The sequence below is a fragment of the Chelon labrosus genome (assembly GCF_963514085.1).
Source record: "Chelon labrosus genome assembly, chromosome: 1".
In the NCBI taxonomy this organism is placed as follows: Eukaryota; Metazoa; Chordata; class Actinopteri; order Mugiliformes; family Mugilidae; genus Chelon; species Chelon labrosus.
In genome coordinates this window covers 26,463,919-26,752,276 of record NC_140337.1, presented here as the reverse complement: position 1 = coordinate 26,752,276, position 288,358 = coordinate 26,463,919, and the positions used below count along the sequence as shown (strand labels likewise).

The 288,358-nt window shown below is 41.5% G+C and overlaps 15 protein-coding genes, 2 long non-coding RNA genes and 1 pseudogene across 30 annotated transcripts; 11 read left to right on the top strand and 7 right to left on the bottom strand.

The window, feature by feature from the left end:
* Window positions 1-11,768: 11,768 nt before the first annotated feature.
* LOC311504347 (zinc finger BED domain-containing protein 4-like) lies at window positions 11,769-16,439 on the top strand. Its single transcript, XM_084567373.1, has 4 exons — window positions 11,769-12,335; window positions 13,020-14,080; window positions 14,322-14,638; window positions 14,833-16,439. The coding sequence occupies exons 1-4, from the start codon at window positions 12,153-12,155 to the stop codon at window positions 15,195-15,197; spliced, it is 1,926 nt and encodes a 641-aa protein (XP_084423499.1). The 5' UTR covers window positions 11,769-12,152; the 3' UTR covers window positions 15,198-16,439.
* A 23,260-nt stretch (window positions 16,440-39,699) lies between these two features.
* Window positions 39,700-41,213, top strand: LOC311492015 (uncharacterized protein; the record flags this gene model as incomplete). Its single annotated transcript, XM_084550135.1, has 2 exons — window positions 39,700-40,407; window positions 40,568-41,213. The coding sequence occupies 2 exons, from the start codon at window positions 39,700-39,702 to the stop codon at window positions 40,688-40,690; spliced, it is 831 nt and encodes a 276-aa protein (XP_084406261.1). The 3' UTR covers window positions 40,691-41,213.
* A 5,240-nt stretch (window positions 41,214-46,453) lies between these two features.
* Window positions 46,454-48,204, bottom strand: LOC311506364 (tripartite motif-containing protein 16-like; the record flags this gene model as incomplete). Its single annotated transcript, XM_084570291.1, has 1 exon — window positions 46,454-48,204. Exon 1 carries the CDS (start codon window positions 48,125-48,127, stop codon window positions 46,454-46,456), a length of 1,674 nt encoding a protein of 557 aa, XP_084426417.1. The 5' UTR covers window positions 48,128-48,204.
* A 4,191-nt stretch (window positions 48,205-52,395) lies between these two features.
* On the top strand, window positions 52,396-256,783 carry LOC311505499 (tripartite motif-containing protein 16-like). The gene is made up of 2 exons (XM_084569101.1): window positions 52,396-53,523; window positions 254,439-256,783. Exons 1-2 carry the CDS (start codon window positions 52,535-52,537, stop codon window positions 255,121-255,123), a joined length of 1,674 nt encoding a protein of 557 aa, XP_084425227.1. The 5' UTR covers window positions 52,396-52,534; the 3' UTR covers window positions 255,124-256,783.
* Window positions 97,936-99,514, top strand: LOC311508118 (uncharacterized protein; the record flags this gene model as incomplete). Its single annotated transcript, XM_084572773.1, has 2 exons — window positions 97,936-98,643; window positions 98,813-99,514. 2 exons carry the CDS (start codon window positions 97,936-97,938, stop codon window positions 98,942-98,944), a joined length of 840 nt encoding a protein of 279 aa, XP_084428899.1. The 3' UTR covers window positions 98,945-99,514.
* On the bottom strand, window positions 104,670-106,477 carry LOC311504901 (tripartite motif-containing protein 16-like; annotated as a pseudogene). Its single transcript has one exon. The product of its transcript is annotated as a tripartite motif-containing protein 16-like (transcript).
* LOC311509498 lies at window positions 121,423-125,228 on the top strand. The gene is made up of 3 exons (XR_014699843.1): window positions 121,423-121,647; window positions 122,753-123,484; window positions 123,587-125,228. It is a non-coding gene; the product is annotated as an uncharacterized lncRNA (long non-coding RNA).
* On the bottom strand, window positions 135,519-141,131 carry LOC311507904 (endonuclease domain-containing 1 protein-like). 2 transcript variants are annotated; one of them, XM_084572448.1, is made up of 3 exons: window positions 141,050-141,131; window positions 136,850-137,185; window positions 135,519-136,483 (listed from the first exon to the last, which is right to left on the bottom strand). In XM_084572448.1, the coding sequence occupies exons 2-3, from the start codon at window positions 137,174-137,176 to the stop codon at window positions 135,899-135,901; spliced, it is 912 nt and encodes a 303-aa protein (XP_084428574.1). In that variant the 5' UTR covers window positions 137,177-137,185; window positions 141,050-141,131; the 3' UTR covers window positions 135,519-135,898. The 2 variants fall into 2 exon arrangements, with proteins under 2 accessions (XP_084428574.1, XP_084428575.1); XM_084572449.1 differs by lacking the exon at window positions 141,050-141,131 and having other exon boundaries at window positions 136,850-137,532.
* LOC311505177 (tripartite motif-containing protein 16-like) lies at window positions 160,623-162,309 on the bottom strand (the record flags this gene model as incomplete). Its single annotated transcript, XM_084568597.1, has 1 exon — window positions 160,623-162,309. The coding sequence occupies exon 1, from the start codon at window positions 162,291-162,293 to the stop codon at window positions 160,623-160,625; it is 1,671 nt and encodes a 556-aa protein (XP_084424723.1). The 5' UTR covers window positions 162,294-162,309.
* On the top strand, window positions 166,358-168,740 carry LOC311508915 (uncharacterized protein). The gene is made up of 4 exons (XM_084573906.1): window positions 166,358-166,414; window positions 167,609-167,664; window positions 167,790-168,152; window positions 168,251-168,740. The coding sequence occupies exons 2-4, from the start codon at window positions 167,616-167,618 to the stop codon at window positions 168,436-168,438; spliced, it is 600 nt and encodes a 199-aa protein (XP_084430032.1). The 5' UTR covers window positions 166,358-166,414; window positions 167,609-167,615; the 3' UTR covers window positions 168,439-168,740.
* LOC311506534 (tripartite motif-containing protein 16-like) lies at window positions 170,011-172,619 on the bottom strand. Its single transcript, XM_084570525.1, has one exon. The coding sequence runs from the start codon at window positions 172,540-172,542 to the stop codon at window positions 170,869-170,871; it is 1,674 nt and encodes a 557-aa protein (XP_084426651.1). The 5' UTR covers window positions 172,543-172,619; the 3' UTR covers window positions 170,011-170,868.
* Window positions 197,403-211,195, top strand: LOC311509574. Its single transcript, XR_014699849.1, has 3 exons — window positions 197,403-197,498; window positions 210,937-210,992; window positions 211,118-211,195. It is a non-coding gene; the product is annotated as an uncharacterized lncRNA (long non-coding RNA).
* Window positions 215,386-217,108, bottom strand: LOC311505415 (tripartite motif-containing protein 16-like; the record flags this gene model as incomplete). The annotated part of the gene is made up of 1 exon (XM_084568975.1): window positions 215,386-217,108. Exon 1 carries the CDS (start codon window positions 217,054-217,056, stop codon window positions 215,386-215,388), a length of 1,671 nt encoding a protein of 556 aa, XP_084425101.1. The 5' UTR covers window positions 217,057-217,108.
* Window positions 220,922-224,792, top strand: LOC311508736 (uncharacterized protein). 3 transcript variants are annotated; one of them, XM_084573671.1, is made up of 4 exons: window positions 220,966-221,046; window positions 223,240-223,295; window positions 223,421-223,783; window positions 223,886-224,792. In XM_084573671.1, the coding sequence occupies exons 2-4, from the start codon at window positions 223,247-223,249 to the stop codon at window positions 224,071-224,073; spliced, it is 600 nt and encodes a 199-aa protein (XP_084429797.1). In that variant the 5' UTR covers window positions 220,966-221,046; window positions 223,240-223,246; the 3' UTR covers window positions 224,074-224,792. The 3 variants fall into 3 exon arrangements, 2 of the variants coding, with proteins under 2 accessions (XP_084429797.1, XP_084429798.1); XM_084573672.1 differs by lacking the exon at window positions 220,966-221,046 and having other exon boundaries at window positions 223,236-223,295; XR_014699769.1 differs by lacking the exons at window positions 223,240-223,295; window positions 223,421-223,783; window positions 223,886-224,792 and adding an exon at window positions 221,203-223,085 and having other exon boundaries at window positions 220,922-221,046.
* Window positions 226,217-232,643, top strand: LOC311508422 (uncharacterized protein). Of its 9 annotated transcripts, none has more exons than XR_014699755.1 (6): window positions 228,671-228,908; window positions 228,999-229,054; window positions 229,180-229,542; window positions 229,844-230,300; window positions 231,064-231,710; window positions 231,852-232,643. XR_014699755.1 is itself a non-coding variant. In XM_084573170.1 (5 exons), the coding sequence occupies exons 1-5, from the start codon at window positions 228,904-228,906 to the stop codon at window positions 230,218-230,220; spliced, it is 606 nt and encodes a 201-aa protein (XP_084429296.1). In that variant the 5' UTR covers window positions 228,673-228,903; the 3' UTR covers window positions 230,221-231,014. The 9 variants fall into 9 exon arrangements, 2 of the variants coding, with proteins under 2 accessions (XP_084429295.1, XP_084429296.1); XR_014699756.1 differs by having other exon boundaries at window positions 231,849-232,643; XR_014699758.1 differs by having other exon boundaries at window positions 228,672-228,908; window positions 229,844-230,002; window positions 230,198-230,300; window positions 231,064-232,643.
* On the top strand, window positions 236,503-244,468 carry LOC311507786 (uncharacterized protein). Of its 2 annotated transcripts, none has more exons than XR_014699739.1 (5): window positions 236,503-237,572; window positions 239,484-239,552; window positions 241,819-241,874; window positions 242,000-242,362; window positions 242,468-244,468. XR_014699739.1 is itself a non-coding variant. In XM_084572289.1 (5 exons), the coding sequence occupies exons 1-5, from the start codon at window positions 236,566-236,568 to the stop codon at window positions 242,668-242,670; spliced, it is 915 nt and encodes a 304-aa protein (XP_084428415.1). In that variant the 5' UTR covers window positions 236,503-236,565; the 3' UTR covers window positions 242,671-244,468. The 2 variants fall into 2 exon arrangements, 1 of the variants encoding a protein (XP_084428415.1); XM_084572289.1 differs by having other exon boundaries at window positions 236,503-236,789.
* Window positions 256,784-258,218: 1,435 nt separating the features above from the next.
* LOC311507595 (tripartite motif-containing protein 16-like) lies at window positions 258,219-265,087 on the bottom strand. The gene is made up of 2 exons (XM_084571999.1): window positions 264,264-265,087; window positions 258,219-259,899 (listed from the first exon to the last, which is right to left on the bottom strand). The coding sequence occupies exons 1-2, from the start codon at window positions 265,038-265,040 to the stop codon at window positions 259,123-259,125; spliced, it is 1,554 nt and encodes a 517-aa protein (XP_084428125.1). The 5' UTR covers window positions 265,041-265,087; the 3' UTR covers window positions 258,219-259,122.
* A 1,199-nt stretch (window positions 265,088-266,286) lies between these two features.
* On the top strand, window positions 266,287-268,894 carry LOC311506276 (tripartite motif-containing protein 16-like). The gene has a single exon (XM_084570171.1). The coding sequence runs from the start codon at window positions 266,328-266,330 to the stop codon at window positions 267,999-268,001; it is 1,674 nt and encodes a 557-aa protein (XP_084426297.1). The 5' UTR covers window positions 266,287-266,327; the 3' UTR covers window positions 268,002-268,894.
* Window positions 268,895-288,358: the final 19,464 nt, after the last annotated feature.

The following is a 288,358-nucleotide window of genomic DNA, read 5'->3' as shown; positions in this document are numbered from 1 at the left end:
AGTTTTCTGTTAACACTCTGACTGCAGTCGTCTTTTAAACACAAAGTACAATGTAAAATAACTTCTAAATATCTGGCTATGCTAAAGTCAGATTAAAAATGCCTGGATCAGCCCCAAAGTCAATGAAGACATTCATAGTTACAACTAAAACGCTGGTGGATCACAAGGCTACATATGGAGGTGGTAGAGTTTATAGAGAGTCAATCAGCTCCTCCATTTCACTGAGAAATCAGCAAAGAATCCACTCAAGGCTTTTACAGCTTAGATCTTGATACCAAACATTTCATTCATTCATCTTCTGTAACCATTTGTTCTTCTGGAAGTTGAATGTATGCAACGATGCAACCAACTGATGAACTTCTGCCTTGGAAACAAAGTGTCTGGAAGTTTCTGAAGGATTTATTGTTTTATGTTCATGTTAAAGGTTTACACTGTTTTGAACTGAATTGTATACTTTTTTGTAATGTTTCAGTTTTCCAAACAAAGCAAATGAAGCAACAAGTCTTTATTAAAATACCATAAAAGTCAAGGCTGTGTGTTTATTGGAGGACTTGGGATTGTTAACTGTCTGTCTACAGCATTGCAACGCTCTGCCAGGGCAGCACAATCATTCTTTTAAAGTCTCTTTATACTTAGTTGAAAGTCATTTATCTGTCACCATGTGGGCAGTGTGTTTGTTGTTTGTGTGTGTGTAGAATGACAGTGTGAAAGTAAGAGTCTACTTCTCAACACATGTGTATCAGCCATAATCCAGATGTTTATTTGAATTTAAGCATTGACTCAGTTTCTATGACAACATGAGCTCTGGATGTTTGAATCCAATCAGAGAAAAGAGACTAGTTTAGTTTAAAAGTTGTGAAATGTGTTGGAGGAACACTGTAAAAAGAGATCTGGTTGTATTCCCATATTTATCACACACTGACATTTGTTGTTTCTCTGCAGCAGCTCATAAACAGAGAGCTCCCCCTGGTGGTGAGAGGACACGACAAGTTCAGTGAGTCTGCAGCACAGATAACCTACAATGATGTGTTCATTATTCAGGGAGTTTGCAGGATCATATTGTCCCCTCATGGTCCAGTAGTAAATGGTTTGTTGTCTGGTACTGGTCCATGACCTGCTAAATGAGGACCTCTGATTTAAAGGCTCATTTGAGGCCAGAAGGTCAGAGTTTTTCTCCATCATCTGCTGCTTTGATAACGTAAACATCACATATTCATAACTTGTGTTAGTTCACTGTCTCTTGAAGACGTTCCAGCACTCATCCAAGGCTTCTTCAGGTACAAATCTGATCTGTTCTGAAATGTGATGAAGACCACAAGAGGGCGCCTTCATCCTGCTAACCAGGGATGTAGTGGAGGTTAAAGCTCCTCAACTCACTTTGTCCACAGTTTGACTTCATCACATGTTATCAGGGAGATCAAACCACATTTAGAAGCTGTGAAATGATCTGGTGCATTCAAGTCCCGTGGGATAAAACACCACTTTTATGAATCCACTCATGTCCATGTGTGTTTGGACGCTGTTTCTATTGATGAAGAAGTAATGAAGGAATATCTCACATCTGTCCATGAAAGAGCTTTTGAGTCCCTGCTGAAAATCAAGGACTATGTATAAAATGCTTAGAATTCCAACACCTTTCCTCCACTTGAGCAAAGCCCCTAACCTCCTAAACTGCTCCCTGGTCACCACATGTGTGGCTGCTCATTGTTCTGAGTGTTCAAATCATTTCATATGATGCACATGACGACTTATTTGTCGGGATGTTTTTCAAAGCTAACGCTGGTCTGAGAGTACAGTTCAGTCAGATGTCCCATGAATCATCATCAAGTCCACGTCTTCACCATATCTACTATCTTCAATGAAACCTGTTTAGCAACATCACATACTGTATCTAGCAGCTTAAGGAGCCTCAACAACAGCTATTAGTTTGTTTCTCTGCTCTTAGTCTGACTGAAGTGCTGTTTGATTACATGGACTTTTAATCAATGGAAAATGAATGTGGTGGAAATGTGGGATTAATATCATGTCACCATTTAAAACTGAAGAAAGAAAGTTATAGGTTTAAAGAGCAACCACTTTATTTACAAGTCAAAGAGCAATTTATGATGAACAAGAACAACAGCAGCATCATTCTGCAATAAATAAATAGTAACTATAATCCACTGTACATTAGGAAAGACATCAGTGATGATAAAAGCTGTTAACATCTGGATGGAGCTTTAGATGAAGAAACATGACGAGTCACATCAGAAGAAGTGGAGCTGGTGACAGTTTAGAGTCTTTGGACTAAATCTAAAGAGACTTTAGAAGAATCATTTACACTGACATCAGTTATTAATGATGGAAGAAATCATTTAAACTCTGACTCAGAGTAACAGGAACATTATTTATCACAGACAAATATGGAAACAAAGGAGAGTAGTCTCAGGTCTGTGACTATAGTTCTAATGTAGAGAGGTCCTCCACACACACTAGTACAAGGCTGTCAGATTCATTTTAGTTCAGGGGCCACAGTTCAATGTGACCTCAAGGGGGCCACTAACATAATAACATAATAACCTGTAAATAATCACAACTCCAGATGTTTCTCTTTGTTTTAGTGCAAAGAAGAACAAGAACATTATGACAATGTTTACATTTAATTAACTTTACTTTAAGGAAAACATTTTATGAACAACCTGAACTCTCTGAAGAAGGAAAACAGACGTGCTATTGCTGATATCTGCTGTTTAGTTCTGGGTGTTGTGTTATGTCTGCTCCTCTGACTAAACCAGTGCGACCCCTAGTGGAGAGAAACAGTTATATCAGTTACTTCTATTGAAAACTTAACTGGTCTATGTTTGACCTCCCTGCACTGTCTCTCTCAGACACTAAGCATCTATACAACTACTGAGGTTTTCTTTTTTCTCTTTTTAGTTTACTGTCTGCCTTTAATTTTGGAAGCAATCAGAACTATAACGCAGAGAGACAGCAGTGGATCTGGACTCAACGTTGGTCTCTTGACCAGCTGATCAGCAGCTGCTGGAAAGAACATCAAAATATTAGTTGACACTTTTTCATGTCTCAAAAATCAGTTGCCATCTTTAAAACAGGACTTCTAGTAACTTCTACTTTGTCAGATAACAACATGATGACAGTCATTTTATCAGTTTAAGGTCCAGGTTGGTTTAGGAGGTGGGACGTTTCAGAACAAGCTGTGTTTTTAGCCGTAAAAGCTTTGAGCACAACTGCAGTTCAAAATGTTGTATGGTTCCTGTGGTAAAACAATTAAATACAACAATGTTTTAAAGTCATGGAGGGTGAAACTAAGTGGATTTTAACATGTTTAAATAAATTAATAAAGCACCTGAAGCAATGCAAAGAAGTCTTTTTATTAGTTGATGACAATGTCCCAACTTTCCCATCAGTCTAGATGTTGATATGTGTGAAACTCCCATTTTTAACAAAGCTGGTGTTTTCTATTGGAGATGTATATTGAGAAGTAAGACACTCTGAGACGTGGGTTTTCCTTGTGCCACTTTTATTTCAGGATAAAATACAGATTTCAACTGATCACACAAACACACAAGTGTGTTTTAGATTATGGATATACAAATAGGTCAGCACAAAGCAGAGCTAGCTGTTATTCTGTTACTGGTAGTAGGAAAGGACATTCTGGTGACGGAGAGAGAATTGTGTTAGAGGGAGGAAAAGGAGGGTTAGAGGTTGGAGAAGGAGGTGAGTTTGATGGAGTTTGATGAGGAGCTGAAAACTGAAAGGAAGAGATGTACTTGGGAGAGTAACGGTGGTGTCTGCACGAGCTATATATTGACATGTTAATGCATCTGTAAGCTGTTTTGATGTCGTTTCTTTGAGCATTTGCAGTCACTGTTAAGTTCTGAGTAAAACTTAGTAACAGTTTTGTCGGGAGGACATTTTGTTCCAGGAAACACTTCAAATTTTCCTCCCAGTTTCTTGTGGAGCTCCTCCAGAGTCTTAGTCTGCAGGTATTCTTCTGTAGGTTCAATGTTCTCGCCCCAGTGTGCACTTGCTAACCATTTCTTCTCTTTGCTGCTGTAGCAGCAGAATGCTGACCAGAGCATGGAAGGAATATTAACCCTGTTGTTGAGGGTGTTGCTGGTGCTGGGCTGTGCTCCGATTACTACAAAACCTTCTATTTTATTGTTGTTGCCGCGGCAGTATTCATCCATAACACATTTGATGCATTGTTCCATGTTGCTCCAGCTTCCACCATTGAAGTTTATGTTTTGTGGAACAATGTTGGTCAGGGTAAAGGTGGAAGTTATTTCAGTTTGATTAAATCCATAAGAGCTTGGTAACAAATGGCCTCTATTAACACTTTGTTGGTTGTTTTTGTAGTCGGTGTCCCCAGCCTGGTGGTTGTAGGTTTTCTGTTTGTCTTCTGACTTCATGTTGTTGTTTCTGTCATCTGGGTCCTCAAGCTGTAACAATTAAAAACTAAATTACTGTTTCATACAAGGTTACATCAAAGTAGATTCAAAGTAAAGTTAGTATTTGGTTCCACATAATCTATCCTTAGGAAGTAAACAAGACTATTTTTGGTGCTTCATTTTCATTTTCAAAGTAAATTCAGATTGAGAGTTTAGACAATAATTTGGTCTCAACAATGTCCAAAGAGTCAGGTAGAGTAACTGACACTGTGGCAATGCACTGCAGCATCATAACAGTTTATTTCATGTATTTTCAACTGATTAACAACTTTTAACTGATGTCAAATAAAATGAGACTTGTAAAAAAACATCTACAAATACTTTAGTATTAAGGTATTTTCTTTGTTAAAAAGCTCACCTGTGGTTCAATCATCCAACGCTTACGTCTTTTGCCATGACTCCCTCTGTACTTTGCAGCAGAAAACACTGGGATCCTGTTCTTGGTGTCGTAAAGCGTCACAAAGGTTCTGATGTTTCTGAAGGTCTGGCAAATAGGTTTGTATCTGTTCTGGTCCTGGATGTTCCCTCCCTCCAAGATTCCTGGGATATTTGGTGGATTATCGTTAAGAAAGAATTGGTCACAGTCCACCATCGAGTTCACCACTTTAGTTTCTGTGGGAACGACAGACAGAAGGAGGAGAGCAGCGAGGGGCAGGAGAGCCTTCAGTAATGTCATGGTGGATCACTGTAAAAAAATAAAATAAATATCAGTGTATTATAGTTTGTTGCATGTCAAGTTAAAGTTAAATGAACTGATCAACTGAAAACCCATGATTGTTGACACTATATTCACTCTTTATTTGATGAAACTGTGGATCAACCTCTATGAAGACGTGTTAATTATTAATTACTAGTCATGTGTTAGAAGATAAAAGACAAATCTAATAAAACACATTTAAAGTTTGATAGATGGATAGATTCATCCTGAAAGAAAACGTTAATTGTTAAATAACTTGATTGATTTTCATCTATTTTGGTTCAACTTTACAGTAGTAATAAGTTAAACTAGAAAATTCTGCAGACATTTTGACTGAGCTGATGCTGCTGCTGCTGCTGTCAACATAAGTCCTATTAAAATTGTGTGTGTGGTCTGCCCTCCAACTCAGTTCTCTTTTGAAAGGCATAGCTTCTATACGGCCTCTTTATTAGGTTTTGGTTGGTGTTACATGTTTTTATTTTGAAGGAGTAGTTTTGTACTTTTATTTTGAAAATAAAAGTACAAAACTGGGCTTGAGGGTCTGCCCTCAAACTTAATGTTCTGAGAAATCATATTAAATTAGTTTGTATATGTCTGTTTGTCCAATCAGTGAGTTTTTGTCATCTGTTGCCATGGTAAATCGTATTAAATTGACAGGCGATAAATGTGCCAATGCACTGACACATATAATTATAACACGTGTTGCTGCTTATGTCAGTTGTATTATCAGACTCAGTTTAGTCTGACTGTGTCCACATGACTTTGTAAAATAAAACTATACTTTTAATGGATTAAAATGTCTCAGTAACTTGTGCTCTGTGTTTGTATTCACTGAATTACAGACACAAGGATAAAATAAACTGAAACTGAAGAAAAACTCACCGTCGTGAAGGTTTCCTGAAAATCTCTTGACCTTGTCTCTCTGTGTTCACAGCAGCAGTAACAGCATGATGGTCCTCCTCCACTATAAACTCAGCCTAAAGAGGAAGTCCAGATTTTTATCAGCATAGTTTATAAGTATTTTAATTCTTAGTGTCAGTTTAATTTGCATTAACCTATCAGATTCCTGAGAAAGCTGAAGAAGCTAAACCACACTGTGTCTCTCCTTCACACGTTCAGAGTCTCAGATTCCTCTTTAAAACAACACATCTTATTGTGGTTTAAACACTGAATGCATTATAAACATGAAACTAGCATAAACTAAAACAGAACAACCAGGTTTTAAAAGTGAGTTTTTTGAAGAAATGTATCCAATCATCCACAACATTATGACAAAAAAAATAAGGTTACTAGCTGAGAACGTTGGTCTGTTTACATTTTTAGTGCACATTTTGACTTGTTAGGACAAGTAGGATGATGGCAGCAGCCATCCCCAACAGGATGCAGCCTGACACAGACACACACACAAAAACACTTTAGGAACAACTAAAAAAAAACATGAAGAACCACAGGACACCCTCAGAAGGACCATGTCCATTCTCTGATGAGTCGCCACAAGGGAGACCTACACAGTGTTAGGAAGGTGGTCATAATGTTATGGAGCAAGACTCTCCGTATTAGAAGAAGCTCTGGCAGAGACCAGGTGGAGCAGATGGTGTGTGAGGTGTTGTTTCTTTTTTGGTCATAATGTTGTGGATGATCAGATAAATTTCTTCAAAAAACTCACTTTTAAAACCTGGTTGTTCTGTTTTAGTTTATGCTAATTTCATGGTTTCACAACATTCAGTGTTTAAACCACAATGACTGTGTTGTTTTAAAGAGGAATCTGAGACTCTGAACATGTGAAGGAGAGACACGGTGTGGTTTAGCTTCTTCAGCTTTCTCAGAAATCTGATAGGTTAATGCAAATTAAACTGACACTAAGAACTCAACTATTTAAAACTATGCTGATGAAAAAATCTAAGAGATTATCATCATGTCACTGTTCAAAACCTCATTGGTGGAGCAGTGTGTTATCCATCCCTTGCCTGGCAACGGTGGCATGTGATTGGTCTGAACGTGAGCAAACAGTAACTGATTGGTTAATGTAGTCACCTCTGAAGGAAGAGGAACCAGCAGAAGAGAAATATGACTCATCAGAGAATGGACATGGGCCTTCTGAGGGTGTCCTGTGGTGTCTGGTAACACAATGTTGTTAGTGGGGGCCTTTGAGGGGAGGGGCCTCTATGGATCATCCCACAGATACTTGATCAGTTTGGGATCTAGTGAATTTGGAGGCCAGGTCAACACCTTGTACTGTTCTTCATGTTTTTTTTTTAGTTGTTCCTAAAGTGTTTTTGTGTGTGTGCCTGTGTCAGGCTGCATCCTGTTGGGGATGGCTGCTGCCATCAAGGAGTGTCATTGCTATGGGGTGGGGGTGTCTGGTCTGGTCTAGGTGGGTGCTACATGTCTAAGTAACATCAACACCAATGAATGCCGGGTCCAATGTTTCCCAGCAGAACACTGAATTATCACAAGATGGTCAGTGTTAGTTTTTCTCCTGTCAGTGGTTTTAATGTTGTGGCTGATCGGTGTATATACAGTACTGTATCAACTTACCAGTGACGTTGAGTTCACATCTGCCAGAGCTGGAGCCATAATCTGTCTCCACTTCACACTGGTACAGACCAGAGTCATTAGTCCTGAGTCTGGACACATGAAGTCTGATTCGTCCTTCTCTGAGGACGTCTTTGTCTCCCTGGACTCGTCCTGAGAACTGTTCATCTTGAGACTCTGACACCTCAACACCTTCATGGAGACGATACAGAACGACCAGCTTCTGATTGGTTAACAATCAGACAGGAGACAGAGAGAGAAAGAGAGGAGCAGACAAACTGGAGTCTTTCAACTCCATCATTGAAGACTGAGAATTGATTTGGACTTTCGATCCTGAGATCATCTTCTCCCTGTGAGAGGAGACAGGGGTGAAGAGTCATGAACACATGAGGTCAAAGGTCACTCTCTGCTGATAAAATAAGGACTGGCTATTGTACTGTTCTGTCACAAGGTGGCGCCACTCTGCCTCTTTGTAAAGATTAGAAAAACACTGAACAATTACACATATTCAAGGTCTGTATAAAGTATATCCAAAAGACAAAATATCATACACACTACGTGCATACAGTCTCACTCATTGGCCAAATAAGCTTGCCATCTTTTTGGAGTCAGATTGAGTAAGTCATTTGCTCTAGTGCACAAAAGTATCTGTAATGGAGGCATTTTTCCAGAGCCAACACTTTGTGATGGCCTTTTTACTCGCAGCCAGCAAGACCCTAAGAAAGTCAGCTTTACTCAATCCATCTGGCATATTCCCAAGATAGGGAGTTGTCAATAATACATTCATACTGAAACATAGAACCTTTGAAATAATTTTTGCCACTTCCCTCCAGAAAGACTGGATAGAGGGGCTAGACCAAAAAAACATGGTCTGGTATATTGGTATATTGTCTATTGAGTTTGTCTATTCTTTATGAATCCTGTTTACAGGTTCCATTCTTTTTGCTTGAATGGTGGCATACAAATTATAGTCTGAATTTACAGTCCATTTTGATTCTTGTCAACAAATCAGTGACCGACACCACATTTGTTAAGTAACTGACAGAACAACTGTATCCTAAGTGTGGACACTAAAATGATAGTTATGGTCATTGTTGTTATTTGTGTCTGTGGACAAACACAATTCCAGTGAAAGTGGGAGTTTGTGTTTAACATAAATAAAAACAGAATACAATGATTTGCAAATCTTTTCCCACCTATATTCAATTGAATAGACCACAATGAATGCAACACGTTCCAAAGAAGCTGGGACAGGGGTCAACTAAAGAGTGGGAAAGATGAGGAAAGCTCAAAAACCACCTGTCTGGATCAGTCCACAGGTGAACAGGTTAACTGGAAACAGGTGAGAGTCATGATTGGGTATAAAAGAAGCCTCCTTGAAAGACTCAGTCATTCACAAGCAGGGATGAGGTGAGGTTCACCACTTTGTGAACAACAGTTCAAGAATAAAGTTTCTCAGCATGAAGTTGCAGGGAATCTAGAGATTTGATCATCTACAGTCCATAATATCATCAAAACATTCAGAGAATCTAGAGAAATCTCTGCACGTGAGCAGCAAGGCAGAAACCCGACACTGAATGCTCTTGACCTTTGACCCCTCAGGCAGCATTGCAGTAAAACCTGACATCATCGTGTAAAGGATGTTACCAGGTGGCTCAGGAACACGAAAGAAAACCATCGTCAGTTAACACAGCTAGCCGCTACAGCTATGGGTTATCTATAAACTAGATAACAATTTCAATTCAGTTTTATTTATATAGAGTCAATAACAATACAAACTGTCTCAAGACGCTTTACAACATCCGGCCTGAAAGCCCGAGAGCAAACCTTAGTATAGTGTATAGAAGAAACACTCCACTGTCATCCCCATCCCCCAAAAAAGTAAATCAAAAGTCCTGAATGACCTTCGACGCGTAGCTCTCACCATGAAGCCATGGAGAGGATCATAAAACACCACATCATCAGAACAACGGACCCCCTGGTTGACCCATTCCAGTTTGCATATCGCGCAGGCAAAGGCGTCGATGATGCAAAGACGTTCATTATGGACAGCACCCTGCAGCCCCACATCCTGGCCACAAAACTTTCGTCCCGCTTCCACCTAGACGACCAGTTAATTCTGTGGATCCTGGACTATCTCACCAACAGGTCCCAGAGAGTACTGGTCAACAACACCTTCTTCATCCTGTACACCGATGACTGCAGATCCACACAGCCCAGGTGCCACCTGGTCAAGTACGCTGACGACACAGTTCTCCTGTCTCTGCTGTCGGGACCCTCACATCACCACGGACCAGCTCTTCAGGAGTTCATAGAGTGGTGCGACGGCTCACGCCTGGAACTGAACGTCAGCAAAACCAAGGAGATGGTTGTGACTTATTCCAAGAAGCAGAGGGACCTGACTACAGCAGCCACCACCATCATCCATGGGAAGCCAGTGGAGCTAGTCGAGGAGTTCAGGTATCTGGGCACCATCTTTGACAACCTGCTGAAATTCTCCTCCAACACCGAAGAGACTCTCAGAAGGTGCCAGCAACATCTCTACCTCCTGAGGAAACTCAGCTCCTTTGGAGTCAGCAGAGACATTCTGCAGACTTTTTATTACAGTTTTATTGAGAGCATCATCACCTTCTCAATAACCTGCTGGTTCCACTCCATCAGCCTCCACTACAGAAACCGACTGCAGAGCACTGTTTCGGTCTGCTCTAAGATCATTGGCCTGCCTGTAAGAACTCTTACTCACATTCATGACCAGCAGACACTCACCAAAATAAAAATAATAAATAAAAATCACCAAAGACCCCTCACACGTCCTCCACTCAGCATTCCAGTGGCTCCCCTCTGGATCATGGCTCCATTGCCCCGCCTGCAGAACTCAGAGGAGAAAAGCCACCTTCGTCCCCAAAGCCATCCTCCTCCTCAACTCCTCCCCACACACTCTCTCTCTCTCTCTCTCTCTCTCTTTAACTCTTCTCGAGCTCACACACAACCATAGTACAGTCAACCTCCCCCTGCTCCACACCCCCATACTCACATACCAGAGACTCTTGGTTGTTTTTATTTATTACCCATTCTACCTTGGCTATAACTTGTAAATACATATTCCCTGTAACTACTGTTTGCTGTTTACATTTGCACTTTAGTCACTTTACTTATACAGTCTGTTTACATTCTCCATAGATATTTTGGATAGTCATAACATTTATAGCATGGTAACTTGTATATACTTTGTATCTTGTTCTGTTTCTGTTTTTTTTGCACCTTAAAATGTCTGTACTTGCACGTTAAGCTGCTTACTTGTGCCTTAAATTCTCCCACGGGGGACAAATAAAGTTTTCTGAATCTGAATCTGAATCTGAAGAGTGGTGTATATGTTTTTTTTGTTTTTTGTTTTTTTGTTTAGTTTTGTCAAATATATCTTCACTCCATACCTATCAGAGAGACATATACTTAGAACATCTTTTCTCCACTGTAGCATTGGTTGGTATAAAATGGATAATAGTTCAGTTACTATTCAGAACATTTTAAGATCATGCTAAGTCCATTGAAATTTGTAACATTTAATGTCTAAGGATTGAACAGCCCTATCAAAAGAAAAAAGAGTCTATACTTACCTCAACAAATTAAAACCTATAAGAAACTTTTTTTAAACTGGACTTCTATGAACATTTCTACACCTAATCATCTATTTATGCAGGAGGTCTTTCTTCAGGTCTCCCACGCGCCTAGGTTTCATTTGTTGGAGGAGATTTAAACCTCTGTTTAGATACTGTGCTTGATAGATCCTCTGATCCCAGTCTTCTCACCAAATCAGCTAAAGCCACAATTTCTTTCATGAGAGACTTAAACTTAGATGATGTCTGGAGGCAAATGCATCCACAGGATAGAGACTATTAACACCCTCACAACTGTCATACTCGTATAGATGATTTTTTGATTTCCAGTCAAATATTTCATAGAGTGATAGACATTGAATACCTTCCAAGACTGCTTAGTGATCACTCTCCTTTGGTGCTGTCTGTATCCATCCCTGTCAAGGTAACTGAAATGTACAGATGGAGGCTTAACCCTACACTTTTGCAGTGGTGGACAGTAACGAAGTAGATGTAATTCGTTCCTGTACTTAAGTACGGAATAGATGTATCTGTACTTTACTCAAGTATTTATATTTGGTGAGACTTTATACTTTCACTCCACTACATTTCGAAGTGAAAATTCGTACTTTTACTCCGTTACATGAATAAAAAACCCTATCGTTACATTTTGTCGAAACCAATAATATTGAGATGTCAAAAAACAGTGCAGTCAGTCACGCACCAATCAGGGCTCAGTGCGCGATTTGCTCTCTCTGAAGTCCTGTCGATTTCGTCAGTCCGTTCGTCGTTCATTTGATGAGTGGTATTTGGAAGAGCTCGGTGAATTAATTTGGAAGCATTGCATTTAGAAGAATTAGAAGTTAAATCAACAAAATGACAGAAACGATGGAAGATGCTGACTTGCTCGAACACCCATGGCCTCACTTAGGCGAATTTTTTGAATTAATGGACAGAAAGAAAGATTCATTTTACTTTAAGTGTCTACTCTGCCTTCCAAAGCAGAACAGGATATCCTCCTTTAAGAATTCTCCTTCCAATTTGAAGAAACACGTCGAGGTAAGTTATTTTTACTTTGGTGTGTTTGACGGCTAGCAACCGAATTGTTTTAAATTTGACCTAAAGGATACTACATTGTTTGCATGTGTGTTCGGCTAAATTAACTATACGCTAGCATAGCGTATTAGCGGCTAATCGTACTGATGTTGAATGCTCCCTTCTTACTAAGCCTTCGTTCAGAGGGTAAATTCTTTGCATTGCCGTCAAGTAAAGTGGTCTTTTCATCCTACATAAGTTAATTGTCTTTGGCGAAATAGCCTGCCGTCATTTCTAACTAGAAAACGGTGAGGTTGTCGCTAAGAAATTAGCTTTTGAAGACACTTTAGGTGAAGTTTGTTTTGTTGTCATTTTGAGAAGTAGCCATAAGTGGATAATGTAGGCTACAGTATGACCACTAGAAATATAACCTACTACTGATGTTCGCATAATTGAAATTTAATGCATTTTACTTGTTTTAAATTAATGATATGATGCCAAATGAGTTGGTTGCTGGAATTTGCTTGGCAAATAAATGGACTGCATTTTTGCTAAATGGATAGAAATGAAATCCACTAATTTGTAGTTCACATTCTAAAGCCCAGCATAGCCTAGATTTAGGAAATGCAAAAAAGTGTATTTAATTTATTAATTGGAGTAGCCTGTGTGGATATGTTGTTAATGGATGGACTGTTTTTTTTCTTTCAGAGAAAGCATGCAAGTTATGTGGATAGGTATGACGCTTTGACTGCCCCACGGAAAAGAAAAGCAAAGAACCAAGACGGTCCCTCAACTGTCAAACAGTTAAAGTTAGGTGAAACAAACGTAGTTTCCCAAAGACATGTTGATCATGCTGTCATTAATTTTGTGATCCAGAGCCTCCAGCCCTTTAGTGTGGTAGAGAAGCCATCATTTCAAGAGCTTGTGCGAGATCTTCATCCAAATGCCACTGTCATGTCCAGGACCACCTTGAGACGCAAGATAGATGAGGCTTCAATTGAGATGAAAAGAAACATCAAAGAACATATGGAACCAATCAGTTTTATTGCTACGACAACAGATTGCTGGAGCGCAAGGCGAAGAGGTTTTCTTGGAGTTACTGCCCACTGGGTTGATCCCAATAGCCTAGAGAGGTGCTCAGTGGCACTAGCATGTAAGAAGCTGAAAGGTCCACACACTTTTGATGTTTTGGGTGGTGCGTTAAATGAGATTCATGCTGAATATGGCATACAGAACAAGATAACCCGAACTACTACGGACAACGGTTCCAATTTCTTAAAGGCATTCCGCATGTACGGAGAACAGGATGAAAATAACAATTCACCTTCAGATGAATCTGAGGATGATGTGGATGAGATGGATGATGACGAGGAACAGGAGTGGGATGGGTTTGGAGTGGATTTTGTCGAAGTCACTTCTATCTTAAATGAAGACGATGGTTTACAATTCCAACTCCCTAAACATCATCGATGCGCCTGCCACCTGCTGAATCTTGTCTCCACAGTGGATGCAGAAAAAGCAACATCTAACGATGCTTTCAAAAGGTTGTCTAGATCAGCTTTCTCGAAATGCCAAGCACTATGGAACAAGTGTGGGAGATCTGATGCTGCTGCAGAGCTTGTAGAGAATGTATGCAAAATTCAGCTGATCCGGCCAAACGCAACAAGGTGGAATTCTTTGTTCCTTGCTGTTGAGAGAATCCTACGAATTGTAAAAGAGCAGGGAGAAGGAGCTCTCAGAACTGTTTTCACTTCACTCAAGTTGCCCATGTAAGCATTGTTTTTTGAGTTTTTAAACTCATGTACTTCAAATAGCTAGTATGCCAGATTCTACATGGTTATTCTGCTAAATGGAGCACATCTATGACTCCAGAGTAGGCCTGGTGACATGACGGAAATATATTGTGATTTAACAGTATTGATAATTATTCATAATGTTAATGACCAAACCATGCAGAGTTAACCATGTGATCACATTAATTGATAAATTGTTGTTGTTTGAATCTATTAGGCTGAGTCCAGTTGAGATCTCCTTTCTAGAGGAGTACGCCAAAACGATGGGACCACTCGCCAAGGCCCTCAACATATTGCAATCTGAAACAGACGTGCAGATGGGATGGCTCCTGCCTACTTTGATGCTGCTGATCGCAAAGCTGAACAAGATCCGCAGTGGTTGCAGATACTGCAAACCTCTGGTGGATGCTGTCCAAGAGGGTCTGCAGCGACGTTTCGCTGACATGCTTGTGGAGCCAGAGTTTATCGCTGCTGCCATCCTTGTCCCAAAGTTTAAAACATCATGGACCTCTGACGAAAACCTCATAAAACTTGGTGAGACTTAACTAGTATTATTTGTTAGAAGAGTATTTAAACTTAAATTTACAGAAACAAAATAATGCTTAAAAATGCTTACAAACTCAAATGGGTAAGCATTACATTTTATGCACCTTTAAATTCTGTTATTCTGATTTAACGCATGATTACAGTGACTTTATTTCTAGCATTTATTTCAATGTCCATTTCAGGCCTGGACTACATTAAGGACCATCTGGAGGAAGACTCTTCACATCAATCACCAGCTAATGGCTCCAGTGCATCAGATGATGAGGACTTCTTCGCAAGCATGAAGACATCTAATGGTCAGGACAGTGTTAAACAATTAGATGGCTACCTTGCCTCAAAGGTAGACCACAAGGATATACTGAAGTCATACCCCGCAGTGTGTAAGTTGTCTCTTAAACTTAACACCGCTTTACCAGCCTCAGCCGCTTGCGAGCGCCTATTTAGCACTGCTGGGCTGATCTTTACCCCACGGCGGGCAAGGCTGGACGCAAAAAATTTTGAGAACCAACTCCTCCTGAAGCGAAATAAGAAATATTTTAAGCTTTAGTAAGTGGTGAACAGCTTTGCCATTTTAAGCTTGCTGTTTAAGCATGCTACGTGGGATTAAGGGTACCACACCTTTGTTGAGTATCCTCCACTATAATCTTAAGCACAAATTGGTATAACATAATGCTGCGCTAGTTCCTGGAGTGGTAGTTTTATTCCCACTTGTGATATCTGACTGAGTATTTTGTTCTGACTTCCTGTGTTTGTAGTATGTATCATTCACTACATACATTTTCATGTCTTCTGTGCATACCATTTTAGGCTTGCTGTTTTAGCATGCCACTTGTGATTCAGGATAGGTCAGGGAAACTGGTTTGTTGTGACTTCGTTATTGTGCGCCACAACTTTGTTAGAGTATCCTCCTCGATAATCTTAAGCACAAATTGGTATCGTAAAATGCTTTACTAGTTCCTGGAATGGAAGTATTTTGTTTTGACTTCCTGTGTTTGTAGTATGTGTCATTCACTAGCCTACTTTTTCTGTCTTCTGTGCAAACTGGCATGCACTGTAATTGTCTGGAATTTATGCAAAAGCTAGTTCTTGCAATATTATTTTTTTTTTTTCATATTTGATCTGAGGTCAAAGGTTTTATTTTGACTTTTGTCTGTTTTTGTACCTAGGTTGGTGTAGGTAATATCAAAAATATTATACTAGTCTTAAGCACCAACTAGTATGACACCACATTCTCTGATTTTCTAATCAGCTCAGGTAGTGGTATACCCAATGTTTTGAAGCATAAATCAGTATTTTTGAGTTGAAAGGTACAGTAACACATTTCAGACATATACATGTATGTGACAAAAGAAAGGTGCTTGTTTTACTACACATTTGTTGTAATGAAATGTGGAACAGCAACTAAGTTACAAATAAATGTAAAATTAATTAAATGTTCTTGAGAGCTGTTATTTCATAACCACTTGGTCTTACCTTATGGCAATAGATAGATTTTAATGCTTTGTGATTATATTCTTTAAATACACAAATGTAAGTGGCATTAGTATTTCACCTTATACAAGTTGAGAGAGCAGGAGCTTTGATGTAAAAATGATTTTAAAAAGCCATTAGAGCCATAATGCAATGAGGTACTTTTACTTTTAATACTTAAGTATATATGAAGGCAAATACTTTTATACTTCTACTTAAGTAGAAATTCAAAGTGCATACTTTTACTTTTACTTGAGTAATATTTGACACAAGGTATCTATACTTTCACTTAAGTACATAATCAGTGTACTTCGTCCACCACTGCACTTTTGAAACAACCTGAATTCTGCACTTTCATTAGAAGCAATCCTAATATACAGTTGAAACCAGATGTTTACGTACACTGTGTTAAAAGACACATAAACCTTTTTTTCCTCACTGTCTGATGCTAATATGCTAATTTGTACATTTTTGCTTATACTATTTTTATTTTATTTTACTAGATTTTATTTTACTTATTTTTTATTTCTATTTTATTTAATATAATCTTTTTTATCAGAGGTTCTTAAGAGTGTTTTTTTATGTACAACTAAGCTACTGTGACCAAGCAATTTCCCTTGTGGATGAATAAAGTTTATCTAAGGCTAAGTCTAAGTCTAAGTTAAATCAGACTGCACTGATAGCACAAGATTTCACTTTCTGCTGATGACATCATTTTATTTTTGACCAACCCTGAACCCTCTCTTTCTTACCTCCAGGAACTACCGGGTACATACAGTTCATTTTCTGGGTACAAGGTTAATCTTGACAACAGTGACATTTTGCTGCTGTCTGTATTTGATTTCAGTAGAGGTAAGCACAAGTTCCATTTTAAATGGTCTCCTATGGGTTTTAAATATCTAGGTGTGTTTGTTGACAGTAACCTTAAAAATCTCTACAAGATCAATTTAGTCAGTTTGCTTCAGAAGTTGGGAGAAGATTTGAAGAAATGGATGGGCTTGCCTCTTACCTTACTTGGTAGAATCAATGTTATAAAGATGGATATCCTACCTACATCTTATAGATGTTTCAATCACTTCCTATTCATGTCCCAATAGCATTATTTATCTCCCTTAAAAAACACTCACAGTTCTTTTGGCAGGTAAGATGCCTAGACTCAGCATGGAAAAATGAACTCTGGATTATGAGAGTGGAGATCTAAAACTCCCTAATTTTCAGTTGTACTATTATGCAATCACAAACACTGTCTGCAGATAACGATCTGATCTTTAACAAACCCTAACATGCCCATACAAATACCGTACTCTCATACTGTCAGGGATGAAAGAGAAGTGGAATGTGAGGCTGTAACATGCAGGAGGCAGAACTGAACAGCAGTTTGTTTTAACTTTTAACTTAACTGTTTTTGTTTTTAATTGTGGGATGCGTGTCTTTCTTCTGTTTTAATTTTTGATTGAGAAAACTTGATGTTTTGTGTTCACTGTGGGTTTAGATGAGGTGTTGTGATTCATTGTCTATCCAGAGCAGAAAGAATGTAGACTGAAAAAAGAAATAAGTTAGTTTCCAAGCAGGAAAACCAGAAGTGTCTCAGTTCCAAAGCTACATTTCTTTTGCTGGAACAAGTCAAAGTCCTTATAACACTCTGTGAAAAACATGAAGTGAAACAACAATGCAGAGAAGGTTGTTGGACAGATGAGTTTTTCTTTGTTGCAGTAAGAAGGACTTGAAATCCTCTTTCAGGTCAGAACTCACAAGTTCCTATTGTTACATTCATTTAGCTTTATGTCCAGGAAGGTGTTTTAATGCACCAACAGACTAAAGGAGCTTCCTGCTTGGATGCATTCAGGAGCTGCTTTCTACCAGTATGGGTCTGGGTGTATAAAATCATTCTACTGATATTTGCTGATTGACAAAGTTCCCTCAGCACTTGATGATGCATGATACAGATGTGTTGTCTTTAAGTGTAGAGTAGTTACCTTAGCTAATAAACCAGAGGAGATGGTGGAGTCGTCGTGGGTCTTTGGGTCCACTGCTCCTCCTCTTTCTACTCTGAACTGCTCACAACAGACATTTGTTGTATCAGAAGTGTCACCTCCTGAAATGATGGTTGTGATCATTGTTGGTGTTTGTGTCTGTGTAGAATCACAGTGTGAATGGAGGAGTCTGGAGGGATTGTGTTTCAGAGACCAGTCAAATATTCTCAGCAGTTTGATTTAACTCATGAACTCTGGATGTTTGAATCTGATAGAATCAATGACTCATGAATGAAAGAAGCTGTGTTCTCATTTAACTTCAAATAGATTCAAAGAGATTTATTGATATATGAAGGTGCTTTCTATTATTTATTTAAATGGAGGAAATCTAAGAGATTATTATCATGTCACTATTCAAAACCTCATTGGTGGAGCAGTCTGTAATTCATACCTTTACCTGGAAAATACCACATGTGGTTGGTCTGGACTTGAGAAAACAGTAACTGACTGATTAATGTCAAACTAAATGTCCTCACCACTGAAGGAGGAAGAACCAGTATGTGTGTCTATAGTGAGATAGGGCTGGGTTGTTTCCAGTGTTCTCAGATTGTTTTTAGGTGAACAGTGATGAATCTTCTCTATGTTGGTAACTGAGCACTTTTCCACTTTATTCTTAATAACTTCTTCCATGGAGGTTATGAGCTCTGATTGTTCTACTTGACTAATAATTCTATCTTCTAACAGTTAACAATGATCAGCAGCAATAATGAAACAAAGGCTTTATTCATGTTCTCATAGTTGAAATAAACAGAAACACTTTATTTGAAGATACAACATTTCACATGCTCTCTGTTTGAAATGTTATTTTTAAATGCAGTAAATAAATGTTCTTTTAAACTTTTACTGTTGATCCATGGTGAACAGAACCTGATCTGGAACTTGAAGATTTCTCTTTAGTGCATCAGTGACAGAAACACATTTGTTCATCAAAGTTTAGTCAGAAAGTTCTTTGGTCGGTGGTTTGACACAAACAGGATGAAGAACAGGATCAGATGTTGGAACGACTGAATGAAGTCAGACTGTAGATTGTCCTTGTTGTATCTGCAGAGAGTGACCTTTGACCTCATGTGTTCATGACTCTTCACCTCTGTCTCCTCTCACAGGGAGAAGATGATCTGCAGGATCCTGCTGCTCATCATCCTCAACTCATGTGTCTGTGGTCAGTTTAGAAATTGACTTGATGAAGTCCAAATCAATTGTCAGTCTTCAATGATGGAGTTGAAAGACTCCCATGTTCCAGTTCTCAGTGTGTCTGCTCCTCTCTTTCTCTCTCTGTCTCCTCAGCAGCAACATTTGAAGTGAATGTGACACAGAGCTCCTATCAGGCAGAGGAGAACCACAACATCACCCTGGAGTGGACCTTCACCACCAAACCTGACTCTCCCTACAAATATCTGTTTATCCTCTGTACCTTGTTCACCAATCAGAAGGAGTTGGTTCTGTATCATGTACATGAAGGTGTTGAGGTGTCAGAGTCTCAGGATGAACAGTTTTCAGGACGAGTCCAGGGAGACAAAGACGTCCTCAGAGAAGGACGAATCAGACTTCATGTATCCAGACTCAGGACTAATGACTCTGGTCTGTACCAGTGTGAAGTGAAGACAGATTATGGCTCCAGCTCTGGCAGATGTAAACTCAACGTCTCTGGTAAGTTGATAAAGTAGAAGTTACTAAAAGTCCTTTATAAAAATGCTGATCACTGTTGCCCTGACTGAGTTGTTAAACTAGAATTGATGGAGTCTGGCTGGATAATATAATATAATATAATGTAATATAATATACACCATCAGTTACATTTATTCATTTTTCACATGAAAACGTGTCAACTAATGTCTTGATGTTCTTTCCAGCAGCTGCTGATCAGCCTCAAACTCAGAGACCAAGGTTGAAACCAGGACCAGAAACTGGAGGAAGGAGGAGACGACATGATGGACTGATAGCAGTAGCAGCAGTAATAGCTCTGATGTATCTCTGTGTTATACTTTACGTAACTTTCATAATAACAGAGAAACAAAATCATTGTGCAGCTGTACAAACTCGGAGAGACAACCTGTAATGTCACCAGATTTATTTCCATCCAGTGTTTCATTCATTCTTCACCAAGATCTTGTATTGATGATGGGAGAGTCTGACCACTGAGCAAAGCCTTCTCCAGCACATCCCAAATATTCTCAATGAGGTTAAGGTCTGGACTCTGTGGTGGACAATCCATGTCTGAAAATGATGTTGGTTGCCATGGTAACTCATTTAGTAGTGATGTGCCAGTAACACATCAGCTGTTTCCTCGTGAGTGTGATTTAAAGGCTCATGGTCACCAAAGAAACTTTAAACACATCCAAGAAGAAACCTGGTGGAGAAAGTTGGAGAGTCAGCAGCTTTGTGTTAATTATCTTATAGCGCCACCATCTGGTCAAGTGGTGTCATTTCAGTTTGTAACTGCTAGCCTATCCCAGCTGTCACTTTTCTTTACATTTCTGGAGAAATTCTTCCTCTTGTATCTCATATTTAATAAATTATTTTCCAAAATTATATGAAACTCTGCATTATCTTCGCATACTGTATTTTCCAGTTGTTTCCAGAGTCAGCTGATATATCTTAATTTCATGACAGTAACAGACTGAGCTGAATATTTCTAATAAATGAATAGCTTTGTACTCAGCTTCTGTCTCTGCTCGATTCCTTTCAGGGGGGAGACCTGGCTTTATATGGTTCTTTTTAATAAATGTATTGTGCTGAAATCCATCCACTTCTCCTGCCTTGCTACTTCATGTTGAAGCATACTACTAAGAAACGTGGCTAAGCTTCTCTCCAACTCAACGTTACAAAGCCAGCAATCATTAAACTCACATGTTTGCCCAATTACAAGACGTGGGACAGAACACAGGACCAATTTCTTTTTCGTGGGTATTTTATTCCCCGACTGCACTCAGCAGAGAACAGCATTAAATGGTTCACAGTTTTGGGAGCGTGTTATACTAGCAGCAGGTACAATGTATGTTTATAAAAAAAAAAACAAGAAAAAAAACAAGAACCCAAGAATGCCTCCTAAGGATGCTCCTCTCTGCTAGCAAGAAAATTAAGAGTAATTCAAATCACACACCATGGTGTGGAAAGCTCAGACATGGGCAGATTACTCAAGCACATCTAAATAAATGAAATTCCTTTATAGCTCAATATCTCCTGCCTATGGTTCAACTTAGAAGCCCTTTTAAATCTGAACACATAGACAACAGTAGTGGCCTACTTCACACCTAAAGAAAGAAAATAAAAATACAGAAGAAAAAACTCAATACATTCGTCACACAGTATAGCTAATATCATAGCTGTATATTCCTAGCAGTGAAGTGCTTTAGTTCACCAAAAAGTAAATAATCGTAAACGTAGCACCTTTGGTCCTAACTTTTAGAAATACTCACATCACTCTAGGTCCAGTAGGAGTTACACCAGGAAGTTACTCACAAAGAGGAGTGGGTGTTGGTTTATGAACAGGTGACACTTTAATGTCAACACAAGAGTTAATTAACAGTGACAGCTTAGGTGTACATTTACCAAAATAATAAGGCGCCAGGAAAAATAAAATAAAACAAAATAAGAGTCCGTTGAAGTCAAGTTTCTGGTGAGTTCACTTATGAAAAGGAATGTCCACTTTTTTATGTTTTTTTATGTCCACTCTCTTATTGCGTCCTCAGTTCTATTATCCAGGTAGGTGAGGAGTTTGTGTGTCTTATCTGTTCTCTGAGTATGTAATTCAAATGATCCACCTTATAGCTCCACCACCTGGCCAAGATTTGTAATTTCAGTTGTGGCCATGCACTGATAGACACAGAGGTGTACACACAGGTGTACCCCACCTCTCGCCCCAGTGACAGCTGGGATGGACTCCAAAAACATCAGTCTTATTCTGATCATCCAGACAGATTCATTGATTATCCTCAGGTCCATGGTCCGTGGTAGTAGAGAGTCTGACTGGACGTTGTTACTGGGAGGTGGAGTGGAGAGGAGGAGGAGTTGATGAAGCAGTCGCATACAAGCATCTCTGAAACCATGACTCTCCTCCACAGAGTCCAGACCACATTCACTCAGCCTCTCTATGCTGGACTATGTCCGTTTCATTATGGGTCCACTGTTGAGTTGATTAAAGTCAAATAGACATAAGTCACTTCAGGGACAGTTGGTTAAAATGTGTCTTTTAGTCTCCAGGTGATTTGGTCTCCATCGTTGTAGCTGAGAGCTCATTGTTGTGTCATGTCTTCAGTGAACAGAGATCAGCTGTCAATCACACTTTCTGGGCGGTACTTTCAACTCAACTCAACTTTATTTATAAAGCACTTTAAAAACAACCACAGCTGAAACAAAGTGCTGTACATTACTAAGACAGACTATTAAAAACAATAAAACAATAAAAAAATATAGAAAACATTAAAACACTGAATATTTCTAATAAATAGATGGTTGTCTAAAATAGTGAGTATCCATGATTAGTAGAATATTGGTTCAAATGTCCCTTTAATTCAGAGGTCCTCATTTATCAGGTCATGGACCAGTACCAGACAACAAACCATTTACTACTGGACCATGAGGAGACAATATGATCCTGCAAACTCCCTGAATAATGAACACATCATTGTAGGTTATCTGTGCTGCAGACTCACTGAACTTGTCGTGTCCTCTCACCACCAGGGGGAGCTCTCTGTTTATGAGCTGCTGCAGAGAAACAACAAATGTCAGTGTGTGATAAATATGGGAATACAACCAGAATCAATCAACTAAATATAAAGAGACTTTAAAAGAATGATTGTGCTGCCCTGGCAGAGCGTTGACTGTAGCAATGCTGTAGACAGACAGTTAACAATCCCAAGTCCTCCAATAAACACACAGCCTTGACTTTAATGGTATTTTACAGTTTTTTGTTTGTTTTAAAAAACACAATTAGCACAGCGTCGGCCTTTTGTGGCCATACCATTCACACATTTCATGTCGTTTTCACACAATATGCAGTCAGTTAACACATTTCCACAATGCTTAAATTTTCTTAACAGACAAGCTATACCTCCCAACAAAATTATGGATTGTTTTTGTATTAGTTAAGAATGTTAACGCACAACATCAGTATACAGTATAAAAACCTCTGCTTCTGCAATGATATCAGTCCAAAAATAACATATCTCAGCTGATAATACAGTTTTTTTCAATCGCTAACAACATGGTTTGAAGTCCACCCAAGACTGGTAAGTCTCTTCCTTCCACCCTATTCACCAGCATCTCAGGATGTAGCATCTCATCCTGCTACACTTCCTTCTGTTTCTAAAAAATACAAACAACCAGTAGAACTGCTACTGCTGCTGCTATCAGTCCATCATTTAGTCTCCTCCTTCCTCCAGTTTCTGGTCCTGAACTCAACCTTGGTATCCAACTTTGAGGCTGATCAGCAGCTGCTGGAAAGAACATCAAGATATTAATATCTTTATAAAGGACTTCTAGTAACTTCTACTTTGTCAACTTACCAATGACGTTGAGTTCACATCTGCCAGAGCTGGAGCCATAATCTGTGTTCACTTCACACTGGTACAGACCAGAGTCATCAGTCCTGAGTCTGGACACATGAAGTCTGATTCGTCCTTCTCTGAGGACGTCTCTGTCTCCATGGACTCGTCCTGAAAAATGTTCATCCTGAGACTCTGACGCCTCAACACCTTCATGTACATGATACAGAACCAACACCTTCTGATTGGTTAACAAGCTACAGAAGATAAAGAGATATTTGTAGGAAGAGTCAGGTTTGGTGGTGAAGGTCCACTCCAGGGTGATGTTGTGGTTCTCCTCTGCCTGATAGGAGCTCTGTGTCACATTCACTTCAAATGTTGCTGCTGAGGAGACAGAGAGAGAAAGAGAGGAGCAGACACACTGAGAACTGGAACATGGGAGTCTTTCAACTCCATCATTGAAGACTGACAATTGATTTGGACTTCATCAAGTCAATTTCTAAACTGACCACAGACACATGAGTTGAGGATGATGAGCAGCAGGATCCTGCAGATCATCTTCTCCCTGTGAGAGGAGACAGAGGTGAAGAGTCATGAACACATGAGGTCAAAGGTCACTCTCTGCAGATACAACAAGGACAATCTACAGTCTGACTTCATTCAGTCGTTCCAACATCTGATCCTGTTCTTCATCCTGTTTGTTCCAAACCACCGACCAAAGAACTTTCTGACTAAACTCCATCAACTCCAACCGCTGCAGTGGAAGCAGTCACTAGAAAAACCTGCTGTTTGTTGAAGTTTTCTCTGATCAACAAATGTGTTTCTGTCACTGATGCACTAAAGAGAAATCTTCAAGTTCCAGATCAGCTTCTGTTCACCATGGATCAACAGTAAAAGTTTAAAAGAACATTTATTTACTGCATTTAAAAATAACATTTAAAACAGAGAGCATGTGAAATGTTGTATCTTCAAATAAAGTGTTTCTGTTTATTTCAACTATGAGAACATGAATAAAGCCTTTGTTTCATTATTGCTGCTGATCATTGTTAACTGTTAGAAGATAGAATTATTAGTCAAGTAGAACAATCAGAGCTCATAACCTCCATGGAAGAAGTTAGTTGAAACAACCCAACCCCCACCCTACCTAACCACAGAGTGGCTTCCCCTTCCCACACATGCTGCAGCGAGCTTCCTTTTCGCTGCTGCTTCCTCCTTCACTGGTTAGGACATTTAGTTTGACATTAACCATCAGTTACTGTTTCCTCAAGTCCAGAACAATCACATGTGGTATTTACCAGGTAAAGGTATGAATTACAGACTGCTCCACCAATGAGGTTTTGCATAGTGACATGATAATAATGTCTCAGATTTCCTTCATTTAAATAAATAATAGAAAGCACCTTCATATATCAATAAACCTCTTTGAATCTATTTTAATCTTTATCTGTATCAAATATCATCAAGTGCTGAGGTAACTTTGTCAATCAGCAAACTCATATCAGTAGAATGATTATTTACACCCAGACCTAGACCCAGTGGTTTAGCGCCTGCCAAATAAATCTAGATATTAATTTGTTCCATGCAGAGAACTGGGATTGTGGGATCCTAACGAGGAGCTAAAGGGGTCTTGACAGAACCTTTGTTAATTTAGGACGGAAACCGCAGAGACAGAGTCGGAGGTAAACGCGGTGATCTCCACCAACTCTCCACTTTCTGTCTCTGCAGAAAACTCTCCTATTCCTGACTGCAGGAGTTTCCTGCCTCTACGAAACCACCGTCAACTTTACATTAAAAGAACGTGATCGACCGTTCAGGAGCTATGCTACAAAATAAACCACTCGTTTTGTATAAAATCAAGATAATTAATAAAAACTAAGGTGGAGCTCATAACGGTCACTTATCAAGGGGACAGCGAGGTCCGATACCCCTGGGGTTTACGACTCAAGTCCACAGGGACGTTGCATTTAGTGACCATAGGAAAATGAAGCTACAGTGATACGTGACTGTAACTCGGTTACATATGCAGGAAAAACCCTGAATGACTTACCTTCAAAGTGATTTAACCGCTGCTGCCTCCATCAAACCTGTCCTTCTTCTTGTATTTTGGCGGGAAAAGAAGCGCATGCGTGCTGTATGCGCGTCACAAGGCGCATGCGCGGATTTAAAAAAAAAGCAACATTTAATAAAACTTCGTTACTTAGTTCTACGTTCATGTGCAATGACTATGACACCTTTGAAAATACATAATAAAACTTACTCTTCCCACACACTTTGTTTATTACATGAATGACATATTTAGTTTTACTTGAATAATTCCAGTTCTCACTGATACGCAAGTAAAAATTGTGACAGTTAACCTGTTAAATATTACTACACCACAAAATCATTTTTTTCAGTGTAGGCGGAGTTTCCGTTTTATTGACACGCCTGGACAATCTTTGCATATCTTTTGTAAAGTTGTCAAGTTTGCCATAAGATAAACTGAGACTATACATAATTTTAGTTGTAGTAACACAGTAAAGTAGGAGTAAGACTCGTCTGGTTGTTTCTTCTTTCAGTCTACATTCTTTCTGCTCTGGATAGACGATGAAAAATGGCCCCATAGATCACAACCATCATTTTAGGAGGTGACACTTCTCATACAGTTGTTCTGTCAGTGGTAAACTCTCTGCTGCAGCTACTTCCTGAAACATTTAATCTGAGATAACAGGATAGTACAAAGAGCAGGATCAGTGGACACAAAGACTCCGCCCATCTAAGCTGGTTTAGCTGAGGTAACTGGTCTGCTGGGACTATCCTGCATTTAAGAACAAATCAGCATCCCTGCCTTGTACCTCTATTAAGACATTACTCAATGTGTCTCTAATCTTAAATTTTTAATTTGTTATGTTCTAAGGCGTCTGGACATAATCTTTGTTGATCAAGGAACTGCAGATACAGAGACGGAGGTAAATGCGGTTCTCTCTACCAACTCTCCAGTCTCTGCTGCAGAATACTGTGTAGGATATTTCTGTCCAGGCGGAGTCTTCTTTCAGTTGTCATTCTTTCTGCTCTGGATAGACGATGTAAACACCTCGTCTAAACCCACAGTGAGCACAAAACATCCAGTTTTCGCAATAAAATAAAAACTGTACTGACAACAATAACTCTATGACCTGATCCGTTATACAGTAAAGAAATCATTCTCGACAACAACAAACACACAACATCAAAACATAATCAGTTATCTATTAAAATACGTTACTCGCCACAACAGGAAAGACGTAGTTAAGGATAAACTGCTGATAAACTCTCTACGCCATGTTACAACAGTCCAGACCCGATGTGATGAGCCAGAAAAACACGAAGACCCACGAATGAAGACTCCTCTTCGTCTGATTTGATTGGTCGGGGACGATGTGTCTGCTATGACGCACTGGACCCACACGGGGGCGACTGTAGGATCAGAGCTTTAGGATGCTGAGCGAACTGCTGAGTCACAAAGCTATCATTTGGTTTAAAAAAGAAATAAATGGGAAGAAAAACAAAAGAAATTGCATTTAAATGACAAAATGAAGAACAAAAAGTGAAAAATGCCACTATCTTTGTAAGGCAATTAGAATACCGAAAACATTTATTTATTTATTTTTTGAGAAAAAAAAGTTTTTATTTTTAAGATATCATATAACTGATGGAGACATTTTCCTCAATGAGAAAGACAAAGCTACCAAAGCCCCACCCCTTCACATCTGGTGTCATTGAAAAGCCCTAAACGTCCTCTGTAGAGAGCAAAGGAGTTAATTCAGTAGTATGCAGTGGGTGGGAGATATTCAGGTTTACAAATGTCCTCCACAGAGGACAAACTTGAACTACTGGTAGTCAGGATGTGAGACATCATTCTGTCCTATGACATTATGAGTATGTGGTCTGACTAACGTTACCTATCAGCTTTCTCACCTGGTTCTTCCTCTCCATCCTCACCTCTCTCCACTCTGTGCTGCTACTCTCTCACCTGAACCTGGTTCTTTTTTCTTGAAAACATTACAAATGTCTATCATCATACTCTCTACCATCACTGTGTTACATTAATTAGCTGATACACATGGGCTTACAGGCAGTATCAGTCTTACACCTTGGCTTTAACATCGACACATATGCCAACCAAAAGCTTAACAACAGCTCCAATATAACCTGTGGACAGAGGTTGATTGACAACCACTATTAGCTTGCCAGAGAAAAAACGTCAGCTAGCGAACTCCTATTTAACAATAACAAGAGCAGTAAAAGTTAGGGCTGGTTCTGATGACTGGAATGTGTTGGTGATAAAGTAAAAAGATCTTTGTTTGGTAACTTATAGGAGCCACACGCCTCAGGTGGTCAGCCAAACCTAAGGTACATGCAACAGTCTCACAGCCTCCAGGAAGAAGCTGTTCCCCAGTTTGGTGGTCCTGCTCTTAATGCTCCGCAGCCTCCTGCCTGAAGGGAGAGGGACAAACAGTGTGTGTGCAGGGTGGGTTGGGTATTTCCTGATGCAGGTGGCCCTTTTCCTGCATCTGGAGGTGTAAATGTCCGTGGTGGTGGATAGACTGCGCCCCACAGTCTTCTGTGCAGCTTTCACCACCCTCTGCAGAGCCGTCTTGTGTTTGTCACAGATGAAGAAATGACCATCTCCTGTCTTTATTCCAGGATCTCAAACAAAGCCCATGGAGAAAATGTGGAGCTAATATGAGAGTATAACTGAGGCAGTTTTCCTCCTGAAACACCACAAAGTACAGAGTTGATGTTTAGAGCAGAAGAACGTTTGTCAGTCAGTCAACTCTCTTCACTGAAACAGCTCGGTCACAGAGAAATGAGCAGACTTTCTGTCACTTGGTGATTTTTACAACCCAGATTTAGTTTTTGATCTCGGTCAGGATACCATCACAACATTTTCACTTGTAGAAAAAATAAAGAAAGCAAGAAATTAGACATAAATCCTGACAATATTCTTTATTACAATTATTTATTAGCAGAAATCAGTAAATAGTCACAACTGAAATGACAAAAATCGGCCAGATGATGGAGCTATAAGCTCATTATCTGATTTCCAGTCAAACTGAGTCTCTAGAGGTTGAACGCTTTTTTTCCTTCTAAAGCTTCATTATTGATCATAGAACAGTGGTTAAAGGAGAATTCAAACATCCATCACAGTTCACTGATCAACCTGCTGCTTCTAATGTGTTTGTTGACTTCTTTTCAGACTCCAGTTTATAATAAACTACACTGTAAAACATTTCAAGTCAGTAAAACTTGTTAAAAGCTCTCCTGCCTTAAAAATGAAAACAGCTGAGTTATAAGTAAGGATTGATTCTTGTTTCAACTTGACAGTAATTAATCAAAACCACGTATTAGGTTAAATTATCCACTGATGAAAACTTCTCTCTGATGTGAGTCATGCGTGTTACTGTTGTCACATGCTGAGCTGTTTCAAAATGTCTCTATGACTGTCAGTGTTTTCAAACTTGAGCAAAATGTCTCTATGACTGTCAGAGTTTTCAAACTTGAGAAAAATGTCTCTATGACTGTCAGTGTTTTCAAACTTGAGCTCATCATTAAAACCACAGGCAGACACCAACAAAGATGTGTTGTGTAGCTTTAAGGAATAGAAATAGTAAATCCTAACAGCAGCGGATCGATGCAGAGATAAGTACAGAATAGAATGAAGGAAACATTTCAACACATAACACATCACTCTGTCACATAAACATATATATATATATATATATATATATATATATACATATATATACAGGGAATGTAGGCACATCCAGTAAAATAGATTAAAACAGGAACAACAATACTGCACATGTAACAGAGCACACTTCAAACCAACACAACAACTGGACAATGTCTTGTAGCACATTGCTCAATAATACTCAAGTCGTTGTTGACATGTTGCAGTAACCAAGACATACCACTAGATGTCAGAAGAGTCCAATCAGATTCATGATTCCTTTGCCTTTGCTGCCCTTTGACCTCTGCAGGTCAGACTTCATTCACTGTGAGAGTAACTCAGGACGTCCAGCAGGCAGAGGAACACGGTAACATCACGCTCACGTGGCTCTTCCCTGTCTAGACCAGCCCGCCTCCTGGCTCTCTGCAAATAGACCTCATGTATGTGAATCCACTGAGGAGGATTTACCTTTAAAATGGTCAGACTGACACTGAGCGGGTTAGTCTGCAGTGTGATCCACAGCTCTTCAGGAAAGGACTGAATGTTTCTTTACTGATCTGAGGCTCAGCAACACAGTCACATATGGTGTTGTTGTAACTGGTACAAAATGTCAGCTGTTAAATCACAGGCTAACTAGATAGTTGAAGGTCCTCTCTCTCCTCTTCCTGTTGTTGTTCTGATGAGGAACATGTCTGCATTGATGTAAATCGCATTTGTAGCAGTAATACAGTCCTTCATGTGACTGCAGAGCCTGGTTGATGGTGAGCGACAAGTCTGCCCCGTATGAGACATTATTGGAGAGATAATGCTGCAGCACCGGCTCCTTTTCCTTCTCCCACAGCACAGACATCACTGACTGCCCTCGGAGGGTGAGGATCTCCGAGTGGCATGGAAGTGTGACAGCCTCACCCTCTGACACGTAAACTTCAGAGGGGATGAAAACCTCCAAGTGGACCACGAAGCTGCCGTCGCATGTGTACTCGTAAAACCCATTGTCGTTGACATTCACGTTGTTCAGTGTGAGGGGAGAGCTTTGCTTGATCCTGTCCTGGTGGTCTGGTCCAGGTCTCCAGCCGTCCAGGGAAGCAACGAGTCGCTGGCTGTTATGCTTATGTCACGGGGCAGAAATGTGGTTTTTAGCATGACTGAACTGTTTTGACTTTTATGTTTTATTGAGTTTTACCATTGCATGCTTTTACTTGTGTTGTGTTTTTAACGATTTTATTATGTTTTTATGCATGCGTGTGGTTTTAACTAACGACTGCCCGCACCACTTTAGCAGTTACACCTGGGAAGCTCCGCCCTCTCCCCCGAACTGCTGAACCAATCGGCAGCGGCGGAGAGTGGCGGAGGGACAAGAAAGGTACGAACTGGAAAAAGAGAGCCAATATGGGAAAAAGACGCCAGAGGACCGACAGTAACATGTAGGAACAGTTGAGAAACAAGATGGACGGACGGAGAGACCACGGAGCGTTACAATGCGAAGTACTCGCAGTGGCAGGGCATAGGGTCCTGCCTGGCGGGTAAGTGTCTCCCTATGGGCCGTTAGTAACGCTCTGGTGTGTGGTTGTGCGGCGGCACCGGAACTCGTGCGATGTGTGGACACCCGTACTGGCCTTGTGTTTTTTATCTTCCAAGTGTCAGCCAGGAAGCCCACGGCAAGGGCAGAAGAGGCGCCTGCGGCACCTGGAGTGGTGGCAGGCCTCCTTCACCTCCCCTCTGAGCCGCCTTGTCCCCGGTCTGGTGACCATGATAGACTCTTTTATTTTACTTTCGACTTCAGAGTGTCCCGAACAGTTCATTGCTGTTCTAGACTTCATTGCTGTTCTAGACTTATAAAGGTAACTTTAGGTCATATCAAGCAAGAAAACGCCCCCTTCAGTGTACCACGGACGCTGAGACACAGTCTCGGTGCTTTTTCAGCCACAGACACACATGAACCAGGGAGTGAACTTCACACCAACCAATACGCACCGCACCACCTTGGTGCAGCTAGAAATCCGTACGGGTCAGAGCTGGTCACTCGTTGTGGACTTTTTCGATGGGACTCGTACGTTTCTGGAAGGTGGATGTCAGGCTGTATTTATAAACAAACCAGTTGACTGTAAAGTATTGTGAAAGTAATCTTAAAAAACAGTAAACGCTGTCTCAATGCTTTTCAATAACAGTACAAAACTGTAAATTTTAGTCACAGTAAAACATGTAAATTTTACAGTAAGATAATTGCAAACCTGCTGCCAGTTCTTTACTGTTATTTTACAGGAAAATACTAAACAGTGCAGTTAACTTCTCTGACAGTTCTCCGTTCTTCCTCTGCTCCTCACTCATACCCCCTAAACACACAGGACTCTCTCTTCCTCACCTCACTCCATGCCTCGCTTTCTCATCCAGCCACATACCTGCCCGTACCATACACATTCACAGACAGTCAGAAATCACAGACGTTAAAGCTTACAACAAGAACATTACTGCAGGGTCGCTACAAATACATACGTAATCATTTTAACAACAAAAACATGTAATAATTTCAACAACAGGGGAGGCATCGTAGCTTTAAATTAATTAATTAACTGCAACACGTGTTACCGAAAGTTCACACAACACACAGCACCGCACAGAAATACTACACGCAGAGGGAGGAGGGAGGATGGAGCTGTCTGAGCAGAGATGGCCGTGAGTTCGATTTACGTGCACGATCCGTTCGGACTGAATCTTCCCAGTCAGTCAGAGCTCAGAGACTATGAGCAGAGTTAATCAAAGGAAGGAAAGCTCCATCACATTATGGATGGATCTGAACTTTTCACAGTTGTGTTTTATTAATATTCTTGTCATTGATACGGTCAGTCTTTATTCCACACTCATGGTCCAGAGAAATGACACCACATTACATCAAACGATTAACATCAGCACAGTAGGAACCAGTAGCCACATGTTTAACGACACAATGATGAAAAGAAACAAAACTAGACTCAGACACAATGAAGATGTCAGTAATTTAATATGACACACAGTGAATATTACAGAGGTCCATGTGAGAGATGAATGAGTGGAATCATGTCCAGTGTCCAGTTAGATTTCAGCCAGTAAACTGAAGTACAGATGATCAGCGACGGAGCTTATTTTCTGCAGACTCTAAGAACATTCATTCATTCATTCATTTATTCATTCATTCATTTTCTATATCTGGTTATTCCTGTTAAGGGTCGCGGGCGTCTGCTGGAGCCTATCCCAGCTGTCATCGGGCGAGAGGCAGGGGTACACCCTGGACAGGTCGCCAGTCCATCACAGGGCCAACACAGAGACAGACAACCATTCACACTCACACTCACACCTACGGACAATTTAGAATCACCAATTAACCTAACGAGCATGTCTTTGGATGGTGAGAGGAAGCTGGAGAACCTGGAGAGAACCCACGCAGACACAGGGAGAACATGCAAACTCCACACAGAAAGGCCAGCCGGTCCATGGATTGAACCGGTGACCTTCTCGCTGTGAGGCATCAGTGCTAACCACCTCGCCACTGTGCCGCCCGACTCTAAGAACAGTTTCCAGCATTTCTTCTTCACATTTCGGTGTCAGCTGCTGAGGACAGGAGACAAAAAAAGCACATTAGTTCAACTGTGACTTGTTTCTACTCCAAGTGTAATAAAGGTTCTTGTAGGAGATAGACGTAGCAGAAGCAGTCACCTCCAAAACAGCAGAGCACATTTAGACGCTGCCTGTAATCTCTGAGCTCTAACTGCATGGAAATGTGAGAGGGTTTTGACTGTGATTGTTTTAGTCTTTGGATGTGATCTGTTGTCATTTATCTGAACCACGAGTCTGAACCAAAGACGCCAAAGAAATAAGCTTAAAATTGTGCATATTGGGGTGAAAGGCCCTGTTGGGGTTAGAGTCCTCCGAACTCCCATTTTGGGGTGAAAGACCTCGGGGGGTTAGAGTCCTCCGAATTCACATTTGGTGGTTCGAGTTCGTAAGTAGTTACGAACTCAGATTTTAGGTTGAAAGGCCCCAGGGGTTAGAGTCCTCCGAACTCACATTTTGGGGTGCAAGGCCCCGGGGGTTAGAGTCCCTGTCTTCATACAGAGGTAAACACCACTTCGAAGCAGACAAGTACATCAGAGCATGAAAGCAGTGTTTCAGAGTCCCACTGAACGGCCTCTGTCTTCAGACAGCTCCCTCCTACCTCCGCACTGTGCAGACAGAGGGAGCCGAGGACAAGCTCTGGGACGTTGCTGTTCCGCGAGCACAGGCAAGGGGAGCTTTTGGGAGGAGTGCCAGAGAGAGAGACGCATATTTTTTCCTGGAGTGAGAACCGAATTTTTCGAGATTGAGAACTCACAAAATGGTCCAGGAATAATAAGAATCGAATCACATTAAACAGAGGTAATCAAAGGAATAAAAGCTCCATCACATTATGTATGGATTTGAACTTTCCACAGTTCTGTTTCATTCATATTCTTGTCGTGTATTATTGTGATCAGGTCTCTCCTCTTGATCTCTGAGCAGGCGATAGCAGACACTTTCTTCTCTTTCTGTCCGTTAGGATAGACGTAGCAGAAGCAGTCACCTCCATCCTCCAGCTGAGCTTCCTCCACGGTCAGAGAGAAGTTTCCACGTGAGCACCACTCAGATGATCCAGACAGCCTGGTGTCACTGGAGCAGCAGTTCTTCTGAAACACAGACTGTCCGTTCTTCTCCAACTGTACACACCAACAAGTTTGGTCTGTAGCTGGATAGAGGCACAGAAGGTTGACAGTTTCATTCTCTGTGGTTGATGGCTCCTCTGGCTCACCAGGAATGGAGGAGTTCAAATTCACCGGAGCAAACAAGCAGAAGAAGAGGACGGTGAGGACCAGTATCTTCCGTCCCATTATCAATCTTCTCTGTGTCCAGATGAGCGTTGATCAGTTTCTGTAGTCAGAGTTGACCTGATGTTGATGCTGAGAGACTGGAGTGCAGCTTGTAGAGTCCGCCCTCCTTATATTGAAACCAGAGCTCCTCCCAGTTCTCCCTCTCGGAAAAAACATTCGTCTCTCTCCCCTTCGCTCCTCCCAGGAGCACCCCTTTACTGCGCAGGCGGAACAGCAACGTCCCGGAGCTCGTCCTCGGCTCCCTCTGTCCGCGCTGTGCGGAGGTAGGAGGGAGCTGTCTGAGCACCGAGGCCGTTCAGTGGGACTCTGAAACACTGCTTTCATGCTCTGATGTGCTCGTCTGCTTCGAGGTGGTGTTTACCTAGACATGGTAGTGTGGCTGATGAGTTACAAAAAGAATGAAATTTAAAGTGAACGGGATTAAACGGAACATTGTTCAGATTCTAAACGGATCAGTTTTCCTGGTTCTCTTGTGTTTTTCTATTCTTGTCATTTATTCAGTGAAACTTTCTCACAGACTCGTGGTTCAGATAAATGACAACAGATCACATCCAATGACTAAAATAATCACACTAAAAACTCTCACATTTCCATGCAGTCAGAGCTCAGAGATTACAGGCAGCACCTCGACTCCGTACGGATTCGCTCCAGCGTCTAAAGGTGCTCTGGTGCCCATTTCCGCGTTGAGCGAGCTCCTCTGCTCTGGTGATGCGTGATCAGCAGCCAAATATCAGCGTCCTCCAGTTTCAACATCGCGAGTCTCCTAACTGAGTGTGAGTCTAGCAGAGAGCGCTGACATATGCGGGCGTCCAAATTACGTGCACGATCCCTACAGACAGCCGTACGAACTGAAAGTTGACATGCAGTCAGAGCTCAGACTGAGACTTCTTCGGTTTGTAAATGGGGGTACTCCGAAGAAACCGAAGAAGATTCTTTGGTTTGTAACTGGGAGGAGCTCCGAAGAGGATTCTTCGATGTGTAACTGGGGGTACTCCGAAGAAACCGAAGAAGATTCTTTGGTTTGTAACTGGGAGGAGCTCCGAAGAGGATTCTTCGGGTTGTAACTGGGAGGAGCTCTGGTTTCAATATAAGGAGGGCGGACTCTACAAGGTACACTCCAGCCTCTCAGCATCAGCATCAGGTCCACTCTGACTACAGAAACTGATTAACCCCTCATCTGGACACAGAGAAGATTGATAATGGGACAGAAGATACTGGTCCTCACCGTCCTCTTCTTCTGCTTGTTTGCTCCGGTGAATTTGAACTCCTCCATTCCTGGTGAGCCAGAGGAGCCATCAGCCACAGAGAATGAAACTGTCAACCTTCTGTGCCTCTATCCAGCTACAGACCAAACTTGTTGGTGTGTACAGTTGGAGAAGAACAGAGAGTCTGTGTTTCAGAAGAACTGCTGCTCCAGTGACACCAGGACTGATGGTGACAGACTGTCTGGATCATCGTGCTCACGTGGAAACTTCTCTCTGACCGTGGAGGAAGCTCAGCTGGAGGATGGAGGTGACTGCTTCTGCTACGTCTATCTCCTTCAAGAAGCTTTCTTACACTTGGAGTAGAAACAAGTCACAGTTGAACTAATGTGCTTTTTTGTCTCCTGTCCTCAGCAGCTGACACCAGAATGTGAAGAGGAAATGCTGGAAAAGGTTTTTACAGTCAGCATAAATTGAACTCTGACGTTGATCATCTGTACTTCAGTTGACTGGCTGAAATCTAACTGGACACTGGACATGATTCCACTCATTCATCTCTCACAAGGAGTTCTGTAATATTCACTGTGTGTCATATTAAATTACTGACATCTTCATTGTGTCTGAGTCTAGTTTTGTTTCTTTTCATCGTTGTGTCGTTAAACGTGTGACCTCGACCTGTAGCGGGTGTACCCCCACCTCTCGCCCGATGACAGCTGGGATAGGCTCCAGCAGACCCCGCTTGTTCCTTAACAGGAATAAGCGGGTATTTAAAATGAATGAATGAATGTTGTTGATCAGGAAACAAATACTGTCTACTAAATATACTGATAGTGTCACTTTAAATGTACCCAGTTATTTTCTATAAACTAATGTTGAAATGTGAAATCCGTGTTAGATATGATCAAGATTATCTAAAATACTGACTTTGATGTATTATTAGTTTTTGTGTAGCAACAGATTTAATATTTACTGCCCTTTACAGCAATACTATTAGTTAATTAAAGTTCAGCTACACTTTCTATCACAAATATATACAAGGTGGTTTTTTTAATATGTACTCCATGTATGCTAAATGCTAGCAAGTAGCATATTTTTACATTTAGACAATTAGTTTAACATCTTTGTTTCTACACATTGTAACTTGATAAATGATTCCCTGACAGTCAAAGTTTAAACAAGTTTTATTGTCATTGGAGAAAAACAACCAAATAGAAAGTATAGCAGAATAGAGATAAACTAGAAAGTATAGCAGAATACAGAGAAACTAGAAACTATAGTAGAATAAAGATAAACTAGAAACTATAGCAGCTTTCCACAATAAAATACAACATAATAAATGTAGCATTTGGAATAGAGACAAATAATAATAACCCCAAATTGCCCCAAATTGACCACGTGACTCTCTATTAATAAAATAGAAGCTTTTAAAATGAACCTTTCTCTGAGAACAAATTAAAGCCTGAAGTTTTAGAGCAAAACTCAAACATCAGCCAGTTAAGGAGAAACATAGAAGAAGTAAAGTGGAGGACAAAGCTGCACAGGAAGCACGTCCTCTTTTTATTTCGTTTAGGTTTTTTTTTTTTAAAGCAGTGAGTAACATGGCTGATTTTATCCAGAGGTGGTGAAGATGTGATATGCTCTGAGTCTGGAGATGTTCTAACCTTTAACGCTGTCTTTGATGAAATGATCAACGTTGACATTTATTCTGCTAAAACCATTCTCTGTGAATAATTATTCTAATAAAGGTTTTTTTAAAAAATCAAACCCAGTCTATCTCTGAAATAAAACAGAACCAAAGAGCGTTTTAAAATGTTTTTTTCTTTTTAATTGGGTCAACAATACTCCACTACACAGCTCAAACTCAGTCACATAAAACAATAACACCTTCCACAACGTTGGCAGAAATAAACACTTCTTCTTCTTCTTGTTGTAATATATTGCTGTTTTTAATGTAAAGTGATCTGGATTAATCCTGCAGTAGTTGTCATCATTGTTGTTGGTGCACAGAAAACAGACGACAACAAAAAGGCCTCCATGTGTTCATGTCGTCAGTTCACGTCAATAAGCCTCAGATCTGACGCTGCACTCTCACCACCTGTGACAAACACCACCATCCCAGCCTAACCTCAGGAAGACAGGATGCCTTGTTGACGTAGCGGCTGCGATGATGGGTCCTATACAAGGGACGGGACGCCCCGTCGCTGCTCCCCAGGATAAGGTGGAGTGAGGAATGAATCTCCGTCACACTGGAACAAAGAGGAAACAACGGTTAAGTCCCTCAACGGCTGACATGAGAGCACATCTGGATTGTTCTTCAAACATCCTGCAGCAGGAGAACAAGCCAGAGGGTTAACTGTTGAGTTTCACATGTCCACCTCTGTGCTAAACCAGTCCAACATGTAACCATGGTTACTGAAGGGTTGAAACTAAAGCGGCCTCTGAGGATGTCACGATCCAGGCGTTTTTAAAATGATTTGTGAAATGATTTATTTCTTTTAGACGAGCCACGAACCAAAACCACGTCCCTGTAGCGTCAAAACTTCTTCTGTTTCAAAGGCGGCCGGCTAGCGTCGAAGCTGCAGATGCTAATGTGCTACATGGTTGTGCTAAAGTGTAAATAAATGCTGGTAGTTAAAGAATCTGTTGAGCTGGAGACTGAAATGGAGGGAGCTGCACTAAGACAAATACAGTAGCTACGCTAGATAGCTGCTACGTGAGTAACACGGCAATATCTGAAGCGACAGGACCTCAGAGTTCATTTAGGTCAAAGGGGAAAAACGTTTCTGACATCTACAGCAGCTACAGCCTTTTAAAGTGGAGCTACTGTTTTTTACAGTAAAAAAGTTCCCCTGTAACTCAACTACTATGCCAAAAAAAGAAAACCCATTATGACTTGTGGCTTGACACAGGAAAGAGACAACACCACAGAAATAAGATGAACAGGGGAAGTTACAGCCCAGGAATTGCTTTGCTGCCTTTTAAACAATATGTAAAATGGTAATGATGAGAACAGAAGAGAAGTGTTGCGTCATCCAGCAGATATGAAACTAGCCCAGGTTAAACAGCAGCTGATCTTCAGGGACTTTTAGTTTCTGGAAACTCTTATTCTTCTTCTTCTGAACCTGCAGCACTTCCTTTGCAGCCTTCTAAATCTTCTCTGAAAGTGTTTTACTGCATCGTATAGTCAGGCTCTCTGCATTAAATACAGGGTGAGCTGTCTGCTCCTGCTAGAGTTCAACTATCAAGTATCTGACGGGATAATGTCCAGACGGCTGGAGCTCAGCAGAGGTCCTAAACTCAGCGGTGCGCCGACACTTGGCTCAAAGCATATTCATTCAGGATTACCGTGAAGATGTGAAAATATGTGTTTACTTTAATGTTCATGTGACGTAATCCTCTCACACGCAGAATCTCACGTCCCGAGTGGGAAGAACGAACATTAAAGGAAACACTAAACTCTCAAGTCTGAGTCCAAACAGTCATTTTATTAAACGAACAAACAGCGTGACACTGGAGGACACAGAGAGTATAAAACTGCAACGTCAAGCAGCTGGAAGCTACATGCTAACAGCTGTGTAGCATGTTAGCAAGACACCAAGTAAGTCAGTGGTGTTTAAATCGTCCACAGCTTCCTCCTCAGTAGCGACGATGACCACGATGATGTGTCAGCAGCTTGGTAGATTCACATTTAGTTAACGAGCGTGTACAGGTTAGCTAGCCCCCCAAAATGAGCTAATGAGCTAGCTAGCTGTTAGCTAACGCTGTGTGACGTTCATACCTGGAGTCTGGAAGGAGTCCTCTTCGGTCCACGGTGTGAAACTGGTTTAACTAAAACCGGTGCTTGCTGGATTTCGGGAGTTGTCTGGAGGAAGCACAGGGTGACTGACTCTGACTCAGAGTCGACGCTGTTTAGATGAGAAATGACCGAAGGTAACCTGAGGAGGAGGTTATGAGTTTGTGGTACGTAGCCTACTAGGTAGGAGGAGTAGTGTAGCCTACTCCGTATAAGGTAAGGGCATGTCCTAAAACTGAACAAGTAACCTGATTGGTTTATACGTAAAAGTGCTATCCAACAAAAGTCGCCTTGGTCTGAAAAAAAAACCAAATGACGTAAACCAACCTAACACGCCTTCGTCGTTGGTAACCAAGGAAACCAAACTGTTCCTATGGGCCGGGCCTGTGGCCCACAGGCTATGGCTGAGCCTGTGGGCCGGGCCTGAGCCTGTGGGCAGGCTAAATAGCCGTGGACAGGATACTCTGAAGCTGCGTCCTCTCTCTGAAAGCCAGCAGTCATGTGTGCTCCATCAATCTTTATTCTTCTTTCTGTCATCGCTCCAGTTTATGGACTTTACATCAACGCAACTTTAGGGGACTCCGTTGAGTTTCCACTCTCTGAAAAGTGCAAGAATGCAGACTCCGCCAGGCTGATCCAGCTGCGTAAGGATAACAGCCGGAGACTCGTTGCTTCCCTGGACGGCGACTGGAGACCTGGACCAGACCACCAGGACAGGATCCAGCAAAGCTCTCCCCTCACACTGAACAACGTGAATGTCAACGACAATGGGTTTTACGAGTACACATGCGACGACAGCTTCGTGGTCCAGCTGGAGGTTTTCATCCCCTCTGAAGTTTACGTGCCAGAGGGTGAGGCTGTCACACTTCCATGCCACTCGGAGATCCTCACCCTCCGAGGGCAGTCAGTGATGTCTGTGCTGTGGGAGAAGGAAAAGGAGCCGGTGCTGCAGCATTATCTCTCCAATGGTGTCTCATACGGGGCAGGCTGGGAGGGAAGCCGGGTGTCGGTGCCTGAGGACTGGCTCAGACGGGGGGACCTGTCTCTCACCATCAACCAGGCTCTGCAGACACATGAGGGACTGTATTACTGCTACACGTACCGGGGGGAGGAGAGGGTGCACGGCACTCCTGCAGCTGTGAGGCTGAGAGTCGGAGCAGCAGAGCACCAAACCCAGCGCACACTTCCTCCTGCTGCTACTCCCCAGGTGACACACTGAATATACTTTACTATGAAGAATCTGCTGTCAGTTTATGGTTACAACAACAAAGCTGCATGCTCCACATGAGAATGTCTTTATAAACTGTTTGTTTTGCTGCAGTTGTTGAACAGATGATAATGAGACATTTCTTGTTTCCCCTCTGTAGCCGTCTCACTGTCCACAGTGGACAGAGACCACCTGGATCCTGACTGCAGTACTGATTGTCCTTTCAGCCATTTGGTTGGTCTGCAAGCTGAGGAGCAAGCTGAAGGAACGGATTGTCTTCTGACGTTGGAGGAGGGTTTGAAGAGGACAGCACAGTCCCCCACACCAGTGAAGTCAAGTGTTTCCACTGAGATGGTTGATGAAACAGACTGTTGCTCTGGAGCAACTTGACTAAAAGAAACCATGTGATCTTAAACTCTGCCTTATTTAATTCCATCAACTGTACTGCCTTACTTAGCTATGTCAATGATATTTTATCAGTGTAGTAACCATAGGTGTGTTGTGGTCGTCAGTTTAGTTCCACCTTCACTGTTTTCTAGTTAACTGCCCCTGTGTGGCTTCCCACCAGCTTCCCTCGTGGAGCAATAACCATCTGTTTGTTCACTCAGCAGAGTGTACACTTAGAGGGCTAGGACCTTACTCAGGACGCCTCAGGGAGATGTGAACCCGTGACCTTGTGGCCCCGAAGCTGCTTCTCTAACCACTGTAGTCTCATCTCCCCCAAATCAGGGATCAAGCTCGGGCTGCACCGAATCCTACCCGTAGACCACCTGGTACTAAAACCCCTGCAGGCACAGGGAGAACATGTCTGGTTGCTGTGAGGTGTCAGTGCTCTCCACTTCACTAGCAGGGTGCTTGCTACCATGTGTTCACAGCAAGAATGAGTTCAAATGCAGGAAAGAGATTCCATGGACATGTGTAGACTGTATATAAAGCCAATTTACACCTTTTTCTTTCTTTTGCTTTATCATCCAGATGCTGGATGTGTTTCCAACTCAATATCAATAAAGTTGATTTGATTAGAATCAGTCTCTTGTCTCTATTAACATTTCCACATTAAATTAGGATTTACTTTAATACAGGACATTAAGGGAACATGAAGATACAATAAAAGTAATGACCGTTAATCCACTGGCATTGTGTCTATTTACAAATTGATTTTAATGGCAACATAAAAAGCAAATTAAAGCGATTCTTCCTGTTTTACTCGCTGGACTTTCAAACATCAGAGCAGAGCCCATACATCAGCCAAAGCACCTGGACTGCCTTATGAGGGGTGAGATGTTTCTGGTCATAACTACAGCAGATAATTGCCCTGCACTGAAGCCGACACCACGGCCTCATGTGCTTCTCTACACGAGTGTAAAATATCACGGTGACACAGACCAGAAGAAGGAAATGACGTCTGCATCTATGACATAGTCTGTGTGTAGATCTAGTTCTGTATTGCTTGGTCCAGATCAGGAAGGTCTTTCAGAGTCGTGCCTGTAGTGTTGCTGCACACTTTCATCATATCCTGTGTCCTGTTCAGGATATGTCCTGTTCTGATATGTTAGCCTCATATCAGAAGCTAACAATTACCTCAGGGAGCAGTGATCACTGGTGTTGACTCATTATTTCCTTATCACCGAAGTGGCTCCTCAGTGAATGGTAAAGAGACGTGAGCTGAACCGAACCACAACATGCTGCATCCTGACTCAACGCTACTTTTCCTGCAGAAGCAGATGTTTCTATTCCACACTGCAAAAGAAAAGGTCTCAAAGAAGAAGCCAATAGCAACATTTCATGAGATCTCACTTTTTCCGTTGTCACAGTCACAACCAGAGTGAACAACTGTTTCTTCTCCAGAGCTGTGGCTGCTTTAAATAAGTCCAAAAAACTCTGCCTGACACACAACCACATCAGCAGTTTACAATCTATGTTGAGCACCTCGTCTCTGTCAAGAGTTTCAGATTTGCAGAAGTGGTTATGTCCCACTGTATGCCTTCATTTTTTTCAAGTTGCGCAAGCTGTTAACTCTCAGAAACTTGTCCTCTGATTCAGTTGTGTCTTTGGGTCTGCCAGACCTCTTCCTGTCAGAGTTTCCTCCAGTTTCTGAGTGCCTTTTGATGGTGAAGAAAACTGTACTCACTGACACCTTGACTTTCTTTGCAATTTCCCTGTAGAAAACACCTACATTTTTAAGTGTTACGATGGTCTGTCTCTCTTCCATTTTGCCTTTTTTTTTGTAGCAACACACTACTTTCTGCAGTACAATACTGTTCACCTGATACTCATGAGGGTCTGGTACCACAGTGTGTTCCAACACTGCTTTTATGCAGACAGAGGGGGTTGTAAGTAACCAAGAAAAGTTGGAACACCTGTACAAATTAGTGGCACCAGCTTTCAAGGCTGATTCAAACCTTCATTGCTGCAGAACAGCTTTAAATTGTTAACCCACTTCATGTTCCCTGAAAGAGGCCTTTTTGTATAATTCTGAAATGTACATTATTTCTCAGTTTTGGGTAACCAAACCTTTGTTTTTAACCTCTGGCTGTTCAGTTCTTACCTTTGTACCATTTCAAGCTATTTATTGGACTTGCACAACTTGAATTGCAATAAATAACTGGAAAAATTGTTCTAAAACTTTTGACCGGTAGTGTATTCATTAATACACAGGATTAGATGTTACAATCCCTTGTGCCAAAATCCCAGGCAGAACACATTTAGAGGCCCAGTCCAACTGAGAAACCCTAACAAACCTACAGTCATGTGATATGACACTTAACTTACAATCTAGATGAATTAAGTAAGTGCTGCTGGCTTGTAGGCCCACTCAGCAGCAGACGCTAACTCAAACATTGTGAAACATAAGCTAACCTACTGCTGCTGGCTTGTATGGCCCGCTCAGCAGCTAGCCATAGCTACCAAGCAACATGAAGACATCAGGAACCTGGCCTAAACAACAGCAGTATGCAGCATGTCATTGGGGTTTTTAAGTGGGCACCTCCCTTCACCGATGTTTCGTTAAGTTGGGCCCACGACACCTCGAGAAGGCTTAACAGTGAATTCCAGCGTCCTGAACTTCCTTTTCTCCACACTCTCCCAGTTCACCCATTGACCCTGCTTAGCCTGCAACACTGCCTTAGTGCATCTTACTGCTTCCTCTTGTTTCTGTACCTCTTCCACTACCATCTTTCTCCTTTCTACAGCTGATGCCTTGCTCCACAGAGGTTTCCCTGCACACAGCCCTAGGCCTCCACGCCCTTGCTGTACATTGCCTATGATATCCCTATGTTTAAGAGCTGCCTGTGCTTGCTGTACTGCCTCTTTTGCCTTCCACTTCCTTCCTGTCTTAACAGTAGGCGCTACACTCCTAACCACTGGATCCTTTGACTGAGTAAGAGTAATTTCCAGTCTAACTTTAGCGCACTTAAACTCCTCTGTTAGGCTGGTAACTGGGAGCTCCAATATGCCTTTCCCATACAAGGCTGTGTCACTTAAGCAGCATGGGACACCAAGCAACTTTTCTACCTTTGAAAGGGCAACCTCATACACTGTCAGCGGCCACATTAGCCGGGGCAGTAAACCAAATTGCCAGCACCACAATTTTAACTTCCCTGGGAGCCCTGACTGGTCTATGCTTGAAATGCCTTGAATCATTTCCTGCCTCAACCCTTCAAACTGCGCCTTATCACTAAGACTTGCATCATACCATCTTCCCAAGCTCTTCACTGGCTTCTCCAGCACTGTGGGAACTACCTCATCATTTATAACAAACTTCTTATCTACTACCTGTCCTTTAACAATAGAAATACTCCTAGATTTAATAGGCTTCACTTTCATCCTAGCCCACTGCAGGTTGCTGTTTATCCAGCAATCTTCTGGTACAAGGAGCGGTTGACGTTGCTGTCGTCATGTCGTCCATGTAGGCCCTAATTGGGGGGAGGCGAAGCCCTCCCTGCAGCCTTTCTCCACCACCACCCATTTGGAAGCCCTAATAATGACCTCCATTACCATTGTAAAGGCTAGTGGAGAGATTGTACACCCTGCCATGATGCCTACCTCCAGCTGCTGCCATGCTGTAGTGTACTCTGCTGTGGTAAAGCAGAGTTGAATGTCTAAAAAGTAGGGTTTGACTAAGTTTGTATATATATATATATACCTTCATTACCTTCATTCTATACTGTACTTATATCTGCATCCATCTGCTGCAGTTCATCAGTGCTTAATTTAACCTTATACGTTGTTTTGATTAATTAGTGTTACGTTGAAACAAGAATCAATCCTTACTTGTAGCTCAGCTTTTTCACATTTTTAAGGCACCAGGTGAACTTTTGTTTCTAAGTTTTACTGACTTGAAATGGTTTACAGTGTTACAGTGGAGTTTTATTGTTGTGTTTTTTTCCTTTGTTTCTATAACAACATAATTCTCAACAAGTGAATCACTGAAAAAAAAGTCAGACTGTAAAGACTCAGTTTGACTGGAAATCAGATAATAAGCTTATAGCTCCACCTCCTGGCCAGGATTTGTAATTTCAGTTGTGACTATTCACCGAATTCTGCTAATAAATAATTGTAATAAAGAATATTGTCAGGATTAATGTCTAATTTCTTGCTTTCTTAATTTTTTCTACATATGAAAATGTTGTGATGGTATCCTGAGCTCAAGAACTAAATCTGGGTTGTAAAAATCACCACGTGACAGAAAGTCTGCTCATTTCTCTGTGACTGAGCTGTTTCAGTGAAGAGAGTTGACTGACTGACAAATGTTCTTCTGCTCTAAACATCAACTCTGTACTTTGTGGTGTTTCAGGAGGAAAACTGCCTCAGTTATCCTCTCAGATTTTGGCACAAGGGATTATAACATCTTATCCTGTGTATTACTGAAAGCTCCACATTTTCTCCATGGCCTTTGTTTGAGATCCTTGAATAAAGACAGGAGACGGTCATTTCTTCATGTGTGACAAACAGCAGCTTTATTCATCGTGTGAAGCTTCAGTTTGTTCTCCCATTAAATCAGTAAAGTCTGATAAATGACTCTTGTTCAGTGATTTCATGATTCACAGATTCACTTCATCCACACAATCAGTTAGTTGGACTCAGAATATCAGCTATGTACAATCAAATAATGACTGATGTCCTGATTGATGATGATCATGATCACTACAGTTGACATGAGCTCGTTTGTTCATCCATTTCAACAACAACAACAACATGTGGTCTCCAAACCAATCAGTGGAGATGTAATTGTAGATTTCTTTCTTTCCAAAGTCAGAACTAAATCTCTGTGATAAAGGAAGGTCTGCTGATTTCTCTGTTGAGGCCCATGCAGCAGAAGAGAAACAACAACATACAAACACATCAACACAAATATTCATGAGACGTTCAGAGCACAGACAAGTTTAGATTTTCATGTGGACAAATGTCAGTTTAGCTGCATCAAAGTCATGGTGAGCAGTGAGAGCCTCCGTGGCTAAACAGACACAGGAAGGAGCGCCACCCAAACAAAGTCCAACATCAAGCAAACAACAGACGAAGCACATTTCCTTTGCACATTCCAATCAATGTGGAATTGAGCACACACATTGTACCCGACCACTCCCTACCCACGCACCTTTTAAATATGCAAATTATATTGAATTTGACCCTGCACCCGAGATTCCCCTCTTTGCACGATCAGAAAATGAAAACATACGAATGAGTAAGACGGGAAAAAAGAAGAACTTCATAGAAAGCGAATTGGAGACACTACTCACTGGAGTGGAGGCAAAAATGTCCTCTTTGGCACGCTGTCCTCCACGCGCCACAATGTTGGTTAATTGCATTTGCTCATCACATATGATCTGTACATTGATCGAATGAAAATGTTTCCTGTTGACATTCACAGATTCATCATGTGATGGCGCTTTTATAACAATGTGTCTTCAGTCGATAGCTCCAATTACATTCGGAAAACCAACTCTCACTGCAGATTGTTTTACAAGTACTTAGGCAACCTTAGTACACGAGGCCCCTGGAGACTAAAAGACACATTTTAACCAACTGTCCCTGAAGTGACTTCTGTCTATTTGACCTTAATCAACTTAGCAGTGACTCCAGAAGGACGAGGACCAAGTCCAGCATAGAGAGGCTGAGTGAATTTGGTCTGGACTCTGTGGAGGAGAGTCATGGTTTCAGAGATGCTGTAGAAAGACAGAATACCTGCTCTGTGATCCAGGTACACTCCTACTCTGGAGGAAACAGGACCTGAGACGTCAGTTCTGACTTTGTTGTAGTAAAATCTATAATTGTTTTTTTCACAACGTAATGACCAAGATTTGTCATTTAATCCAAACCAACATTCATATGAGCTCCCTGCTCTGCTGATATTCTTGTATGCGACTGCTACATCAACTCCTTTTCCTCTCCACTCCACCTCCCAGTAACAACGTCCAGTCAGACTCTCTCTACTCAGGACCTGGCAACAACCAGTGAATCTGTCTGGATGATCAGAATAAGACTGTTGTTGATTAATTTTTGATAGTTTTCTATTCCCCTCAGATAATAACAGCTCTGTGTGTGCTGTGTTTAGATCCAGTGTGATTTCATGTGAATATTTCAAGAATTCATCTCTGGTCTTTGGCTCTGGTTGTGGCAGTAAAACATCCACTTCAGTCACTGTCAGTGAGATGTTTCTCCTTGTTTCTCTCAGAATGTCCTGTAGTTTCTCTCTGGTCTTTGTCACAGCTGCTTTCACGTCCTTAAAGTACTTCAGAGGACGAATCTTGATGTTGGATGAGTGTGTAGACTCACTGGGTGGTGGCAGTGAGGGGTAGTTGTGTAGAAACTGGTTGTGATCCTCTGTCTTTAGGAGCTGTTTCAGCTCGGAGCCTTTCCTCTCCAGCTCAGTGATCTCCTGCTCCAGCTTCTCCTGAAGATCGTTGACTCGACTCTTTACAGTTTTCTGCTGGGATCTGACCTGCTGCTTCACATCAGAGCTTGTTTTCTGGATGAGACGGATCATCTCAGTGAAGATCTCCTGACTGTCCTCCACTGTTTTATCAGCAGAGCCATTGATGGTCTTCAGCTCCTGTCCAAGCAGCTCCACATCTTTCTTTCTCTCCTGGATTCCCTGCAGGATTTTTTGTAGCATCACCTCCACCTCCTTCTGCTTCTCAGTTCTTTCTGCTGCAGCTGGGACTGTTTCATGGCCTTTATGTTCATCCATTAAACAGAGATAACAGATAGTCTGCTGATCAGTACGACAGAAAATCTTCATCACCTCATCATGACGGGAGCAGATGTTCTCCTGGAGCTTCTTGGAGGGCTCCACCAGCTTGTGTTTCTTTGATGGAACTGCATCATAGTGAGGTTGGAGGTGTTTCTTACAGTAAGAGGCCAGACAGACCAGACAGGACTTGAAGGCTTTCCGCTTCCTCCCAGTGCAGACATCACAGGCCACATCTTCAGGTCCAGCATAGCAGTGATCAGCTGGAGCAGCTTGGAGTCCAGTCTTCTTCAGCTGCTCCACTAACTCTGCTATGATGGTGTTTTTCTCCAGGACAGGCCTCGGTGTGAAAGTCTTCCTGCACTGAGGGCAGCTGTAGATTCCTTTCTGGTCTTCTTCATCCCAGCGGCTTTTAATACACTTCATGCAGTAGCTGTGTCCACATGGAATAGTCACAGGATCCTTCAGTAGATCCAGACAGATGGAACAAGAGAAGGTTTCTCTGTCCAGCTGAATTCCTTTCTGCTCCATTTCACCTCTCAGTGTAGATGACTGTGTGAGTTTCTGTTTGCTAGAAGTGAAACTAGTCTGAGCTCTGATCTGAACAACGTGTGTTTCTACAGTGAATGGAGCCTGTCAGCTCTCACACTTCACCACATGCTGGTTACATCCATCTTCAGTGTAGAGATCTAAAGGAGAGGGAACAAGGAAACATGAGGAAATATGAGTGGAGCTGCTCCAGGAAAAGGAAGGAATTGTCAGATGTTACGGTTACACACTAATTCAACTGGATGAGCTTTTAATGCTGATTAATTCAGTCCGCTATAAAGGAACACTCACTGATACTGAAGCTGCAGCTAAAATACTGAAGAAGATCATTACTGGAAGATCTGAAGACTTCAAGGAGACACTAGAGGTTAAATCCATGTTTTTTCATGAGTGAAGTCAGTTTTCAGATTTTGGTCTCTTCTGCCTCTATAACATGTCTTCTTTCAGACTGGTGGAAAGAAAACGTTCAACACATTTAGATGTTTGTTCGAGCACAGTTATGAAAACCAACTGTGGAGGTTTCATGGAGACATCTTTGTTTCCCATTTTAGTGCAGCAGCCAATAATCTGTGTGTTTTACTACAAATACACAGCAGCTACTTTACTTCTGTGATCGATCTAAACAAATATAGATGGAGAATCACGTAGAAAGAACGTAAATTGCTCTTATTATCCTGACATTTATTAACCAATGCTGAAGAACCACGAGTCCTGGAAGAGATGTTCCACGTTAACGTTGAGCGTTTAAAGGCGCGAAAGTGAAAATGTTTTGATTTGATTTCCTGATCTGAGTGAATGACCTACCATCAGTCAGGTAAATAATCTACAGTGAATACAAATAGGTGTTTGAAACCATCAAAGAACAAAAGAATGAAACTGGTTTCTGAAGTTAATGTTGTGTACATGGAAACATATGAGGTCCTAACAGTATAATCACAATTTCCAGAATGATTATTTTCTCTATAAACTGTAAACCAACTCTAAAGCTGTCCATAGGTTTATACAGTCACAGCCTTCCAGTATCAGGAATGACTACAAAGAGCTCCGTCAAAGCTCTCGTAGAATTCTCTTCTCCTACTGTTGAGGCCACATCAGTGGTTGAAGCTAGTCAGATAAACCATTCCCTGGGAGCACTTTAAATGCATCAGAAGCATGTATACTTCCAGGACAAGAAGGCTTTGAAGATAACTCCATCCTCAAGGCCTTCTTTTTGGAGAACCTTCACCCATGAATATGTAGCAGACAGGATTCTTCCCTCTGTCTGTTCAGGTCTGTTGCTGTGAGCTTTTGATTGGTCAGTCACCAAACAATTAGCTGCTGAGTCACTATAAAAACAGGAAGTTGTTTGCTAGGCTCTTCCCTGACTCTGAGCACATGCATCCCTTCTTCCAGGTTTCCTGACCTCCATGAGTGTTGCAGGTTTTTTATGCGAGTCCAGTCCTGTACAACTTCATTGTTCACAGACCACTGTGCTACTTCCTGTGCGCTTCACCTCTCCTAAGACCAATTACTGGCTATCGGAGTTATTGGGGTCTACTTGCCATGCTGGAAGCTACACTGCGTGGCTGCTGACACATTTCCACACGCTGCTGAGTTGGCACGGTGTGGACCAAACCATTTTTTAAGAAGGGGCCAAGGGGGTTATTGAAATTATTAAAATTAAAATATTGCGTGACTTTGTGGCTTTATTTTAGTTTGGATTCATTACGATGAATATATATATTAGTTAACCCTATGCATAATATTTTAGTCGTAGATGCTACTGGGGGCTGTGTGTGGGCCCTGATGGGCTGTGGGCCCTTAGAATTGTCATCACCTTTCCCCCCTATACGACAGCACTGCACCGACATAACATGTAGAGACGGGAGAGAACCAAGATGGACGGACGGACGGATTAGGACAGAGTCAACATGTGAGAGGGACGCCAGAGGGACGTCGGGGCGGCGCGATGGGATGAAAACGAGGAGGAGGCCGAGAACGAGCCGAGAACAAGCCAAGGCAGTGGGTGTCCTGGCAGCGGGTGTGCTGGCCGCAAAGAAGAAGAGACCACGGAGCGTTGCGAAGTACTCGCAGCGGCAGAGCATAGCGTTCTGCCTGGCGGTTAATGCCTGGATTATGCTTCCGCGTAGTGATCACGCAATGGCCACGCAGTTGCTTGGACGCAGTCGTGAGACCGTGATGGTTCTGCGTGGGGTTTACGTGTCGAAATGCAATTCAATGCCACACCGCTAGAGGGCGCTATGATTTTTTGTGACCGACCGAGACTCTTGTGACGTATCTCGCCTCGTATAGTTATTTACCTTGCGAACCTCCTCCGCCAGACGCTCTTCCATGTTGTCCATTCTCAAAGACCAACCAAACTCAAGACTTTTTAAAAATGGCGGTGTTTATGAGTGGAAACCGGAAAAGCGGTCTCCAGCGGATGTAGTTAGCGGACCAATCACAGCCAATGCCGCTGCGTTGCTGCTGCGTTGCTGCTGCGTTGCTGTTGCGTCGCCTCGACGCACGTCGAGGATTTTTGGGAGGTGCACGTCTGGCCCTTGCGTAGGACGTACGGGGGTCCGCAAGGACGTAATAGGTCCGTACGCCCCCTCGCGCTGTGTCAATGCGGAAGCATAACTTGGGCTTAAGTGTCTCCCCATGGGCCGTTAGTAACGTTCTGGTGTCTGGTTGTGCGGCGGCACAGTGATTCGTGCGTTGTGTGGACACCCGTACTGGCCTTGTGCTTTATTTTGCAGGTGACTTCAAGCAAGCCCACTGCGACACCTCCCCTCAGAGCCGCCTCGTACCGGGTCTGGCGACCATGATAGACTCTTTTATTTTCTTTTAGGAATGGACTGTTTTTAACGTTTATTTGCATTTTTAACTTTTGGTTTTAACGTTCTTGGTATTTTTTTTTTATTGTTTTTAAGTCCATTCAATAAACCCATTGTTTTTAGTACACCGACACGATTGGTTTTCCGCCTGTCTTTCCTCTGGTCGCTGACAGCGTGCTCTCCCACGATTAATTCACAAGCCTACCTGTGCTCTCTCTCCTTCAGTAATAATACATTTTCTTCTTCCATTCATTTCATCATTCATTTCTCATCCCCCCATCCCCCTCGTTGCATTAGCTCTTATAAACTAAAACCAACAGAAGCATTAACAATAAAAACCTCCTGTTCATTTTTCCAGAATTTTTTTCTCTGTGACAGGAATGTGTTTGTGTCACAAGGAGCTCCAACTTTCAACTGATCCACCAAAGAGAAATATTCAATGCGCCAGTGACTAAAAAATATTTTGGCAGCTTTTAAACCAGTTAGACACACCGCATGTAGTGTTGTTGATGTAAAAAAAAAAAAAAAGTGTCAGAACAATTCATTCTCATTAGGCGTGTTTGACTTCATGCAGATCTGTGCAGATCTGACTTGACGTGATGCATGCTGGGTTGAACAAGTTAATTTTAACCAATCATATTGGAGGTCTATGAGCATGAACAACCCAGCATGCATCACGTCAAGTCAGATCTGCACAGATCTGCATGAAGTCGAACACGCCTATTTCTACTTCAGGCTGCTGAACAGGAAATAACCACAGTTCCGCCTTCTTGGTCACGAGTTTAGATTTCTGATGCAACCATTGAACCAAGTTCAAAGCTGCAGCTACTTCCTCCTCTGAAACATTTATTTTACTGTTGTGTCGTGAAGCAGTTCCTCCGTGCAGCTACAAACAAGTAAGTAGGCTATAACCGTTTGTATTCATAGTAGATTATTTACCTGACAGATGGTAGGTCATTCATTCAGATCAGGAAATCAGATCAAATCAAACGTTTTCACTTACGCGCCTTTAAGTGCTCAACGTTGACGTGGAACATTTCTGACTCATGGTTGTTCAGCATTGGTTAATAAATGTCAGGATAATAAGAGCAATTTACGTTCTTTCTACATAATTCTCTGTCGTTTGAACGTTTTTATATTTTTACGCTTTTACACTAATGACTAAAATTAAAGTTGCTTATAACTGATATTTATAGGGGACTGAATTAATGAGCATTAAAAGCTCATCCAGTAGAATTAGTGTGTAACCGTAACATGTCTGTGGCGTCTATGACCACGAATGATGTGGATTTTATTCTGATTTGTTTTGTAGTCTGTTCCTCTTCCTGGAATAAGTCAAAGTCTGACAATTCCTCCCTCTTCCTGGAGCAGCTCCACTCATATTTCCTCATGTTTCCTTGTTCCCTCCTCTTTAGATCTCTACATTGAAGATGGGTGTAACCAGCATGTGGTGAAGTGTGAGAGCTGACAGGCTCCATTTGCTGTAGAATCACATGTTGTTCAGATCAGAGCTCAGACTAGTTTCACTTCTAGCAAACAGAAACTCACACAGTCGCCGACACTGAGAGGTGAAATGGAGCAGAAAGGAGTTCAACTGGACAGAGAAACCTTCTCTTGTTCCATCTGTCTGGATCTACTGAAGGATCCTGTGACTGTTCCCTGTGGACACAGCTACTGCATGAACTGTATTAAAAGCCACTGGGATGAAGAAGACCAGAAGGGAATCTACAGCTGCCCTCAGTGCAGGAAGACTTTCATACCGAGGCCTGTCCTGGAGAAAAGCACCATGTTAGCAGAGTTAATGGAGCAGCTGAAGAAGACTGGACTCCAAGCTGCTCCAGCTGATCACTGCTATGCTGGACCTGAAGATGTGGCCTGTGATGTCTGCACTGGGAGAAAGAGGAAAGCCTTCAAGTCCTGTCTGGTCTGTCTGATTTCTTATTGTGAGAAACACCTCCAACCTCACTATGATGTAGCTCAGTTCAAGAAACACAAGCTGGTGGAGCCCTCCAAGAAGCTCCAGGAGAACATCTGCTCTCGTCATGATGAGGTGATGAAGATTTTCTGTCGTACTGATCAGCAGAGTATCTGTTATCTCTGCACAATGGATGAACATAAAGGACATGAAACAGTCTCAGCTGCAGCAGAAAGGACTGAGAAGAAGAAGGAGGTGGAGGTGATGCTACAAAAAATCCTGCAGGGAATCCAGGAGAGAAAGAAAGATGTGGAGCTGCTTGGACAGGAGCTGAAGGCCATCAATGGCTCTGCTGATAAAACAGTGGAGGACAGTCAGGAGATCTTCACTGAGATGATCTGTCTCATCCAGAAAACAAGCTCTGATGTGACGCAGCTGGTCAGATCCCAGCAGGAAACTGAAAAGAGTCGAGTCAAAGATCTTCAGGAGAAGCTGGAGCAGGAGATGACTGAGCTGGAGAGGAAAGGCTCCGAGCTGAAGCAGCTCTTAAACACAGAGGATCACAACCAGTTTCTACACAACTACCCCTCACTGCCACCACCCAGTGAGTCTACACACTCATCCAGCATCAAGATTCGTCCTCTGAAGTACTTTGATGACGTGAAAGCAGCTGTGACAGAGAGCAGAGAGAAACTACAGGACATTCTGAGAGAGACATCGACAAACATCTCACTGACAGTGACTGAAGTGGATGTTTTACTGTCACAACCAAAAATCACACAGGATCCACACCCATCAAACACAGAGCTGTTATGTTCTGAGGGGAAAAGAGAAGTAATGGGAATGTTTCAACAACAGCCTCCTTATCGTTATACAGCTGATGCATTCACTGGTTTCGGTCGGGTCCGGGGAAAAAAAAGTCAGAATAGACATAATTTCTGGTGAAGAGGAGAGAAGGATGAGTTGATGTTGCAGTCGCATACAAGCATATCAGTAGAGCAGGGTGGTCACATGAATGTTTATATAGATACAATGACAAATCTTGGTCATTACGTTGTAAAACAAACCATTGTACATTTTACAAAGTCAGAACTCCCCCCTGGATCACAGAGTAGGTATTCTGTTTTTCTACAGCGTCTCTGAAACCATGACTCTCCTCCACAGAGTCCAGACCACATTCACTCAGCCTCTCTATGCTGGACTTCGTCCGTTTCATTCTGGAGACTCTGCTGAGTTGATTAAAGTCAAATAGACAGAAGTCGCTTGAGGGACAGTTGGTTAAAATGTGTCTTTTAGTCTCCAGGTGATTTGGTCTCTATCGTTGTAGCTGAGAGCTCATTGTTGTGTCATGTCTTCACTGAACAGAGATCAGCTGTCAATCACACTTTCTGGGCGGTACTTTGACGTCTCCTGGTTCATTGTTTGCTTGATGTTGGACTTTGTTTGGGTGGCGCTCCTTCCTGTGTCTGTTTAGCCATTGAGGCTCTCTCTGCTCACCATGACTTTGATTCAGCTAAACTGACCTTTGTCCACATGAGAATCTAAACTTGTCTGTGCTCTGAACGTCTCATGATTATTTGTGTTGATGTGTTTTTATGTTGTTGTTTCTCTTCCGCTGCATGGGCCCCAACAGAGAAATCAGCAGACCTTCCTTTATAACAGAGATTTAGTTCTGACTTAGGAAAGAAATAAATCTACAATTATATCTCCATTGATTGGTTTGGAGACCACATGTTGTTGTTGTTCAAACTGAGGAACAGACAATCTCATGTCAACTGTAGTGATCATGATCATCATCAATCAGGACATCAGTCATTATCTGATTGTACATAGCTGATATTCTGAGTCCAACTAACTGATTGTGTGGATGAAGTGAATCTGTGAATCATGAAATCACTGAACAAGAGTCATTTATCAGACTTTACTGATTTAATGGGAGAACAAACTGAAGCTTCACATCATGAATAAAGCTGCTGTTTGTCACACATGAAGAAATGACCGTCTCCTGTCTTTATTCCAAGATCTCAAACAAAGGCCATGAAAATGTGGAGCTAATATGAGAGAATAACTGAGGCAGTTTTCCGCCTGAAACACCACAAAGTACAGAGTTGATGTTTAGAGCAGAAGAACATTTGTCAATCAGTCAACTCTCTTCACTGAAACAGCTCAGTCACAAGGAAATGATCAGACTTTCTGTCACTTGGTGATTTTTACAACCCAGATTTAGTTCTTGATCTCCGTCAGGATTCCATCACAACATTTTCACATATAGAAAAAATAAAGAAAGCAAGAAATTAGACATAAATCCTGACAATAGTCTTTCACCAAAAATACTTGATTACAATTATTCATTAGTAAAATTCATTTAACAGTCACACAAGTGAAATTACAAAACTCTGCCAGATGGTGGCGCTATAAGATCATTATTATCTGATTTCCAGTTAAACTGAGTCTAGAGGTTTTTACATCTCCTTCTTTTTCAGGCTGTCTGATCTATTTATTCCTGCAAAAGCTTCATCATTGATCATAGTACCGTAGCTAAAGGAGAATTTAAGTGTTTCAGTGTTGACTTGCATTAGTTTAATGTATTTCCAAGACAAGTCAGTTTTGGTCTGGCTAAATAAAGACATTAAATTGTCTTCCTGAAACAACTATATTATTAATGAATTAACTTTTTATTGTCATAATGAATTTCTTTTTGGCTACTCACTGACGAAGTGAAAGAATTCCCTGATAGTTGTCATTAATGAGTCAAAAGAAGCTCTGATTATTGTTGAAGGATTTCACTATTTATTCTGAAATGTAGTCAGCAACTTCTCGTGTTCTTGAAACCTCTTGAAATACAATTTATCAACCAGTCGAACAGAGAAGTTGTTTTTCTAAGAGAGTCTTTAGCGTCTTTGGAGAGGGAAGTCTATTTTTGGTTCGCAATTGTTTTCTCAGAAACACAAGATACAGGAAGTGTCTCCGAGCAAGCCTGCAGACACGCAGTGATCAAATTTCTTCTCCTCCTGTGGTCGTCAAGACCAAAGAGAAGGTAAGATGTTTGGAAATGCAAAAAGTTTTAATTGTTGGATAAATTGTGTATTACTGTTTGTGAAAGTGAAATCATTGCTTGTCGAGGTATCATTTTGAGTACATACTCTCTCTGAGTGAGATAGACACGTGGTGCATGGTGAACGCCTGTATCATGTATCATGCTGCTATTGATGGAGTTATTTCAAGTCAACAGTAAATGTGGTCAAGTAATTTTATAATTTTTTCATGCCTCAGTCAAAGCAAAATAGAAGACTGTGTAAGTCGCTGTACATTGTTCATCCTGACAGGAAACACTGGTGGGCAAAATCAACATCATGTGACAGCATGAAATTTACATTCTCTGCTTTTGTATCTACAGATAAGCTAAGCTAAGCTAAGCTAAGCTAAACTAAGCTAAGCCAAGATAAGTTAAGATAAGATAAGATAAGATAAGACAAAAGGAACACTACCCTGTAGCAAAACACCACATGGTGTGTGTGTGTAGTAGTGTGCTACCGGTAGTGGCTGATATCTCTTCCTGTACCAAGTAAAAAAAAAAAAAGAAAAAGAAGAAAGAGAAAAAAACAGAGGCAGTGTTGAAGCCTCTGTACTTACATGACAGTACAATATCTGACTCTACTCCAGCTCACACACAACCATAGCAGAGTCAACCTCCCCTCACCCCACACCACCATACTCGCACACCAGAGACTCTTGGTTTATTTATTACCTGTTGTACCTTAGCTATGTAACTTGTAAATACATATTCCCTGTAACTACTGTTTACTGTTTACATTTGCACTTTAGTCAGTTTACTTATACAGTCTGTTTATATTCTCCATGGATATTTTGTATATACTTTGTATTTTGTATCTTGTTCTGTTTCTGTTTTTTATTTTATTTTTTTCCATCTTAAATGTCTGTACTTGCACGTTAAGCTGCTCACTGTGCCTTAAATTGAACCCCTGGGAACAAATAAAGTTTTCTGAATCTGAATCTGAATCAATAGCTAGTCCTTGTTGTATCTGCAGAGAGTGACCTTTGACCTCATGTGTTCATGACTCTTCACCTCTGTCTCCTCTCACAGGGAGAAGATGATCTGCAGGATCCTGCTGCTCATCATCCTCAACTCATGTGTCTGTGGTCAGTTTAGAAATTGACTTGATGAAGTCCAAATCAATTGTCAGTCTTCAATGATGGAGTTGAAAGACTCCCATGTTCCAGTTCTCAGTGTGTCTGCTCCTCTCTTTCTCTCTCTGTCTCCTCAGCAGCAACATTTGAAGTGAATGTGACACAGAGCTCCTATCAGGCAGAGGAGAACCACAACATGTCACTTGTTGATGGAATGTTAGCCATGTGTCACGTTAGCCGTGCGTTAATTTGTTCAAACCGCTGTGTTAATAAACAGTGAAAGATATAACAAAAGTGGCGACGAGGACGACTAGACCGACGCTGCAGTACGCGACGAAGAGGAGTTCTACTTCCGTTTTTGTGTTCTCCCTGCCGACGCTTCTCGCTAACCGAGTACGGACAGCGCCGATGTCCGGGTGTGTCGCCCTGGGTGTTGAGGGGAATCCCCGCTCTCACCTAGCGGGGAGGAGTGTGGAGCAGCTGAAAAACAACAAGAGGAAACTCCGTGAGTAACGCCGGTGTACAGGAATTAAGCCGGAAACGTGCAAGTAGTGAGGGGGAGAGTGCCATTCAATCAGGAGCCGGAAATGGCTGGAATTATTGGCTCAATCGGTCCTTTCGACGAAAGCACGGAGCAATGGAGCTCCTACACAGAGCGTTTTGGCTATTTCGTGGCGGCTAACGGAATTGAAGAAGGGAAGCTGGTGCCCATTTTTCTGAGCGTGATGGGCCCAAAGACTTTCACCCTGCTTCGTAACCTTCTGCAGCCGGTAAAGCCGGGAACTAAAACTTTCAAAGAAATTGTGGACACGCTGACCAACCATTTTTCACCCAAACCCCTGGTAATCGCAGAGAGATTCAGGTTTCATAGACGGAATCAAGAGGAGGGTGAGTCTGTCACCATGTTTGTTGCAGCACTGAGAAAATTAGCTGAACACTGTGAATTTAAAGATTCTTTTTAATGACACATTAAGAGATCGGCTGGTGTGTGGATTGAGAAATGAAGCTGCACAGAAGAAATTACTCACAGAAAGTGACTTGACTCTTGAAAAAGCTATTAATATCAGTGTGACAATGGAATTGGCCTCAAAAGAAGCTCACGAACTACATGCTACAGGCAGAGTTCACAAAGTTGACAGTGGTAAAACAAAGACACAAGGACCATGTTTCCGCTGTGGCAAGCTAGGACACCTTGCTAATGACTGTTGGTGCAAAGAGATGGACTGTAACAACTGTGGAAAAAAAGGACATGTAGAGCGGGCATGCAGAAACAAAAAGAGTAAAGACAAAAGTTCAAGGGTTGTGAATAGAAGTGATACTGCAAAACTTAAAAAGAAAAGACATGTTCGCACAGTTAACCATAACGAGAACAGAGTGAGTGATTCCTCAGAAGAAGAAGTGTCAACTGCAGTAAACATTGTGCGTATAATGAATGTGGATGAAAGCTCGGAAGGCTTCTGGGTCAAACCCCAACTGGAAGGACATTCGGTGAAAATGCAGATAGACACAGGTTCAAGAGCATCACTGGTGTCATATAAGATTTACAAGGAGTTTCTGAAGCATCTTCCACTCCGGCCCTCAGACACAGTCTTTAAAGGCTACACTGGACATCGAGTGCCTATGAAAGGGATGACAGAAGTGACTGTTAAATGCAATGGCCAAACTGCTAAGCTCACTGTGTATGTTACCATGAAAAACTACCCAGCTATAATGGGACGTGTGTGGCTCAAAGCAATCAGGCTCAACTGGCAGGAAGTAAAGAAGTTGTCACCAAGCTCCACTCAGCTGCAGGCTATATTGGAAAAGCACAAAGAGGTTTTTCGTGATGAGTTAGGCAGCATGAAAAGGATTACAGTGAAGCTGCATACCAAACCTGGTAGCAAACCAGTGTTCATGAAAGCTAGACCAGTGCCATATGCCATTCGACCCAAGGTGGAGGCTGACTTGGACGCTCTAGTCAAGAATGGCGTTCTGGAGCCTGTGACAACCAGTGACTGGGCCACGCCCATCGTTCCGGTTCCCAAAAAGGATGGAGGAATCCGGATCTGTGGAGATTTTAAGGTAACTGTAAATCCTGTACTAACAGCAGCGCAGTATCCTCTTCCGGTGATTGATGACTTGTTCGCTGGGCTGAGTGGGGGACAAAAGTTCAGCAAAATAGATCTCAACCAAGCTTACTTGCAAATGCATGTAGAAAAACAATCACGGGAAATGTTGACAATCAATACGCATGGGACTTTTCAGATACTGCAGACTACCATTCGGCATTACATCAGCTCCATCATTGTTTCAGAGAGCGATGGATCAAATCCTGAGTGGATTATCTGGGGTACAATGTTACCTAGATGACATCTTGTGCACAGGAGCAGATGCTGAAGAGCATCTGCGCAACTTGGATGCAATCCTGCAACGACTGAAGGAATACGGATTGAGAATTCGTAAGGAGAAGTGCGAGTTCTTCCAATCATCCGTGGAATACTTAGGTCATGTGATTGATGCTGAAGGACTACCCACCGCACCATCAAAAACCACAGCAATCGTGGATGCACCTCCACCAGAAAATGTCAGTCAGTTAAGGTCTTTCTTAGGACTGTTGAACTACTATGGACGGTTTATACCCAACTTAGCAGCACTCCTAAAACCACTGCATAACCTGCTACGCAAAGAAGAAGCGTGGAAGTGGACAGCAAGCTGTCAGGAGGCTTTTCAAAAGGCAAAGGATATGCTAACGGCATCAGAGGTTCTCACCCACTTCAACCCATAGCTTCCAATTCAGCTTGCCTGTGATGCCTCTCCTTATGGGGTAGGGGCAGTGATTTCCCACATACTGCCAGACGGTGAGGAAAAACCGATTGCTTTTGCATCAAGAACATTAAATAAGGCAGAGACAAATTATGCTCAACTGGAACGTGAGGCTTTGAGCATTGTTTTTGGTGTCAGGAAGTTTCACCAGTATTTGTATGGAAGGAAGTTTACACTCTTAACTGACCACCGACCCCTCACAACCATCCTTGGACCTCACACTGGAATACCATCTCTTGCTGCATCACGACTACAGAGGTGGACGTTGCTGTTGTCAGGACATTCATATGACATCAAATATCGTAAGTCAGACTCTCATTGCAATGCAGATGGTCTATCCAGATTACCACTTCCTCTCACCAAGCCTGACTCGGACACTGTTGACATTCTCTACTTCAGGGAGGTAGAGACAGCACCTGTTTCAGCTGTACAGGTAAAAAAGGCAACCAGGAATGACATTGTCTTGTCTGCGGTCTTGGACTTAGTAATTAAAGGTCATTCTGCAGGGGATGATGCTAACATGAAGCCCTTCCTGGGAAAGTGGACGGAGCTTTCTGTCCAGTCGGGGTGTTTGCTGTGGGGGAGGAGAGTCATTATTCCCCTGTCGCTCCAAACGAAAGTGTTAGAGCAACTTCATGCAGGACACAGTGGAATCGTGAGGATGAAGGAAATTGCGAGAAGTTACTTTTGGTGGCCTAACATGGACAAACAGATTGAAGAGATAGCTAAAAGCTGTTCATTTTGTCACAAGGTCCGAAACAAGCCACCATTGGCTCCTCTCCATCCCTGGGAGTTTCCACAGGATCCATGGCAGCGTGTGCACATTGACTTTGCGGGTCCGTTTGAGGACAAAATGTTTCTCGTTGCTGTTGATGCACACAGTAAATGGCCTGAAGTGACCATCATGAAATCCACCACCACAGAGAAAACCATAGAGGCACTAGGAGAAATGTTCAGCCGTTTTGGATCTCCTACACAGCTAGTCTCTGACAATGGACCTCAACTGGTTTCCCAGGAAATGGATGCTTTTCTGCAAGCTAACGGAGTGCAACACATCAAATCAGCCCCGTACCATCCTGCAACAAACGGCCTTGCAGAAAGGTTTGTCCAGACGAATGAAACATGCACTAAAAGCATCACAGGGACAAGGAACACTGCATCAGAGACTGCACAAATTTCTGCTGAACTACCGAAACAGTCCACATGCAACCACAAAGACATCTCCAGCCAGCTTGATGTTTAATAGAGATCTGCGCACCACCTTTGATCTCTTGAAACCTGCAACAGTGAAGGACACTGTACAAAAACAACAAGGGAAACAAGTTATGTACAGGGAACATCATGCTAAGGACCGAGTTTTCGGCCCAGGAGACTCTGTGTTGGCTAGGAACTAACGAGGCGAACCGAAGTGGGTTCCTGCAACTGTTATAGCACAGACTGGACCAGTCTCGTATACAGTTCAAACTGCTGATAGTGTTTGGAGAAGACATGTGGATCAGCTCTTACAGACTTCACCAGTGACTCCAGAACTGTTCCCAAAAGATCCTAAGGATGCACCCATTAATCCACCAGATTATCCACGTGCCCAGGATTCAACCACTTCGGAGACAGCAGTCACAGTTACGGATATAAAAGAGACTGGACAAGAGACTGAGACATCTTCGGTTGCATCAGCACCTGAAGTCGATCTCCCATTTAAGACCACAGAGACAGATGTTTCTACAGACTGTCGATACCCCAACAGAGAGCGGCGGCCTCCTGTTCGTCTGAGTTATTAGGTTAGATAGAACATGACCCAAGTCAACTGGGCAGAATAATCCCCAGGGGTCATGGGGAGCTGAGGTAGTCTACCCTCACTCCTAGGTTAGGAGTTAATATATATACAGGTCCTTCTCAAAAAATTAGCATATTGTGATAAAGTTCATTCTTTTCCATAATGTAATGATAAAAATTAAACTTTCATATATTTTAGATTCATTGCACACTAACTGAAATATTTCAGGTCTTTTATTGTTTTAATACTGATGATTTTGGCATACAGCTCATGAAAACCCAAAATCCCTATCTCAAAAAATTAGCATATTTCATCCTACCAATAAAAGAAAAGTGTTTTTAATACAAAAAAAGTCAACCTTCAAATAATTATGTTCAGTTATGCACTCAATACTTGGTCGGGAATCCTTTTGCAGAAATGACTGCTTTCAGTGCGGCGTGGCATGGAGGCAATCAGCCTGTGGCACTGCTGAGGTCTTATGGAGGCCCAGGATGCTTCGATAGCGGGCTTAAGCTCATCCAGAGTGTTGGGTCTTGCGTCTCTCAACTTTCTCTTCACAATATCCCACAGATTCTCTATGGGGTTCCACTGAACTTCCGGCTTCTGAACTGTTGCAGTTCCATTCTGGTTCCATATGAGGGCGCTCTCAGGACGAGTGCAGAATGAATGGCGGTCTATGGAGCAATACCCCTCAAAATCCACTTTTCTCAGGATATAATTTTTTGTGCAGTAATTTGAATGTTGTATTTGAAAGGAGATGCAAAGAAATGACACATTGCTGGGTGTTAGATTTTTTAGAGTCACTTATTTGCTTTAAAAAGTATTTTAAAATGTCAATGACGTCATACACATCATACGACCAGATACTGCTTTACGGTAATCCTTCAGTCACTGCTTTGGTGCTTTCGCACTCTGCACTTTCTTTTCTCTCGAGGCATGGACAACACAGCTGACACGGGTAAATAATCGTGCTAGAAGAGTTTCTGTTTCGTTGTTTTAAAAGACCGGGCCGAAAAAAAAAAAACTTGGACGAAAAAGTCTGCCTTTACATTCTGGTCCCGCTTCGGATGCCACGATGCCGTCAAGCAGTATCTCTGGTCGTAATCAGTCCTTCACTGACCAATCAGCGTTCATTAGCACAATGCTAGCGTGTTATGGGCAACAACAACTCAACCTGTAAGAAAACGAAAGGACATAAGTTCTCGTTCATTCAACTTTTGACCTATAACCCATGTTGAACTTGCAAAACCTACAATCAAATCTGAGATTTCTCAACGACAATCGGGTGAAAGAGACACATTTAGCCGTTTAGCTCCATAGAGTCCCATTCATGTTGCACTCATGGCGATCGCCCCCAGTGGAAATCTGGTGGAACTGCAACCAAAATTCGTTACAATGGGACTAAATAGAGAGTGGCAAGGCTCTCCGTAGACGGGCTCTGCCTGCAGTCAGATCTTGCAGTTGCTTTCCACGAACTGCTCGACCGGAAATGACGCCCTCATGACGTCAGTCCAAAGACGTGATTGGGCAGTTTGGGAGGAATCTCCTCATGACGATTTTGACGTTTCTCGCTTCGTTATGTTGGAATATGCGAAAATGAACAGAAATCGAAGGGATACCTTCTTATATGTGATTTCTGCAACAATGGTAGGCTGGCCTACTGAAAACGCTGTACATGTGACTGCAGTTCAATGCAGTGTTCATTTCTTCGATTAAACAGTAAAAAGGCATTTTTAACATGTTGGTAACAGTAGAATAAGCAGGATAATGAACTTCACTCCATTAGACTATCCGAAAATAAAATTAGCCTGGGCTATTGGCTCAACTGGCTCGCCTCCCGATCCGAGGTGCTGCTGGTTCGAGTCCGGGCGTGTGCAGAGCTGAATCACGCAGATTCAATACAACGCAGGTCACATTCTAAGGCCTCGCGTTGGGCCGCTTTACCATCTAGAACGCGTGCATTCAATTTGTAGAAATATCATCCATTATCCTTTACTTATATCGTAGTACTGCTTCTTCAGTATCATCCTAAATTGGTTTAGTGGGTAACACGTCAGTCTGGCGATCGGCCGTCCGTAGTTCAAATCTTGTTAACAGTTAGTAGATTTTTGGGGTTCTTCTTCACACCTGTCTGTCCAAAAGTGAAAACAAATGGCATTTAATCTCCATCTCAATATCTTTCTGTGAATTCGTTTCATGGTTGAGTTACAGGTGCTAAACGACTTTGGGTGTAAAAGTAAATATTCAAATAAGTAGCCTAATCAGCAGTTCATTTTGGCCAAGATTGGAGACCAAAGCACTATGCTACTTAATCCTTATTCAGTAGATTTGCTGCTATTCACAATCCTTTGCATACAGCATGCTTGTTGTAACACGGGTATAATTTCCAGTAACTCCAAAGCTTCTATTTCGTCGGCAACAACGAATGCAAACACCGCGAGATCCGCCATTGTTTACACGAAGTTGACCGTGTCCGACTTGTCTTCAGCCGTTTCAGTCGGCGTAAGATCACGCTGACGTATGTGTAGCATACCCTCCGACAGATTGTGGACCCAACTGATGATTTTATCCAAACTGTTTTTATTTTCACAAACAGCTCCATAAACCAGCTCCATGAAAACCAACTTGTAGAAAATCAACGTGAGAACTGAAGAAACACAAAAAGTACAAATACATTTATGTTTACACTCTGCACTGTACAATACACCGTAACTTCATCTCAGGTGAGCGAGAATTAGCTTAGCTTTAGCATAGTAACGTAAATTGTAAATATGACCGTAACACACACACTGACCTTATGCCTCCTCGGGGGGTAGCTAATACAGTCTTTGGTGTTTTATTCTTGAGTTACCGTTGCTTTATTGCCTTATTTTCCTTAGTTTGCCTTAAAACCTTTTACTTTTACCGTCAGCTCACTCATACCGTTCCTTAGTTTATACCGGAAGACAAAATATCGCCAGGAAGTAGCAAGGTATGTTAGCGATCTCTTCAAAATAAAAGCTCATTACAAAAATAACCTTAAACGGACAATATACATATAAAACCAGATGAATTACTTTTTAACATAATGCACTCAGATCATGAAATGTATTTATGTAACAAAATCATGTCACAATGCATTTAAAGTAACTTAACTATTAGTTTTTAAAGATCTTAACTTATTTAACCATTTTAGCAATACAAGGCTGCCCTCTTGAGGACAAAATGAGTAACAGCAATGCATAAAACCAAAAAGTGGTTTGCTACACCTACTGTACTGATGTTAATCGTTTAATGTAATATGGTGTCATTTCTCTGGATCATGAGTGTGGAATAAAGACTGACCGAATCAATGACAAGAATATTAATAAACACAACTGTGAAAAAGTTCAGATCCATCCATAATGTGATGGAGCTTTTCTTCCTTGGATTAATGCTGCTCATAGTCTCTGAGCTCTGACTGACTGGGAAGATTCAGTCCGAACGGATCGTGGACGTGAATCGAGCTCACAGCCATCTCAGTGCTCTCTGCTCAGACAGCTCTGAGCTCTGATTCGGACGCTGCCTGTAATCTCTGAGCTCTGACTGCATGGAAATGTGAGAGAGTTTTCTCACTGTGATTATTTTAGTAACTGGTTGTGAAATGTTGTCATTTTTCAAGTTTAAGTGAGCAAATATATGAATAAAACTCAACAGTAAAAACTGAAAATCGATTCATAATCTGAACCACATTTGATCAACTTATGTGTTTGATTCCAATTCTACGTAGATATGTATAATACAAAAGTATAATTCATAAAATAAAGTGTGGTCGCTACTTCGCGGATTCTGTTTTCGGGGGAGAAGTCTGGAACGTAACTCCCGCGACGGACGAGGGAACACTACGAAGTAACCGTGGTGCTGCCTCTAGTCTCTGGGATGTGACTACATGGGAGGATTCAGTCCGTACGGCTCGAGCACGTAATTCGGACGTACGTCCGACTCAGCGCTCTCTGCTCAGACAGTTCCCTCCTCACTCCTCAATCCTCCCTCCGCGGACAGAGGGCGTTCCGAGGATGAGCTCGGGGCTGTTGCTGTTTCGCCAGCACCAGGGACTCGGAGCTTTTGGGAGGAGCGCTGGCCACTGATCGGCCTCGGTGCTCAGACTCCTCCCTTCTCCCTTCTCCACTCCACGGACAGAGCAAGCTGAGGACGAGCTCCGGGACGTTGCTGTTAAACCAGCACAGGGCTCACCTTTCTGAAGGTATGTTATAATCAGGGGGACCTTACTAAGTATGGCTGTTTCTATACTGAATATTTATTTTCCTCCTGCTCATCCGTCAGATTTTATAACTAAAGTATTCATAGATTTCTCTGAGATTCACTCAGATATTCCGATAGTGGGTGGAGATCTTAACTGTATACTGAATCCCCTTATTGACAGGTTCCCCCACAAACCTTTTCCTCTTTCATCACAAGCTAAGTCACTCAATTCTATATGTGAAGATTTAGGATTTGTTGATGTATGGAGGACAATCCATCCTTCGGACAAAGAATATACTTTTTTTTCGGCACCCCATAGGTGTCATACGAGGATTGACTATTTTTTTTTACCTGGGCTCTCCTTACACTTAGTTTTATCTTGTGTAATAGGTAGTATTGTTATTTCTGATCATGCCAATGTGGTGCTGGATCTCTCGCTCAATGGTATAGGAAACAGAGTAAAATACTGGAGACTGAACACAACTATTTTAAGGGACCATACCTTCGTTTCCTACTTTAATACCGAGTTTAGATGTTTTCTTTCTATTAACTCGCAGTCAACAGATGACCCTGCTCTCCTTTGGGAAACTATTAAGGTGTACACTAGAGGGATTTTTATTTCATTCTCAGTCAGCAGGCGACGGCAGAAACTGTGGAAGCAAAATTTGTTAACAACTGAACTTAAAACAAAAGAAAGGGCCTATGTCAATTCCCCAACCCCTGCCTTATTGCGAGAAATATCCGCAGTCAGATCTACCTTAGATAACCTTCTTACACAAGATGAGGAAACCAAACTTAAATTTACTAGACAAAGATTTTATGAACATGGGAATAAGCCCGGAAAATATTTGGCGTACCTTACCAAAAAAAGATCGGAAGCACAAGCTATTGTAGCCATTTGTGATGCTCAGAATAATCGCATATATGACAACAAGTTCATAAATGACACCTTCAAAGAATTTTATTGTAGACTGTATGCATCTGAACAACCATATGATGCACCTGAATTAATGGAAGACTTCTTTTCACGGTTTAGTTTGCCTAATATATCAGCAGAACAACAAACCAATCTTAATGCCCCCATTTCCAGAGAGGAAGTACTGAACGCTATACAAACCTTACAAAATGGAAAAGCCCCTGGGCCTGACGGGTTTAGTAGTGAATTTTATAAAGAATTTTGTGAATTATTAGCAGACCCATTACTCGATATGTTTAACCACTCTTTTTTGTATAACAGATTACCTCAGAGTCTAAGGGAAGCAAATATTTCTCTCATTCTGAAAAAGGGGAAGTGCGCAGAGTCTTGTTCCTCATACAGACCGATAGCTCTTCTTAATGTGGACCAGAAGATACTTTCAAAAATATTAGCTACTCGACTTGAAGACCTCCTGCCTAAAATTATTAAAGAAGACCAAACAGGTTTCATAAAAGGTCGTAATTCCCATAACAATGTCAGGCGCCTTCTCAATGTAATTCAGGCTTTCCAGCAAAGAGATATTGATGGTCTGGTGCTTTCTCTAGATGCTGAGAAAGCCTTTGACCGGGTAGAATGGACTTACTTATTTTATACATTAAATAAATTTGGTCTCGGTGATAACTTTATCAGGTGGGTCAAAATTCTGTATGCTAACCCTCAGGCGACCATTTTGACTAATGGGCTTAAATCAGACAGTTTTCCATTGTACAGAGGTACGAGGCAAGGCTGCCCCTTGTCTCCCCTCTTGTTTGCCATTGCCATCGAACCGCTGGCGGAGGCCATAAGGACGGCACCTGCTATACAGGGTTTGTTAGCTGATTATGAGCACAAGATTAGTCTGTATGCAGATGATGTTTTGCTATTTATTTCCAATCCAGAGACATCAATACCAGCTCTACTTAACATAATTGATTCATTTAGCAAATTTTCTGGGTACAAAATTAATTTGACCAAGTCTGAAGCCATGCCACTTGGGAGCCTTAATTCAGTACCAACTGCTTTACCTTCTTTTCCCTTTAAGTGGTCCCCTGTAGGTTTTGTATATTTGGGTATATTCATAACCCCGAAATTTAAGCAAATGTATAAAGCAAATTTTGTTCCCCTGTTTGAGAAGGTGAGGCAAGATTTGGAGCATTGGAATTCTCTACCCGTCTCCTGGCTAGGACGTATATCTTTGATCAAAATGAATATTTTGCCTCGATTGTTGTATCCTGTCCAAATGATTCCGGTTATATTTTCAAACAGGGTGTTGAAAGACCTGAATGGCTGGCTAAGTTCCTTTATATGGAGCAAGCGTAGACCAAAACTTAAGATGGCTACATTACAACTTCCAGGTTCTGTCGGGGGTCTTGACCTACCAAATGTCAAAACATATCAGCTGTGTATTCACATGAGGTATATTTATGACTGGGTTGTAAATGACTCAAGCTCTATCTGGTTGGGAATTGAAGCTTCTTTTTCAAAGTATCCATTAAGGGACTTACTGTTCTTTAAGAAATTTAAAAATATTAGACTGAGTTGTAATAACCCGGTTACACTTAATACACTTCTGGCCTGGCGATCAGTATGTCGACTTGAGGGAAGATCAAAGCTTACATCTGTTTTTACCCCTATTGTGAATAATCCTGATTTCCAGCCTGGGATGTCTGATAGTGGTTTTAGGCAGTGGGGGGATAATGGTGTCCACACACTGAAAGACTTATTCTCTGATAATGTGGTTATGACATTTGAACAAATTATAGAGAAATATTCTGTCCCCAGACACGACTTTTTCCGTTATTTGCAGATAAGGCATTATATTTTACACAGTACTACCTTAATTAAGAATTATGAAATCTCTCCTGTTGAGAAATTATTATTCCTAACTGATAGAGAGGTATCTGTAAGCCTGTTTTATAAAGCTATATATTCTACACCCCCTGTTGGGTTACAGAGGCTTAAAGGCACATGGGAAAATGAACTAAATATTATAATTGATGATGAAGAGTGGAAGGATGTCTGGAGATATGCTACAACAGTCTCAGTTTGCAATCGTATTAAAGCCATACAATTAAAGATTATACATAGAATGCACATATCTCCTAATCGCAGGCATCACTTCAATCCTACTTTTTCACCCATGTGCCTTAAATGTAAGACAGAAATTGGTACCCTAACTCATTGTCTTTGGTCATGTTTGAAACTGCAAATGTATTGGTCTAATGTGCTATCTGAAATAGAGAAGATATTGGGCTAAGAACTAGAGATGAACCCTTTGTTTCTTATATTGGGCCTCCCAAGCCGACGCTTAATATCTAAACAGAATAAGAGGTTGTATTGTATTCTTACTTTTGCGGCGAGGAAGAATATTTTACTGCAATGGATTGATGAAAAAGTACCAACTGTTAAAGGCTGGCAAAAAGTGGTATTTGACCTAGTGCCATTAGAATACCTTACATGTATATTACATTCAAAAACAGACCAATTCTATAAAGTGTGGGAACCCTATTTGAACTATGTAGAACCTAGTGTCTCCAATATCATGTTGCAGGGGTTTTCTTGAGTGCTCATACCGCATACTGTATTATTATTGTAACCCCAAGTATTCTTTATATGGATCTGAGCTGTTATTTTATTTTATTTTTTTGTTTATTATTATTATTTTCTTTTTATTTACTTACTTATTTTTCCTGTTTCTGTGAACTATATTGTGTAACCATACTGAAAAACTAATAAAAAAATATTTAAAAAAAAAAAAAAAAAAAAAAAAAAAACCAGCACAGGGAAGCGGAGCTTTTTGGGAGGAGCCCTGGAGAGAGAGAGCGGAGCGTTTCTGTGCTGGAGTGTTGGGAATACGCTTCTGCAGTTGTTCCTGTAGTCTCTGAGCTCTGACTGCATGTGAGGACTCATCCGGTCTTTACGCTCATTCTCTCAAACACGGTGAGGACCTGTGCTGGAAATGTGTCCCAGAGTTTTCTCACTGTGATTATTTTAGTAACTGGTTGTGAAATGTTGTCATTTTTCAAGTGTAAGTGAGCAAATATATGAATAAAACTCAACAGTAAAAACTGAAATCGATTCATAATCTGTACCACATTTTATCAACGTATGTGTTTGATTCCAATTCTACGTAGATATGTATAATACAACAGTATAATTCATAAAATAAAGTGTGGTCGCTACTTCGCGGATTCTGTTTTCGGGGGAGAAGTCTGGAACGTAACTCCCGCGACAGACGAGGGGAAAACTGTATGAAGTCCATAAGGCTGGAGCACGTAATTCGGACGTAGGCTACGTCCGACTCAGCGCTCTCTGCTCAGACAGTTCCCTCCTCAGTCCTCAATCCTCCCTCCGCGGACAGAGGGCGTTCCGAGGATGAGCTCGGGGCTGTTGCAGTTTCGCCAGCACCAGGGACTCGGAGCTTTTTGGGAGGAGCGCTGGAGAGAGAGAGCGGAACGTTTCTGCGCTGGAGTGTTGGGAATACGCTACTGTAGTTGTTCCTGTAGTCTCTGAGCTCTGACTATGACAGGATTCATACAATACGGATTCGGACGAGTTTGTAGCTTAATGGTGTTGAGTTCCTACTGCTTTACTTCTACTTCAAACTATGGCGACTGAGACCGTGGGTATCATGTTGGAGCTGGATCGACAAAAAGGGGGAGGACTCAGTTTTAACGAGGGAAGAAAGGACACGGAACACGTCCGAGGAAACGGCGCGTGAAAGTGAACCTGCTGAGGATGAATCAGTGCAAAGAAAGAAGAAAGGGAGAGGAGAGGTCTGAGAAGACGACGTGGACATCACTGAATAGACTGAGACACAGCGAACGTACAGTCTCGGTGCTTTTCCAGCCACGGACAGACATGAACGAGGGAGTGAACTTCACACCAGCCAAGCTACGCACCGCACCACCTTGGTGCAGCTAGAAATCCGTACGGGTCAGAACTGGTCACTCGCTGAGGACTGTGTCGCTGGGGCTCGTACTTTTGTGGAAGTTGAATGTCAGGCTACAGTTTAGGACGGAAATCCGTCCGTACGGCTCGAGCACGTAATTCGGACGCCCGCATGACAGTCAGTCAGAGCTCAGAGTCTATGAGCAGCTCCACAGTTACCTTCCACTGTACCGTACGGATCTGCACCTGTACGTAAAGGAGGTGTGGTGCGTAGTTTCTACTCCACCGTAGTCTGACATGCACCTCTCTAGACATGTTACTAACTACGTAGAATTCAGACCCCAACAAGTGGTCGAAAAAGTTTGAGAACGAAATAAAATAAAATGTTGAATGGCATCAAACAGAGAAGTTAATAAAATGTTGTTCGGATCGAAAAGAGACTTTCTATTTGAATGATTTTATTTTTTTTATTGTCATTTATTTACTTAAAGTTGATCACATTATGGACGGATTTGTACTTTTCTGTTTCATTCATATTCGTGTGTCCTCCGTTAGGATAGACGTAGCAGAAGCAGTCACCTCCATCCTCCAGCTGAGCTTCCTCCACGGTCAGAGAGAAGTTTCCACGTGAGCACCACTCAGATGATCCAGACAGTCTGTCACCATCAGTCCTGGTGTCACTGGAGCAGCAGTTCTTCTGAAACACAGACTCTCTGTTCTTCTCCAACTGTACACACCAACAAGTTTGGTCTGTTGATGGATAGAGGCACAGAAGGTTGACAGTTTCATTCTCTGTGGCTGATGGCTCCTCCGGGCCACCAGGAATTGAGGAGTTCAAATTCACTGGTGCAACCAAGCAGAAGAGGAGGATGTTGAGGACCAGTGTCTTCCGTCCCATTATCGATCTTCTCCGTGTCCAGATGAGCGTTGAATACTTTGTTTCGTTCCTTCTTCACAGCTGATGCCGACGGACTGGATTGCACCTTGCAGTGTAGGCCCTCTTTATACTGAAACCAGAGCTCCTCCTCCGGATGCTCGAGTCTGTCCCGGGACAATAAAGGCCTACAAAGTTAAAGGCCTGACGAAAGAAGTTAATCATCTGCTCATCTGTACATGGAGAAGACTGATAATGGGCCAGCAAGCTAACCAGCTACCAACCATTTGTAACTCTCTCCTCCCTCTCTAGTTTTCTCTCCTCCCTCTGTAACTTTCTCTCCTCCCTCTCCAACTTTCTCTCCGCTCCTGCGCACTTGGAGAGCGGAGAGTTTCCCTCTGCGGTGCAGTGTACCCTGGAGTGAAGCCACTAGTTTCTATGCTCTGACTGCAGCAGAGGCTTCATCACGTATGGCTTGTAGTAATTCTAGGGCACGTACCATTAGCACATGTAGGCCGACACATGCATCCGTAAAGACAACATGAATCCTCTAATGCAGTCACAGGCACCACAGTTACCTTATATTCCATACAGGTCCACAGCTGGCGCAAAGGTGGATAGCTGCGTATTTCCGCGCTGAGCAAGCTCCTCTACACTGGTGATCAGTAGCCAGAGTAGTGTACAGCGTCCTCCAGTGTCACTGTGTCAGTGTTATTAGAGATCAAACCCGTACAGAGCCGTACGGACTGAAGGTTGACATGCAGTCAGAGCTCAGAGACTATGAGCAGCTCCACAGTTACCTTCCACTGTACCGTACGGATCTGCACCTGTACGTAAAGGAGGTCTGGTGCGTAGTTTCTACTCCACCGTAGTCTGACATGCTCCTCTCCAGACATGTTACTACATATCTACGTAGAATTCAGACCCCAACAAGTAATCAAAAAAGTTTAAAAACAAAATAAAATAAAAAGTTGAATGGAATCAAACAGAGAAGTCAATAAAATGTTGTTCGGATCAAAAATGGATTTTCCATTTGAATGGTTTTCTTATTTTTATTGTAATTTATTCTCTTAAAGTTGATCACATTATGGATGGATTTGAACTTTTTTGTTTTATAATATTTGTGTGTCCTCCGTTAGGATAGAGTAGCAGAAACAGTCACCTCTTCTTTCGTCAGAGCAGCTGTTGACTGACAGAACATTGTACAATCTGCACTCCTCATTTTAAAGACAGACCTCCACCTAATTCTCACTCATGTGCAGAAACTCTCACCTGTCACCTGTTATCGTCCCCTATCGTACCGCGGAGGATGAGCTCATGGACGTTGCTAAAATGGTTTTGATTGCATTAGTAGTTTTTATGCAGTGCCAGATACTCCCTCTGGACACCTTTGTGGCCAAAAATGCCCCATAGACTTCCATTCAAACCACATGCTATAATCAGACTGTCATTACAGTATAAAACCATGCATTCTGTAATGTTAGCATTTCATTTAGAAGGAATGTAGTGATAGTTGACATTTTTACTGTATTTGATCGGATTCAACCATTTCCTATCGTAGGCAGATGCATGAAATTCTTGTAAATTTCCCATTTATATTATGGAGCTGTGACAACCAGGAGACCTCAATGGTTGAGAAAAGAGCATTTTCTTTTGAGGGATGTTTTTCATGTGTCTTTGAAGAGGTGCAACAGGAAGGGACTCTCAACAAGTCGAAACTTAACCTTTGATTACAAGATGTCAATATATTTGACTAAAAAATAAACAAAAAAAAATATTATTTTCCATATAACAAATGTTGCGGTGCTGTGAGATTTATTTATTTATTATTTAAAACAGTCTTCGATATGTCAGAGATTTTCTAAAATATTGACTTCAATGTATTAGCTTGTATAGCATCAGATTTAAAATTGACTAACCTCTTGAGTCATTAGCTGACAGAAATGTCCCATTGACTCCCATTATTATTTTTTAATCTCACAACCATTACAAAATCTAATCATGAAATCGTCAATATTAGGGTTTCATTTCAAAACAAAAGCAACGGTATTGTCACAGACTGTTTGCAGCTTGACTGTCTGGTCATTTAACTCACACACAAACAAAATGTGATTATAATGGGAGTCAATGGATCATTCTTGTCTGCTAATTAGTAAATTTTAAATCTGATGCTATAATGCATCAAAGTCAGCATTTTAAATAATTATGGTCATATCTAAGACTTGATTTGAAAAAAAAACTAAATAAAAAAAATGTGTGGGGGGAGGGCATTGTAAATAACAACAGTGACTTTAAGTAATGAAACTGACATATAAAGGGTTAAAATCCTCAAGACTATTGAATGTTTCATAGTTTTGCAAAGTGTTGAATCGGCTGAACCACTCTAGTAGACTTTGCTGTGCTGCTGTGTACGTCTAAGGGCAGCATTCTCTCCAAGGTAGAATGAAAGGCAGAGCCTTCCCGTTTTAGGATCCTCAGACAATCCTTCCTATTTTTTCCGACCTTACCATCCAGCAGTCTGTAGGTATCCAGTTCGGGGGTGCCAACAAAGAGTTTTTATTTAAATAAAACGCATGCAGCATGAAACCCAACAGAAGAAAATAAAGACTTAACATCCGGACAGAATTAGTCAGTGAAAAATATACTCAGAATTATTACACATGTCAGCTTTGTTCCAGTCTCCACTGCACCACCAAACTCCCTCCTCCTGACTGCAATGGTTTAATCTGGGAAGTCTAAAACAGGTGAGTGGGCGTGGCCAACTCTCAAACCACTGTGCAAAGGTGACAGTGAGAAGAGGTGAGAGCCTCTAGTCTCTGAGGTCTGACTGACTGGAAGGATCCATCCTGTCTTTACGCTCATTCTCTGAGACGCTATGTGAAAACACAGTGTGTTGGAAAATGTCTAACAGAGTTCTTTCTTAGTGTGACCATGTTTATAATTTAATGTGACGTGTTGTCATATATCTGGACCAGGAGTCTGTGATCAAGTTGACGTGAATAAATGACAATAAAAATAATAAAACCATTCAAATGGAAAATCCCTTTTTGATCTGAACAACATTTTATTAACTTCTCTGTTTGATTCCGTTCAACATTTTATTTTATTTTGTTCTTAAACTTTTGCGACCACTTGTTGGGGTCTGAATTCTACGTAGTTAGTAGCCTAACATGTCTAGAGAGGTGCATGTCAGACTACGGTGGAGTAGAAACTACGCACAGGTGCAGATCCGTACGGTACAGTGGAAGGTAACTGTGGAGCTGCTCATAGACTCTGAGCTCTGACTGACTGTCAACCTTCAGTCCGTACGGCTCTGTATGTAACTCGGACGCTCAGCGCTCTCTGCTCAAACGGCTCCGTCCTCCCTCCGCGGACAGAGGAAGCTCTGAGGACGAGCTCCGGGACGTTGCTGTTCCGCCTACACCAGGGACTCGGAGCTTTTGGGAGGAGCGGAGAGAGAGAGCGGAGCGTTTCTGTGCTGGAGTGTTGGGAATAGTTACTGTAGTTGTTCCTGTAGTCTCTGAGCTCTGACTGCATGTGAGGACTCATCCTGTCTTTACGCTCATTCTCTCAAACACTGTGAGGACCTGTGCTGGAAATGTGTCCCAAAGTTTTCTCACTGTGATTATTTTAGTAACTGGTTGTGAAATGTTGTTATTTTTCAAGTTTAAGTGAGCAAATATATGAATAAAACTCAACAGTAAAAACTGAAAATCGATTCATAATCTGAACAACGTTTGATCAACTTATGTGTTTGATTCCAATTCTACGTAGATATGTATAATACAAAAGTATAATTCATAAAATAAAGTGTGGTCGCTACTTCGCGGATTCTGTTTTCGGGGGAGAAGTCTGGAACGTAACTCCCGCGACGGACGAGGGAACACTACGAAGTAACCGTGGTGCTGCCTCTAGTCTCTGGGATGTGACTACATGGGAGGATTCAGTCCGTACGGCTCGAGCACGTAATTCGGACGTACGTCCGACTCAGCGCTCTCTGCTCAGACAGTTCCCTCCTCACTCCTCAATCCTCCCTCCGCGGACAGAGGGCGTTCCGAGGATGAGCTCGGGGCTGTTGCTGTTTCGCCAGCACCAGGGACTCGGAGCTTTTGGGAGGAGCGCTGGCCACTGATCGGCCTCGGTGCTCAGACTCCTCCCTTCTCCCTTCTCCACTCCACGGACAGAGCAAGCTGAGGACGAGCTCCGGGACGTTGCTGTTAAACCAGCACAGGGAAGCGGAGCTTTTTGGGAGGAGCCCTGGAGAGAGAGAGCGGAGCGTTTCTGTGCTGGAGTGTTGGGAATACGCTACTGCAGTTGTTCCTGTAGTCTCTGAGCTCTGACTGCATGTGAGGACTCATCCGGTCTTTACGCTCATTCTCTCAAACACGGTGAGGACCTGTGCTGGAAATGTGTCCCAGAGTTTTCTCACTGTGATTATTTTAGTAACTGGTTGTGAAATGTTGTCATTTTTCAAGTGTAAGTGAGCAAATATATGAATAAAACTCAACAGTAAAAACTGAAATCGATTCATAATCTGTACCACATTTTATCAACGTATGTGTTTGATTCCAATTCTACGTAGATATGTATAATACAACAGTATAATTCATAAAATAAAGTGTGGTCGCTACTTCGCGGATTCTGTTTTCGGGGGAGAAGTCTGGAACGTAACTCCCGCGACAGACGAGGGGAAAACTGTATGAAGTCCATACGGCTGGAGCACGTAATTCGGATGTAGGCTACGTCCGACTCAGCGCTCTCTGCTCAGACTTTTCCCTCCTCACTCCTCAATCCTCCCTCCGCGGACAGAGGGCGTTCCGAGGATGAGCTCGGGGCTGTTGCAGTTTCGCCAGCACCAGGGACTCGGAGCTTTTTGGGAGGAGCGCTGGAGAGAGAGAGCGGAACGTTTCTGCGCTGGAGTGTTGGGAATACGCTACTGTAGTTGTTCCTGTAGTCTCTGAGCTCTGACTATGACAGGATTCATACAATACGGATTCGGACGAGTTTGTAGCTTAATGGTGTTGAGTTCCTACTACTTTACTTCTACTTCAAACTATGGCGACTGAGACCGTGGGTATCATGTCGGAGCTGGATCGACAAAAAGGGGGAAGACTCAGTTTTAACGAGGGAAGAAAGGACACGGAACACGTCCGAGGAAACGGCGCGTGAAAGTGAACCTGCTGAGGATGAATCAGTGCAAAGAAAGAAGAAAGGGAGAGGAGAGGTCTGAGAAGACGACGTGGACATCACTGAATAGACTGAGACACAGCGAACGTACAGTCTCGGTGCTTTTCCAGCCACGGACAGACATGAACGAGGGAGTGAACTTCACACCAGCCAATACGCACCGCACCACCTTGGTGCAGCTAGAAATCCGTACGGGTCAGAACTGGTCACTCGCTGAGGACTGTGTCGCTGGGGCTCGTACTTTTGTGGAAGTTGAATGTCAGGCTACAGTTTAGGACGGAAATCCGTCCGTACGGCTCGAGCACGTAATTCGGACGCCCGCATGACAGTCAGTCAGAGCTCAGAGTCTATGAGCAGCTCCACAGTTACCTTCCACTGTACCGTACGGATCTGCACCTGTACGTAAAGGAGGTGTGGTGCGTAGTTTCTACTCCACCGTAGTCTGACATGCTCCTCTCCAGACATGTTACTAACTACGTAGAATTCAGACCCCAACAAGTGGTCGAAAAAGTTTGAGAACGAAATAAAATAAAATGTTGAATGGAATCAAACAGAGAAGTTAATAAAATGTTGTTCGGATCGAAAAGAGACTTTCTATTTGAATGATTTTATTTTTTTTATTGTCATTTATTTACTTAAAGTTGATCACATTATGGACGGATTTGTACTTTTCTGTTTCATTCATATTCGTGTGTCCTCCGTTAGGATAGACGTAGCAGAAGCAGTCACCTCCATCCTCCAGCTGAGCTTCCTCCACGGTCAGAGAGAAGTTTCCACGTGAGCACCACTCAGATGATCCAGACAGTCTGTCACCATCAGTCCTGGTGTCACTGGAGCAGCAGTTCTTCTGAAACACAGACTCTCTGTTCTTCTCCAACTGTACACACCAACAAGTTTGGTCTGTTGATGGATAGAGGCACAGAAGGTTGACAGTTTCATTCTCTGTGGCTGATGGCTCCTCCGGGCCACCAGGAATTGAGGAGTTCAAATTCACTGGTGCAACCAAGCAGAAGAGGAGGATGTTGAGGACCAGTGTCTTCCGTCCCATTATCGATCTTCTCCGTGTCCAGATGAGCGTTGAATACTTTGTTTCGTTCCTTCTTCACAGCTGATGCCGACGGACTGGATTGCACCTTGCAGTGTAGGCCCTCTTTATACTGAAACCAGAGCTCCTCCTCCGGATGCTCGAGTCTGTCCCGGGACAATAAAGGCCTACAAAGTTAAAGGCCTGACGAAAGAAGTTAATCATCTGCTCATCTGTACATGGAGAAGACTGATAATGGGCCAGCAAGCTAACCAGCTACCAACCATTTGTAACTCTCTCCTCCCTCTCTAGTTTTCTCTCCTCCCTCTGTAACTTTCTCTCCTCCCTCTCCAACTTTCTCTCCGCTCCTGCGCACTTGGAGAGCGGAGAGTTTCCCTCTGCGGTGCAGTGTACCCTGGAGTGAAGCCACTAGTTTCTATGCTCTGACTGCAGCAGAGGCTTCATCACGTATGGCTTGTAGTAATTCTAGGGCACGTACCATTAGCACATGTAGGCCGACACATGCATCCGTAAAGACAACATGAATCCTCTAATGCAGTCACAGGCACCACAGTTACCTTATATTCCATACAGGTCCACAGCTGGCGCAAAGGTGGATAGCTGCGTATTTCCGCGTTGAGCAAGCTCCTCTACACTGGTGATCAGTAGCCAGAGTAGTGTACAGCGTCCTCCAGTGTCACTGTGTCAGTGTTATTAGAGATCAAACCCGTACAGAGCCGTACGGACTGAAGGTTGACATGCAGTCAGAGCTCAGAGACTATGAGCAGCTCCACAGTTACCTTCCACTGTACCGTACGGATCTGCACCTGTACGTAAAGGAGGTCTGGTGCGTAGTTTCTACTCCACCGTAGTCTGACATGCTCCTCTCCAGACATGTTACTACATATCTACGTAGAATTCAGACCCCAACAAGTAATCAAAAAAGTTTAAAAACAAAATAAAATAAAAAGTTGAATGGAATCAAACAGAGAAGTCAATAAAATGTTGTTCGGATCAAAAATGGATTTTCCATTTGAATGGTTTTCTTATTTTTATTGTCATTTATTCTCTTAAAGTTGATCACATTATGGATGGATTTGAACTTTTTTGTTTTATAATATTTGTGTGTCCTCCGTTAGGATAGAGTAGCAGAAACAGTCACCTCTTCTTTCGTCAGAGCAGATGTTGACTGACAGAACATTGTACAATCTGCACTCCTCATTTTAAAGACAGACCTCCACCTAATTCTCACTCATGTGCAGAAACTCTCACCTGTCACCTGTTATCGTCCCCTATCGTACCGCGGAGGATGAGCTCATGGACGTTGCTAAAATGGTTTTGATTGCATTAGTAGTTTTTATGCAGTGCCAGATACTCCCTCTGGACACCTTTGTGGCCAAAAATGCCCCATAGACTTCCATTCAAACCACATGCTATAATCAGACTGTCATTACAGTATAAAACCATGCATTCTGTAATGTTAGCATTTCATTTAGAAGGAATGTAGTGATAGTTGACATTTTTACTGTATTTGATCGGATTCAACCATTTCCTATCGTAGGCAGATGCATGAAATTCTTGTAAATTTCCCATTTATATTATGGAGCTGTGACAACCAGGAGACCTCAATGGTTGAGAAAAGAGCATTTTCTTTTGAGGGATGTTTTTCATGTGTCTTTGAAGAGGTGCAACAGGAAGGGACTCTCAACAAGTCGAAACTTAACCTTTGATTACAAGATGTCAATATATTTGACTAAAAAATAAACAAAAAAAAATATTATTTTCCATATAACAAATGTTGCGGTGCTGTGAGATTTATTTATTTATTATTTAAAACAGTCTTCGATATGTCAGAGATTTTCTAAAATATTGACTTCAATGTATTAGCTTGTATAGCATCAGATTTAAAATTGACTACCCTCTTGAGTCATTAGCTGACAGAAATGTCCCATTGACTCCCATTATTATTTTTTAATCTCACAACCATTACAAAATCTAATCATGAAATCGTCAATATTAGGGTTTCATTTCAAAACAAAAGCAACGGTATTGTCACAGACTGTTTGCAGCTTGACTGTCTGGTCATTTAACTCACACACAAACAAAATGTGATTATAATGGGAGTCAATGGATCATTCTTGTCTGCTAATTAGTAAATTTTAAATCTGATGCTATAATGGATCAAAGTCAGCATTTTAAATAATTATGGTCATATCTAAGACTTGATTTGAAAAAAAAAAACTAAATAAAAAAAATGTGTGGGGGGAGGGCATTGTAAATAACAACAGTGACTTTAAGTAATGAAACTGACATATAAAGGGTTAAAATCCTCAAGACTATTGAATGTTTCATAGTTTTGCAAAGTGTTGAATCGGCTGAACCACTCTAGTAGACTTTGCTGTGCTGCTGTGTACGTCTAAGGGCAGCATTCTCTCCAAGGTAGAATGAAAGGCAGAGCCTTCCCGTTTTAGGATCCTCAGACAATCCTTCCTATTTTTTCCGACCTTACCATCCAGCAGTCTGTAGGTATCCAGTTCGGGGGTGCCAACAAAGAGTTTTTATTTAAATAAAACGCATGCAGCATGAAACCCAACAGAAGAAAATAAAGACTTAACATCCGGACAGAATTAATCAGTGAAAAATATACTCAGAATTATTACACATGTCAGCTTTGTTCCAGTCTCCACTGCACCACCAAACTCCCTCCTCCTGACTGCAATGGTTTAATCTGGGAAGTCTAAAACAGGTGAGTGGGCGTGGCCAACTCTCAAACCACTGTGCAAAGGTGACAGTGAGAAGAGGTGAGAGCCTCTAGTCTCTGAGGTCTGACTGACTGGAAGGATCCATCCTGTCTTTACGCTCATTCTCTGAGACGCTATGTGAAAACACAGTGTGTTGGAAAATGTCTAACAGAGTTCTTTCTTAGTGTGACCATGTTTATAATTTAATGTGACGTGTTGTCATATATCTGGACCAGGAGTCTGTGATCAAGTTGACGTGAATAAATGACAATAAAAATAATAAAACCATTCAAATGGAAAATCCCTTTTTGATCTGAACAACATTTTATTAACTTCTCTGTTTGATTCCGTTCAACATTTTATTTTATTTTGTTCTTAAACTTTTGCGACCACTTGTTGGGGTCTGAATTCTACGTAGTTAGTAGCCTAACATGTCTAGAGAGGTGCATGTCAGACTACGGTGGAGTAGAAACTACGCACAGGTGCAGATCCGTACGGTACAGTGGAAGGTAACTGTGGAGCTGCTCATAGACTCTGAGCTCTGACTGACTGTCAACCTTCAGTCCGTACGGCTCTGTATGTAACTCGGACGCTCAGCGCTCTCTGCTCAAACGGCTCCGTCCTCCCTCCGCGGACAGAGGAAGCTCTGAGGACGAGCTCCGGGACGTTGCTGTTCCGCCTACACCAGGGACTCGGAGCTTTTGGGAGGAGCGGAGAGAGAGAGCGGAGCGTTTCTGTGCTGGAGTGTTGGGAATAGTTACTGTAGTTGTTCCTGTAGTCTCTGAGCTCTGACTGCATGTGAGGACTCATCCTGTCTTTACGCTCATTCTCTCAAACACTGTGAGGACCTGTGCTGGAAATGTGTCCCAAAGTTTTCTCACTGTGATTATTTTAGTAACTGGTTGTGAAATGTTGTTATTTTTCAAGTTTAAGTGAGCAAATATATGAATAAAACTCAACAGTAAAAACTGAAAATCGATTCATAATCTGAACAACGTTTGATCAACTTATGTGTTTGATTCCAATTCTACGTAGATATGTATAATACAAAAGTATAATTCATAAAATAAAGTGTGGTCGCTACTTCGCGGATTCTGTTTTCGGGGGAGAAGTCTGGAACGTAACTCCCGCGACGGACGAGGGAACACTACGAAGTAACCGTGGTGCTGCCTCTAGTCTCTGGGATGTGACTACATGGGAGGATTCAGTCCGTACGGCTCGAGCACGTAATTCGGACGTACGTCCGACTCAGCGCTCTCTGCTCAGACAGTTCCCTCCTCACTCCTCAATCCTCCCTCCGCGGACAGAGGGCGTTCCGAGGATGAGCTCGGGGCTGTTGCTGTTTCGCCAGCACCAGGGACTCGGAGCTTTTGGGAGGAGTGCTGGCCACTGATCGGCCTCGGTGCTCAGACTCCTCCCTTCTCCCTTCTCCACTCCACGGACAGAGCAAGCTGAGGACGAGCTCCGGGACGTTGCTGTTAAACCAGCACAGGGAAGCGGAGCTTTTTGGGAGGAGCCCTGGAGAGAGAGAGCGGAGCGTTTCTGTGCTGGAGTGTTGGGAATACGCTACTGCAGTTGTTCCTGTAGTCTCTGAGCTCTGACTGCATGTGAGGACTCATCCGGTCTTTACGCTCATTCTCTCAAACACGGTGAGGACCTGTGCTGGAAATGTGTCCCAGAGTTTTCTCACTGTGATTATTTTAGTAACTGGTTGTGAAATGTTGTCATTTTTCAAGTGTAAGTGAGCAAATATATGAATAAAACTCAACAGTAAAAACTGAAATCGATTCATAATCTGTACCACATTTTATCAACGTATGTGTTTGATTCCAATTCTACGTAGATATGTATAATACAACAGTATAATTCATAAAATAAAGTGTGGTCGCTACTTCGCGGATTCTGTTTTCGGGGGAGAAGTCTGGAACGTAACTCCCGCGACAGACGAGGGGAAAACTGTATGAAGTCCATACGGCTGGAGCACGTAATTCGGATGTAGGCTACGTCCGACTCAGCGCTCTCTGCTCAGACAGTTCCCTCCTCACTCCTCAATCCTCCCTCCGCGGACAGAGGGCGTTCCGAGGATGAGCTCGGGGCTGTTGCAGTTTCGCCAGCACCAGGGACTCGGAGCTTTTTGGGAGGAGCGCTGGAGAGAGAGAGCGGAACGTTTCTGCGCTGGAGTGTTGGGAATACGCTACTGTAGTTGTTCCTGTAGTCTCTGAGCTCTGACTATGACAGGATTCATACAATACGGATTCGGACGAGTTTGTAGCTTAATGGTGTTGAGTTCCTACTACTTTACTTCTTCTTCAAACTATGGCGACTGAGACCGTGGGTATCATGTCGGAGCTGGATCGACAAAAAGGGGGAAGACTCAGTTTTAACGAGGGAAGAAAGGACACGGAACACGTCCGAGGAAACGGCGCGTGAAAGTGAACCTGCTGAGGATGAATCAGTGCAAAGAAAGAAGAAAGGGAGAGGAGAGGTCTGAGAAGACGACGTGGACATCACTGAATAGACTGAGACACAGCGAACGTACAGTCTCGGTGCTTTTCCAGCCACGGACAGACATGAACGAGGGAGTGAACTTCACACCAGCCAATACGCAACGCACCACCTTGGTGCAGCTAGAAATCCGTACGGGTCAGAACTGGTCACTCGCTGAGGACTGTGTCGCTGGGGCTCGTACTTTTGTGGAAGTTGAATGTCAGGCTACAGTTTAGGACGGAAATCCGTCCGTACGGCTCGAGCACGTAATTCGGACGCCCGCATGACAGTCAGTCAGAGCTCAGAGTCTATGAGCAGCTCCACAGTTACCTTCCACTGTACCGTACGGATCTGCACCTGTACGTAAAGGAGGTGTGGTGCGTAGTTTCTACTCCACCGTAGTCTGACATGCTCCTCTCCAGACATGTTACTAACTACGTAGAATTCAGACCCCAACAAGTGGTCGAAAAAGTTTGAGAACGAAATAAAATAAAATGTTGAATGGAATCAAACAGAGAAGTTATTAAAATGTTGTTCGGATCGAAAAGAGACTTTCTATTTGAATGATTTTATTTTTTTTATTGTCATTTATTTACTTAAAGTTGATCACATTATGGACGGATTTGTACTTTTCTGTTTCATTCATATTCGTGTGTCCTCCGTTAGGATAGACGTAGCAGAAGCAGTCACCTCCATCCTCCAGCTGAGCTTCCTCCACGGTCAGAGAGAAGTTTCCACGTGAGCACCACTCAGATGATCCAGACAGTCTGTCACCATCAGTCCTGGTGTCACTGGAGCAGCAGTTCTTCTGAAACACAGACTCTCTGTTCTTCTCCAACTGTACACACCAACAAGTTTGGTCTGTTGATGGATAGAGGCACAGAAGGTTGACAGTTTCATTCTCTGTGGCTGATGGCTCCTCCGGGCCACCAGGAATTGAGGAGTTCAAATTCACTGGTGCAACCAAGCAGAAGAGGAGGATGTTGAGGACCAGTGTCTTCCGTCCCATTATCGATCTTCTCCGTGTCCAGATGAGCGTTGAATACTTTGTTTCGTTCCTTCTTCACAGCTGATGCCGACGGACTGGATTGCACCTTGCAGTGTAGGCCCTCTTTATACTGAAACCAGAGCTCCTCCTCCGGATGCTCGAGTCTGTCCCGGGACAATAAAGGCCTACAAAGTTAAAGGCCTGACGAAAGAAGTTAATCATCTGCTCATCTGTACATGGAGAAGACTGATAATGGGCCAGCAAGCTAACCAGCTACCAACCATTTGTAACTCTCTCCTCCCTCTCTAGTTTTCTCTCCTCCCTCTGTAACTTTCTCTCCTCCCTCTCCAACTTTCTCTCCGCTCCTGCGCACTTGGAGAGCGGAGAGTTTCCCTCTGCGGTGCAGTGTACCCTGGAGTGAAGCCACTAGTTTCTATGCTCTGACTGCAGCAGAGGCTTCATCACGTATGGCTTGTAGTAATTCTAGGGCACGTACCATTAGCACATGTAGGCCGACACATGCATCCGTAAAGACAACATGAATCCTCTAATGCAGTCACAGGCACCACAGTTACCTTATATTCCATACAGGTCCACAGCTGGCGCAAAGGTGGATAGCTGCGTATTTCCGCGTTGAGCAAGCTCCTCTACACTGGTGATCAGTAGCCAGAGTAGTGTACAGCGTCCTCCAGTGTCACTGTGTCAGTGTTATTAGAGATCAAACCCGTACAGAGCCGTACGGACTGAAGGTTGACATGCAGTCAGAGCTCAGAGACTATGAGCAGCTCCACAGTTACCTTCCACTGTACCGTACGGATCTGCACCTGTACGTAAAGGAGGTCTGGTGCGTAGTTTCTACTCCACCGTAGTCTGACATGCTCCTCTCCAGACATGTTACTACATATCTACGTAGAATTCAGACCCCAACAAGTAATCAAAAAAGTTTAAAAACAAAATAAAATAAAAAGTTGAATGGAATCAAACAGAGAAGTCAATAAAATGTTGTTCGGATCAAAAATGGATTTTCCATTTGAATGGTTTTCTTATTTTTATTGTCATTTATTCTCTTAAAGTTGATCACATTATGGATGGATTTGAACTTTTTTGTTTTATAATATTTGTGTGTCCTCCGTTAGGATAGAGTAGCAGAAACAGTCACCTCTTCTTTCGTCAGAGCAGCTGTTGACTGACAGAACATTGTACAATCTGCACTCCTCATTTTAAAGACAGACCTCCACCTAATTCTCACTCATGTGCAGAAACTCTCACCTGTCACCTGTTATCGTCCCCTATCGTACCGCGGAGGATGAGCTCATGGACGTTGCTAAAATGGTTTTGATTGCATTAGTAGTTTTTATGCAGTGCCAGATACTCCCTCTGGACACCTTTGTGGCCAAAAATGCCCCATAGACTTCCATTCAAACCACATGCTATAATCAGACTGTCATTACAGTATAAAACCATGCATTCTGTAATGTTAGCATTTCATTTAGAAGGAATGTAGTGATAGTTGACATTTTTACTGTATTTGATCGGATTCAACCATTTCCTATCGTAGGCAGATGCATGAAATTCTTGTAAATTTCCCATTTATATTATGGAGCTGTGACAACCAGGAGACCTCAATGGTTGAGAAAAGAGCATTTTCTTTTGAGGGATGTTTTTCATGTGTCTTTGAAGAGGTGCAACAGGAAGGGACTCTCAACAAGTCGAAACTTAACCTTTGATTACAAGATGTCAATATATTTGACTAAAAAATAAACAAAAAAAAATATTATTTTCCATATAACAAATGTTGCGGTGCTGTGAGATTTATTTATTTATTATTTAAAACAGTCTTCGATATGTCAGAGATTTTCTAAAATATTGACTTCAATGTATTAGCTTGTATAGCATCAGATTTAAAATTGACTAACCTCTTGAGTCATTAGCTGACAGAAATGTCCCATTGACTCCCATTATTATTTTTTAATCTCACAACCATTACAAAATCTAATCATGAAATCGTCAATATTAGGGTTTCATTTCAAAACAAAAGCAACGGTATTGTCACAGACTGTTTGCAGCTTGACTGTCTGGTCATTTAACTCACACACAAACAAAATGTGATTATAATGGGAGTCAATGGATCATTCTTGTCTGCTAATTAGTAAATTTTAAATCTGATGCTATAATGCATCAAAGTCAGCATTTTAAATAATTATGGTCATATCTAAGACTTGATTTGAAAAAAAAACTAAATAAAAAAAATGTGTGGGGGGAGGGCATTGTAAATAACAACAGTGACTTTAAGTAATGAAACTGACATATAAAGGGTTAAAATCCTCAAGACTATTGAATGTTTCATAGTTTTGCAAAGTGTTGAATCGGCTGAACCACTCTAGTAGACTTTGCTGTGCTGCTGTGTACGTCTAAGGGCAGAATTCTCTCCAAGGTAGAATGAAAGGCAGAGCCTTCCCGTTTTAGGATCCTCAGACAATCCTTCCTATTTTTTCCGACCTTACCATCCAGCAGTCTGTAGGTATCCAGTTCGGGGGTGCCAACAAAGAGTTTTTATTTAAATAAAACGCATGCAGCATGAAACCCAACAGAAGAAAATAAAGACTTAACATCCGGACAGAATTAATCAGTGAAAAATATACTCAGAATTATTACACATGTCAGCTTTGTTCCAGTCTCCACTGCACCACCAAACTCCCTCCTCCTGACTGCAATGGTTTAATCTGGGAAGTGTAAAACAGGTGAGTGGGCGTGGCCAACTCTCAAACCACTGTGCAAAGGTGACAGTGAGAAGAGGTGAGAGCCTCTAGTCTCTGAGGTCTGACTGACTGGAAGGATCCATCCTGTCTTTACGCTCATTCTCTGAGACACTATGTGAAAACACAGTGTGTTGGAAAATGTCTAACAGAGTTCTTTCTTAGTGTGACCATGTTTATAATTTAATGTGACGTGTTGTCATATATCTGGACCAGGAGTCTGTGATCAAGTTGACGTGAATAAATGACAATAAAAATAATAAAACCATTCAAATGGAAAATCCCTTTTTGATCTGAACAACATTTTATTAACTTCTCTGTTTGATTCCGTTCAACATTTTATTTTATTTTGTTCTTAAACTTTTGCGACCACTTGTTGGGGTCTGAATTCTACGTAGTTAGTAGCCTAACATGTCTAGAGAGGTGCATGTCAGACTACGGTGGAGTAGAAACTACGCACAGGTGCAGATCCGTACGGTACAGTGGAAGGTAACTGTGGAGCTGCTCATAGACTCTGAGCTCTGACTGACTGTCAACCTTAGGTCCGTACGGCTCTGTATGTAACTCGGACGCTCAGCGCTCTCTGCTCAAACGGCTCCGTCCTCCCTCCGCGGACAGAGGAAGCTCTGAGGACGAGCTCCGGGACGTTGCTGTTCCGCCTACACCAGGGACTCGGAGCTTTTGGGAGGAGCGGAGAGAGAGAGCGGAGCGTTTCTGTGCTGGAGTGTTGGGAATAGTTACTGTAGTTGTTCCTGTAGTCTCTGAGCTCTGACTGCATGTGAGGACTCATCCTGTCTTTACGCTCATTCTCTCAAACACTGTGAGGACCTGTGCTGGAAATGTGTCCCAAAGTTTTCTCACTGTGATTATTTTAGTAACTGGTTGTGAAATGTTGTTATTTTTCAAGTTTAAGTGAGCAAATATATGAATAAAACTCAACAGTAAAAACTGAAAATCGATTCATAATCTGAACAACGTTTGATCAACTTATGTGTTTGATTCCAACTCTACGTAGATATGTATAATACAAAAGTATAATTCATAAAATAAAGTGTGGTCGCTACTTCGCGGATTCTGTTTTCGGGGGAGAAGTCTGGAACGTAACTCCCGCGACGGACGAGGGAACACTACGAAGTAACCGTGGTGCTGCCTCTAGTCTCTGGGATGTGACTACATGGGAGGATTCAGTCCGTACGGCTCGAGCACGTAATTCGGACGTACGTCCGACTCAGCGCTCTCTGCTCAGAGAGCTCCCTCCGCACTCCTCACTCCTCCCTCCGCAGACAGAGGGCGTTCCGAGGAAGAGCTCGGGGCTGTTGCTGTTTTCGGGGGAGAAGTCTGAAGAGAGAGAGCGGAGCGTTTCTGCTCTGGAGTGTTGGGAATACGCTACTGTACTTGTTCCTGTAGTCTCTGAGCTCTGACTATGACAGTATTCATACAATACGGATTCGGAAAGTAGTAGGAACTCAACACCATTAAGATACAAATCCGGCCGAATCCGTATTGTATAATTCTTGTCATGCAGTCAGAGCAGAACAACTACAGTAGCGTATTCCCTACGCTCCGCTCTCCGCCTAATTCTCACTCATGCGCAGAAACTCTCACCTGTCACCTGTTCCTATCATCCGCTATATTACCGCGTTACCCGTAGACTCCGCCCTCTGTCTTTAAATGAGGACTGCGGACTCTACAATGTTCAGTCCGTCAACATCAGCTCTGGCGAAATAAACTAATCAACCGCTCACCTGAAAACGAAGAAGACTGATAATGGGGCGAAAGACACTGGTCCTCCTCCTCCTCTTCTTCTTCTTGGTTGCACCAGTGAATTTGAACTCCTCCATTCCTGATGAGCCAGAGGAGCCATCAGCCACAGAGAATGAAACTGTCAACCTTCTGTGCCTCTATCCAGCTACAGACCAAACTTGTTGGTGTGTACAGTTGGAGGAGAACAGAGAGTCTGTGTTTCAGATGAACTGCTGCTCCAGTGACACAGGACTGATGGTGACAGACTGTCTGGATCATCTGAGTGGTGCTCACGTGGAAACTTCTCTCTGACTGTGGAGGAAGCTCAGCTGGAGGATGGAGGTGACTGCTTCTGCTACGTCCATCTCCTTCAAGAAGCTTTATTACACTTGGAGTAGAAACAAGTCACAGTTGAACTAATGTGCTTTTTTGTCTCCTGTCCTCAGCAGCTGACACCGAAATGTGAAGAGGAAAATGCTGGAAACTGTTCTTAGAGTGTGCAGAAAATAAACTCCGTCGTTGATCATCTGTACTTCAGTTGGCTGGCTGAAATCTAACTGGACACGGGACATGGTTCCACTCGTTCATCTCTCACATGGACCTCTGTAATATTCACTGTGTCATATTAAATTACTTATATCTTCATTGTGTCTGAGTCTAGTTTTGTTTCTTTTCATCGTTGTGTCGTTAAACCTGTGGCTACTGGTTCCTACTGTGCTGATGTTAATCATTTGATGTAAGGTGGTGTCATTTCTCTGGACCATGAGTGTGGAATAAAGACTGACCGAATCAATGACAAGAATATTAATAAACACAACTGTGAAAAAGTTCAGATCCATCCATAATGTGATGGAGCTTTTCTTCCTTGGATTAATGCTGCTCATAGTCTCTGAGCTCTGACTGACTGGGAAGATTCAGTCCGAACGGATCGTGGACGTGAATCGAGCTCACAGCCATCTCAGCGCTCTCTGCTCAGACAGCTCTGAGCTCTGATTCGGACGCTGCCTGTAATCTCTGAGCTCTGACTGCATGGAAATGTGTCCCAGAGTTTTCTCACTGTGATTATTTTAGTAACTGGTTGTGAAATGTTGTCATTTTTCAAGTTTAAGTGAGCAAATATATGAATAAAACTCAACAGTAAAAACTGAAAATCGATTCATAATCTGAACCACATTTGATCAACTTATGTGTTTGATTCCAATTCTACGTAGATATGTATAATACAAAAGTATAATTCATAAAATAAAGTGTGGTCGCTACTTCACGGATTCTGTTTTCGGGGGAGAAGTCTGGAACGTAACTCCCGCGACAGACGAGGGAACACTGTATGAAGTCCATACGGCTGGAGCACGTAATTCGGACGCCGGCACATCTCAGCGCTCTCTGCTAGACTCACACACAGTATAGAAACTCGCGATGTTGAAACTGGAGGACGCAAATATTTGGCTGCCGATCACCTTTTGCAGAGGAGCTCGCTCATCGAGGAAATGGGCACCAGAGCACCTTTAGACGCTGGAGCAAATCCGTACGGAGTCGAGGTGCTGCCTGTAATCTCTGAGCTCGGACTGCATGGAAATGTGAGGGAGTTTCTACTGTGATTATTTTAGTCTTTGGATGTGATCTGTTGTCATTTATCTGAAGCGCAAGTCTGAACCAAAGACGCCAAAGAAATAAGCTTAAAATTGTGCATGTTGGGGTGAAAGGCCCCGGGGGGTTAGAGTCCCTCAGAACTCACATTTTGGGGTGAAAGTTCTTGGGGGTTAGAGTCCCTCCAAACTCACATTTTGGGGTGAAAGGCCTTGGGGGGTTCGAGTCCCCCAAACTCACATTTTGAGGTGAAAGACCCCGGTGGTTAGTCTCTTACGAACTCACATTTTTAGTTGAAAAAAGGCCCCGAGGGTGGGGTTAGAGTCCCTCCGAACTCACATTTTGGGGTGAAAGGCCCCGTGAGATTAGAATCCCTCCAAACTCACATTTTGGGGTGTAAGATCTTGGGGGTTCGAGTCCCCCAAACTCACATTTTGGGGTGAAAGGCCTCGGGGGGTTAGAGTCCCTCCAAACTCACATTTTGGGTTGAAAGGCCTTGGGGGGGTTCGAGTCCCCCAAACTCACATTTTGGGGTGAAAGATCCCGTTGGTTAGAGTCTTCCGAACTCACATTTTGGAGTGAAAGGTCCCGGTGGTTAGAGTCTTTTGAACTCAGATTTTCGGTTGAAAGGCCCCAGGGGGTTTAGAGTCCCTCCAAACTCACATTTTGGTGTGACAGGCCCCGGGAGATAAGAATCCCTCGAAACTCACATTTTGGGGTGCAAGGCCCCGGGGGTTAGAGTCCCTGTCTTCATACAGAGGTAAACACCACTTCGAAGCAGACAAGCACATCAGAGCATGAAAGCAGTGTTTCAGAGTCCCACTGAACGGCCTCTGTGTTCAGACAGCTCCCTCCTACCTCCGCACTGCGCAGACAGAGAGAGCCGAGGACGAGCTCCGCGACGTTGCTGTTCCACGAGCACAGGGAAAGGGAGCTTTTGAGAGGAGCGCCAGAGAGAGAGCCGCATATTTTTTCCGCGAGTGAAAACTGGGAGGAGCTCTGGTTTCAATATAAGGAGGGCGGACTCTACAAGGTGCACTCCAGCCTCTCAGCATCAGGTTAACTCTGACTACAGAAACTGATCAACCCCTCATCTGGACACAGAGAAGATTGATAATGGGACGGAAGATACTGGTCCTCACCATCCTCTTCTTCTTGGTTGCACCGGTGAATTTGAACTCCTCCATTTCTGGTGACCCAGAGGAGCCATCAGTCACAGAGAATGAAACTATCTTCTATCCAGCTACAGACCAAACTTGTTGGTGTGCACAGTTGGAGAAGAACAGAGAGTCTGTGTTTCTGAAGAACTGCTGCTCCAGTGACACCAGGACTGATGGTGACAGACTGTCTGGATCATCGTGCTCACGTAGAAACTTCTCTCTGACTGTGGAGGAAGCTCAGCTGGAGGATGGAGGTGACTGCTTCTGCTACGTCTATTTCAAGAAGCTAACAAGTAGAAGTAGAAACAAGTCACAGTTGAACTAATGTGCTTTTTTGTCTCGTGTCCTCAGCAGTTGACACCAAAATGTGAAGAGGAAATGCTGGAAACTGTTCTTAGAGTGTGCAGAAAATAAGCTCCGTCGTTGATCATCTGTACTTCAGTTGGCTGGCTGAAATCTAACTGGACACTGGACATGATTCCACTCGTTCATCTCTCACATGGACCTCTGTAATATTCACTGTGTGTCATATTAAATTACTGATATCTTCATTGTGTCTGAGTCTAGTTTTGTTTCTTTTCATCGTTGTGTCGTTAAACGTGTGGCTACTGGTTCCTACTGTGCTGATGTTAATCGTTTGATATAATGTGGTGTCATTTCTCTGGACCATGAGTGTGGAATAAAGTCTGACCGAATCAATGACAAGAATAGTAATAAAACACAACTGGAGCTTTTCTTCCTTGGATTAACTCTGCTCATAGTCTCTGAGCTCTGACTGACTGGGAAGATTCAGTCCGAACGGATCGTGGACGTGAATCGAATTCACAGCCATCTCAGCGCTCTCTGCTCAGACAGCTCCCTCCTCCCTCCGCTAACAGAAGGAGCTCTGATTATGCGCTCCAGGACATTGCTGTTCCGCCAGCACCAGGGACGCAGAGTTTTTGGGAGGAGCGCTGGAGAGAGAGAGAGCGGAGCGTTTCTGCGCTGGAGTGTTGGGAATACGCTACTGTAGTTGTTCCTGTAGTCTCTGAGCTCTGACTATGACAGGATTCATACGATACGGATTCGGACGGATTTGTATCTTAATGGTGATGAGTTCCTTCTACTTTGCTAACTAACCGCTGGTGCTGCCTCTAGTCTCTGGGATGTGGCTACATGGGATGATACAGTCCGTACGGCTCGAGCACGTAATTTGGACGCCCGCATATCTCAGCGCTCTCTGCTAGACTCACACTCAGTCAGGAGACTCGCGATGTTGAAACTGGAGGACGATGATATTTGGCTGCTGATCACCAGAGCAGAGGAGCTCGCTCAACGCGGAAATGGGCACCAGAGCACCTTTAGACTTAGAGAGCGCTGAGATGGGCGTGCGTCCGATTTACGTCCACGATCCGTTCGGACTGAAGACGCTGGAGCAAATCCGTACGGAGTCGAGGTGCTGCCTGTAATCTCTGAGCTCTGACTGCATGGAAATGTGAGAGAGTTTTGACCGTGATTATTTTAGTCATTGGATGTGATCTGTTGCCGTTTATCTCAACCACGAGTCTGTGAGAAAGGTTCACTGAATAAATGACAAGAATAGAAAAACACAAGAGAACCAGGAAAACTGATCCGTTTAGACTCTGAACAATGTTCCATTTAATCCCGTTCACTTTAAATTTCATTGTTTTTGTAAAGTTACTCATCAGCCACACTGCCATGTCTTCATACAGAGGTACACACCACCTCGAAGCAGACGAGCACATCAGAGCATGAAAGCAGTGTTTCAGAGTCCCACTGATCGGCCTCGGTGCTCAGACTCCTCCCTTCTCCCTTCTCCACTCCACGGACAGAGCGAGCTGAGGACGAGCTCCGGGACGTTGCTGTTAAACCAGCACAGGGAAACGGAGCTTTTGGGAAGGAGCGCTGGAGAGAGAGAGCGGAGCGTTTCTGTGCTGGAGTGTTGGGAATACGTTTGTAGTTGTTCCTGCAGTCTCTGAGCTCTGACTGCATGTGAGGACTCATCCTGTCTTTACGCTCATTCTCTCAAATACTGTGAGGACCTGTGCTGGAAATGTGTCCCGGAGTTTTCTCACTGTGATTATTTTAGTAACTGGTTGTGAAATGTTGTAATTTTCAAGTTTAAGTGAATAAATAACAAATATATGAATAAAACTCAACAGTGAAAACTGAAAATCGATTCATAATCTGAACATCTGATCAACTCATGTGTCTGATTCCAATTCTACGTAGATATGTAGTAACATGTCTGGAGAGGAGCATGTCAGACTATGGTGGAGTAGAAACTACGCACCACACCTCCTTTACGTACAGGTGCAGATCCGTATGGTACAGTGGAAGGTAACTCAACCACGAGTCTGTGAGAAAGGTTCACTGAATAAATGACAAGAATAGAAAAACACAAGAGAACCAGGAAAACTGATCCGTTTAGACTCTGAACAATGTTCCATTTAATCCCGTTCACTTTAAATTTCATTGTTTTTGTAAAGTTACTCATCAGCCACACTGCCATGTCTTCATACAGAGGTACACACCACCTCGAAGCAGACGAGCACATCAGAGCATGAAAGCAGTGTTTCAGAGTCCCACTGATCGGCCTCGGTGCTCAGACTCCTCCCTTCTCCCTTCTCCACTCCACGGACAGAGCGAGCTGAGGACGAGCTCCGGGACGTTGCTGTTAAACCAGCACAGGGAAACGGAGCTTTTGGGAAGGAGCGCTGGAGAGAGAGAGCGGAGCGTTTCTGTGCTGGAGTGTTGGGAATACGTTTGTAGTTGTTCCTGCAGTCTCTGAGCTCTGACTGCATGTGAGGACTCATCCTGTCTTTACGCTCATTCTCTCAAATACTGTGAGGACCTGTGCTGGAAATGTGTCCCGGAGTTTTCTCACTGTGATTATTTTAGTAACTGGTTGTGAAATGTTGTAATTTTCAAGTTTAAGTGAATAAATAACAAATATATGAATAAAACTCAACAGTGAAAACTGAAAATCGATTCATAATCTGAACATCTGATCAACTCATGTGTCTGATTCCAATTCTACGTAGATATGTAGTAACATGTCTGGAGAGGAGCATGTCAGACTATGGTGGAGTAGAAACTACGCACCACACCTCCTTTACGTACAGGTGCAGATCCGTATGGTACAGTGGAAGGTAACTGTGGAGCTGCTCATAGACTCTCAGCTCTGACTGCATGTCAGCCTTCAAACTCCCTCCTCCCTCCGCTGACAGAGGAGGAAACCCTCCGCTCTTCAACTGCACAAGAGAGAACAGAAAGCTAGAGAGGGAGGAGAGAAACCACAAGCCGTACGTGATAAAGCCTTTCCTGCAGTCACAGCATAGAAACTAGGGCCTTCACTTCAAGTACACTACGCCGCAGGGATTTGCTCCACGTCCAGGTCAGACTACTGCACGGAAAATACGCACCACTCCTCCTAGACTCTAGATGATCAGTCTGCGTGGGAGGCTTCATCACGGGATGCTGTTACATTTGCATTAGTTTACTTCCTGTACTTGAGAAAATGGTGACTGGGAGTGTGAGGATCATGTTCAAGCTGCATTCAAATACTGTGAGCCAATATGTTGCTGTCATTTCTCTTTACGTATTTAGAAAACTAGAAACTATAGCAGAGTAAAGACAAAGTAGAAACTATAGTAGAATAAATATAAACTAGAAACTATAGTAGAATAAAGAGAAACTAGAAACTATAGTAGAATAAAGAGAAACTGCAGTGAGTAACATGGCTGATTTTATCCAGAGGTGGTGAAGATGTGATATGCTCTGAGTCTGGAGATGTTCTAACCTTTAACACTGTCTTTGATGAAATGATCAACGTTGACATTTATTCTGCTAAAACCATTCTCTGTGAATAATTATTCTAATAAAGGTTTTTTAAAAATCAAACCCAGTCTATCTCTGAAATAAAACAGAACCAAAGAGCGTTTTAAAATGTTTTTTTCTTTTTAATTGGGTCAACAATACTCCACTACACAGCTCAAACTCAGTCAGATAAAACAATAACACCTTCCACAACGTTGTCAGAAATAAACACTTCTTCTTGTTGTTGTTGTAATATATTGCTGTTTTTAATGTAAAGTGATCTGGATTAATCCTGCAGTAGTTGTCATAAACAAAGATAAACTAATACGAGTTCATTCTGAACAAACTTGGGCTAAACAGCTGAGGCTCAGTTTGCTGCCTACAGTTCAACTCTCTGGATGAGAAGGGGCCTGAGGATCATCAGCTTTTTAAGAAGAAGTAATTCACTGATAGTTGTTGTTGGTGCACAGAAAACAGACGACAACAAAAAGGCCTCCATGTGTTTATGTCGTCAGTTCACGTCAATAAGCCTCAGATCTGACGCTGCACTCTCACCACCTGTGACAAACACCACCATCCCAGCCTAACCTCAGGAAGACAGGATGCCTTGTTGATGTAGCGGCTGCGATGATGGGTCCTATACAAGGGACGGGACGCCCCGTCGCGGCTCCCCAGGATAAGGTGGAGTGAGGAATGAATCTCCGTCACACTAGAGCAAAGAGGAAACAACGGTTAAGTCCCTCAACGGCTGACATGAGAGCACATCTGGATTGTTCTTCAAACATCCTGCAGCAGGAGAACAAGCCAGAGGGTTAACTGTTGAGTTTCACATGTCCACCTCTGTGCTAAACCAGTTCAACGTGTGACCGTGGTTACTGAAGGGTTGAAACTAAAGCGGCCTCTGAGGATGTCACGATCCAGGCGTTTTTAAAATGATTTGTGAAATGATTTATTTCTTTTAGACGAGCCATGAACCAAAACCACGTCCCTGTAGCGTCAAAACATCTTCTGTTTCAAAGGCGGCCGGCTAGCGTCGAAGCTGCAGATGCTAATGTGCTACATGGTTGTGCTAAAGTGTAAATAAATGCTGGTAGTTAAAGAATCCGTTGAGCTGGAGACTGAAATGGAGGGAGCTGCACTAAGACAAATACAGTAGCTACGCTAGATAGCTGCTACGTGAGTAACACGGCAATATCTGAAGCGACAGGACCTCAGAGTTCATTTAGGTCAAAGGGGAAAAACTTTTCTGACATCTACAGCAGCTACAGCCTGTTAAAGTGGAGCTACTGTTTTTTTTTACAGAAAAAAGTTCCCCTGTAACTCAACTACTATGCCAAAAAAAGAAAACCCATTATGACTTGTGACTTGACACAGGAAAGAGACAACACCACAGAAATAAGATGAACAGGGGAAGTTACAGCCCAGGAATTGCTTTGCTGCCTTTTAAACAATATGTAAAATGGTAATGATGAGAACAGAAGAGAAGTGTTGCGTCATCCAGCAGATGTGAAACTAGCCCAGGTTAAACAGCAGCTTATCTTCAGGGACTTTTAGTTTCTGGAAACTCTTCTTCTTCTTCTTCTGAACCTGCAGCATTACCTTTGCAGCCTTCTAAATCTTCTCTGAAAGTGTTTTACTGCATCCTATAGTCAGGCTCTCTGCATTAAATACAGGGTGAGCTGTCTGCTCCTGCTAGAGTTCAACTATCAAGTATCTGACGGGATAATGTCCAGACGGCTGGAGCTCAGCAGAGGTCCTAAACTCAGCGGTGCGACGACACTTGGCTCAAAGCATATTCACTACTCTCTAGTCATTCAGGATTACCGTGAAGATGTGAAAATATGTGTTTACTTTAATGTTCAGATGAGATACACATTGACAAAGTTACAGAAGCTAAAGAGGACGAGGAGGAGGAAGAGGAGGAGGAGGAGGAGGAGGACATATTGTGAAGTTGTTCCAGGTCAACTTTTAAAAGTCTGTCTCTGTCTGTTTAGATGGACAGATACAGGTGTTGTTCCTGAACGTCTAAATGTTCCAGGTCTTACTTCTCAGAGTGGGTTAAGGAGTTCCTTCAAAGATCCATGAGTCCTAATATTAGTGTGAAATCTCTCCAGGACTACTTGTAAACGCCTGCCGCTGACCCAAAGTACCTCTCATGATTTAGTTTCCTCACACACAGAATCTCACGTCCCGAGTGGGAAGAACAAACATTAGAGGAAACACTAAACTCTCAAGTCCGAGTCCAAACAGTCATTTTATTAAACGAACAAACAGCGTGACACTGGAGGACACAGAGAGTATAAAACTGCAACGTAAAGCAGCTGGAAGCTACATGCTAACAGCTGTGTAGCATGTTAGCATGACACCAAGTAAGTCAGCGGTGTTTAAATCGTCCACAGCTTCCTCCTCAGTAGCGACGATGACCACGATGATGTGTCAGCAGCTTCGTGGATTCACATTTAGTTAACGAGCGTGTACAGGTTAGCTAGCCCCCATAATGAGCTAATGAGCTAGCTAGCTGTTAGCTAACGCTGTGTGACGTTCATACCTGGAGTCTGGAAGGAGTCCTCTTCGGTCCACGGTGTGAAACTGGTTTAACTGAAACCGGTGCTCGGTGGATTTCGCGAGTTGTCAGGAGGAACCAGAGGGTCGGGGACTCTGACTCAGAGTCGACGTTATGAGAAATGACCGAAGGTAACCTGAGATGGTTCGGAGTTTGGGGGGCATGTCCTAAAACTGCACAAGAAACCTGATTGGTTTAAAAGTACCATCTTACAAACACTGACGTCGGAACAGAGCTGCAACCGGCCGCGGTTACCACCCTGTAGTCTATAAAAGTTGAGCGTAACAGCAGTGGAGGGATACTCTGAAGCTGCGTCCTCTCTCTGAAAGCCAGCAGTCATGTGTGCTCCATCAATCTTTATTCTTCTTTCTGTCATCGCTCCAGTTTATGGACTTTACATCAACGCAACTTTAGGGGACTCCGTTGAGTTTCCACTCGCTGAAAAGTGCAAGAATGCAGACTCCGCCAGGCTGATCCAGCTGCGTAAGGATAACAGCCGGAGACTCGTTGCTTCCCTGGACGGCGACTGGAGACCTGGACCAGACCACCAGGACAGGATCCAGCAAAGCTCTCCCCTCACACTGAACAACGTGAATGTCAACGACAATGGGTTTTACGAGTACACATGCGACGACAGCTTCGTGGTCCAGCTGGAGGTTTTCATCCCCTCTGAAGTTTACGTGCCAGAGGGTGAGGCTGTCACACTTCCATGCCACTCGGAGATCCTCACCCTCCGAGGGCAGTCAGTGATGTCTGTGCTGTGGGAGAAGGAAAAGGAGCCGGTGCTGCAGCATTATCTCTCCAATGGTGTCTCATACGGGGCAGGCTGGGAGGGAAGCCGGGTGTCGGTGCCTGAGGACTGGCTCAGACGGGGGGACTTGTCTCTCACCATCAACCAGGCTCTGCAGACACATGAAGGACTGTATTACTGCTACACGTACCGGGGGGAGGAGAGGGTGCACGGCACTCCTGCAGCTGTGAGGCTGAGAGTCGGAGCAGCAGAGCACCAAACCCAGCGCACACTTCCTCCTGCTGCTACTCCCCAGGTGAGACACTGAATATACTTTACTATGAAGAATCTGCTGTCAGTTTATACACAATGTGGTTACAACAACAAAGCTGTACGCTCCAGATGGGAATGTCTTTATAAACTGTTTGTTTTGCTGCAGTTGTTGAACAGATGATAATGAGACATTTCTTGTTTCCCCTCTGTAGCCGTCTCACTGCCCACAGTGGACAGAGACCACCTGGATCCTGACTGCAGTACTGATGGCTCTGACTGTCCTTTCAGCCATTTGGTTGGTCTGCAAGCTGAGGAGCAAGCTGAAGGAACGGATTGTCTTCTGACGTTGGAGCAGGGTTTGAAGAGGACAGCACAGTCCCCCACACCAATGAAGTCAAGTGTTTCCACTGAGATGGTTGATGAAACCGGCTACTGCTCTGAAACAACTTGACCTTAAACTCTGCCTTATTTCATTTCATCAACTGTACTGCCTTACTTAGCTATATCAATGATATTTTATCAGTGTAGTCACTGTAGGTGTGTTGTGGTCGTCAGTTTAGTTTCACCGTTACTGTCTTCTAGTTAACTGCCCCTGTGTGGCTTTCCACACAGGGGAATAACCATCTGTTTGTTCACTCAGCAGAGTGTACACTTAGAGGGTTAGGACCTTACTCAGGACACCTCAGGGAGATGTGAACCCGTGACCTTGTGGCCCCGAAGCTGCTTCTCTAACCACTGTAGTCTCATCTCCCCCAAATCAGGGATCAAGCTCGGGCTGCACCGAATCCTAACCGTAGACCACCTGGTACTAAAACCCCTGCAGGCACAGGGAGAACATGTCTGGTTGCTGTGAGGTGTCAGTGCTCTCCACTTCACTAGCAGGGTGCTTGCTACCATGTGTTCACAGATAGAATGAGTTCAAATGCAGGAAACAGATTCCACGTGTTTAGACTGTATATAAAGCCAATTTACATCTTTTTCTTTCTTTTGCTTTATCATCCGGATGCTGGACATGTTTCCAACTCAATATCAATAAAGTTGATTTGATCAGAATCAGTCTCTTGTCTCTATTAACATTTCCACATTAAATTAGGATTTACTTTAATACAGGACATTAAGGGAACATGAAGATACAATAAAAGTAATGACCGTTAATCCCTGTCTATTTACAAGTTGATTTTAATGGCAACATAAAAAGCAAATTAAAGCGATTCTTCCTGTTTTACTCGCTGGACTTTCAAACATCAGAGCAGAGCCCATACATCAGCCAAAGCACCTGGACTGCCTTGTGAGAGGTGAGATGTTTCTGGTCATAACTACAGCGTAGATGGTTGCCCTGCACTGAAGCCGACACCACGGCCTCATGTGCTTCTCTACACGAGTGTAAAATATCACGGTGACATGGACCAGAAGAAGGAAATGACGTCTGCATCTCTATGACATAGTCTGTGTGTAGATCTAGTTCTGTATTACTTGGTCCAGATCAGGAAGGTCTTTCAGAGTCGTGCCTGTCATGTTGCTGCATACTTTCATCATATCCTGTGTCCTGTTCCTATTTCTTCTCAGCCCCATATCAGAAGCTAACAATTACCTCAGGGAGCAGTGATCACTGGTGTTGACTCATTATTTCCTTATCACCGAAGTGGCTCCTCAGTGAATGGTAAAGAGACGTGAGCTGCACTGAACCACAACATGCTGCATCCTGACTCAACGCTACTTTTCCTGCAGAAGCAGATGTTTCTATTCCACACTGCAAAAGAAAAGGTCTCAAAGAAGAAGCCAATAGCAACATTTCATGAGATCTCACTTTTTCCGTTGTCACAGTCACAACCAGAGTGAACAACGGTTTCTTCTCCAGAGCTGTGGCTGCTTTAAATAAGTCCAAAAAACTCTGCCTGACACACAACCACATCAGCAGTTTACAATCTATGTTGAGCACCTCGTCTCTGTCAAGAGTTTCAGATTTGCAGAAGTGGTTATGTCCCACTGTATGCCTTCATTTTTTTCAAGTTGCGCAAGCTGTTAACTCTCAGAAACTTGTCCTCTGATTCAGTTGTGTCTTTGGGTCTGCCAGACCTCTTCCTGTCAGAGTTTCCTCCAGTTTCTGAGTGCCTTTTGATGGTGAAGAAAACTGTGCTCACTGACACCTTGACTTTCTTTGCAATTTCCCTGTAGAAAACACCTACATTTTTAAGTGTTATGATGGTCTGTCTCTCTTCCATTTTGCCTTTTTTTTTGTAGCAACACACTACTTTCTGCAGTACAATACAGTTCACCCGATGCTCATGAGGGTCTGGTACCACAGTGTGTTCCAACACTGCTTTTATGCAGACAGAGGGGGTTGTAAGTAACCAAGAAAAGTTGGAACACCTGTAGGAATTAGTAGCACCAGCTTTCAAGGCTGATTCAAACCTTCATTGCTGCTGAACAGCTTTAAATTGTTAACCCACTTCGTGTTCCCTGAAAGAGGCCTTTTTGTATAATTCTGAAATGTACATTATTTCTCAGTTTTGGCTAACCAAACCTTTTTTTTTAACCTCTGGCTGTTCAGTTCTTACCTTTGTACCATTTCAAGCTATTTATTGGACTTGCACAACTTGAATTGCAATAAATAACTGGAAAAATTAGGGTGTTCTAAAACTTTTGACCGGTAGTGTATTCATTAATACACAGGATTAGATGTTACAATCCCTTGTGCCAAAATCCCAGGCAGAACACATTTAGAGGCCCAGTCCAACTGAGAAACCCTAACAAACCTACAGTCATGTGATATGACGCTTAACTTACAATCTAGATGAATTAAGTAAGTGCTGCTGGCTTGTAGGCCCACTCAGCAGCAGACGCTAACTCAAACATTGTGAAACATAAGCTAACCTACCGCTGCTGGCTTGTGTGGCCCACTCAGCAGCTAGCCATAGCTACCAAGCAACATGAAGACATCAGGAACCTGGCCTAAACAACAGCAGTATGCAGCATGTCATTGGGGTTTTTAAGTGGGCACCTCCCTTCACCGATGTTTCGTTAAATTAGGCCCACGACACCTCGAGAAGGCTTAACAGTGAATTCCAGCGTCCTGAACTTCCTTTTCTCCACACTCTCCCAGTTCTCCCATTGACCCTGCTTAGCCTGCGACACTACCTTAGTGCATCTTACGGCTTCCTCTTGTTTCTGTACCTCTTCCACTACCATTTTTCTCCTTTCTACTGCTAATGCCTTGCTCCACAGAGGTGTCCCTGCACACAGCCCTAGGCCTCCACGTCCTTGCTGTACATTGCCTATGATATCCCTATGCCTAAGAGCTGCCTCTGCTTGCTGTACCGCTTCTTCCTCCCTGTCTTACCAGCAGGCGCTACACTCCTAACCACTGGATCCTTTGACTGAGTAAGAGTAATTTCCAGTCTAACTTTAGCGCACTTAAACTCCTCTGTTAGGCTGGTAACTGGGAGCTCCAATATGCCTTTCCCATACAAGGCTGTGTCACTTAAGCAGCGTGGGACACCGAGCCATTTTCTGATAGATGAATTAATCATCCTTTCTAACTTTTCTACCTTTAAGAGGGCAACCTAATACACTGTTAGCGGCCACATTAGCCGGGGCAGTAAACCAAATTGCAAGCACCATAATTTTAACTTCCCTGGTAGCCCTGAGTGGTCCTGAAATGCCTTGAATCATTTCCTGCCTCAACTCTTCAAACTGCGCCTTATCACTAAGACTTGCATCATACCATCTTCCCATCTTCCCAAACTCTTCACTGGCTTGTCTAGCACTGTGGGAAGAACCACTTCATCATTTATAACAAACTTCTTATCTACTACCTTTCCTTTAACAATGGAAATACTCCTAGATTTAATAGGCTTCACTTTCATCCTAGCCCACTGCAGGTTGCTGTTTAGCTTATCCAGCAATCTTCTGGTACAAGGAGCGGTTGACGTTGTAGTCGTCATGTCGTCCATGTAGGCCCTAATTGGGGGGAGGCGAAGCCCTCCCTGCAGCCTTTCTCCACCTACCACCCATTTGGAAGCCCTAATAATAACCTCCATTGACATTGTAAAGGCTAGTGGAGAGACTGTACACCCTGCCATGATGCCTACCTCCAGCTGCTGCCATGCTGTAGTGTACTCTGCTGTGGTAAAGCAGAGTTGAATGTCTAAAAAGTAGGGTTTGACTAAGTTTGTATATATATATATATATATATATATATATATATATATATATATATATATATATATATACCTTCATTACCTTCATTCTATACTGTACTTATATCTGCATCCATCTGCTGCAGTTCATCAGTGCTTAATTTAACCTTATACGTTGTTTTGATTAATTAGTGTTACGTTGAAACAAGAATCAATCCTTACTTGCAGCTCTTTCACATTTTTAAGGCACCAGGTGAACTTTTGTTTCTAAGTTTTACTGACTTGAAATGGTTCACAGTGTTACAGTGGAGTTTTATTGTTGTGTTTTTTTCCTTTGTTTCTCTAACAACATAATTCTCAACAAGTGAATCACTGAAAAAAAAGTCAGAATGTAAAGACTCAGTTTGACTGGAAATCAGATAATAAGCTTATAGCTCCACCTCCTGGCCAGGATTTGTAATTTCAGTTGTGACTATTCACCGAATTCTGCTAATAAATAATTGTAATAAAGAATATTGTCAGGGTTAATGTCTAATTTCTTGCTTTCTTAATTTTTTCTACATGAAAATGTTGTGATGGTATCCTGAGCTCAAGAACTAAATCTGGGTTGTAAAAATCACCACGTGACAGAAAGTCTGCTCATTTCTCTGTGACTGAGCTGTTTCAGTGAAGAGAGTTGACTGACTGACAAACGTTCTTCTGCTCTAAACATCAACTCTGTACTTTGTGGTGTTTCAGGAGGAAAACTGACTCAGTTATAGTCTCATATTAGCTCCACATTTTCTCCATGGCCTTTGTTTGAGATCCTGGAATAAAGACAGGAGACGGTCATTTCATTCATGTGTGACAAACAGCAGCTTTATTCATCGTGTGAAGCTTCAGTTTGTTCTCCCAATAAATCAGTAAAGTCTGATAAATGACTCTTGTTCAGTGATTTCATGATTCACAGATTCACTTCATCCACCATCAGTTAGTTGGACTCAGAATATCAGCTATGTACAATGAAATAATGACTGATGTCCTGATTGATGATGATCATGATCACTACAGTTGACATGAGATTGTCTGTTCCTCTGTTTGAACAACAACAACATGTGGTCTCCAAACCAATCAATGGAGATATAATTGTAGATTTCTTTCTTTCCAAAGTCAGAACTAAATCGGAAGGTCTGCTGATTTCTCTGTTGAGGCCCATGCAGCAGATGAGAAACAACAACATACAAACACATCAACACAAATATTCATGAGCCGTTCAGAGCACAGACAAGTTTAGATTTTCATGTGGACAAATGTCAGTTTAGCTGAATCAAAGTCATGGTGAGCACTGAGAGCCTCCGTGGCTAAACAGACACAGGAAGGAGCGCCACCCAAACAAAGTCCAACATCAAGCAAACAACAGACGAAGCACATTTCCTTTGTACATTCCAATCAATGTGGAATTGAGCACACGCGTTGTACCCAACCACTCCCTACCCACGCACCTTTTAAACATGCAAATTATATTGAATATGACCCTGCACCTGAGATTCCCCTCTTTGCACGATCAGAAAATGAAAACATAAGAATGAGTAAGACGGGAAAAAAGAAGAACTTCACAGAAAGCTAATTGGAGACGCTACTCACTGGAGTGGAGGCAAAAATGTCCTCTTTGGCAGCTATCCTCCACGCGCCACAATGTTGGTTAATTGCATTTGCTCATCACATATGATCTGTACATTGATCGAATGAAAATGTTTCCTGTTGACATTCACAAATTCATCATGTGATGGCGCTTTTATAACAATGTGTCTTCAGTCGATAGCTCCAATTACATTCGGAAAACCGACTCTCACTGCAGATTGTTTTGCAAGTACTTAGGCAACCTTAGTACACGAGGCCCCTGGAGACTAAAAGACACATTTTAACCAACTGTCCCTGAAGTGACTTCTGTCTATTTGACCTTAATCAACTTAGCAGTGACTCCAGAAGGACGAGGACCAAGTCCAGCATAGAGAGGCTGAGTGAATTTGGTCTGGACTCTGTGGAGGAGAGTCATGGTTTCAGAGACGCTGTAGAAAGACAGAATACCTGCTCTGTGATCCAGGTACACTCCTACTCTGGAGGAAACAGGACCTGAGACGTCACTTCTGACTTTGTTGTAGTAAAATCTATAATTGTTTTTTTCACAACGTAATGACCAAGATTTGTCATTTAATCCAAACCAACATTCATATGAGCTTCCTGCTCTGCTGATATTCTTGTATGCGACTGCTACATCAACTCCTTTTCCTCTCCACTCCACCTCCCAGTATCAACGTCCAGTTAGACTCTCTCTACTCAGGACCTGAGGATAATCAGTGAATCTGTCTGGATGATCAGAATAAGACTGTTGTTGATTCATTTTTGATAGTTTTCTGTTCCCCTCAGATAATAACAGCCATGTGTTTGCTGTGTTTGGATCCAGTGTGATTTCACATGAATATTTCAAGAATTCATCTCTGGTCTTTGGCTCTGGTTGTGGCAGTAAAACATCCACTTCAGTCAATGTCAGTGAGGTGTTTCTCCTTGTTTCTCTCAGAATGTCCTGTAGTTTCTCTCTGGTCTTTGTCACAGCAGCTTTCACGTCCTTAAAGTACTTCAGAGGACGAATCTTGATGCTGGATGAGTGTGTAGACTCACTGGGTGGTGGCTGTGAGGGGTAGTTGTGTAGAAACTGGTTGTGATCCTCTGTGTTTAAGAGCTGCTTCAGCTCGGAGCCTTTCCTCTCCAGCTCAGTCATCTCCTGCTCCAGCTTCTCCTGAAGATCTTTGACTCGACTCTTTACAGTTTCCTGCTGGGATCTGACCTGCTGCTTCACATCAGAGCTTGTTTTCTGGATGAGACGGATCATCTCAGTGAAGATCTCCTGACTGTCCTCCACTGTTTTATCAGCAGAGCCATCGATGGTCTTCAGCTCCTGTCCAAGCAGCTCCACATCTTTCTTTCTCTCCTGGATTCCCTGCAGAATTTTTTGTAGCATCACCTCCACCTCCTTCTGCTTCTCAGTCCTTTCTGCTGCAGCTAGGACTGTTTCATGGCCTTTATGTTCATCCATTAAACAGAGATAACAGATACTCTGCTGATCAGTACGACAGAAAATCTTCATCACCTCATCATGACGAGAGCAGATGTTCTCCTGGAGCTTCTTGGAGGGCTCCACCAGCTTGTGTTTCTTTAATGGAGCTGCATCATAGTGAGGTTGGAGGTGTTTCTCACAGTAAGAGGCCGGACAGACCAGACAGGACTTGAAGGCTTTCCGCTTCCTCCCAGTGCAGACATCACAGGCCACATCTTCAGGTCCAGCATAGCAGTGATCAGCTGGAGCAGCTTGGAGTCCAGTCTTCTTCAGTTGCTCCACTAACTCTGCTAACATGGTGTTTTTCTCCAGGACAGGCCTCGGTATGAAAGTCTTCCTGCACTGAGGGCAGCTGTAGATTCCCTTCTGGTCTTCTTCATCCCAGCGGCTTTTAATACAGTTCATGCAGTAGCTGTGTCCACAGGGAATAGTCACAGGATCCTTCAGTAGATCCAGACAGATGGAACAAGAGAAGGTTTCTATGTCCAGCTGAACTCCTTTCTGCTCCATTTCACCTCTCAGTGTAGATGACTGTGTGAGTTTCTGTTTGCTAGAAGTGAAACTAGTCTGAGCTCTGATCTGAACAACGTGTGTTTCTACAGTGAATGGAGCCTGTCAGCTCTCACACTTCACCACATGCTGGTTACATCCATCTTCAGTTTAGAGATCTAAAGGAGAGGGAACAAGGAAACATGAGGAAATATGAGTGGAGCTGCTCCAGGAAAAGGAAGGAATTGTCAGACTTTGACTTATTCCAGGAAGAGGAACAGACTACAAAACAAATCAGAATAAAATCCACATCATTCGTGGTCATAGACCCCACAGAGATGTTAAGGATACTGAAGCTGCAGCTAAAATACTGAAGAAGATCATTACTGGAAGATCTGAAGACTTCAAGGAGACACTAGAGGTTAAATATATGTTTTTTCATGAGTGAAGTCAGTTTTCAGATTTTGGTCTCTTCTGCTTCTATAACTTGTCTTCTTTCAGACTGGTGGAAGGAAAACGTTCAACACATTTAGATGTTTGTTCAAGCACAGTTATGAAAACCGGCTGTGGAGGTTTCATGGAGACATCTTTGTTTCCCATTTTAGTGCAGCAGCCAATAATCTGTGTGTTTTTCTACAAATACACAGCAGCTACTTTACTTCTGTGATCGATCCAAACAAATATAGATGGAGAATCACGTAGAAAGAACGTAAATTGCTCTTATTATCCTGACATTTATTAACCAACGCTGAACAACCACGAGTCCTGGAAGAGATGTTCCACGTTACCGTTGAGCGCTTAAAGGCGCGAAAGGGAAAACGTTTGATTTGATCTGATTTCATGATCTGAATGAATGACCTACCATCAGTCAGGTAAAATATCTACATTGAATACAAAAGGTTATAGCCTACTTACTTGTTCGTAGCTACATGGAGGAAATGCTTCACGACACAACAGTAAAAATGTTTCAGATGTAAAAATGTTTCAGAGGAGGAAGTAGCTGCAGGTTTGAACTTGGTTCAACGGTTGCAAATGTAAATTTGTGGCGAAAAAGGAGGGACTGTGGTTATTTCCTGTTCCACAGCCTGAAAGAGACATGTGGCTAAAAACAATGTCCATTTAAAACTGTCTGTCTTATGACCAATAGTTGTTTGAAACCATCAAATAACAAAAGAATCAAACGTTTGGTTTCTGAGGATAATGTTGTGTACATGGAAATATAAATATATGAGGTCCTAACAGTATAATCATAATTTATATAAATTATATATAATTATTTTCTCTAAACCAACTTTAAAGCTGTCCATAGGTTTATACAGTCACAGTCTTCCAGTATCAGGGATGACTACAAAGAGCTCTGTCAACGCTCTGATAGTAGAATTCTCTTCTCCTACTGTTGAGGCCACATCAGTGGTTGAAGCTAGTCAGATAAACCATTCCCTGGGAGCACTTTAAATGCATCAGAGGCATGTATACTTCCAGGGCAAGAAGGCTTTGACGAAAACTCCAACCTCAAGGCCTTCTTCTTGGAGAACCTTCCCCTGTGCATATGTAGAAGACGGGATGCTTCCCTCTGTCTATTCAGGTCTGTTGCTGTGAGCTGTTGATTGGTCAGTCACCAACCAATTAGCTACTGAGTCACTATAAAAACAGGAAGTTGTTTCGTTTGCTAGGTTCTTCCCTGACTCTGAGCACATGCATCCCTTGTTCTAGGTTTCCTGACCTCCATGAGTGTTGCAGGTTTTTTTATGCGAGTCCAGTCCTGTACAACTTCATTGTTCACAGACCACTACTGTTGACTGTGCTATTTCCTGCGTGCTTCACCTCTCCTGAGACCAAATACTGCCTATCAGAGTTGTTGGGGTCTACTTGCCATGCTAGAAGCTACACTGCGTGGCTGCTGACACATTTCCACACGCTGCTGCTTTGCCTTGTTGGATTGCCCCTATTTGGTCTTTGCCTTTGTAAATACTTCCTTTTTGACTTGGCCTTTTTGCTTTGGCTTTGCCTTCTCTGTTGTTTGTCCCTGCTTTGTCTTTTTACCTGATCTGCCTCTGGAATCCATTTGCCTGTAGATCTCTGAGCCTTTTAACTGCTTTTCCCCTTGGCATACTTCACTTTAGGAGCATTTTATATTTAGAAACGTTCTAGTTGTTGGTTTCAGTGAACCAGGCCAACTTTCTTGTCGTGCACTTTCTGCTTGGCTTGATAGTGTTCTCCGATAATTCTTTGTGTGGACTCCCACTCACTGTATTTCAGAAGCTGAGAGCCTAAAGTGGTGGTGGCTGGGTCTTTCTGTTGGTGGCATCTCCTTCACTGTGTACCCCCTTGTTTGCTTGTTCACGTGTTTGGGGTGACCCTTCCCTGAGATGCCTCCTCTCCACCAGTAAGCATCAGCTCTGAACCAACTATTGATGGATGAGTATGTGGCAGTTGGCTCTTTAACATTTTATATGCCAGAGCATCACACCGACCCAGTGCTTCCGAACATTACCCTCACAATAGCTCAAAGTGGGGTGACAAAAGGCAGCACAGAAACATGAATCGCAACCTCCATGTCCACCGTCTGTGTCCTCATTCATACAACACAAACCTTTAGATGTGACGGAGGCCTTGAACATCTCTCTGCCTCTGGCTACATGGAGCGTTTCAGCCTTGAGCCCTATTTTGAAAAGAACATAAAACACAAGAGCACCAGAGTCTGCCACTGAAGACTATAGCTAACAGCACAGGCTGTTCCTGTACTGAAGGTGAAATAGATGCTAACTAATGGGAATTTCACTCTCTCACAGTAAGGGAGGTGAGCCTAGATTTGTTATCCTGAACTCAATGAGAGGCACATGCTGTACTATTAGTTGAGAAAAGGTAAAAGGCAAATTCCTAATTTGACCCATAGCCACTGTCCAACTTTGTAGGTACTGTTGGACTTACTTTGATGTACTGGTTTGTCTTTAAGAGATTTTTTATTTTTTTTTTTAAATTAGACGACACCTCCCACAGCAAACCCACTGAAAGTGTAAAGCCTTAAAGATTAAATACTGCATGGAGTCCTCAATCTTGTCGTCCAATCCAAAGAACAAAATGCTGTTAGACGTCCCTGTAATGGCTTTATCATGTTGGGAGCCCTCTCTCTAAACCTTCCTCCTCTCGCTAACCCTGAAGAGTATCACAGGTTACTCATTCTACACCATTATCATACTTGTATCTGGATTTTGTTCTTTTAACCTACTGATTGTTCTTGTGTAGCCAAGAATGATAGTTTACCAAATACCCGGTTGGTTAATGAGCTGCCCAGATGTTACAAACTTCAATATACTGATGATTGATCGGTCTCATCTATGGACTACGCATGTACATTTGTGGCCAGATAATCACACATCAAGAGAGACCCTGTGACCAAAGAGGGGGTGCTGGACCATGGACGTCCACAGTTGAAGTAATTCACTGATTAGTGAACTGTTATGGTTAAATTCTTCTCTTTTTTGTCTCTCTTCACCGCTCTGATGCCTCGTTGACCATAAGTGGTCATCTCCAGATGTTCTGGAGAGGCTGCAGGGCAGAAAAGGTGTTATCGTATTGAAGACAACATGCAAACATAAGCAGCTGCCTTCCTGCAGAACTTACATTTAGGTTAGTTTTTTATTCTGTAGTTCTGCCTTGCTTTTGTTTGTTCTTTGTCACATTTGAGGTTAGACACTTCTTTATCTCATCCCACCTTAATGTCTCTATGTCATCTTGGCACTTGTGAAACACAGACAGAGATCTGTGTTGAACCCCAAACTCATCTGTTTGTACACTCCCTTGAACTTTTTATGCCACACAATGAAGGACCACATCCTTTTCTGCAGTGACACACAGGAAAAGGAACTGCTTCTCTGCTGTTAGGAAGTTGAGGACAGTTGGTGAACCGTGACGGCTCTTCAGCTGACTTTTACCAGTATTAGCAGGTTTAGATTTTGCTAAAGCTATTTTTTTTATTCTTTCAGATTTGTAATACTATTTTTGTTGTTATATTTATTTCGCGTAAATTTATAATTAAGATGAAAGTGAATCAGATTCTCTTCTGTTGTTGTTACCGTCCATAAGTCCCTCGATTTCCACCAAGAGGACGTAACACTTCCATTGATTGTGACCGTGAGAATAGAGGAGGAGACACGAGCTAACACACAGTTGTTAGAAACAAAAGTTTAATGTCTGTTTCTCTGTGAAGAACTTCAGAGTTGTTGTAAGTCTACTGCTGGAGACAAGTAACAAGACAGAGCAGTGGATTGTCCTTGTTGTATCTGCAGAGAGTGGCCTTTGACCTCATGTGTTCATGACTCTTCACCTCTGTCTCCTCTCACAGGGAGAAGATGATCTGCATGATCCTGCTGCTCATCATCCTCAACTCATGTGTCTGTGGTCAGTTTAGAAATTGACTTGATGAAGTCCAAATCAATTGTCAGTCTTCAATGATGGAGTTGAAAGACTCCCATGTTCCAGTTCTCAGTGTGTCTGCTCCTCTCTTTCTCTCTCTGTCTCCTCAGCAGCAACATTTGAAGTGAATGTGACACAGAGCTCCTATCAGGCAGAGGAGAACCACAACATCACCCTGGAGTGGACCTTCACCACCAAACCTGACTCTTCCTACAAATATCTCTTTATCCTCTGTAGCTTGTTAACCAATCAGAAGGAGTTGGTTCTGTATCATGTACATGAAGGTGTTGAGGTGTCAGAGTCTCAAGATGAACAGTTTTCAGGACGAGTCCAGGGAGACAAAGACGTCCTCAGAGAAGGACGAATCAGACTTCATGTGTCCAGACTCAGGACTGATGACTCTGGTCTGTACCAGTGTGAAGTGAACACAGATTATGGCTTCAGCTGTGGCAGATGTGAACTCAACGTCTCTGGTAAGTTGATAAAGTAGAAGTTACTAGAAGTCCTTTTTAAAGATGCTGACTGTTTTTGAGACATGAAAAAGTATCAAGTAATATTTTGATGTTCTTTCCAGCAGCTGCTGATCAGCCTCAAACTCAGAGACCAACGTTGAGTCTAGGATCAGAGACTGGAGGAAGAAGAAGCCAACATGATGGACTGATAGCAGTAGCAGCACCTCTACTGGTTGTTTGCATTTTTTAGAAAAAGAAAGAAGTGTAGCAGGATGAGATGCTCCATGCTGGCTCTCATGCTGGTGAGTGTGCTGCTTTACTCCCCTCTCAGCCTCGTTAACCAATCAGCACATGGAGCCATCCTACTCAGCTCAACTCAACTCAAGTATCTTTATAAAGCACTTGAAACCACTAAAAGCACTAAACAAAAGCACAAAAACAGGATCTAATGCTGGGTTGAAGTCCAAGGCGAAAAAGGGTTTTAAGACAAGTTTTAAAAATGGACAGTGAGGGGTCTTGTCTGATGTGCAGTGGTAGATCGTTCCACAATTTGGGAGCAGCAACAGAGAAAGCTCTTTCCCCTCTAAATAACAGAACTCTATATACATAGAGAGGTGTTGTCCATCTTGTCGTCCTGGCCCCCATCTCTGCATTGCCTGTCCAGGTACTGTGGCAGTAGCTGCCTTGCTTTGTCTGTGTGCATGTCATGCAACCATGTAATCATCTGACAAATGTCTGCCTTGGAAACGAAGTGTCTGGAAGTAATATATCTATAATATAGTATTATATGTTTTGTTTTTAAAGGATTTATTGTTTTATGTTCATGTTTTACACATTTCCATTGTTTTCATGAATGAATTGAAGAATTGCAAATTTATTGTAATGTTTGCAAAGAAGGCAACAAGTCTTTATTAAAATAGACTTATTTATTCAGATTCAGTTCAGTCTGTTACTGTCATGAAATAAAATATATTAGCAGACACTGGAAACAACTGGAAAATACAGTATGAGAAGATAATGCAGTTTCATATAATTTTGGAAAATAATTTATTAAATAGAGATACAAGAGGAAGAATTTCTCCAGAAATGTAAAGAAAAGTGAGAGCTGGGATAGGCGTCCTTCACAGGACAAGCAGTTACAAAAGATGAATGAATGAATGAATGAATGAATGAATATAAAGGAAATTGCTGGAACTATTTTTCTGGCTACAAACTGAAATGACACCACTTGACCAGATGGTGGAGCTATAAGATAATTAACACAAAGCTGCTGACTCTCCAACTTCTCACAGTATTCACCAGGTTTCTTCCTGGATGTGTTTAAAGTTAACAGCTGGTGTGTTACTAAATGAGTTACCATGGCAACAGCTCCACTCATACTGAAAATACACGAGTTAAAATGTACTTTTGTTGATCAACTGACTCAAACAATACTGGAGTAAACAACAAGACAACAACAACAAAAATAAATGAAACTACATGAAATGATGAGTGAACATGAGTCTTAACTGAATCTAAATGAGACTATAGCTGAAGTCAGAGTGAACACAGCTCAGAGCAGAACACAGGACGACATGAAGACATGTCTGGAGCAGCTTCTCCTCAATGAGTCAATCAGTCAGTGACAGAAAAATAGCTCATAGAGTTGATGTTGTTGTCAGGAACACCAGAGATAAAGAGGAGCTCAGGAGGTAGACATGTTTCTGTCCATAATCTGTCTTCACTTCACACTGGTACAGACCAGAGTCATCAGTCCTGAGTCTGGGCACATGAAGTCTGATTCGTCCTTCTCTGAGGACATCTTTGTCTCCATGGACTCGTCCTGAAAACTGTTCATCCCAAGACTCTGACACCTCAACACCTTCATGTACATGATACAGAACCAACTCCTTCTGATTGGTGAACAAGCTACAGATGATAATCAGATATTTGTAGGAAGAGTCAGGTTTGGTGGTGAAGGTCCACTCCAGGGGAATGTTGTGGTTCTCCTCTGCCTGATAGGAGCTCTGTGTCACATTCACTTCAAATGTTGCTGCTGAGGAGACAGAGAGAGAAAGAGAGGAGCAGACACACTGAGAACTGGAACATGGGAGTCTTTCAACTCCATCATTGAAGACTGACAATTGATTTGGACTTCATCAAGTCAATTTCTAAACTGACCACAGACACATGAGTTGAGGATGATGAGCAGCAGGATCCTGCAAACTCAAAATGAGACAATAAAGTTCATCAGTTTGTACATTAAATATCTTGTCTTTGTGGTGTATTCAAGAGGAAGAAGAAGAATTCTTAATAAACTTCATATCAAATAAAGTCCAGCAGGTGAACAGACTGCAGCTGATCTTTGTGTCAGTACAGCTCCTGTTTATCCTTGAATTAGAATCTGATTCCATCTGAAAATGAAAACAAAAGAATGAGGTGTGAAGAGATGTTTTAAATAAGAGCTGTGAATTATGTCACGGGGCAGAATGTGCGTCAGTAGAACCGGTTAAACAACTCTAGCAGAGGGTTTCAAGAAGAAAACCATTTCCTCTTAGTAGTATACTTAGTAGTATCAGAGTGGAGGAATGATTTTTACCCACACACACACACACACACAGTGGGTGTGTTTTGGCGTACAACTGAATGCAAGCTGACGTACAACTGAATGCGGGTTGACGTACAACTGAATGCGGGTTGACGTACAACTGAATGCGAGATGAACTGATAATTATCAATCATTCATTCATCTTCTGTGACCGCTTGTTCCTGTGAGGGGTTGCAGGGTCTGCTGGAGCCTATCCCAGCTGTCATCAGGCGAGAGGTGGGGTACACCCTGGACAGGCCTCCAGTCTATCTCAGGGCTACACAGAGAGACAGACAACCATTCACACTCGCACCTACGGCCAATTTAGAATCACCAATGAACCTAACCTGCATGTCTTTGTACGGCGGGAGGAAGCTGGAGAACCTGGAGAGAACCCACGCAGAACATACAAATTCCACACAGGAAGGCCCACCCAGCCCATGGATTCAAACCTTCTTGCTGTCAGGCAGTGCTAACCACTAGCCACTGTCCCACCCCTGATAATTCTTTTCCTGATCAAACAGGTAAAACAGTCGATACTGCAGCTACAAATATAAACTTGATAACAGCCATGTTTTTTTAATAACTACATACCCAGCTCTATTTTTATGTTTATTGCTTTACTTCTCCTGACAGTTACCTTCAGGTCATATTACAAGGTTGTTCAGATATGACAATCCAACCTGCAGGTATGGCAGGTAGCTGACAGCAGCCTATCAGGTTGCAGCTGATCTGTGACACACCCAACAAGTCCGTGAACAAATTGTGGTGACAACAGCAGTTTGTCCATAACTATTTTTGTCTTTGACTGTGGGTGAATGTGTGTAGTTCCCTCTTTTGGTGAGTCTGTTTCTATTTTATTTTATTCTATTTTTTTATTTTTTATTTGCTGACTTCTCATCAGCTTTTAACAAAATGCAGCCTTACATTTTAACTGAGAGGTTTGCTGCTCATTTTGACATGCCTGACCAGCTTTTAGCCTTAAACTGTTCTTAAACTTTCTGACTGATAGAACACAGCAGCTTTCGGTAAATGATGTTAGGTCTAAAACCAGAGTCTCCAACACAGGGTCCCCACAAGGTTTTGTACTTTCCCATTGCTGTTCATTTTATACACAGATAGCTGCAGGTCTCTTAAAGAGGACAGTTTTCTTGTTAAATTTTCTGATGATACTGCTCTGCTGTCACTCCTCCATGGTGCAAAGACAGATCACAGAGGTGCACTTCCTGATTTTGTACAGTGGTGTGAGGACAGCCTTCTCGACCTCAATGTCTTTAAAACTAAGGAACTCAACATTGATTTTAGAAAAAAAAGTGACAAATACCTCAGCATGCATGATTTATGGTGAGGATGTGGAGATTGTAAATTCTTATAAATATCTTGTTATGGTTTTTGATTCTCAGCTGAAGTTTGAAATTGAGTTGGTCGTCAAACGTGCCCAGCAGAGAGTTCATTTATTGTGTGTGATTAATTCCTTCGGTGTCTCCAGATCTATACTTTGTACTTGTCATATATTGAGAGACTTCTTACTTTTTCTTTTATTTGTTGGTTTGGTAATATAACAGTGAAGGACCAAAAATGTTTAAATAATATTGTGAGAGTCTGCTCCAAAATGAGTGGAATCCAAATGTGCGACCAGAATTCTCTTTGCTTTGGGAGAAACATGTCCTCCAAAAAGCAAAAACTCTGATGAACCAACATCATGGTCTTGGAAATTAATTTGTTCTCATGCCATCAAGTCAGCGTTACTTGCAGCCTCCCAGAAAGACAAACTGTTATGCAAGATAACTTACACTGTTAAATATGTGTTGAGTTGAGGAAATAATTATTGAATGATCAGTTCTTGGCACAATGCACTTAAGGTAGCACGGATATGTGCAATTCATCCTCCATTTATTTATTCAGTTATTTATTACTTTTTTTTAACTTGGCAGTTTTTAATTTTTTAGTTATTAATATGTGTTTCTAATAAGCACATATTATCTTTTATTCTGGGTTGCTATTTTTAATGTTATTATCATCTTGCTTTGTAGAAACTGCATTGCCCTTTGGGGATTAATAAAGCTTTCTGTATTCTGTATTCTGTAATGCACCAACAGATTAAAGGAGCTTCCTGGTTGGATGCATTCAGGAGCTGCTTTCTGCTGTAGTTTACTTTTAGAAACATTAGGGTCTGGACCCAGACGCTGTCCTAAACCAACCTGGACCTTTAACTGATGAAATAAAGAGACTGATTCACCTTTTGATGGAGGATGTTATTATTGTTGATTTAAATGAAGGAAATCTGAGAGATTATTATCATATCACTATTCAAAACCTCATTGGTGGAGCAGTCTGTAATTCATACCTTTACCTGGTAAATACCACATGTGATTGGTCTGGACTTGAGGAAACAGTAACTGATTAATGTTGTCAAACTAAATGACATCAACACTGAAGGAGGAAGCAGCAGTGAAAGAGAAATATGTCACCACACTGTCATGACAGATACTGTCTATGGACAGATGCCAGAGTCTTTGTGGTTTGGTAGGTTGGGGGCTGGGTTGTTTGCATGAAAGGTGATGAATCTTCTCTATGTGGGTAACTGAGCACTGTTCCACTTTATTCTTAATAACTTCTTCCATGGAGGTTATGAGCTCTGATTGTTCTACTTGACTAATAATTCTATCTTCTAACAGTTAACAATGATCAGCAGCAATAATGAAACAAAGGCTTTATTCATGTTCTCATAGTTGAAATAAACAGAAACACTTTATTTGAAGATACAACATTTCACATGCTCTCTGTTTGAAATGTTATTTTTAAATGCAGTAAATAAATGTCCCTTTAAACTTTTACTGTTGATCCATGGTGAACAGAACCTGATCTGGAACTTGAAGATTTCTCTTTAGTGCATCAGTGACAGAAACACATTTGTTGATCAGAGAAAACTTCAACAAACAGCAGGTTTTTCTAGTGACTGCTTCCACTGCAGCGGTTGGAGTTGATGGAGTTTAGTCAGAAAGTTCTTTGGTCGGTGGTTTGGAACAAACAGGATGAAGAACAGGATCAGATGTTGGAACGACTGAATGAAGTCAGACTGTAGATTGTCCTTGTTGTATCTGCAGAGAGTGACCTTTGACCTCATGTGTTCATGACTCTTCACCTCTGTCTCCTCTCACAGGGAGAAGATGATCTGCAGGATCCTGCTGCTCATCATCCTCAACTCATGTGTCTGTGGTCAGTTTAGAAATTGACTTGATGAAGTCCAAATCAATTGTCAGTCTTCAATGATGGAGTTGAAAGACTCCCATGTTCCAGTTCTCAGTGTGTCTGCTCCTCTCTTTCTCTCTCTGTCTCCTCAGCAGCAACATTTGAAGTGAATGTGACACAGAGCTCCTATCAGGCAGAGGAGAACCACAACATCACCCTGGAGTGGACCTTCACCACCAAACCTGACTCTTCCTACAACTCTCTATCTTTCTATTGTAGCTTGTTAACCAATCAGAAGGAGTTGGTTCTGTATCATGTACATGAAGGTGTTGAGGTGTCAGAGTCTCAAGATGGACAGTTTTCAGGACGAGTCCAGGGAGACAAAGACGTCCTCAGAGAAGGACGAATCAGACTTCATGTGTCCGGACTCAGGACTGATGACTCTGGTCTGTACCAGTGTGAAGTGGACACAGATTATGGCTTCAGCTCTGGCAGATGTGAACTCAGCGTCACTGGTAAATTGACAAAGTAGAAGTTACTAGAAGTCCTTTTTAAAGATGCTGACTGATTTTTGAGACATGAAAAAGGGTCAACTAATATGTTGATGTTCTTTCTAGCAGCTGCTGATCAGCCTCAAACTCAGAGACCAAGGTTGAGTCCAGGACCAGAGACTGGAGGAAGGAGGAGATCATATCATGGACTAATAGCAGCTGTCGCAGCATCAGCAGTAGTAGCTCTGCTGTCTGCCTGTGTTATAGTTCTGATTTCTTTCAAAATTAAAGGCACAGAGAAAAAGGAAAGCCTCACTAGTTGCACAGATGTTTAATGTAGAGACTACAGGAAGAAGTAGACAAAGTGATGGACTGACAGCAGCAGTAGCAGTAACAGCTCTGATGTTTCTCTGTGTTATAGTTTATTTAACTTTCGTAAAAATACAGAAACAAATTCATTGTGCAGCTGTAAAGACTCAGAGAGACAACCTGACAGATGTAGCAGTGGTCTGACTGCGAGGCCAAGTAGGCCTCCAACATCATCATCAAGTTTGCTGATGACACCGTTGTTGTAGGACTAATCTCTCACAATGACTAGACAGCCTACAGGAAGGAGGTGTCCCACCTGGAGGACTGGTGCCAGGAGAAAAACCTCCTGCTGAATGTCAGCAAAACAAAGGAACCAAGTGTGGACTTCAGCAAGAAACAGCAGAGTGACTTCTACTCATTATCTGTGGCTCTGAGGTGGAAAGAGTGGACACCCTCAGATATCTGGGAGTGACCATCTCACAGGACCTGTCATGGACTCACCATCTGAACATCATCGTGAAGAAGGCCAGACAGCGTCTCTACCTCCTCAGACGCCTCAGAGACTTTAAGCTCCCTCTCAAGGTGCTCAGAAACTTTTACACCTGCAGCACAGAGAGCATCTTGTGTGGGAGCATCACAACCTGGATGGGAAACTGTACCAGGCAGGACTTCATGGTCCTCAAAAGGGTGGTCTGTTCAGCGGAGTGGACCATCAGAACCCCCCTCCCCAGCCTGTAGGACATTTATACCAAACGTTGCAGGTTAAGGGCCAAGAAGATCCTGAAACAGTCCATTCACCCCAGACACTCTCTCTTCTCCCTACTGCCATCAGGTTGGCGTTTCTGATGCCTGAGGACAAAGACTGAGGGGCTGAAGAAGAGTTACTGTCCACATGCCTACTCAACTCTGAGCCTTAACTGGACTTAAGTACCACTGCACTTTACCCACATAGCTGCTTTCAATACTGTAAATGTGTGTATATATGCAAACTACCCCCCTCGAAGTTTACACTTGAATTTACCATCTATATTTTATTCTATATTACGGTCTATATTTTATTTTATTTTTCTCGGTTTGCATTTACACTTATATTGTGACCAATACACATGTAGTGACTTGAATTGCCATCCACTGTCTTACTGTGTGTCAACTTTGGTATTTTAGTACTTTCCTTTGTGTTGGTGAGCCGAAGCCAAATTTCCACCTCGGTGGACAATAAAGTTCTATTCTATTCTATTCTATTCTATTTTATTCTATTCTATTGTTTACCTTGTGTATTATGTTCAATTACTCTTTTACTGTAGTACTTTTTTTACTACTGGCTGCAGGTACAAAAAACACATTTCACTGTGCATTGTACTATGTATAACTGTGCATGTGACAAATAAAACCTGTCTTGTCTTATCTTATCATATCTGAGTGGAGGACCTCCTCTATCAAATCATTAGAGCTTTAGTTAAAGACCTGAGTCACAAACCAACAGACTCCAAGATATTCAACATTGTTTTAAATCCACAACGTGACTCATGATATAAAACAGGGACATTGAAGAAAATTCTAGATGGGGTATCAGTGACAATGGGCCCAATCCATGGGGGTAGATCTATTCAGTCTAATTCTATCCTGAGTGCTGAGTGAGGGTCACATTGTTTTTAAAATGGAGCGAGCGAAAGGATCAGCTGTCTGGAACTTTTTCACACTACCTCAACCAACATATCAACTCTATGAGTTATTTTTCAGTCACTGACTGATGGAATCATTGAGGAGAAGCTGCTCCAGACATGTCTTCATGTCGTTCTGTGTTCTGTTCTGAGCTGTGTTCACTTTGACTTCAGCTAAAGTCTCATTTAGATTCAGTTAAGACTCATGTTCACTCGTCGTTCCATTTAGTTTCATTTATCTTAGTTGTCTTGTTTACTCCAGTATTGATTCAATCAGTTGATCAACAAAAATCCATTTTAACTCTTATATTTACTTGTATGAGCGGAGCTGTTGCCATGGTAACTTATTTAGTAGTGATGTGCCAGTAACACATCAGCTGTTTCCTTGTGAGTGCGATTTATTAATTTCACAATCCATGTTCACAGCTGCTCACCAGAGAAACTTTAAACACATCCAAGAAGAAAACTGGTTGATAAAGTTGGAGAGTCAGCAGCTTTTTGTTAATTATCTTATAGCTCCACCATCTGGTCAGGTTGTGTCATTTCAGTTCACAGCCAGAAAAATAGTTCGAGCACTTTCCTTTATACGCTGCCTGGCTGAAAAAAAAAAAGTCACCACCTGGATTTAACTAACCAAAGAGACAATCAGTGAGGCTAACTGAAAAAAGGCTTCAGTTTGCTAGGGAGCATAAAGATTGGACTCTGGAGCAATGGAAGAAGGTCATGTGGTCTGATGAGTCCAAATTTACCCTGTTCCAGAGTGATGGGGGCATCAGGGTAAAAAGAGAGGCAGATGAAGTGATGCACCCATCATGCCTAGTGTCTACTGTACAAGTCTGTGGGGACAGTGCTATGATCTGGGGTTGCTGCAGTTGCTCATGTGCCCACACTCAAATAATGCAGTCCAAATTTCTAATTAGAATATTTTAGCTAAAAATAAATAAAGTAATTTATAAATTTTAAAACACAGATTGTGAATCCTTTCCAATCTTTGTTAAATGCTGTGGACTAAGCTATTTTCTGATGAAAAAGACTAAACAACTGTGCAACATATATAGCCGAGCCTTTATTATAGTTAATCTAATCTCTTAACAATTACGGATGACATTTGCCTTCATAGTTATTTCTTTTATCCCTTTAAACATAGAAAACTGCATTATCGGCCTCACCAAAAAATACAGTTAAAAGCAAAGACAATTATCATCAACATTAAATTTAATGGATACATCTTTAAAAATTAACATAAACATTACCTTGTTTGCCAAGGATGCTTTGTGCTGGGTACCAACTTCAGCCTACAGGAAAAGACAAATAGTTAGTATGGAGGTAGAAGAGGTGTGTGTCAGGAATATCAACATGGGGGCACAAAGCTTTCATAGCAGTAAGGGTAAATCTGGCTGTTCTACCTGTAGAACAAATATTCAATTGTTGTGTGAAGAAGTTTATTTGAGTATTCTGAACTTAGTAGCTTATGAGCTGTGTAAAAGTCATTACAAAGAAATTAAAAAAATATATACAAATTAAAACAAATGTTTTAAGTACAGTACACTCACAAATTAAAAAGAAAAAAATGACTATTTGAGTGTAAATGATTTAAAAAAATGTAACTCCAAACTTAAATATTTTAAATTATTTACTCAAAAACTTTGATGTAATCGGTTTCCACAAAAGTTTTGAGTACTCTGAACTTTTTTGGGTTTACAGTGTAGAGTTGATGTTGTCAAACTGAAACGTTCATTCCCTCTCTGGCTGCCAGACAGAATTTTACACTAAACAAGTTCAGTCTACAAGGTAACTGCAGTTACCTTGTAGACTGAACTTGTTTGCTCAGTACTTTACTATGCTTCAAATAATGTTATCTGCAGCCAGTGTGTATACAGGTTGTGTCTCTAATGCTGGAGGAATATGTAGAAACACATATGTGATTTTCAAGTCTGTGCAAGTACTGACACATCCTAACGACTATAAAAACTTGTGCTCACATGTGGGACAGCAGAAGGGAGGAATGCGAGGCTGTAACAGGGTGAAAACAACAGCAGTTTGTCCTTAACTATTTTTTATTCTTTCCTCTTTTGATGAGTTAGTTTTTATTTTATTGAGTAAACTGGATGTTCTGTGTTCACTGTGGGTTTAGACGAGGTGTTGTGATAGTTTTCATCGTCTATCCAGAGCAGAAAGAATGTAGACTGAAAGAAGAAACAACCAGACGAGTCAAGAGGAGCTGAACACACTGTCAAGGTACGTGTGGAAGTTAGTTTCCAAGCAGGAAAACCAGAAGTGTCTCAGTTCCAAAGCTACGTTTCTTTTGCTGGAACAAGTCAAAGTCCTTGTTACACTCTGTGGAAAACATGAAGTGAAACAACAATGCAGAGAAGGTTGTTGGACAGATGAGTTTTTCTTTGTTGCAGTAAGAAGGACTTGAAATCCTCTTTCAGATCAGAACTCACACGTTCCTATTGTTACATTCATTTAGCTTTATGTCCAGGAAGGTGTTTTAATGCACCAACAGACTAAAGGAGCTTCCTGCTTGGATGCATTCAGGAGCTGCTTTCTACCAGTATGGGTCTGGGTGTATAAAATCATTCTACTGATATTTGCTGATTGACAAAGTTCCCTCAGCACTTGATGATGCATGATACAGATGTGCTGTCTTTAAGTGTAGAGTAGTTACCTTAGTTAATAAACCAGAGGAGATGGTGGAGTCATCGTGGGTCTTTGGGTCCACTGCTCCTCCTCTTTCTACTCTGAACTGCTCACAACAGACATTTGTTGTATCAGAAGTGTCACCTCCTGAAATGATGGTTGTGATCATTGTTGGTGTTTGTGTCTGTGTAGAATCACAGTGTGAATGGAGGAGTCTGGAGGGATTGTGTTTCAGAGACCAGTCAAATATTCTCAGCAGTTTGATTTAACTCATGAACTCTGGATGTTTGAATCTGATAGAATCAATGACTCATGAATGAAAGAAGCTGTGTTCTCATTTAACTTCAAATAGATTCAAAGAGATTTATTGATATATGAAGGTGCTTTCTATTATTTATTTAAATGAAGGAAATCTAAGAGATTATTATCATGTCACTATTCAAAACCTCACTGGTGAAGCAGTCTGTAATTCATACCTTTACCTGGAAATACCACATGTGATTGGTCTGGACTTGTGCAAACTTGAGGAGGGACCAGAAGTGAAAGAGAAACTCCCTGCAGCATGTAGAGACAGAGAGACACCAGATGGTGCCAGAGTCTTTGTGGTTGCGTAGGATGGGGACTGGATTGTTTCCAGTGTTCTGTTTTTACGGAAGGTGAACAGTCGTGACTCATCTCCATGTTATGTTCTATGTTACAGACAATTTCACACGGTGTGATTAATAACTTCTGCCATGGTCGGTGGTTTGGAACAAACAGGATGAAGAACAGGATCAGATGTTGGAACGACTGAATGAAGTCAGACTGTAGATTGTCCTTGTTGTATCTGCAGAGAGTGACCTTTGACCTCATGTGTTCATGACTCTTCACCTCTGTCTCCTCTCACAGGGAGAAGATGATCTGCAGGATCCTGCTGCTCATCATCCTCAACTCATGTGTCTGTGGTCAGTTTAGAAATTGACTTGATGAAGTCCAAATCAATTGTCAGTCTTCAATGATGGAGTTGAAAGACTCCCATGTTCCAGTTCTCAGTGTGTCTGCTCCTCTCTTTCTCTCTCTGTCTCCTCAGCAGCAACATTTGAAGTGAATGTGACACAGAGCTCCTATCAGGCAGAGGAGAACCACAACATCACCCTGGAGTGGACCTTCACCACCAAACCTGACTCTTCCTACAAATATCTCTTTATCTTCTGTAGCATGATAACTGATCAGAAGCTATTCATTCTGTTTCATGTACATGAAGGTGATGAGGTGTCAGAGTCTCAGGATGAACAGTTTTCAGGACGAGTCCAGGCAGAGAAAGACGTCCTCAGAGAAGGACGAATCAGACTTCATGTGTCCAGACTCAGGACTGATGACTCTGGTCTGTACCAGTGTGAAGTGAAGACAGATTATGGCTCCAGCTCTGGCAGATGTGAACTCAGCGTCATTGGTAAGTTGACAAAGTAGAAGTTACTAGAAGTCCTTTATAAAGATGCTGACTGATTTTTGAGACACGAAGAAGTGTCAACTAATATGTTTGTGTTCTTTCCAGCAACTGCTGAAAGTCAGAGACCAAGATTGAGTCTAGGACCAGAAACTGGAGGAAGAAGAAGCCAACATGATGGACTGATAGCAGTAGTAGCAGCAGTTCTACTGGTTGTTTGTATCTTTTAGAAAAAAAAGAAGTGTAGCAGGATGAGATGCTCCATCCTGGCTCTCATGCTGGTGAATGTGCTGCTTTCCTCCCCTCTCAGCCTGATTAACCAATCGGCGTATGGAGCCATCCTACTCAACTCAACTCAACGCAACACAACGCAACGCAACACAACGCAACACAACACAACGCAACGCAACGTAACGCAACGCAACATAACGCAACGCAATGCAACTTTATTTATAAAGCACTTTAAAAACAACCACAGCTGAAACAAAGTGCTGTACATAGGTAAGACAAACTATTAAAACTACTAAAAGCACCAAACAAAAGCACAAAAAGAGGATCTAATGCTGGGTTGAAATCCAAGGGGGAAAAAGGGTTTTTAAGACAAGTTTTAAAAATGGACAGTGAGGGGTCTTGTCTGATGTGCAGTGATAGAGACGTGACTGACTCGTGGGGAATCCCAGACCCAATGGGCATGGTGTTACAAGCAGGCCTTTGACACTTGTTTATACTGTTAGCCCTCTTTTCCTTGGGCCCACATTTTATCGGACAGGTGTAGGGTTAAATCTCTTATTCTGGTTTTTCTTTTGATCTGATTTTTGTTTAATGAGGATCTTATTTCATTTTTTGGATATGTAGTTTTGTTCACCTTGTTTGACCAAACCATGGTTTGTTTTCTTTTCTTTAAGTTGGAAATCATTGATTTTTTGTTTTGTTCAGCTGCCAACAGGTCTGTAAATTTACTGCAGCTGATAGTTTTTCAGAACTTTTCATTATTTTGTGTACAATTGTTATCTTTGGTAAAACATTGGTTTCCCTTGTAAATATTGTTTTATAAAAAAAAACTCTCTCTGATCTAAGTGCTCCTCACTACAGCATACTAACGGTGTAAACAAGTGTAATAGGCGGTTTCGACTTCTGCTTTAAGTTGAAGCAAAAGCTACGGCAACAGCCCAGACCCTACGTAGAGCCTAGAGCTGTAACTGATGCAGACCACAAGAGCTGTGAGATAAAGAGGAGCTCATGAGGTAGACACCATCCTGGACTCTGTTGGTTTGTGACCTGCATTACTAAACTGTTTTTGTGATATACAGTAGAACAATATGGTAGTCACAAGCCAACAAACTCTCGTATTTTCAAAATGGTATATTTAATGTACATAGTTTCCTGTGTTAATTAATGTCAATATTAGTAAGAATTCAAGTTCTTCCTGCTTTAATAACTAATGTCAGTGTTAAAATTGTTCTGTCTTTCAGTTAAATAAGTTGAAATGTGGCCTTCATGAGGTTAAAAACAGTTATTTACTGGCACCTACTGGCAAGAGGTATTTACTGCAATCAGAGTTTTCATTAAGCTCAGAGTAAACAGTCACTGGTTTCTTTTGTGATAAACTTCTGCCTTAAAAACCATCTGTATGGAAGTAATATGTCTATAATAGTATTACCGATTTTCTTAATCAATTAATTGGACAGAATTGTATATTTATTGTAATGTTTCAGTTTTCCAAGCAAAGAGAGCAACAAATCTTGAATAAAATACCATAAAAGTCAAGGCTGTGTGTTTATTGGAGGACTTGGGATTGTTAACTGTCTGTCTACAGCATTGCTACAGTCAACGCTCTGCCAGGGCAGCACAATCATTCTTTTAAGTACATTTTGTGTCAATTCCTACTTCAGCTTGCTCAGTCCTGCATTTGGGTCCTCTCCCACTATCCGCCAACCATTTCACAGAACGTAGCCTATGCCGGTGCAAGCCATTTATACTCGTGCGCTCATCATTCTGGCTCGCTCTGTAACAACACCACCCAAATAATAGTCCGTGCTGTGTCTGTTTTGCCTGTCAGCTCTAGCAGAAACGGCATAGCTGGTGGTACAGAAAGACAGCAAACTGATAATACCTTATCTTATGTTGTGATGTCAGCTCAGGAAGATAAAGAACAGGAATGCAGTTGAAATATTAAATTATAAAGTTTTAGCTTTTTAAAAACTCAGCTTTCAATTTTTTAAAATGTTTTCAATCCTGGAAAACAAACTAATCCACCTGGAGATCAGAGACATGTTAGAAATTCTGAGAAGATGTTGAAGAAACTGACTAGAGAGCTGCAGCTGTTGAGCAGGAAAACTCTGGTATCAAATAATAATTAGGCCAATAGCTTTGACTTTTCTGGTATTTTAATAAATACTTATTGCTTCCTTTGGTTTGTTTGTAAAACTGAAACATTACAAAAAATGTACAATTCGATTCAATTAATTAAGTAAATTAGAAAGAAATTAAATAAATACATAATAAATATCACATGAAATCAATATAATACTATTATACTCATATTACTTCCAGACACTTCGTTTCCAAAGCAGAAGTTTATCAGAAAAGAAACCAGTGACTGTTTTACTCTGAGCTCAATGAAAACTGTTTGACTGCAGTAAATACCTCTGGCCAGTAGGTGTCAGTAGATAACTGTTTTTAACCTCTGAGCTCATGAAGGCCACTTTTCAACTCATTTAAAGGCAAGTCTTATAAAACTAACTTTCTGTCATATTTGCTGAAACTGATCCTATGTTCAAGTATAATTGCATGAAGCAGGTCATTTTAATTGGCTCCTCTGGCCCCACCTAGAGCCTGTAGCGCGATTTGCAAGACATCCACCGCTCCACATTCAGATGCACTAATCACGTCCAGGGGTGTATCTAACAGAGTGTCAATCACTGCTCATGGACACGCATTTCATAGCGCCCTCCCCTCCCTCCACCACCTACCTCGCACCATTGGCCGCGGGCGTGTAGAAGGAGCCGGGACGTAATCCTCGTCTGAGGCCTGTGCCTCAGCTTCACTCTCAAACGTCTAACCACATCAACAGGTAGCGGTCATATATCTACCACATAGCAAACTGATAAATCTAAACTGTGGAATAAAACGCCACAATGAATGCTTCTAACTGTTACTGATAGCAAACATCACCGATGTAGGCTACTTTCAGAAACATCCTAACCTTGGTTTTGTCCTAAAGTTGACTATTGCTAAATATTTTGACCTAAAGTAGGTCAAATTATTTAGCAATAACGAAGGGTATTATAAAAAACTACGTCGGTGTGTTCCATGCTAGTTTGTTTACTCGCTCTCTCTCGGTTCTCTGCTCGTGCACAGTATTCCAGGGCTAATATGCACGCGCTCTATCGTGCACAGCTCTCCCTTGTGGGGGGAGGGGCTTGCGAGACCTTTTTGGGCTTTAGCGGAAAGTGGGGAGGGACTGAGAAGTTGTGGATGTTCAAATTTTTTGGCTAAATCCTGGATCTTCGCAATCCTGCCTACTGCACCTTTAACATAAAAACGGAACAATTACAAACACTGACATCAGTTATTAAAGCTGTAAGAACTTCATGTCTCTTGAAGATGTTCCAGCACTCATCCAAGGCTTCTTCAGGTACAAATCTGATCTGTTCTGAAATGTGATGAAGACCACAAGAGGGCGCCTTCATCCTGCTAACCAGGGATGTAGTGGAGGTTAAAGCTCCTCAACTCACTTTGTCCACAGTTTGACTTCATCACATGTTATCAGGGAGATCAAACCACATTTAGAAGCTGTGAAATGATCTGGTGTGTTCAAGTCCCGTGGGATAAAACACCACTTTTATAAATCTACTCATGTCCATATGTGTTTGGACACTGTTTCTGTTGGGTTACTTGTTAATCAGAACATATTCAAGTTACAGTTCTATAATGAATCTGGGATTAAAGTGCAGACTCTCAGCTTTAATTTGTGGATTAAGTTTCCTCAGTTTGACAAACAGTTAAACTGAGTGAGGCATCTAAGCAATAAAGGATAGTGCTGTCTGTGATGTGTGTGTGTTGCTTGTATGTCTTTATGCCACTGTCAAAGACAATTTTCCATTTTATGTAAGTTTTTATGGACATTAAAGAAGTCTAAGTCTAAGTCTAAAGCTCTAGATATGAATGAAGTTGGAATTTACAAATAAAATTGACTGAAACCAGATGAACGGAATCAAACAGAATTTATTACAGACTCAGAGTACACATTACACCACATTAATAATATCAGCACCTTTAGGAAAGATCCGTTGTTCATGTGCTTCACCTGCGTTCATGAGGTGAGGTTCCATAACACTCGATAGGTCGATCGGTCAGACATACGTAAATGTTGTATATGTTCTTACCACGAGGACAGTGGGTCCGTAGCAGTTTCCTTTTGAGCTCATTTCTTTTCTCAAAATGTTAGTAAGTCAGGCTTAACTAAGACGTTAAGTATCAGACTCAACGTGACACTGAATAAGGAAGCGAATTAGTCAAAATCACCACCATCACTGCCAACACCAACCCTGCTGAAACCAGCAGATATTCTCCAATACGTAGGGTCACAAAGACCACGAGTACGAAAATAAAGATGACTACGCGTTGTGCCATTATTAAGCGTCTCTTGTTTGCTACCACTGAGAGTTGCAACAGGATTTAAGTGCTGACATGTCGGCCCTTGCTTTTTATGTACCTGAGGGAAGGAGGAGCGTGGAGGGGAGGATCGCTAGAAATTGCTAGAAAGTACTAGAAAGTAGTAGAAATCCAAAAAGTAATCTTTTCAGAAATTAAATGTAGAAAAACAAGCTGACTGGAATCCAACAGTATAAACTAAAGGAATTCAAAGTTTAGATTATAGATGCTTTTGCAGTTTTCACAATCATTTCCAACACACTGGCTCCCAGTGAGTGTGAATACAGAGACAGAGAGAATCCTCACATGCAGTCTGATCAGAGAGACGACAGGCGGCACCTCCACCATATTAGCTCATTCCTTACAGAGCTGTATCAGCCGTGGTGCTGTGCGTTCCTTCATACTCCACTATGCAGTACTCTGACATGCACCTCTCCAGATATATTACAACACATCGCAGAGATTCAGACCAAAACAAATGGTTGAGAAACTTTAAGAACAAAATAAAACAATTTGAAAGGAATACTAAAGAGCTGATGAGGTATAGATGGAACTACATGTTTCCCTGATTAATGAATCTGTCTTCATGAACTGTGAATTCTTTCTGTTGGGTTTCATGCTGCATAAGGTTTATTTAAATATGAACTGTTTGTTGGCACCCCTTAAGTAGCTAGTTAGAGGCTGGTTTCTTCTCTTTGTGTCTTTCACGTCTGCTTATTTGTCGTCTGTTGTTAACCAAATTTAAAAAACTCTGAGCGTGGATATGATTATTGAGTTATCTTCCTGTGTGTTACATTGGATTTGGAAATTGTTGTGTTTCAGAAGATGTGTTTAAAGGAGCTCCAGTGAAACTGGGCTTTTAATTCCTCCAGTTTGTGTGTGAATATCCTCAAATTAAAGCTGAGAGTCTGCACTTTAATCCAAAATTGATTATAGAACTGTAACTTGAATATGTTCTCATCAACAGGTAAAACAACTGAACACCTACTGCCCAGAGGTATTTACTGCAGTCAAACAGTTTTCATTGAGCTCAGAGTCAAACAGTCACTGGTTTCTTTCCTGATAAACTTCTGCTTTGGAAATAATGTGTCTGTAAGTAATATGTCTATAATAGTATTATATTGATTTCATGTTATATTTATTTAATTTCTTTCTAATTTACTTAATTAATTGAACCTAATTTTGTATATTTTTTGTAATGTTTCAGTTTTACAAACAAAGCAAAGGAAGCAACAAGTATTTATTAAAATACCATAAAAGTCAAACCTATTGGCCTGACTATTATTTGATACCAGAGTTTTCCTGCTTCACAGCTGCAGCTCTCTAGTCAGAGTTTCTTCAACATCTTCTCAGAGTTTCTAACATGTCTCTGATCTCCAGGTTGATTAGCTTGTTTTCCAGGATTGAAAACATTTAGAAAAATTGAAAATTGAGTTTTTAAAAAGCTGTAATTTTAGAATTGAATCTTTTGACTGCATTCCTGTTCTTTATCTTCTTGAGCTGACATCACAACACAAGATAAGATATTATCAGTTAGAGTTATTATCAGTTAAAGCTCTAGATATGAAGAAAGTTAGAATTTACAAATAAAATTGACTGAAACCAGGTGAATAGAATCAAACTGAATTTATCAGAGTACACATTACACCACATTAATAATATCAGCACCTTTAGGAAGGATCCGTTGTTCATGTGCTTCACCTGCGTTCATGAGGTGAGGTTCCATAACGCGACGTTAGTCGAGTCGCTGTTATCTTTTGTGAGTGTTTTAGATTCACAGTGTTTCCTTTCGATAGGTCACGCACTCGTAAATGTTGTATATGTTCTTACCATGAGGACGGTGGGTCTGTAACAATTTCGGTTCAAGCTCATTTCTCAAAATGTTAGTAAGTCAGGCTAAACTAAGACATTAAGTATCAGACCCAACGTGAAACTGAATAAGGAAGCGAATTAGTCAAAAATCACCACCAGATATTAATAAAAGGGTTTTGAAACCTCAAAATGCTTTTATAGTCTGATTATTTCTTCCATATTTCTTCTGTTTGATTCCATCCATCTGGTTTCTATTTTATTTGTGTTTGTATTTGTTATTCCTTCATATCTTCATATCTAGAGCTTTATGTGTCTTGTAGGAAGGATGGCAGTGCAGATGCTTCTCTCAATTTAACTGTTTATCAAACTGAGGAAGGCATGAATAGATCAGAACTAGCCTCTGGCAAAACGAACGGACGTGAACAAAGAAGTGTTTTGTTTGCACCAACTGCCATATTATTAATGTGGTGTAATGTGTACTCTGAGTCTGTAATAAATTCTGTTTGATTCCATTCATGTAAATCCCAACTTCATTCATATCTAGAGCTTTATTTGTCTTTGAAGGGTGAAGCCGCAGACGCCTCGCTTAGTTTAAGTGTTTGTTAAACTGTTGGCATGAATAGATCAGAACTAGCCTCTGGCGTGAAACTAATGGACGTGAACAAAGAAGTGTTTTGTTTGCACCTACTGCCGCAATCACCAGAAATGAAGTGACACTAACAACAGATCTTTGCTATAGACTGACTGCTCTTATAGATATTAATACTGGTTTTGATAGAAAGAAATGGATAACACGATTATAGTTCAAAAAGGCACATCCATCCTTCCTACAAGACTAATAAAGCTCTAGATATGAAGATATGAAGGAATTTACAAATAAAACCAGATGAATGGAATCAAACAGAATAAACGTGGAAGTAATAATCAGACTATAAAAGCATTTTGAGTTTTCAGAATCCTTTTATTAATATTCTCGTTACTTTTTCACTCAGACTTTATTACATACTCACAGTCTGGATATCTGACGACACATTGCAATTTCTAGGGATCCTCCCCCCACGCTCCTCCTTCCCTCAGGTACATAAAAAGCAAGGGCCGACACGTCAGCACTTAAATCCTCTCGCAGCTCTCAATGGTAGCAAACAAGAAACGACTAACAATGGCAGAATGCGTAGTCATCTTTATTTTCATACTCATGGTCATTGTGACCCTACGTGTTGGAGAATATCTGCTGGTTTCAGCAGGGTTAGTGTTTGTAGTGATGGTGGTGATTTTTGACTAATAACGTCTTAGTTTAGGCTGCATGCGAAACCTGACTTAGTAACATTTTGAGAAACGATAATGAGCTTGAACGGAAACTGCTACAGACCCACCGTCCTCGTGGTAAGGAAACAGCCATGGCTACATTTAGACAGTGAACTACATTTGTGGACAACTCGACAACGTACGAACCACTGTGTGTCTAAATTAGATGACAGTTACGCGATTGCGGACAACAGCGTTTTACCCGATCACCAAACCGACTGAACCTGGTCGAAGGTGAGTTGCGTGTTCTAATTTGCCACCAATTATACCCGCATTCCAGGGGAAGTGCATTCAACAGCAGTACAACTTTTACGACGTTACAAACGAATGCGTGACCTATCGAAAGGGAAGTACTCACAAAGGACCATAACGACTCCAGTACTACTGTCCGAGTCCTTACGACGTGTTATGGAACCTCACCACATAAACGCAGGTGACGCAGCGTGCTGGTGAACGATGGATCTTTACTAACAGTGATCATATTAATAATGCGGCTTAATGTGTACGCTTAGACCTAGACTTAGACAGACTTTATTTGTCATTTTGATTGTCATCAAAAAGAAATTTCGGTACAATGGCTCATAGTACAGCAGGAATATTTAACAGAAATGGTATATACAATTTACAGGAACATGTAAATTGTATATACCGTAACGTGTACCGTAATGTGTACTGCGAGTCTGTAATAAAGTTTGAGTTAAAAAGCAACGGTCTGTCGGTCCACCGATCCCCCTAAATATGACCCCTTGCGCTCAGACGGGCTCAGGAACAGGGGGCTAAGCTGCTGAACATCATGTAGAGACGTGGGCAGCAAACGAGCAATCTACGTGACAATCCCTCTCTCTGCTTTTACTATTATTATCATTATTTATTCTGTTTTACTTTGCAATTTCTTTTCTTTTTTCTTGCTACTAGTACTTGCTAAAGGTCTTCAGGATGGGTGGTGTGGGTGTTGGGATATACAGAAAAATGAAAAGGTGATTCTCTTGACTGTACTGTATACTAGAACTGTCAATCAATAAAAAGAAAATATATATAAAAAGAAGCAATGGTCTGTTTTTTTTTCTTCCGTATTCATTCTGTTTTATTCCATCCATCTGGTTTCAATTTTATTTGTAAATTCTTGGGATTGGAGGCAGCTGGCCACTGTCTCCAGACCCATAAAACCCTGCCCTCCTGTGAACTGACAGACGTGAACGAGGAAATATTTTGTTTGCATCAACTACAGTGATCACTAGGAAATGAAGTGACACTAACAACAGATCTTTGCCACAGACTGACTGCTCTTATAAATATTAATACTGGTTTTGATAGAAAGAAATGGATAACACAATTATAGTTCAAAAAGGCACAAAAGTGATAATGTGAGGCAGTGTTACAAGACTCACCCCATGGTGTTGCCAGGCTAGCCACAACTTGCCCGTGGTTCCTTGCTTGAACGTTGCCCCTTGGGGTAGCAGGGTTACATAGCACCACCCAGTGGTGGGCAGGTCAAACTGGCATCACAGGTGGGGAGAAATTGAATAAAATGTCGGCACGCACATACGCACATGGACACCATGTAAATGAAACCTCAGATATTACAGTCCTTCTAGCTGATGTGACCCAGGCAGAACAAACGAACAACTTACAGTAGCAGGTTAACAAGGACTCCTGACCGCAGACTAGCAGACCGGTGTGCAATCAAGGTGGAGTGACAGCGGGGACGGCCAATCACACAAAAGACGACACAACCAGCTCTCTTTTAGACGTGAGGAAAGACTTTTCTAGCTGGTCTGTTACTGTTGGTCCTCGTTGTTGTTCATAGAAACTGTTCTGGATCAAACTTCAAACACATTCATATAAAATCAGCTTCATGTTCAGGAAGGTGATCTGACGGACTAACTCTCTGAAAGAGATCTGTGGGAAGACGCTGCTTTCTACTGTAGTTCAGCAGCCTTTTAGAAACACTAGGTTCTGGACCCAGACACCGTCCTAAACTTGAACCTTTAACTGGGAAAATAAAGACAATGCTTCACCTTTGATGGTGCATTCTGTTATTATCACGGCATTATTTGAAACTGTACAGGTGGAGCAGTCTGTAATTCATATCTTAACTGGCAACTACGATATGTGATTGATCTGGACTTGAGCAAACACAGTACTATACCTCAACAGTCTCTAAGTGCAGAAGGAGGCTCTTCTCCTGTGGATCCAACTCCCAGTTTGGGTTCAGGAGGCAGACACGCTCTTTACTGTTACGGTTGGGCTTTAAATTAAGCCTCTGCTGTATGTATATTCTCATGAACTCAATGTTTACTCACTGGACATACTCTTAATACTGAATGAATGCCCTGTGCATCCATTTTAGTCGCTGTCAACCTTCCACGTATCATGCAGCAGTTTCAAGCTGTGAATGCTTAGGAAAATCTATAAATAAAAAGTCCCCTTATAGCTCAGTATCTCCTGCATGCAGCTCAACTTAGTGGCCTCTTTAAATCTGAACACATAGGCAACAGTAGTGTTGTGTACTTCGCTCTCTCATGTGTGTACAGCCTGCATGCTTAGATACACATCTGGAACTCAGGACAGCACTATAACGTCCCTGCTGTTCTGTCGTTTAGTGTCGCTCACAAAGAACCCACAGGTTCAAATAGGACAATCTCTAGGAATCTGAGCAGCCTGTGTCCCTCTGCTACTACCACTCCCTTTCTTCCGATACCTTTCACCCCTAGAGTGTGGAGGTAAAGCTATTGCACTAATACTCTCACGAAATTATGAGTACCTTACTCTGAAAACAGTCCAAAATGAAAATGCCGTTCCCCTTGTTCACCCAGCTACACTTAGGTAAACAGATAAAGCTGCTGAAAATCTCCCTGCCCTGGACGTCCCATCCTAGAGCAACGTCTTCCTATAGAAGGAATGGAATATCCCAGTGAATTCCTCATGCTTTTTTACTAACTCACCCTTACTCTGGAGTTATTTTGAGCCCTTCTTCACGAGTTATGCTCTTGCAGAGGCGGCCTACAGAAACAAGACATTTCCAGCAGCATAGTCAGGCCCTGAGGAAGTCAGACTTATGGAAAAGTGGGCTCTGAACAGCACTGAATGTGCTCATCGTGTTTAGAATCGGGACTCTGCAGGAGGACTGGGGGGCGTGGGGTTGCCATGTGTTTCCCATAGTAACCACCTCTGAATATAATATAGCACTGATCAAAGACACCCTGGTACACTGGGTTTATAACCTGCTGTGTTATGCAAATGTGTATCACAAGGTGTGTCTCTCTGACTCCCTGCACACACAGAGGCTTCTGCAAAGCTTCTTGAGGCAGTTTGAATTGTTACTGACCCACAATGAATAAAAACTGAATTGAAGTCTAATAGATTAAACACTGAGTAGGCTGATAAAATGTGTTAAGTAAAATAATAGATCTCTGAATCTATCAGTAAATGATGTGATAACTAACCTTCAAAATGATTGATGCCCACCTGCAGGCAGGTATGTACGACCACCTCTTTCTCTTGCTGCTCACATTTCATCTGCTGTGACAGAATTCAAAGTAAGAGAAAGGAGCAGTGAACACAACAACTCACAAAGACTTCACCTTTCTACTCTCTCTCTCCTCTATCAGTTTAGTCTGGAGTCCTGTGTCACGTCAACCTGTTGTTAAAGTTGCTGAGTCATTACCAAGTGTCTCTGTGTGTATTTCTTTCTCTGCTCTTTGAGGTCTATTATTTGATACCAGAGTTTTCCTGCTTCACAGCTGCAGCTCTCTAGTCAGAGTTTCTCCAGCATGTCCTCAGAGTTTCTAATGTGTCTCTGATCTCCAGGTGGATTAGTTTGTTTTCCAGAATTAAAAACATTTTGAAACTCTATAAATTGTTCTTTATCTTCCTGAGCTGACATCACGACACAAGAAATTCTCAGTTTCCCACCTTCCTGAAAACCAGCTATGACCGTATAGTAGTAGAGACTACAGTAAAATAAACAAAGGATCAGTGACAGACTTTCTGTCTCTGTCTTCCTGCTTGGTTCAGTTCCATGGAACTCATTTCCATATAAGCTTTTGTTTTCACTGAATGTACACAAAGATCAGCTGCAGTCTGTTTACCTGCTGGACTTGATTTATATTTTCTATTAAATGAGAACACAGCTTCTTTCATTCATGAGTCATTGATTCTATTAAAGACAAAGCTGGTGTTTTCTATTGGAGATGTATATTGAGAAGTAAGACACTCTGAGACGTGGGTTTTCCTTGTGCCACTTTTATTTCTGGATTAAATACAGATTTCAACTGATCACACAAAGACACAAGTGTGTTTTCCATCATTACCATTTGAATTTACTGTCGATGTTTATTTTAGATTATGGATATACAAATAGGTCAGCACAAAGCAAAGCTAGCTGTTATTCTGTTACTGGTAGTAGGAAAGGACATTCTGGTGACGGAGAGAGAATTGTGTTAGAGGGAGGAAAAGGAGGGTTAGAGGTTGGAGAAGGAGGTGAGTTTGATGGAGTTTGATGAGGAGCTGAAAGCTGAAAGGAAGAGACGTACTTGGGAGAGTAACGGCGGCTTCTGCACAATCTATATATTGACATGTTAATGCATCTGTAAGTTGTTTTGATGACATTTCTGCTGTAATCTCAGTAGGAGTAGTCGTGTACGCCTACTTTGGGCATTTGCAGTCACTTATAAGTTTTGGGTCAACCTGTCTGATAGTTGTGTTGAGAGGACAGTGTGGTCCAGGAAACACTTCTACTCCCAGTTCCTCGTGGAGCTCCTCCAGAGTTTTAGGCTGCAGGTGTTTGTCTTTAATTTTACTGTTCTCACCCCAGTGTGCACTTGCTAACCATTTCTCCTCTGTGCTGTTGTAGCAGCAGAATGCTGACCAGAGCATGGAAGGAATATTAACCTTGTTGTTGAGGGTGTTGTTGGTGCTGGGCTGTGCTCCAATTACTACAAAACCTTCTATTTTATTATTGTTGTTGATGCAGTATTCATCCATAACACATCTGATGCATTCTTCCATGTGGCCCCAGGTATCCTTGTTGAATTTTCTGTTTTGTGGAACAATGTTGGTCAGGGTGAAGGTGGATTTTATTTCAGTTTTATCAGATCCATAAGAGCTTGGTAACAAATGGCCTCTATTAAAACCTTTTTCATTTTTGTAGTCGGTGGACACAGCCTGGTTTTCGTAGGTTTTCTCCTTGTATGGTGACTTCATGTTGTCGCTGTCATCTGGGTCCTCAAGCTGTAATAATTAAAAACTAAATTACTGTTTCATACAAGGTTACATCAAAGTAGATTCAAAGTAAATATAGTATTTGGTTCCACATAATTATCCTTAGGAAGTAAACAAGACTATTTTTGGTGCTTTTGCTTCATTTTCAAAGTAAATTCAGATTGAGAGTTTAGACAATAATTTGGTCTCAACAATGTCCAAAGAGTCAGGTAGAGTAACTGACACTGTGGCAATGCACTGCAGCATCATAACAGTTTATTTCATGTATTTTCAACTGATTAACAACTTTTAACTGATGTCAAATAAAATGAGACTTGTCAAAAAACATCTACAAATACTTTAGTATTATGGTATTTTCTTTGTTAAAAAGCTCACCTGTGGTTCAATCATCCACTTAGGGGGGGTAATTTTTTCGCCTTTATAACTCCCTCTGAACTTTGCAGCAGAAAACACTGGGATCTTGTTCTCGGTGTCGTAAAGCGTCACAAAGGTTCTTATGTTGTCCAAAGTCTGGCAGATAGGTTTGTATCTGTTCTGGTCCAGGATGTTCCCTCCCTCCAAGATTCTTGGGATATTTGGTGGATTATTGTCAAGAAAGAATTCATTACACTCTGCCATCGAGTTCACCACTTTAGTTTCTGTGGGAACGACGGACAGAAGGAGGAGAGCAGCGAGGGGCAGGAGAGCCTTCAGTAATGTCATGGTGGATCACTGTAAAAAATAAAATAAAAATCAGTGTATTATAGTTTGTTGCATGTCAAGTTAAAGTTAAATGAACTGATCAACTGAAAACCCATGATTGTTCACACTATATTCACTCTTTATTTGATGAAACTGTGGATCAACCTCTATGACGTGTTAATTATTAATTGTTATTTATTATGAAAAGAAAAGTACAAAACTGGGCTTGAGGGTCTGCCCTCAAACTTAATGTTCTGAGAAATCATATTAAATTAGTTTATATGTCTGTTTGTCTAATCACTCAATGAGCTTTTGTCAGCTGTTGTAAAATCTATCTCTTTGTCTAATCATTCAATAAGGTAAGGTCATGGGGTCTGTCCTCCTACTGTATCTCAAAAACTACAAGTCCTATCAGGAAAATGAAAACACTGTGAGCGACAGTCGACGCATGTTGCTACATGTACATGCTTCCACGCATGTACTGTGAAAATTGTGTCCATATAACGCACATTTCATTCATAATATTATAAATACAGGCCTATAACTTCTGCACGTTTTTGTATTTATGAATTGTGTGAAATAGCCAAATAAAAATAGGTAATACAAAACGATTATGTGGTCACCAAGGTGAATTGGTTTAGTCTTGACTTCTGGTCGTGAGTGACAGTGTTGGGGGATAGAAATCTGTTGATTGTCGAGTGTCAAATAAACACAGAGATGGACAGAAAAAGGTCAAAGCTATCAGGTGACCAGTTTAGGAAAAAAAGAAAAGATAAAGGTATGCTATGTTCTCTCTGTATGATTACAGTATCCGTGTCATGAATGAAATATGAAATACACTCCCAAACCAAAAACAGGAGAAACAAGAAAAAATGGCTTCTCATCTCTACTTGGCAGAACTTTGATAGCAAAACACTCTGATCATGAAGTGACGATACATTCAAGATGTGGAGTGGTTCACCTCAGGACGGGCCACGGGAAAAGAGGAGAATGTGTAACGTCTACAACAAAAGGCATTTTGAACTCCAGTTCAGCCAGTCTCTGTAAATCAGTGGCTGACCTACAAGAAGCTGAAACAAAAATAAAAAAAAGGAAACAACCGCTGCAGGCTGTGAGGGAACATAGTAGCCTACCACACAGGCACTCAGACACCTCAAACACACAGCGTTCATAATTTCCAAAACCTTTTCGAATTGTGGACTCATCAGACCACAGCACACCGTTCCACTTTGTGTCCAGGTTCCAGGTTTTGGTCCCCTGCACTTTTTACCGTCCAAAAACAATGTTACTATAGTAAACAGAGAAACATCAAGCACTAGGACCAAGCGGAAAACGGCCGCTCTAGCTGAAGCCTGTTTCTCTTAGTTTAGCCCCGCCCACAAGCTCCTCCATTGGCTCTGCCGTTTCTTGTATGATTGGCCGTCCCCGCTGTCACTTAGAGGTGTGCATACCACTAGATGTGGTATTGATCCATACCAAGTAAATACAGGGCCAGTATCGCCGATACCGATATCGATACTTTTTAATAATTAAGGTGGACAAACCATCAATCTAAATCTGAATGAATTTTAATGACATTTTAAGTGTTTTTGTGATTTCCCTTTTGGATTATTAATCAGTTAAAATGCGGTACAGAATTTGGGCAAAGTTTATAAGTAAATACAAAATACTTTATTATCACAATAAAAGTTTTTGTTCAGAAACGACACAAAATGATCTTGAGGACAAATAAAAACAAATTATTTTTCAGGCACAGTGTTCAGAAACTACAATAAAAAACTAAATCTCTTCATTTATTGCACTTATTTCTGGATTTTTTTTTTCTTAAATAAACAAAGTGTACAAAATTATCACTCCACAACAAATACTATAAATAATGTAAGGAAGTGTTTAGGCATTTCTCCCCTTTAGTGCACTTTTTTTTTCTTCTTTTCAGGGGTCTGTAGGGGCTAGGTGGGCAGGGGAATTTAAACAAATCCATATGTGTTTTTTTTTTTGTTTGTTTTTTATGTATCTGCCTAGGGACAATAGATGAAAACTAGCTATGGTGCTAACTCTAGCATATTTACATTGTGTACTTGTACTGATGTCCATCAATATGCACTGTCCCTATCTAAATAAACAATTAAATATGTTTATACAAGTTTGTTGTGTTACCATTGTATCTTACAGCCTTTTTACAAATAGTACAACTTGCTATCGTTTAATTTTCCACCTTGCTGTCACACCGGTCTGCTAGTTTGCGGTCAGGAGTCCTTGTTAATCTGCTACTGTAAATTGTTCCTTTGTTCTGCCTGGGTCACGTCAGCTAGAAGGATTGTAATATCAGAGGTTTCATTTACATTTACCTTTGAATCGGTGTCCATGTGCGTATGTGCGCACCGACATTATTCAATTTCTCTCCACCTGTGATGCCAGTTTGACCTGCTCACCACTGGGTGGTGCTATGTAAATGAGCTCTGTTTACCATATATTCCATAAATAAGTGTAAAATTGGTGGTACTGAGTTGGAGTGAGGTTGACTAACAAGGTGAAACACAGAAGTGGGCGATAATGTTTTGCTCCTAAAACCAGCTGAAAGCATTTCCTGAATGTGTCCTCTGACGTAGTGCTCTCAGTGAGTCAGTCTGTCAGATCACCTTCCTGGACATCAGTCTGATTTCTATCAACACGTCTATTCTTCATTTCAGGACACTTTGTCTGAACCTCCAGTTCTCTCAGTACAGACGACAACACCAACTCTAGGACCTGATCACTCTTCTCTCATACAGTAAAGAAATAACACAAAGAGAAAAATAAGTGGAAAAAAAACACGTTTAAAATAATGAATAAAGCACCTGAAGCAATAAAAAGAAGTCTTTTTATTAGTTGATGACAATGTCCCAACTTTCCCATTAGTCACACATATCAACATCTAATATGTGTGAAACTCCCATTTTTAACAAAGCTGGTGTTTTCTATTGGAGATGTACTGGTCTGGACTGATTGAGATCAAACTGGGCTGTATGTGGCCCCTGAACAAATATGAGTTTGACACCCCTGTTCTACAGTCTGACTTCATTCAGTCGTTCCAACATCTGATCCTGTTCTTCATCCTGTTTGTTCCAAACCACCGACCAAAGAACTTTCTGACTAAACTCCATCAACTCCAACCGCTGCAGTGGAAGCAGTCACTAGAAAAACCTGCTGTTTGTTGAAGTTTTCTCTGATGAACAAATGTGTTTCTGTCACTGATGCACTAAAGAGAAATCTTCAAGTTCCAGATCAGGTTCTGTTCACCATGGATCAACAGTAAAAGTTTAAAAGAACATTTATTTACTGCATTTAAATATCCAACAAAGGTTCAAAAAAGGCAAGTGGACTTGCAGAGTTTTCTGAGAAGATGTTTCACCACTCATCTGAGTAGCTTCTTCAGTTCTGATGAGTCACTCGGATGAGTGGTGAAACGTCTTCTCAGAAAACTCTGCAAGTCCACTTGCCTTTTTTGAACCTTTGTTGGATATACCATGACCTGGATGACTGAGAACCTTCACAGACATACTGCATTTGAAAATAACATTCAAAACAGAGAGCATGTGAAATGTTGTATCTTCAAATAAAGTGTTTCTGTTTATTTCAACTATGAGAACATGAATAAAGCCTTTGTCTAAATTAATGAAAACTGTATAGAGTGTAACAAGGACTTTGACTTGTTCAAGCAAAAGAAATGTAGCTTTGTAACTGAGACACTTCTGGTTTCCCTGGTTGGAAACTAACTTATTCAGATATATCATATAAAAGCTTTCAGTCTACATTCTTTCCACTCTGGAAAGACGATAAAAACACAACACCTCGTCTAAACCCACAGTGAACACAAAACATCCAGTTTTCTCAGTAAAATGAAAACTGACTCACCAAAAGAGGAAATAGTAGTTGTCTCCACCGTGTTACAGCCTCACATTCCTCCTTCTACTGTACCACATGTGAGCATGAGGTTTTTATGTGGATGTTATGGGTGTGACAGAGATAGGTTCCGGCTACTCGACATACCTGCAAGAGGAGCTTGCAAACAGACTGACGTATATGGAGACTAATGCAATAAACAGAAAAATAGAGCTGGGTCTGTAGTTATTAAATCAACATGACTGTTATCTAGTTTATATTTGTAGCTGCTGTATTGACTGTTTTACCTGTTTGACATTATCATGATGATAATTATTAATTCATCTCTTCTTCTAAGACCCTGATATTCAAGAACAGATCATAGGAAAATGTCTAGAAACAAAATGAATCTCGTTCATAACTAATATTAACAGCTGTTTGTGTTGTTGTGTGTTTGTTGTCATTCAGAATGATTTCTTCACTGTATATCAGAACAATCAGTGATTTATGATTCAGGCTGCTGCTTTAGAATAGGTGCAAATATATTTATATTTCATCAGAACAGAAGAGAAAGAAATGTTGATGGCATACCTGCTTAAAGGAAATACCTGCATTCAATGGGAATTCCCTAGAACAACCAGTAAATCTCCACCCTGTCATACTCTAGTAGAGACAGCGTGCTAGTTTTCTGCGGAACAGAAAGACAGAAAAAGGCCTTCTTGTGTTGTGATGTCAGATCAGGAAGACAAAGAACAGGAATGCAGTAGAAAGATTAAATTATAAAGCTTCATCTTTTTAAAAACACAACTTTCAATTTTTAAAAGCAAACTAATTCATCCTGGAGACATATTAGAAACTCTGAGAACACGTTGGAGAAACTCTGACTAGAGATCTGCAGTTGTGAAGCAGGAAAACTCTGGTATCAAATAATAGTTAGGCCTCCAGAGATCAGATATCATTATCTAGATTATCGCATTATCTATTGTTTAAAAGTCCAACAGTGCAAAGAAACAGCAGCATTGGTTCTTGTTGTCATGTGTTCTCTTTAGATGCTGCAGGATCTTTAAAGTCTTTATTTTCTCTTCACTTGTCAGAGTTTAGGACTTGTCAGCAGGTCTGAAATCTGCATTGATCAATTGATTGAAACAAAGCTGAGAAACATGACTGAAGGACTGAAGGAATCATGTCTCTCCTTTGAAAGGACGACAATGGAAATGACACTTTGTTGATAACTTGTTCTAAGAGGAGCCCTGTCTGACCTGTCAGACTTTTTTTTATTCCTTTTTGTAAATAACACAACTTCATTGTCCGACTTGGGAGCAGAGGGTTGAAAGGTTTAGAGGCAGGTCTGTAAAATAAAGAAAAAGTGTCATCTTATTTTAATTCAACCTCTCAGTATCATATTTATTCTGATCATTCTTAGACTGATGCAGTTACAAACCTGGTACAAGTTGATAAAACACACTGTGATGACACAAAGATCAGCTGCAGTCTGTTCACCTGCTTTATTTGATATGAAGTTAAGTGAGAACGCAGCATCAGACAATATTTGACTGGTCTCTAAAACACAATCCCTCCAGACTCCTCCATTCACACTGTGATTCTACACAGAGACAAAGAGGAGGAAAGGATGTCAGTATGTGTTTCTGTGTTTAACATCTACATATTTCTCCATCCTTGAAGACACAACCTGCATAAACACTGTCTGGAGATAACATCGTCATTTGGAGCATAGTAAAATACTGAACAAACAAGTTCTGTGTCTAAGAGGACACGCAAGCAAGGCATGCACTTGTGTGCTTGTTTAGTGTCAAACTCTGGCTGACAGCCTGAGAGAGAATGAACATCCTTGATGACAACTTCCAGTTTGACAACAACATCAACTCTATGACTTGATAATTCTTCTCTCACACCTGAACAACCAATTATATGCCTGCAGACTGCAACTTGACCTGACTGAGGTATCTGTCAGGAGAGTAAAGCAATAAACATAAAAATAGAGCTGGGTCTGTAGTTATTAAATCAACATGGCTGTTATCTAGTTTTATGTTTCTGACTGAAATCTAGACTGTTTTACCTGTTTGATTATATCATGATGATAATTATCAGTTCATCTCTTCCTGAATATCAGGGGCTTAGAAGAAGAGATAACAAGAAAATGTCTAGAAATAAAATTAAGCTAGTTCACAACTAATATTAATATCTGTTTGTGTTGTTATGGTTGTTTACTGCATGACAGAACAATGATCAGGACATTCAGTCAATTAACAACATGTCATTCAGCAATGTCCTGAATCAACTGAGTGGATCTCTAAGGTAGTGCGGGTAGATCGCGTGCCATTTGAAATTTTAGTCTAAAACATTCATCCATTGCAACTCCAAAACAAACAACAAGACAAACGTTCATCGTTATTTATTTTTACTTTATATTTGCAACATGCCCTCAGGCAGCGGCACACATCCACAGCCACGCACAACTTCAACAACAATCAACAACTCAAGACTACCGTCTTTCTTAAAGAGACAGCGCTATTTTTCTAAAGGTGCAGTGCACCAATTTTTCTTGATAAAAATAAAAGCAAAGATGGATAGTTCTTTTAACACTGTAGCAACAATTGACAATTAATGTGAACATTCCCGTGGCTCCTTTACGAAAACGAATTAATGTAAGTACTGCAAAGCACAGAAGCAAGCAGCTGGAAGTCTGTTTATGTCACAGGCAATGCAAACTTCAAACGAGATAATTTAGTGAAACACAGTAAATCTCATAGGCATTGTGAACCCTGCCTGCTGTATGAATGTTCTATGTTATAACACAGGCCAAATAAGCTTAAGTCTGTTGTCAGTACTTGTTACAGTATTATTCTCTGCACTTTTTGGAGAATTTTACTTGCTGTTTTGATACTGTCTCAGTTGCACTGTGCACATTCGCACCTATAAATAACTGACAATACATGAGATGTTACAGTATTATTCTCTCTGCACTCTTTAGAGAATATATATATTTTTAGTTTTAGTTATAACTAAAACTTAAAAAGCTATGAATTTAATTGTTTTGCTTATAAATGCCTCCTCGTTGACCTCATGTCACTTTATTAAAGAAAAACACTTTATTTGGTAACTTTTCATCGTGCCCCTAAAATTATTTGTGTGCTACTACATTTTTTCAACTTAGTAGCACACGTGCTACTTGGGAAAAATGCTAAGCGTCAAGCCCTGATCACAACACCTCATCTAAAGCAGGAGCACGGAAACATCTAGCATGCTGGTCTTCAGTGGTATGGAACACAACAAACTGATAATCAACTTGTGCTGTAACGTCAGCTCAAGAAGATAAAAACATAGGAATCTGGTATAAAGATTCAATCATAAAGTTTCAGCTTTTTAAAAACTCAACTTTCAGTGTTTCAAAATGTTTTAATGGTGGACAATAAACTAATCCACCTGGAGATCAGAGACACATTAGAAAAAGACGTTGGAGAAACTCTGATATGAGAGCTGCAGAGAGCTCATTCAGGAAAACTCTGGTGTCAAATAATAGTTTTACTTTATGCAATTTCTTCAGATTAATTGCAGTTGTTGAAGTTCATTGGCACACACATATTCAGTTATTGTATTTGTTGTTCAACCAGATATCAAATGTGGGTAGTATTCTCTTTCTGTTTCTGTAGGAGGTTGAATATCTTCTAATTCTTGAACATCAGAGCCTTATAAGGACAGATAAAAGATGAAATGTTTAGAAACAAAATGAAGCTAGTTCTTTATGGAGAAAACTGGAGCTGTTGTAATAGGACACATGTAGATGATTTTTTCCCCACATCTGTCTCACTGTTACCACAGTAACCCATTTAGTAGAGATGTGCCAGTAACACATCAGCTGTTTCCTCGTGAGTGTGATTTAAAGGCTCATGCTCACCAAAGAAACTTTAAACACATCCAAGAAGAAACCTGGTGGAGAAAGTTGGAGAGTCAGCAGCTTTTTGTTACAGTTTTTCTCAGTCGCTTTGGTGCATTTCTCACATCACTATTAACATTTGCACAACAGTTACTGCATTTCTCAGAACAATTAGTGCAAACTGCAAAACCTAGTGGATAACCTGCAAAATGAATAGTTGATTCCTCAAAAGCAAGTATTCATGTCAATGAAACTGTCTGTGTCATCAAAATAATAAGTCCTGACACCATTGTTTATGAACAAGACAGTCAAATGGCTTTGTCATGTTTTCATTGTGACATATTTACTGCATATGCTCTTTGCAATTCTAGCATCTAGCATTGTGCAAAAAAAAGACACAGTCACTTATTTAGAACAAACATAAGAAATACCATTATGGTAGAACTGTGCACAAATGTAAACAATATAACAGTACATATTACTGTAAACTGAACATAAATTATTCCTGGACATCCACACGTTCCTGTCTGTCTGGCCACATATTTTCATCTACATCACAGCGGATGTCTTCCCTTGCAAGGCAACGAGGAAAGTATCTCCTTGAGTGGCGAATCTACCCTCTGCAGGACTCCACTGTGATGTCATCACATGCAGCATCCATGGCTGTTAGCAGGGCCATTTGGGCATGTGGACGCCGGTCATAAACCTTCCACCTCCAGGCAGAAAAAAACTCTTCTATTGGATTAAGGACCAACCACCATCCTGCCATGTGCTGCAAACCACTCTCTGACCAGATGTGAGTGGTGAAAGCTCACATTATCCCACACGACAACATACTTGCTCAGATGGTCTCCAGTTAGACCCCTCTCATTCTCAGGGACTATGGTTCTGTAAAGAGTGTCTAGAAAAGTAAGAAGAATTCTGTTTCTTCCACGCCTTCTGCCTTTGGCCAGATTGAAACCTGCCTCATCGATGTAGATGAATGTGTGCAGTGGTTCCCTGGCCTCTAGCTCCAGTATACGCTTTATCCCAGAAGAGACGGAGAGAGAAAAAAAACCCAATTGTAAGAACTTTCCCTGTGTAACATAATGCATTTTTGACAACATAGTGTACAGTATGTAGCCTACTGTGGATACACAGAACTGTTAAGTGTACTGCATGGAACTACACAAAGTAAAACAGTTTACAGTGCTGAACATCAGAGTATCCATAGAACGCACACTCAAGCTTTACCTGTACATACTGGTGACGGGTCTCCTTCACTCTTTCACTGTTCCTTTCAAATGGCACATTGTAAAGTTGTTTCATGCGCATTCCATTCCTCCTGAGCACTCGGTCAATTGTTGCGACTGAAACAGATTCAATATTGCCAAAGATATTGTCATCATCTATAACAGCGCTCTGAATCTCTCTCAGTCTTATTGCATTGTTTGCAATCACCATTGCACAAATGGCTTCCTCTTGTTGTGGAGTAAAAACAGGCCCCCTTCCACCTCTGCGAGGTTGTCTTGCAGTCCTATGTGTTGCAGAGTAAAATTATAGTAATGTACAGTAAGTATGAACAAGGTATTGGATTACTGTCCAATACTATACATACCTGTTCTCCCTACAAAATGTTTGAATGATGGAATTCACAGTGGTTCTCCCTACATTTGGTTGCACTTGTCGACCAGCCTCAGCCATAGTGAGGCCGTGATTCACAACATGGTCCACAAGTGTAGCCCTAATTTCATCAGGAATTTGACTATGTACTTCACCTCTTCTTCCTCTGCCCCTGTTTTGTCCCCTTCCCCTTCCTCCGCGGATTCTCACCCCTCAGAATTGTAGAAATGGTACACACTATGTCCTGCTTGGTTCATATATGCTTGCCAAGTGAGGGTTCATGGGATTCAGCTCTGAGTGACTGTGGACAAGTGGCCTGTCATTGGTTACAACTAATGCTTCACACACCTCCTCATGAGTGAAAGCTGAAGTTCACCTGAGAGCAATTGTTCAATTTAGGAGACATTTTCAGGAAAAAAATGATAAAGGAATGTATGAAATTAGCTGGACAGATTTTGACAACTAGTTCAACAATTTTGTATGTAATGACTCAAGCAATGAAATAAGGACTATTAGTTTTATAGGGAATGACTATTCAGCATTCATAAGTATGTTTCATTTTGACTGACATGACATAAGCAAATGATAATGTTATAAAACAGCAGAGAATTGTATGAAAGTAACTGATACATGTCCAAAAGCATTTGCAATTTGTTCAAAGGAATGAGAAACTGCTACGATGATGTGCACAAATGACTCAATGTTGTGGAGGTTGAACTAATAGTTGTGAGAACTTTCATTCTGATCTGAGAAAAGCACCAAAGCAACTGAGAAAAACTGTAATTATCTTATAGCGCCGCCATCTGGTCAAGTGGTGTCATTTCAGTTTGTCAATAATATCAATAATAATCAATAGTAATAATAATAATAACAGTTCCAGCACTTTTCTTTATATTTCTGAAGGCATTCTTCCTCTTGTATCTCACAACTGTTTAATTAATTACATTACAAAACTCTGCATTATCTTCTCATACTGTAATTTCCAGTTGTTTCAGGAGTCAGCTGATATATCTTTATTTCATGACAGTAAAACGACTGAAGTGAATCTTTCTAATAAATAAGTTAGTATCCATGATTAGTAGAATATTGGTTCAAATGAGCCTTTAAATCAGAGGTCCTCATTTAGCAGGTCATGGACCAGTACCAGACAACAAACCATTTACTACTGGACCATGAGGAGACAATATGATCCTGCAAACTCCCTGAATAATGAACACATCATTGTACACTATACTGCCAAAACTATTCACTCACTCATCCAAATAACTGAATTCAGGTGTTTCTATCACTTCCATGACCACAGGTGTATAAAATCAAGCACCTAGTCATGCAGACTACAAACATTTGTGAAAGAATGGGTCGCTCTCAGGAGCTCAGTGAATTCCAGCGTGGTACTGTGATAGGATGCCACCTGTGCAACAAGTCCAGTCATGAAACTCTCTACTAAATATTCCACAGTCAACTGTCAGTGGTATTATAACAAAGTGGAAGTGATTGGGAATGGCAGCGAGTCAGCCAGGAAGTGGGGTCAGTGGATGCTGAGGTTCATAGTGTACAGAGGTCGCCAACTTTCTGCAGAGTCAGTCGCTTCAGACTTCCAAACTTAGCTCAAGAACAGTAGTGAGCTTCATGGCCGAGCAGCTGCGTCCAAGCCATACATCACCAACACAATGCAAAGCGTCAGATGCAGTGGTGTAAAGCACACCACCACTGGACTCTAGAGCAGTGGAGAGGTGTTCTCTGGAGTGACGAATCACGCTTCTTCATCTGACAATCTGATGGATGAATCTGGGTTTGGCGGTTACCAGCAGAACGATACTAGTCTGACTACATTGTGCCAAGTGTGAAGTTTGGTGGAGGGGGGATTATGGTGTGAAGCTGTTATAGCTGCAAAGGGTTAGCCGACGTCATATTAAACCCTATGGATTAAGAATGGGATGTCACTTAATTTCATACGAGTGTAAAGGCAGATGAGCGAATACTAGTGTAGGTTATCTGTGCTGCAGACTCACTGAACCTGTCATGTCCTCTCACCACCAGGGGGAGCTCTCTGTTTATGAGATGCTGCTACAGGTAGTTTAGAATTAAAGTCATGCTATGATTTAAAACTGCAAATACACAAATACGTTTTCCCAGTTTGAAATCTTGTAAGTGGTGATGTGAAAACTGTTGTTGTTTGTAAAAATTGGTGGCACCCTGAAACCCCATCTTCCTCTTATTGTTTCACCTTCAATTTGACCAAACATTTGTTGTTACACTGCCCAGGACTGAAAGTGAGACTTGATCACACAAACAAAAACTACACTGGTGAGATTATAAGAACTGAACTTGAATCTCTCATTCACATGTCAGTTGTTCTATTTGATGTAAAATACAAAGCTCATGACAGACAATGGTGTTTGTTTCTCTGCTCTTAGTCTGACTGAAGTGCTGTTTGATTACATGGGCTTTTAATCAATGGAAAATGAATGTGGTGGAAATGTGGGATTAATATCATGTCACCATTCAAAACTCCAGAAGAAAAGTTAGAGGTTTAAAGATGAGCCGCTTTATTTAGAAGTCACTGAGCAATTTATGATGAACAAGAACAACAGCAGCATCATTCTGCAATAAATAAATAGTAACTATAATACACTGTACATTAGGAAAGACATCAGTGATGATAAAAGCTGTTAACATTTGGATGGAGCTTTAGATGAAGAAACATGATGAGTCACATCAGAAGAAGTGGAGCTGGTGACAGTTTAGAGTCTTTGGACTAAATCTAAAGAGACTTTAGAAGAATCATTTACACTGACATCAGTTATTAATGATGGAAGAAATCATTTAAACTCTGACTCAGAGTAACAGGAACATTATTTAACACAGACAAATATGGAAGAAAGTGACTGGAGGAGAAGAGTCTTGGAGTCTGAAGGTTTTGTGTCTTAGGTTTTTAACAAAAGCTCTGATGTCTTTTTTTGATGCTTACATGTTTAACTATTGCTTTTGTAATATATTCTCCATTAAATATTTTTTTCTCATTTGATTGTTTTCCCTTCTGCTGCAACACCTAAATTTCCAGTTGGAGATAAATAGAAGATTATTTTCTCTTTTTTCTTTCCTTAAACCAAATGTTAGTACAGACAATGAGTAGAGCTGCTGCTAATATTGCTATTAGTACTACTGCTGCTATCAGTCCAACACGTTGTCTGCTCCATCCTTCAGTCTGTGGTTCTGGACTTAACGTTGGTCTCTGGGTTTGAGGCTGATCAGCAGCTGCTGGAAAGAACATCAAGATATTAGTTGACACTTTTTCATGTCTCAAAAATCAGTCAGCATCTTTAAAAAGGACTTCTATTTACTTCTACTTTATCAACTTACCAGTGACACTGAGCCGACATCTGCCAGAGCTGAAGCCATAATCTGTCTTCACTTCACACAGGTACAAACCAGAGTCATCAGTCCTGAGTCTGGACACATGAAGTCTGATTCGTCCTTCTCTGAGGACGTCTTTGTCTCCCTGGACTCGTCCTGAAAACTGTTCATCCTGAGACTCTGACACCTCAACACCTTCATGTACATGATACAGAATCAACTCCTTCTGATTGGTTAACAAGCTACAGTATATAAACAGATGTTTGTAGGAAGAGTCAGGTTTGGTGGTGAAGGTCCACTCCAGGGTGATGTTGTGGTTCTCCTCTGCCTGATAGGAGCTCTGTGTCACATTCACTTCAAATGTTGCTGCTGAGGAGACAGAGAGATAAAGAGAGGAGCAGACACACTGAGAACTGGAACATGGGAGTCTTTCAACTCCATCATTGAAGACTGACAATTGATTTGGACTTCATCAAGTCAATTTCTAAACTGACCACAGACACATGAGTTGAGGATGATGAGCAGCAGGATCCTGCAGATCATCTTCTCCCTGTGAGAGGAGACAGAGGTGAAGAGTCATGAACACATGAGGTCAAAGGTCACTCTCTGCAGATACAACAAGGACAATCTACAGTCTGACCTCATTCAGTCGTTCCAACATCTGATCCTGTTATTCATCCTGTTTGTTCCAAACCACCGACGAAAGAACTTTCTGACTAAACTCCATCAACTCCAACCACTGCAGTGGAAGCAGTCACTAGAAAAACCTGCTGTTTGTTGAAGTTTTCTCTGATCAACAAATGTGTTTCTGTCACTGATGCACTAAAGAGAAATCTTCAAGTTCCAGATCAGGTTCTGTTCACCATGGATCAACAGTAAAAGTTTAAAAGAACATTTATTTACTGCATTTAAAAATAACATTTCAAACAGAGAGCATGTGAAATGTTGTATCTTCAACTAAAGTGTTTCTGTTTATTTCAACTATGAGAACATGAATAAAGCCTTTGTTTCATTATTGCTGCTGATCATTGTTAACTGTTAGAAGATAGAATTATTAGTCAAGTAGAACAATCAGAGCTCATAACCTCCATGGAAGAAGTTATTAAGAATAAAGTGGAACAGTGCTCAGTTACCAACATAGAGAGGATTCATCACTGATCACCTTTTGTAAAAAAAACAAAAAACAAACCTTGAGAACACTGGAAACAACCCAGCCCCCACCTACCAAACCACAGAGACTGGCTTCCGCTCAGAGACTATGTCTGTGACAACATAGAGTTCCTCTTTCTTCAGTGGTGAGGACATTTAGTTTGATATTAACCAATCAGTTCCTGTTTTCTCAGACCAGTCACATGTTGTATTTACCAGGTAAAGGTATGAATTACAGACTGCTCCAACTGTGCAGTTTCTAATAATGACATGATAATAATGTCTTAGATTTCCTTCCTTTAACCCTCCTGTTGTCTTCGGGTCAATTTGACCCCATTTCAAAATGTAAACTGTCATAACTTTGGTTTTCTTCCATATTGCCTGATTACATGGATGGTCCCCTGCTATGCTCTTTACAAGTCAAATTAATTATGATTATATTTGTTACATTATGTGTGTTTTATCAAACACCTGTTGTCTTTCCAGGTCAATTTGACCCAGTTATATTTAGAGCTGCAATGGGTCACACTATTGTGCTTTGCAGCACAATGAACACACACACACACGTACAACCACCCACACACACACCAATTCTTTCAGTGTAAAATCTACAATCTCTGATGTGATTCGGCCTCTAGACAACACCAAATGTCAAAGCTAAACATTTGTAAACATGCTAATTTCACACCTGTCCTTTGCCTTTCTCCAGTTCTGGACAAGATAATTATAAACTAAAAAACTGAGATTATAAATACAGCGTCCTCGGGGAATTTCACATTTTACTCTGAGACAGCGTGACATAGAGGACACATTCTCTATGGCTTCTCATGGTAAATGGCCTTACTTTTATATAACGCTTTTCTAACTATTGGTACTCAAAGCACATTGCAGTCACAGACACATCTACCCACACACACATTCACACACCAGTGCCATGCACTGGGAGCAACTGGGGTGTCTGCAGTGTCTTGCTCATGGACACTTTGGCACATTCTGGGGATCTAACCCTCTGGTTCGTGGACTCTACCTACTGAGCCATAACCGCCCCACATGAGCACTGCATTTAGACACTGCTTCTCATGAGCACTGAGCATTGGGACACTGCTTTTAGTAGCAGGACGGAGGACAAAAAGCCCCAGATCATCTTGGACTATAACAAGAACAAGAGGGAGTCCACAGTCTCGACAAGGTATTGCTCTTTTTTCACGTAATATTTGTCGATAATCATTCAGATCAATCCATTGCATTCTTGTGTGAAATGAGAATTAATTTTTGAATGATTTGTTGTTTATTACTTTTGTTGAAGGTCACCGGTGTATACAGCTGTAAACAGATCACAGACCCCTGTCGGGGACCAACAGGACCCTCATGCACACACACACTCGCACTGTGTTTATTATTTTATAAAGAAGGTCAAAGATCTCACTCTCTTATTGATCTTATCCTTATTGATGAAAACAGTCAGTCGGTTTTGACCTGGGAGTATCCTGGCTAATGCTTGACATATACCAATCAATAATTATCCCAAATAACTAATAATTTCATGTAAATTAGGGTTATTTTCATAAATACAGATGTAGGAGAAGTTTAAATTTTGTGGTGATGACTTGTAATGAAGTTGGCTGTAAAATATGTAACACAGAATGGTGTGATCATTTTACACATTATGTGATATAAGCAGTTAAAACATCTTGAGTCAAACTGACCTGGAGAACAACAGGTGTGACTATTTGCTGCCATTAAAAATTCAAAAAGATTTCAAAACAATATCCTGACTGGACACTGGCATCTACCAGTCTGTGATAATGGATCAACACATATGCCTCTGATCATAAGCAGAGTGAAAAACAATTTGTACTTTTTTTTTTTTGTAAATTAGGTGTATCATACCATAAATTTCATAACTAAATATACATTTGATGTTAATGTGTTGGAAACAAGTTCAATAAAAAGGTGAAACATAAAAATGTTTTGTAAAAATTTCTACATCATGCTTTATAAGCAGTCAAACCAGCCTGGGTCAAATTGACGCAGAAGGACAAAAGTCGAGTAGCTTTGTAACTGAAACACTTCAAGTTTTCCTCAGAAACCCCCGTAGATGACACACATACGCGCCTAAATGAAACTTGATGAAACTATGAAGTACAATGAGGACCAACAGTAAACTCTAAAAGTCTAAAAGTCTTGAGTTTTTTTTCTCATTTTTCACTACTTTGTGAAACCTCTGCTAAATACTGTGGACTGTCACCGTGACAACAAAGCAAAGAAAAACTGAGACTGCACTTCATTTTAGTTGTAGTAACACAATAAAGTAGGAAGAAGACTCGTCTTGACTTGTCTGGTTATTTCTTCTTTCAGTCGACATTCTCTCACAGTGAACAGAAAACATCCAGTTTTCTCAATAAAATAAAAAGTACTGACAACACTAACTCTACGACCTGATCATTGTTCCATCATACAGTAAAGAATTCATTCTGGACAACAACAAACACACAGCAACACAACATAATCAGTTATCTAGAAAAAGAAGTTACTCACCAAAAGACACACATCCCACACTTAGTGAAAACATAGTTAAGGACAAACTGCTGTTGTCTCGGCCGACTGGTCCTTTCTGTGTGGAGTTTGCATGTTCTCCCTGTGTCTGTGTGGGTTCTCTCCAGGTTCTCCAGCTTCCTCCCACCATCCAAAGACATGCTGGTTAGGTTCATTGGTGATTCTAAATTGGCTGTAGGTGTGAGTGTGAATGGTTGTCTGTCTCTCAGTGTTAGCCCTGAGATAGACTGGAGACCTGTCCAGGGTGGACCCCGCCTCGCGCCCGATGACAGCTGGGATAGGCTCCAGCAGACCCCACGACCCTTAACAGGAATAAGCGGGTGCAGAAGATGAATGATTGCTGTTATCTCTGACTTGTTACTGAACTGCTGTTAGGAACCAACTCAGAGTCAAAAGAGGAACAGGAGACTCGGAAGAAGACTCCTCCTCTGGTTTGACATGACATGCTCGTTAGGTTCATTGCTTAATCTATATAGATATATCTATATCTAGATAGATAGATAGATAGATAGATAGAGTAGTAGGCTAGCCCAAGGCTAAGCTACTTTTTGACCTTTGAAAAATGTGCTAGGCAGTTTTTATGTAGGTGGTGGTATGGCAATGCAGCTGTGTGTCTTTACAAGAGAATCCAATAATTCTACTTCTACTAATTTCTAATATTTATTAGAAATATTCAGCTGAGTCTTTTAGTTTTAAGAGGAGATTTGTAACCTGCTGCTGACTTGCCATTTTCCTGTGTTCCTGTCTGTACCTCAGGTGTGCCTCTGCTGGTGGTCATGTGCGTTACACTGGGCTGCTGACTGACCTGTGTCCACTCATCCATTCAAGCCATAAACTGATTTTAAGTTCAGGCTTAAGTTCTTCAGTTTACCTCTGTTCCTCCTTTGCCTCCTTTTAAGACTCCACTCTTGTTTATCTTCTGTTAAATTGTCAGTAAATCGTTCTGTCTCGTCATGGACTTTCTGGATTTTGATTTGTTTAGCTCTGAACTGCAATTTGGTCTGCAATTCTTTTTTTTTTTCTTTTTTTAGCATTGACTCCACGATCCATGACAGATCAGAGGAAACACTTCATCATCTTAAAGAGCTCCAAACCAAGAAACAAAAAATAAGTCATGCTAGCAAGGATGATGTCTCAGACTTTTAAACCAGTGCTCCTGGGAAGCAGATTTGTGTTCGTGCATGGGTAATATAGAATGACATTATTTAATTTGTTCATATGAGTCACATTGCACATGCAGCTTCAAAGCAACAAATGTCTTTTGAGAGTATAAATGTAAAGTGTTTTGTTCTGAAAGTAGTCATGTGTGTATGTTCAATTCAGTTCAATTTTATTTATATAGCGTCAATAACGATACAAATCGTCTCAAGACGCTTTTCAAAACCCGGCCTGAAACCCCCAGAGCAAGCCTGAAGGCGACGGTGACAAGGAAAAACTCCCTTTAACAGGAAGAAACCTTGAGCAGAGCCCAGCATGTTGTTGTAGCAGTTTTCAGCGTTCTCAGTGCTCTGTGTGTCTTCCTCATTCAAACCAAGGCCCTGGGCTATAAACTCATAGTGCCACCATGTGAACAGTTGGTGTAATTGCAGCTCAGCTTCAGTGAGGCTGTTTGCTGAGTATTGCTACTAAATAATTGTAAGCATTTTCAGTTTACCTCTTGTGTTAGAAATAAAAGAGATAGAAACACTTCTCTCATGTAAATAGAGTTTTATTTATTAGAGGAAGCTGTGGAGCCTGTGATCCCTGGGTGTAACACTTTAGAGGCAGCAGCCCTCTGCTACAACTGTAATTCTAATACAGTACACCTTATTAAATTATTATAATTATTATTTACCATATACAAACATTCCAGTAGAACAGGATATATACAAAATATTTTTTTGTCTTGTTTAGTCCAGACATTTTACTCCAGATTAATATGTTAAAACATTGGATAATGCTGTCATTTAAGCTACAGTAGGCAAACATAGATACTCTGACATCCACATACAACAATATGAAATACATCTACAACATCCAACACAAAAAAGTGCACAATTTGCATGAATGAATGTTACTGTCCCTTAATAACACATAAACTGGCCAATAATTAAAATTTCCACTCTGTCAGAAATGTCTTCTAATATTCAGCTACATCCTACACACTGGACCTTTGCTCCTTTAAAAGCTTTCACAATCAGTCAGCTGAATCTTTTCAGTGTTTCTTTCACAACAAGACCCGTGATCTCAGGAAGAAACGTGCAAATGAAATAGTTTAGAAACATCCTTAGTTAAAGGTATCACATGCAGGATTTTCTTCAAAGCAGTTTTTAGACTCATACAGTAGTATTCAGTCTCAGTAATCACTTAGGATCCACTGGTGTGTGGTGGTGTATTTTTATCTTGAGTGTTCTTGATGTTTCGGCAGTAGGTGTAAATGGGGTTGTATTTGTTCATCATTGGTGCTCAAAGAGCTTCACAGTCGCAATGACACATCTACACATTCATTCACACAAGCATACCCACATTCATACTCCAGTGCCTAGCTTGGACCTGCTGTGTCTTGCTCAAGGAGACTCTGGCATGTGGTCCACGTACCAGGGATCAGGCCTCTGGTTTGTGGAAAACCCACTGTACCTGCTGAGCCACAGCTGGAAGCACCTGCACTGCTCATTTGTCTGCGTGTGAAACAAATCACTTGTGTCTCTATACTTTACTATATCAGGAAAACTTAGCCCGTAGCTGTGAACAGACAAACCATCTTCTCTTCCATGTATTACATGTAGAACAATGACGGTAACACAGAAGCTTGTCAGCAAAAGCACATGATGAAGAGGAGGACCGTGGCAGTCAGCATGCTTTGAAAAATCTACATAGAACAGTACAAAAGTCCACAGCCTCCTTTATCACACATTATATAAGGCACGGGTTGTGGTAGGGTTTGATTTCTATGAAGGCCACAAACAGTTAGCGGCTAACGCTCAGGCTAAGCTAACCTGATGTGTAACTTAGCTGTGTCAGTTGTCAGAGCACAGTCCACCGACCTTCAGCAACTTAATATGCTACAGAACAAACTGCAACCACAACAGACAAGTTCACCAGCTAACAAAGCTGCAGACACAGAGGAACTCCTTTCCTCTCACGACTGCTAACTGAGTGCACATGCACAGCTAAGATGGTGTACACTCTGAGCTCACGTGGCTAGGTACAGTTGATATAGTGATATAGTGGGTTATTCTTTGAGCATTACTGCCGTGAATCTTCAGAGTCTGATTGGGTAGTTGGCTTCACCACACCACTGAGTTGGTGTTAGCTCCTCTTGTTGTCCTACACAGATCATAAACACAGACCAGACTACACTCAAACTTCTTTGTTCTGACCTCACACTGTTCATGCTCGACGTACAGAGGCAGCACAAAGCAACACACATTCTTTCTGGACATGACATGCACACACTCAAACATGCACACACACACACACTTAAGGCTCTTTTATAGTACTGCAGGACATAGACACTTATGCGAGCCATTTATACTTGGAGCAACTCCATCCAAACTCTTGTCAGGCGCTGTTTTTTTTGCCAGTCGGGTTAATTTGTGTTTCTTCTTCCTGTTTGACTTTTAACAATGACGACTGAAACTTTCGCCGAAATTTCACTGAATCAATTAATTTGAAAACTGCAGACATGGAGAAGCAGCCGTAAATACTAAAGTGGTCGCTTGCGGTCTGCGTTGCCGTGGCGAATAGTTATAATTCTGGGAGAGGTGCTTCTCAGCTGCACCTCTAGGCTCTGCGTAGGGTCTGGGCAGTTGCCGTAGCTTCTGCGTCAACTTAAGGCAGAAGTCAAAACCGCCTGTTACACTTTCTCACACTGTTAGTATTCTGTACTGAGGACCACTTGGCTAGATCAGATAGTATATTTTGTGTTTTTTCTCTTGTCCTAAAGAGAAAATCTTTTTGAATATATAAGCTGGCCCATTAAATGTTGGACAGTCTTGAAAACTGTCATCTCTTATTTAAAATTCCCAAATCTTCCATTACTGGCTTTAGTTGTATGACGTTGTGACTCAGGTCTTGAACTAATGTTTTGATAACTCACACTCTTTTCTTCTTTGTCTTTTTTCTTTCCTTTTCTAAACAACAACAACCAGTAGAACTGCTACTGCTGCTGCTTTCAGTCCATCGTGTTGGCTTCTTCCTCCTCCAGTCTGTGGTCCTGGACTCACTGTTGATCTCTGTCTTTGAGGCTGATCAGCAGCTGTTGGAAAGAACATCAATATATTAGTTGACACTTTTTCATGTCTCAAAAATCAGTCAGCATCTTTAAAAAGGACTTCTAGTAACTTCTACTTTATCAACTTACCAGTGACGTTGAGTTCACATCTGCCAGAGCTGGAGCCATAATCTGTCTTCACTTCACACTGGTACAGACCAGAGTCATTAGTCCTGAGTCTGGACACATGAAGTCTGATTCGTCATTCTCTGAGGACGTCTTTGTCTCCCTGGACTCGTCCTGAAAACTGTTCATCCTGAGACTCTGACACCTCAACACCTTCATGTACATGATACAGAACCAACTCCTTCTGATTGGTTAACAAGCTACAGATGATAAACAGATGTTTGTAGGAAGAGTCAGGTTTGGTGGTGAAGGTCCACTCCAGGGTGATGTTGTGGTTCTCCTCTGCCTGATAGGAGCTCTGTGTCACATTCACTTCAAATGTTGCTGCTGAGGAGACAGAGAGAGAAAGAGAGGAGCAGACACACTGAGAACTGGAACATGGGAGTCTTTCAACTCCATCATTGAAGACTGACAATTGATTTGGACTTCATCAAGTCAATTTCTAAACTGACCACAGACACATGAGTTGAGGATGATGAGCAGCAGGATCCTGCAGATCATCTTCTCCCTGTGAGAGGAGACAGAGGTGAAGAGTCATGAACACATGAGGTCAAAGGTCATTCTCTGCAGATACAACAAGGACTAGCTATTGTACTGCCCTGTAAGTACAGAGGCTTCAACACTGTCTCTGTTGTTTTTTTCTCTTTGTTCTTTTTCTTTTTTTTTACTTGGTACAGGAAGAGATATCAGTCACCGCCCGGTAGTGTTTCTTTTACCTTATCTTATCTTATCTTATCTTATCTTATCTTATATGTACATGCAAAAGCAGAGAATGTAAATTTCATGCTGTCATGTGATGTTGATTTTGCCCACCAGTGTTTCCTGTCATGATGAAGAATGTACAGAGACTTACACACAGTCTTCTATTTTACTTTGACTGAGGCATGAAAAAATTATAAAATAACTTGACCAGATCTCCTGTTGACTTGAAATAACTCCATCAACAGCAGCATGATGCATGAAACCACTAGCATTCACCATGCACCACGTGTCTACCTCACTCAGAGAGAGCGTGTACTCAAAATGATACCTCTCCGTCATCTGCCTTTTTCTTTTACGAGCAATGATTTTCCTTTTTCCAATTAAAACTTTGTGCATTTCCAAACATCTTACCTTTTCTTCGGTCGTTGACGACCACAGGAGATTTTGATCACTGCGTCTCTGCAGGCTTGCTCAGAGACCTCTCCTAGCACTTCCTGTATTTTGTGCTTCTGAGAAAACAATTGCAAACCAAAAATGGACCTCCCTCTCCAAAGACGCCAAAGACTCTCTTAGAAAAACAACTTCTCTGTTCGACTGGTTGATAAATTGTATTTCAAGAGGTTTCAAGAACACGAGAAGTTGCTGACTACATTTCAGAATTAATAGTGAAATCCTTCAACAATAATCAGAGCTTCTTTTGTCTCATTAATGACAACTATCAGGGAATTCTTTCACTTCGTCAGTGAGTGGGCAAAAAGAAATTCATTATGACAATAAAAAGTTAATTCATTAATAATATAGTTGTTTCAGGAAGAAAATTTAATGTCTTTATTTAGCCAGACCAAAACTGACTTGTCTTGGAAATACATTAAACTAATGCAAGTCAACACTGAAACACTTAAATTCTCCTTTAGCTACTGAACTATGATCAATGATGAAGCTTTTGCAGCAATAAATAGATCAGACAGCCTGAAAAAGAAGGAGATGTAAAAACCTCTAGACTCAGTTTAACTGGAAATCAGATAATAATAATCTTAGAGCTCCACCATCTGGCAGAGTTTTGTAATTTCACTTGTGTGACTGTTAACTCAATTTTACTAATGAATAATTGTAATCAAGTATTTTTGGTGAAAGACTATTGTCAGGATTTATGTCTAATTTCTTGCTTTCTTTATTTTTTCTGCAAATGAAAATGTCGTGATGGTATCCTGACCGAGATCAAGAACTAAATCTGGGTTGTAAAAATCACCACGTGACAGAAAGTCTTCTCATTTCTCTGTGATTGAGCTTCTTCAGTGAAGAGAGTTGACTGACTGACAAATATTCTTCTGCTCTAAACATCAACTCTGTACTTTGTGGCGTTTCAGGAAGAAAACTGCCTCAGTTATTCTCTCATATTAGCTCCACATTTTCTCCATGGCCTTTATTTGAGATCCTGGAATAAAGACAGGAGACGGTCATTTCTTCATGTGTGACAAACAGCAGCTTTATTCATCGTGTGAAGCTTCAGTTTGTTCTCCCATTAAATCAGTAAAGTCTGATAAATGACTCTTGTTCAGTGATTTCATGATTCACAGATTCACTTCATCCACACAATCAGTTAGTTGGACTCAGGATATCAGCTATGTACAATCAAATAACGACTGATGTCCTGATTGATGATGATCATGATCACTACAGTTGACATGAGCTCGTCTGTTCATCCATTTGAAAAACAACAACAACATGTGGTCTCTAAACCAATCAGTGGAGATGTAATTGTAAATTTCTTTCTTTCCAAAGTCAGAACTTGGACAAATGTCAGTTTAGTTGAATAAAAGTCATGGTGAGCAGTGAGAGCCTCCGTGGCTAAACAGACCAAAAAGGAACGTCACCTAAACAAAGTCCAGCATCAAGCAAACAACAACAAACGAAGTCACCTGGAGACTAAAAGACACATTTTAACCAACTGTCCCTGAAATGATTGTCTATTTGACTTTAATCAACTCAGCAGTGCATTCACAACCCATGAAACGGAGTCCAGCATAGAGAGGCTGAGTGAATGTGGTCTGGACTCTGTGGAGAAAAGTCATGGTTTTAGAGACACTGTAGAAAGACAGAATACCTGCTCTGTGATCCAGGTACACTCCTACTCTGGAGGAAACAGGACCTGAGATGGGAGTTGAGACTTTGTTGTAGTAAAATCTATAACTGTTTGTCCCACAAGCTAATGACCAAGATTTGTCATTGTTTCCAAACACAGCTTCATCTGAAAAATCTCTGCTGATATTCTTGTATGCGACTGCTACTTCAACTCCTCTTCCTTTCCACTCCACCTCCCAGTAACAACATCCAGTCAGACCCTCTCTACTCAGGACCTGAGGATACAAACAAAAGAACCTGTCTGGATGATCAGAATAATGATGAAGACATACTCTTGTTACTTTTCTGTTCCCCTCAGATAATAACATTTTGACGTGTGCTGTGTTTGGATCCAGTGTGATTTCTCGTGAATATTTCAAAAATTCATCTCTGGTCTTTGGCTCTGGTTGTGGCAGTAAAACATCCACTTCAGTCACTGTCAATGAGATGTTTGTCCATGTCTCTCTCAGAATGTCCTGTAGTTTCTCTCTGGTCTTTGTCACAGCTGCTTTCACGTCCTTAAAGTACTTCAGAGGACGAATCTTGATGCTGGATGAGTGTGTAGACTCACTGAGTGGTGGCAGTGAGGGGTAGTTGTGTAGAAACTGGTTGTGATCCTCTGTGTTTAAGAGCTGCTTCAGCTCGGAGCCTTTCCTCTCCAGCTCAGTGATCTCCTGCTCCAGCTTCTCCTGAAGATCTTTGACTCGACTCTTTACAGTTTCCTGCTGGGATCTGACCAGCTGCTTCACATCAGAGCTTGTTTTCTGGATGAGACGGATCATCTCAGTGAAGACCTCCTGACTGTCCTCCACTGTTTTATCAGCAGAGCCATTGATGGCCTTCAGCTCCTGTCCAAGCAGCTCCACATCTTTCTTTCTCTCCTGGATTCCCTGCAGGATTTTTTGGAGCATCACCTGCACCTCCTTCTGCTTCTCAGTCCTTTCTGCTGCAACTGGGACTGTTTCATGGCCTTTATGTTCATCCATTGTGCAGAGATAACAGATACTCTGCTGATCAGTACGACAGAATATCTTCATCACCTCATCATGACGAGAGCAGATGTTCTCCTGGAGCTTCTTGGAGGGCTCCACCAGCTTGTGTTTCTTTAATGGAGCTGCATCATAGTGAGGTTGGAGGTGTTTCTCACAGTAAGAGGCCAGACAGACCAGACAGGACTTGAAGGCTTTCCGCTTCCTCCCAGTGCAGACATCACAGGCCACATCTTCAAGTCCAGCATAGCAGTGATCAGCTGGAGCAGCTTGGAGTCCAGTCTTCTTCAGCTGCTCCACTAACTCTGCTAACATGGTGTTTTTCTCCAGGACAGGCCTCGGTATGAAAGTCTTCCTGCACTGAGGGCAGCTGTAGATTCTCTTCTGGTCTTCTCCATCCCAGTGGCTTTTAATACAGTTCATGCAGTAGCTGTGTCCACAGGGAATAGTCACAGGATCCTTCAGTAGATCCAGACAGATGGAACAAGAGAAGGTTTCTCTGTCCAGCTGAACTCCTTTCTGCTCCATTTCACCTCTCAGTGTTGACGACTGTGTGAGTTTCTGTTTGCTAGAAGTGAAACTAGTCTGAGCTCTGATCTGAACAACGTGTGTTTCTACAGTGAATGGAGCCTGTCAGCTCTCACACTTCACCACATGCTGGTTACACCCATCTTCAGTGTAGAGATCTAAACGAGAGGGAACAAGGAAACATGGAGAAATATGAGTGGAGCTGCTCCAAGAAAAGGAAGGAATTGTCAGACTTTGACTTATTCCAGGAAGAGGAACAGACTACAAAACAAATCAGAATAAAATCCACATCATTCACATCATCATTCACTAATTCAACTGGATGAGCTTTTAATGCTGATTAATTCAGTCCGCTATAAAGAAACACTCACTGATACTGAAGCTGCAGCTAAAATACTGAAGAAGATCATTACTGGAAGATCTGAAGACTTCAAGGAGACACTAGAAGTTAAATCCATGTTTTTTTCATGAGTGAAGTCAGTTTTCAGATTTTGGTCTCTTCTGCTTCTATAACTTGTCTTCTTTCAAAATGGTGGAAAGAAAACGTTCAACACATTTAGATGTTTGTTCAAGCACAGTTATGAAAACCAACTGTGGAGGTTTCATGGAGACATCTTTGTTTCCCATTTTAGTGCAGCAGCCAATAATCTGTGTGTTTTACTACAAATACACAGCAGCTACTTTACTTCTGTGATCGATCCAAACAAATATAGATGGAGAATCACGTAGAAAGAACGTAAATTGCTCTTATTATCCTGACATTTATTAACCAACGCTGAACAACCACGAGTCCTGGAAGAGATGTTCCACGTTAACGTTGAGCGCTTAAAGGCGCGAAAGTGAAAACGTTTGATTTGATCTGATTTCCTGATCTGAATGAATGACCTACCATCAGTCAGGTAAAATGTCTACATTGAATACAAAAGGTTATAGCCTACTTACTTGTTCGTAGCTGCATGGAGGAACTGCTTCACGACACAACGGTAAAAATGTTTCAGATATAAAAATGTTTCAGAGGAGGAAGCAGCTGCAGGTTTGAACTTGGTTCAACGGTTGCAAATGTAAATTTGTGGCGAAAAAGGAGGGACTGTGGTTATTTCCTGTTCCACAGCCTGAAAGACACATGTGGCTAAAAACAATGTCCATTTAAAACTGTCTGTCTTATGACCAATAGTTGTTTGAAACCATCAAATAACAAAAGAATCAAACGTTTGGTTTCTGAGGATAATGTTGTGTACATGGAAATATAAATATATGAGGTCCTAACAGTATAATCATAATTTATATAAATTATATATAATTATTTTCTCTAAACCAACTCTAAAACTGTCCATAGGTTTATACAGTCACAGTCTTCCAGTATCAGGGATGACTACAAAGAGCTCCGTCAACGCTCTAGAATTCTCTTCTCCTACTGTTGAGGCCACATCAGTGGTTGAAGCTAGTCAGATAAAAAATTCCCTGGGAGCACTTTAAATGCATCAGAGGCATGTATACTTCTAGGGCAAGAAGGCTTTGAAGAAAACTCCAACCTCAAGGCCTTCTTCTTGGAGAACCTTCCCCTGTGCATATGTAGAAGACGGGATGCTTCCCTCTGTCTATTCAGGTCTGTTGCTGTGAGCTGTTGATTGGTCAGTCACCAACCAATTAGCTACTGAGTCACTATAAAAACAGGAAGTTGTTTCGTTTGCTAGGCTCTTCCCTGACTCTGAGCACATGCATCCCTTGTTCCAGGTCTCCTGACCTCCATGAGTGTTGCAGGTTTTCTATGCAAGTCCAGTCCTGTACAACTTCATTGTTCACAGACCACTACTGTTGACTGTGCTATTTCCTGCGTGCTTCACCTCTCCTGAGACCAAATACTGCCTATCAGAGTTGTTGGGGTCTACTTGCCATGCTAGAAGCTACACTGCGTGGCTGCTGACACATTTCCACACGCTGCTGCTTTGCCTTGTTGGATTGCCCCTTTTTGGTCTTTGCCTTTGTAAATACTTCCTTTTTGACTTGGCCTTTTTGCTTTGGCTTTGCCTTCTCTGTTGTTTGTCATTGCTTTGTCTTTTTACCTGATCTGCCTCTGGAATCCATTTGCCTGTAGATCTCTGAGCCTTTTAACTGCTTTTCCCCTTGACATACTTCACTTTAGCAGCATTTTATATTTAGAAACGTTCTAGTTGTTGGTTTCAGTGAACCAGATCAACTTTCTTGTCGTGCACTTTCTGCTTGGCTTGATAGTGTTCTCTGATAATTCTTTGTGTGGACTCCCACTCACTGTATTTCAGAAGCTGAGAGCCTAAAGTGGTGGTGGCTGGGTCTTTCTGTTGGTGGCATCTCCTTCACTGTGTACCCCCTTGTTTGCTTGTTCACGTGTTTGGGGTGACCCTTCCCTGAGATGCCTCCTCTCCACCAGTAAGCATCAGCTCTGAACCAACTATTGATGGATGAGTATGTGGCAGTTGGCTCTTTAACATTTTATATGCCAGAGCATCACACCGACCCACTGCTTCTGAACATTACCCTCACAACAGCTCAAAGTGGGGTTACAAAAGGCAGCACAGAAACATGTTTTCGCAACCTCCATGTCCACCGTCTGTGTCCCCATTCATACAACACAAACCTTTAGACGTGACGGTGCCCTTGAACATCTCTCTGCCTCTGGCTACATGGAGCGTTTCAGCCTTGAGCCCTATTTTAAAAAGAACATAAAACACAAGAGCACCAGAGTCTGCCACTGAAGACTATCGCTAACAGCACAGGCTGTTCCTGTACTGAAGGTGAAATAGATGCTAACTAATGGGAATTTCACTCTCTCACAGTAAGGGAGGTGAGCCTAGATTTGTTATCCTGAACTCAATGAGAGGCACATGCTGTACTATTAGTTGAGAAAAGGTAAAAGGCAAATTCCTAATTTGACCCATAGCCACTGTCCAACTTTGTAGGTACTGTTGGACTTACTTTGATGTACTGGTTTGTCTTTAAAAGATTATTATTTTTTTTTTTTAAATTAGACGACACCTCCCACAGCAAACCCACTGAAAGTGTAAAGCCTTAAAGATTAAATACTGCATGGAGTCCTCAATGTTGTCGTCCAATCCAAAGAACAAAATGCTGTTAGACGTCCCTGTAATGGCTTTATCATGTTGGGAGCCCTCTCTCTAAACCTTCCTCCTCTCGCTAACCCTGAAGAGTATCACAGGTTACTCATTCTACACCATTATCATACTTGTATCTGGATTTTGTTCTTTTAACCTACTGATTGTTCTTGTGTAGCCAAGAATGATAGTTTACCAAATACCCGGTTGGTTAATGAGCTGCCCAGATGTTACAAACTTCAATATACTGATGATTGATCGGTCTCATCTATGGACTACGCATGTACATTTGTGCCCAGTAATCACACATCAAGAGAGACCCTGTGACCAAAGAGGGGGTGCTGGACCATGGACATCCACAGTTGAAGTAATTCATTGATTAGTGAACTGTTACGGTTAAAATTCTTCTCTTTTTTGTCTCTCTTCACCGCTCTGACGCCTCGTTGACCATAAGTGGTCATCTCCAGATGTTCTGGAGAGGCTGCAGGGCAGAAAAGGTGTTATCGTATTGAAGACAACATGCAAACATAAGCAGCTGCCTTCCTGCAGAACTTACATTGAAGTTATTTTTTTGTTCTGTAGTTCTGCCTTGCTTTTGTTTGTTCTTTGTCACATTTGAGGTTAGACACTTCTTTTTCTCATCCCATCTTAATGTCTCTAAGTCATCTTAACACTTGTGACACCCAGACAAAGATCTGTTGAACCCCAAACTCATCTGAGTTTGTACACTCCCTTGAACTTTTTCTGTCACACAATGAAGGACCACATGCTTTTCTGCAGCAACACACAGAAAAAGGAACTGGAACACTCTCTTTTGTTCCATCCCTCAGAGAGCTTAAGTTACATCAGCCAATCGGCATCGTTCAGCATTGGTCCAGATGACCATAGGTCTCCTGTTAGCAAGCAGCTGCTTCCTCTTTAGTTAACAGTTTGCTGTTTCAGGAGCAAAACTGATGAGATACGACTCTGGTTAAAGAAGAGCCCGATCGAACGGACTTAACATCACATCTCTTTCAGATTCAGAGGATGACAGTAAGTGTTTTCTCCTCTTTTTTCTGTCTCTTGACGAATCACGCAGCAAACATGACTTTATTTATTTATTTTTTTTTTATTTAACCTTTATTTAACCAGATAAAAGCCCATTGAGATCAAGATCTCTTTCACAAGGGTGACCTGGCCAAAAAGGTCAGCAGCATTTGGTGCCCTCAGAAATAAAAGCATTTGTTTGCTTCTCTGCTGTTAGGAAGTTGAGGACAGTTGGTGAACCGTGACGGCTCTTCAGTTGACTTTTTCCGATTTTGCTAAAGCAATTTTTTTTTAATTCTTTCAGATTTGTAATACTATTTTATTATATTTATTTTGCACAAATTTATAACTAAGATGAAAGTGAATCAGATTCTCTTCTCTCTACTGTATCTGCTTGATATCATTGTTGTTACCGTCCCTCAATTTGCACCAAGAGGACATAACGCTGCCCTTGATTGTGACCTTCAGAATAGAGGAAAAGACATGAGCTAACACACAGTTGTTAACAAAAGTTTAATGTCCGTTTCTCTGTGAAGAACTTCAGAGTTGTTGTAAATCGACTGCTGGAGACAAGGTCTTTGTTTGTTGAGAAAAACAGAGGAAAACAGACTCAACCATAAATCTACACACATAAATCTACAGTACAAACCACAACATCCGCAGTACACAATGTTCCCCTGTAACACTGAAGGTGTGATGTGAAGAAACCACAAGGCACAGTGGTGAGGTGGTTGGCACTGATGCCTCACAGCGAGAAGGTCCCCATTTCGAATCCATGGGCCTGCTGGGCCTTTCTGTGTGGAGTTTGCATGTTCTCCCTGTGTCTGGGTGGTTTCTCTCCGGGTACTCCAGCTTCCTCCCACCATCCAAAGACATGCTCATTAGGTTAATTGGTGATTCTAAACTGGCCGTAGGTGTGAGTGTGAGTGTGAATGGTTATCTGTCTCTGTGTTAGCCCTGCGATGGACTGGAGACCTGTCCAGGGTGGACCCCTGCCTCTCGCCCGATGACCGCTGGGATAGGCTCCAGCAGACCCCCGCGACCCTCAACAGGACTAAGTGGGTATAGAAGATGAATGAATGGATGAAAGCAGCACCACCTTGTGACAAGATAGAGCAGTGGCTAGTCCTTGTTGTATCTGCAGTGAGTGACCTTTGACCTCATGTGTTCATGACTCTTCACCTCTGTCTCCTCTCACAGGGAGAAGATGATCTGCAGGATCCTGCTGCTCATCATCCTCAACTCATGTGTCTGTGGTCAGTTTAGAAATTGACTTGATGAAGTCCAAATCAATTGTCAGTCTTCAATGATGGAGTTGAAAGACTCCCATGTTCCAGTTCTCAGTGTGTCTGCTCCTCTCTTTCTCTCTCTGTCTCCTCAGCAGCAACATTTGAAGTGAATGTGACACAGAGCTCCTATCAGGCAGAGGAGAACCACAACATCACCCTGGAGTGGACCTTCACCACCAAACATGAAATGTCTTTCACTTCACTTGACATCCTCTGTTACACGGTAACTGATAAGAAAGTCTCTGTCCTGTGTCGTCTTCATGAAGGTGTTGAGGCGTCAGAGTCTCAGGATGAACGGTTTAAAGGACGAGTCCAAGGAGACAAAGACGTCCTCAGAGAAGGACGAATCAGACTCCATGTGTCCAGACTCAGGACTGATGACTCTGGTCTGTACCAGTGTGACGTGAACACAGATTATGGCTTCAGATCTGGCAGATGTGAACTCAGCGTAACTGGTAAGTTGACAAAGTAGAAGTTACTAGAAGTCCTTCAAATGCTGACTGATTTTTCAGACATGAAAAAGTGTCAACTAATATTTTGATGTTCTTTCCAGCAGCTGCTGATCAGCCTCAAACTCAGAGTCCAACGTTGAGTCCAGAACCAGAGACTGGTGGAAGGAGGAGACTGAATGATGGACTAACAACAGTAGCAGCCTTAACAGGGGCAGCATTAGCTCTACTGTCTGTCTGTGTTTTAGTTTGTTATCAGAAACCAAGAAAAGAGGAAAACATAGACGTGTAAAACCTAAGACACAAAACCATCAGACTCCAAGACTCTTCTCCTCCAACGTCACTTACTTATTTATGTTTTTCATTGTTAAATAATGTTCCTGTTACTCTGAATCAGAGTTTAAATGATTTCTTACAGCATTAATAACTGATGTCAGTGTAAATGGTTCTTCTGAAGTCTCTTTATATTTAATCCAAAGACTCTAAACTGTCACCAGCTCCACTTCTTCTACTCGTCATGTTTCTCCATCTAAAGCTCCATCCAGATGTTTTCATTAGTCTGCTCCTCCATTGTCTTTATGTGTTTCATCATGAAATAACTGTGTCCATTGGAATTTTGAGCTTCATCTTAGTGTCTACAGTCATTCATGTAAATGTATAATCCATTGATGCTCTGTGGATGATAAACTAGTTTTTGGTGCAGTGTCTTTTTGTAGAAGCTTTCAGGAAACAACAAGTTTTGTAATAAAGCATTAATAAAGCATCTTCTCCTGCTTCTTCTTGCCTCTCCATTAATACATGACAGCTCCACTGATGACATCCATGTGATCAGACCAGTGTTAGTCTTCCCGGTTCATGTAAATGTCAGCCAGCAAACAAGACCACAAGAGGGCGCATTCATCCTGCTAACCAGGGATGTAGTGGAGGTTAAAGCTCCTCAACTCACTTTGTCCACAGTTTGACTTCATCACATGTTATCAGGGAGATCAAACCACATTTAGAAGCTGTGAAATGGTCTGATGCATTCAAGCATAAAACACCACTTTTATAAATCCACTCATGACCATATGTGTTTGGACACTGTCTCTGTTGTTTTACCTGTTGATCAGAACATATTCAAGTTACAGTTCTATAATGAATCTGGGATTAAAGTCCAGACTCTCAGCTTTAATTTGAGGATATTCACATACAAACTGGAGGAATTACAAGCCCAGTTTCACTGGAGCTCCTTTAAACACATCTTCTGACTTTGCAGCAACAATTTCCAAATCAAGTAACACACTGGGAGATAACTCAGTCATTTTATCTGCTTAACTGATGAAGAACTAATGAAGGACTATCTCACATCTGTCCATGAAAGAGCTTTTGAATCCCTTCTGAAAATCAGGGGCTATGTATAAAATGCTTATAATTCCAACACCTTTCCTCCACTTGAGCAAAGCCCCTAACCTCCTAAACTGCTCCCTGGTCACCACATGTGTGGCTGCTCATTGTTCTGAGAGTGCAAATCATTTCATATGATGCACACAACGAATAATTTGTCAGGATGTTTTCCAAAGCTAACGCTGGTCTGAGAGTACAGTTCAGTCAGATGTCCCATAAATCATCATCAAGTCCACGTCTTCACCATATCTACGATCTTCAGTTTGCTGAGGACTAAACGTGTCCACCACTAAACTTCACCCACTTCATTTAGAGTTTTTTCAACGTTTTAAGTCTCATGGAATGAAACCTGTTTATCGACTGAGATCAAGAACTAAATCTGGGTTGTAAAAATCACCATGTGACAGAAAGTCTTCTCATTTCTCTGTGAGTGAGCTTCTTCAGTGAAGAGAGTTGACTGACTGACAAACGTTCTTCTGCTCTGAACATCAACTCTGTACTTTGTGGTGTTTCAGGAGGAAAACTGCCGCAGTTATAGTCTCATATTAGCTCCACATTTTCTCCATGGCTTTTGTTTGAGATCCTGGAATAAAGACAGGAGACGGTCATTTCTTCATGTGTGACAAACAGCAGCTTTATTCATCATGTGAAGCTTCAGTTTGTTCTCCCATTAAATCAGTAAAGTCTGATAAATGACTCTTGTTCAGTGATTTCATGATTCACAGATTCACTTCATCCACGAAATCAGTTAGTTGGACTCAGAATATCAGCTATGTACAATCAAATAATGACTGATGTCCTGATTGATGATGATCACGATCACTACAGTTGACATGAGCTCGTCTGTTCATCCATTTGAACAACAACATGTGGTCTCCAAACCAATCAATGGAGATGTAATTGTAGATTTCTTTCTTTCCAAAGTCAGAACTAAATCTCTATGATAAAGGAAGGTCTGCTGATTTCTCTGTTGAGGCCCATGCAGCAGAAGACAAACAACACCATACAAACACATCAACACAAATATTCATGAGACATTCAGAGCACAGACAAGTTTAGATTTTCATGTGGACAAATGTCAGTTTAGCTGCATCAAAGTCATGTTGAGCAGTGAGAGCCTCCGTGGCTAAACAGACACAGGAAGGAGCGCCACCCAAACAAAGTCCAACATCAAGCAAACAACAAACCAGGAGACGTCAAAGTACCGCCCAGAAAGTGTGATTGACAGGTGATCTCTGTACAGTGAAGAACAATGAGCTCTCAGCTACAGCGATGGACACCAAATCACCAGGAGACTAAAAGACACATTTTAACCAACTGTCCCTCAAGTGACTTCTGTCTATTTGACTTTAATCAACTCAGCAGTGTCTCCAGAATGAAATGGACGAAGTCCAGCATAGAGAGGCTGAGTGAATGTGGTCTGGACTCTGTGGAGGAGAGTCATGGTTTCAGAGACGCTGTAGAAAGACAGAATACCTGCTCTGTGGTGCAGGTACACTCCTACTCTGGAGGAAACAGGACCTGAGACGGCAGATGAGACTTTGTTGTAGCAAAATCTATAACTGTTTGTGTAACAACATAATGACCAAGATTTGTCACTGAATCCAAACCAACACTGATCCGAGCTCCCTGCTCTGCTGATATTCTTGTATGCAAGTGCTACACAAACTCCTCTTCCTCTCCACTCCACCTCCCAGTAACAACGTCCAGTCAGACTCTCTCTACTCAGGACCTGAGGATAAACAGTGAATCTGTCTGGATGATCAGAATAAGACTGTTGTTGATTCATTCTTGTTACTTTCCTGTTCCTCTTAGATAATAACAGCTCTGTGTGTGCTGTGTTTGGATCCAGTGTGATTTCACGCGAATATTTCAAGAATTCATCTCTGGTCTTTGGCTCTGGTTGTGGCAGTAAAACATCCACTTCAGTCACTGTCAGTGAGATGTTTGTCCATGTCTTTCTCAGATTGTCCTGTAATTTCTTTCTGGTCTTTGTCACAGCTGCTTTCACGTCATCAAAGTACCTCAGAGGACGAATCTTGATGCTGGATGAGTGTGTAGACTCACTGGGTGGTGGCAGTGAGGGGTAGTTGTGTAGAAACTGGTTGTGGTCCTCTGTGTTTAAGAGCTGCTTCAGCTCAGAGCCTTTCCTCTCCAGCTCAGTGATCTCCTGCTCCAGCTTCTCCTGAAGATCTTTGACTCGACTCTTTTCAGTTTCCTGCTGGGATCTGACCAGCTGCGTCACATCAGAGCTTGTTTTCTGGATGAGACGGATCATCTCAGTGAAGATCTCCTGACTGTCCTCCACTGTTTTATCAGCAGAGCCATTGATGGCCTTCAGCTCCTGTCCAAGCAGCTCCACATCTTTCTTTCTCTCCTGGATTCCCTGCAGGATTTTTTGTAGCATCACCTCCACCTCCTTCTGCTTCTCAGTCCTTTCTGCTGCAGCTGGGACTGTTTCATGGCCTTTATGTTCATCCATTAAACAGAGATAACAGATAGTCTGCTGATCAGTACGACAGAAAATCTTCATCACCTCATCATGGCGAGCACAGATGTTCTCCTGGAGCTTCTTGGAGGGCTCCACCAGCTTGTGTTTCTTGAATGGAGCTGCATCATAGTGAGGTTGGAGGTGTTTCTCACAGTAAGAGGCCGGACAGTTGAGATAGGACTTGAAGGCTTTCAGCTTCCTCCCAGTGCAGACATCACAGGCCACATCTTCAGGTCCAGCATAGCAGTGATCAGCTGGAGCAGCTTGGGGTCCAGTCTTCTTCATCTGCTCCACTAACTCTTCTATAATGCTGTTTTTCTCCAGGACAGGCCTCAGTGTGAAAGTCTTCCTGCACTGAGGGCAGCTGTGGATTCTCTTCTGGTCTTCTCCATCCCAGTGGCTTTTAATACACTTCATGCAGCAGCTGTGTCCACGAGAAATAGCCACAGGATCCTTCAGTAGATCCAGACAGATGGAACAAGAGAAGGTTTCTCTGTCCAGCTGAACTCCTTTCTGCTCCATTTCACCTCTCAGTGTAGATGACTGTGTGAGTTTCTGTTTGCTAGAAGTGAAACTAGTCTGAGCTCTGATCTGAACAACATGTGATTCTACAGTGAATGGAGCCTGTCAGCTCTCACACTTCACCACATGCTGGTTACACCCATGTCCAAAGTTCAGATATGAAGGGAAATATCAGGACAGAGTGGAGCTGCTCCAAGAACAGGGAGGGGTTATCCGACTGTGATTTTTTCCAGGAAGAGAAGCAGTGTGACCGTGACACTTTTTACAGCAGAGCACTTTTAAAAATGTTGGTCAGCTCTGCTTTTAGGTGGTAAACTCTTATTGGGATCTCTGGCTTTAGAGGTGTCTCCACAGATTTCATTGTCAGCTCCTCTGTTCTCCTAAAACAAACTTTGACTGAACAGTTTTGATCCATTATTTCTGAACGTTTTTATTTTATTATTTATTTATTAACTGACCTGACAGTGAACACACCTGCTGGATGAAAGATCTTCCGGCTGTGTTTAGGATTATTATCTGTTTATCAACCTGTAGCTGGAAGCTGTTGGACTTGGGATTAAAATAGATGCTCCAGTGTGATTTGAACTATTTGTGTGATTTCAGCTATTTCTAACCTTTACTTTAACCAGGAACATCACACCCAGATCTAAGTCTTAAAAGTACAACACTGTTCAGGCTGAGGCTGCAGGCAGCGATGTAAAGTTTCAGAAAAGAGAAAAATAAATCCATAAAGCTCCATCATAACCTCTCATTTGACACTATGAAGTAATTAAACTACAGTAAAAGACAAGATTAGACTACAGCCTTAAAAGCTGTTTGATTATATAGCTCCTAGATGTGTGACACTGGTGCAGAGTTCAACGTGCACTGATAAGACAGACTGACCAAACATTTTACTGATCTGCTTTTCATTTTGTTTTTTTAGCTGGAGATTCACGTCACACACCAGTTTTTCTCTCATTCTCTTACTACAGCGTTCAGCTTCAGGTAATCATCTTATTTTAACTTTCCTTTCTCCACTGATGTATTTCATACTTGTACTTCCTTTCTAAATGATCTCATGGTCGAGGTAAAGACACGACTAATGTTACTAGACTGATTTGAAACATCTCTCAGTCATTAGTTTATCTAGTTTATCTCTACGTCCTTCTTTTCTTTTGTTGTTTTTGGTTTAGTAGGCCAACGTGTTCACTGTCAGGTCAGTTGTGTCTCAGAGAGATTTCGTGTTGTTTCGTTCAAAATTAAATGAAAACCTTCAGAAATAAAGAATCAAAACTGCTTAGTCAAAGTTTGTTTTAGGAGAACAGAAGAGCTGATGATGAAAACTGTGGAGACATCTCTAAATCCAGAGATCCCACAAAGAGTTTACCACCTAAAAGCAAAGCTGACCAAAGTTTTTAAAAGTGCTCGGCTGTAAAAAGTGTCAGCTTCACATTGTTCCTCTTCCTGGAACAAATCTGTTAACTCCTCCACCTTTCTGGAGCAGCTCCACTCATATATCCTCATGTTTCCTTGTTCCCTCCCCTTTAGAGATGAGAGGTCATGAGATGTGTTAGTATGTTGTTGTTTCTCTTCCGCTGCATGGGCCTCAACAGAGAAATCAGCAGACCTTCCTTTATCACAGAGATTTAGTTCTGACTTTGGAAAAAAAGAAATCTACAATTACATCTCCATTGATTGGTTTAGAGACCACATGTTGTTGTTCAAATGGATGAACAGACGAGCTCATGTCAACTGTAGTGATCATGATCATCATCAATCAGGACATCAGTCATTATTTGATTATACATAGCTGATATTCTGAGTCCAACTAACTGATTGTGTGGATGAAGTGAATCTGTGAATCATGAAATCACTAAACAAGAGTCATTTATCAGACTTTACTGATTTAATGGGAGAACAAACTGAAGCTTCACATGATGAATAAAGCTGCTGTTTGTCAAACATGAAGAAATGACCGTCTCCTGTCTTTATTCCAGGGTCTCAAACAAAGGCCATGGAGAATGTGGAGCTAATATGAGAGTATAACTGAGGCAGTTTTCCTCCTGAAACACCACAAAGTACAGAGTTGATGTTTAGAGCAGAAGAACATTTGTCAGTCAGTCAACTCTCTTCACAAGCCTCACAGCTTGACAGTACCGTAGTGTCAAGTTTTCTGAATAAATCTTAGAAGTGATCTGTTTTACCTGTAGTTCAACATCTCTTTGATACATGCGTTGATGCACTAGAGCAAATAAGGTCATCAAATGCATCTTCATAATAGTTTGTTTTATACATTTTTCACTAACAAGTTACGTCCCAGTCATTCAGTACACATTAACTCTACACTGGTTATTGGAATACAAGGGGGTAGTGTAGAGCAGAAAAACAACACAGACAATCACATTTATCTCCTCCCACCAAACAGGCTGTGTCCTTCTTTTCTAACATGCTCCCATGAGCTCACATGATTTACAACCTTTCTGTTCACTGTTGAGCATATGACGCACAGATCTGCCTCCCCCTACATCCTCTCTGAGCTCATAACTGTCTTCAGCTCTTCAAAACCTCAACGTCCGCAGACGTCCTCCAATGAAAATAAATATGAAGGTTTATTAATGAACATGGTTTCAACTCATCTCGTCACACTGTCGCCTGTCGTTAAATCACACGCCATAGATCTTGGACTCACATTCTAATAACATGACAAACAAATCATTTAAATTCAGTTGTTCCTCAGTTAACAGGAGACTTGTCGCCCTCTTTTGGTTTGCTTTTGTGTTTGGTTTCTATTTTTTCCTCAGGTGTGCAGAGTTGAGCTGTTGCTGGTCGTCATGCTGGGGCTGGGCTGCCGTCTCACCTGCTTCTCATCATCCAATCAAGCTGAACCCTACTTGAGGACTCTCCACTCACCCACTCATCGCCAGTTCTTCATTTTACCCCTGTGGTAGTAACATGAGAACCAGCTATTGTCGCTTAGCCTGCTTTGTGCCCAATCCAAATAACCTGCTTTTCTTTTTGTGTCTATTAGGAACTCTGCTCAAGCTTTGTTTTCATTAAACTCTTGTCCTTCAGCCTGAACTCTTGAGTCTCGCTCCTCGGGTCTTACCAGTAGTCTGACGTGGATTTTGGAAGCTGTCTGAAAGAGAACAACAACTGTGGAGATGAAAATAAATCTCAAAGTGAGGGAGAACAAACACTGAAATTACAGCCATGAAAACTGAGATATTATGTTGAGGCTGGATGGAGTCATTAGAAGAAGAGACTGCTGGAAGTTTCTGAATGAGCTAAGGGGACTATCTGCATTTTGTCATGCAACATTTGGACATGCAGTCATAACACTCATATCACACGAAAAGAAGAAAGTAAACCCTTAGATTCATCACTCCTTTAAAATGATTAAGACTACAATCAGGGTTCCTGATTAGCTGCCAGTCTTGAGATCTTCCTTGAAGCTGTCTTTGTTTTCTAAAGAACAGAAGCTCTTTAGAAAACAAAGATGATTTCATTCTGTTTTTCTCCATCATCTGCTGCTTTGATAATGTAAACATCACATATTCATAACTTGTGTTAGTTCATCCACTCATCAAAGGCTTCTTCAGGTACAAATCTGATCTGTCCTGAAATGTGATGAAGACCACAAGAGGGCGCCTTCATCCTGCTAACCAGGGATGTAGTGGAGGTTAAAGCTCCTCAACTCACTTTGTCCACAGTTTGACTTCATCACATGTTATCAGGGAGATCAAACCACATTTAGAAGCTGTGAAATGATCTGGTGCGTTCAAGTCCCGTGGGATAAAACACCACTTTTATAAATCCTCTCATGTCCATATGTGTTTGGACACTGTTTCTGTTGTTTTACCTGTTGATCAGAACATATTCAAGTTACAGTTCTATAATGAATCTGGGATTAAAGTTCAGACTCTCAGCTTTAATTTGAGGATATTCACATACAAACTGGAGGAACTACAAGCCCAGTTTCACTGGCGCTCCTTTAAACATGACCCGTTACAGTAAACTGCAAATTAAATTTGTTCTGCAGACTGCATGAGGGTGAAAAGCGATCACAAATGACAAAGGTCGTACATACAGTCTGCCTGCAGGTGGGCATATTCTACATGAACTACAACGTGGAGCCAAGACACAATAAATAATTTTAAAGATATCAAATCATTTACTAACAGAGATCTAATATTTAACTGGACACATTTCATGTGTCAGAAACGATTCAAACTGCCTCAAGAAGCTTTGCAGAAGCCAGAGCTTGAAAACCCAGAGGACATCTGTAGCTCTGTGTGTGCAGGGAGTCAAAGAGACACACCTTGTGATACACCTTTGCATAACACAGCAGGTTATAAACCTAGTGTGCCAGGGTGTCTTTGATCAGTGCTATATCATATTCAGAGGTGGTTACTATGGGAATTACATAGCAACAGCAACCCTAACCCCCCAGTCCTCATGCAGAGTCCCGATTCTAAACACAATGAGCATATTTTTACCAGTTAAAGGTTCAAGTTCAGGACGGTGTCTGGGTCCAGAACCTAGTGTTTCTAAAAGGCTGCTGAACTACAGTAGAAAGCAACGTCTTCCCACAGATCTCTTTCAAAGAGTTAGTCCGTCAGATCACCTTCCTGAACATGAAGCTGATTTTGTATGAATGTGTTTGAAGTTTGATCCAGAACAGTTTCTATGAACAACAACGAGGACCAACAGTAACAGACCAGCTAGAAAAGTCTTTCCCCACGCCTAAAAGAGAGCTGGTTGTGTTGTCTTACGGTCGACCCTTTGGACCTTTTGGTCGACCTGTGTTGGATTTCCTTGGCTTCAAACGTAATATTTAAACAAAGAGCAGAGAAAGAAATACACACAGAGACACTTGGTAATGACTCAGCAACTTTAACAACAGGTTGACGTGACACAGGACTCCAGACTAAACTGACAGAGGAGAGAGAGAGAGTAGAAAGGTGAAGTCTTTGTGAGTTGTTGTGTTCACTGCTCCTTTCTCTTAAGCTGCAGTGTCTTTAAACAACTGATAACTAATAGGATCAAATCTGAGTTGCCTCGTTATGCTGCTAAATCTTACATCTCTAAACCTCTGATCTTCAAACTGAACTATTGTGTCATACTGAAACGGGGCCTAACCTGGGTCTGGGGGCCACGTTCCCCACTATCCTTCCAGTTTTTAATAATGCGTTGGACAGTTTATATTTAATTAACTTTCCTTTTAGGAAAACATTTTATGAACAACCTGAAATCTCTGAAAAAAGAAAATATACGTGCCACTGCTGATATCTGCTGTTTAGTTCTGGGTGTTGTGTTATGTCTGCTCCTCTGACTAAACCAGTGCGACCCCTAGTGGAGAGAAACAGTTATATCAGTTACTTCTATTGAAAATTGCACAGACTGTTGTTTGATGTTTGACCTCCCTGCACTGTCTCTCTGAGACACTAAGCATCTAAAAAACTATTGAGATTTTCTTTTTTCTCTTTTTAATTTTCGTAGTGCTCTCAGTGAGTCAGTCTGTCAGATCACCTTCCTGGACATCAGTCTGATTTCTATCAACACGTCTATACTTTATTTCAGGACACTTTGTCTAAACCTCCAGTTCTCTCAGTACAGACGACAACACCAACTCTAGGACCTGATCACTCTTCTCTCAAACAGTAAAGAAATAACACAGAAAACAAGTGGGTGAAGTGAGAAGTTTCTCATCTAAAGAGAAAAGACACATGTTGACCACAAGCTGCTGTTGTCTTCATGTCTTTCTTCCGTCTCTGCTCTGTGTTGGGACTTTTCAGAACAAGCTGTGTTTTTAGCAGTAAAAGCTTTAAGCACAGCTGGAGTTCAAAATGTTGTATGGTTCCTGTGGTAAAACAATTACAGTTTTTGTCCGTTGCTTCAACACGTTTTGCAAAACTCGGCTCAGTGTTTCAAAACTCTTCACACAAGCAAAAAAGACACAACACTGGGAAATAAACCATTCACATCTATGTCAAATTGAAACTCTGCTATCAAAACTTAACAATCCTTTGTCAAAATGTCACTCTGATGACAAAATGATACCCACTTGCATCATATCAATACACTGTCAGATCAGCAGCAACACACTAGTCTGCTTTATATAAAACACAGCAGTCTTTTGTTTTCACTGTTTTTATTCAGTTCCACAGACGGAAAGTTTTCACAACAACCAAAAAGTGAAATACTCAAAATCATTACATTACATTAGTGTATTTTACAGTACAGTAAATTTAGTTAAAGCAAAAATAAAACAAAAATAAAACAAACAATACACTACTGTAAACACAGAAAAACACAATTCTGCACAAATGGGCTTATGGATCCTGCCGTCTGTTGGCGTCCACCCCCATTAGGTCTTCTAGCCATTCTGTAGAAAGATGCAACCACAAATTGTTATTGTTTGCTTCTTTTTTTACAGTACTGAATATACTATACTTTACTGTATTTATCATACACAGTACTGAAACATCTCAACACATGATCACGGAATGTTTCACAAAACTACCACTTTTGTTCGAAAAGGAGCATTAGCCACCCTGCAATACAGTACATGTGATACGGTAACGTCATATCGTACAGTACTGTAAATACTCTAGATACAGTCTGAGTAAAGTAGAGAGTTGAAGACATACCTGTTTTCCAGTCAGAATGTCCTCATTATGGATGAAACTGTGAAACGGCTTAGATTAGGGTGGACTCTCTGCCCAGCTTCCCTCACAGTCAGGCCATGGTTTATGACATGGTCCACCAAAGTTGCTCTTATGTCATCCGAAATAATGGTCCTTGCACGGCCTCTTCGACCACGTCCTCCTCTCTCTCTGTCTTCCTTTTCCTCTGCCTCTAGCTCTCCCTGCCTCCATGCTTGCAAAGTTCTCAAAATGGCTTACAGTTTTTTCCAATTGCTTAAACACAATTTTGCAAACTAGGCTGGTTTTATCAAAATACTAACACAATTCATCAAACCACTCACCCAAACTGCAAAATACCTCATATATCCCGCAAAATGAAGCACTTCAACCAAAATCAAACTTTTGCACCAGATGGCACACACTTTTTTTGTCTTGACACATTTTTGTCTAACCAACTACACACTGTTGGGCGTAATGAAAAGCACTCTCATCTTTAGTATGCTTTGCCATAATGCTAACATAGTTCAAACTGTAGAGAATTCTCCAGATTGTTTACATGCACAGAAATATTTGCAGATACACACACATGCTATTGAAATATTGATTTTTTTTTTTCATTTTTCACCAAACAAGTCAGTGCAACATATGCACAGCAGATATATTTACATTGGAGTGAACTAAAATATGCTCACAAAACAGTAAGCTAAAAAATACAATTGCAGAAAAAATGTGCAGGTACAACAATACATTTCACTGTGCATTGTACTATGTATAACTGTGCATGTGACAAATAAAACCTATCTATCTAATTATCTATCTAAAAAAATAAATAAAGAGGAAAGCAAAATAATTAGACCGTTAGGTCTGGCCACAACGCCCCGTCAACATCGCACTCTCAACCTCCCTCTTCCTCTTCCTCTCTCAGCAATGTCTTCCATTGTTGTTGTAAAAGAAGATGCTCACCTGTGGTCTTTTATTGCTTACTTCCTGATTGAAGTGTTAACAATTACATAACACCTATTTGGCCAGGTAGCACATATGGTGGCCAATGAGTTCATGTAGTGCGTAATTTTAAATGGCAGTGTTTTGAAATCGCAAACATGTGACTTTATGTCAGATTGTTGTGTCAGATTGTTGTGTCTTATGCAGAGAACCGCGTTCAGTACACTTAAAAAGTGACATTTCATTTTGAATAGATGTGTTTTCCTAATGGTACCCTGAGATTTCATTTTTGAGCTCATTGTCTTATGTAGGAAATAGTGTGTAGTGTGCAGCAGCAAGTGTCTTGCAGAAAGGGGCAAGTGTGTTACAGAATTTCAACTAAAGTGCAAAGCAGCGCTTTTGTTTAAGGTATGGTTACACTTTGTTTAAGGTATAGTAACAACAACTTCAAGTTATGTTACTTTGGTTTAAGCAAGTGTCTATAGTGTTAAAGCAACTGGCAAAAACTGTAAATACAACAACGTTTTTAAAGTCATGGAGGGTGAAACTAAGTGGATTTGAACACGTTTAAATAAATGAATAAACACCTGAAGCAAAACAAAGAAGTCTTTTTATTAGATGATGACAATGTCCCAACTTTCCCATCAGTCTAGATGTTGATATGTGTGAAACTCCCATTTTTAACAAAGCTGGTGTTTTCTATTGGAGATGTATATTGAGAAGTAAGACACTCTGAGACGTGGGTTTTCCTTGTGCCACTTTTATTTCAGGATAAAATACAGATTTCAACTGATCACACAAAGACACAAGTGTGTTTTAGATAACGGATATACAAATAGGTCAGCACAAAGCAGAGCTAGCTGTTGTTCTGTTACTGGTAGTAGGAAAGGACATTCTGGTGACAGAGAGAAAATTGTGTTAGAGGGAGGAAAAGGAGGGTTAGAGGTTGGAGAAGGAGGTGAGTTTGATGGAGTTTGATGAGGAGCTGAAAGCTGAAAGGAAGAGATGTACTTGGGAGAGTAACGGCGGCGTCTGCATGAGCTATATATTGACATGTTAATGGGAATGGGTCGAATTTGATGGTGGTGGAATCTGGAGTGTGACATGGAGCAGAAACGTTGGCAGACCCTGGAGTAGTGTTTTTGGTACTTGCACGTGGCAAATAGTCGTTTGAAAGATCTAGATTTGGTTTTGGGGGATCCAGATGTAGAAACAGAAAGAACAGATGTTGGTGCTGAAGTGGTTGTCAAAGGAGCAGTAGTAGTCGTAGTAGGTGGAGTGAATGTGGTGGTAGGTGGAGTGAATGTGGTAGTAGGTAGAGTGAATGTGGTAGTAGATGGAGTGAATGTGGTGGTAGGTGGAGTGAATGTGGTGGTAGGTGGAGTGAATGTGGTGGTAGGTGAACCAGATGTCGAAGACACAGATGTTGGTGCTGAAGTGGTTGTCAAAGGAGCAGTAGTAGTAGTAGGTGGTGGGCAGTTGCAGTTATTGTCAAGATTTGGGTACAACTCAGTGACAGTTGTGCGGAGAGGGCATTCTGTTCCAGGAAACACTTCAAAATTTTCTCCCACTTTCTTGTGGAGCTCCTCCAGAGTCTTAGTCGGCAGGTATTCTTCTGTAGGTTCAGTGTTGTTACCCCAGTGTGCACTTGCTAACCATTTCTTCTCTTTGCTGCTGTAGCAGCAGAACGCTGACCAGAGCATGGAAGGAATATTAACCCTGTTGTTGAGGGTGTTGTTGGTGCTGGGCTGTGCTCCGATTACTACAAAACCTTTTATTTTATCATTGTTGTTGATGCAGTATTTATCCATAACACATTTGATACATCGTTCCATCTTGTTCCAGCTTCCCTGGTTGAATCTGTCTTTTTGTGGAACAACATTGGTCAGGGTAAACGTGGATTTTATTTCATTTTCTTTAAATCCATAGCAGCTTGGTAACAAATGGCCTCTGTCTAAACCTCGTTGGTTGTTTCTATAGTCGGTGTCCCCAGCCTGGTTGATGTAGGTTTTCTGTTTGACTACTAACATCATGTTGTTGTTTCTGTCATCTGGGTTCTCAAGCTGTAACAATTAAAAACTAAATTACTGTTTCATACAAGGTTATATCAAAGTAGATTCAAAGTAAAGTTAGTATTTGGTTCCACGTAATTATCCTTAGGAAGTAAACAAGACTATTTTTTGGTGCTTTTACTTCATTTTCAAAGTAAATTCAGATTGAGAGTTTAGACAATAATTTGGTCTCAACAATGTCCAAAGAGTCAGGTAGAGTAACTGACACTGTGGCAATGCACTGCAGCATCATAACAGTTTATTTCATGTATTTTCAACTGATTAACAACTTTTAATGTCAAATAAAATGAGACTTGTCAAAAAACATCCACAAATACTTCAGTATTATGATATTTTCTTTGTTAAAAAGCTCACCTGTGGTTCAATCATCCATGGGGGGGGCTTAGGTCTGTTGCCATGACTCCCTCTGTACTTTGCAGCAGAAAACACTGGGATCCTGTTCTCAGTGTTGTAAAGTGTCACAAAGGTTCTGGTGTTGTTCAAAGTTTGGCAAATATATCTGTTCTGGTCCAGGATGTTTCCTCCCTCCAACATTCCTGGGATATTTGGTGGATTATTGTTAAGAAAGAATCCTTTACAGTCTGCTATCGAGTTCACCACTTCAGTTTCTGTGGGAACGACGGACAGAAGGAGGAGAGCAGCGAGGGGCAGGAGAGCCTTCAGTAATGTCATGGTGGATCACTGTAAAAAATAAAATAAATATCAGTGTATTATAGTTTGTTGCATGTCAAGTTAAAGTTAAATGAACTGATCAACTGAAAACCCATGATTGTTCACACTATATTCACTCTTTATTTGATGAAACTGTGGATCAACCTCTATGAAGACGTGTTAATTATTAATTAATTCAATTCAATTCAATTTAATTCAGTTTTATTTATATAGCGTCAATAACAATACAAATCGTCTCAAGACGCTTTACAGTCATGTGTTAAAAGAGAAAAGACAAATCTGATAAAACACATTTAAAGTTTGATAGATGGATAGATTCATCCTGAAAGAAAATGTTAATTGTTAAATAACTTGATTGATTTTCATCTATTTTGGTTCAACCTTACAAAAATAATAAGTTAAACTAGTGACATCAGTTGTATTAACGGACTCAGTTTAGTCTGACTGTCCACATGACTTTGTAAAATAAATCTATATTTTTAATAAAATAAAAATGTCTCAGTAACTTGTGCTCTGTGTTTGTATTCATGAAGAAACTGAAGAAAAACTCACCGTCGTGAAGGTTTCCTGAAAATCTCTAGACCTTGTCTCTCTGTGTTCACAGCAGCAGTAACAGCATGATGGTCCTCCTCCAATATAAACTCAGCCTGAAGAGGAAGTCCGTTTTTTTCCTTTATCAGCATAATTTATAAGTAGTTGAATTCCTAGTATCCCTGTAATTTACACTGACCTTTCAGATTTCTGAGAAAGCTGAAGATGCTAAACCACACCCTGTCTCTCCTTCACAGTCTCAACTTCCTTTTTCAAAAAACACAGCTCATTGTGGTAAACCCACCTCTTTAACTCTTTTCTTTATTCTCAAGGGGAGCTTTTACATCCAGACACTCAGGCAATGTAGGCCTAAGTATCTAGATGAGGGGCCTCTAAACCCACCTCTTTAACTCTTTTATCCCTAAGCCGTACAAATTTTCTGCGTTTATATCTCTTTTAAAACAACACTACTGTTGGATCGTGCTCTCACAGCCAAAGAATGTCTCGAAAGACATGCAGAAATTGGTTTAAAAAGGTTTTCTGCTTGCCTGTTATTTAGATACGGCCGCTGGCTGTAAGAGACGTTCCTCCAGTGTAACTATTCCTTTCCAGGTATCCCGGACGAGCCCCCAATTTGTCGAAGGAGGAATGTTTTCCTCTCCTTCAGCCCAGGTTCTTTATACCTATTAGAAAGGTTAGTCCAACTATGAATAGATCACCCGACAACTTCTCTCTAATCAACAATTTATTTGACACGCAGAGAATAGGTACAGCATCAGTGCTGAGACTTCAACTTAACCACCTTAAGGATAGAGAAGAGAAGCCCCTCACTAAGTCTGCACACAGGTTTTATTCTATCTGGGCTCCACCCGAGGACAATAGGAGGAGCGCGGCCTTTCGTGTATCAGTGGTCTTCTATGTGTGGCCGAAGCCAGCCCTAACTGATATCTTCAAGGTGAAATATGAGTGTGGTGCATCTTATCTACTGAGCAAGCTGCAGCAAAGCAGTAAATAACCCCGTATCTGAACAAGACAGAAAGAAGAACACTTCTTTCTGTCCTGTTCTGTTTCTTCCCATAACTCTTTTATATCTAACACTGGCATAAACTAAAACAGAATAACCAGGTTTTAAAAGTGATTTTATTTGAAGAAATGTATCCCATCAGCCACAACATTATGACCTCTGACAGGAGAAATAACACTGACCATCTTGAGACAATTCAGTGTTCTGCTGGGAAACTTTTGGACCTGGCATTCATTGGTGAGGATGTTACTACATGTACCACCCACCTAGACCAGACCAGGCACCCCCACCCCATAGCAATGACACTCTTTGATGGCAGCAGCCATCCCCAGCAGGATGCAACTTGATAGAAAAACACACACAAAAACACTTCAGGAACAACAACAAAAAGAAAAAACAAACAAACAAACAAACACACATGAAGAACAGCACAAGGTGTTGACCTGGCCTCAAAATTCACTAGATCCCAAACTGATCAAGTACTCCCACTAAAAACATCCTGTTAACCAGACACCACAGGACACTCTCAGAAGACCCATGTGATGAATCACAACAAGGGAGACCTGCTGATCGGTGCATATGGAGGAGCAAGACCGTCCATTTCAGAAGAAGATCAGGTAGAGACCAGGTGGAGTAGATGGTGTGTGTGGTGGACATAAGGACCTAGACCAGGGCATACACTGTGCAATTGTCGGCTCATTTTGAGACGATTTTCCACTCATGCGACTATTTTTTTAATCGGGCCAAATTTCGGCTCAATCGCGTGTCGTGCTTCCTGCAGTATACGTGGGGTAACAAGGCTCACGACGACCTCCTGATCACAAATCGTGTGCTCGCAAGAAAATCAAACTTGTTTGAAATCCTGGTCGCTCCTCGTGAAGGTATCGCACAGTAGAAGCAGTGCCACGAGCCGATTTTCCTCAACCTCCCTCACAGAGCATGTGCTATCGCTGAAGTTACGTCAAAACAACTTTGACGTGCGTCTCTCACTTCCGGGTTCCTCTTCTTCTTCTACTTCTTTTTGCCGTTGCAAAAGTCCGACGTGTGGTATGTGGACATACGGTGTGAGCAGTCAAGTCGCATCAGAGCATCAGGCCGTATAGTGTGAGAACATGAATCATAGGCTGTGAACTTTTGAACTCAGCAATCTAGTCATGCAGTTTGAGATGGAGCTGAATCAAATGATTTAAAATATCGTACAGTGTATGCCCGGCAAATGGAGGGTGGTGATCACGCTGCAGTCTTCAGAGTGGACCAGAGTCTGAGAACATGAAAGGATTGTCCAGGTTTCAGTGATGACCTTCGTCCTGAACTAGAGACCTCCGGCTGTCTCACAACAGTTATTCATTCATTCATTCATTCATTCATTTATTTTCTATAACCACTTGTCCTGTGAAGGAACGTGGGGGTGTTGGAGGGGAAGGGGTACACCCTGGACAAGTCGCCAGTCTATCTCAGGGGGAGAGACAGACAACCATTCACACTCACACCTACGGCCAATTTAGAATCATTAATGAACCTAACCAGCATGTCTTTGGATGGTGGGAGGGAGCTGGAGAACCTGGAGAGAACCCACGCAGACACAGGGAGAACATTGGCCTGGATTAGACAGACATCCATGTATGAGTTTCAATGCGACGGAAAGTCCCTGGTTCCACAGACAACCCAAATAAACAGTCACAGAGTTTGCTGTTTCATCTTCCTCTTTTAAAAATCTGGTTCCGCATAATATTCTTGTTGTTCTTTTACATGCTGACCAGTTTTGAGGCAATCATCATGACAAATGATTATTAGTACTTGCAGTACACAACTTCAAATGTTAATGCTGCATTTACAGTAATACAAAGTTTCCTTTATGTATACTTGATGATAATGTATTTGCATGTCTATTATGAATAGCTGTGATCTTTGCTGTTACCTTTCATTCTAGACTTAGTCTAGTCTGTGTGTAGTACCAACACATTCTTTCCAGTGGTCTAATGAGGATTTTGACATCTGTCAGTAAGAGAACAATATCGATTATTGGCAGATCTTGAACGCTTCTGATAAAAAGATTCCAAACGAAAATCTGTGTGACAAAGATTTATTTACATTTACATGCTGGACAGTAACATTACAGAAGCCAGTACAGTGTAACAGTGTAAGCAGACAAATGGAGGATGGTGATTAAGCTGCAGTCTTCAGAGTCTGAGAACATGAAGGGATCGTCCAGGTTTCAGTGATGACCTTCATCCTGAACTAGAAACCTTCAGCTGTCTGACAACAACAATGTCAACATCGACAGACATCCATGTATGGGCTTCAATGCGATGGAAAGTTCCTGGTTCAACTGAGAACCCAGATAAACAGCCTGTTTCATCTTCCTCTTTTTAAAATCTGCGTAATTTTCTTGTTCTTCTTTTAAATGCTGACCAGTTTTGATGCAATCATCATAACAAATGATTATTAGTACTTGCAGTACACAACAGGTGTACTTCACTTCAAATGTTAATCCTGCATTTACAGTAATACACAGTTTCCTTTATGGATACTTGATGATAATGTATTTGCATGTCTATTATGAATAGCTGTGATCTTTACTGTTACCTTTCATTCTAGACTTGTGTGTGTAGCACCAACACATTATTTCTAGTGGTCTGATGAGGATTTCAACATCTGTCAGTAAGAGAACAATATTGATTATTTGCAGGTCTTGAACGCTTCTAATAAAAAGAGTTAAAACTAAAATCTATGTGACAAAGATTTATCTACATTTACATGTTGGACAGAACAGAAAGAAACGGCTCGAATGCAGGAATGAATGTGTCACCAGCATTTCATTCTGTTCTGATGGATTATAAAACTATTAGATCGCCTCATCTAAAGCAGCAGCCTGAAAACATCCAGTCTTCTCCATATGCTATTTTTATGTCTATTGCTTTGACATGACAGTTACCTCAGACAGGTTAAGATGCAATCTGTAGTTATTTACAACTGGTTGTTGTGGTGTTCCACAACTTTTCCCTTCCTTTCAGGTATGAAAGAAGAAGAATTAAGTCATAGCGTTGATGTTGTTGTCAAACTTGAAGATGTCATCAGGAACGTTCATTCTCTCTCTCTGGCAGCTAGAGTTTGACACTAAACAAATGCAACAGAGTGTTTCCTTGTAGACACAGAACTCATTGGTTCAGTATTTTGCTGTGCTCCACTTCATGTTGTTATCTGCAGCCAGTGTTTATGCAGGTTGTGTCTTTAATGGTGGAGGAATATGTAGACGTTAGACGCAGAAACACAGACTGACATCCTTTCTTCCTCTTTGTAGAATCACAGTGTGAATGGAGGAGTCTGGAGGGATCGTGTGTCAGAGACCAGTCAAATACTCTCTGATGTTGCGTTCTCATTTACTTTCACCTCAAATAAAATCCAGCAGGGTTAGGGTGGAGCTGTCATGTATTTTAGAAGAAGCAGGAGAAGATGCTTTATTAATGCTTTATTACAAGACTTGTTGTTTCTACAAAAATACATTGCACCAAAAACTAGTTCATCATCCACAGAGCATCAATGGATTGTACATTTACATGAATGACTGTAAACAAGATGAAGCTTAGAATTCCAACAAAGTCCTCTACTAGTGCTACATACAGTAGATTATGACAATGATCAAAGCTGATCAGAAAGAAGTACGTACAGTTCAGAGTGTATCCAGCTCTGCTTTAGTTTTCTTCCTTTATTCCTGCAGGTTTCTAATAAAACCTCAACACCTTCATATACATGATACAGAACAATCTGACCTGGTTAAAAAGCTACAGAAGTTAGACAGATATTTGGAGGAAGAGGTCAAAGGTCACTCTCTGCAGATACAACAAGGACAATCTACTGCACTGTTCTGTCACAGGGTGGCGCCACTCTGCCTCTTTGTAAAGATGGTGCATTTATCAAATTCACACACGAACGTTCACAGCTGAGATACTTCAAAACGTGTTTAATTAGATTTTGAACACTGACGTTAAACATATGCAAACATTTTTCTTTTTTTTCAATTTCAAATGGAACCAATGAGCAGCATGATCAAACTGTTCAGGTGGAAACCATTCAAGATCTTAGCAGCTGGAAAACAAAAGAAAGAAAAACACACAGAGACACTTTGTTACTGCTCAGCATTTAACAACAGGTTTACACAGGACACAGATCTGAAGAAGAAGTTAGACTCAGAATCAGAGAAGAGAAGAGAAACACATACCGTCATCCTCTGTCCTGAAGCTGATGGTAATGGTTTATACTCCCACCAGGGATCCACACGATTTTCACTCTCCCACCCGTTTTGATATTGTCAAGAAATCAATGACCGACACCAATTTGTCAAGTAACTGACAGAATAACTGTATCCTAAGTGTAGACACTAAAATGATTGTTGTGGTCATTGTTGTTATTTGTGTCTGTGGACAAACACAATTCCAGTGAAATTGGGAGGTTGTGTAAACATAAAAAAAAAGAATACAATGATTTGCAAATCTTTTCTCACCTATATTCAATTGAATACACCACAACGACAAATTGATAAACTTTTTTGTCTCATTTTGAATCTGATGACTCCAACATGTTCCCAAGAAGCTGGGACAGGGGTCAACAAAAGACTGGGAAAGTTGAGGAACGCTTAAAAACCACCTGTTGGATCAGTCCACAGGTGAACAGGTTGATTGGAAACAGGTGAGAGTCATGATTGGGTATAAAAGAAGCCTCCCTGAAAGGCTCAGTCATTCGCAAGAAGGGATGAGGTGAGGTTCACCACTTTGTGAACAACAGTTTAAGAATAATGTTTCTCACTGTACAGTTGCAGGGAATCTAGAGATTTGATCATCTACAGTCCATAATATCATCAAAACATTCAGAGAATCTGGAGAAATCTCTGCACTTAAGCAGCAAGACTGAAAACCAACACTGAACCTGACATCATTGTGTAGAGGATGTTACCAGGTGGCTCAGGAACACTAAGGAAAACCATCGTCAGTTAACACAGCTCACCGCTACATCTACAAGAACAAGTTAAAACTTAACTGTGCAAAGAGAAAAACATAAATTAACAACACCCAGAAACACCGCCAGCTTCTCTGGACTCAAACTCATCTGAGATGGACGGACACAAAGTGGAAAAGTGTGCTGTGGTCTGATGGGTGCACATTTCAATTATGAATTATGAATGTTGTGTCGTCTGTGCTAAAGAGGAAAAGAATCGTCCAGGTTGTTACCAGCATAAAGTTTAGAGCCAGAAACTGCGCTGGTATGAGGGCATGTTAGTGCCGATGTCATCTGTGAAGGCACCACTAATGCTCAAAGGTACATCCAGGTTTTGGAGCAACATATGCTGCCATCCAATCAACGTCTTTAGTTTATTTCAGGGAGACGATGTCCAGACACATCCTGAATGTGTTCCAACTGTGTGGCTTTGTAAAAGAGTGGAGGTACTAGACTGGCCTGCCAGCAGTCCAGACCTGTCCAACTGAAGTCGTACATCGAGCAAGAATGGGAAAGAATTCCACCTGCAAAGCTTCAACTATGAGTGTTGAGTGTTGTCTCAAGTAAAGGTGATGGAACACAGTGGTGAACATGACCCTGTCCCAGCTTCTTTGAAACATGTTGCAGGCATCAAACTCAAGATGAGACGATAAAGTTCATCAGTTTGCACATTAAATATCTTGTCTTTGTGGTTTAAATATTCTCTGACGCTGCGTTCTCATTTAACTTCATATCAAATAAAGTCCAGCAGGTGAACAGACTGCAGCTGATCTTTGTGTCATCATGGTGTGTTTCGTCGACTTGTACCAGGTTTATAATGGCATCGGTCTAAGAATGATCAGAATAATGATGATACTGAGAGGTTGAATTAAAATAAGATGACACTTTTTCTTTATTTTACAGAGCTGCCTCTAAACCTTTCAACCCTCTGCTCCGTAGTTGGACAATGAAGTTGTGTTATTTACAAAAAGGAATAAAAATGTCTGACAGTTCAGACAGGGCTCCTCTTTGAACAAGGTATCAACAAAGTGTCATTTCCATTGTCGTCCTTTCAAAGGAGCGACATGATTCCTTCGGTCCTTCAGTCGTGTTTCTCAGCATTGTTTCAATCCAGTGATCAGTGCAGATTTCAGACCTGCTGTCCTAAACTCTGACAAGACGTCCTTTAAACGTGAAGGACTAGAAGACTCTTGACTAACAGTGTGTTCTTGTTTAGAACCAAGCTAGAAAACAAAGACTTTAAAGATCCTGCAGCATCTAAAGAGAACACAAGAACCAATGCTGCTGTTGCTTTGCACTGTTGGACTTTTAAACAATAGATAATGAGACAATCTAGATAATGATATCTGATCTCTGGAGGCCTAACTATTATTTGATACCAGCTGCAGCTCTCTAGTCAGAGTTTCTCCAACATCTTCTCAGATGTTTCTAATGTGTCTCTGATCTCCAGTTGAAACTTTATGAGTTAGTTTTTCTACTGCATTGCTGTTCTTTATCTTCCTGAGCTGATGTCACACATTCTGAACGACATCAAACACACAACAACACAAACAGCTGTTAATATTAGTTATGAACTAGCTTCTTTTTGTTTCTAGACTTTTTCCTATCATCTGTTCTTGAATATGAGGGTCTTACAAGAAGAGATGAACAGTTTTCAGGACGAGTCCAGGGAGACAAAGACGTCCTCAGAGAAGGACGAATCAGACTTCATGTGTCCAGACTCAGGACTGATGACTCTGGTCTGTACCAGTGTGAAGTGAAGACAGATTATGGCTCCAGCTCTGGCAGATGTGAACTCCTGTCATTGGTAAGTTGATAAAGTAGAAGTTACTAGAAGTCCTTTATAAAGATACTGACTGATTTTTGAGACATGAACAAGTGTCAACTAATATTTTGATGTTCTTTCCAGCAGCTGCTGATCAGCCTCAAACTCAGAGACCAACGTTGAGTCCGGGACTAGAGACTGGAGGAAGAAGGACACAACATGATGGACTGATAGCAGCAGCAGCAGTTCTACTGGTTGTTTGTATTCTCTGGAAAAAGAAAGAAGTGTAGCAGGATGAGATGCTCCATCCTGGCTTTCATGATGGTGAACCAATCAGCTCATGGAGCCATCCTACATAGAGAGGTGTTGTCCATGTCCTCTGTCTCACCGTTACCTGTGCAGGTACTGTGGCAGCAGCTGATTTGCTTTGTCTGTGTGCAGACGTGACTGACTCGTGGAGAATCCCAGATCCAATGTGCATTGCCTGTGGTTTGCTGCAGCTAGCAGAGCACAGAGCATGAAGCTCTCAGCTATTTTTTTTATATATATTAATTTAGTGCAGTTTTTTATATTTTTGTACCAGAGACTGACTGGTGAGCGGTGAGATGCTCCTTGAGAAGAACCACTGCTGCTTTAATAAGGGGGGTGCTCTTCTTGGGATTCTTCACCTCCTCTTACCTTAGTCTCCCCACTCCACTGGTAAGCTCCAGCCCTGTTAGTGCACTCCCTTCGATTAGGTCCCAGGACAAACTGCAAGGGCAAAAGGCATCAAACCTGGTAACTTGGTAGAAGTCTTAGCATGTCACTTTGCTGAGGTGTCGATACACGTGCCTGCAGCTAGGTGGCGCTATAATAAGCCAATTTACATTTTGCCACATAAGTAAAAGCACAAAATAAACTATCTGATCTAAGCAGTGAAAGATGAAATATCTGCTGCATGTCCTGACAGATTACTGTCTCTGGACACGTGCCAGAGTCTCTGTGGTTTGGTAAATTGTGGCTGTGTTGTTTCCAGTGTTGTCAATTTGTTTTTACAAAAGCTGAACAGTGATGAATCCTCTCCATGTTGGTAACTGAGCACTGTTCCACTTTATTCTTAATAACTTCTTCCATGGAGGTTATGAGCTCTGATTGTTCTACTTGACTAATAATTCTATCTTCTAACAGTTAACAATGATCAGCAGCAATAATGAAACAAAGGCTTTATTCATGTTCTCATAGTTGAAATAAACAGAAACACTTTATTTGAAGATACAACATTTCACATGCTCTCTGTTTGAAATGTTATTTTTAAATGCAGTAAATAAATGTTCTTTTCAACTTTTACTGTTGATCCATGGTGAACAGAACCTGATCTGGAACTTGAAGATTTCTCTTTAGTGCATCAGTGACAGAAACACATTTGTTGATCAGAGAAAACTTCAACAAACAGCAGGTTTTTCTAGTGACTGCTTCCACTGCAGCGGTTGGAGTTGATGGAGTTTAGTCAGAAAGTTCTTTGGTCGATGGTTTGGAACAACCAGGATGAAGAACAGGATCAGAGTATGAACCCTGCATGGGTCCAGGACATACCGAGTGAGAAGCAACAATTAGAGACAGAAAAGATGACATTTCTAAGTAGCTTACTTTAAAAATATGGAGGTGGAAGAAGCTGAGGCCTATAGCAGCATAACTAAGGGATGGTTCAGTCCAGCCCTAATTGAAGGCTTGTTAAAAAAGGAAAGTCTTAAGCCTGACCTTAAAAGTAGAGAGGTTGTCTGCCTCCCGAACTCAAACTGGGAGCTGGTTCCGCAGAAGAGGAGCCTGATAGCTGAAAGCTCTGCCTCCCATTCTACTTTTTGAAATTCTAGGAACCACAAGTAGGCCTGGTTGTGTGTTCCTGTGCTGTACTTCATTGTTAAACTATAGGGTTGTGGAGTTAGTATGTGTGGCTAGGTATGTTTTAGAGTACTCTATACATTTTTCAATCACCCAACACTCTTTTGTCTATAAACACTAGGTTTTAGGGTAGGTGCCGCTTTTGTATTTATTTTTGTTTAAGCTCTGTTTGTAGGTAAGAGAGTCAGGGTTTTGTTTGCATTTTGTTTCAAGTCTAGCTTTATTTTAGGACCAGTTTTTTTTTTTCACTCTTCCACAATTGTATATCTGTATTAGTAGTTTTGCTTATGTCTCCTTGCTCTTCAGCTATCTAAGGAGTCGTAACAATGTGGTGTAAAGAGATGTCTCAAATATTCTTGTGACCTGTGAATTGTGTCACGAGGCAGAATGTGTGTCAGGAGAACTGATTAAATGACTAGTGGAGGTTTCAAAGAAGAAAACACACCGTTTCCTCTCGGTAGCAAATAAGAATATGTTTGTTCCTTCTCTGTGTGGCTACCACAAACAAGCGCACAAGCGAGATGAAGCATGTCCTTGTAGATAGTTATCTGCATGCGGGTAAGTAATGTGTTGATGTTGGGCACAGAAACACACACTGACATCCTTTCTCTTTGCCTTTGTGTAGAATCAGTGTGAATGCCTGCCGTCTTGATGAGCTAGAGATGAGTCAAATATTCTCTGATGCTGCTGTTACCACCTGGCTCGAGAGGTGCAACATAAAGTAGAGACACATATTAAGTGAAGAGCTTAATACTCTGGAACTACAAATTCATGCACTTGAGAAAACACACCAAAATGCCCCAACTATGGACATATACAGAGAACTGATGAATCTGAAATTAAAATAAAACACTATACAGTGGTATGAAAAAGTTTGGGCACCCCTGATCATTTTCAGGATTTTCCTTTATAAATCATTGGTTGTTCGGAAACACACCAAAATGCCCCAACTATGGACATATACAGAGAACTGATGAATCTGAAATTAAAATACAACACTATACAGTGGTATGAAAAAGTTTGGGCACCCCTGATCATTTTCAGGATTTTCCTTTATAAATCATTGGTTGTTCGGATCAGCAATTTCAGTTAAATATATCATATAGCAGACAAACACGGTGATATTTGAGAAGTGAAATGAAGTTTATAGGCTTAACAGAAAGTGTGCAATAATTACTTAAACAAAAGTAGGCAGTTGCATAAATTTGGGCACCACAACAGAAAAAATACATCAATATTTCGTAGATCCTCCTTTTGCAGAAATAACAGCCTCTAAACGCTTCCTATAGCTTCCAATGAGGGTCTGGAGTGTGGTTGAAGGTATTTTTGACCATTCTTCTTTACAAAACATCTCCAGTTCAGTCAGGTTTGATGGCTTTCGAGTATGGACAGCCCACTTTAAATAACACCACAGATTTTCAATAATGTTCAGGTCTGGGGACTGAGATGGCCATTCCAGAACGTTGTAGTTGTTCCTCTGCATGAATGCCTTTGTAGAGTTTGAGCAGTGTTTGGGGTCGTTGTCTTGTTGAAGTATCCAGCCCCGGCGCAACTTCAACTTTGTCACTGATTCTTGAACATTGTTGGCAAGAATCTGCTGATACTGACTGGAATCCATGCGACCTTCAACTCTTACAAGATTGCCAGTACCTGCACTGGCCACACAGCCCCACAGCATGATGGAACCGCCACCAAATTTTACTGTGGGTAGCAAGTGTTTGTCTTGGAATGCTGTGTTCTTCTTCCGCCATGCATACCGCCCCTTGTTATGTCCAAATAACTCAATTTTACATTCATCAGTCCACAGAACCTTATTCCAAAAGGAAGCTGGCTTGTCCAAATGTGCTTTAGCATACCTCAAGCGACTCTGTTTGTGGCATGTGCGTAGAAAAGGCTTCCGCCGCATTACTCTCCCATACAGCATCTCCTTGTGCAAAGTGCGCTGAATAGTTGAACGATGCACAGTGACACCTTCTGCAGCAAGATCATGTTGTAGGTCTTTGGAGCTGGTCTGTGGGTTGAGTTTGACTGTTCTCACCATCCTTCGCCTCTGCTTCTCTGAGATTTTTCTTGGCCTGCCACTCCGGGCCTTAACTAGGACTGTGCCTGTGGTCTTCCATTTCCTCACTATGTTCCTCACAGTGGAAACTGACAGCTTAAATCTCTGAGCCAGCTTTTTGTATCCTTCCCCTAAACCATGATGTTGGACAATCTTTGTTTTCAGGTCATTTGAGAGTTGTTTTGAGGCTCCCATGGTGCCACTCCTCAGAGAAGATGCAAAAGGGAGAACAACTTGCTACTGGCCACCTGAAATACCCTTTCTCACGATTGGCTTCACCTGTGTTTGTAGGTCAAGGGTCAGTGAGCTTACCAAACAAACTTTGTGTTCCAATAATTAGTGCTAAAGGTACTCAAATCAATAAAACAACAAGGGTGCCCAAATTTATGCAACTGCCTACTTTTGTTTAAGTAATTATTGCACACTTTCTGTTAAGCCTATAAACTTCATTTCACTTCTCAAATATCACCGTGTTTGTCTGCTATATGATATATTTAACTGAAATTGCTGATCCGAACAACCAATGATTTATAAAGGAAAATCCTGAAAATGATCAGGGGTGCCCAAACTTTTTCATACCACTGTAAATACACATCAAGCAGAGAGGGCAATAACTAGGTCAAAACAACAATTCTATCAACTTGGGGGAAAAGCACACAAAGAGCTGGCATGGCAACTTAAACATGAGGAAAGCAAATGAACAATTAATGCTATAGAAACACCATCCAAAGTTATAACTTATAATCCCACTGAAATTAAAAAAATATTATATGGACCTTTATACATCACAACCTCAAGGAGATTTATATATAAAATGGAGTCTTTCTTATTCTCCGTTGACTTGCCATGTTTATCAGAGGAAGACAGGGAGACTTCCTGTACATAATGGCTTTCCATGTGAATTTTATAAGGAATTTCAAGACCTTCTTATACCACTGTTGATGGAGGTGCTCGAGCAAAGCAGGAGGGAGGGGTGTTTTCCAGACTCTTTCTCTCAAGCTGTTATTACAATTATCCATAAAAAAGGAGAAGATCCTCAAAAATGTTCCTCCTATAGACCAATCTCACTCCTCAACACAGATTATAAATTAGTTACTAAAGTGACAGCTAAAACATTAGAGATGTGCCTCCCCCTGCTTGTCAATCTGGATCAAACAGGGTTCATTATAAATAGACTGTCCACTAATAATTCAAGACGTTTGTTTGACATAATACATCTTAAAATATATAAGATACCAAGTATGGATGTCTCACTTGATGCTGAAAGGGCTTTTGACATGGTTGAATGGTCATATCTGTTTTGTGTCCTGAAGAAATTTGGTTTTCGGTGCTGGGTTTATTGATTTGATGAAATTTCTTTATACATCCCTCCAGGCTAGAGTTATTTCAAACAGGATCACCTTATTCCGACTTTATAGAGGCAACAGACAGGCAGATCCAGGTAGCCCCGCCCTCTTTGCGCTTGCCATTTGTAAGGGAGATAAGGGCCTAAGGGTTGAGGTGATAACAGCATCCAAGATGGTGTGTTGGCCATGACACAAGAAGGACAGAAGACTGGCGTCTCTTCAAGGCAGGGGGCACTACTGAACCCCTGTCAGAGGCCATTAGAAGCAGTCCTAATATATGTGGCTTCAAGATCGGCACTGATACGCAAAAGATTTCACTTTTTGCTGATGACATAATTTTATTTTTGACCAGCCCTGAACCCTCTCTTTCTTACCTCCAGGAACTACCGGGTACATACAGTTCATTTTCTGGGTACAAGGTTAATCTTGACAAAAGTGAGATTTTGCCGCTGTCTGTATTTGATTTCAGTAGAGTTAAGCACAAGTTCCCTTTTAAATGGTCTCCTATGGGTTTTAAATATCAAGGTGTGCTTGTTGACAGTAACCTTAAAAATCTCTACAAGCTCAATTTAGTCAGTTTTCTTCAGAAGTTGGGAGAAGATTTGAAGAAATGGATGGGCTTGCCTCTTACCATGGTAAAATGGTAAGAATATCCTACCTACATTCTTATATATTTTTCAATCACTTCCTATTCATGTCCCAATAGCATTCTTTTCCTCCCTTAAAAAAACAATCAGACAGTTCATTTAGCATGGTAAGATGCCTGGACTCAGCATGGAAAAATTAACTCTGGATTATGAGAGTGGAGATCTGAAACTCCCCGAATTTTCAGTTGTACTATTATGCAATCAAGAACACTGTCTGCAGATGATGATCTGATCTTTGACACGCCCTAACATGTCCATACAAATACCGTACTCTCGTACTGTCAGGGATAAAAGAGAAGTGGAATGTGAGGCTGTAACATGCAGGAGACAGAACTGAACAGCAGTTTGTCCTTAAGTGTTTTTGTCTTTAATTGTGGGATGCGTGTCTTTCTTCTTTTGGTAAGTCTGTTTTGATTTTGAATTAAGAAAACTGGATGTTTTGTGTTCAGTGTGGGTTTAGACGAGGTGTTGTGATAGTTTTCATCGTCAATCCAGAGCAGAAAGAATGTAGACTGAAAGAAGAAATAAGTTAGTTTCCAAGCAGGAAAACCAGAAGTGTCTCAGTTCCAAAGCTACATTTCTTTTGCTGGAACAAGTCAAAGTCCTTGTTACTGTCGAAGGAGGAATAGTTCCCTCTCCCTCTCCTAGGTTCGTTATTCCGATTGGAAAGGTTAGTTCAACTATGAATAGACCACCCGACAACTTCTCTCCAATCAACAGTTTATTCGGCACGCAGATAATAGGTACAGAGTCAGCGCTGAGACTTCAACCCACCTGTTATGTTACCGGTCAAATTGACCCATTTTAAAGTTTGAAGATCTAGGAAAAATACTTAGTATTTTTTTCAGTATGAAACTTCTTCTGCTTGCCTTAATTAGTGTAATCAACATATAATATGAAAATGGTTGATCTCACATATTTGCAACCACCCCCTGCATGTTTATATCACATAGATACTGTTCGGGTCAGTTTGACCCAGCAGTCAAACTGGAGGTAAAAGGGTGTCAGAAATGTCAGAGTATGTCTTTCTTTGCAACTGTGAGACATATTTCACCCCAATCACACACACACACAGGTGCACAGGTGCAGATGTTATGACTTTTGACTTTAACCATTTATGTTCTCGCTGGAAAACCCCACCCACATTCAGTGGAAAGATTCTCTGCATGGCAGTCCTACCAACATTACACTCTGTCAGGCAGACCTTTACAAAATGAGCAGCCGAAGCAAAAGGATGACAGTCCAGGAGGCTCTGGAAGTCATCATTGATCATGACAGTGAAATAGAGGAGGATGTGCCTGAAGAAGAAGACTATCTTGAGCTAAATTCTGATTTTAATGATTCTGATTTTGAACCAGATGAGGGAATTACTATTCCTATTCCTCCAAGCAAGACATTCATGTCAAGAAATGTTGAAATAGAGTGGCCTTCATCCCCAAATATGCATCAGGCAAAACTGTCTGCAGAAAACATAATAAAGACAGTGCCAGGGCCCACTAGGATGGCAGTGAGTCGTGTGACTGACATCAAGTCAGCTTTTGAGCTGGTCATGTCAGATTCAATACAGAAAATCATTCTGGAAATGACTAATATAGAGGGGAGGCGTGTTTTTGGGGAGAAGTGGAAGGAGCTGGACAAAACACATTTAGATGTGTATTCGGGGCTCCTCATCCTGGCTGGGGTCTTTAAGTCAAAGGATGAATCGACAGCCAGTCTGTGGGATGCAGAGACAGGCAGGGCTATATTTCGAGCCACAATGTCTCTGGAGACTTTTCACATTTTCTCCAGAGTAATCCGATTTGATAATCGAGAGACAAGGTTCTGGTAGACGGGAGAGAGACAAGCTGGCAGCTATTAGGACAGTGTGGGACAAGTGGGTAGAGCAACTTCCATTACTCTACAACCCAGGCCCTAATATCACAGTGAATGAAAGGCTGGTGGCATTCAGAGGTCGCTGCCCATTTAGGCAATACATGACTTCCAAACCAGCTAAATATGGGATAAAAATCTGGGCAGCATGTGATGCAAACACCAGCTATGCACTGAACATGCAGGTTTTATATGTTGGTCTTTCAAAAGTAATAAAGTAGTGAAACATTAAAAAAAGGTTTGAACATGTATTTTTTTATGAAAAACGAGTGAATTATCCTAATTGAACCATTACCTGTTAGAGGTAAGGAACACCATTGCACTAAATATTGATAGAATAATTAGTAGTGGAGTTAATAGTGAAATATTCACACTGCTTGTTAGGATTTTTTTGGTTTCAGACATCTTTTGGATAATTAAACATGCACCGGGTCAAATTGACCCGGAAACACCATTGCTGTTTCTGACAAATGAACATAACAGGAGGGTTAAACACCTTAAGGGTAGGAGAAGAGAAGCCCCCAACTAAGTGTACACACAGGTTTTATTCTATCTGGGCTCCACCCGAGCACAATAGGAGGAGTGCAGCCTTTCGTGTATCTTTATTTTTCAATGTGTGGCTGAGGCCGTCTCTAACTGGTGAAATACGAGTGTGGTGCATCTTATCTAGTGAGCAAGCTGAAGCAAAGCAGTAAATAACCCCGTATCTGGTAAGACAGAAAGAAGAACATTTCTTTCTGTTTTTTCCCTCCCATAACTCTTTTATATCTAACAAATCCCCCTGTCACATAAAAGGGCACATTCTCATCTGATAGGCTGGAGGCGCTCCCTTTAACTCCACATTCCCAGCGCCTTATCAATACATTGCATGATGAGAGCCATAATGCAGGGAATGCAACATCAACCACACAAAGTAAACACTACAAATACAATGGCTAATGACGTGGCTACACTAGCTACTAATTTGCCCCATTTTCCAAAGATTTTATCAACCAGGCCAAATAAACGATGAGAGACCCCGGAATGTTCTTTTAATTCATTTGAAAGGACTCTGAGGCCTCTCAGGGTTTTAGTCAGAGTCTGTTGAGGTAGTCTTTCTAGGTGGAATGTTTACATTTGGTAACACATCACCTGACTGAGGTTGTATTTCATCTATCACATCCTGCCATAAAAATCGCGGGACGACTATCAGACCTACCGCTGCCAGACAGGCCAGTGTAGACCATGACCCAAAGGTCAACATTTTATTCTTCCTCTGTTTCTTCGCCTATATCTCTTAGGTGCTTTCTGATTTCTCTAAGGTTTCTTTCTGTGGATGGCTCTCCTCTTCTACAGTGTGTTTTGTGCCAGTATCTACTCACTTTAGTCTGCTCCTCATCCAGCCAGACTCTCACACTGTACGTGGTTGATGATACTACCTTGAACGGGCCGGTCCACCTTGGCTCATTCCACGTTCCATCATGTGACCTCCGTGTGCCCGTTGTTTTACATTTAGTGGCACCTTTTTCAACCCACGCCTGTTTTTCACGAGGGGCTGCTTCATTCTGCATGCTCAACAATTCACACATTACTTTTTGTTCCGTGGTTTCATTATTTTCATCATCTGTAAGGTTTCTTTCTTCATAGCCTGCCGCCTTTTTAGCTGCTGCGTCCGCAGCATTGTTACCTAATCCCATCATACCTGTCCCTGTCTGGTGTCCTGAACATTTTATGATAGCTGCCTTACGGGGTTTGGAGAGAGCGTCTTGCAGTTTTATGATCTGAGTCATGTGTTTCACAGGTTTACCTGTACTGGTAAGGAAATCTGTTCTCACCCATTGTTTTAGGTCTACGTGTACGGCTTTCACAGAATAAGCGGAGTCAATGTAGATGTTAACCTCTTTCCCTTCCCTCAGTTCACAGGCTCGGGTTATAGCTATAATTTCTGCCAATTGTACGGAGGTGAGGTGTGGTATGATATCTGCGTCCAAGGTTTCCCACAGGTGCTCTCTTATGGGTGAGGCCTGTCTGTTGACTACAGCGTAGGAGGCTATTATTCCTCCTCCAGGCACCGCATGGCTGTGGCCATCTGTGAACAGACTGTCAGCGTTGTTTATGGCTTCAGTAACTATGCTGGGAAAAGTATTCATCTCCTCTCTGACTAGGGCTTCACACTCATTGGGTACTTCACTGGTTATAGGAGCGGTCATGTTATTATCTGAGCTGACATAATGCACATTTGGCTGGAGCAATATTTCCTGCATTCTGCTGGTTCTTTGTTGACTTAAAGTAAACTTTTGGCTTGAAATGTAGCTTATTACTGCGTGGTTTGTGTGTACTGTAGTGTCCTGTCCCCTTGTAATGTGAGGTGTACCTTTCAGCGCTTTAGCTATAGCACATAGTGCTCTGGTACAGGTAGGATGGCCCCTTTTCAGGATTTTAACCTCTTAAATGCCAGTCGGATTTTATGAAGTATTAAATGTTTATTTAAAAAAAAAAATACAAAAATTAAATTATTTTCCATGAAATAAACAGTAGGGTTAATGGGGCGTTGGTGGTGATTAGAGTCTTGGATATGTCAAAGATTAGCATTAAAATTGATTGAAACCACATGTTTTAATCTGACTGTCATTACAGTATAAAATCATGCATTCTGTAATGTTAGCATAATGGGGGTAGGACCCAAATGCAGGACAGAGCAGGCTGAATCAGGAGTTGGCTATAAAAACATTTAATGAAAAACCAAGACAAAACAGAATGTGCTGCAGAGACGGCTGGGAGTCTAAAAACTGCTGGGAGACATGAATACAATGTGCATGGGTGTGTTCATGTGGGTGCGTGTGCAAGAGAGACATGTGTGTGACTCTGTAACATGACCTGTTGATTTCAAGGTTGATAAATTGAATCTTAATTTGAGGGGTGTTTTTCATGAGTTTGTGAAGGGTGACATTTACCTGGTAAATGTGACATGTGACTGGTCTAGAGGGAAGGAGAAATATGACACCAGACTGTCATGATAGATACTGTCTCTGTCTAGGTGTGGCATGGATGGCTGGAATGCAGCCTTCAACTAAGCTTGCATATTACCTCATGTGTTCATGATATCAAGTACTGAGACATCCTAGCGACTATGAAAACTTGTGCTCACACAAGGAGAGGAGATGGAGGATTGTGAGGCCGTAACATGGTGGAGACAACAGCAGTTTGTTCTTAACTATTTTTGTGTCTTTCCTCTTTTGATGAGTCAGTTTTTATTTTATTGATAAAACTGGATGTTTTGTGTTCACTGTGGGTTTAGACGAGGTGTTGTGATAGTTTTCATCGTCTATCCAGAGCAGAAAGAATGTAGACTGAAAGAAGAAATAAGTTAGTTTATTTATAAGTTAGTTGAACCAGAAGTGTCTCAGTTCCAAAGCTACATTTCTTTTGCTGGAACAAGTTAAAGTCCTTGTTACACTCTGTGGAAAACATGAAGTGAAACAACAATGCAGAGAAGGTTGTTGGACAGATGAGTTTTTCTTTGTTGCAGTAAGAAGGACTTGAAATCCTCTTTCAGATCAGAACTCACAAGTTCCTATTGTTACATTCATTTAGCTTTATGTCCAGGAAGGTGTTTTAATGCACCAACAGACTGAAGGAGCTTCCTGCTTGGATGCATTCAGGGGCTGCTTTCTACTGCAGTTCAGCAGCCTTTTAGAAACACTAGGTTCTGGACCCAGACACCGTCCTAAACCAACCTGGACCTTTAACTGATAAAATAAAGAGATTGATTATTTTTGATGGAGGATGTTATTATTATTTATTTAAATTAAGGAAATCTAAGAGATTATTATCATGTCACTATTCAAAACCTCATTGGTGGAGCAGTCTGTAATTCATACCTTTACCTGGTAAATACTACATGTGATTGGTCTGGACTTGAGGAAACAGTAACTGATTAATGTTCACACTAAATGTCCTAAAATATGTCACCACACTGTCATGACAGATACTATCTCTGGACGGATGCCAGAGTCTCTGTGGTTTGGCATGTTGGGGCTTTGTTGTTTCCAGTGTTCTCAGATTGTTTTTAGGTGAACAGTGATGAATCTTCTCTATGTTGGTAACTGAGCACTGTTCCACTTTATTAGTGACTCGAGGCTACGCACGAGACACTATTGTTCTTCTGAGTGTTTCTTCTATATTATTCATCTTCCGTACCTTTTTTCGATTTCAAACTCGCCCCGCAATTTTGGGGCGACACCGACAAAAATTACATCAAAACGTGCGCCTTTATCGGGATCGGTGTGCTATTACTTTTATAAGGAATCCACGAATTTTTCGCGAATTTATTTGCGAAAAACTGCGAAAATCGTCCCATTGAAATGAATGGGAAACTGCGAAAAAACGAAAAAACTGACACTTTTGAGGGGCATTTTCAAAAGCTATCTCCTCCCGCAAAATTTCACCTTGAGACTTCATTTGAACTTCAAAATGTAGGTAAATTTGTCCTCTATAAAAATACCAGATTTTTGATATCTTTTATACTTTTCGATCAATCACTCGTCAATCATCGTGATCAATCATGTGAAATTTCTGAGTTTATAATGGGTGTGTATTGCGTGGAATGTTCGGCCTAGAGTGGGAGACCTCAGAGGCTGGAGTGAGAGAGGCTGTCTGAAATTCACTGAAAATTTTCTCTTTCCACGCTGCTCCTGGGCACATCTTACATCGTAGACATTAGATTTTTTTCCACTTTTGTAGAGGAACTTGTCCTGATTCATACAATGTGCTCGCCTAAGACGAGACATTTTTTCATCTCCAACTGCCCATTAACTCCCCATTCAAAATTTGAAGCTGATTTTCGAGGAAAGCTGAATCCACCCTCTTCTTATACTCGCCACAGTTTCCACAATATTTACTCCAGAGACACCAAAATTACATCAGTGTGTTCGGGAACTTCTCCTGCCAATCACTGTCTGTTTTTTTTTTTCTGATGTGAGCTTTGGTTTTGCCTCAGTGAGCCCAAATGCGAGGACTGTCAGAGGGCAAAAAATCAAAATTTCTTCCTTCTCCTCTCCTGTGTCTGTGAGTAGTCATGGCAACCAGCAAAGTCACCATGGCAGCCTCAGGCCAGGGCCACAGCTGCAGCCATTTTTGTAGTCCTTGGCAGTTAATTTCAGTTTATTTAAGTAAATAACAAAGAAAGAGACAGAGAGAGGGTAAAAGACAGACAGGCAGTAACAGAGAGGTAAAGCAAGACATTTTTTGAGGTGACTGTCACTCTGTTTGCTCTGTGTGTACATCTGAGCTGAATGTTTTCTATTGTGTGTGTGCGTGACTGTGCTAATCTCTAGCCTTAGCCTAGTTTAGTGTGTCAGCGCCGCGCAGTAGCGTGGCAAATGGTAATGCCAACATTAGTAATGGTAATGCTAACCTCTTTTTCCTTTTCTTTTTTTAATAACCCCGGCAGCAGCCCTCGAGTCACTCTCAAAATTTCCTGCAGGAATTTTCTAGTTCTTAATAACTTCTTCCATGGAGGTCATGAGCTCTGATTGTTCTACTTGACTAATAATTCTATCTTCTAACAGTTAACAATGATCAGCAGCAATAATGAAACAAAGGCTTTATTCATGTTCTCATAGTTGAAATAAACAGAAACACTTTATTTGAAGATACAACATTTCACATGCTCTCTGTTTGAAATGTTATTTTTAAATGCAGTAAATAAATGTTCTTTTAAACTTTTACTGTTGATCCATGGTGAACAGAACCTGATCTGGAACTTGAAGATTTCTCTTTAGTGCATCAGTGACAGAAACACGTTTGTTGATCAGAGAAAACTTCAACAAACAGCAGGTTTTTCTAGTGACTGCTTCCACTGCAGCGGTTGGAGTTGATGGAGTTTAGTCAGAAAGTTCTTTGGTCGGTGGTTTGGAACAAACAGGTTAACAAACGGTTAACAATGATCAGCAGTGTTGGGCCTGTGTACTAAGGAACACTGAAATCAGTGTTGGGCTTAGGCGGACGGTAAACAGTGGCTATTATAGTAGGAGAAGTTCCGTTCAGTTGAATGACCAGAGATCCAAATGACTGGTGGGCTGGGCTAGAGACAGACGAGATTTTCCATTTCTTGCGGTGAATTATTGCAATACATCCCCCCCGTCCAATGGCACGGGGTTGACTGGTGTAAACATACCCGGGAGGAGATGCTTCATTCAGCTGGGAAAAGTCATTTGGTTGTTGCCATGTCTCTGTTAGGCATAAGACATCATACCTGTTGTCACTAGGGTGACCAGATCCCAATTCACCAGACGTGGGACAAAGACTGCGTTTGTGTGGGACAATGTGGGACAATGCAGATACCAGTGCATCAAGGTAGTCTAAAAGAACTAAAAGAAAAAATAAACATTTCTATTCTGCACCTTTGCTTATAGCAACTATGCTTTGCCATCTGATTGATTCAGCAGCACAACAGCCTGCAAATAAAAACTTAACAAATATATTTTATAATATAAATATATATATATAAACTTGTTTAAATGCAACTTTCCCAAGTTCCCAAGTTTAGCAACACATTTTGTCTCGCATTGTCTGTGTCGTTTCACGTCGTATTCACCTCCGTGTGAAACGGAAAAATGACTCAAGCAAACTTCACAGCAAACTTTACCAGAGTCGCCTTGCACTGGTTTCACCCAGGGATAGATAGTTTCCCAGTCTTTATTATAGCTGCATTTCCTCTTCTCAGTCGTACAGGTTGTGCTTCCCTCCATGTCTCGCGCTGCATGCCATTCTGATCTGATTTGCATTGTTTGTTGTTGGTGGGCGCGCCCTTAACCTGCGTCCGCGTCCCAGTTTGATTGACATGATCAAACAGCCGGCCCCGACCCCTGATGACAGCCCTCACTGCTTTCTCCAAATAGCCATTTGATAAATGCCAGATTATAAAACATGCATTTCAAAACTGGAGTCTAACTGTCAATAATGCGGGACAACGTCTCAATTTGCGGAACGTGTGAAAAGTAATGAAAATGCGTGACTGTCCCACACAAAGCAGGACATCTGGTCACCCTAGTGGTCACTGATGAAATCCTGTAGAAGTCCTTTACTGGAGAGAGAGTGGATATTAAAAAGTCCAAATTTGAATATGGTTTAGCCAGGAGAGGGAGGAAGCTGTGCAGTAGTGAGATCATAGTTAGATCAAGGTTAGAACAAGATTGTTGGGGTTAACAGAAAATCGTCTAAATGAAGACAAAACTGTCCTGCTGGAGGATACAATGGTGCAGATAGGGAATGTGCTGCACGAAGATGGCCTAGAGGGGGAGCTAGTGAGATCAGTAGTAACTGCTGACTCACACAGAGAGGAGGGCGAGGAAGAGTAGCCACGAAAAAACGGAGGATGGGTAGCCATGAGAGGGCGTCAGCATTAATTAAAGGTGCTCGGTTGTATTGGGTGGGCAGGGGTGGAGGTGCTAAGAGGCCAGGTGATAGTAATGATGATCGTGGTCACGCACGGATGGACAGCTGATATAATACGGCATGCTGTATGTTAGCTGCAAGCAAGCGACTCCTGGATTTGTTTAGATGGAGGCCGTCAGGTGAAAAAAGAGAGGGTCGGGACCAATGTTCCCTCTAATTTTTCATGTGTCTGAGCATACACAAAAACTCTGTGAGTACACTGTGGACACTGTGAGTAACATCACACGTGCATACTGAGGCCACACACCAGTATCACACCTGTCCAAAACCCGAGATCATAGCAAGTTACATGGTTTATTAAAAGAATCCCATTATAGCAGTAATTTCCATTACTTTTAATATAAGTGATTTGGCCCACTTAACATGAAAAAGACAAAAATCTTATTGTTCATGAGCTGTGTAGTATGTTATATGTCAGTGTGAGGGTCCTGCTGTTGTCTGGGTGAGGAAGAGTCCTGCTCTGGAAGAACTGACACATGTACACCTTTCAGAGATAAAATAAACCCTGTATTAAAAAAATATTAAAATTAACAGAATAAAATAAATATCTTTCTTAAACAGAAACCTGTCCTGCTTAACTTAAAACTGTATAAATCAATATAAAACAATACAAAGCAGAACATTCCTCTTGTAAGTTGTGCAAACAGAAAGTGTGAGGCAAAGTTGTTGCTTTGTTGTCTTCTGGTATCTTCTTCACAAGCAACAGTACCTCGACCAATGAGATGAGCAGGATTCCTGCTGTCAGCTTATTGGTCACAGAGCAGGGACGGCCTGGGAATAAGTTTACTGTAATGTTCATATAAACCGTCCTGTTATTCATTCATTCCATTGACACTACTTTTGTTTCTAAATACGGGATGATTCTGTTTTTCAAGGGACGGTTGGCAACGCCAACTAGTAAACATCATGTTTTGCAGAGCAGACCTTTCTCTCTCAGAAAAGAAAAAATCTCACCCAGTTTCACCACTTGTTCTTCTGTTTGCATATACTCTGACAGCCATTCCATCTTAAAAGAATCACATTTAATTTTTACTTTGTCTTGGTGGTAGGATGCGCCACTGCCTTAACTCCGCCGCACTGTTACCTAGCTAACCAGCAAAACACCGGCACCGCGGCGCGTATGGGCAGGGCACCTACTGTCAATGGATTGGCAGCGTAAGTGAACCGCATCATATCATTGGCTGGACACCTGTCACTCACTGAGTTACATTGCAAAATAGTACATAAACAAATAATTTATAAACAAATAAACAATTTATTTAATTTACAGTTCATGTTGGATTTTATTTTATGCGCTGCATATATTTTCTTGTGCGCGGAGAAAGTGCGAGCAGTGCGCGATTGCGCAAGCGCGCAGCTTATAGGGAACATTGGTCGGGACCAAAAGGAGTCGAAGTTATGGATAAAGTTAATCTTGAATAAGCCGCACATTGACTGCAGCCAGGTGTGAAGATAAAGAAGGCGGCTGAAACGCTCAGGGCCGCGGCCCCATGTGGGAATAGGGCCGGAGATGAAAATGGATTTTCCGCTGCTGCTGAGGAGATCCAACAGACCAATAAAATTGGCTTTCGTAAACTCCGAGTGTCGGCGACTGGTGTCACATGTGCCAATATGGACAATTTATCTTTGTGATGGACGATGGAAGTGACGTTAAGAGACTGGGAAGTTTGTGTTGTGGCCCCGGGAATGCAGTGGGTAATGGCATTGAAGAAACGGGTGTTTCTCACCAGCGAGTCGCCGAGAATCAGCGCCGTAGGAGGGAAAAGAGGAGTTGGGGCAGCCGCTGGAGGAGGAGAAGTGGCTTGGGAGATGGAGTGTTTGATGGCCGACGATGACGGTGAGGAGTCGGGGTAGTTTTGTGAAGATGGTTTTACATGCTCAGAGGACAGGGGCTTAGTCGGCGGCCTGTTTTTGGGGCAAGGGGTAAAGTGTATTTTTGCCGAGGAGCGCCGCCGGGAGCGGGCAGCGGGAGAGAAGAGAAGGCCGGGCCTGACAGCAGGGAGTGGAGGCACAGCGGAGGGGTTCCAGTTGAGTGCCTTAGTACACAGGCCCTCTCTCACCTCTGGTCTTGTCCCTTCGTCTCTCAAATCATCCTCAGTCACCCCTATACTCAAGAAAACTGGTGCAGACCCCAACAATTTCAGTAACCTCCGTCCTATCTCCTTTCTATGTTAAGTTCTTGAAAAAACAGTTGCATCTCAGGTCCATGCCCACCTCTCTGACAATAACCTATATGAACAATTTCAATCTGGTTTTCGCCCTTTACACAGCATAGAAACAGCTCTGTTAAAAATCACCAATGACCTCCTTATGGCTGCTGATTCAGGACTCCTTTCCTCATTCTCCTTGATCTAACTGCAGCATTTGATACTATCTCCCACTCCATTCTCATCCATAGACCAGCCTCCATTGGTATCTCATTGGTGTATCAAGATGGCCGCTGGGACCTTGAGGCCTTGAACACAAAGGAAACAAGATGGCTGCTGAGTAGGGACACTCAGACCATGTGCTGGCTGAATGCCTGTGTGGAATGTGATAAGACTTTTACAAGATGCCAGGTTAGAGGAAGAATGGTTAGTTTAGCATGCAAGACACCCTGAGTCTCTGTGTTGCATAACCTACACTAACATCAAATCACTATTATAACCTTACGATCACAATGACTCAAACAAATATCACATCAAATCAAATGTTAAGAGTTCAATGTTTAGCTTAGCTTGACTAGGCCCAGGTCATACTACCAGATTTGGTGGAGAAGTCAATTTCTGGTGTGTTGCTCCTTTAGTTGGCAGTTCCTGATAGAAGGGCCGAGCTGGAAAAGTTGGAAGTCTTTGCTGTGTGTTCCTGATGGCAGATTTTGGAGGGAAACCAGCCGCTCTTTGAAGTCCTTTGAAGTGGCTTGTTTGCAGCTCGGTGCTAACTAGCCGTGGCTCCTGTTGTTCGGGGGTTTAGCCTGCAAACCTCCTGTTTGTTGGCTAAAAGAGCTGGTGCAGATTCCTCAAGCAGGATCTCGCATCGCTGCTGTAAGGAGAACAGGCCTGAAATAGCTGCTCTTTGTTAGCATGCTACTGTAACGGTGTATACAGTGTTTTAAATTCCACTTGTTTGTGGCAGCACATTTATGGTTGGTTTGGCTCATTAGCGCCCTCTCTAGTAATAAATACTTCTGGCAGTCACCTTACGTTGCCATTCTATGAGAGCCGCGCTTGAGGTACGTTGCAGATCACAGCACTGGGCACAAATACTATGTATTAATACCTGTATGGTTACTGGTGCAATATGTAATTACTGTGCTTTGTGGAACTGTCAATATAAAGTATTAAGAATGTGCTGTTCGACTTGTTACAACAACCTAATGCACTTTTGAAGTAAGCTAGCGAGGAAGCTACAGTGCTAACATAGCTTGCTGTACGTTTTACAGTGCCGTGTCTGAGACTCACGTACCGAGCCTACCGATTTATGACTGACCACTGTATGCTGTGTTGTGCAGGTACATATTTTTCTGTTATATCTTTATACAATTTAGTCACCTTACGTTGCCATTCTATGAGAGCCGCGCTTGAGTGCCGTGTCTGAGACTCACGTACCGAGCCTACCGATTTATGACTGACCACTGTATGCTGTGTTGTGCAGGAATAAAGAAACTGAAAAACCACGATAAACAAGACTCCCGACCATCATTTTCAACACAACGCAGAGTCGAGGGGTTTATTGAACCAGCCAGTTACTGAGTATAACTGAGCATCGGTTACACTACCTGGCACCCAGCTGAAGCTGAGCAGCTGGAGGTCTCCACCGGGGAGGTGTGGAGTTGGAGTGGGGGAGAGAGTAAGAGTGTAAGAGAGAGAACAAAGGCCAAACAGCACATTTTATATGACCTGATGACCTCACATGCTACTGTCTGCCAGTGAACTGTTGGGTTAGTTTTCACACTTGGAGGATTGTGGGACTTGAGGTTTCCAGGGCTTCCCTTTGTTCCCAACACAAATACAAACATGTGGTTAACTTGGTTATGCATGGTGAGCTTCCATAGCTCACCACTAGGTTCAGGTCCCAACAGCAGCAATAATGAAACAAAGGCTTTATTCATGTTCTCATAGTTGAAATAAACAGAAACACTTTATTTGAAGATACAACATTTCACATGCTCTCTGTTTTAAATGTTATTTTTAAATGCAGTAAATAAATGTTCTTTTAAACTTTTACTGTTGATCCATGGTGAACAGAACCTGATCTGGAACTTGAAGATTTCTCTTTAGTGCATCAGTGACAGAAACACATTTGTTGATCAGAGAAAACTTCAACAAACAGCAGGTTTTTCTAGTGACTGCTTCCACTGCAGCGGTTGGAGTTGATGGAGTTTAGTCAGAAAGTTCTTTGGTCGGTGGTTTGGAACAAACAGGATGAAGAACAGGATCAGATGTTGGAACGACTGAATGAAGTCAGACTGTAGATTGTCCTTGTTGTATCTGCAGAGAGTGACCTTTGACCTCATGTGTTCATGACTCTTCACCTCTGTCTCCTCTCACAGGCAGAAGATGATCTGCAGGATCCTGCTGCTCATCATCCTCAACTCATGTGTCTGTGGTCAGTTTAGAAATTGACTTGATGAAGTTCAAATCAATTCTCAGTCTTCAATGATGGAGTTGAAAGACTCCCATGTTCCAGTTCTCAGTGTGTCTGCTCCTCTCTTTCTCTCTCTGTCTCCTCAGCAGCAACATTTGAAGTGAATGTGACACAGAGCTCCTATCAGGCAGAGGAGAACCACAACATCACCCTGGAGTGGACCTTCACCACCAAACCTGACTCTTCCTACAGATATCTGTTTATCATCTGTAGCATGATAACCAATCAGAAGGAGTTGGTTCTATATGATGTATATGAAGGTGTTGAGGTGTCAGAGTCTCAGGATGAACAGTTTTCAGGACGAGTCCAGGGAGACAAAGACGTCCTCAGAGAAGGACGAATCAGACTTCATGTGCTCAGACTCAGAACTGATGACTCTGGTCTGTACCAGTGTGACGTGAACACAGATTATGGCTCCAGCTCTGGCAGATGTGAACTCAACGTTACTGGTAAGTTGATACAGTAGAAGTTACTATAAGTCCTTTTTAAAGATGCTGACTGTAAGGGAGCTAAGGGACTAAGGGCTAATTCGTTCAGGTAACAGCATCCAAGATGGGGTGTCGGTCAGGACACAAAGGAATGGAAGACCAGCGTCTCTTCAAGGCGGGGGGGGGCTTTATTTTGACACATCCGTGTACACAGTTCTGAAATAATAATACATAATATTATTCCCACCTTGGTAAATTCTTGCATGAATAGTAAACATAAACCTATACACAATTTCCTCCAATGTATTAATAATTAAGCAAATACATAACATAAACATGAGGTACATGGCACAACACTGCCCTCTGCTGCCTATGCGAGGCATAGAAACGAGCGCCCACCCTGCGGCACACATGTCCGACTTTCAACGAGCAATTAAGGATTAAAATAACAACTACATGTATGAATATCAACCAGCTACGTATACACAACTTTACAGCTGCAGAAATTCACCCTGTCCTTTTAGACAATGTGGGGATAACAGTCACGGCAGCGAGAAATACGCACATCACTGCCGAGGCAGTTAACGAGGCAATAAACATTGCGACATGAACGATACTCACGTTTGGTCATAAACTTAACTCGGAGTGTCAACACAAAAACCCACTTCAAAAAAACACCAAGTAATTTCAGGTGATTAAAGAGGCACAGGAAAACTTCTTAGCATGGCTGCTGGCTATAGTTTATCTTTTGCTTCTTCAGGTGATGCTGCTGTCACTTCCGGTGGCAGCAGGAAGGAGGGGCTATGGGCACACTTCCAATAATAGCCTTTTATACACTGACTGATTTTTGAAAACATGAAAAAGTGTCAACTAATACTTTGATGTTCTTTCCAGCAGCTGCTGATCAGCCTCAAACTCAGAGACCAACGTTGAGTCCAGGACCAGAGACTGGAGGAAGAAGAAGCCAACATGATGGACTGATAGCAGTAGTAGTACTAGCAGTTTTACTGGTTGTTTGTATTTTTTAGAAACAGAAAGAAGTGTAGCAGGATGAGATGCTCCATGCTGGCAATCATGATGGTGAATGTGCTGCTTTGCTCCCCTCTCAGCCTCATTAACCAGTCAGCGCATGGAGCCACCCTACTCAACTCAACTCAACTCAACTTTATTTTGTCACACTGTTAAAATAATCATTATCATAATCATAAGTAATTTTTTGTCAAAATTTATTTTTTTTTTTTTTGACTAAATGATCTCCTCATGACGCCAGCCACCTATGGTAAAAATGCCTACATCCTCAGTTGATCAGATCATGTGATTTTACCCCTTTAAGATGATGGCTTATATCAAATGTGTGCCACTTTTGGTGAAGTTTTTGTGTTTCCTGAAAAACTTGAAAAAATGAGTTAGGCGATTATTTTAACAGGGTGACGATTTATAAAGCACTTTAAAAATAACCACAGCTGAAACAAAGTGCTGTACATAGGAAATACAAAGTGTCTTCCAGGAACGGAGGACGTTATCATCGAACTCTACAGCGGTGTGTGTAGACAGCCAGAGAGTGAGATTGAAGACGCCAAAGAGGGACCATGGCCATGGCATGTTCCTCAAAGAGAAAATAGGGCAGATAACTGACACCAGCAGTAATCTAACAGAAACCACACAAACTTTCTATAGGGAAGAGAAATTATTCTCTAACATTCATAACCTTAACTATTGATCTGATCTAAGTGCTCCTCACTACAGAATACTAACGGTGTAAACAAGTGTAATAGGCAGTTTCGACGTCTGCGTTAAGTTGACGCAGAAGCTACAGAGACAGCCCAGACCCTACGTAGACCCTAGAGCAGTGAGATAAAGAGGAGCTCATGAGGTAGACACCATCGTGGACTCTGTTGGTTTGTGACCTGCATTGCTAAACTGTTTTTGTGATATAGAACAATATGGTAGTCACAAGCCAACAGACTCTAGGATCCTATCCCAGCTGTCATTGGCTGAGAGGCGGGGTACACCCTGGACAGGTCTCCAGTCTATATCAGGGCTAACACATAGAGACAGACAAAAACCACCCTAAAACCAATGAGGACATCCATAGTTACAACGAATATGCTGGTGGATCACAAGGCTACATATAGAGGTGGTAGAGTTTATAAAGAGTCAATCAGCTCCTTCATTTTACTGAGAAATCAGAGCTAAGAATCCACTCAAGGCTTTTAATTCAATTCAATTTTATTTATATAGTGTCAGTAACAATACAAATCGACTCAAGATACTTTACAAAACCCAGCCTGAAACCCCCAGAGCAAGCCTGAAGGCAACAGTGGCAAGGAAAAACTCCCTTTTAACAGAAAGAAACATTGAGCAGAACCCAGATCATATGGAGGGACCCATCTGACTAAGGCCAGCTGGGTAGAGACAGCTTAGATCTTCATGCTGAACATTTCATTCATTCATCTTCTGTAACCGTTTGTCCATGGTTTCCAGCCAACTAAGGTTGGAAAAGCCAACCTTTGGCTGTATTCCAGATGCCGAAGCTTGGAAGCTTGGAAAAGGCATACTTCATGTTCAAGTTGCAGTTCTATAATCAATCTGGGATTAAAGTGCAGACTCTCAGCTTAATTTGAGGATATTCACATACAAACTGGAGGAATTACAAGCCCAGTTTCACTGGAGCTCCTTTAAATACATCTTCTGACTTTGCAGCAACAATTTCCAAATCAAGTAACACACTGGGAGTTAATTCAGTCATTTTATCTGCTTAACTGATGAAGAAGTAATGAAGGAATATCTCACATCTGTCCATGAAAGGGCTTTTAAGTCCCTGCTGAAAATCAAGGACTATGTATAAAATGCTTATAATTCCAACACCTTTCCTCCACTTGAACAAAGCCCCTAACCACATGTGTGGCTGCTCATTGTTGTTGTGTGCAAATCATTTCATATGATGCACACAACAAATTATTTGTCAGGATGTTTTTCAAAGCTAACGCTGGTCTGAGAGTACAGTTCAGTCAGATGTCCCATAAATCATCATCAAGTCCACGTCTTCACCATATCTACTATCTTCAGTTTGCTGAGAACTAAACGTGTCCACCACCAAACTTCACCCACTTCATTTGGAGTCTTTTCAAGGTTTTAAGTCTCGTGGAATGAAACCTGTTTATCCACTGAGATCAAGAACTAAATCTGGGTTGTAAAAATCACGACGTGACAGAAAGTCTTCTCATTTCTCTGTGACTGAGCTGTTTCATTGAAGAGAGTTGACTGACTGACAAACGTTCTTCTGCTCTAAACATCAACTCTGTACTTTGTGGTGTTTCAGGAGGAAAACTGCCTCAGTTATACTCTCATATTAGCTCCACATTTTCTCCACGGCCTTTGTTTGAGATCCTGGAATAAAGACAGGAGACGGTCATTTCTTCATGTGTGACAAACAGCAGCTTTATTCGTCATGTGAAGCTTCAGTTTGTTCTCCCATTAAATCAGTAAAGTCTGATAAATGACTCTTGTTCAGTGATTTCATGATTCACAGATTCACTTCATCCACACAATCAGTTAGTTGGACTCAGAATATCAGCTATGTACAATCAAATAATGACTGATGTCCTGATTGATGATGATCATGATCACTACAGTTGACATGAGCTCGTCTGTTCATCCATTCGAATAACAACAACAACATGTGGTCTCCAAACCAATCAGTGGAGATGTAATTGTTGATTTCTTTCTTTCTAAAGTCAGGACTTGGACAAATGTCAGTTTAGTTGAATAAAAGTCATGGTGAGCAGTGAGAGCCTCCGTGGCTAAACAGACCAAGGAAGGAGCATCACCTAAACAAAGTTGAACATCAAGCGAACAACAACAAATGAAGTCGCCCGGAGACTAAAAGACACATTTTAACCAACGGTTTCTGAAATGAATTCTGTCTATTTGACTTTAATGAACTCAGCAGTGCCTTCACAACCAATGAAACCAAGTCCAGCATAGAGAGGCTGAGTGAATGTGGTCTGGACTCGGTGGAGGAGAGTCATGGTTTTAGAGACGCTGTAGAAAGACAGAATACCTGCTCTGTGATCCAGGTACACTCCTACTCTGGAGGAAACAGGACCTGAGACGTCGGTTCTGACTTTGTTGTAGTAAAATGTATAACCGTCTGTGGAACAATATAATGACCAAGATTTGTCACTGTTTCCAAACATAGTTTCATCTGAAAAATCTCTGCTGATATTCTTGTATGCGACTGCTACATAAACTCTTTCTCCTCTCCACTCCACCTCCCAGTAACAACGTCCACTCAGACTCTCTCTACTCAAGACCTGAGGATACAAACACAAGAACCTGTCTGGATGATAAGAATAATGATGACGAAGTACTCTTGTTACTTTTCTGTTCCCCTCAGATAATAACATTTTGACGTGTGCTGTGTTTGAATCCAGTGTGATTTTACGTGAATATTTCCAGAATTCATCTCTGGTCTTTGGCTCTGGTTGTGACAGTAAAACATCCACTTCAGTCACTGTCAGTGAGATGTTTGTCCATGTCTCTCTCAGAATGTCCTGTAGTTTCTCTCTGGTCTCTGTCACAGCTGCTTTCACATCATCAAAGTTCCTCAGAGGACGAATCTTGATGCTGAATGAGTGTGTAGACTCACTGGGTGGTGGCTGTGAGGGGTAGTTGTGTAGAAACTGGTTGTGGTCCTCTGTGTTTAAGAGCTGCTTCAGCTCGGAGCCTTTCCTCTCCAGCTCAGTCATCTCCTGCTCCAGCTTCTCCTGAAGATCTTTGACTCGACTCTTTTCAGTTTCCTGCTGGGATCTGACCAGCTGCGTCACATCAGAGCTTGTTTTCTGGATGAGACGGATCATCTCAGTGAAGATCTCCTGACTGTCCTCCACTGTTTTATCAGCAGAGCCATTGATGGCCTTCAGCTCCTGTCCAAGCAGCTCCACATCTTTCTTTCTCTCCTGGATTCCCTGCAGGATTTTTTGTAGCATCACCTCCGCCTCCTTCTGCTTCTCTCTCCTTTCTGCTGCAGCTGGGACTGTTTCATGGCCTTTATGTTCATCCATTGTGCAGAGATAACAGATAGTCTGCTGATCAGTACGACAGAAAATCTTCATCACCTCATCATGACGAGAGCAGATGTTCTCCTGGAGCTTCTTGGAGGGCTCCACCAGCTTGTGTTTCTTTAATGGAATTGCATCATAGTGAGGTTGGAGGTGTTTCTCACAGTAAGAGGCCGGACAATTGAAACAGGACTTGAAGGCTTTCAGCTTCCTCCCAGTACAGACATCACAGGCCACATCTTCAGGTCCAGCATAGCAGTGATCAGCTGGAGCAGCTTGGAGTCCAGTCTTCTTCAGCTGCTCCACTAACTCTGCTATGATAGTGCTTTTCTCCAGGACAGGCCTCGGTGTGAAAGTCTTCCTGCACTGAGGAGAGCTGTAGCTTCCCTTCTGGTCTTCTTCATCCCAGTGGCTTTTAATACAGTTCATGCAGTAGCTGTGTCCACAGGAAGTAGTCACAGGATCCTTCAGTAGATCCAGACAGATGGAACAAGAGAAGGGTTCTCTGTCCAGCTGAACTCCTTTCTGCTCCATTTCACCTCTCAGTGTAGATGACTGTGTGAGTTTCTGTTTGCTAGAAGTGAAACTAGTCTGAGCTCTGATCTGAACAACATGTGATTCTACAGTGAATGGAGCCTGTCAGCTCTCACACTTCACCACATGCTGGTTACATCCATCTTCAATGTAGAGATCTAAACGAGAGGGAACAAGGAAACATGAGGAAATATTATTGGAGCTGCTCCAAGAAGAGGGAGGAATTGTCAGACTTTGACTAATTCGAGGAAGAGGAGCAGACTACAAAACAAATCAGAATAAAATCCACATCATTTGTGGTCATAGACCCTACAGACATGTTACGGTTACACACTAATTCTACTGGAAGAGCTTTTAATGCTGATTAATTCAGTCTCCTTCAGCTTTTATTTTAGTCATTAGAAGTCTATTGGTCAGTCGACCGTTGATCCAAATTGAACATGAAAACAAAGTAACACTCAGTGATACTGAAGCTGCAGCTAAAATACTGAAGAAGATCATTACTGGAAGATCTGAAGACTTTAAGAAGACACTAGAGGTTAAATCCATGTTTTTTGATGGGTCAAGTCAGTTTTCAGGTTTTTGTCTCTTCTGCTTCTATAACGTCTTCTTTCAGACTGGTGGAAAGAAAACATTCAAACAACAGATTTAGATGTTTGTTTGAGCACACTAATGAAAACCAACTGTGTGGCTTCATGGTGACATCTTTGTTTCCCATTTAAGTGCAGCAGCCAATAATCCGTGTGCTTTACTACAAATACACAGCAGCTACTTTACTTCTGTGATCAATCCAAACAAATATAGATGGAAAATTACGTAGAAAGAACGTAAATTGCTCTTATTATCCTGACATTTATTAACCAACGCTGAACAACCACGAGTCCAGAGTCGAGAAGAGATGTTCCACGTTAACGTTGAGCGCTTAAGGCGCGAAGCTGAAAACGTTTGATCTGATCTGATTTCATGATCTGAATGAATGACCTACCATCAGTCAGGTAAAATATCTACAGTGAATACAAATGGTTAGAGCCTACTTACTTGTTTGTAGCTGCACTGAGGAACTGCTTCACGACGCAACATTAAAAATGTTTCAGATGTAAAAATGTTTCAGAGGAGGAAGTAACTGCAGGTTTGAACTTGGTTCAACGGTTGCATCAGAAATGTAAATTAGTGGCAAAAAAGGAGGGACTGTGGTTATTTCCTGTTCCACAGCCTGAAAGAGACATGTGGCTAAAAACAATCTCCATTTAAAACTGTCTTTCTTATGACCAATACTTGTTTGAAACCATCAAAGAACAAAAGAATGAAACTGGTTTCTGAAGATAATGTTGTGTACATGGAAACATATGAGGTCCTAAGAGTATAATCACAATTTCCGGAATGATTATTTTCTCTATAAACTGTAAACCAACTCTAAAGCTGTCCATAGGTTTATACAGTCACAGCCTTCCAGTATCAGGGATGACTACAAAGAGCTCCGTCAAAGCTCTCGTAGAATTCTCTTCTCCTACTGTTGAGGCCACATCAGTGGTTGAAGCTAGTCAGATAAAAAATTCCTGGGAGCACTTTAAATGCATCAGAAGCATGTTTACTTCCAGGAGGCTTTGAAGAAAACTCCATCCTCAAGGCCTTCTTCTTGGAGAACCTTAACCCATGAATATGTAGCAGACGGGATGCTTCCCTCTGTCTATTCAGGTCTGTTGCTGTGAGCTGTTGATTGGTCAGTCACCAACCAATTAGCTACTGAGTCACTATAAAAACAGGAAGTTGTTTTGTTTGCTAGGCTCTTCCCTGACTCTGAGCACATGCATCCCTTGTTCCAGGTTTCCTGACCTCCATGAGTGTTGCAGGTTTTCTATGCGAGTCCAGTCCTGTACAACTTCATTGTTCACAGACCACTACTGTTGACTGTGCTATTTCCTGCACGCTTCACCTCTCCTGAGACCAAATACTACCTATCAGAGTTGTTGGGGTCTACTTGCCATGCTGGAAGCTACACTGCGTGGCTGCTGACACATTTCCACACGCTGCTGCTTTGCCTTGTTGGATTGCCCCTTTTTGGTCTTTGCCTTTGTAAATACTTCCTTTTTGGCTTGGCCTTTTTGCTTTGGCTTTGCCGTCTCCGTTGTTTGTCCCTGCTTTGTCTTTTTACCTGATCTGCCTCTGGAATCCATTTGCCCGTAGATCTCTGAGCCTTTTAACTGCTTTTCCCCTTGGCGTACTTCACTTTAGGTGTATTTTATATTCAGAGACGTTTTGGGCATAGTTGTTGGTTTCAGTGAACCAGGCCAACTTTCTTGTCGAGCACTTTCTGCTTGGCTTGATAGTGTTCTCTGATAATTCTTTGTGTGGACTCCCACTCACTGTATTTCAGAAGCTGAGAGCCTAAAGTGGTGGTGGCTGGGTCTTTCTGTTGGTGGCATCTCTTTCACTGTGTGCCCCCCTGTTTGCTTGTTCATGTGTTTGGGGTGACCCTTCCCTGAGAAACCTCCTCTCCACCAGTAGGCATCAGCTCTGAACCAACTCTTAATGGATGAGTATGTGGCAGTTGGCTCTTTAACATTTTATATGCCAGAGCATCACACCGACCCACTGCTTCTGAACATTACCCTCACAACAGCTCAAAGTGGGGTGACAAAAGGCAGCACAGAAACGTGAATCGCAACCTCCATGTCCACCGTCTGTGTCCTCATTCATACAACACAAACCTTTAGACGTGACGGTGCCCTTGAACATCTCTCTGCCTCTGGCTACATGGAGCGTTTCAGCCTTGAGCCCTATTTTAAAAAGAACATAAAACACAAGAGCACCAGAGTCTGCCACTGAAGACTATAGCTAACAGCACAGGCTGTTCCTGTACTGAAGGTGAAATAGATGCTAACTAATGGGAATTTCACTCTCTCACAGTAAGGGAGGTGAGCCTAGATTTGTTATCCTGAACTCAATGAGAGGCACATGCTGTACTATTAGTTGAGAAAAGGTAAAAGGCAAATTCCTAATTTGACCCATAGCCACTGTCCAACTTTGTAGGTACTCTCGCTAACCCTGAAGAGTATCGCAGGTTACTCATTCTACACCATTATCATACTTGTATCTGGATTTTGTTCTTTTAACCTATTGATTGTTCTTATGTAGCCAAGAATGATAGTTTACCAAATACCCGGTTGGTTAATGAGCTGCCCAGATGTTACAAACTTCAATATACTGATGATTGACCGGTCTCATCTATGGACTACACATGTACATTTGTGCCCAGTAATCACACATCAAGAGAGACCCTGTGACCAAAGAGGGGGTGCTGGACCATGGACGTCCACAGTTAAAGTAATTCATTGATTAGTGAACTGTTACGGTTAAAATTCTTCTCTTTTTTGTCTCTCTTCACCTCTCTGATGCCTCGTTGACCATAAGTGGTCATCTCCAGATGTTCTGGAGAGGCTGCAGGGCAGAAAAAGTGTTATCGTATTGAAGACAACATGCAAACATAAGCAGCCTCCTTCCTGCAGAACTTACATTGAGGTTATTTTTTTGTTCTGTAGTTCTGCCTTGCTTTTGTTGTTCTTTGTCACATTTGAGGTTAGACACTTCTTTTTCACATCCCATCTTAATGTCTCTAAGTCATCTTAACACTTGTGAAACACAGACAAAGATGTGTTGAACCCCAAACTCATCTGAGTTTGTACACTCTCTTGAACTTTTTATGCCACACAATGAAGGACCACATCCTTTTCTGCAGCGACACACAGGAAGAGGAACTGAAATACTCTCTCTTTTGTTCCATCCTTCAGAGAGGTTAAGTTACATCACATGATCAGCATCGTTCAACATTGGTCCAGCTAACCGTAGGTCTCCTGTTAGCAAGCAGCTGCTTCCTCTTTAGTTCACAGTTTGCTGTTTGAGGAGCAAGACTGATGAGATACGACTCTGGTTAAAGAAGAACCCAAACAAACGGACTTAATATCACATCTCTTTCAGATTCAGAGAATGACAGTAAGTGTTTCCTCCTCTCTTTTTGTATCACACAGCAAACATGACTGCCAGTACGTTCTGGCCATGCTGCTCACTGGTTTGTTTAAACTGCAGACTGGACTCTCATCATTTGGTACCTTCAGAAATAAAAGCATTTGTTTGCTTCTCTGTTGTTAGGACGTTGAGGACAGTTGGTGAACCGTGGCAGCTCTTCAGTTGACTTTTACCAGTATTAGCTGGTGCCCTGTTTAGATTTGGTAAAGCGATTTTTTTTTTAATTCTTTCAGGTTTGTAATACTGTTTCATTGTTACATTTATTTCGTGCAAATTTACAATTTAGATGAAAGTGAATCAGATTCTCTTCTCTCTACTGTATCTGCTTGATACTCAGAGGTTGTTGTTGTTACCATCCTTAAGTCCCTCGATTTCCACCAAGAGGACGTAACACTGCCGTTGACTGTGACCGTCAGAATAGAGGAAGAGACACGAGCTAACACAGAAGTTTAATGTCTGTTTCTCTGTGAAGAACTTCAGAGTCGTTGTATGTCGACTGCTTGAGACAAGGTCTTTGTTTGTTGTGAAAAACAGAGGAAAACAGACTCAACCATAAATCTGAGTACAAACCACAACATCCGCAGTACACAATGTTCCCCCTTACAGTTTTTGCCAGTTGCTTTAACACTATAGACACTTGCTTAAACCAAAGTAACGTAACTTGAAGTTGTTGTTACTATACCTTAAACAAAGTGTAACCATACCTTAAACAAAAGCGCTGCTTTGCACTTTAGTTGAAATTCTGTAACACACTTGCCCCTTTCTGCAAGACACTTGCTGCTGCACACTACACACTATTTCCTACATAAGACAATTAGTTCAAAAATCTCAGGGTACCATTGGGAAAACACATCTATTCAAAATACAACACACATTGCTTTATTGAAAGCACTTCGACACACACAGGAAAACACTTACTTAGAAAACTGAACACCAATCAGCCAGATACAAAAAGACCTCAGTTAAACCATTTTGAGAACTTTGCAAGCATGGAGGCAGGGAGAGCTAGAGGCAGAGGAAGAGGAAGACAGAGAGAGAGAGGAGGACGTGGTCGAAGAGGCCATGCAAGGACCATTATTTCGGATGACATAAGAGCAACTTTGGTGGACCATGTCATAAACCATGGCCTGACTATGAGGGAAGCTGGGCAGAGAGTCCACCCTAATCTAAGCCGTTTCACAGTTTCATCCATAATGAGGACATTCTGACTGGAAAACAGGTATGTCTTCAACTCTCTACTCTACCCAGACTGTATCTAGAGTATTTACAGTACTGTACGATATGACGTTACCGTATCACATGTACTGTATTGCAGGGTGGCTAATGCTCCTTTTCGAACAAAAGTGGTAGTTTTGTGAAAAATGCCCTGATAATGTGTTGAGATGCTTCAGTACTGTGTATGGTAAATACAGTAAAATACAGTATATTCAGTACTGTAAAAAAGAAGCAAACAATAACAATTTGTGGTTGCATTTTTCTACAGAATGTCTAGAAGACCTAATGGGGGTGGACGCAAACAGACGGCAGGATCCGAAAGCCCATTTGTGCAGAATTGTGTTTTTCGGTGTTTACAGTAGTATATTGTTTGTTTTATTTTTGTTTTATTTTTGCTTTAACTAAATTTACTGTACTGTAAAATACACTACTGTGATGTAATGATTTTGAGTATTTCACTTTTTGGTTGTTGTGAAAACTTTCCGTCTGTGGAACTGAATAAAAACAGTGAAAACAAAAGACTGCTGTGTTTTATATAAAGCAGACTAGTGTGTTGCTGCTGATCTGACAGTGTATTCATATGATGCAAGTGGGTATCATTTTGTCATCAGAGTGACATTTTGACAAAGGATTATTAGGTTTTGATAGCAGAGTTTCAATTTGACATAGATGTGAATGTTTTATTTCCCAGTGTTGTGTCTGTTTTGCTTGTGTGAAGAGTTTTGGAACACCGAGCCAAGTTTTGCAAAACGTGTTGAAGCAACGGACAAAAACTGTAACAGTGGAGTGGTGTGAGGTGAATCTTGTGGTTTCTCTTTAGTGTATCACATGAAAGTGGCGCCACCTTGTGACAAGATAGAGCAGTGGATAGTCCTTGTTGTATCTGCAGAGAGTGACCTTTGACCTCATGTGTTCATGACTCTTCACCTCTGTCTCCTCTCACAGGGAGAAGATGATCTGCAGGATCCTGCTGCTCATCATCCTCAACTCATGTGTCTGTGGTCAGTTTAGAAATTGACTTGATGAAGTCCAAATCAATTGTCAGTCTTCAATGATGGAGTTGAAAGACTCCCATGTTCCAGTTCTCAGTGTGTCTGCTCCTCTCTTTCTCTCTCTGTCTCCTCAGCAGCAACATTTGAAGTGAATGTGACACAGAGCTCCCATCAGGCAGAGGAGAACCACGACATCACCCTGGAGTGGACCTTCACCACCAAACCTGACATGTCTTTCACTTCACTTGACATCCTCTGTTACATGATAACTGATAAGAAAGTCTCTGTCCTGTATCGTCTCCATGAAGGTGTTGAGGCGTCAGAGTCTCAGGATGAACAGTTTTCAGGACGAGTCCAGGGAGACAAAGACGTCCTCAGAGAAGGACGAATCAGACTTCATGTGTCCAGACTCAGGACTGATGACTCTGGTCTGTACCAGTGTGACGTGAACACAGATTATGGCTTCAGATCTGGCAGATGTGGACTCAACGTCACTGGTAAGTTGATAAAGTAGAAGTTACTAGAAGTCCTTTTTAAAGATGCTGACTGATTTTTGAGACATGAAAAATCAACTAATTTCTTGATGTTCTTTCCAGCAGCTGCTGATCAGCCTCAAACTCAGAGTCCAACGTTGAGTCCAGGACCAGAGACTGGAGGAAGAAGGAGACTAAATGATGGACTAACAACAGTAGCAGCCTTAACAGGGGCAGCATTAGCTCTACTGTCTGTCTGTCTTTTGGTTTGTTATCAGAAACCAAGAAAAGAGGAAAACCACAAAAATGTGTAAAACCTAAGACACAAAACCATCAGACTCCAAGACTCTTCTCCTCCAACGTCACTTACTTATTTATGTTTTTCATTGTTAAATAATGTTCCTGTTACTCTGAATCAGAGTTTAAATGATTTATTTCAGCATTAATAACTGATGCCAGTGTAAATGATTCTTCTAAAGTCTCTTTAGATTTAGTCCAAAGACTCTAAACTGTTACCACCTCCACCACTTCTGATGTTACTCGTCATGTTTCTCTAAAGCTCCATCCAGATGTTTTCATTAGTCTGCTCCTCTTCTTTGTGTGTTGCATCGTTTAATAACTGTGTCCATTTACAGTGTTGTTGTTCAGTGTTCTTGATCTAGTCGTGTTAGTAGAGAGAATTAACTGGGACACAGTTCATGTTTCATGTTCAAACCTGCAGGAATAGAGGAAGAAAACTAAAGCAGAGCTGGATACACTCTGAACTGTACGTTCTTCTTTCTTATCAGCTTTGATCACTGGCATAATCTACTGTATGTAGCACTAGTAGAGGACTTTGTTGGAATTCTAAGCTTCATCTTGGTGTCTACAGTCATTCATGTAAATGTATAATCCATTGATGCTCTGTGGATGATGAACTAGTTTTTGGTGCAGTGTCTTTTTGTATAAGCTTTCAGGAAACAACAAGTCTTGTAATAAAGCATTAATAAAGCATCTTCTCCTGCTTCTTCTTGCCTCTCCAACAAATACATGACAGCTCCACTGATGACATCCATGTGATCAGACCAGTGTTAGTCTTCCCGGTTCATGTAAATGTCAGCCAGCAAACAAGACCACAAGAGGGCGCCTTCATCCTGCTAACCAGGGATGTAGTGGAGGTTAAAGCTCCTCAACTCACTTTGTCCACAGTTTGACTTCATCACATGTTATCAGGGAGATCAAACCACATTTAGAAGATGTGAAATGATCTGGTGCGTTCAAGTCCCGTGGGATAAAACACCACTTTTATGAATCCACTCATGTCCATATGTGTTTGGACACTGTTTCTGTTGTTTTACCTGTTGATCAGAACATATTCAAGTTACAGTTCTATAATTAATCTGGGATTAAAGTGCAGACTCTCAGCTTTAATTTGAGGATATTCACATACAAACTGGAGGAATTACAAGCCCAGTTTCACTGGAGCTCCTTTAAACACATCTTCTGACTTTGCAGCAACAATTTCCTTTTTTTTTTTAATGAACTTGTCAAGGCATTAATTGTAGATGAACTCGATGAACATGTTCACTTTATTTTCCACTTTGCCTTTTAGAGAGTTCTCAAGGATGAGTGCCAGTGTCAACTTTCTCCAGGTCTCAGTCTTTTATCTTTGGCTACATAATGTTATTTTTCCTGCCAGGGTCCTTCTCCTTCCTTCTATACTCACTTGTTGGGATTGTTTCTTCTACTTGAGAGTTCGGGAATTGGTGCCAGGGGGTTCTGGTGGATCGTGATCATTTGCAGTGGTGGGCTCGGTAACAATGTGGTGCCCAACATAAATTAACAGCACCCAGAAACACAGCCGGATTCTCTGGATTCGAGCTCATCTGAAATGGATGGACACAAAGTGGAAAATGTGTCCTTTGTGTTAAAGAGGAAAAGAACAGTCCAGATTGTTGCCAGTGTAAAGTTTGGAGGCAGCAACTGTGCTGATATGACGGGGTGTTGGTGCCCATGGCATCTGTGAAGACAGCATTAATGCTCAAAAATACATCCAGGCTTTGGAGCAACATATGCTGCCATCCAATCAACGTCTTTAGTTTATTTCAGGGAGACGATGTCCAGACACATCCTGAATGTCTTCCAACTGTGTGGCTTCATAGTATAAGAGTGGGAGTACTTGACGGGTCTGCCTGCAGTCCAGACCTGTCCTCCATTGAAAATGTGTGGTGGATTATGAAGAGTAACATACAACAATGAAGACCCCGAACAGTTGAGTAACTGAAGCTGTACATCGAGCAAGAGTAGGAAAGAATTCCACCTACAACGCTTGTTAAGTGTTGTCAGGTTGTCATTCTCTCTGGCTGGCAGCTAGTGTGAGACACTCTAGAGTCAACAGCGTGAAACACATTTGCTTATCACACTGTTGACTCTAGAGGGTCTCACACTGGCTGCCAGCCAGATTAATACTTCCATGCCCGAACATGTCTATATCAAAACAAATTGCACTCACATGTGGAGCAGTCAAGCAGAGGAATGTGAGGCTGTAACATGGTGGAGACAACAGCAGTTTGTCCTTAACTGTTTTTATGTCTTTCTTCTTTTGGTGAGTCTGTTTTTATTTTATTGAGTAAACTGGATGTTTTGTGTTCACTGTGGGTTTAGACGAGGTGTCGTGATAGTTTTCATCGTCTATCCAGAGCAGAAAGAATGTAGACTGAAAGAAGAAATCACCAGACGAGTCAAGAGGAGCTGAACACACTGTCAAGGTACGTGTGAAAGTTAGTTTCCAAGCAGGAAAACCAGAAGTGTCTCAGTTCCAAAGCTACATTTGTTTTGCTGGAACAAGTCAAAGTCATTGTTCCACTCTGTGGAAAACATGAACTGAAACAACAATGCAGAGAAGGTTGTTGGACAGATGAGTTTTTCTTGTTGCAGTAAGAAGGACTTGAAATCCTCTTTCAGATCAGAACTCACAAGTTCCTATTGTTACATTCATTTAGCTTTATGTCCAGGAAGGTGTTTTAATGCACCAACAGACTAAAGGAGCTTCCTGCTTGGATGCATTCAGGAGCTGCTTTCTACCAGTATGGGTCTGGGTGTATAAAATCATTCTACTGATATTTGCTGATTGACAAAGTTCCCTCAGCACTTGATGATGCATGATACAGATGTGTTGTCTTTAAGTGTAGAGTAGTTACCTTAGTTAATAAACCAGAGGAGATGGTGGAGTCGTCGTGGGTCTTTGGGTCCACTGCTCCTCCTCTTTCTACTCTGAACTGCTCACAACAGACATTTGTTGTATCAGAAGTGTCACCTCCTAAAATGATGGTTGTGATCATTGTTGGTGTTTGTGTCTGTGTAGAATCACAGTGTGAATGGAGGAGTCTGGAGGGATTGTGTTTCAGAGACCAGTCAAATATTCTCAGCAGTTTGATTTAACTCATGAACTCTGGATGTTTGAATCTGATAGAATCAATGACTCATGAATGAAAGAAGCTGTGTTCTCATTTAACTTCAAGTAGATTCAAAGAGATTTATTGATATATGAAGGTGCTTTCTATTATTTATTTAAATGAAGGAAATCTAAGAGATTATTATCATGTCAGTATTCAAAACCTCATTGGTGGAGCAGTCTGTACTTCATACCTTTACCTAGTAAATACCACATGTGATTGTTCTGGACTTGAGCCATACCTGCCAACTTTTCAAAAAACCTTGGAGTGAGATTTTGTCGTGGGTGACCAAAATTATGCCGTGCACGAAGTCACACAAATTGGTGGCTCAGATATAAGATAATTGGAATTAATTTGATGTTGTACCCATGTTGTACCCTGCATTCTGGTGGTTTGTGGGGAGGTCCAAAGCTGTTGATAGGGGCAGCCCACTGAAGATGGACAATATTGGTTACATTCTGTGAAGCAGACATAGCTGAAGGTCCACCCCCAGGAGATTTTGGATTAAGTAGATGTGGTTTCCAGCATTCTAGTGCATTTTTGGGCGATCTGCTAAAGATGTGCAATACCTGAACTTATTCTGATTCATGTTCGGCATCATGACTTGTAGGTCTTAGTCTGTAGACTTGAGCTGAACATTCAACCAGAAAACTATCGGTGTGCCTAAATGACAATAAAGCCTTATTCACAGATCAGTGTTTAAGATTTGACCTAGGTAGGTTGATTAATATTTTAATTAAAATGGTATTAAACTAATTCTTAACTAAACCCTAACCTATGTTGTGAATAATTGTATTCTTAACAGCACTTAATGATTTATGTTCAGCCAAAAACGACACAAGATTAGTTAGGGAGGGACATTATTCTTCATTCAAAGTCTCCCACCACATGGTCCATCAGAGACAAATAAAGTGCAACAAATAAAGTGCAACAAATAAAGTGCTTAAACAGTACAACTTTTTCAAGCAATAAAACAGATGAATGCATTACAAAAATAGCTAAAATGAGGCATAATCAGTATCAGATGCAGATCAGAAGCTGGGTAAAGTCCTTGTCTATGATCTGTGTGCATGGTTATACTGGCCTAGTCTCAGCTCAGATTCTCTTCTTTATCAGACTTCTCAAAGTAGTTTCTGGTTTCTCCTGCTGTCTTAGCGGTCTCTATATCTCTTCTTCTGTCTACTTCGGGGTGCAGGCATAGAAGGGGTGCACTGCAGGTGTAGCGCAGCGCAAAGGTTCAGGGGCGCTCAACAGCGCCATCTACCGTCGTGGAGTTTGAAAAGGAACGGAAGAGTCTCGGACCAAGATCGGATTTTTTTTTTTTTTTTTTGTTTGCGTGAGAAATTGGATGTGTGGCGTGAGTGCGTGTGAAAACAGACAAAACCGTGTGTCACACGGTGAAAGCGTGAGAGTTGGCAGCTCTGTGAGCAGTAACAGTAACTGTTTGGTTGAAGTTAAACTAAACGACCTCACCACTCAGGGAGGAAGCAGCAGCGGAAGAGAAACTTTCTGCAGCATGTTGTGACAGATAAGGTGTCTGGACGGATGCCAGAGTCTCTGCTGGGTGTGATAAGGTAGTGTGGGGTTGTGTTGGTAACTGAGCAGTTATGTTCTATTTACAAACGATTTCACACTGTGTGATTAATAACTTCTGCCATGGAGGTTATGAGCTCTGATTGTTCTACTTGGATCAGATGTTGGAACGACTGAATGAGGTCAGACTGTAGATTGTCCTTGTTGCATCTGCAGAGAGTGACCTTTGACCTCATGTGTTCATGACTCTTCACCTCTGTCTCCTCTCACAGGGAGAAGATGATCTGCAGGATCCTGCTGCTCATCATCCTCAACTCATGTGTCTGTGGTCAGTTTAGAAATTGACTTGATGAAGTCCAAATCAATTCTCAGTCTTCAATGATGGAGTTGAAAGACTCCCATGTTCCAGTTCTCAGTGTGTCTGCTCCTCTCTTTCTCTCTCTGTCTCCTCAGCAGCAACATTTGAAGTGAATGTGACACAGAGCTCCTATCAGGCAGAGGAGAACCACAACATCACCCTGGAGTGGACCTTCACCACCAAACCTGACTCTTCCTACAAATATCTCTTTATCTTCTGTAGCTTGTTCACCAATCAGAAGGAGTTGGTTCTGTATCATGTACATGAAGGTGTTGAGGTGTCAGAGTCTCAGGATGAAGAGTTTTCAGGACGAGTCCAGGTAGACAAAGATGTCCTCAGAGAAGGACGAATCAGACTCCATGTGTCCAGACTCAGGACTGATGACTCTGGTCTGTACCAGTGTGAAGTGAAGACAGATTATGGCTCCAGCTGTGGCAGATGTGGACTCAACGTCACTGGTAAGAACATTGACACAAAGCTCAAATTCACCAAATCGTAAATAATCAATTAGTTTTTAAGTCTTTATGCAAGATCCTTTGCAGATGATGTACTGCATTGCAAAACTCATTTTTATTATTTTTCAAGCTTTCAAACAATTAGTTTCAATTTAATTATTTTATTTATTTATTTGTTTGCAGTTTCAAGTTGTGGCATGATGATACTCTGACAAACAGCAAATGCTAGCTGTAGCAAGCAAGCTAAAATGTTCCACCTTTACTGCCTTTATGAGCCTGATGTGGTATGTATGTTTTCATGCAGGTCCCCAACAGAGAAGAGAAAGTGCAAAGCAGAAGCGAGATAGACGCTGCGAGCCGACCACATTTAATCAGATTCTGGCAATTATAGCTCTGATCATTATGATACTTTTACTTCTAAAACCTCTCATTACTCCTCTATGTCGATGTCTGATACTTGCAGGTACGTTTGTACAACGGGGAAGTAGTAACAATTTTGAAAATGTTGTGCAATGATAAATCGGTGGCATTATTCTCTGAAAGGCAGAAATGAGCAATTGGATTGTTTTTAAGTACTTAAGTTATGTATAGCAATGCTAACATTTAAAAATCCAACTAATTGTTCCCTTTTTCAATTTTCCTTAAATTATTGCAACAGCTGGCTATAGAAGGAACGACTGATGAAGGGACTCCAGCGCTACTTGCCAACTTTATCTGTTGACTTCCACGTGTACTTTGCAAGTTCACTCTATCTGCCTTAAGTAAGGCCTTTAGATCAGGACACAAATGTAAATTAGCTCTGTATAAATGAGTCTAGATAATTGTGTTGCAAATGCACAAACTATTATGTATTCAAACCTTTGTTAGTGTTAGTCTATTACTTATTGATGTTGTCTATTAATGTGAATGCACTGAACCAGGTAAGCACTACGCTTTCATGTCTAAAATCACTTCAGTCATTGCTGAAGTGAAGTCTGATGTTCTTATTTTATTACTGAATTCTAAATGTGTGAGTGTTAGATGTCAAGTTCTGTGATAAACTAAAAAAAAGATTTTATTAGCTTTGTTTTGTCAAAAAAAAATGCAATTTATATATTACACACATAATACATATAACACTTATTACCACTTATTAATCAAAGTGTAAGCAGCATTTAGTCTCCACTTAAGGTGGAATTAATTTTAAGTGCTTTTTTGTACCATTTGTTAAAATATTGGAAACAGGTGGTTTAATTTATTTATTTATTTAAACACACACACACACACACACACACACACACACACACACACACATACTGATTAAGGTCCATGATATTGCTTCATCATATTAAGATGTAAAACCTCTACAGGTCTCAGTTTAACTTGATCACATAACTTTGTTTTTAAATAGCTCCACCATCTGGCCAAATGAAGTAATTTCAGATGTCTGACTGTCAAATTAATAATTGTCATAAAGAATTTTTAGAGAAAGAATATTTGCAGTATTTATGTCTCATTTCCTTTTTCTTTCATCTGCTGAATCAGTTACAGTGTTGATGCTGTGATGGTCCTCCTCTTGGTATTGGAGATCAAACAATCCTGTTGTGGAGACCAACAACGAGAACGTACGTCTTGGAATATTTTTGCGTGTTTAGATTTGTTTCTGTTCTCCATCTGCACTCCCTGTTGTTTCTGGTCAGTAACACAGATCCAGAGCCGGATCATCGTTATATCAAGTTCCTGAAGTGAAGTATTGAAAGAAAGGGATGAGCAGGTCCAAGGTTGAGTTCTGTACTGAGATGACAACTTTGACGGGAAAATGTTCAAATACTGCGTCATAACCTGGAACACGTTACAACAGAATTACAGAGCAGTTTGCTCAAACGCTCGTTTATTGGATTAGATTAGATTTAGCTAATTGTCATTGCATCTAATACAGATAAATACACAACCAAATGCAGTACGGCACCAGAACAGATGTGCAAATAGTAGAAGGTGCAAAACAGAACCATCAGTAGGGTACAAACTAAGTAAGTGATTTATTGAGTTGTATAATCCCATGTCCAAGAATTCTTGTCAGTTGTACGAGATCAAAGACAAGACAAGACACTGCTATTCTGCATAATCTGAGAAGACGTTTAGCTTCGATGAACGCTCATGAAACTGAAGAACCTGCCAAGATGTCTGTGAATGTGAGTTGTTCTCTTTAGAAGCTCTTTGAAATCTTTTTGAATCGTAAACTTGAATTGTTTTTTTTTTTTTTTAGCTTGGTTCTAAAGAAGAACATGCTGTTAGTCAAGAGAAAACTAATATCTTGATGTTCTTTCCAGCAGCTGTTGATCAGCCTCAAACTCAGAGACCAACGTTGAGTCTAGGACCAGAGACCGAAGGAAGGAGGAGACGATATGATAAAGTGGGCATAGCAATCAAGGTAATTTGCCCAGGGCACCAAATAGGCTAGGACCTCCTCTGCAGAAAAGCCTCCATAGCTTTGTATGAGACCCTACAATATGTATTCAGGTCAAGAACATAGGTTTCATTGTTGCAAAGAATTACTTTCTACTGTGTTTTAATGTGTGACGTCATCGACTAGTTGACTCGACTTTCTGCACATATTAGTTGACTTTACAAAATCAGAAGTCTTTCAACCCCCGTCTCTAGATGAGTGATTGTGTCATGATGTTGTGTGTTTGTCGTTCAGAATGATGTCTTTACTGTATGAAAGAACAATGATCTGTTGCTGAAGAAAGATTTGCTTCCTGCTTCACAGCCTCCAGTGTCACGTATAGGTTTCATGAAGTATTTTGTGGTCTACGCTCGGTCCTCATTATTGTACACGTGGCAACCCTGAGAGGGAATGGCCACTTTAATATTATTTCATGTAACTCATATGTGTTTTTCATTTTAACTTTTCATTGATTTCATTCAAAAGTTAGGAGCCATATAAAAAGGGGTCATTTTGAGGAACCCTCCTATACAAGCCCCTTGAGGGTTTTTGGGGTTTCCCTGGCATGCCTTTATGCTCTTACCTTCTTTAATTACGTATTGTTAAAGTATTTTTTGTATTGTTGATGTGTTTTTATTGTTTTTTCTGTGCCAAATAAAATGAATGAATGAAAATCATCATCCTCCATAAAAGTGTGTCTGTCTTTATATTTAATCCAAAGACTCTAAACTGTCACCAGCTCCACTTCTTCTGATGTGACTCGTCATGTTTCTTCATCTAAAGCTCCATCCACCAGCTTCATCTAGCTTCCGTCCAGCTGAAGCATTTACCATCAATGACATTTCTTTCCGTATTTAAAGTGTATCATATTTTAGCAGGTATGAATTGTGCTCCTGTTGCTCTTGTTTGTCTTTAACTGCTCGGTTACAGAGAAATCAAGTTGTTCTTCAGTTGCTCTGATCAGCAAAGGCAAAGTTTCTGCTGCCAACGGTTCAACCAGTTCTTATAATCTCACCAGTGTAGTTTTCTTTGTGTGATCAAGTCTCACTTTCAGTCCTGGGCAGTCTTACAACAAATGGTGGTGAGAGGACACGAGAAGTTCAGTGAGTCTGCAGCACAGATAACCTACAATGATGTGTTCATTATTCAGGGAGTTTGCAGGATCATATTGTCTCCTCATGGTCCAGTAGTAAATGGTTTGTTGTCTGGTACTGGTCCATGACCTGCTAAATGAGGACCTCTGATTTAAAGGGACGTTTGAACCAATATTCTACTAATCATGGATAATAACTTATTTATTAGAAAGATTCAGTTCAGTCTGTTACTGTCATGAAATAAAAATATATTCACTGACTCTGGAAACACATTACAGTATGAGAAGATAATGCAGAGTTTCATATAAGTTTTTGAAACTAATTAATTAAATAGTTGTGAGATACAAGAGGAAGAATTCCTTCAGAAATATAAAGAATAGTGCTAGAACTAATTATTATTATTATTATTATTATTAGTAGTAGTAGTAGTAGTAGTAGTAGTAGTAGTGTTAAATGCTGCAGTCTTTTTTTTCTGGCTACAAACTGAAATGACACCACTTGACCAGATGGTGGAGCTATAAGATAATTAACACAAAGCTGCTGACTCTCCAACTTTCTCCACCAGGTTTCTTCTTGGATGTGTTTAAAGTTTCTTTGGTGAACAGCTGTGAACATGGATTGTGAAATTAATAAATCACACTCACAAGGAAACACCTGATGTGTTACTGGCACATCACTACTAAATGAGTTACCATGGCAACATCTCTACTCACATGGATCCTTCAGATTTTAGTCCAGGGCATGTACAGTAGGTTATATAGGTGTCAGTAAAGAGTCTGTAGCCCAAGGGTGACAGGAGGATACGAGTTCTGGAGGGATTCAGCAGCGTAGTGGGGTTAGAGCGTAGAGTTCAGTGGTGAGACAGCTGTGGGGAAAAATTATATTTACAACACCTCGTCTACATTACAACAGCTCCATAAAGAACTAGCTTCATTTTGTGTCTAGACATTTCAACTTTTATCTGTCCTTATAAGGCCCTGATATTCAAGAATTAGAAGATATTCAACCTGTCACGGGGTGACTGTGTGTGGGTGTGTGGGTCTGCCGACCTGTGGAGGTGATTATCTGATCACCTGCACGTGTGTAATTAGGCAACACTAGGGGGAGGGTCGTAGGTGCTTTTTTCTTCTTTTCATTCAGGAAGCAGAGACAGAGCAGGACGGAGCGGCTGAGCTGACGCGGGCAGGTGACACGGGGAGAATACGAGCACAGCCGTTGGTCGCCACGACGGGTGAGGAGCGAGTCTGCCGAGGAACACGGGAAACGGCCATAAAACGACGGAAGCCGCTGCGGTACAAGAGAGAGGACGCCGTCGATGCGCCGGACCGACCCAGTAGACGCACGGTGCGAGAGGGGGAAGCCGTGGGAGACAGTGGAAGGGTGGGGACGCGTTCCACCCTTCCTCCAGCTAAGTACCCTTCTCATTTCGCTATTTGAACATAAGGAACATCTCCAGCATTATTATCAGTCATTATAGGACAGACGTCAGTCGTTGGATGGGATTTTTGTTTGATTTGCCGTGCTATTAATTTCTTCTAAATTGTGTGGATTGTTTGTTTATTTTTGACTCGCCCTGTGTTGGCCTTTGTTTGATTACTTTTGATATTAATTGATTTTATCCCATCAACACTGACTTCTGCTTCCTAAAAGAAAAAGAACCGAATAACTGAAGACTGATTAGGCGGAACATTCTGACGGTCACCTGGTGTTTTCTTCTGTGTCTCCTACAAAGTGATCTTCAGCCAATCGTGGATAGTGAGGCCTGCTGCCCAGGAGCTCGCCACGTCCGGAGTAAATCTACATGGTGGACTCTTCTTAGAAAAGGACTTTTAGGAGTATATTATTTTAAATTTGTAATTAAAGTGTATTTTTTTTATAAAAAATCCCCCGTGGACTTTGTTGTTGTGGTAGTCGCTCCCCCGACAGAATACGGTGGTTTTGCACCCTGCCCCGGTCGCGTCCACTCGGCGACAAACCTCCTACAGAAAGAGAAAGACAAAACTGGCCACATTTGAACTCTCTGCAGCTCTCTAGTCAGAGTTTCTCCAACATGTTCTCAGAGTTTCTAATGTGTCACTGATCTCCAGGTGGATTAGTTTGTTTTCCAGGATTACATTTTGAAACATTGAAAATTAAGTTTTAAAAAGCTGAAATTTTATGATTTAATCTTTGTACTGTCTTCCTGAGCTGACGTTACAACACAAAGTCAGTCATGCTGGATGTTTCAGGCCGCTGCTTTAGAAGAGGTGCTATGATTGTTTTACAATTCATCCAAAACAGAAGGGAATCCTGATACCACTCCTACTTAAAGAAACGACCTGCATTCAAAACTGGTTTTCACTTGGTGTATTTTCAGCCAGGAAACACACCCACTCAGTGGATTCGTGACTTTGCTGAATGATCTGATCATTGTTCTGATATACAGTAATGAAATCATTCTGAACCACAACAAACACACCACAACACAAACGGCTGTTAATATTAGTTATGAACTAGCTTCATTTGGTTTCTAGACATGTTCTTATTATCTCTTCTTCTAAGCCCCTGATACTCAAAAAGAGATGAACTGATAATTATCATCAGGATAATGAAACGGTAACAGAAAAGGCTAGACGAGCAGGCATCAGGCATAACATGGGACAGCTAAGAGTAGGAGGAGCCTGGCAGATGAGGGCGGATTTAAATGGACAGCTGGTTATTCCAACAGCTAGCACCCGACTACGGCCAGATCTGCTGTTGTGGTCTGAGCCAGAGAAAGTAGTCTATTTCATAGAGCTGACTGTCCCGTGGGAAGATAGAGTTGAGGAGGCTAACGGGTGTAAGAGAGCTAAGTATGCAGATTGCAAAATCGGCAATTGCCCTTCTGAGCGAGCTGGGCATACGGGGAAAAAGCCAGAGGACTGCGGTATGCAACATGTCCCGGGCAGCAGAGAGAGCGAGAGAGTGGCTCTGGACACGTAGGAAGCATGCTAGCTGGGGAGCTAGCTAAAGGTAAGGATGGCTGTGTGACCTGAGTGTGTTTGCAAATCATTATAGATGTGGTCGATTGGGTCATGGTTCAGTCCGCATCAACGGGGCGAACCACGGTAGATTTGTTTGTGTTGTGATTCATGAAAGGACTAGGCTAATTATTGAATTATTAGTTGTTGTCGAATATTAATGGTGAGAAAAACGGGGTGTTGCAGTGGCAGCGTGGAGGGGGGTGACTCCAGGACGCTGGAAGTCACTGTTAAAGGAACAGTAAGAAATGTATTTCAATTAATCATAAAATGGCCCTGATATGTCACTAGACATGAAGAAATCATGTTCATTTCAAATACTTATATCACTGACAACAGTGGTCCGGCCAGGATATTGTCATTTAAAAGTGAGAGTTGCAGCCCTCAACTGATGTTATTGACCACGTTTACATGGTCTTTAGTATCACGAATTTGATCGGGATATTGAAGTATCCCGATTTCGTGTTTGTCCATGTAAACACCATATCCCGAATTCAGAAATCGGGATATGCTCATTTCCCGATTTCAAGAAACCCGGCTTTGCTACCTGGAGTACTCCGATAGAAACCGGGATACTGAAGCATGTATACACCTTATCCCGATTTCTGACGGCTGCCCACTGTCTGCGCAGGCGCGAGTGACGCCAAGTGACGCACTAGATATACAAACAACATGGCGGCAACGAGAACGTCTCACTTTTGGAGCGACGAAGAGACAGAACTTTCCCTTAAAGTAATGAAAGTACTAAACACAACTACGTGTTTAGATGGCAGAAAACACCGACATGCTGATGTATTCAAATCTGTTGCGGAAAAGCTACGTGACGCTGGTTTTCCACCTCGCTCCGTTGAACAAGTTAGGTCGCGTCGGAAAACATTGAAAAAGACGTAAAACACGCATGCGCAGATAGGATGCAGCGATCGGAAAACGGGATACTGTTATTTATCATGTATACGGGGATATGAATAACCGGGTTTCTCTGTGTTCCATGTAAACACCATATCCCGAATATGCTCAAAGCCGGGATAAGCCTCAAATTCGGGATACTAAAGACCATGTAAACGCAGTCAGTGTTGTCATGTTGTGTTTTGGTCTGAGGCGCCACCCTCCACCTATCTACCAATCACGAAGCCAGTAGAGTTTCGTCTTCCGGGTTGCCAGCTCTGCTCTAGTTAGCACAGCTGCAGCTACGAACGTGTCGGATAAAACATGTATAACGTTACGAAACCTAAGACCTCGTTATGAATCCGAACTACGCCGTGACAAAGTCCGAAATAAAACAAGGATTTGTATAGGAGATGCCTTTGAACGATGGAGACGGCTGAAAACGGAGAAGTATATAAAGACGGACGCCAATTGGCGTTAACGTTGCTAATTTTCTCCTGGCTAACTTACTTGTACATTATGTAAATGGACATTTAATATATTCACGACAGTCGAACAAAGTTATGCATGTTCGTGCAAAGTACCTTTACGTTAGCGCATACAGAGGAGGTGGGTCATCGAATTGAAAAGGTAAGGAATTGTTTGGGAAATAAAAACGGCGAGTCGTCATTGCTAACATTAGCGATGCATTATGAGCCCGTTTCTCTGTCATTATGCTGAAACGCAGAGGAAAACGACATTAGCACGTGGATTATGGTAATTGAGACGTATTGAGTAGCCTAACGTTACCTCGGTAACCTGGCAACCTGGAGTCAGGGGGGAGGTTGGAGGGGGTACACCGTTCTACAGTATTTTGAAAGTGATTGCAGTACCAGTTTTGGCCACAATCTTACATACTGTTCCTTTAAGCCAGGGGTGTCAAACTGATCCGTGAAAGGGCCGCTGTGGCTGCAGGTTTTCATTCCAACCATGCAGCACTGATGCAGTGGGTGTGGCTGGCAAGTTTTTGTTCCAATCAAGCAAGAGGACACCTGAAGTGACTGCGTGAAGGCAGTTCAGTTGATTGATTGAGCCAAGTCAGGTGTGCTGCTGCATGGTTGGAATGAAAACCTGCAGCCACAGCGGCCCTTTCACGGATCAGTTTGACACCTGTGCTTTAAGCCTTCGGTGAAGGGAGGTTCCCACTTGAAAACCCCAATGGCATGCTGCATACTGCTGTTGTTTAGGCCAGGTTCCTGATGTCTTCATGTTGCTTGGTAGCTATGGTTAGCTGCTGAGCGGGCCACACAAGCCAGCAGCGTTAGGTTAGCTTATATTTCACAATGTTCGAGTTATCCTCTGCTGCTCTGTGGGCCTACAAGCCAGCAGCTTTTACTTAGTTCATTTAGATTGTAGGCTAAGCTAGCCAGCAGCATTTGGTTAGCTTATATTTCACAAGGTTCGAGTTAGCGTCAAGCCAGCAGCATTTACTTAGTTCATCTAGATTGTAGGTTAAGCATCATATCACATGACTGTAGGTTTGTCAGGGTTTCTCAGTTGGACAGGGCCTCTAAATTGTTTTGCCTGGGATTTTGGCACAAGGGATTGTAACATCTAATCCTGTGTATTAATGAATGAAAGATAACAGCCATGTTGATTTAATAACTACAGACCCAGATCTATTTTTTATTGCTTTACTTGACCTGAGAGTCACCTCAGTCAGTCAAGTTGTAATCTGCAGTCATTTAAAAGTGTTGTAGTTGTCCACATCTTTTCTCCTCCTCTCAGGTATGTCGTTAAACTGAGAAGTCTGCAGGAAGGTTTGCTGTGTCACAGTCTCTCTCACAGGCTGCCAGCCAGCGTTTCACACAAGCATACAAGCATGTGCCTTATTTGCATGCCATTTGTCTGTTCAGTACTTTACTGTGCTCCAAATGATGACGCTGTCTGCAGGCAGTGTTACTGACATCGTTTCATATTGTCTCTGTGTGGAATCACAGTGTGATTCAAAAAACGTGTTAAACCCTGGCAGTGTTGAACACATTTCTCAGCTTTGTTTCAATCAAGTGATCAGTGCAGATTTCAGACCTGCTGACGAGTCCTAAACTCTGACAAGACGTCCTTTAAAAGTGAAGGACTAGAAGACTCTTGACTAACAGTGTGTTCTTGTTTAGAACCAAGCTAGAAAACAAAGAGTTTAAAGATCCTGCAGCATCTAAAGAGAACACATGACAACAAGAACCAATGCTGCTGTTGCTTTGCACTGTTGGACTTTTAAACAATAGATAATGAGATAATCTAGATAATGATATCTGATCTCTTTGGAGTTTCTCCAACATGTTTTTTCAGAGTTTCTAATGTGTTTCTGATCTACAGGTGGATTAGTTGTGTGTCTTCCGGAGCTAATGATCTTATCAGATTTCTCTGTGGTTGCGTCAAACAGCTAGACTATAAAAACCTGTGCTCGCCTGTGGGGCAGCAGAGGAGCATTGTGAAGCTGGATGTTTTGTGTTCACTGTGGGTTTAAACGAGGTGTTGTGATGGTTTTCATCGTCTGTCCAGAGCAGAAAGAACGTGGACTGAAAGAAGAAACAACCAGACGAGTCAAGAGGAGCTGAACACACTGTCAAGGTACGTGTGAAAGTTAGTTTCCAAGCAGGAAAACCAGACGTGTCTCAGTTCCAAAGCTACATTTCTTTTGTAGCTTTTGTGTATGTGTGTGTGCGAGAGAGAGAGCGCTAAGACTTGGTTTGAGGGTAAAGGTTACCATTAGGCTATGGTTAAAGTTAGGAGCTCAGGTATGCATTATGTCAAATGTCCTCACAAACATGTAAACATGTGTGTACATACTAATTCAGTTCTTTACAGACACCAGTATGGGTCTGGGTGTATAAAATCATTCTACTGATATTTCCTGATTGACAAAGTTCCCTCAGCACTTGATGATGCATGATACAGATGTGTCGTCTTTAAGTGTAGAGTAGTTACCTTAGCTAATAAACCAGAGGAGATGGTGGAGTCGTCGTGGGTCTTTGGGTCCACTGCTCCTCCTCTTTCTACTCTGAACTGCTCACAGCAGACATTTGTTGTATCAGAAGTGTCACCTCCTAAAATGATGGTTGTGATCATTGTTGGTGTTTGTGTCTGTGTAGAATCACAGTGTGAATGGAGGAGTCTGGAGGGATTGTGTTTCAGAGACCAGTCAAATATTCTCAGCAGTTTGATTTAACTCATGAACTCTGGATGTTTGAATCTGATAAAATCAATGACTCATGAATGAAAGAAGCTGCGTTCTCAGTTAAAATAGATTAAAAGAGATTTATTGACATATGAAGGTGCTTTCTATTATTTATTTAAATTAAGGAAATCTAAGAGATTATTATCATGTCACTATTCAAAACCTCATTGGTGGAGCAGTCTGTAATTCATACCTTTACCTGCTAAATACCACATGTGATTGTTCTGGACTTGAGCAAACAGTAACTGGTCGATTGAAGTCAAACTAAATGTCTTCACCTCTGAAGGAGGAAGCAGCAGCGGAAGAAAAGCTCTCTGCAGCATGTAGTGATGGATGTAGTCTTGAGGCGGAAGCCACTCTGTGGTTTGGTAGGGTGTGGGCTTCTGAGTTTGTTTTTAGGTGAACAGTCATGAATCTTCTCTATGTTGGTAACTGAGCACTGTTCCACTTTATTCTTAATAACTTCTTCCATGGAGGTTATGAGCTCTGATTGTTCTACTTGACTAATAATTCTATCTTCTAACAGTTAACAATGATCAGCAGCAATAATGAAACAAAGGCTTTATTCATGTTCTCATAGTTGGGTTAAATAATCATAGTTTAAACACACATTCAAATACATCTGAGCTTACACAGGTTTAGTAACATCAATGTTATGTTAGGAAATAATTAGTGAGTGTAAATATCAGATAATTTATCTAAAGCTCTGGTAGGCCAAACTGTCATGTAACATCATCAGTTTGTATCATAAGATTCCACATGTACGCTTTAGTCAGATATGTGTATCTATGACAGATGTATGTTTATCTTGCTGTTCTCTTCTCTCTTTCTTCTGTCTGTACCCGGCTGGCCTTAGGCAGATGGGTCCCTCCATATGAGCTGGTTTCTGCTCAATGTTTCTTCCTGTTAAAAGGGAGTTTTTTCTTGCCACCGTTGCCTTCAGGCTGCTCTGGGGGTTTCAGGCCGGGTTTTGTAAAGCATCTTGAGACGATTTGTATTGTTATTGACGCTATATAAATAAAACTGAATTGAATTGGGAGCTGATGATCAGACAGAACTAACGTGATTGATTCAGATCTTTAGATTTTCACATCCACACCAAAGATTTATTTTCAGACTTGCCAAACAGTTTTTACTGTTCAACGCTTTCAACCATTTTTTTAGATAGATAGATAGATACTTTATTAATCCCGAGGGCAATTCAAGCATCCAGTAACATACATTGAACATACAATACAAAAACTATATAAAAAATAGAAAGTAACTCGAAATAAAATGTTTTATACAACTATAAACTATGTTAAAAATATAAAGTAACCAGTAGAGGTAGAAGGTTTTTTTTTTTTTTTTTTTTTTTTTTTTTTAAACTTGTTTTCAATTATTTTCAATTATTGTGATATTAATCCACAGTTAGAGCTTGTTTCTCTCACTGGACAAGAGGAAGAAGAGAAAATTAGAGAAAGTGTTTTTCAAATTCAACACACAATGTGAATTTGATGAATGCACTGTCTTTAGAAAACTGGTGCATTGGAAGCCACATTAGGCAGAGTGGCGCCACCTTGTGACAAGACAGAGCAGTGGCTAGTCCTTGTTGTATCTGCAGAGAGTGACCTTTGACCTCATGTGTTCATGACTCTTCACCTCTGTCTCCTCTCACAGGGAGAAGATGATCTGCAGGATCCTGCTGCTCATCATCCTCAACTCATGTGTCTGTGGTCAGTTTAGAAATTGACTTGATGAAGTCCAAATCAATTGTCAGTCTTCAATGATGGAGTTGAAAGACTCCCATGTTCCAGTTCTCAGTGTGTCTGCTCCTCTCTTTCTCTCTCTGTCTCCTCAGCAGCAACATTTGAAGTGAATGTGACACAGAGCTCCTATCAGGCAGAGGAGAACCACGACATCACCCTGGAGTGGACCTTCACCACCAAACCTGACATGTCTTTCACTTCACTTGGCATCCTCTGTTACACGTTAACTAAGAGGAAAGTCTCAGTCCTGTATCGTCTCCATAAAGGTGTTGAGGTGTCAGAGTCTCAAGATGAACAGTTTAAAGGACGAGTCCAGGGAGACAAAGACGTCCTCAGAGAAGGACGAATCAGACTCCATGTGTCCAGACTCAGGACTGATGACTCTGGTCTGTACCAGTGTGACGTGAACACAAATTATGGCTTCAGATCTGGCAGATGTGAACTCGACGTCACTGGTAAGTTGACAAAGTAGAAGTTACGAGAAGTCCTATTTAAAGATGCTGTCTGATTTTTGAGACATGAAAAAGTGTCAACTAATATTTTGATGTTCTTTCCATCAGCTGCTGGTCAGCCTCAAACTCAGAGACCAACGTTAAGTCCAGAACCACAGACTGGAGGAAGGAGGAGACGAAATGAGACTGAAGGATGGAGCAGACAACGTGTTGGACTGATAGCAGCAGTAGTACTAATAGCAATATTAGCAGCAGCTCTACTCATTGTTTGTACTAACATTTGGTTTAAGGAAAGAAAAAAGAGAAAATAATCTTCTATTTATCTCCAACTGGAAATTTAGGTGTTGCAGTAGAAGGGAAAAAAAAATCAAATGAGAAAAAATATTTAATGGAGAATATATTACAAAAGCAATAGTTAAACATGTAAGCATCAAAAAAAGACATCAGAGCTTTTGTTAAAAACCTAAGACTCTTCTCCTCCAGTCACTTTCTTCCATATTTGTCGGTGTTAAATAATGTTCCTGTTACTCTGAGTCAGAGTTTAAATGATTTCTTACATCATTAATAACTGATGTCAGTGTAAATGATTCTTCTAAAGTCTCTTTATAATTAATCCAAAGCTTGTATCATCACCGATGTCTTTTCTAATGTATAGTGTATTATTAGGGATGGCTTGATACAACTTTTTCATGTCCGATACCGATACTGCAACTTGGAGTATCTGCCGATACCGATATCAATCCGATGCCTTCTTTTCTCCTCTGTTAAGTTGTTTATAATACATATAGTTTGTATAGATGTACTTTGCTTAATATGGACATCTAAAAACACCATGGTCAAACTGTGCAACAAATATTCTGCTCCCCTAAGGGAAGAAATAAAATAGCCCACGATGTGCCTCAAGCCATAAGCTCTTTATTTAAACTTCAAATCAGTGCAAAATGCAAACTTGAATGTTTCTTCTTTCACATGTAACCTCTGGGGTTGAACTGTATGTAAAACACCCATATCAAACTAGACATAGAATGGACTTAGTAATGTTCCATTGAAGACTATAAGACAGGGGTGCCCACACTTCTTTGGCTTGCGAGCTGCTTTTACAATGACCAAGTCAAAGTGATCTACCTATCCTAAGTCATATTAATTGGTGCTACAGTGTCAAAATCTCTATCATCTTTGTTTTTATAGTCTTGAGTTGTTGTTGAAGTGCGTGGGTGTGGATGTGTGCCGCTGAACTGAGGGCATGTTGCAAATATAAAGTAAAAATAAATAAAGATGAACGTTGTCTTCCTGTTTGTTTTGGAGGTGCAACAGATAATTGATAAGCCAGACTAACATCTAAAACATTTTTTTCTTCAATGGCACGCGATCGACGTAATGGGCACTCTGCTGTAGGACATAGAGCTGTTTTAAGTAATCTAATGTCTGTTTTGTATAAATGTATAAATTGTATAACTATGTGACCCTTGTATATCTTCGTTATTATTATTTTATTTTATTATTATTTATTTTACTTTATTTTTATGTATGTGTGTATTTTTTATTTATTATATGTTATATGTTGATGAAATTAATACTGTTATTTGATTGGGTATAGATTATTCTATATACTTGCATTTGTACTTGCACCCTTTTGCAATTTAAAAAAAAAAAAAGCTGCTTTAAGTGACTGCTAACTTTAAATAACTGTCACAAACACTTGCGTCCGGTGCTGCTGCCACCCCTTGAGACACTCGCGTTGCACAAGTTGCATTCGGCTGTTTTACCTTTCTCTTCCTTGTGTGCAAAGTAACTCCACACAGCGGACATGATAAGAGCGCTAGGCTAATTCACTGGACGTTCTGTTTACACACGCTTGCAGCAGCTGCTCTCTGTTTACGGCATGTCGCGCAAAGTTAAGTTGAGGATTTGGGTTTAGGTATTGGATCAGACGGGCTATAGTTATTTTTTTCGATGTTCGATCCTGAAATTTTGACCAATATCGGACCGATACCGATCCTAAGTATCGGATCGAGCCATCCCTATGTATTATCGTTACTATTTATTTATTGCCGAATGATGCTGCTGTTGTTCTTTTGTAAATAAAACAGCTGATCTTTAAACTTTTAATTTTTCTTGTGGAGTTTTGAATGGTGACAGGATATGATGACATGATTAATCCCACATTTTCCACCACATTCATTTTAAACTGATTAAAAGTCCATGTAATCAAACAGCACTTCAGTCAGACTAAGAGCAGAGAAACAAACACCATTGTCTGTCATGAGCTTTGTATTTTACATCAAATAGAACAATTGACATGTGAATGAGAGATTCAAGTTCAGTTCTTATAATCTCACCAGTGTAGTTTTTGTTTGTGTGATCAAGTCTCACTTTCAGTCCTGGGCAGTGTAACAACAAATGTTTGGTCAAATTGAAGGTGAAACAATAAGAGGAAGATGGGGTTTCAGGGTGCCACCAATTTTTACAAACAACAACAGTTTTCACATCACCACTTACAAGATTTCAAACTGGGAAAACATATTTGTGTATTTGCAGTTTTAAATCATAGCATGATTTTAATTCTAAACTACCTGTAGCAGCATCTCATAAACAGAGAGCTCCCCCTGGTGGTGAGAGGACACGACACGTTCAGTGAGTCTGCAGCACAGATAACCTACACTAGTATTCGCTCATCTGCCTTTACACTCGTATGAAATTAAGTGACATCCCATTCTTAATCCATAGGGTTTAATATGACCCTTTGCAGCTATAACAGCTTCAGCTCTTCTGGAGCTGGGCCAAGCTCTCTCCAATGCTCTAGAGTCCAGTGGTGGCATGCTTTACACCACTGCATCTGACGCTTTGCATTGCACTTGGTGATGTATGGCTTGGATGCAACTGCTCAGCCATAGAAACCCACTCTATGAAGCGCTCTACTTACTGTTCTTGAGCTAATCTGAAGGCCACATGAAGTTTGGAGGTCTGTAGTTACTGACTCTTCAGAAAGTTGGTGACCTCTGCTCACTATGAACCTGCTGCTGCTCTGTCATTTTAGATTATATGGCCTGTCACTTTGTGGCTGAGTTGTTCTCATTCTCAATCGCTTCCATTTCGTTATAATACCACTGACAGGTGACTGTGGAATATTTAGTAGCGAGGAAATATCACGACTGGACTAGTTGCACAGGTGGCATCCTATCACAGTACCACAATTGAATTCACTGAGCTCCTGAGAGCGACCTATTCTTTCACAAATGTTTGTAGAAGCAGTCTGCATGAATAGGTGATTGATTTAATACACCTGTGGTCATGGAAGTGATTGGAACACCTGAATTCAGTTATTTGGATGAGTGAGTGAATACTTTTGGCAATATAGTTTACAATGATGTGTTCATTATTCAGGGAGTTTGCAGGATCATATTGTAGTAAATGGTAGTAAATGGTTTGTCGTCTGGTACTGGTCCATGACCTGCTAAATGAGGACCTCTGATTTAAAGGGACATTTGAACCAATATTCTACTAATCATGGATAATAACTTATTTATTAGAAAGATTCAGTTCAGTCTGTTACTGTCATGAAATATAAATATATTCGCTGACTCTGGAAACAACTGGAAAATACAGTATGAGAAGATAATGCAGAGTTTTATATAATTTTTTTTAAAGTAATTAAATAAATAGTTGTGAGATACAAGAGTAAGAATTCCTTCAGAAATATAAAGAAAAGTGCTACAACTATTATTATTATTATTATTAGTAGTAGTAGTAGTAGTAGTTAAAATGCAGTCTTTTTTTTCTGGCTACAAACTGAAATGACACCACTTGACCAGATGGTGGAGCTATAAGATAATTAACACAAAGCTGCTGACTCTCCAACTTTCTCCACCAGGTTTCTTCTTGGATGTGTTTAAAGTTTCTTTGGTGAGCAGCTGTGAACATGGATTATGGAATTAATAAATCACACTCACAAATAAACACCTGATGTGTTACTGGCACATCACTACTAAATGAGATACCATGACAACAGCTCTACTCACATGGATCCTTCAGATTTTAGTCCAGGCCATGTACAGGCAGATATGTGCAGTAGGTTATATAGGTGTCAGTAAAGAGTCAGTAGTCCAAGGGTGGCAGGAGGATACGAGTTCTGGAGGGATTCAGCAGCGTAGTGGGGTTAGAGCGTAGAGTTCAGTAGTGAGACAGCTGTGGGGAAAAATCATCTACATGTGTCTTATTACAACAGCTCCAGTTTTCTCCATAAAGAACTAGCTTCACTTTGTGTCTAGACATGTCAACTTTTATCTGTCCTTATAAGGCCCTGATATTCAAGAATTAGAAGATATTCAACCTCCTACAGAAAGAGAAAGAGAAAAGTGGCCACATTTGATATCTGCAACAACGAATACAATAACTGAATATAAAATGTGTGTGCCAATGAACTTCAATAACTGCAATTAATCTGAGCAAATTGTATAATGTAAAACTATTATCTGACACCCGAGTTTTCCTGCTTCACAGCTGCAGCTCTCATATCAGAGTTTCTCCAACGTCTTCTCAGAGTTTCTAATGTGTCTGTGATCTCCAGGTGGATTAGTTTGTTGTCCACCATTAAAAACATTTTGAAATATTGAAAGCTGAGTTTTTAAAAAGCTGAAAGTTAATGATTTAATCTTTGTACCAGATTCCTGTTTTTTTTTTTATCTTTCTGAGATAACATTACAGCATAAGATGATATATTATCTTTTTTCTGCCTGCCATACCACTGACGACCAGTCATGCTGGATGTTTTCAGGCCACTGCTATAGCAGAGATGTTGTGATTGATTAACCTTTGTGTACCCTTAGAAAACACTACCCTTTCATAGCGTTGGTGGCTGAAAACAGCCACTAATTTTTAACTGCTGTAAAAATATATCACATAAATATTTTTTTCAACTTTTTTTGCATAAATCTGTTAATCAACCTCAGTCCTCATCAAAACTGAAAACTCTTAAAAAAAAAAAATCATCAGGATTTTAACCCTTTAAGAGCCAATTTAAAAAATAAAGTCACCGATTTTGGGTGAGGAAAATTACATATTTCCAATATAAAAAAGGATCGGAGATGGGAGATTTTTTACCTGTTATGACAGTCTTGGATATGTCAAAGGTTGGTAACATCATTGACTTTGAAGCATATTTAGTTTTTGTGCAGCATCAGATTTTCAATAAAACTTCCTTTCATTGCGTTGCTGGCTGATAACAGCCACTAACTTTGAATGCTGTAAAAAAAAAAAAAAATCAGATAAATATTTTTTTAAACTTTTTTTGCTTAAATCTGTTAATCAACTTCAGTCCTTATCAAAACTACTAAATATTAAAAAAAAAAAAATCAAAATTGTAACCTTTTAAATGCCAATTTAAAAAAAAAAGTCACTGATATGGGGAAAAATACACACATAATGACCTATATTCAATATAAAACATGATCGGAGACAGGAATTTTTTTTATCTGTTATTGCAGTCTTGGATATGTCAAAGATTAGTAACATCATTGATGTTTATGCATATTTAGTTTTTGTGCAGCATAAGATTTTCAATAAAACTTCCTTTCATAGCGTTAGTGGCTGTTTTTGCCCCATTGACTCCCATTACAACCACATTATTTGAATGCACAGACGTAACACTATATAACAATGCATTTTACAATCTTGGTGATTCCCCCAGTTCAGAAGGACTCAAATTTGGCAATTTTACTGTTGACCACCAAATCGCACCATTTACTCATTACATAGGCATGCTGTATAAAAAGCTTAGTTTCTGTATTTGATATATGGAGTTTATGAGAATATTAGTGTGTGTGTGGGTGTGTGTGTGTGCGTGGGTGTGTGTGTGTGGTGAACAGCTGAACTCCTTTCTGCTCCATTTCACCTCCCAGTGTTGATGACTGTGTGAGTTTCTGTTTGCTAGAAGTGAAACTAGTCTGAAGCCCAAATTATGCTTCCGCGTTGACACAGCGCGTCCGTGCGTACGGACCTATTACGGACCTATTGCGTCCTTGCGGACCCCCGTGCGTCCTACGCAAGGGCCAGACGCGCACCTCCCAAAAATCCTTGACGCGCGTCGAGGCGACGCAACAGCAACGCAGCAGCAACGCAGCAGCAACGCAGCGGCATTGGCTGTGATTGGTCCGCTAACTACATCCGCTGGAGACCGCTTTTCCGGTTTCCACTCATAAACATCGTCTCCTTTGTCGTGCCCTAATTTGCAATAGAAGTATTTCTTCCTCTGCTTGAATAATTTGGAGCTCCAACGCCAGTCTCTCTGTGTCGGTGTCCATCGTACACTGTGACTACGGCAAAAGCCGGAAGGTAAATAACGAGGTGAGATACGTCACAAGAGTCTCGGTCGGTTGGTCACAAAAAATCATAGCGCCCTCTACCGGTGTTCATAGTTCGAATTACGGGCGGTACTGGGGGGTACTGTATCCCCCATTGAAGACCCAGTACCCCCCAAAGAGACAGAAATATCACTTTTGGGGGGGGTCAAGTAATTTTTTCTGATGTTGTGAAAATAATAATAATAAAAATAACAATAGCCTACAAGTTAACTCCCATTTTCACTGTAGGGATATTTTAATGTTGCTATTTCGGAACCCCCGTTTTGGACCATACCATTTTTCACCTCTGTGGCGTTATAAGCTTCCGACGCAGATGCCGCAACTTTCTCAAGTGCAGGAGGTAGGTATCATAAAACGCGATAAAAACGCCGGGTAAATTCCTGCAGTTGGTTGATTTCACTGCTGAGCCTGATGTGCATGGGTAAATGTAAGTTGCCAGCAGAAGTTTGGCTTGTTGAAAACGCGTGATTTTACATTTATTAAAGTGTTTTGTTCTTTCATAGCTCATGTCACGTCTTGGCTAGTAAAGTGCACTCCGACGTTAGAAGAACGTTAATTACCAACGTTAGTTAGCAAGCTAAGTCTCTATTTCAAGCAAGCTTAGCTTATAGCTGTATGGTGAGGTAGGCAGGTAAAAACTCTATAGGTTTCCATTCTCATTTCATTATGAATCAATTGTGCCCTGAGAAATGAATTTGACACATGTCCTGTGTTGTTTGTTATTAGAAGTACTGATGTAGCTAAGCCTACATAAAATTACAATCTCAGCCAGAGCCAAGAGCAGCTGAATACCATGCTAGTATTTGAATTTGTTTTTAATTGGTTAGTATAGTTTTCTATTTTTTCTATTTCTATTATTTAATATCTTTTTTTTTACGTGTTGATTTACTGACACTAACTACCACCATAGAAAATATAATAGAAATGTAATAGATATAATAGAAAATTGGTTTCAGTTTATCCCAGCATATGAGAAAGTTCTGCCTTACCTCCAGGTCTAATGATAGCCTATCTAAAAATGAACCAAATCAAGATTTCATGAAATAGGCAGTATTATACTCGTTAGAATAGTATTTCAGTGTATTCAACTATTCTAACTTTTGGAAGTTGATCAAACAGATCTCTTTGGATCTATAATAGCAATAATGAGATACTGATGATCAATTTGTCGCATGTTTAGACCTTGGATGTGTTTTTGCGATCATGGTGGGGGTTGATACAGTAGTAGACCATGATGGTCATAGAAGTGAAGGAGCAGTACCCCCCAAATATGGTGGGGTAATTCGCACAGTGCCGGTGTTGCATGCATTTCGACACGTAAACCCCACGCAGAACCATCACGGTCTCACGACTGCGTCCGAGCAACTGCGTGGCCATTGCGTGACCATTGCGTGATCACTACGCGGAAGCATAATCTAACCTTGAGCTCTGATCTGAACAACATGTGATTCTACAGTGAACGGAGCCTGTCAGCTCTCACACTTCACCTCATCTTGGTTACACCTGTCTTCAATGTAGAGATCTAAAGGGGAGGGAACAAGGAAACATGAGGAAATATTATTGGAGCTGCTCCAAGAAGAGGGAGGGGTTATCGGACTTTGTTCCAGTATGAGGAGCAGTGTGAATGGCTGGAGGTGTGGGAGAGGACGCAAACCTGACAACTGCACTTTAAAGAAGCCCTGTTCAATTTGTCGAGAACAACACCTATCTGTGCTCCATGGTGTGACACAAACAGAGACTGTTCTGACTGTGAGTACATCCTCCAGCATGATTTAGATGAACCCACTCAGCCATTCAGGTCGAATGATACTGAAGGTTGTCCCCGTATGCCTGCACAATGGGAAGAAAACACTCAGTACTTACGCTGTTACGGAAGACGGATCTAAAGAACAATTATACTACCAGCTGCTGCGCAACACCTTGGTCTTAAAGCAAAGGAAGAAATCTTGTCCCTGAGGACAATTAGACAGGACAAGTTGCATTTAAAGGGAGCTAACAGTCTCACTCAAAGTGTCATCCCTGAGGAAGCAAGGGATGAGTCATGGTTCGTCCCTCACTACTACTTGCAGCCCATGCAACTTATACTTTGCAGCGGCGTGTGCAAGAACACATTGAGGGCAATGAAGGTGTGGCATAATCTGTGCTGCAAGCATTTTATGTAGACAGTTGTCTCCAGTCTCTGCAGTCTCAGATCAAGCCAGACAGCTCATTGACAATATGAGGGCTCTCCTTGCCAGTGGAGGCTTTGATATGAGACAGTGGTCCAGCCACATGCCTGAGGTTATCGCCCATCTACCTCCTGAAGCCAAATCAGCCAGATGTGAGGTATGGCTGACTGCAAATAAGACCGACCCACAAGAGTCAACGCTTGGTCTCCTGTGGCGCTGCGGACTTGACACTCTTGGCTACAAATGGTGAACCATCCCAGCGACTGAACCGACCATGAACCAACTAATCCTGATGTAAGTTCCACACCTAGACCAGCTGAAGAAACCCGGGATACCATCTTCTGCGGAAACATCATCCATCATCATTCTGGCACCACCCTGTCACAAAGTTGCTCATACAGGACTATGACAACCGGTTGCTTCATGCAGGTCCTGACAGTGGATTTGCAGAAATAAGGAGGACATACTGAATCATTCATGGACGTCAAGCTGTCAAGAAACACTAGCATAGTTACACAGAGTGCCGCAATGGCGCAGTAAGCTCGTCATTCCTCAAATGGCTGACCTTCCAGCTGCACAGTTGCGCATCAACCAACCGCCGTAGTGGTCCACTGGAGTGGATTGTTTTGGCCCATACACCATCAAAATAGACCGCAGGCAGGAGAAGAGGTGGGGTATTATCTTTAAATGCCTCAACACTAGGTGTGTGCATTTGGATCTTCTGTGCAGCATGGACACTGACTCCTTTTTTTGCTCGATGCTTATGATGCTTCGTGGCAAGAAGAGGGAAGCCGTTTCAGATTCTATGTGACCGAGGCACTAATTTCCGGACATCAGTGAAGCTGACACTTTTTACAGCAGAGCACTTTTTAAAATGTTGGTCAGTTCAGCTTTTACATGGTAAACTCTTCTTGGGATCTCTGGTTTAAGAGGTGTCTCCACAGTTTCCATCGTCAGCTCTTCTGTTACCCTAAAACGAACTTTGACTGAACAGTTTTGATCCTTTATTTCTGAAAGTTTTTATTTTATTATTTATTTATTAACTGACCTGACAGTCAACACGTCAGCCTATTGAACCAAAAACAACAAAAGAAAAGACGGACGTAGACAATTACATAAACTCACGAGTGAGAGATGTTTAAAATCAGTCTAGTAACATTAGTCGTGTCTTTACCTCGACCATGAGATAATTTAGAAAGGAAGTACAAGTATGAAGTATGGGCACCCTGACTATGTAGCCCCATACGCAACAAACTGTGACACACTGTGTATCCTGACTCCTTTCTATCAGAACCAGCATGAACCTCTTCAGTTAGCTGAGCTACAGTTGTATCAGTATCAGTGAATGAAAGGATCACAAACATCCATTGTGTGCTGCAGTTTCTTCATGATTCCTGCTCCAGCTCTGCAGCGTGCTGGATGAAAGATCTTCCAGCTGTGCTCAGGATTATTATCTGTTTATCAACCTGTAGCTGGAAGCTGTTGGAGTTGGGATTAAAATGGATGCTCCAGTGTGATTTGAACTATTTGTGTGATTTCAGCTATTTCTAACCTTTACTTTAACCAGGAACGTCTCACCCGGATCAAAGTCTTAAAAGTACAACAGTGTTCAGGCCGAGGCTGCAGGCAGCGATGTAAAGTTTCAGACAAGAGAAAAATAAATCCATAAAGGTCCATCACAACCTCTCATTTGTCAGTAGGAAGTAATTAAACTACAGTAAAAGACAAGATTAGACAACAGCCTTCAAAGCTATTTGATTATATAGCTCCTATCAAGATGTGTGACACGGGTGCAGAGTTCAACGTGCACTGATAAGACGGACTGACCAAACATTACTGACCTACTTTTCATTTTGTTTTATTAGCTGGAGATTCACGTCACACTCCAGTTTTTCTCTCATTCTCTTTCTACAGCATACAGCTCTCATCATCTTATTTTACCTTTACTTTCTCCACTGATGTATTTCATACTTAGTTGAGGTAAAGACACGAGTAATGTTACTAGACTGATTTTAAACATTTCTCAGTCATTAATTTATCTAATTCTCTACGTCCTTGTTTTCTTTTGTTGTTTTTGGTTCAATAGGCCGACGTGTTCACTGTCAGGTCACTTGTGTCTCAGAGAGATTTTGTGTTGTTTTGTTCAAAATTAAATAAAAACTTTCAGAAATAAAGAATCAAAACTGTTCAGTCAAAGTTTGTTTTAGGAGAACAGAAGAGTTGATGATGAAAACTGTGGAGAAAACACCAAACCCAGAGATCCCAAGTAGAGTTTACCACCTAAAAGCTGAGCTGACCAAAGTTTTTAAAAGTGCTTTTCTGTAAAAAGTGTCAGCTTCACACTGTTCCTCTTCCTGTAACAAATCTGTTAACTCCTCCCTCTTCCTGTAGCAGCTCTATTCATGTTAACTCATGTTTCCTTGTTCCCTCCCCTTTAGATCTCTACACTGAAGATTGGTCTAACCAGCATGTGGTGAAGTAGATTCACATGTTGTTCAGATCAGAGTTCAGACTAGTTTCACTTCTAGCAAACAGGAACTGACATCGATACTGGAGAGGTGAAATGACGCAGAAAGGAGTTCAGCTGGACAGAGAAACCCTCTCTTGTTCCATCTGTCTGGATCTACTGAAGGATCCTGTGACTGTTCCCTGTGGACACAGCTACTGCATGAACTGTATTAAAAGCCACTGGGATAGAGAAGACCAGAAGGGAATCTACAGCTGCCCTCAGTGCAGGAAGACTTTCATACAGAGGCCTGTCCTGCAGAAAAACACTATGTTAGCAGAATTAGTGGAGCAGCTGAAGAAGACTGGACTCCAAGCTGCTCCAGCTGATCACTGCTATGCTGGACCTGAAGATATTGCCTGTGATGTCTGCACTGGGAGGAAGCGGAAAGCCTTCAAGTCCTGTCTCAACTGTCCGGCCTCTTACTGTGAGAAACACCTCCAACCTCACTATGATGCAGCTCCATTCAAGAAACACAAGCTGGTGGAGCCCTCCAAGAAGCTCCAGGAGAACATCTGCTCTCGTCATGATGAGGTGATGAAGATTTTCTGTCGTACTGATCAGCAGAGTATCTGTTATCTCTGTTTAATGGAGGAACATAAAGGACATGAAACAGTCCCAGTTGCAGCAGAAAGGAATGAGAAGCAGAAGGAGGTGGAGGTGATGCTCCAAGAAATCCTGCAGGGAATCCAGGAGAGAAAGAAAGATGTGGAGCTGCTTGGACAGGAGCTGAAGGCCATCAATGACTCTGCTGATATAACAGTGGAGGACAGTCAGGAGATCTTCACTGAGATGATCCGTCTCATCCAGAAAACAAGCTCTGATGTGACGCAGCTGGTCAGATCCCAGCAGGAAACTGAAAAGAGTCGAGTCAAAGATCTTCAGGAGAAGCTGGAGCAGGAGATGACTGAGCTGGAGAGGAAAGGCTCCGAGCTGAAGCAGCTCTTAAACACAGAGGATCACAACCAGTTTCTACACAACTACCCCTCACTGCCACCACCCAGTGAGTCTACACACTCATCCAGCATCAAGATTCGTCCTCTGAGGTACTTTGATGACGTGAAAGCAGCTGTGACAGAGACCAGAGAGAAACTACAGGACGATCTGAGAGAGACATGGACAAACATCTCACTGACAGTGACTGAAGTGGATGTTTTACTGCCACAACCAGAGCCAAAGACCAGAGATGAATTCTTGAAATATTCACATGAAATCACACTGGATCCAAACACAGCAAACACAGATCTGTTATTATCTGAGGGGAACAGAAAAGTAACAAGAATGAATCAACAACAGTCTTATTCTTATCATCCAGACAGATTCACTGGTTGGAGTCAGGTCCTGAGTAGAGAGAGTCTGACTGGACGTTGTTACTGGGAGGTGGAGTGGAGAGGAAGAGGAGTTGAAGTAGCAGTCGCATACAAGAATATCAGCAGAGCAGGCTGGTCACAGGAATGTTTATTTGGAGGCAATGACAAATCTTGGTCATTATATTGTTTCACAAACAGTTATATATTTTACTACAACAAAGTCTCTACTGACGTCTCAGGTCCTGTTTCCTCCAGAGAAGGAGTGTACCTGGATCACAGAGCAGGTATTCTGTGTTTCTACAGCGTCTCTGAAACCATGACTCTCCTCCACAGAGTTCAGACCACATTCACTCAGCCTCTCTATGTTGGACTTCGTCCGTTTCATTCTGGAGACTCTGCTGAGTTGATTAAAGTCAAATAGACAGAAGTCACTTGAGGGACAGTTGGTTAAAATGTGTCTTTTAGTCTCCAGGTGATTTGGTCTCCATCGTTGTAGCTGAGAGCTCATTGTTGTGTCATGTCTTCACTGCACAGAGATCAGCTGTCAATCACACTTTCCGGGCTGTACTTTGACGTCTCCTGGCTTATTGTTTGCTTGATGTTGGACTTTGTTTGGGTGGCGCTCCTTCCTGTGTCTGTTTAGCCACGGAGGCTCTCACTGCTCACCATGACTTTGATTCAGCTAAACTGATATTTGTCCACATGAAAATCTAAACTTGTCTGTGCTCTGAACGTCTCATGAATATTTGTGTTGATGTGTTTGTATGTTGTTGTTTCTCTTCTGCTGTATGGGCCTCAACAGAGAAATCAGCAGACCTTCCTTTATCACAGAGATTTAGTTCTGACTTTGGAAAGAAAGAAATCTACAATTACATCTCCATTGATTGGTTTGGTGACCACATGTTGTTGTTGTTGTTGTTCAAATGGATGAACAGACGAGCTCATGTCAACTGTAGTGATCATGATCATCATCAGTCAGGACATCAGTCATTATTTGATTGTACATAGCTGATATTCTGAGTCCAACTAACTGATTGTGTGGATGAAGTGAATCTGTGAATCATGAAATCACTGAACAAGAGTCATTTATCAGACTTTACTGATTTAATGGGAGAACAAACTGAAGCTTCACATGATGAATAAAGCTGCTGTTTGTCACACATGAAGAAATGACCGTCTCCTGTCTTTATTCCAGGATCTCAAACAAAGGCCATGGAGATAATGTGGAGCTAATATGAGAGAATAACTGAGTCAGTTTTCCTCCTGAAACACCACAAAGTACAGAGTTGATGTTTAGAGCAGAAGAATGTTTGTCAGTCAGTCAACTCTCTTCACAAGTCTCAGATTGACCGTACTGTAGTGTCAAATTTTCTGAATAAATCTTAGCAGTGATCCGTTTCACCTGCAGTTCAACATCTCTTTGATACATGCGTTGATGCACTAGAGCAAATAAGGTCATCAAATACATCATCATCAGAGTTTGTTTCATACATTTTTCACTGACAAGATACATCCCAGTCATGCAGTGCACATTAACTCTACGCTGGTTCTTCCTGGTTCATACAAGTGGATAGCGTAGAGCAGAAAAACAACACAGACAATCACATTTATCTCCTCCCACTGAACAGGCTGTATCCTTCTTTTCAAACATACTCCCATGAACTCACATGATTCACAACCAGACGAAGCACAGATCTGCCTCCCCCTACATCCTAACAACTACAGCACACTCTCTGAGCATGTAACTGTTTTCAACTCTTCAAATGCTCGACGTCTGCAGACGTCCTCCAATAAGAATAAATATGAAGATTTATTAATGAACATGGTTTCACCTCATCTCGTCACACTGTCACCTGTCGTTAAATCACACGCCACAGATCTTGGACTCCCATTCTAATATCATGACAAACAAATCATTTAAATTCAGTTGTTCCTCTGTTAACAGAAGACTTGTCGCCCTCTATTGGTTTGCTTGTGTGTTTGTTTGGTTTCTTTTTCGCTTAGCCTGCTTTGTGCCCAATCCAAATAACCTGCTTTTCTTTTTGTGTCTATTTGGAACTCTGCTTGAGCTTTGTTTTCATTAAAGTCCTGTCCTTGAGCCTGAACTCTTGAGTCTCGCGCCTGGGTTCTTCCCTTCAAGTTGTCCACACCACAACATCCTCTGTCCCAATTCTCTTCTGCAGGCGTCTGTATCCAGCACCAACACATTTAGCCAGTGGTCTGACGAGGATTTTGGAAGCTGTCTGAAAGAGAACAATAACCGAGGAGATGAAAATAAATCTCAAAGTGAGGGAAAACAAACACTGAAATTACAGCCATGAAAAGATATTATGTTGAGGCTGGATGGAGTCATTAGAAGAAGAGAGTGCTGAAAGTTTTTGAATGAGCTAAGGGGACTCTGCATTTTGTCATGCAACATTTGGACATGCAGTCATAACACTCATATCACACGAAAAGAAGAAAGTAAACCCCTACATTCATCACACCTTTAAAATGATTCGGACTACAATCAGGGTTCCTGATAAGCTGCCAATCTTGAGATCTTCAATGAAGTTGTCTTAACTTAACCTCTGGGTCAGAACTACTGCTCTCTAAGGTCTTCAGAAAAAAAACAACAGAAGCCCTTTAGAAAACACAGAGATGATTTTATTAATTTTGAAGCGCTCATACTTTAAGGGCCAGAAGGTCTGAGTGTGTCAGTAGTTACACATTGTGCTTTTGTGCAGAAGCTCTTCAGAAAAAAAAGATGATTTCATTCTGTTTTTCTCCATCATCTGCTGCTTTGATAACGTAAACATCACATATTCATAACTTGTGTTAGTTCACTGTCTCTTGAAGATGTCCCAGCACTCATCCAAGGCTTCTTCAGGTACAAATCTGATCTGTTGTGAAATGTGATGAAGACCACAAGAGGGCGCCTTCATCCTGCTAACCAGGGATGTAGTGGAGGTTAAAGCTCCTCAACTCACTTTGTCCACAGTTTGACTTCTTCACATGTTATCAGGGAGATCAAACCACATTTAGAAGCTGTGAAATGCTTTAATTTGAGGATATTCACATACAAACTGGAGGAATTACAAGCACAGTCTCACTGGATCTCCTTTAAACACATCTTCTGACTTTGCAGCAACAAGAGCTTTTAAGTCCCTGCTGAAAATCAAGGACTATGTATAAAATGCTTGTAATTCCAACACCTTTCCTCCACTTCAGCAAAGCCCCTAACCTCCTTAACTGCTCCCTGGTCACCACATGTGTGGCTAGTCATTGTTCTGAGTGTTCACATCATTTCATATGATGCACATGACGACTTATTTGTCAGGATGTTTTCCAAAGCTAACGCTCATCTGAGAGTACAGTTCAGTCAGATGTCCCATAAATCATCATCAAGTTCTCATCTTCACCATATCTACTATCTTGCTGAGGACTAAATGTGTTCACCACCAAACTACTCCCACTTCATTTGGAGTCTTTTCAACCTTTTTAAGTCTCGTGGAATGAAACCTGTTTATCGACTGAGATCAAGAACGAAATCTGGGTTGCAAAAATATGACAGAAAGTCTGCTCATTTCTCTGTGACTGACCTGGTTCAGTGAAGAGAGTTGACTGACTGACAAACATTCTTCTGCTCTAAACATCAACTCTGTACTTTGTGGTGTTTCAGGTTGAAAACTGCCTCAGTTATACTCTCATATTAGCTCCACATTTTCTCAATGGGCTTTGTTTGAGATCCTGGAATCAAGACAGCAGATGGTCATTTCTTCATGTGTGACAAACAGCAGCTTTATTCATCGTGTGAAGCTTCAGTTTGTTCTCCCATTAAATCAGTAACGTCTGATAAATGACTCTTGTTTAGTGATTTCATGATTCACAGATTCACTTCATCCACACAATCAGTTAGTTGGACCCAGAATATCAGCTATGTACAATCAAATAATGACTGATGTCCTGACTGATGATGATCATGATCATGATCTCTTTCCAAAGTCAGAACTAAATCTCTGTGATAAAGGAAGGTCTGCTGATTTTTTCTCTGTTGAGGCCCATGCAGCAGAAGAGAAACAACAACATACAAACACATTAACACAAATATTCATGTCTCATGAATATTTGTCTCTAAGTCTAAAATTTTAGATTTTCATGTGGAGAAATGACAGTTTAGCTGAATCAAATTCATGGTGAGCAGTGAGAGCCTCCGTGGCTAAACAGACACAGGAAGGAGCGCCACCCAAACAAAGTCCAACATCAAGCAAACAACAAACCAGGAGACGTCAAAGTACCGCCCAGAAAGTGTGATTGACAGCTGATCTCTCTGCAGTGAAGACATGACACAACAATGAGCTCTCAGCTACAACGATGGAGACCAAATCACCTGGAGACTAAAAGACACATTTTAACCAACTGTCCCTCAAGTGACTTCTGTCTATTTGACTTTAATCAACTCAGCAGTGACTCCAAAATCAAGTAACCAAAGTCCAGCATAGAGAGGCTGAGTGAATGTGGTCTGGACTCTGTGGAGGAGAGTCATGGTTTCAGAGACGCTGTAGAAAGACAGAATACCTGCTCTGTGATCCAGGTACACTCCTACTCTGGAGGAAACAGGACCTGAGACGGGAGTTGAGAATTTGTTGAAGTGAAATGTGTAACTGTTTGTGATACAATGTAATGACCAAGATTTGTCATTGCCTCCAAATAAACATTCCTGTGACCAGCCTGCTCTCCTGATATTCTTGTATGTGACTGCTACTTCAGCTCCTTCTCCTCTCCACTCCACCTCCCAGTAACAACGTCCAGTCAGACTCTCTCTACTCAGGACCTGACTCCAACCAGTGAATCTGTCTGGATGATCAGAATAAGACTGATGTTGATTCATTAATGTCACTTTTCTGTTGCCCTCAGATAATAACACCCATATGTTTGCTGTGTTTGGATCCAGTGTGATTTCACATGAATATTTCAAGAATTCATCTCTGGTCTTTGGCTCTGGTTGTGGCAGTAAAACATCCACTTCAGTCACTGTCAGTGAGATGTTTGTCCATGTCTCTTTCAGAATGTCCTGTAGTTTCTCTCTGGTCTCTGTCACAGATGCTGTCACGTCATCAAAGTACCCCAGAGGACGAATCTTGATGCTGGATGAGTGTGTAGACTCACTGGGTGGTGGCAGTGAGGGGTAGTTGTGTAGAAACTGGTTGTGATCCTCTGTGTTTAATGGCCCGTTCTATTTGTCTTGTAAGCGCGACTTGCAACTCGAGAGTGACGTCACATCCGTGTTGGAAAACAAGTTACAGCGGGTTTTTCTCCGCTTTCTGCTCAAGACTCGGTATTGTTGTCATAGCAACATGGAGCGTCTCTGGCCAATTTAAACTGCACAAGCTACAAAATAACTTCTTAAGCGGTATTTAGCTGTAGCAACATGCCTATAGGCAGTGTTGGGAACGTTACTTTAAAAAAGTAATTAGTGCCGAGTGCCTATGACACGAGGCCACTCCTCCCATAGCTATTGATCTTCTGCGTGTTTCTTTGCAGTTTTATTTTTTTTACTTATTATTCATTTTCCGCCCTTTTTCGCCGATTAATGCGGCCCGAACCGGCGAGAGGACCCCAACACATGATATATCAAAACGTGTGTTTTGATCCCGAATCCCGTGCTATTACTTTTATAAGGGATTCGTGAGTTTTTCGCGAATTTATTCGCGAAAAACCGCGATAAATTTCCCATTGAAATGAATGGAGAAGCCCGAAAAAATAAAAAAATCAACAGACATTTTCAACAATGAACTGCTCTGGCATGCTTTAACCGAGAGACTTCATTTGAACTTTAAAACGTAGGTACTCTTGCCTTCTCTTCAGAGATTCACTTCACTTATCGACAACTTTTACCGTTTTTAAACTATGAAGCCTCAGAGTTGTGTAGGTTTTTACTCAAATTTCAGGGTTTATAATGGGTGTGTATTGCGCGGAATGTTTGTGCTAGAGTGGATGACATCATCAGCTAGAGTGAGGAGGAGAGAAGAAAATTAGTCAAAAAACTGTACAGAAACTGCTCCCGTGGCCACAAATTTCACACGACAGACATAATTTATACATAGAAACGTAGGAAAATTTGTCTTCTCACTCAAATTCGTCTGCTAAAGCTGTAAGTCTTATAGTTTTGGCGTCAGACACAAAGATGCGCCAGCAACACCCATCCACAGCTCCATAGGCTGCCATGTTAAAAAGGCAGGGAAATTTCTGGAGGAAAGCAGACGTAACCTTTCTTTGAATCGCTCTAAATAGGTCACATTTCTTCATTTTACCCACAAATTGCATATGTAGACGTTCAGGAAAGCCTCAAGATGCCCAAAGTTAAGTCGGTTCAATGATTGGAAATACGGTTTGGCCACAAGTCCTTCCTGTTCGAGGCGATTTTTAAGTTTTTTTTTCTCTCTCTCCCCGTCTTCCAACTGACATTCTGACAGTAGCAGTTGACCCTGGTAGCCATGACAACCAGACCCCAACCAGCTTACACACGTTCACACACGCAGCTGCTGGGGACGAGAGGCGGGAAAAGAGCTCTCAGTGGAAAACATGATCTGCCAAAACATTAAAACCCCCCAAACCATTACTGCAGTACTGTAGGGGGCCAGAACCTGACATTATGACCCCCCCACTCCAACCCCCCCCCACCCCCCCTCCCACTATAGCATTACAGACACAGACTGCCAAAACATTATGACCCCTCAACCCATTACAGGACTATAGTAGGGTGGCAGAATCTGACACTGTGACCCCCCCCCCCCCCCCCCCACTCCATTTAACCATTACAGTAAGAAACTGCCAAAACATTATGACCACTTAAGCCATTACAGGACTATAGTAGGGAGCCAGAACCTGACACTATGACCCCCCCACTCCATTTAAGCATTACAGTAATAGACTGCCAAAACATTATGACCCCCTAAACCCATTACAGGACTATAGTAGGGAGCCAGAACCTGACACTATGACCCCCCCACTCCAACCCCCCCACCTCCCCTCCCACTATAGCATTACAGACACAGACTGACAAAACATTAGGGACTCTCAGACTGTTACAATGGGGAGACTAAACCGCGGAGTTAGCCTCGAGCTAACCGCGAGCTAGCCTCGAGCTAACCGCAAGCTAACCGGGATTTAACCGCGAGCTAACCGGGACTTAACCGCGAGCTAACCGGGATTTAACCGCGGACCCGCGGGAGTTAGCCGGGAGCTAACGTGGAGGCTAGTGGGGTTAGCCACTAAAACTGTGTCAAACTGAAAAATATATTATTCCATCACATAAAGTAGGAAACGTTTATGGCTTGTAACAACATTAATGACAGTATATATATATAATTGGAGTAATTTAATATAATATGATGTTTTTAATTAAATAAATAATGAGCTGTTGAACACTCATAAGAGTTATATTCAGTATGTTACATAACATTATTTGACATGTCTATTTGTCTGCGTATAGTTTTCCTCCAGCTGATCCAGACAGACTGCAGTGACGTCCAACATGAGACAAAGAGCTGGACTCGCAGGACAATTTGAAGGTCTTCACTTCATCGCTGATTCCTTGTTACAGCCTGGATGTGTTAAGTTTAATATTGATGTTTTTCTAACTGTAAGACTGTGCCGTAAACTGTTAAACTATTGCTCAGGTAGGAGTAATGAGTTTTATTGTTAAAATGATTATGATTAACGATCAGTTATTACGATTTGCTCGTTCTTTGTCTGGGGATCCTAGTGAGGACGCCCCTCTTAAAGGTGGGGGTGTGACGATCCCTCCCACTCTCTTCCTTATTTGATGCTGGCTTTCAGGTGGAGCTGGGAGGGGTCTGCTGCCTGTACCCGCCCTTCAGTTTGCAGAAGGCGAAGCATAAAGGACGACCCTTCTCAGTGTCTCGCTCTCTCAGCCAGGCCTACTGCATCCTCCTCATCCTGTTTGGTTTGTTGTACCCTGCATGACATCAAACTCACACCCATCCAGTCAGAAGGAATCAGGCCTTAAATGACTATTTGAGTTGTGTTTTTTGTTATAGCTGCTGCTCATGGTAGTAAAGACATGCTACTTAGTAAAGACATGCTAATTGCTAACATTAGTGGCTAATGCTTTACTACCAAGAGCAGCCACCATGCTAGCTGCTCATGGTAGTAAAGACATGCTAATTGCTAACATTTGTGGTTAATGCTTTACTGCCATGAGTAGCTAGCGTGCTAGCCGCTCGTGGTAGTAAAGAGATGCTAATTGCTAACATTAGCGGCTAATGCTTGACTGCATGTAAAGACATGCTAATTGCTAACATTTGTGGCTATTTGAGGTGTGCTTTTTCAATACAGAACCCCGGCAACAGCCCTCTCGGCACTTCAAAAATTTCCGCGGGAATTTTCTAGTTAGTTATAGTTACTCACTACTTGTTCCAAAAAGTAACTGAGTTAGTAACTGAATTACTCTATAATAAAAGTAACTCGTTACCAGGGAAAGTAACTATCTGCGTTACTGTTAAAAAAAAAAAGTTGCTATATGTCAAAGAATTCGGATTTTTTTTTAACAGTTTTCACAAGTCAGTTGAAATGAGTAGAACAGACAGGTGTTTGTACATAACTTTTGATATTGATATATATATTTTATATTTATATTATATTTATATATATAATATTTATATTTCGATAGGGTTTAGACGGCGAGCTATCATCTGTGGTGGAGGTATCGGTGTTTTTGGCCACTAGCTTTGTCGATGCGTTTGGTTGTGAGATGCTTCATTAAATTAGAGTTGCTTACAACGGATGTCGACAAAGTCTTCGCTCCTGGACATAATGTACACATTACATGCACGTTCCTCCCTTTGACCACAATTAATGTTTTTATTTATTGAAGTAGTGCTTATATCTCCACCTTGAAAATGCCAACTTTTCATCGGATTGCTCCTGACTCGCCATCTCTGCTGCTTCATCGAATCTCTGTTTAGCTGTTGTGTGTGTGTGTGTGTGGTGCGTGTGCTGGCATGTGTGTGAAAACGCTGGCTCTGATTGGCTACCATGAAACATGACTCTGCCTTTGCCAATCATAATCGCTTACCTCGTTATTAACCCACCTCCTCACTAGCGGTGAGCCAGGGGTGCGTTCGGATTACACAGTTTATTCAATCAATGCATAGTAACGCACCGCATTTAATGTCCTGTAACGTTAACCGCGTTGTAACGACGGGAAAAGTAATTAGTTAGATTACCCCGTTACTGAAAAAATAACGTCGTTACCTAACGCCGTTCTTTTAAACGGCGTTATTCCAAACACTGCCTATAGGTAACCGTATACACTGCTATGTGTACGACTTCTACATTTGGTTACAACAAAGACAAAAGTGCTTAAAATTGTAGAAAACCACAATGTTTACTACGTGTGATCCTCGTAGTAGCCATCTTGGTAACTGAACTCGGGGTCCTCTGAGCCTCGACGAGTTGACGACATGTATATACGACCTCGGGGGCGTTCTATTTACAACTTCCGGTTCGTAACTCCGGAAACCGACTCGCAAACCGAGTTCGGTGGACAAATAGAACGCCCCATAAGAGCTGCTTCAGCTCGGAGCCTTTCCTCTCCAGCTCAGTGATCTCCTGCTCCAGCTTCTCCTGAAGATCTTTGACTCGACTCTTTTCAGTTTCCTGCTGGGATCTGACCAGCTGCTCCACATCAGAGCTTGTTTTCTGGATGAGACGGATCATCTCAGTGAAGATCTCCTGACTGTCCCTCACTCTTTTATCAGCAGAGCCATTGATGGCCTTCAGCTCCTGTCCAAGCAGCTCCACATCTTTCTTTCTCTCCTGGATTCCCTGCAGGATTTCTTGGAGCATCACCTCCACCTCCTTCTGCTTCTCAGTCCTTTCTGCTGCAACTGGGACTGTTTCATGGCCTTTATGTTCATCCATTATGCAGAGATAACAGATACTCTGCTGATCAGTACGACAGAAAATCTTCATCACCTCATCATGACGAGAGCAGATGTTCTCCTGGAGCTTCTTGGAGGGTTCCACCAGCTTGTGTTTCTTGAATGGAGCTGAACCATAGTGAGGTTGGAGGTGTTTCTCACAGATGAGACAGGACTTGAAGGCTTTCAGCTTCCTCCCAGTGCAGACATCACAGGCGACATCTTCAGGTCCAGCATAGCAGTGATCAGCTGGAGCAACTTGGAGTCCAGTCTTCTTCAGCTGTTCCACTAACTCTGCTAACATGGTGTTTTTCTCCAGGACAGGCCTCGGTATGAAAGTCTTCCTGCACTGAGGGCAGCTGTAGATTCCCTTCTGGTCTTCTTCATCCCAGTGGCTTTTAATACAGTTCATGCAGTAGTTGTGTCCACAGTGTATAGACACAGGAACCTTCAGTAGATCCAGACAGATGGAACAAGAGAAGGTTTCTCTGTCCAGTTGAACTCATTTCTGCTCCATTTCACCTCTCAGTGTAGATGACTGTGTGAGTTTCTGTTTGCTAGAAGTGAAACTAGTCTGAGCTCTGATCTGAACAACATGTGATTCTACAGTGAATGGAGCCTGTCAGCTCTCACACTTCACCTCATCTTGGTTACACCCATGTTCAAAGTGCAGATATGAATGGAAATATCAGGACAGAGTGGAGCTGCTCCAAGAACAGGGAGGGGTTATCGGATTTGATTTGTTCCAGGAAGAGGAGCAGTGTGGAGCTGACACCTTTTACAACAAAGCACTGTTGGTCAGCTCAGCTTTTAGGCGGAAAGTCTTCTTGGGATCTCTGGGTTTAGAGATGTCTCCACAGTTTCCATCGTCAGCTCTTCTGTTCTCCTAGAGCGAACTTTGACTGAACAGTTTTGATCCTTTGTTTCTGAAAGTTTTTATTTGATTAACTGACCGGTCAGTGAACACCAGGAACGTCTCACCCAGATAAAAGTCGTAAAAGTACAACAGTGCTCAGGCCGAGGCTGCAGGCAGCGATGTAAAGTTTCAGACAATTGAAAATTAAATCCATAAAGGTCTATCACAACCTCTCATTTGTCAGTAGGAAGTAATTAAACTACAGTAAAAGATTAGACTACAGCCTTCAAAGCTATTTGATTATATAGCTCCTATCAAGATGTGTGACACTGGTGCAGAGTTCAACGTGCACTGATAAGAGAGACTGACCAAACATTTTACTGATCTGCTTTTCATTTTGTTTTATTAGCTGGAGATTCACGTCACACTCCAGTTTTTCTCTCATCCTCTTTCTACACCGTTCAGCTTTTTAGGAGAACAGAAGAGCTGATGATGAAAATTGTGAGATCCCAAGAAGAGTTTACCACCTAAAAGCAGAGCTGACCAAAGTTCTTAAAAGTGCACGGCTGTAAAAAGTGTCAGCTTCACACTGTTCCTATTCCTTGAACAAATCTGTTAACTCCTCCCTCTTTCTGGAGAAGCTCCACTCATATTTCCTCATGTTTCCTTGTTCCCTCCCCTTTAGATCTCTACATTGAAGATTGGCGTAACCATTATGTGGTGAAGTGTGATAGCTGATAAGCTCCATTCACTGTAGAATCACATGTTGTTCAGATCAGAGCTCAAACTAGAGTCACTTCTAGCCAACAGAAACTCACACAGTCGTCAACACTGAGAGGTGAAATGGAGCAGAAAGGAGTTCAGCTGGACAGAGAAACCTTCTCTTGTTCCATCTGTCTGGATCTACTGAAGGATCCTGTGTCTATTCCATGTGGACACAGCTACTGCATGAACTGTATTAAAAGCCACTGGGATAGAGAAGACCAGAAGGGAATCTACAGCTGCCCTCAGTGCAGGAAGACTTTCATACCGAGGCCTGTCCTGGAGAAAAACACCATGTTAGCAGAGTCAATGAAGCAGCTGAAGAAGACTGGACTCCAAGCTGCTCCAGCTGATCACTGCTATGCTGGACCTGAAGATGTGGCCTGTGATGTCTGCACTGGGAGGAAGCTGAAAGCCTTCAAGTCCTGTCTGGTCTGTCTGGCCTCTTACTGTGAGAAACACCTCCAACCTCACTATGATGCAGCTCCATTAAAGAAACACAAGCTGGTGGAGCCCTCCAAGAAGCTCCAGGAGAACATCTGCTCTCGTCATGAGGAGGTGATGAAGATTTTCTGTCGTACTGATCAGCAGAGTATCTGTTATCTCTGTTTAATGGAGGAACATAAAGGCCATGAAACAGTCTCAGTTGCAGCAGAAAGGACTGAGAAGCAGAAGGAGGTGGAGGTGATGCTCCGAGAAATCCTGCAGGGAATCCAGGAGAGAAAGAAAGATGTGGAGCTGCTTGGACAGGAGCTGAAGGCCATCAATGGCTCTGCTGATAAAACAGTGGAGGACAGTCAGGAGATCTTCAATGAGATGATCCGTCTCATCCAGAAAAGTAGCTCTGATGTGGAGCAGCTGGTCAGATCCCAGCAGGAAACTGAAAAGAGTCGAGTCAAAGATCTTCTGGAGAAGCTGGAGCAGGAGATGACTGAGCTGGAGAGGAAAGGCTCCGAGCTGAAGCAGCTCTTAAACACAGAGGATCACAACCAGTTTCTACACAACTACCCCTCACTGCCACCACCCAGTGAGTCTACACACTCATCCAGCATCAAGATTCGTCCTCTGAAGTACTTTGATGATGTGAAAGCAGCTGTGACAGAAACCAGAGAGAAAATACAGGACATTCTGAGAGAGACATGGACAAACATCTCACTGACAGTGACTGAAGTGGATGTTTTACTGCCACAACCAGAGCCAAAGACCAGAGATGAATTCTTGAAATATTCACATGAAATCACACTGGATCCAAACACAGCAAACACACTGCTGTTATTATCTGAGGGGAACAGAAAAGCAAAATTTATGATTCAATATCAGTCTTATTCTGATCATCCAGACAGATTCACCGGTTGGAGTCAGGTCCTGAGTAGAGAGAGTCTGACTGGACGTTGTTACTGGGAGGTGGAGTGGAGAGGAAGAGGAGTTGAAGTAGCAGTGGCATACAAGAATATCAGCAGAGCAGGCTGGTCACAGGAATGTTTATTTGGAGGCAATGACAAATCTTGGTCATTATATTGTTTCACAAACAGTTATGTATTTTACTACAACAAAGTCTCAACTGCCATCTCAGGTCCTGTTTCCTCCAGAGTAGGAGTGTACCTGCACCACAGAGCAGGTATTCTGTCTTTCTACAGCGTCTCTGAAACCATGACTCTCCTCCACAGAGTCCAGACCACATTCACTCAGCCTCTCTATGCTGGACTTCGTCCGTTTCATTCTGGAGACACTGCTGAGTTGATTAAAGTCAAATAGACAGAAGTCACTTGAGGGACAGTTGGTTAAAATGTGTCTTTTAGTCTCCAGGTGATTTGGTCTCCATCGTTGTACCTGAGAGCTCATTGTTGTGTCATGTCTTCACTGCACAGAGGTCAGCTGTCAATCACACTTTCTGGGTGGTACTTTGACGTCTCCTGGCTTATTGTTTGCTTGATGTTGGACTTTGTTTGGGTGGAGCTCCTTCCTGTGTCTGTTTAGCCACGGAGGCTCTCACTGCTCACCATGACTTTGATTCAGCTAAACTGATATTTGTCCACATGAAAATCTAAACTTGTCTGTACTCTGAACGTCTCATGAATATTTGTGTTGATGTGTTAGTATGTTGTTGTTTCTCATCTGCTGCGAGGGCCTCAACAGAGAAATCAGCAGACCTTCCTTTATCACAGAGATTTAGTTCTGACTTTGGAAAGAAATAAATCTACAATTACATCTCCATTGATTGGTTTGTTGTTGAAATGGATGAACAGACGAGCTCATGTCAACTGTAGTGATCATGATCATCATCAGTCAGGACATCAGTCATTATTTAATTGTACATAGCTTATATTCTGAGTCCAACTAACTTTATCAGACTTTACTGATTTAATGGGAGAACAAACTGAAGCTTCACATGATGAATAAAGCTGCTGTTTGTCACATGTGAAGAAATGACCGTCTCCTGTCTTTATTCCAGGATCTCAAACAAAGGCCATGGAGAAAATGTGGAGCTAATATGAGAGGATAACTGAGGCAGTTTTCCTCCTGAAACACAGTTGATGTTTAGAGCAGAAGAACATTTCTCTTCAGTTCTCTTCACAAGCTTCACAGACTGACTGTACCATGGTGTAAAGGTTTCTGAATAAATCTAATTACTTGCAGCTCAACATCTTTTTGATACATGTGTTGATGCACTAGAGCAAATAAGCTCATCAAATACATCACCATCAGAGTTTGTTTCATACATTTTTCACTAACAAGTTATGTCCCAGTCATGCAGTACACATTAACTCTACACTGGTTCTTACTTGTTCATCCAGGTGGAATACAGGTGGATAGCGTAGAGCAGAAAAACAACACAGACAATAACATTTATCTCCTCCCACTGAACAGGCTGTATCCTTCTTTTCTAACATGCTCCCATGAACTCATATGATTTACAACCAGACGACACACAGATCTGCCTCCCCCTACATCCTGACAACTAAAGGACACTCACTGTCGTCGACACTTCAAAACCTGGATGTCTGCAGATGTCCTCCAGGTCAATGAGAATAAATATGAAGGTTTATTAATGAACATGGTGTGGCGTCACACTGGACTCACATTCTAATAACATGACAAACAAATCAGTTAAATTCAGTTGTTCTACTGTTAACAGGAGACTTGTCGCCCTCTATTGGTTTGCTTTTGTGTTTGTTTGGTTTCTATTTTTTCCTCAGGTGTGCAGAGTTGAGCTGTTGCTGGTCGTCATGCTGGGGCTGGGCTGCCGTCTCACCTGCTTCTCATCATCCAATCAAGCTGAACCCTACTTGAGGACTCTCCACTCACCCACTCATCGCCAGTTCTTCATTTTTTACCCCTGTGGTAGTAACACTAGAACCAGCTCCTGTTGCTTAGCCTGTTTCCTTCGTGCCCAATCCAAATAACCTGCTTTTCTTTTTGTGTCTATTTGGAACTCAGCTTGAGCTTTGTTTTCATTAACGTCCTGTCCTTGAGCCTGAACTCTTGAGTCTCACTCCTGGGGTCTTTCCTTCGAGTTGTCCACACCACAACATCCTCTGCCCCAAGTCTCTTCTGCAGGCGTCTGTATCCAACACCAACAAATTTTACCATTAGTCTGACGAGGATTGTGGCAGCTGTCTGAAAGACAACAATAACTGTCGAGATGATGGAAAATAAATCTCAAAGTGAGGAAAAACAAACACTGAAATTACAGCCATGAAAAGTGAGATATTATGTTGAGGCTGGATGGAGTCATTACAAGCAGAGACTGCTGGAAGTTTTTGAATGAGATTTTTTGTCAACATTTGGACCTGCAATCATAACATTCATACCATACGAAAAGAAAAAAGTAAACCATTAAATTCATCAAATCTTTAAAATGATTCAGACTACAATCAATGTTCTAGATTAGCTGCCAGACTTTAGATCTTCCTTGAAGATGTCTTAATTTAACCTCTGGGTCTGGACTGCTGCTCCCTAAGGTCTTCAGAAAAAAAACAACAACACAAGGTTGTGGATGTTGTCTGAATTTTTATTTTAATTTACTGCCAACAAGTTAACGCAGCAACAAACTAAAGAAAAACAATAGTGAACAACAGATTCTTGCTTCAGGAACGACGAAGCACATGACTTGTATTTTGATGAAGGGTCAGACTTTGGCAGCGGTGGGACTGAGGTGGGACGTTTCAGAACAAGCTGTGTTTTAGCAGTAAAAGCTTTAAGCACAACTGGAGTTCAAAATGTTGTATGCTTCCTGTGGTAAAACAATTAAATACAACAACGTTTTTAAAGTCATGGAGGGTGAAACTAAGTGGATTTGAACACGTTTAAATAAATGAATAAAGCACATGAAGCAATACAAAGAAGTCTTTTTATTAGTTGATGACAATGTCCCAACTTTCCCATCAGTCTAGATGTTGATATGTGTGAAACTCCCATTTATTAACAAAGCTGGTGTTTTCTATTGGAGATGTATATTGAGAAGTAAGACACGCTGAGACGTGGGTTTTCCTTGTGCCACTTTTATTTCAGGATAAAATTTCAACTGATCACACAAAGACACAAGTGTATTTTCTATCATTACCATTTGAATTTACTGTCGATGTATATTTTAGGTCACGGATATACAAATAGGTCAGCACAAAGCAGAGCTAGCTGTTATTCTGTTACTGGTAGTAGGAAAGGACATTCTGGTGACGGAGAGAGAATTGTGTTAGAGGGAGGAAAAGGAGGGTTAGAGGTTGGAGAAGGAGGTGAGTTTGATGGAGTTTGATGAGGAGATGAAAGCTGAAAGGAAGAGATGCACTTGGGAGAGTAACGGCGGAGTCTGCATGAGCTATATATTGACATGTTAATGCATCTGTAAGCTGTTTTTGTCGTTTCTGCTGTAATCTCTGAATCATTTGATAGTCACAGTAGAAGTAGTAGTAGTAGTCGTTCACCTACTTTGGGCATTTGCAGACATTTACAAGTTTTGGGTCAACCTGTTTGATAGTTTTGTTGGGAGGACATTTTGATCCAGGAAACACTTCAGATTTTCCTCCCAGTTCCCTGTGGAGCTCCTCCAGAGTCTTAGTCTCCAGGTATTCTTCTTTGTTCTCGCCCCAGTGTGCACTTGCTAACCACTGATCCTGGTTGCTGTTGTAGCAGCAGAATGCTGACCAGAGCATAGAAGGAATATTAACCTTGTTGTTGAGGATGTTGTTGGTGCTGGGCTGTGCTCCAGTTACTACAAAACCTTCTTTGTTTTTGTTGTTGATGCAGTGTTCATTCATAACACATTTGATGCATTGTTCCATGTTGATCCAGCTTCCGTTGTTGAAGTTTATGTTTTGTGGAACAATGTTGGTCAGGGTGAAGGTGGAATTTATTTCATCTTGATTAAATCCATAAGAGCTTGGTAACAAATGGCCTTTATTGAAACCTAGCTTGTTTTTGTAGTCGGGGAGCCCAGCCTGGTTCTTGTAGGTTATCTTACTGTTTTCTGGTGTCATGTTGTCGCTGTCATCTGGGTTCTCAAGCTGTAACAATTAAAAACTAAATTACTCTTTCATACAAGGTTTTATCAAAGTAGATTCAAAGTAAAGTTAGTATTTGGTTCCACATAATTATCCTTAGGAAGAAAACTAAACTATCTTTTTGGTGCTTTTGCTTCATTTTCAAAGTAAATTCAGATTGAGAGTTTAGACAATAGTTTGGTCTCAACAATGTCCAAAGAGTCAGGTAGAGTAACTGACACTGTGGCAATGCACTGCAGCGTCATAACAGTTTATTTCATGTATTTTCAACTGATTAACAACTTTTAACTGATGTCAAATAAATGAGACTTGTCAAAAAACATCGACATATGCTTTAGTATTATGGTATTTTCTTTTTTAAAAAGCTCACCTGTGGTTCAATCATCCACTTGGGGCGCTTAGGTCTTTTTCCTTTATGACCTCTATACTTTGCAGCAGAAAACACTGGGATCTTGTTCTTGGTGTCGTAAAGCGTCACAAAGATTTTGGTGTTTCTGAAGGTCTGGCAAATAAGTTTGTATCTGTTCTTGCCTAGGATGTTTCCTCCCTTCAAGATTCCTGTAATATTCAATGGATTATCGTTAAGAAAGAATCCTTTACAGTCTGCCATCGATTTCACCACTTTAGTTTCTGTGGGAACGACGGACAGAAGGAGGAGAGCAGCGAGGGGCAGGAGAGCCTTCAGTAATGTCATGGTGGATCACTGTAAAAAAATAAAATAAATATCAGTGTATTATAGTTTGTTGCATGTCAAGTTAAAGTTAAATGAACTGATCAACTGAAAACCCATGATTGTTCACACTATATTCACTCTTTATTTGATGAAACTGTGGCTCAACCTCTATGAAGATGTGTTAATTATTAATTACTAGTCATGTGTTAGAAGATAAAAGACAAATCTAATAAAACACATTTAAAGTTTGATAGATGGATAGATTCATCCTGAAAAAAAAGAAATATATTCTTTACCCTAGGATTTGCCCTCCAAAATTAAATGAAGATACACTATATTGCCAAAAGTATTCGCTCATCCGTCTTTACACTCATATGAACTTAAGTGACATCCCATTCTTAATCCATAGGGTTTAATATGACGTCAGCTCACCTTTTGCAGTTATAACAGCTTCAAACCTTCTGTGAAGGCTTTCCTCAAGGTTTAGGAGTGTGTTTATGGGAATTTTTGACCATTATTCCAGAAGTCCATTTGTGAGGTCAGACAGTCATGTTGGACGAGAAGGCCTGGCTCACAGTCTTCACTCTAATTCATCCTCAAGGTCTTCTGTCAGGTTGAGGTCAGGACTCTGTGCAGGCCAGTCAAGTTCTTCCACACCAGACTGGCTCATCCATGTCTTTATGGACCTTGTGCACTGGTGCTCAGTCATGTTGGAACAGGAAGGGTCACCCCCAAACTGTTCCCATGAAGTGGGGAGCATGGAATTGTCCAAAATCGCTTGGTTTGCGGAAGCATTCAGAGTTCCTTTCACTGGAACTAAGGAGCCAAGTCCAGCTCCTGAAAAACCACCCCACACGATAATCACCCCTCCACCAAACTTCACACTTGGCTCAATGTAGTCAAACAAGTCCCGCTGTCAGATGGAGAAGCGTGATTGGTCACTCCAGAGAACATGTCTCCCCTGCTCTAGAGTCCAGTGGTGGCATGCTTTACACCACTGCATCTGACGCTTTACATTGTACTTGGTGATGTATGGCTTGGATGCAGCTGCTCGGCCATAGAAACTCATTCCATGAAGCTCTACGCACTGTTCTTAAGTAGACTTTACGTGGTCTGCTACTGGCTGAGTTGCTCTCGTTCGCTTCCACTTTGTTATAAAAACCACTGACAGTTGACTGTTGAATATTTAGCGGGGAAATATCACGACTGGACTTGTTGCACAGGTGGCATCCTATCACAGTACCATACTGGAATTCACTGAGCTCCTGAGAGCGACCCATTCTTTCACAAATGTTTGTAGAAGCAGTCTGCAATACTGCTTTTGGCAATATATAGTGTATCTCAAAAACTACAAGTCCTATCAGGAAAATGAAAACACTGTGAACAACAGCCGTCTGTCCGTAACGATTTTCTGTTGCTTCCATGCACATACTGTGAAAATTGTGACCACCCTGACAAGAGATAGACCAGACAGTGAACGGATTTCTGACGAACTATCAGTCTCACTTTCCTCGAGCCTACAGTTAAAACCATAGACCCTGCAGAGTTTGGCGACTTGATCAAATAGAATTTATTTATTTATTTTTTATTTTTTCAGAATTTTGAAGAAGTTAGAGTGTGGCCATAGGGTTCCACTATGAACCGGAGATTGTTCAGAATTTTCCAAAATTTCATCTAAACGTAAACTGCGACTCTGACCAAATGGTAAAAGATATCAAACTGCTGTTCTGAGGGGAAAAAAGCTACACGTCCTGTGCCTCGTACAAGCTTTCAAGCAACTTTCTACTGAAAAGCATGGCCAAGTGATGTCTTAGAAAAGAGAAGGTGGGCATTTTGGCATGTTGGCAATTTTTTCCGCCTTCTCCATTTATTTAAATAGGAAATGAATTAGATAGATAGATAGATAGATAGATAGATAGATAGATAGATACTAAGAATTTCAGAAAATGCTTAATAATATAAAAATGTCTCAGTAACTTGTGCTCTGTGTTTGTATTCACTGAATTACAGACACAAGGAGAAAATAAACTGAAACTGAAGAAAAACTCACTGTCATGAAGGTTTCCTGAAAATCTCTTGACCTTGTCTCCTTGTGTTCACAGCAGCATGTCATTGGGGTTTTCAAGTGGGCACCTCCCTTCACCGATGTTTCGTTAAGTTAGGCCCACAACACCTCGAGAAGGCTTAACAGTGACTTCCAGCATCCTGGAGTCACCCCCCTCCACACCGCCACTGCACAACCCTGTTTCCCTCACCATTCGATGTCTATCAACAGCTAATATAGTAACTAATAACCACGAGCCAAACAAACAAATCTACCATGATTCGCCCCGTTGATGCAGACTGAACCACGTAACAAACAAGCAGATCTACCGCGATTCGCCCCGTTGATGCAGGCCGAAACCACGTAACAAACAAATCACGTAACAAACAAATCGAGGCCTACATGCGGCCTTCCTTACCTTAGCTAGTTCCCCAGCTAGCATGCTTCCTGCGCACCCATAACCAGAAACTAACATGAACTAAAACAGAACAACCAGGTTTTAAAAGTGATTTTATTTGAAGAAATGTATCAGATCAGCCACAACATTATGACAAAAAAAATGAAGGTTACTAGCTGAGAACGTTTGTCTGCTGAGAATAGCTGAGAATTTTAGTGCACATTTTGACATGATCAAGAATCAAGAATCCTTTATTGTCATTATGTGAGAACATGAAAAAATTTTGTGTGGTAGCTCCTGGCTTAAATAGAGCAATATATAAACGACAATAGAATAGGCAGCTATGAGAATAAAATAAAATAAAAAGTAAAAATACAGCTGTACAGATACATAGGAATGATTAGTCAGCATGTGCATGTATGTGTATGTGTGTGTGTGTGCAGGGCAGGGGGTGGGGGTCTTGACTGCACAGCTCTGGGGAAGAAGCTGTCTCTCAGTCTGTTGGTTGTGGTTTTGATGTTTCTGCACCTTTTCCGTGACGGAAGAGGTACAAACAACCAGTGTTGGGAGGGTTACTTTTAAAACGTATCCCCCTACAGATTACTGATTACATGTCCTAAAATGTAATCTGTAATGTATTCCCTTGGATTGCTTAAGTAAAATAATTAGCTCACTGAACACATGCTTTAGAGAACGATCTAATTGCAGTCTTCAGAGAAAAGGTTATGCAGGTACACAACACACAAATGTGATGCGTTTCGTCCTGCAACTGAAAATATTTACAGAAAAATGGCATCCAAGTGTCAATAGTCTTCAATTTCCTTTACCTTTATTAATTCCCACAGCTCTGAAATGACAGAAATTAAACAAGCAGGTGTATAACAAAGCAAAAATATACTTTGAATGTGCATAAAATGAAAAATGCAAACTGCACTGAAAACCATACAGGGTGCAATCATGCACTTCGTAAACTCACAGCAAACACATTATGCATGGTCAAAAGGTGACGCTGCATCAGAGTCTTCCTGCACATGGGCGTTTTCCCACCACTGATTCCTTCTATCAGTTTACGGAAGTAAGGTTGTGCACTGCCAATCACAAAGTCAAAAATCAGCGCATTAACTTTGCTCTGGGTAGCGGTGGCAGGTGCTGCGATGAGCTTAGCTTGTTTCTGATGAGGTCCAAAAGTTGTACTGGTGGTGACGCTGCATTTGTCACCGTCATCAGCAGTCATCATAGTCCTCTGGCTCCTACAGCACTAACTCAGCATTAGCTTGTGGTGATATGTAGGTCGCTACGATCATAACAGAGCTGAGTTCTCTAACCAGTTTAAACTGTCTGCACTTCACTGCCAGATATTCCAGCCAGATATGTTCGCAGCTGTACACCACGAGTTGTGAATGTACAGTGCCAAAGAGTTTGGAGAAGGAGGTGAGTTTGATGGAGTTTGATGAGGAGCTGAAAGCTGAAAGGAAGAGATGTACTTGGGAGAGTAAAGGTGGTGTCTGCACGAGCTATATATTGACATGTTACTGCATCTGTAAGCTGTTCTGATGATGTTTCTGCTGTAATCTCAGATCATTTAATAGTCACAGCAGGAGTAGTAGTCGTACACCTACTTTGGGCAGTTGCAGTTTTGTTTGAGTTTTGGGTAAAACTCAGTAACTGTTGTGTTGAGAGGACATTTTGTTGCAGGAAACACTTCAGATTTTCCTCCCAGTTCTTTGTGGAGCTCCCTCAGAGTCTTAGTCTGCAGGTATTTGTCTTTAGGTTCATGGTTTATGTTCTCGCCCCAGTATGCACTTGCTAACCATTTCTTCTCTTTTCTGCTGTAGCAGCAGAATGCTGACCAGAGCATGGAAGGAATATTAACTCTGTTGTTGAGGGGTTTGTTGGTGCTGGGCCGTGCTCCGATTACTACAAAACCTTCTATTTTATTATTGTTGTTGATGCAGTATTTCTCCATAACACATTTGATGCATTGTTCCATCTTGTTCCAGCTTCCCTGGTTGAATCTGTCTTTTTGTGGAACAACGTTGGTCAGGGTAAAGGTGGATTTTATTTCATTTTCTTTAAATCCATAAGAGCTTGGTAACAAATGGCCTCTGTCAAAACCTCGGTTGTTGTGTTTGTAGTCGGTGTCCCCAGCTTGGTTGTTGTAGGTTTTCTTATCATTTGCTCGTGCCATGTTGTTGTTATTGTCATTTGGATCCTCAAGCTGTAACAATTAAAAACTAAATTACTGGTTCATACAAGGTTACATCAAAGTAGATTCAAAGTAAAGTTAGTATTTGGTTCCACATAATTATCCTTAGGAAGTAAACAAGACTATTTTAAAAGTAAATTCAGATTGAGAGTTTAGACAATAATTTGGTCTCAACAATGTCCAAAGAGTCAGGTAGAGAAACTGACACTGTGGCAATGCACTGCAGCATCATAACAGTTTATTTCATGTATTTTTAACTGATTAACAACTTTTAACTGATGTCAAATAAAATGAGACTTGTAAAAAAACATCCACAAATACTTTAGTATTATGGTATTTTATTTGTTAAAAAGCTCACCTGTGGTTCAGTCATCCATGGGGAACGATTCGGTCTGTTGCCTTCATTGCCTATGTACTTTGCAGCAGAAAACACTGGGATCCTGTTCTTGGTGTCGTAAAGCGTCACAAAGGTTCTGGTGTTGTTCAAAGTCTGGCAAATAGGTTTGTATCTGTTCTGGTCCCGGATCTTCCCTCTCTCCAAGATTCCTGGGATATTTGGTGGAATATTGTTAAGTAAGAATCCTTTACACTCTGCTATTGAGTTCACCACTTCAGTTTCTGTGGGAACGACGGACAGAAGGAGGAGAGCAGCGAGGGGCAGGAGAGCCTTCAGTAATGTCATGGTGGGTCACTGTAAAAAAAATAAAATAAATATCAGTGTATTATAGTTTGTTGCATGTCAAGTTAAAGTTAAATGAACTGATCAACTGAAAACCCATGATTGTTCACACTATATTCACTCTTTATTTGATGAAACTGTGGATCAACCTCTATGATGACGTGTTAATTATTAATTAAGATTTTTCTTTTTTTTTAAGATTAAGGTCTGTCGGCCAAGTATACTTGTGTATACAAGGAATTTGGTCTCTGCATTTATCCCATCCGTGAATTAGTGAACACACAAAGCACACAGTGAGGTGAAGCACACACTAACCCGGAGCAGTGAGCTGCCATGCTACAGCGGCACTCGGTCACTCGGACACTAGTCATGTGTTAGAAGATAAAAGACAAATCTAATAAAACACATTTAAAGTTTGATAGATGGATAGATTCATCCTGAAAAAAAAGAAATATATTCTTTACCCTAGGATTTGCCCTCCAAAATTAAATGAAGATACACTATATTGCCAAAAGTATTCACTCATCTGCCTTTACACTCATATGAACTTAAGTGACATCCCATTCTTAATCCATAGGGTTTAATATGACGTCAGCTCAACCTTTGCAGTTATAACAGCTTCAAACCTTCTGTGAAGGCTTTCCTCAAGGTTTAGGAGTGTGTTTATGGGAATTTTTGACCATTATTCCAGAAGTCCATTTGTGAGGTCAGACAGTCATGTTGGACGAGAAGGCCTGGCTCACAGTCTTCACTCTAATTCATCCTCAAGGTCTTCTGTCAGGTTGAGGTCAGGACTCTGTGCAGGCCAGTCAAGTTCTTCCACACCAAACTGGCTCATCCACGTCTTTATGGACCTTGTGCACTGGTGCTCAGTCATGTTGGAACAGGAAGGGTGACCCCCAAACTGTTCCCACGAAGTTGGAAGCATGGAATTGTCCAAAATCTCTTGGTTTTTTTGAAGCATTCAGAGTTCCTTTCACTGGAACTAAGGAGCCAAGTCCAGCTCCTGAAAAACAACCCTACACCATAAACCCCCCTCCAACAAACTTCACACTTGGCTCAATGTAGTCAAACAAGTCCCACTGTCAGATGGAGAAGCGTGATTGGTCACTCCAGAGAACATGTCTCCCCTGCTCTAGAGTCCAGTGGTGGCATGCTTTACACCACTGCATCTGACGCTTTGCATTGTACTTGGTGATGTATGGCTTGGATGCAGCTGCTCGGCCATAGAAACCAGTTCCATGAAGCTCTACGCACTGTTCTTAAGTAGACTTTACGTGGTCTGCTACTTTGTGGCTGAGTTGCTCTCGTTCGCTTCCACTTTATTATAAAACCACTGACAGTTGACTGTTGAATATTTAGCGGGGAAATATCACGACTGGACTTGTTGCACAGGTGGCATCCTGTCACAGTACCACGCTGGAATTCACTGAGCTCCTGACAGCGACCTATTCTTTCACAAATGTTTGTCGAAGCAGTCTGCATAACTGGGTGCTTGATTTAATACACCTGTGGCCATGGAAGTGATAAGAACACCTGAATTCAAGAGTGAATACTTTTGGCAATATAGTGTATCTCAAAAACTACAAGTCATATTAGGAAAATGAACACACTGTGAGCAACAAACGTCTGTCCTCAGCGATTTTACTGTGAAAATTGTGGCCACCCTGACAAGAGATAGACCAGACAGTGAATGAATTTCTGGCAAAAAATCGGTCTCACTTTCCACGTACGCACACACGGAGAAAAAGTGGTCTGCGCACTCCTCGCTTGGTCGAGCCTACAGTCCAAACCGTAGACCCTACAGAAATCAGACCCACACCATCTGAAAGTCCCCCCCTCCCAAAATAACTCTACGTTTTTATATTTTTTTTATCTGTGTACCTTAAAAACTGTGGCCACCTGATGAGATTGAATGTTTGTTTGTTTGTTTTTTCAGAATTTTGAGAGGGTTAGAGTGAGGCCATAGGGTCCCATTATGAACAAGAGATTGTTCAGATTTTTCCAAAATTTCATCAAAACATGAACTGCAACCCTGACCAAACGGTAAAAGATATAAAAACGCTGTTTTCAGGGAAAAAAAGTTACACTTCCTGTGCCTCGTACAAACTTTCAAGCACCTTTCTACTGCAAAGCATGTCCAAGTGATGTCTCATCAAAGAGAAGGTGGGCATTTTGGCATTTTGGCGATTTTTTCGGCCTTCTCCATTCATTTCAATGTGAAATTAATTGGCTAGAGATAGATAGATAGATAGATAGATAGATAGATAGATAGATAGATAGATAGATACTATACTTAGAATTTCAGAAAATGCTTAATAAAATAAGAATGTCTCAGTATATTTGTGCTCTGTGTTTGTATTCACTGAATTACAGACGCAAGGAGAAAATAAACTGAAACTGAAGAAAAACTCACCGTTGCGAAGGTTTCCTGAAAATCTCTTGACCTTGTCTCTCTGTGTTCACAGCAGCAGTAACTGCATGATGATCCTCCTCCAATATAAACTCAGCCTGAAGAGGACGTCCAGTTTAGTTTATAACTAGTTGAGTTCTTAGTACCTGTTTAACTTGAATTAACCTTTCAGATTCCAGAGAAAGTTGACTAAGCTAAACCACACCATGCCTCTCCTTCACACGTTCACACAAGTCTCAGCTTCTTTTTTAAAACAGCACAGCTCATTGTGGTTTGAACACTGAATGCGGTGAAAACATGAAACTAGCATGAACTAAAACAGAACAACCAGGTTTTAAAAGTGATTTTTTTTAAAAAATATATCTGATCAGCCTCAACATTATGACAAAAAAATGAAGGTTACTAGCTGAGAACGTTTGTCTGTTTACAATTTTAGTGCACATTTTGACTTGAACAAGAATCAAGAATCCTTTATTGTCATTATGTGAGAACATAACAAAATTTTGTGCGGTAGCTCCTGGCTTAAATAGAGCAATATAAAAAAGACAATAGAATAGGCAGCTATGAGAATAAAATAAAACAATAATAATAAAAGTAAAAATAAAAAAGTAAAAATACAGCTGTACAGATACATAGGAATGATTAGTCAGCGTGTGTGCGGCGGGGGGGGAGGGGGGGGGGGGGTAGGGGGGCTTGACTGCACAGCTCTGGGGAAGAAGCTGTCTCTCAGTCTGTTGCTTGTGGTTTTGATGTTTCTGCACCTTTTCCGTGACGAAAGAGGTACAAACAGCCAGTGTTGGGAGGGTTACTTTTAAAAAAGGGGCTTGACTGCACAGCTCTGGGGAAGAAGCTGTCTCTCAGTCTGTTGGTTGTGGTTTTGATGTTTCTGCACCTTTTCCGTGACGAAAGAGGTACAAACAGCCAGTGTTGGGAGGGTTACTTTTAAAATGTATCCCCCTGCAGATTACTGATTACATGTCCTAAAATGTAATCTGTAATGTATTCCCTTGGATTACTCAAGTAATGTATTCTAAATACTTTTGGATTACTTTTAGCTCACTGAACACATGCTTTAGAGAACGATCTAATTGCAGTCTTCAGAGAAAAGGTTATGCAGGTACACGAAACACAAATGTGATGCATTTTGTCCTGCAACTGATACTATTTAAAGAAAAATGGCATCCAAGAGTCAATAGTCTTCAATTTCCTTTACCTTTATTAATTCCCACAGCTCAGAAATGACAGAAATTAAACAAGCAAGTGTATAACAAAGCAAAAATATACTTTGAATGTGCATAAGATAAAATTTGCAAACTGCACTGAAAACCATACAGGGTGCAATCATGCACTTTGTAAACTCACAGCAAACACATTATGCATGGTCAAAAGGTGACGCTGCACCAGAGTCTTCCTGCACATGGGCGTTTTCCCACCACTGATTTCTTCTATCAGCTTACGGAAGTAAGGTTGTGCACTGTCAATCACAAAGTCAAAAATCAGCGCATTAACTTTGCTCTGGGTAGCGGTGGCAGGTGCTGCGATGAGCTTAGCTTGTTTCTGATGAGGTCCAAAAGTTGTACTGGTGGTGGCGCTGCATTTGTCACCGTCATCAGCAGTCATCATCGTCCTTGGCTACTACAGCACTAACTTAGCATTAGCTCGTGGTGATATGTAGGTCGCTACAATCATAACAGAGCTGAGTTCTCTAACCAGTTTAAACTGTCTGCACTTCACTGCCAGATATTCCAGCCAGATATGTTCGTAGCTGTACACCATGAGTTGTGATTGTAGGTTACAGTGCCAAACCTCCGCCTTTGGTCTCGCCTGAAGCTGCAGTCCTGTCGGCCAGGAACAGAGAGCACCCCGCTAGCTCCACTGATAGGACAAGTAGGATGATGGCAGCAGCCATTCCCAACAGGATGCAGCCTGACACAGGCACACACTCAAAAATGCTTTAGGAACAATTAAAAAACAACATGAAGAACCACAGGACACCCTCGGAAGGCCTGTGTCCATTCTCTGATGAGTCATCATAAGGAAGACCTACACAATATTAGTAAGATGGTCATAATGTTATGGAGTAAGACTGTCCGTATTAGAAGAAGCTCTGGCAGAGACCAGGTGGAGTAGATTGTGTGTGAGGTGTTCATTTTTTTTTGTCATAATGTTGTAGATGATCAGATACATTTCTTCAAAAAAATCACTTTTAAAACCTGGTTGTTCTGTTTTAGTTCATGCTAGTTTCATGTTTATAATGCATTCAGTGTTCAAACCACAATGAGCTGTGTGGTTTTAAAAAGCTAAGCTGAGACTCTGAACGTGTGAAGGACGGGCACGGTGTGGTTTAGCTTCTTCAGCTTTCTCAGAAATCTGATAGGTTAATGTAAATTAAAGTGACACTATCAATGAAAATACTTATAAACTATGAACTTGAGCAAACAGTAACTGATTGGTTAATGTAGTCACCTCTGAAGGACGAGGAACCAGCAGTGAAAGAGAAATATGGCTCATCAGAGAATGGACATGGGCCTTCTGAGGGTGTCCTGTGGTGTCTGGCAACACAATGTTGTTAATGGGGGGGTCTTTGAGGGGGAGGGGCCTCTGTGGATCATTTGATCAGTTCGGGATCTAGTGAATTTGGAAGCCAGGTCAACATCTTGTGCTGTTCTTCATGTGTTTTGAGTTGTTCCTAAACCATTTTTGTGTGTGTGTCTGTGTCAGTGTCAGACTGTATCTTGCTGGGGATGGCTGCTGGTGGCCGTAAGTGTGAGTGTGAATGGTCGTCTGTCTCTCTGTGTTAGCCCTGAGATAGACTGGAGACCTGTCCAGGTGGGCGGCGATGACAGCTGGGATAGGCTGCAGCAGACTCCCGCGACCCTTAACAGGAATAAGCGGGTACAGAAGATGAATGAATGAATGAATGAACTCACTTTTAAAACCTGGTTATTCTGTTTTAGTTCATGCCAGTTTCATGTTTTCACACATTCAGTGTTCAAACCACAATGCGCTATGTTGTTTGAAAAAGGAAGCTGAGACTCTGAACGTGTGAAGGAGAGGCACAGTGTGGTTTAGCTTTGTCACCTTTCTCAGGTTAATGCAAATTAAAGGGACACTAGAAATTCAACTACATAAAAAGTACGCAGATAAATAAAAAAACTGGACTTCCTCTTCAGGCTGAGTTTATATTGGAGGAGGACCATCATGCTGTTACTGCTGCTGTGAACACAGAGAGACAAGGTCAAGAGATTTTCAGGAAACCTTCACAACGGTGAGTTTTTCTTCAGTTTTAGTTTATTTTCTCCTTGTGTCTGTAATTCAGTGAATATAAACACAGAGCACAAGTTACTGAGACATTTTTATATTATTAAGAATATTCTGAAATTTTAAGTATAGTTTTATTTTACAAAGTCATGTGGACACAGTCGGACTAAACTGAGTCCGTTAACACAACTGACGTCACTAGTTTAACTTGTTACTTTTGTAAAGTTGAACCAAAATAGATGAAAATCAATCAAGATATTTAACAAAGACAATTAACATTTTCTTTCAGGATGAATCTATCCATCTATCAAACTTTAAATGTGTTTTATTAGATTTGTCTTTTCTCTTCTAACACAGACTAGTAATTAATAATTAACACATCTTCATAGAGGTTGATCCACAGTTTCATCAAATAAAGAGTGAATATAGTGTGAAAAATCATGGGTTTTCAGTTGATCAGTTCATTTAACTTTAACTTGACATGCAACAAACTATAATACACTGATATTTATTTTATTTTTTTACAGTGATCCACCATGACATTACTGAAGGCTCTCCTGCCCCTCGCTGCTCTCCTCCTTCTGTCCGTCGTTCCCACAGAAACTAAAGTGGTGAACTTGATGGCAGACTGTAAAGGATTCTTTCTTAACAATAATCCACCAAACATCCCAGGAATCTTGGAGGGAGGGGAGATCCTGGACCAGAACAGATACAAACTTATTTGCCAGACCTTCAAAAACACCAAAACCTTTGTTACGCTTTACGACACCCAGAACAAGATCCCAGTGTTTTCTGCTGCAAAGTACAGAGGGAATGAAGGCAAAAGACCTAAGAACCCCGACTGGATGATTGAACCACAGGTGAGCTTTTTAACAAAGAAAATACCATAATACTAAAGTATTTGTAGATGTTTTTTGACAAGTCTCATTTTATCTGCCATCAGTTAAAAGTTGTTAATCAGTTGAAAATACATGAAATAAACCGTTATGATGCTGCAGTGCATTGCCACAGTGTCAGTTACTCTACCTGAATCTTTGGACATTGTTGAGACCAAATTATTGTCTAAACTCTCAATCTGAATTTACTTTGAAAATGAAGCAAAAGCACCAAAAAATAGTCTTGTTTACTTCCTAAGGATAATTATGGAACCCAATACTAACTTAATACTAACTTTGAATCTATTTTGATGTAACCTTGTATGAAACAGTAATTTAGTTTTTAATTTTTACAGCTTGAGGACAACATGATATCTGAAAACAATAAGAACACCTACGAACACCAGGCTGGGTTCATCGACTACAAACAGGATTCAGAGAAAGGTGTTAATAAAGGCCATTTGTTACCAAGCTCCTATGGATTTAATCAAGATGAAATAATATCCACCAATACCCTGACCAACATTGTTCCACAAAACAAAAACTTCAATGGCAGAAGCTGGAACAATATGGAACAATGCATTAAATGTGTTATGAATGAATACTGCCGCAACAACAATAATAATATAGAAGGTTTTGTAGTAATCGGAGCACAGCCCAGCACCAACAACATCCTCAACAACAGGGTTAATATTCCTTCCATGCTCTGGTCAGCATTCTGCTGCTACAGCAGCAAAGAGAACAAATGGTTAGCAAGTGCACACTGGGGCGAGAACATTGAACCTACAGAAGAATACCTGCAGACTAAGACTCTGGAGGAGCTCCACAACGAACTTGGAGGAAAATCTGAAGTGTTTCCTGGATCAAGATGTCCTCTCCGCACAACTGTTACTGAGTTATACCCAAAACTTGACAAAAACTGCAACTGCCCGCCACCTACTGCTACTGCTCCTGCTGTGACTATTAAATGATTCTGAGATTACAGCAGAAACATCATCAAAACACCTTACAGATGCATTAACATGTCAATATATAGCTTGTGCAGACATCGCCGTTACTCTCCCAAGTACATCTCTTCCTTTCAGCTTTCATCTCCTCATCAAACTCCATCAAACTCACCTCCTTCTCCAACCTCTAACCCTCCTTTTCCTCCCTCTAACACAGTTCTCTCTCTGTCACCAGAATGTCCTTTCCTACTACCAGTAACAGAATAACAGCTAGCTCTGCTTTGTGCTGACCTATTTGTATATCCGTAATCTAAAATAAACATCGACAGTAAATTCAAATGGTAATGATGGAAAACACACTTGTGTCTTTGTGTGATCAGTTGAAATCTGTATTTTATCCTGAAATAAAAGTGGCACACTCTCACGTCTCAGAGTGTCTTACTTCTCAATATACATCTCCAGTAGAAAACACCAGCTTTGTTAAAAATGGGAGTTTCACACATATCAACATTTAGACTGATGGGAAAGTTGGGACATTGTTATCAACTAATAAAAAGACTTCTTTGTGTGGCGACACATGTTGGAGTGGGAGGGGTACTGTTGGTAGATGTTTAAATGACTAATCAAGCCAGACAATGCCACCTTGGGAGTTTCGCCCAAGGAAATGGTTATGCAGTTGGTACCAATATAAAAGGCACTGAGGTTCATTTCACTCAAGGAGCGAGGGACGTTCCAGTTAAAATACAAACACTTTATTATGAATTTTAATAAAACAATATCTATTTTAAAACACAAACTTAAGGGAAGGGTGTGCAACAGCAGGGCTGGAGTTTACCAGTGGGGAGGCTAGGGTAACGAGGAGTGAAGGATCCCAGGAAGAGGAGACAAAAAATAATGAAAATCCAAGGGTCACACAGCACACAGGAAGGGAACACCACCACCAGGACACCGGGGTCACCACCGTCAACTACCAGCACCTGGAAGGAGAGGGGAAAATATTAAAAGGGGTAAACTCAAATCAACCAAAAGTCCCCCAAAAAAGAATAAACCAATGAACAAAATAATCAGTAACAATAAACAAAACTTAGGGATGGCAGCAACCAAATGTACAAAACCAAGCTTAGCTGCCAAAAATAAATAGAAAAAAGATCATTCACAAAGGAAACAAATAGAGCAGAACTGCACATATAGTCATGCACGCGGGCAGCTGAACAAAACAAATCATAAACTGTTTCCAACTTAAGGAAAAGAAAACAAACTACAATCTGGGCAAACAAGATTAACAAAACTAAACCAAAAGAAAAAAACAGATCCTCATTAATCAATCAATCCGGCGTAAAGTAAAACAACGGAATGGTGCAAAGCAGCAGTTGTTCTCATAAAGCAGCAGTGGTCAGTGGTTCTCCTAAAGTAGCAGTGGTCAGTGGTTCTCATAAAGCAGCAGTGGTCAGTGGTTCTCATAAAGCAGCAGTGGTCAGTGGTTCTCCTAAAGTAGCAGTGGTCAGTGGTTCTCCTAAAGTAGCAGTGGTCAGTGGTTCTCATAAAGCAGCAGTGGTTCTCCTAAAGCAGCAGTGGTTCTCCTAAAAGCAACAGTGGTTCTCCTAAAGCAGCAGTGGTCAGTGGTTCTCCTAAAGCAGCAGTGGTCAGTGGTTCTCCTAAAGCAGCAGTGGTCAGTGGTTCTCATAAAGCAGTAGTGGTTCTCATAAAGCAGCAGTGGTTCTCATAAAGCAGCAGTGGTCAGTGGTTCTCATAAAGCAGCAGTGGTCAGTGGTTCTCCTAAAGCAGCAGTGGTCAGTGGTTCTCCTAAAGCAGCAGTGGTCAGTGGTTCTCATAAAGCAGCAGTGGTTCTCATAAAGCAGCAGTGGTTCTCATAAAGCAGCAGTGGTCAGTGGTTCTCCTAAAAGCAACAGTGGTCAGTGGTTCTCCTAAAAGCAATAGTGGTTCTCCTAAAGCAGCAGTGGTCAGTGGTTCTCCTAAAGCAGCAGTGGTTCTCCTAAAGCAGCAGTGGTCAGTGGTTCTCCTAAAAGCAATAGTGGTTTTCCTAAAGCAGCAGTGGTCAGTGGTTCTCCTAAAAGCAATAGTGGTTCTCCTAAAGCAGCAGTGGTCAGTGGTTCTCCTGAAGCAACAGTGGTTCTCCTAAAGCAGCAGTGGTCAGTGGTTCTCCTGAAGCAGCAGTCAGTGGTTCTCCTAAAGCAGCAGTGGTTCTCCTAAAGCAGCAGTGGTTCTCCTAAAGCAGCAGTAGTCAGTAGTACACTACAATACACTAAATTAACAAACTAAACTATTAATGCGGAGGCTGAGGGACAGATTAACAGACCTTGCATACCGATCAGGCAGCGTCAAATCGCACACAGGAGAGTAGTGGAGGGCTTCCTTCTCTGCTTGCTGCATTAACAAACTGCAGCTGACCACAAGCCATGCACATTCGATCGGCGATTCCCCCGCTAGCCAGTCACGTGTGCACAGTGCCCGACGTCTGCGCAGACGAGCAGTAAATGCAGTGACATGCGAAATCTGAAATTACATGCAAAGACTACACATAGCAGCTACCGCCACATGACCTGCACAGGCGATGGTGAACCGGAGGAAGTGAGGCAAACAGGAAGTGGGCGGACCTCAGAGCCAAAGAGAAAGATTATAGATAGCACCTATATGAGAGCCAGGATGGAGCATCTCATCCTGCTGCATTTGTATTGCTTCAGGTGCTTTATTCATTTATTTAAACGTGTTCAAATTCACTTAGTTTCACCCTCCATGACTTCAAAAATGTTGTTGTATTTAATTGTTTTACCACAGGAACCATACAACATTTTGCACTGCAGCTGTGTTTAAAGCTTTTACCGCTAAAACACAGCTTGTTGCGAAACGTCCCACCACAGAGCAGAGACGGAAGAAAGACATGAGGACAACGGCAGCTTGTGGTCAACATGTGTCTTTTCTCTTTAGGTGAGAAACTTCTCACTTCACCCACTTGTTTTCTGTGTTATTTCTTTACTGTTTGAGAGAAGAGTGATCAGGTCCTAGAGTTGATGTTGTCGTCTGTACTGAGAGAACTGGAGGTTTAGACAAAGTGTCCTGAAATGAAGAATAGACGTGTTGATAGAAATCAGACTGATGTC

Bases quoted from the DNA above. Each gene is read 5' to 3' on its own strand.
- LOC311507904 (XM_084572448.1), bottom strand. From the start codon at position 137,176: ATGACATTACTGAAGGCTCTCCTGCCCCTCGCTGCTCTCCTCCTTCTG. The intron at 136,484-136,849 runs GTGAGCTTTTTA...TAATTATTACAG, and splicing joins AGTGGATGATTGAACCACAG to CTTGAGGACCCAGATGACAG.
- LOC311507786 (XM_084572289.1), top strand. From the start codon at position 236,566: ATGCTCATTTCCCGATTTCAAGAAACCCGGCTTTGCTACCTGGAGTAC. The intron at 239,553-241,818 runs GTACGTGTGAAA...CTCCTCTCACAG, and splicing joins GAGCTGAACACACTGTCAAG to GGAGAAGATGATCTGCAGGA. The intron at 242,363-242,467 runs GTAAGTTGACAA...TCTTTCCATCAG, and splicing joins ATGTGAACTCGACGTCACTG to CTGCTGGTCAGCCTCAAACT.
- LOC311508736 (XM_084573671.1), top strand. From the start codon at position 223,247: ATGATCTGCAGGATCCTGCTGCTCATCATCCTCAACTCATGTGTCTGT. The intron at 223,296-223,420 runs GTCAGTTTAGAA...CTGTCTCCTCAG, and splicing joins CCTCAACTCATGTGTCTGTG to CAGCAACATTTGAAGTGAAT. The intron at 223,784-223,885 runs GTAAGTTGATAA...TCTTTCCAGCAG, and splicing joins ATGTGGACTCAACGTCACTG to CTGCTGATCAGCCTCAAACT.
- LOC311505499 (XM_084569101.1), top strand. From the start codon at position 52,535: ATGGAGCAGAAAGGAGTTCAACTGGACAGAGAAACCTTCTCTTGTTCC. The intron at 53,524-254,438 runs GTACTTTGATGA...TCGTCCTCTGAG, and splicing joins ATCAAGATTCGTCCTCTGAA to GTACTTTGATGACGTGAAAG.
- LOC311504347 (XM_084567373.1), top strand. From the start codon at position 12,153: ATGACAGAAACGATGGAAGATGCTGACTTGCTCGAACACCCATGGCCT. The intron at 12,336-13,019 runs GTAAGTTATTTT...TTTTTCTTTCAG, and splicing joins ATTTGAAGAAACACGTCGAG to AGAAAGCATGCAAGTTATGT. The intron at 14,639-14,832 runs GTGAGACTTAAC...TGTCCATTTCAG, and splicing joins CGAAAACCTCATAAAACTTG to GCCTGGACTACATTAAGGAC.
- LOC311508422 (XM_084573169.1), top strand. The intron at 229,055-229,179 runs GTCAGTTTAGAA...CTGTCTCCTCAG, and splicing joins CCTCAACTCATGTGTCTGTG to CAGCAACATTTGAAGTGAAT. The intron at 229,543-229,843 runs GTAAGAACATTG...GTTTTCATGCAG, and splicing joins ATGTGGACTCAACGTCACTG to GTCCCCAACAGAGAAGAGAA.
- LOC311506534 (XM_084570525.1), bottom strand. From the start codon at position 172,542: ATGGAGCAGAAAGGAGTTCAGCTGGACAGAGAAACCTTCTCTTGTTCC.
- LOC311508915 (XM_084573906.1), top strand. From the start codon at position 167,616: ATGATCTGCAGGATCCTGCTGCTCATCATCCTCAACTCATGTGTCTGT. The intron at 167,665-167,789 runs GTCAGTTTAGAA...CTGTCTCCTCAG, and splicing joins CCTCAACTCATGTGTCTGTG to CAGCAACATTTGAAGTGAAT. The intron at 168,153-168,250 runs GTAAGTTGACAA...TGTTCTTTCCAG, and splicing joins ATGTGAACTCAGCGTAACTG to CAGCTGCTGATCAGCCTCAA.
- LOC311507595 (XM_084571999.1), bottom strand. From the start codon at position 265,040: ATGAACTGTATTAAAAGCCACTGGGATGAAGAAGACCAGAAGGGAATC. The intron at 259,900-264,263 runs GTTCTATTTGTC...CCATTAAACACA, and splicing joins TGAAGCAGCTCTTATGGGGC to GAGGATCACAACCAGTTTCT.
- LOC311506276 (XM_084570171.1), top strand. From the start codon at position 266,328: ATGGAGCAGAAAGGAGTTCAGCTGGACAGAGAAACCTTCTCTTGTTCC.